Below are 258,510 nucleotides of genomic sequence, written 5' to 3' on the forward strand. Positions count from 1 at the left end.
TATTTGGCTGCTCTTGTAAAATTAAGCAAGGTATGCACATATGCTTGTAATACTCGTAATACATGAACTATTTACACTTGCAAGACGGGGATGAATACTTTCTCGATGAGGTATGAATACTTGAGTGACGAGATATGAATACTTTTGCAACGAACAACTCAAAAGTATGTCATCATCTCATTGGAAAGATAAAATTGTGTAGAAGACGTTCATGGTTTTAGATTTTCAAAATTTCTCACAAATCGTCAGAAATATTGGTTAGATTGAACGGAGAAAAAAAAACTCACCTCTAAAAACGTGTAAAAAATGGATGAGTAATGTGTCCAGCTTTTATATTTACACTTGCATGATGAGAATGAAAACTTTCTTGATGAGTGATGAATATTTGTGCCACAGACAACTCGAAAGTATGTCATCATAGATCTCATTTGAAAGATAAAATTGTGTAGAAAACGCTTGTGATTTTAGATTTGCAAAATTCCTCACAGATCGTCAGAAATATTGGTTAGATTGAACGGACAAAAAAATTTCACCTCTAAAAATGTGTAAAATATGGATGAGTGATGTGTCCAGTTTTTATATTTGCACTTGCACGACGAGGATGAATACTTTCTCGATAAGGGATGAATACTTGTGCAACGGACAACTCGAAAGTATGTCATTATGAATCTCATTTGAAAGATAAGATTATGTAGAAAACATTCGTGGTTTTAGATTTGTAAAATTTCTCACCGATCGTCAGAAATATTGATTAGATTAAACGAAGAAAAAAAACTCACCTCTAAAAACGTGTAAAAGATGGATGAGTGATGTGTCCAGTTTTTATATTTGCATTTGCACGACGAGATGAATATTTTCTCGATGATGATGAATACTTGTGCAACGAACAACTCGAAAGTATGTCATCATGGATCTCATTTGAAAGATAAAATTATGTAGAAAACATTCGTGGTTTTAGATTTACAAAATTCCTCACCGATTGTCAGAAATATTGATTAGATTGAACGGGAAAAAAAAAACCACCTCTAAAAACGTGTCTAGTTTTTTTTTTAAATACTTGATACATTATACATGAATACTTGCGCGTGCCAGTTTTAAAATCTTTCAAATATTAGATGGTCCACAAATAGTAAGTGGTCCCCCTAGGTAGTTAGTAGTTATCCAGGTAATTAATGACTGGGGGATAAATGGGGGATTGTTACGGGGGGATAGCTAGGTTCTCCCTAAAATTTAACCTCTCATTTGGCAGTGCATCTTAACTTTTAATAGAGAGCAAAATGAGAAACTTATAAATGTAAAGTTATAATAATAAAAATACTAAAATGGGTATCTCCATTCCATTATTAAGCACGTTAGGTGTCCGATTCGCCAACGGCTACGATTGAAAGATGAAACTTCAGATTTAATCTCAGCTCTCCAATTATGTAATTTGTCTTCTTTTGATTAAATGCATATGTTTTATGTATATAAGTCTAAATTTAGTTAAAAACATACTCACCACATGTGTTGCCACACAATATGTTACAATTAAAGTTGAACAAACTTTGAAATTTTGCGATATATTTCTCCATTTCCTTATTTATTTGTTTCCATATTTCTCCTCTTCAATTGAGCAGACTTCACCTTCCATTTTTTTATTTCTTTGTTTCCTTACTTCTTCTTCGTTTCTATATGGATCACAATGGAAATCATTTTTTTTATTTTTTTATTTCTCTTTCTTTGTTTCTATACATATTGTTGTGGACAATTTAGAATATATTTTCAATATATAATATATCAATGTGTATGTGTATATATATTCTAAATTGAAAACAAAGAAAAAGAAGAATATAAATTGGAATGTGTGCGTATATATTTCCCTTATAATGTGTGTGTGTGTGGTGTGTGTATATATATTCTATATATACACACGATAACACTTTTTATTTATGTTTTTTTATATCATATTATATGTCGATATTGAATTGTTGTACGATTTTTAATTAGATTTGAATTGAGTTATTATTTGATATCATTGGTACTTAAAAATAAAGAATCATCACATCATCAAATAATTATCAGAGATCACGATTAGAGTTAATTAAAAATATAGAATTATATAAATTCTCTATTAACATGTCTCTTAATTTTTGGATAATTATTATTTTCATTGATTTATTTTTTTATAATTTTTTTTTCTTATAATATGTCTCCGTTGCAACGCATGGGCACGATACTAGTTAAATATTAAAAGGATAAATATGATATTACTATTTTGAAAATAATAATATAATTTAAAGTTTATGAAGGATATACTTGAAATTACAGCCCTTTAATTACGTATAACGAATACCACATATTTTAGGACAACATTTTTCATTTTTATTTTGTCTTACTTGATTCAAGACAATCTAATTTATGATAGGTTTAAACCGATCTGAAACACAAAATAACAGGATGGTTTGATTCAATAACGCCATGAAAAAAAAAATCAAAACAATGGCAAGTATGTCAATTTTCCATTTTTAAATTATGTATAAGTGCATAGGGTATTCAAGTAGAATAGCAATAAATTAAAAATACAATATTTCACACAACAAATAAATGAGAAAGAAATCTTCTTTTAGATTTGAAAAATATCTTCGATATTATAAATTATAGAAATTTGTTTCTATATAATATAAAAAAATATCATTAGTTACCCCTAAATTATCACCCTTTAAATATCTTTGGAATGTTTTGGCAATTTTTTTTTAAATGAATAGACAAGTACTCATTGACTTATGAATCATGCAACTTTTTAAATATACATTATGCAATATTCAATTGTCTATTTTAGACTAATTCAAATAATTTTTTAATTATGCAATAGCTAAGTTTAAAGTTATAATAACAAAGTATGCACTTGAGAAAATTCAGATAATTTGCTGGGGAATTTAGACGGCAATTGACAGCTACACAATATAATTTAACTTTGTCAAAATGAATGGGAGTTATTAATAATTATATTGTTATGAAATAGACAATACAAAGTTTCGTGGAAAATTATATGAGGAATAATTAAAAGATAAATTACCTGAAGAGCATTTAATTATAAAACCATAAAACATGAGTCTTCTCTTACAGCAAAAAAATGGAATTTTTTTTATAAACCATAATTATTATTATTTTTTTTTACGAAACCAACATGATTACTTTTTTTCTTACAAAAACCATAAGAACTGAAATGCCATTTTGGTCCCGAATTTTTTTTTTTTTTTTGGAACTAAAATGGCAATTCGGTCCGGGGTATTTTCATAATTTTTCAACGTATTTTTTTCTCAAAATTTGGGAAAATGGATGGGGCCGAAATGGCAATTCGGTCCAAAAAAAGAAAATGACCGAAATAACACCTCGGTTCTTATGACTTTTGTAAAAAAAAAACAAATCAATCAAGAAAATTAAAAAAAATTAAAAAATGGAGAGGGGGAAATTGTAAAATCTATTTTTTATTTATGGTTTCTAAAAAAATTCAAAAAAAATGGGGGGAAAAAACTTAAAAGGCCTTTTCAGTTTTCACAACCTGACTCAACGCAATCTGAGTTGGCATGCCAGCTTGAATTCTCAAATTAATTCCATAAAAAAAAATCTCAAATTAATTAAAATTGGGACCCACAACCCTGCAACACCAATGGATGCTTTCACACTAGCATACAAAATAATTTTAAATACAAACATGATACATGCTTATTTATTTATTTATTTATTTATCGGTAGGTTACGACATGCATCTTATAAATATTTTTTCCATCCATCAATTAAGTTTAGGTTCAATCAAATGTTTTAAAAAAAAAATTAAATTGAAACTACATAAACCAATTTTTCAAATCATCAGTTTGTGAACTAATATTACATAACCTTTCCATGTGAAAGGGAAAACCTAAAATTTTGTTGAAAATTATTTGGATTTATTTGTGATATGTTAAGAAAATTTGAAAAAATCACAAAGCATTTTTTGTAAAACAATTTGTATGGCACGTTTTTACAATTTTTTTGTGTTATGAAAATTTAAAATGGATACAAGGACAATTTTTGTTATTAATATCAGTGTTCAGTGTTCAATGAACAAGACAGAATACTTCAAAATTGAACAGGACAAATAAAAATATATGTTAATTATTTTGGGTGATCTATCATAGAATTAATTTAGTTTAATTAATTTTTGTATCTTGAGACCCCCCTCAATTTTTTATTTGCATCAATAGAGTCAGTTGGTCTTCTTTACATATAAACAGCAAGGAATTTTGATGTCACCTTTCACATCATATTAGAAAGCGTCCATGCCGACATTATATTAAATTTGTAGAATAAAAACATAACAAAGTGATTTAATCGCGACAGATTAAGACAAATTAGATTAATGACCTTTTATGTATATGGGGCAAAACTTCAATCATTTTTTAAGAAATTATATCACGTGTTTTTTTTAAAAGAAAGTTTGTACTTTCTCGTTTGAAGCTCATCAGAAATATGACTATTTTAGTCGTTTCCTTGAATATTTTAAAAAAAATGGATTATTTTCGTAATTTTTTTTTGTTATATCTCTAATTTCTAAAGTTAAAAAGACAAATGCAGAGTATCTACCCTTTCAAAAAAGAAGAACAAGAAGAAGATACGGAACTATTACCACAAACTTAATTGGTCAACTTAAGAGTTTGTTCAAGAAACAAAAATCTCTCCTTTTATATAAAATCATAAACATGGAATCATGCAGCAGCAATGTGTGTTATGTCGTACAACTTGAACAATTTCGAAAGGTCCAGCCTATTTCTTTTTACATAGAAATTGGTAACTTGGGTTGTGCTCCTGAGGGAGTGAGAACCCTTTTATTATTAAAGGAAAGGAAGGAGAAATTCGTTGATTGTCGGGCTGTTCACGTTGTTCACCTGCAACGGAGAGGGAGCGGAGGGAAGAAGTTACTGTTCGAAGGGAGAAGAGAGAGACTTGGTGTTGATTTTTGACGACGAAATCTGTCACCTCCAATTCGGAGTGTAGAAATTACTGTTCAGAGGAGAAGAACCCTCGTTTCTCTTCCTCTCTGTCCCTGCCCCTTCCTCTACGGGCATCGGTTCTGAAGCACAATCTTAGTGAAATTCGGTATAATATCAACTAAAATATTATGGATATGAAACATAATTCTGTTTGAACACATTTCTTTTAAAATATGGGCTTCTGTAAATTTTAACATTCATTTATTAGAATAATACTTGGAGTTTTTACTTGGTGAGCTTAAGAACACCTTAATTCCACTCTTTATTTTTATTCTTTAGCAAAAAATGATGAGTAATACAAGCGCATCTCTATTAAGAGACAACTTAGAACACTTGGTAAATACTTTCTCCTTATATTAAAATTCATAAATATTTTACCATCTAAAGTAAATAATAAGATTTTAATTTAATTAAAATTCAGCAATGTGTGTTATGATGGCATAGTGGAATTGGAAAATGACAAATTATAGCACCAGCAACAGCAACCAAATGTGAAATTGTGATTTGTTGAAATCTATCAGTCTATGCATAATTGCATAGTGCAACGTGCAGAGAGAGAGAGCCACATGGCGTTTGTGGTTGATAATTGATATGGTCTCCTCTGCTATGAATGGGAAGCATGTGACATGGGCCCATCTAGCCGTTAATCAATCCCTAGGGATTCATGCGCACAAATTTCGGAAAACTGACAACCACCTTCTACCTACTCACGTGCGTGTCACTGTTCCTCTACCAATAATCATTCATTTATTGCCCGAAATTATGGGCTGTAATTGGGCCTCAGTATATATTTCTCTCTCTCGTCGATTGATTTCCCCTGATATTTGGTTTTATGTTGTTCTGTTATACGTCAAAGCATCCCTTGTGTTCCGAGGAACATTCTTTGGTTGCAATCTGCAACCATAGCTTTTGTTACATTATCTTTTAAACACTTTTGGACTTTTGGTCCTTCGCTGTTAGACAAACTTTTTATCTAAGTACTTAAAAAGAATCTTCATCGGAGAGAATGCTTTTAATTAACACCATTTATCTAACTTTATCTGGCAAGTATTGTGCAATTTAGCAAAGGGCGTCATAAGCTCACAGAGAAATAAAAAAATAAGTTTTTGGTCTAGTAACAAAGCCACGTGGCTTTTATGTGAGAGATCATGAAAACAAAATCCATAAGATGAGAAAATTCTCTGTTATATAGATAAAGATTTGAAAGTGTATTAGATGGCTCGATTTCCAACTCATAATTTCAAAAATAAAATGCTCACAGAGAAATGATGATAATTGTGAATTTATTATGCATTTTTTTAGTTGTTCTTTGTCTTTTGGATGCGGGTTCATTTTTTTATTTTCTTGGAATAGATGTTTGTATGGACTTTTGGGACCTTTTTGATGGGCTGTACAGTGGATAGGCATGATTTTCGTACAACTTTGCAGCATAAAGACCAAACTAATTTTCACACCACAAAGTTGGCAAGCACACTTAGGCCTCAGCTAAAATGTAAACTTGGCTCGTTCTTTTGAACTTGAGCATTTGTTGCATCTTTTCTAAGGTCCGATAGGTTCGATATGTTCAAAGAAAGCTTTACCAGAATATCTTTATTTGTTATACAAAGAATTGAACAATGTCGAATGCAGTACACCACATCTACTCTATCTGTACATGTAAAAGAACAGAAACAAGAGGAAACCGCCCAAATATTGCAAAATATACATCATGGAAATCAATTTTTATTTAGCAAAAACTCGATGGAATAAAAATTATTGGATGTTATTCTATCAATCATTTTATTTACCACCCAGCAGCTTTCAAGAACTTGTCATACGGGCTTGAGGGAGGAAGCCTGAAAGAATTTTCAGATCCACTTGAAGAATCACAACGCAAATTGTAACCTTTCTCTGCCAACTTTTCCTTGGAATCAGAGTCAGTATTACAAGAAACCTGTTAGACACAGTAAACAACAGAAAAAAAAAAGAGAAAAGAACTGAGATTGAATTTTTTTTTACAATACTAACTAATTTTGTAACCAAGCTCGTCAGATTACTGAGGTTGGATTGGACTAGGTTCAAATTCATGGGTCAAAAGGGGTAATCAAATTCATGTCAGTGAACCAAGACCCAGCAAAACCAGTTTCAGACCTTTGGTTAAATCTCTTTTCTTTCCTTGATGAAAAACGCCTAAAATCCCAAATTCCCCTTATTTGCAATAAAAAGTCTAAACTACCGATACCCAACATTTGGCCATACATTTGGCCATACATTATGTTTGTATGAACATCTAATCGCGGAGAAGTTAAATGTTAGAGAATGAAAACAAAAGCTGTAACATGCCTCATTAAGAGGATCTCCATTCATGTGCTTGTCTTCTATCAAAGGGTCTTGGTCAAGCTTGAAGCTCAACAGAGCTGCCATTTTCTGTTGTTTCTCTAACATAAGTGCTTCACACTGGTCTTTCATTTGGTCAAATGATAGCGGGTTCATCAGTAGTGGTGCATTTATCACTTCTTGTGCTGTTTCCATGACCTGGCAAGTTTTGTATCAGTAATAGTAAAAAATGTAGACACACAAAAAAATGTCATCATTATTTATCTACTCTGAAGGGGTGGCAACGTACAGATTCTAACAACTTGCTGACACTCAGAACATCATTTGAATGGATCGACTCGGATATTCTAGTATCAGATTGAGAAATGCTTTCTTCAAATAAAGTGTCCTCATCTCCTACAAGAGAAGGAACCAAATCCTGCATTTGAAAATAAAGTCACAAAAGGTCAGACAGAGTCTAAAGATTTACATGTATCTGAAAACTTCCAGTTGTCTTGTATAACATGCGAAACACTAGTATATATCATATGTACCCCTGGAAAGCAAGAGATAATTCTAAGGCCCTCCCTACCCGAATAAACTCTCTCAATTAAAGAGTGAGAAAAGAGGGGGTTGTTGAGTGAATGTGAGATGTTTGCAATTCAAAAGAGAATGATAACCTCTTCAGAAAGACGGTTTCCATTCAGTGAGTAGGGTGAGCAAGGGTGTCCTGCTGTCTCCATGAAAAGGGGGGCCCTCATAAGATAAGATTCCTCTGGTGAGAATTCTTGAAATAGCTGTTCTTTTAATAAATCCTGCCGAAAGTCAACATGCAACTAATTATAAGTTAAGAGACTTCATGACATATTTATTAATAACCACATGCAACTAAATTATAAGTTAAGCTTAACTACTTAAGCTTTTTTTGTGTGAAACATATTACCTCAGGTAAATCTTCAAACCTCTCTACCAATTGTGAAATGACGGCATCTCTGAGTTGCTTATCATCCTTGTGTAATTTCGAAAGGAAGTCTGATGCAGCCGCCTCATCTTCTTCAGAGCCGTAAATTACAGCATTTTTGGAAGATGATAAAAAAGCAAGTTCCAGACTGCCATCATCAGTAATTGATAAATGCAAATCAACCTGCCACAAAATAAGCATTATTTATTCATTAGCATTTAACAATAAAGAAGAAATAAAGGCATGTCAGTCGAGCATTTTACAACTGGAGTTATGTGATCTAATACAGAACAATTAAATGTGAATTACTAATTAACACATTTGGTTCTAAATGTACATAAAATTAATAAATTATTAATTAAGCATCTTACAATTGGAGTCATATAAATTAACACAGAATAATTAAGTGTATATTATTAATTAACACATTTGGCCCCTGAAGTAACAATTTTTTTTTTTGCAATCTGGTCCCTAGACAATGCAGAATCCGGCCATGAACCTACCAGACCTTGTTTTGAAACTGAAGAGATTCAAATGAAAATCAAATGTAAATGATATCTAGCAATTGTTAGGTGACATCACTGACCAATTGGTCTGAAGTAGATTCTCTGACAAGCACAACTATCTGGGGCAGGTCATTAGCTTTGGCTGAAAGCAAAAGCATAGCTGTAGCCATTGTGTAGAGGGACCTCTTTCGGGATGCCTGCAACGAAACTTCATTTACCATGGAGAGGTAAGAGGAAAAAAAAGCAAAAATGATTCCATTATATGAGAAATGATAAGAGAATAGTACAAAGGTATTAAAAATATAACTAAATTCTTGAGAGGCATCTATATTATTTCTTCTTGCCTGATGTCTTCTGCATCTTTGTGTTTTCGAGCTAAAGTATTATTTGTTTGTTAAGAAACTGACATAGCCTGATAAAGTGTACTTTTATTTGCTAGGCGACTAGCATTTTCCTCATGTGACACAGGTTATTTTAACAGCAAGTCTTCTTGTGCATATAAACGACATAACCATTTTTGAGTTTAAAGCAAAGGCATTGGGTTAACTTATGCCCCAAATTTCAGAATTCAATGAATGAGGCAAATTTTAGAATTTCGTGACAAAATAGTTGACACTGATAGCTAGGAATCCATTTTAAAAATTAACAGAGAAATTAAGACACCGCAAGCTCAAACTTCAATGTTCTTCTTTATTATTTCAATGAAAGTTTAAGATGTAGTTTTTTTATGAACTTACTATCAGGGCTAACTGAGATGCTCCTCAGAGAGAATGCCAGCTGGAAACAACAAACAAGTGCCTTGTTGCTGGAATCCTGATACAAAATATAACGGGTGTTTAAAGTATTTCCACAAAAAATGAGAACACATAACACTGCAGATGTAACAAGAAAGATCTGGCTAAAATGTGAAATTGATAACTAGTGTTACATACCTTGGCTTCTAATGCTAAAAACTTATCTGTTTACCTCAGCTAGTTTTAAACCTATTTCTTTACATGGAACTAAATTGTACATTACAATGCTGTACAGTCATAAATGTTGGCAGTTTCAAACATGCTTTTGCAAAATGGAAGAGCATACATGTTTCCACAGAATATATAATATACTTTTTTAACTCTGCATAACATAGGAAGTTATACTTTATACTGCGTGTGCGCCCCTCCTTGACCCCATTTATTTAAAAGATGCTGAAACTGCCCCCCTCATTTATTTTCTGGAATGATATTCAATTTTTTACATGTTACAGTTAATAATTTGAAATTTGTTGGCAAAAAAAGAATTATTCCATGTTTGTTATATAAAGAAATTACTTCAGTCTTTAAAACCCGTAAGGCAAGGTCAAAAGTGTGCGCCATCGCCTCATAATTTGCCGGCTTGTTTTCTTCTGAGATTGCTTGATTCCAAATTGATGAAAGCAGAACGCCCACTTGCTGGCTACTTAAATGCATTGACTTTGTTTCCTAATTGGATAGATAAATTAGAGAAATGGTAAGTAATAAAAAGAATCAGTTACTATGGACAGAACTGCTTGCCTACACACCCAGCAACCTTTGCTATATCTATCAAGAAACAAAGAATCAGACTGGATATCTACCCCGGGAGATTAGTCTCTTCACAGAAATGCCCTCAGTTCAAGTAAGTTTATCAGACTGGTAAACCTGAAACAAGGGCACTTACTGGAAAAAAAGAGACTCTAAGAGGTTATGTAATTACATATGCAATGCCGTAGCAGGTACCTAAATAATTTGAGAGAAATAAGTGTAGTCCTAATTTTTGATGTACCAAACAAAGCTTGCAATTTTTGCATCTTTATCATTCCAACGACCCACAATGACAATTTGGATTTGTTTATTAAATCCAAAAGAAGATTTAAACACTTCATTATTCTGTTTGTTATGACTAGTTAATTTAGAAACTATTGCATCTCTCGAACCAATTTAGGGACCATAGTACGTTTAGGAACATTTTCAAATGCTCCCAATAACCCGTGTTTTTATTAAAGGTCGATATTTCAGACATACATGACTTTCAGTTCTTGCAATACTGATTTTCTCACAATCTTCATTCAACACCTCATCCATTTCCGATCTTCCCTGTGAAGCTGAACAACTCTCCATGCTTTTTTCCCTTACAACCCATGAGGAAGAGAACGCTGAAAGCGCAACTAGAAGAGTTCCCTTTGCGTCATAAACAGACAAAGGAACTGGGAGGTCAAAAACCGACCAGGGGCATTTGAGTAAAGGAAAAAGAGTTGCCGAGAGAAGACGGTGCGAGCCGACTCTAGTTTCATGATCAGGATGCGTCATTGCCATGAGTAGCTGCTGAAACAGAGATTCTGGAAATACCTGAAAGTATATACAGCAGTTTTCATCCAGAATTATAATATTGTGTACTGTTAACAAGTATCGAATATTGACAAGGTCACTTTTATTTTTTTATTTATTTCCTAGCCTGATACCATATAATATGATTTCAGGCATTTATGTTGTTTAAAAATATCAGAATGCATATGATCAGAGGTGGAAATTGATACGTCATGCAGCCTTTTAACATTAAGTGTGCTATTCCTCTCAAAAAGATAATTATTTTATTATAATTGTTTTTTATGGTTTGATTTACAACTTTATAATGCCATGTGAAAAGAGGAAATTACCTTCTTATCATAAGACAAATTAGGAACAGAAGCTGCTATCCTTGCAGTACGGTAAACTGACGAAATAGTTGCTCTGGCTATAGTTGCAGTAGAAGATATACTTTCAAGCACAACAGCTAGAATATCAAGAATAGGCCCCACATCACCTACCTTTCCATCATAAGATAATTATTTTAGAAATACAACCATGAACTATTTCTCCCAAGTCAGTAACATGGGACAATACTTGAATACTGCAAAGAACTCGATGTATGAGAATCATTGACACACAATACTCTTTGCTATGACTAATTAATTATCACTTCCCATCAGAAATAAAATATAGAAAAAATATAAAACATTGCATAACCTTCTCAGTCAATCGCAGAAGGCATGCCTCCAAGGCTGAATGAAGAGCTGAGTTTGAACTGCTGTCATCATCTTCTGATGTCTCTATTGCAAATTGCATGCACTTGCGCATGTGCCTCACCAGGTCACTAATTGCAGTAACTATATGCACCGAGGCCTGGAATTTCACTTGCTGTGCAAGCTGACTTGCCGCCTTCAGTATGTTTAACTGCAAAAGTGGCCGCTTTACCACATTCTTGTGGTCTAGGTGCTTGACTGTAATGGATAGTAGTAAATGGCTACTTTGCCCTGAAAATTTGTAAAATAACAGTCAAAGGATGACCCTCTGAAGAAGTATCAAAATGAGCCATTTGCAGAGAAAACCCTTCTCATATCAAGGGAGTGTAGCAAAAACCCTCTGACTTCATATATTTTGTACAAAGGCACCTACTTTATGGGAAATTTAATGCATATGTGCAGTTAGTTTTAAACCTTTCCTCCTAAAAACCATTCAGTATTATGAAACTAATAAAAAAGCAGAAGACAGCAGCTAGATCTATTTTCTTTCTTCTCCAGTTTTCTTGGTTTCAGTGTCTTGACCAAAATACTTTTAGGCAGGATGCAAGGCTTAACATAGCTTATACTCACTTCCAGCCAAACATCACAAAATATCCTCTCATTTTAGGTGCCTAATTTTTTCTTGTTGCCATGGTTTTGGTATTCATTTTCTAGGCAGTGGTCAGACTTCTTTCCAGTTTAACAATATTATACAGGTGTCCAGTAAACCTTGACATACACTAGAACTGTTTTAGGATTATGTGACGAATTTGCAAGAAACAGCACCTGAACTATCCATAGAAAGCTGCATCTCTGACAAGACTGAAGTTGCGATACCGCTTTCAGTAGTCCAACAATCCGAGCTATCAAAATATCTAAAGAGGGGCTCAAGTACAAGCCGTACTGTAGTTGCATCCTTGGCTAATTTTGCCATATTCTGCAAACAAAACCTAGACCAGTATTCAGGGTTGTTGTGTGAACCATCCCTGAAAAGAAACACAATCATTCAAAACCCTTAGCTAAATTTTGATGTTGGTTACACATACATTATTCATTGTTCTCATTATAACTATTATTTTTCATGAATTTATTTTTCACTATGATGCTTAGCTTAACTCTTAGTGTTCCTAATACTTTGTTAGTATTAGCAGTGATGGCTGATGAGGAATTATAACCATCATTGACTGTACTTTTTAAAAAAATATAAAAGAAAATAAAACAGCATGAGAGGCCTCACAATATAGAAACTATTTCTTTATTTCCTGATTGATTCTGAGTCGGTGTGGATCCAGCTTTAGAGGGACTCTCAACCACTTTATAGTTCTCCATGGTAACTGACACAATCTACCACAAAACATGGAAAGTCCAAATTAAAAACGAAATAGGTATACATGCAGTATATGACCAGGCGCTAGTTCAAAAGCTGGTAATGGATGGACCACATAAATTCCCCTAAATGTCAAAGCAGTTGCACTTAGTCCCTCCAGAAATTCCAAGCAAATCTTCTATACTTTGTTTTCACAGTTCTAATAGTTAGGTATCAAATTGATAATTGATATAAGTATTATGACAGGCAATAGTGATTACAAAATAGTTCCAACAAACCTCAGACTTAAATTAGAAATTTGACAAATATTGGACTGAGCTCACTTTCAAAAAGTATTTAGCACAAACACTCTTGTGATCTCGTCCTCCAAAAATAAAATATACTTAACTGTGGTGAAAGGCAAGTAACTATTCAATGGACAAAGGCCCATTGGCTACAGTCACTAAACAACAAGGAAACTTCTCTAATACATCTGAAAAGAAATGAAACATACCTTTTCAAAATCCATTGACACATGAGAATAATCGCCCATGAATTGCACCTGGATAACACAAGGCAAATTTGAGATAGACATGTAGCTTAAAACAACAAAGCAAGCTCCAAATTAAATTTATTCTACAATACCATTGAAGCAATAGCTTGCAATGCCGCAGATTGCAATTGCAGACCCTTCTTATCATCCCTAAAATCTTGGCCTAGCTCACAAAGCTTTGAGATCAAGCCTTCTACATTAAACATGTAAGCACCACCAACCTAGAATAATAGTAAATCAGTAAGACTTTCATAATAGCAGGTTGCAATGTTCTCACGGTTTTAAGATATACTCCAAAAAGTCCCTCTCATTTTATTATCTACAAAACGTTGCTATTCTGTTCGAAATAAAAAGCAGCCACACTAGTCTTAGCCCCTTTCACTTTATGATGTATGCATTGAGAAGATAACAAGGGTTATAAGTTGTAAACGATATCCTTGTAAAGTTTTCTGCATGTTACACCACACCGAATAGATATTCTAATTTAACTGAAGCCATTTTGTTATTTTATCAGATAAAAACTTCTTATTGTGTCTGCAACAAAAATAGTGTTAGAGAACAACTAACAACAGGGGCTTACTCTGAATTTCTTTAAGATTAGGGACTCCTTAATGAATAAGGAAACAAAAGGTAATTTTTCTGCAAGATATTTTTCTCAATTTTCTGGTATTTATTCATTTTTTAGATTTTTGTTGTTGCTTTGCTGGTATAAGATAAGTAATGACACTAAAACTTCTCAGCATCTAACCCCTGAAACATTTGGTGAAGTTTGCAAAAGCTCCAATTAAGATTTGCCAAATAGTTGAATGACAGCTATACCTGGTTGGTAAGAAAATCAACAAGTAGGAGGCAGCCAAGTATACGCATCTCATCTTGGCCTTGATCAAGGAGAGTTCTTACTACTGTCAGAGAGCTTGGAGCTAGTAAAGGCCTGTACTAACATGCCCAAACAAAGAATTTAAACAATCTGAAAACAATAAAATCCCTCCAAGAAAGCATTTATGTATACCCCTGCAAAGCATTGTAGTCCCACTAACTGAAATACATCCCACATTCCACTTTAAGCACAGTTCAAATTACATCTAGTCTCCTCCATAATTTCCTAATAGTAAAACTGAATTTGAGCAACGCTACCACTATGTAATGGTAAGGAGCTATTCTAATAAGGACAAAATTATATTAGAGATGCATTGTCCTTTGTAGGATAATGTGATATTTCTGCTGTTTTTTGGGGTACACAAACATTTCAACATTTTACATGGTACATAAAAACAGTACTTGCACAAAAAAAAAGTCAATTAGAGTTAATGATGGTTTATTGTATAACTTACATTTGTGCCTTGCATGAAGAAAGTAACTTCCCATAGATACGCGGTACAACTCTGGCAAGATAGAAGTGCTCATTCCGCAACTCTTTAAAGCATTTCTGCTCTAGGTAATTTGTGATCTGATAAGCAAGCAATTAATTTGTCATTATATTGAACCAAGATGATCACACGCTTCAATTAAACAATAATACAAATAACAACCAACATGCCTCTACTTGTCAACAATTTTTGGGTTATATGCAAATAACATTGAAACACTAAAACCCAGAATAATTTAAACAGAGATTACCAATAAGTTTCTCCATAGCTACTCACCCAATTCAAAGTACACAACAAGTTCATCTTAACTTGAAACTAAACATACATTTTATTTTCCTTGAATAGTTCAATTTCTGCTCAGGGGACTCCTACCCCAACTTGTTTGGGACTAAAGGCTTGGTTGTTGTTATTGTTGTTGTTGTTCTGCTTAGGGGAGTAAATAAGCTTGGAAAAATTAGTGGTAAAATGAGGAACTTGCAATGGAATAAACCGGGGGCATCACTTTCCACTAATGGTTGGGTTAAAAATCACAAGCACCTCTCAAGGAAACTGAGCATTAGTTACTACAAAAATGCTAGGATTTTGCCAGCATAATTATGCATTGCACGTCATTTGCAAATAGCCAAAAAATTTCTGATGAAAAGAAAAGAAAACATAATGCATACATCGGGTATTCTTGTTGGGTTCTTTGAAGTATAATCACACAGCTTCCCAATCATCCTGTCGTTTGGCTCTGCATCCTACATATTACAAACATAAAGGAAACATAATGCTTAGAGAAAAAGATAATCTTGATTTGCTCTTCAAAATCAAGAAATCTGATGCATAACCCTCCATTTAGTAAAACAGGAGAATTAGTGAAAAAAAAAGAGACAGAATGGCCTCAATTCAATAGGGTCTAAACCCCAGTATGAAGTTCACATAAGCGGCCTGATATCATGAGCTTAGCCGCGTGCACAGTTTAGGATAGAATTCAGTTAGATAAAAGATTCACTATTTAGTCTTCTCTTCGAATTTCAGAAATTTGATATCTACCTTCCATATCAGGAATAAAATGAGGTGAGAAAAGGTAAAACCACAGTCTAATAGAGTTTTGAGTTTTGACACAGTAGTTAGTTTGCAGAGGCAAGTTTGATATCTTGGGTTTTTACATCAGTTTTTCACAAATTTGAGCACATACAATTATCCCTCAATAAAACATGGGATGTTCTCCACATCTTTCTGTACAGTTATTTTTTCTCGTATCATTTGTGCAGTAGGGGTTTTGCAGTAAATTAGAAATAAAAAATGAGAGTGTGTGCTCATAAAATATGAATGGACCAATGAGTGCATACAGAATTATAGTATAAATAGAACAGTTAAATTTTAATAACTAAAAGATAGGAATAAAACCTGAGATCGAGGGAATATATTGGCAAGAATCTTTTTGTACCGTTTGACAGGTTGTCTTGATCGAGAACGGAGAGCGGGACAGAAGAAGCATAGCTTACCACAAACCGGCACCACTTTTCTTGACACAACCCCCATTTTTCCTTTATTTTCTAATCTTTTCTCTCTTTGCTTTTTTTTTTTTTTTTTTTTGAGGGGGAAGGGGGTCGATCACTCCCCGTTTCCTTCCTCTCACTTAAAAATCACGCAAGAACCCCAATTTGAAACTCAATTTCTCCTGTAGCATAAAATTCTAATCGGGTTTTCAGTGCCATAATATGAATCTGCAGTATAAATGCAAATGAATGATTGAAAAGGGGGAACTATTAAGTTCTCTAAATACATACATTTCAATAAAGGGAAAGAATTCAGTATACTCCATGATACCAAAAGGCAAGAATTTAGTAATTTGGCAACGCAAGGAGAAGGAATCGATCCATCAAACAAATTTTACGCTTGCTTTGTTTCGATATTTGATCAAAGGGCAAGAAAAAATAAAACAATCATAATCGAATAGAAGACAAAACATACCAAATCATGTGTTTGGCACCACCTGCTAGAGAAAAGGGGAAGCCGCGATTCTCTATTGTCTTCTTTTGGCCGAATTTTGATTCGAACAACAGAGGGGAATGGAATGCAAGGTTTGGCCAAAAAAATCTACAAAAATGCAAAGAATTGAGGTCTCTATACAGCAAGATTTAGGGATCTCCTCCTCCGTTTAGTTTGTTAGTTTGTTTCTCTCTCTAGCTTTGGCATTAACTCGGTGTGGTTTGGTTTGGTTTGGGAAGGAGCTGCTAGGAGTTATGACCAGTTCATTTGACAGCGGTTATATGGGAATATGAAAGAGATGATGACGAAACTCGAAAGGCAAATTATATGAAGTTTTCATGAATTGAATTAAATAAAAAATAAAAAATAAATAAATGGGAATAGGTTATAGGTAAGAATAGTTCAATTCAAACTATTGATTGGCGCAGCGATTGGCTCCACAGAGGATACGATTCCCTGATTCAGGTCCAGTCCACGATACCCAATTTTGACGAGTGCGTATCCTCTGAGATATCTTAACTTTTGCGCGACCGACGTGTCCGGTGCCTATTCGGGGGTGATGTAGGGGTCCTTATTATTTGTGCTTTGAGATTCGTGCATAACTTATTTAAACGATTTGGATTTTCCACAAAGTCACGCAAAGTTTGAGATATCTCAGAGGATACGAATTCAATTTTGACGACGGTGCTCCTATGATTCGGATCCCCTGTGGCAGTCTTTGTGGTGCTTCACTCAGAGTGGCATCTGCGCACCTATCCTTCTTTCTAGATTTAGAAATTAAAAATTAAATCTTCAGAAAGGGAATTGATTGTTATTTTTCAAAAAACAGAAGAAATCGCACCAACAAGGAAATGAATGCATATCCTCTCCATTAACTCAAAAGAGAATATTTTGAATTAATCAATCTCAACTGTCTGATTTTAAACAGAGTCAATCTGGCTTCTACTTATAAAATAGAAGTCTTTCAAAATTAGTGTAGATCTAGTCTATACAAATCTTAAAACATATCGGACAATTGAGATTGATTAACTCAAAATATTCCCTTTTGAGTTAATGCCGAGGATACGAATTCCAAGGATAAAACAGTACCCATATTCCAACAGTTTTTAGGAAAATAATTAGAATTAGTTTTGGAACAAATATATTGTCCGGATTAGTTTTGAAAAAATATGTGATCAAAATAGAATTTAAGGTATGAAAAACAGCATTAGTGGCTGCAAACCTGTAACTAGTGCTCTCGAAGAAAAATAATCAATTCCTTTTTGAAAGATTTGATTTTATAATTTCTAAATTAAAAAAATCCACCTTTGTAAATATTAGAAGTTATAAGTATCCATAATTTTTTTTAATTTTATAAATGTAAAAAATGTTAAAAACATGAGCTTGCTCAAGTTTTTTTTTTTTTTTTTTTTTTTGTGTGTAAAGATTCAAGTTGATACTGGATATGAATTCATATAAAATTTATAGTTAGTTTTGTACTCAACATAATATGGTTTACAGCTCATTAGTTGAAATTTCATAAAAACCTATTCTTATTTCGATATTTATTTATTTATTTATTTTCTATTAATAAAAAAAAATCGGCTTATATTATATAGTTGTGTTCCTACGGTACAAATTATTAGCCTGTTTTGTAATTGGAGAGATTAGTTTAGTGTCGGCATCGATGTAATAAATATCTGCTGAGCACTTAGAATCTTTGACAATTCAAAAATAAAAGTAACGGCTACGATCTCACTTAATATCTTGGATTTGGAGTATTAGACCGCTGATTCTAGTCATGAATGTGATGTTCGCATCTAAATATTATAACATAATTAATTTTTGTTCCATATACTTCTTATGAGCTGTGCCACGTAGGTTGGCAAAAAAGCTTGTAGCTCGTGATCGATCGTGACTCGCATCTGACTCGCTCGCTAATAACTCGTTCATTAGTGGATTGAGTTATTAACGAGCCAACTTATTACTAACTTGACTCAGAATTAATAAGTTTAAGCTGGGGCTTAGCCAGCTCGGTTCAAGTAAGAATTTGTGTGAATTTAGTATGTATAAATTTATTTTGTGAATTATGTTTGCATGAATTTGAAGATTTAGTATTTTAGTTGTATGAATTTAGTTACAAACTTAATTTATAGTAGTTGACTTTATAATACATTTAGACTTTTGACCCACGAGTTTCACAAGCTAACTCGGTTCGCTCGTTGCCAAAACAAGCGAACCACGAGCCACTTTTTCAGCTCGTATCCGAATGTTGGCTCGCTCGTTGTTAAAACAAACGAGTTATGAGCTTGATCTAGCTCGGACCGAGCTGGGTTGTTGCCAACACTAGTGTCATTAAACCCGATTTATATATTTTAATCGTACTCATTGAACCAGATCTTTCTAATTTTATTAAAAATCAAATACTCTTTTTGTTTCTTTCTATTTCCGTACTTATTAATGGCGAGGGCAATTACACAGTACGAAAAGGAAATGTGCAGAGAAAAGTGCTCACTATACATACCTGCTCCTTTGATGGAACGGTGACAGTAGGTAGAATATAATTCCCATTGAATTTTTGGATCAAATCTCACCCCGTATCAGTTAAAAGTTAAAAGCAACGGTTCAATTAATTATTCGATTTTTTAATAGGACGATGAGTTTAGACAATGACACGTAGCCATGTACGTTTCAACTTTCAACAGAAAATTACAATAGATGCCTTGTCGGCTTGTCCTGAGACTGAGTACAGATTTAGTGGCCCTTCATTGCGTCATAACGCTAGGAAACTCTCACTTTCATTTCATTTTTCGGATCCATTTAAATATTTATGGCTTTCGGAGAGTTTGGTAAAAGAGTAAGGTTGGGAGGTGCTACTACAGTCTTAAAAAATTATCAATAAATTTTAAATTTTAATTTAAATAACTCAGTGAATTAGTTTTTTTTTTTACTAGTAAATTAGTTATATAATAAAATTCTAGAATATCAATTTTTACCAGTGTTTTAAATAGCGCGCTATAGCGTTTTCCGACCAAAAAAGCTATGGCGCTATGCCCAAATAGCGCCGCTATAGCGCGCTATTCCGCGCTATAGCGCCGCTATTTGAGCATAGCGCGATTTTTTTAACCCGTACGCTATTTCGCGATAAACGCTATTTAAACCATTGATTTTTACTATTTTAATTTATAAAAGATAATAAAAAATGATTTAAAAATAAAAAAATGTCAATATTTTCGGCCATTTTTATTAATATTCTTAAAAAAATAGAAAATTTTAAAAATGCCCCTCTCTCTAATTTTTTTTCATACATGCCCTGACCGCCTGGGCCTGGGGCGGCCCAAAACAGCTAGTGAGGCGCCCCAGGGCCCGGCGGCCCATACCTTAAGTGAGGCGCCACCCCCTGGGGCGCCCCACTAGTCCTGTGATTTAAACGCATTTTCTGCCTCTGTCACTTCCCGATCTCAGACCTTCTCTGGAGGCGATAACTGGGGAAAATAGGTATGTTTTTTTAATTATAATAATTAGTAATTATAATTATAATAATTAGTAATTATAATTATAATAATTAGTAATTACTGTTCCAAATTTACTGTTGCACTTACTGTAGCGTACTGTACATTACTGTTGACATTTACTGTAGCGTACTGTACATTTACTGTTGACCTGTACTGTATCGTACTGTACATTATTGTTGGTATTTACTGCAGCGTACTGTACAATTACTGTAGCAACCAGGGGTACCATCAGCACTCCCCTTATGACCACCAGGTTATGACAACCAGGGGTACCATCAGCGTACTGTACATTACTGGGCTGGACCTTCAGGTTATGACAACCAGGGGTACCATCAGCACTCCCCTTATGACCACCAGGAGTACCACCAGCAATCCCCTTATGACAACCAGGGGTACCACCAGGAGTATCACAGCCCCGTTAATGACAACCAGGGGTACCACAACTCCCCAGAAAATACTGAAGAGTTACCACTACCACCCAGACAGACACCCATAATCCCTAGATTTCCAACTATGCCAGAGTCAGGACCGGTACCCGTTAATCGAAATGATGTTGATGTTGATGTTGATGCTATTGATGCCGTACCAGAAAGAGAAATGGAAACGGGGGATGAATACCAAGGGGTTTGGGAAGATGATGACTTATCAGATGGTGATGCAAATGTAGCAGGGTTGTCCAGGGCAGAAAAATTCCCGATTAGAGGTCGGGGGAATAAGCATCCGGTTGCCACATTCAACGACACCACAGCTTTCGAAGAGGCAGACATTAGTTTCTTTGGTCCTCGTGTTATCAGACCAGCACAAAGGAATAAAATATGTTTTTGATCGTGAAGATTACGGTTGGTCAACACGTACTGGCCAGTGTGTGCACAGGTTGTGTATGCAACACGTTGCGGAGAACCTTTCCAAGGCAATCGGAGGCGACACGTGGGTTACTGATACATTTAGATGGAATTGCAGAAAGAAAAAGCCGAGAAGGGTGGTAGAGATGACTAGCAGTTTTGCAAGGGTACATGCATTTCAATTGTTTACATATATTATTGTACTTTAAGAAAACAATTTTTTTTTACTACAATTGTTTACTTACATTATTCTATTTCCTTATTTTCTATGTAGTACATGCCAAAGGCAAATCTCTACTTAATGAAGGTGGGGAAAAATAATCCCCGAGATGTCAACGAAGATCCAGCATACGAGAAAATATATCAATCCCGGGATGGAGGTTGGCGTTGGGGAATTATGACCACCAACGGATCCGAGTCGCTGAATGCAGTATTCAAGCAGAGCCGGATGTTGCCTGTGGCTGCAGTTGTAGAGGACACATTCTACAAGTTAAATGCCTGGTTTCAGGAACGGCGTGCTAAGGCCGCAGAATTAATAAGGATGAACCAGTCATTTTCAACAAGGGTGGAGGAGAAACTAAGACGACACAGAGACAAAGGTGCAACCATGACCGTGATCCCGATGGGTAACGATGGAACAGAATTCGAAGTGCAAAATCCAAATGAGTACGTTCCTACCACCCGTAAACCAGACGGCACTATGGCGTTTGTCAAGAGGGCTTGCAAGTACGTGGTTAAATTCGGAGATGCCAGGGCGGTAACCTGTACATGCCAAGGACCCCAGCTAAGTCACATACCCTGCAGTCACGTGATGGCGGTATGCCGAGTGAGGAACTACTGTGAGGATCACTATGTTGCTGACATGTACCGTACCGATTACCTTGCTTCCACTTGGGGTGGATCTTTCCATTCTTATCCTGATCAGCATGAGTGGCCTACATATGTCGGAGATAGAATATTACCTTCAGAAGGATGGATAAGAAAGGGAAGGAGGAGACACAAGCGTATTGTAATGACCATGGACGAGATGGGTGGTAGGCGACCGTCGGGAAATCGGGCTCGCCGTTCTGTTTCCGACAGGCGCAGGGCAGGTACGTAGAATTGTACAAAATTTATTTATGCTTTAATTATATTACTAACTGAATTGCATTGTTACATTTAGATGCAATAAACGAACACAACGAAAGAGAAAATGCCAGAGTTGTCGCTGAAGCAACCGGTAGAACACAACCCCCTCCTCCTGTAAGCCAATCATCTAGTAGCCAAGCCTCTACAAGTAATGCCGCACCTGCCACTGGTACCAGAAGAACTAGTCGTTTGTTAGGTTTATTCAGACGTGGTGGCAGATAAACTTGCTATTTTGCTTATGCGAATTGATTTATTTGGTATATGTGTATGTGTATGTGTATGTGTATGTGTATGTGTATGTGTATGTGTATGTGTATGTGTGTATGTATATGTATATGTATGTGTATGTGTATGTGTATGTGTATGTGTATGTGTATTTGTATGTGTATGTGTGAGTTTTTTTGTATGTGTATGTGTATATATGTATGTGTATATGTGTATGTGTATGTGTATGTGCATGTGTGTATGTGTATGTGTGTATATTATACATATAGTTCACCAAAGAAATAAAAATAAAAATTAAAGTTATAAAAATTTACGACATCACTTCGTAAATATATCAAATATTATATTTTTTGGCATACACATACACATATACATAATATTTTATTTTTTGACATACACATATACATAAACCCAACACTTTTTTCAACAAAATTATTCAAATCAAAATACTAAGATTTCTCAAAAAAAAAAAAAAAAAACCAAATTACTAATGGGGCGCCCCAGGGGGTGGCGCCTCACTTGGGGTATGGGCCGCCGGGCCCTGGGGCGCCTCACTTGGTGTTTTGGGCCGCCCCTGGTCCAGGCGGTCAGGGCATATTTAAAAAAAAATGAGGAACAGGGTTATTTTTAAAATTTTCTTTTTTTTCAGGGATATTAATAAAAATGGCCGCAATATTTTATATCATTTTTTATCATATTTCATAAATCATAAAAGATAGTAAAAATTAGTATTTTACAAGTTTATTATATAACCAATTTATTGAGCTACTTAAATCAAAATTTGAAATTTATACAATATGTTTTTGAGACTGTAGCTCAGATGACCTTATAGCATCCATAGCATCCAAGCCTTACTCTTGGTAAAATAATAAAAGATATATAGTCCCTTGAGTCTTCCATTTCTCATTCATCTTTTTTTTTCAGCTTCTACCTTTTTTTTAAAAAAAAATTCTATATTTTATCTTTTAGTACCGTTAACAAGATAGTTCAAATGTCTCCTTTTTTTTGTTTCCAACTGTCTCCACTTTTTTATTTTCTAATAACAAAAATTCTAAAATTTATACATCATAATATTTAAAAAAAAAAAAAAAGTGGATCAACACCTATATAAAATTATTATATGTGATCTATATTATTTTTTCTACATGCACATAACAAATTATCACTTCTTTTATTATAGTTTTATGTAAATTAATAAGTTAAAAATTAACATCCAGAATTTATCCACATTGATGTATTGTTGCAAATGCTTGATACTAACTAAAACAAAATCGAAATATCATAAATTTTTACGTATGCATAGAGAAAACAATATATATCATATATGATGGGTGTTTTTTCACATTTAAGTTTTAAATTTAAAATTATTGTAGTTTTAAAAATTGAAGTATAATGGAGACAAAAAAAAGCATTTAAACCCTCCTCAATTAACAATGCTTGTTTAATTAATTCTAAAAATTAACAATTTTGAAAGAAAAAAAATCCGGATGCAAGAAAAGCTAATATATGTCAATAGATCCTTGAGAAGTTCATTCCTCTTGATATTCTTGGTTACATTGGGTAAAGGCGTTCGATTTTAATCATGTTAGCATATATATAGTATCATCATTTTCTTTGACTTTTAATTTGGAGAAGACACTTTATTTGATTTTTTTTAATTGATTGCTCATTATTTGTCTGCATACTTGCTAATATCAATGTATCATTCCGGATTTGCTATAGCACTTGAGCTTAGAAATGCCAAATTTGGTATGTGACATCTAGGCTACACAAGTGCAACGTGCCTATAAATTTGTGTCACTGTGAAATAAGAGGCAAGACAGCTAATCTCATTGTATTCGTCCAGCTCATCTCATATTCTCATGTGTGCGAAATCTCTGGGAGTTGGTATTCTCACATGACAGTCGCCTTCATCACAAATAAAAAAGTAATATCACAAATGTCAAAAAAACAAGATACTTTTTAAACAATAGTCGAATCTGAGACAACTATTCCACCGAAGATTTGTCTAGTCATCCAATTAAATACACACAACGAACTCCGCTTCCTAGCTATTAGTTAACAAAATATTTGAGTTTAATTAAATTAGGATCGTTCAGTGGCAGAACTATGTGCAAGTGAAACGAGCTATGATATTGCTGCTCTGAGAAAGAGAAAAAGAAGCAAGAACGGGTTAGATATGCAGCGGAGATTGCTCACCACTAGAGCGGTAAATTAGATGACAATAATGAACTGTAAAACCAATTCAAGTTCAGCTCATTGCCAACTTGAGTTGGTTCACAACTCGTTTGACCAGTTAATTTTTTTAGTTATAGTTATATACTAGTAAGAGTTTATCTAAATACCAACAATTCAAAATGGCTTAGTAAAAGTTTATCTAAACACAAATAATTCAAATATAATTAACAATACAATTAACAAAACATACAATCCAAATAACAACTTAGGAGTTATTTAGAATGATATCGGATTTATTATGATGAATTTTATGTAACTCAAGTTGTTAATGAGTGAGTTGGAGTATGCTCAAACTCAACTCATTTATTAAACGAGTCAGTTAACTTGAGTTGAAACTGACTTGAGTTGTAAATGAGCAAGTTAAAGTAAGCAGTTAGCAAGCGAGTTATAAACGAATTACGAATTTAAGCGATTTTGTACCGTCCTACTCACCACTCCATAACAAAACTAAATCGTTGCATATCTAGGTTTTCAATTATGATGATGATGTATAAGAAAATGTGAAATTGATAACATTCCTTGTATATAGTGGGTCCGCAACAACCTCTATAAATTTAAAAAACTTTATTTTTGTAAATTTTTATAATTTTTTAAACTATTAGTCCTACTTATAATATGAAATAACTTGACACTTATTCATTTAAATTGTTTCTGAGACCGTCCAATCACAATCCGAACCAATCCGGCTCAAGATGAAATACAAGTCTCTTTAATATTCATGTCAAAACAAATCAAATTATCCGAACATGAACTCAAAATTTCTGTTACCTCACGTAATATAAATTCTCACTTGTGAGGTGGGATTGGAAAAGATGCACATTTTTTGTTGCCTCAGTTGGTTAGGGTTTGGATTCGGTTTCAGTTTCGAATCGGATTATTTTTTGTTCGAAAAGCTGATAGACTACCATCTACCAACAATTGCAGGATCAACCTCAAACCCGCTGGAGTTTGGATCCAGTGAAGTAACCCAATCTTTGGGTTTTAAATCAGAACCGTCCAATTCGAATCTATGATAATCTATCTAAAGTGGAGCGCACACATCCCAAGAGATGAATTCGAATCACAAAGCAATCTCGAACAACAAATTCAAATCGGACAGTCTCGATCCAAAACCCAAAAATTGAGTTACTTTAGGGGATCCGGACCCAACCCACTGGGTCTGTTTCATAACAAATTAACAACCCGTCCCGTACAAATTTGTCAAATATAGCCGTTTAATACCAGTGGAATGATTATTTTATTTGATCCTAGCAAAAAGAATGGTTATCTGAAACCACCAAAGGATAATATAACCATACATATCAAGTACGTCATTTAATATTTTCCCCCAAAAAAATATGTATGTCACATTATTCTAGTGACCTAAGACCAGTAGAGTGAGGCAATGGCTTCATTTTTTGCAAATAGTATTTACAAACATTGATTAACACCCAATGTTTTTCGATGCAACTTGCATCGGCTTTTTCATTTGTACCTTAACCATTAACCCATTGGTTCAGTCGGAAACCAGCCACAAACTCGAAGGTAACCTGACCAGCTAGGTAATAAGCTGTTGCAATGCATAGAAACTACTAATACACAGCAACCACTAATACAAATACTAAAAGAGAGCCCCTGGAACAAAACCACATCACGCCCAGAGAAATATGTCAGCACATGCCTGAATCAGAATGTTAACAAATTTAGACATGCTTAAGAATCTTCAACTAGTACTTGCCACTGGTACATCATCAAGAACTCAAATTCACATGACATCCTCGTCAGACAACAAAAATTAATTATAACAGCAGTAAACTAATTGCCACGAGCTTCCCTACGCGTGGCATCATGAAGGATGTCGATGTCAACCCCATCAGGTGGCAGCAACACATACCGCACCACAGATCCCCTTATGAAGCAGTTTCGCACTGATAACTGGATAAAAAAAAGTATCATACAAGGTTAGTCCATGATAGTACAGCAATGATATTAATAAGATAATTCTTTTCCTTTTGTACAGGAGGTGCGTCATTTAAGGTTCAATTAGTATGTTACATAAAAATACTTGTAAATTGACAAAACTTATGAAGATTATATGCATCACTCGTTTAAGTTCTCACTTGAGATCCTAAGAGTTGCAATTACTACCATATTAGTCCTAAAATTGTATCGAGAATTGATTCAAATTAGTTTCAGTATACCCCTTTCTAGGTCTTTTCAATGAATTGTTATTTTGTTCGATTCTTCTTCTTTTTCATCAACTTGACTTGAGAGACGAATGCGGTAGGTACAAAATCACAAGTCACAACATTTGGGACCAAAAGTATTAAGTTCCAAAGTTGAGGGACCAGACAGGAAATGAGAATCAAGGATTTACAAGGTTGCCAGAGAATGAGAATGTTATAATTACATTGAACGGGAATAGGAATCAGGAATGCCATCCATTCATGAAACTAGGAACAATGGGGCCAGTGATTCAGAGTGAGTGGGTTGGAAAGATATACTACTTTTAGGGGGGAAAAATCATAATAAAATAATTACTATTTACTTTATGATATTTTGATACCATAAACTGCATTTAGTGGAAATCAAAGTAGTGTTTTTGTTGAGGAGTCATTTAATTGTTATTTCTGAGATATGTGAAAAAAAAAATAGGATATAGGACTGGATGGTCAAAGAAATTGTTAAAACATCAGGACTAAGGTTACATAAAAGAATATCACTAGATGAAGTTCAGATCACTTAATTTTTCCGTTCCAAAATATTGCTGTTCCCTATTGCAGAATGACTGTAGCAATACAGAATACGGACCCCTGTACCATACTCTGGTAACCCTAGATAGTTACTCCACCAGCTTATTACAAGCAATGCCTACACCGAACTGCACAGATTGTTAAAGCCAGTTTGGTCCAAAACTCAAAATACTACATGTATTATAGGGCATTTTTTGTGGGGACTTAAAAGCCATCACATTCCATTTTTAACTAAGAGTTGCACTTAAACACCACAGGAAAGCCAAATTCACATTTAACAGGACCCAAGAAGAATCTAATGATTTTAGAAAGTAACAATATAGCTGAACTTTCCACATTTGTACCATGTTTGGTCAAAGACGACTGCATTTTCAAATCCATTTGATTTCTAGTGAGATTTAAGTAATTTCAAAAGATGGTAAAACCAGCATCTATCATGTAGTTAAATTATTTAATTTATTTTGGGAGGGCGCAACATTTTGTAATGCACATCTATCATGTAGTTAAAATACACAATCGGTCACTAACTTCACCTGACTTCTCATTATCATAATTGTGCGTGAACTAATCTCATTATGGGAAGAAAAGAAGATAAATTAGAGGTTTAATCGAGGTTATGAGTAGAATCCGAATTCCAGCCATAACAATAAAACCATAAAAATTGATAACTTCCGATCATCCACCAATCAAGAAACAAAAACAAATAAAACAAGGTCATGATGAGTACACATCCAAAACCCTAAAACCAAACTGGAGAAAAAAATTGATAAATTACCATGTGAGGAAACTTCTCCTGATCCACAACCCGAGTATTTTCTAGCTTAATATTGAGATACTGATCGACAGAGAGTAGCGTGCCTCTAATCGCCAGATCGTTCTTCAACTCCACTGTCACCTCCTTCCCCACCAGCTCTTTGAAGTAAGAGAAGAACAACTGAACAACAAAAAAAAAATTCCAGAGAAGGTCAGTTTCCGCTTAGCTTAAACCCTAGAACTGAAGACGATAAATTTTACCATTTTTTTTTCGCGGTTTCTCAAGCACCCAAGCACGCTTAGCTTAAATCGTCAGGTTTGCGGAAAGAAAAATAAAAGCACCCAAGCACGCTTGGCCGAGGTCTGTGCCTAGAGGTAGTTATCTAATGTTCATACAAGGCCCATAGGCTGAGTCCCCGTATGGGCTCATTTAAAGGCTCACGTAAGGCCCATAGGCAGAGTCCCCGTATGGGCTCATTTAAAGGCTCATGAAAGGCCCATGGGCAGAGTTCACGGATGAGCTCGTTTAACCTGTGTCTTAGAAAAGTCGTCTGATGCACTGTCGTAAAATTAGGCCCATAAAGCGGGTCATAGCTGGCTTAATATTTTTGAATTCACCTCCTCTCCAATACCTGATAAGGGAATCTTTTACAATTACTATATCTGGACTGTTCTTTTTAACTTGACACAAATCTCAAAGCCCAAAAATACATGGTGACCCGAATTCCAAACCGGTTGAGATTTAATCTCAAACCGTAAAGTGAGGGTGATCCTCTGCAATACTTGAGAGGATACGGATTCGATATTTTGTGGGGGACATTAAGTTTTGGAACTTCAAGTACTACAGAGACAATAGATGATTACGAAACAGATGGAAAATAGATGGGTTCGACGGATTTTGTACAGGTTGTTAATCTGATTCGTAGGTTACATTAAACTGATCTGAACAATTTACAATAGACTACGGAAACATGCCGAGCACGGCATCATTAGAAATTTTAGAAGCACAAAACAATTTCAGAACTTTATAATCAATGTTTGGTTTAGCTCGAATACACTGTGCTACACTGATTAACTTTTATCTTCCAAATATTTTGAAAAAAAAAATATATATATACATGAGCACTACTCTTACTCTCAAGCAAAAAATTGCTTGATTATGCATATATATTTACAAAGTGAGCTTACGCTTGGCTTCAGAAGAACTTCCTACACAATAGCTTTTGAATAAAAATCAATACAGATTACCGATGCACGGCCAAAACTTGTGCATCTAAACACATATACCATTCTTAATGAAAAGAAGGTATAATGCGCCAATCCTAATTCAGTCTTTATGCAATCAAATCTCGACCCTTGGTCTCCAGTGAGAAGAGAGTGGTAGCCACCCCAGCAACAAAGATAACCAGATCGAACAGAAGAATGGCTTCTGTTTGCTGACAGTTTTCAACAAGGCTGACAGCTACTATGGGGCACAACATCCCACCTATTCTACCCATTGCACTTGCCACACCTAGGCCAGTAGAACGTACTGAGGTAGGATATACCTAGACAAAAATAAAAAATAAAAAATAGATAGAGTGATGTTCACTGTCTCTCTCTTATTCTACCTTAAAAGAAGTTTGGATTTCTATGGCCGTAATGGACCGCTACATGGTAAATATGATAAAATAGGCACATAGTAAATAAATAGCAGTTCCCAGTTGCCAGCAACACACCATTTAATTTCTTGGTAAACCCCGCTGGGTTCAGCATTACAGAAATCACAAAACAATGATACATAAGTTCCAGTATCATGCAGGTAAAGTTCTTATTTAAACTTAGTACATAACGGACCCTTTGACTGTAGAGTACCAATGTCTTGGCCAAAAGAGAAACTTAAGCTCTATCACGCTATTTTGACAAGTAAACTTGATCCAGTATGACAATATTAAAGCACTAACCTCCGGGGTGTAAATATAGACAATATTGAAGCTTCCAGTGACACAAGCACGAGCACCAAAAAGGAGAGCAGTTGTAACGACTTCCTTCTGAGGCCATACTAGTGGTGCCAAAAAAGCACAGCAAGTGAAAAGCATGACATACATGGATGCTTTACGCCCGACTTTGTCAACAGCTAGAGCAGCCAATAAAAGCCCGGGTACCTCTGTTTTATTAAAAAAGAATACAAACTAAAAATAAAATTAAAAGTTTAAACATGAAAAAAAAACCCTATATTTATCAATAAAGCACCCCATGTATACCTTCCCTGGGTCTTTATCCAGTCAGGAATTCCAACTTATAATAAATCTTTTCTGATAGTAGTACATTCCACCAAATCTCTTTGCTTCTAGCATATATTTTCAGAACTTCTCATGTTCTGGCTCCAGTTTTTCTTTCATGTTGCGTTTCTAATTGAATAAATGTGATCCCATTTGTTCATAAAAAAAGAAAGAATCTATTACAGCATAGATTCTGGTAGTATTGTTCCAGTCAAGGATCATAGTGGTATAGGATCATGAGTTACCATGGTACCCAGCCATATGTTAAACTACTAAAGCACGGTAGAAATAATTGAAACTACTTACCAGCAACACTTGTCAGAAATACATCTCTGTAAAGACTAGCATCATCCTTTAAATGACTTGGTCTTGTCAAATTGGAGTTGCATTTGCTAGACCTACCACTGAGCTCAGATGCCAGCAAAACAACCCCATAGTAACCAAAAGCATTACCAAAGAAAACCAACCAGAGAAGCAGAGTTGATCTAACCAGCTTTGGCGATAGCAGAGTAAGGAACACCTTAAGCCCGTTTCTTGTTTTTGTTCCTAGTAGAGGAGATGACTCTGACAGGTTGACATTTGAACTGGAAGCATGATCTTCTTGGAGAGAATGTGAACCTAGAACACCAGGAGGGAGCGAAGAGTCATTCATTAATGCTATTCTTGTTAGTACAAGCATGGCCTCATCTGTTTTGTCTCCTTTGCAAAGGTACCGAGGCGATTCAGGAGTGGTGTTAAAGAAGAGGAGCAGGAGGAAAGAAGGTAAGGAGGAGAGGGCCACTAACCATCTCCAGCCAAACAACGGCATGACCACCTATTATTTATTATGATATAGGTGTTAGTCTGAAACCTTGCACCTGAGCTATAGCATTTTGGTAATTTTAATCACAGTTTCAGCAGTTCTTCAAAAAGAAACATTATTAGATTTGTGTTTTTTTACTGGTAAAATCTGAACGTTTGCTTTTTAAATCCAGATTAAAGATAAATCATCACTATCGCATTCAGAAAAAAGGGACCATACCCACGCAACAGCTGCTTGAAGAATCGTTCCCACAGTCCAAAAAAATGTAAAAATAATCATCCAAGTGCCCCGGTTGGGAGAAGGAACAAACTCTAAGAACCAAGTGGCCAGCACATGTCCCCCGCCCAATCCGACACCAACAATAAATCGGAGGGCTACTAGGCAGATGTAGTTTGGTGCAATGGCACTTCCAAAGCCAGCCAAGCTTGTAATTAATGCAGTGAAAAGGAAGCCCATCCTGTAGAAAAAATAAAATAATAATTACTAAAGAGTGAGGCTATGGTAATATGCATATTATGGATCAACTGGTGCTACAGATTCAAATCTCTATTTTCAAAGTTCAAGCATCCGATCTGAACCGTTAAACATGATTTCTATATGAAAATGTACTTGGAGATCAAATTTTACAATTTTTAGAATCTTTTTACTATTTTTTTAGATTGGTAGAAAATCACTGTATTTGGATGGTCCAGAATTTTTTAGATCAAGTAATTTTTTACCTTTCTAAAAAATGTAAAATAATTCTCAAAAATTAAAAATCGGTATCCAAGTAAATTTTCATATGGAGATCATATTTAACGGTTCAGATCGTGTGTTTAAACTTTAAAAATAGAGATAAATCCATAGCATGGATCAATCCGTAATATGCATATTACCATAGCCTCACTCATTACTAAACAAAGGTTTTCCAGTACCTGATTTTCATTTGACAATGCCAAAAAGATAGTATTGTTTCAACACAGATACAAAATTAGTCCTTTGGCCCAGGGCCCCTGGCTTTAGAAGGTACCATCACAGACCAAGCCAGATTGGTGCCATAATTTAACCTCTTTGTGATTTTTTGTCAAGAATGCTAAACCATCATAAATCCAAAAGAGGGCATTATAGTGACAAGACTGAACTGATACCAAATCTAACACAAGTGGTACCAGGTGTAATAGGTATGAAACAAATGGGGAAGGAAGCCTGCCCTGCCTTCTACCGTAGTTATCAGAAACATATCCCCATGTGAAAGCACCGATCATCATTCCTGCGAAGACGACACTAGAGATGAGGCTTTCTTGCTTATCAGAGATGCCCCACTCTGTTCTGACAGATGGGCCTACAAACGATAGAAGCATAATTTCCATGGCCTCAGACAACCAGCTAATGCCGGCATAAGCAAGCACAAGGGTTTGAAATTTTCCAAACCCTAGAGAGAGCAGTGCTTCATCCACTGTATATGTGTAAGCCTCGTCTCCCATCTGTTTAGGCTGTATAAAAATTAAAAAAACCGAGAGCACCATGTTAGTGTTTTCTGATAAGGAAACAAGACGTTACAAACTCCGATTTTGTTATGCCGTTTTGCATATATCTTGTCAAATTAGCAGCTGAACCTTGCCTTTTCAAACAACAATCAGATTAATGGGATGCAAGAGAATTTTGTTTATGTTGACAATTTCCCTATAGCCTCAAGTTGTTGTGTAAAAATGAACCTAGGTAAACATAGATGTTTGAATCCGAGTTTGTTATAAATTTGGCAAATGTTAAATTTAGTACAGTCACTATGACAATGTCAAGTGCATGACTGGACCCTGGTTTTAGCAAACTTAAACAACAGTGCCTCAAAATATTGATGTTAGTTACCAAAAAGAAAAATGTAAGGTTTTCCTCACAAGAGTTGTATTCTATGAAAAAGAAAAATAAAGATAACACTAGAAGGTATTTCAGCATGTGCCTTGTGAATTGCGACAAACTAATTAATTAACATATATCCTACATAACTTCAAATTGTAAAAAAAAAGAAAAAAAAAGGGGTGTTTTGTATCTATCAAGGAGTTCGTACCCGCTAGCCCGGTACGGTACCACTAGCCCATTACCAGAATTAATCAGCTTTTCTAAACATATTGATGTCAGTATTGGAAGACTGTCTTCAAAAATTGGTCTTTGGTGTTGATCATCTTTTACAAAGCAATCTTGTCGTTACCTAATTAGAAAGCCCATTCAGGCATTTCATCAAACAACCGGTAGATAAAATATGCTTCCAATGCAAATTTTATTTCACTATGTGAGGAATTTTCTGAAAGAAAAAAAAAACATTATACCGAAAATAAAGCACATAGATGAATTGAAAGGACGGAGAGAAGAATATAACCTCAGAAATTTCTTGATCCACGGATGAAGAGAGAGATTGAAGATTGCAAAATCGAATTCGAACTGATTGAAGATTGCAAAAATTGAAAAGCGCGGGTTTAATTTAATAGGTGAATTACGGATTACTGTTTCACACACTGTTGGATTGTTCGATTGGACCGCTCAAGAAATGAAAAAAATTAGGAAAGAGAGGAAAGTAATTGATTGGTTTGATTTTTTTTTTTTTAAATCTTTTTGGGCAACTCGGTGGCCGGTGGGGAAGGTTTGGATTTTGGAACGAGACGGTCTTGGCTGAGTTTTGAAGTAAACCCAATCTTTAGATTTTAAATGGGGACTGTCCAATTCTGATAATCTATCGAAGTGGAGCACACACATCCGAGAGATGAATTCGAATCGCGAAACAATCTCTAACGACGGATTCGAATCGGACGGTCTTAATTGAAAACCCAAAGAGTGAGTTACTGTAGGGGATCCGGACCCATCTAGGATTGGCGCTTGCTCTATGATGGATCGCTCGTGGGGACACGTGTACGGAGGAAATTAAATGTCTAAAAGAGTAACAAACTTGGTCTTCCTATATAATATACAGAAAAGTGAAAGGAAACGGGCAACAAACTTTGTCCAGACATGTACTTAAAGGCTGTTCGGCAACACCCACCACTTAATCCTAGTTAGGATTAAGTCCTAAGGAAGTTTAAAGAACCGGTATTTGGTAAGCTAAAGGAAGGGGCAATGGATTAAGGAAGCTAAAGGAGGGGGGATTGTGCCTTAAGGAATGGGCAGCGGATTAAGATCCGGACAAAAAGAGACTAAAGGAGGTAAGCTTAATCCGTGCTAAGGAACCGGTGTTCGGCATGATTAAGCAGCTAAGGAAACTAAAGAAGACTCCTTTAGCCTTAAGGAGACTTAATCCTGTCTAGCCGAACAGCCCCAAAAAGTTTCTCAGGACAAAACTTGACAGCCCTACTTGTTCAGTTGTTTTCCATCTTTTTTGTGTAATGAATGTTCCTATACTAACATTAACGACCCGGTTCATGTTCAAAACTGATATCATTTTTGTTGGAACAAGATACAACCTTAGAGCATCTACATCCCTGAAACTCTTCGAGTTTCTAAATAACGGTTAACTAATTTTTAGAAACTTTATCTCTGAAAGTTTATAAACCCTCACATCCCTGAAACTCAAAATTAGAGTTTCTTAATTGCCACATCAGCAAATAAATTACAAGAGAAAAGAATTTGAGCGAATTATTTGGCCACGTCAAAGTTTATAAACGGTTTCTTATTAAGAAACTTTGGAGCAAAGTTGCTAAATAAGAAACCCATCTGCATCCCTGAAACTAGTTTAGAAACTGCCACATCAGATTAGAAACTCAAAGAGTTTCAGGGATGTAGATGCTCTTAGAATAAAAAATGAGAGGGGCTACGGTACAATGTATAGCGCGAACATCTAACTGATCGATTGTACAATGTATACTGTTCGATTGGACCCGGATTACTGTTTCGTATACTCTCTCACTTTACATCTACTTATGAGTTAACTCGGCTACACATTGATTTGTGAATTTTGTGTGTATTTTATACTGTCTAATTCAGTCAAGTTCGATTAAGTTCAATTCAAAAAATTTATAGAATTTATTTTCTTTTTAAAACAAGATATAACCAAATCCAACGAGCCAGTTCGTCAGATTGCAAGTTAGCTCAGTCCAACTCGTGACGATTTCAAACTAAAATTTCAATTTGGACTCCTAAAGTCTGTTTGCTCGTAACTCGAACGAGCCACCTCATAACGACTCAACTCGTAATGAGCCAACTCGTTACCACTCCTACTCCTCTGAAGCAACTCAAATTTTAAAATTTATATCTGGACCCAAAAAAATAAAAATCCAAATCAATCTGATTGAAGAAGAAATACATCCTTGATTATCCGTACCAAAATCGATCGACAATTCAGATCTAAACAGGGACGGACCTACTATACAAAAATGAAAGACAATTGACCTCTATTTTTTTTTTTTTTTCAAAAACTAGTACTAAAAATATACTTCTTTTATATAAATTTATAGTAAAATGCTAGAGGTGTAAGAAATTGATCCCTATATTTTTTGTCAAATTTTATACTATTGATCCTCATTTTTTAAAATAAAATGATTTGTGTATAATTTGAGAGATTTCTAACATTTCAAGACTTTTAATAAAAAAAATTAAAAATTCACATGTGACCCTTCTTATTTTATATTATCTCTCTCACTAGTCATTTTTATTAAATATATATATATCCCCATTCCATGAATTCCTGTCTCTGCACCTGAATCTAAACACAAAATTTAAGCTAGAACTCACGTGATATAATTTTTTTGGATAAGAGTTAGAAGAACGCAACAACCACCAACAGAATACATTTTCTTTCAATTAAATAGTTGTGAGCAGTTGCTTGACTAGAATATGACGATTTTAGTTGGCAATAGAAACCATAAATCATTTTAAGAAAAAATATTTTATGGTACATTTACATATTATTTTGATAAATATTATTTAAATAAAAATAAATAGACACTATTTTATTTTTAATTTAAAAGTACTTATAAAATATAATTCAATTTTAAATTTAATTTGTCATTCATCAATCATCATTACAAGTTCTTACGTTAAAAGTTTAAATAATTTAAGAAAAAAATATAAATCAACTTGATATTTAATGTGTTATTTAAAAAAAGAAAAAAATATCTATAATACTAAATGTTTTTTAATTTAAATAATACTTTTAAAATTTTAAATTATCATACCATCCTTGTAATAAAAAATGAGTGAGGCTACAGTACAATGCATAGCGCTTATTGATCCATACTATGGATCAATATCTTCATTTTCAAAGTCAAAATAATAGATTTGAATTGCTTGACTTAATCTCCATAGAAAAATGTATTTGTAGATAAAAAAAATTCATAATATTTTTTTCAATAGGTTGAAAATCACGTGTACAAATATATTTTCATATGTAAATAATTCAGATTAATTATTTAAACTTTATAAATAAAAATATTAATCTGTATCCCGAAACAATATGCACTGTAGTAGTAACATAGTCTCGCTCCACAACAAAACAACAACAACAATAATAAAAAATAAAAATAAAAATAACATTGCGGTCTGGAATGGCAATCGGAAAATTTGAACACAGTCAAAAGAAGATAACTTGCACGTGACCCGGACAATGTTTTTGTACCTTTACGGAAGAGTGCCGCCAACTTATTTGAAAGCATTTAAGTCGCGATAAGAGAAATAAATGAAGCGTCTTAATGCGCCGCACAATTTGAAAACAAACTTTTTGCTATTTAAACATCAAAAAAAATTGTGATATTGTAGTAGGATGTGTCCGGGTAGAGGTGCCAAATAGATATGATTAGTCTGTGTTTAATCAAAAATGTTAATTTTATTTAATATAATCGAATTATAATATTTTCAACCCATCAATTTTCTTGATGAGCTTAATTCCAAAATATATCAAATTGAAAAAATTTTAACTGTTCAAACTGACGAATAATGCATTTATATGTAAAATTCATAAATGTTTCAATTAATTTAATATAAATTCAAATGATAAAAAAAAATAATGAACAATGAATATATTAAAATCATTTTATGAATCTTATTTTTTTCCCACTTGCACGTGAAATGTTTATAAATTATTTTTGTCATAAATTATTATAGTTGTTTCTTGTCTGACTGCAACAATCTCCTTACTTCATAAATACTGTACAACTGTTTCTTTCTTCGTATTGTTGCTAAAGTTTCATCTCCGTTTGCAATGGTTTCCTTAGTTTCCTAATATTTTGTTAAGGGAGAGGGGGCGTCCGACGCTCATTGGACCACTTTTATGTTCGATAGGTTTTCTTTACTGTCGGATGTGCTTTAGGATTCGCGCCCGCAATTTCACATCTGCTTTAAAATCCGTACACACGAATCCTAAAGCAGATCTGACGGTGAGTAATTATATTTAGAGAAATTTAGTTATATCCCCATCAAAACTTGTCTTTTTTGATATTTCCCCATCATAATTCGAAATTTAGTTATATCCCCATCAAAACTCTACTTTTTTATTTATATCCCCATTTCATCATTTAACTATTTAAAATTTAAAATTAATATTATTAAAAAGCTTGAAAAGACGATTTTGCCCCTAAATAATCAGGTGCTAACCGTTCCTTTTCTTTTTTCCTGCCTCTCTACCCTTCCGTTTCTTTTCCATTTCTCTTCACATTGATCCTTCCGTTTCTTTTTCCTGCCTCTCTGCCCTTCGTCAAGTATCGTGCTTCTTTCTTTGGAGTCCGCTATTTACAATTTGAATATCGAAAAGACAGTGGATCATATGGTAACATTCCTTCCATGCCTCTGACAGATCTCTCTCTATTTACCAGTATGTACCAATGATTCAAAATTAACTGGTACGACCAAGCAGATTTACTGGTACGACACAGTAGACTTGAAACTCTTCACTAGCTACTCTCAGTAACCACCATTTAAGATAATTCAGTTGCTTGCCCGTTTCATTCATACTTGTTGATTGTTTTAATAAAAAACGTCACAGTGAAGACATTACATGAATAGTAATTGCAGAAAAAAAATGAAAAAAGCTTGAAAAGAAAAAAAAACTACAACTACCCACTCTATTCAATTTCCTATGTGCAGGCCATGAGCATGAAATCATGAATTACTGATTATTGATGAAGACAAAAATATAAATGTCAAAATACCTTCAAAACATTAGGAGCAGAATCATTGGAAGCCTGACTAATAGTGGAGATAACCAGTTTAATCATGATGTTAAAAAATATTTTTATGTAAGAGGACAAAGAAGGGTTATTGATACTGGGTACTGGTACAGTCAGAGGACAAAAAAATGATATCACTCAATCACTGATTTGAGCATGAAATCATAATCATACATGTAAACTAAACCTATTTAACTTCTAAAATCATTAACAGATATTAATATGCACTAATGACCAATCAAAATACTTTCAAATCAGAGATCAATATTCACTAACAGAGATTAAAATTCAAGTAAAACAAAAAGATTGTCAATAGTCAACACCTAATCCTTTCTGACAAGACTCATGTTTTCTGCATTTTCCTGAAAACACAAAAATCCCCACTTTACCCCTGTTTACTGTTTACTATTTAATTACTTCTCTGTTCGCCTTCTTCTTTTCTTCTTCTTACATAAATTATGCATGTTGGCTTTTGCATTTTCGGCGTCTTGTCTTCTCTTCAAATTAATGATTTCAGTTAACAGGCGCTTTATCTTAGATCCTTCTCTTCTAAAGGTTTCTTTTATTCACTTGTTCTTGTCTCAAAACGTTCTTCCTTGCATAAATTCTGTCACGAGGCAATCAATTACATTTTCTGGTTTTACATATATATCATAACCTCATTAATATATAGTCAATAGTCAACACCTAATATCGTCAATATATAGTTGATACTGGTACTGGTACAGTCAGAGGACAAAAAAATGATATCACTGATAAAAAAAAACTGATAAAAGTTTCATACCGTAGATCAGATTAATTGAATTAGGCAGAGAAAAAATGAGAGAGAGGGAGCGTCGGAACAAACGCGGGAAAAAGAAAAAAAAACAAAGGTTTAGCAGGAAGGAAATTAGTGTGAAGAGAAAGAAAAGGAAGGGACTAGCACCTGATTATTTAGGGGCAAAATCGTCTTTTCAAGTTTTTTAATAATATTAATTTTAAATTTTAAATAGTTAAATGATGAAATGGGGATATAAATAAAATAGTAGAGTTTTGATGGGGATATAACTAAATTTTGAATTGTGATGGGGAAATATAAAAAAAGACAAGTTTTGATGGGGATATAACTAAATTTCTCTTATATTTATAGACCTCCAACTGTCACCACCAAACCATAGTTCTTACATCATAGAAATCTATTCATTTCCAAAATCATGTAGCAAAGAAGGTCATATGAATACATTTTATAATAGCATAACAGGTATATGATTATCACAATGAACCAATCTTATTTTTCATTTATGATAAAAAGAAATTTGTCAGAAGGACGAGCTCATGTCTTCTCTCCATACACTGCCTGCCTCACTATCAATTCTCTCTTGCCTCTGCACTTAAATTGCTTGGATAAATCTCAACAGAGAATAGTATCAAGAGATATTGAGGTAAGAAAAGGCAAACTTCTATTACATGGCCTCCGATACTTATCCCCAATCCAAGTCCTAGTTACTTGCAGTTACAGATGAAACAATAATAAGGGGTTAAACACGTCACGTGGCTCCAAAATGACTGAAAAAATATATCAGCTTTGAGTTCAGAACAATCACGATAGGCATTGAGCTGCTAGCTTGTTCCTGGGGTAATTTTTTATTTCTTTGATCGATAATAATATGGAGATTAAACAATGGATGCATATCAAATTGGTTCTGAAGGTAAGATTTATGTTTGACAGCAAACTTTAAATAGTTAGGAGACGGACACTTAGGCTGTGCTCTGAACTCAAAGAGGGAAAGGAAAGGGGAGACAAATCACGTTACCAGGTTTCACCACATTACACCCCAAATTGGGTGAATAAAACTCAGAAAAAAATAATGACTAGAATGATTCACCTTATTTTCCTCCATTTATCTTCATTAACCCTCTCAAATCTAAACTCAGGTGAAAAGTTTAAATGAGACATCTGTCCACATTTCTATTCCATTCACCTCCTCTCAAAATCCCTTTATCCTTTATTGGAGCATGCCCTTACTACAAACAACAATAAACAGACTAAGATTTACAAGCTTTCAAATTGGTCAATAGCATTTGGCGTAGAAGGGGTTTCATTCCATCAGATTAAAAACAGCTCTTGTGGGCCTAGCATCCAGTCAATTCTAAAATCAAATGTCTGATTGATGGATCGGCTCCCATCAACCTTTTTAATCCAAATTAAACCAGATAATCAGATCTGAATTTGATGGTTGTTGGAACCCATCTCCCCTCAATTGTCTTTTTTCTTTTTCCTTTTTTCTGGTAAGTCATACAAACTTGATTCATTTTGTGGTAATAAATCATACTCTTTCATGTAACCTAATTTAAAATTGGTGCGGAAGAAAAAAAATCATACTAAATGACATCTACATTCCACACTATTCAAAATTTCGTACCCAATTATCAATCTTTCGCTTTAAAGCAAGTCAAAATTAAACACAAATAAAGCCTACCAGAATCTCAGCATTAAGGCCATCGTAGCTTCTCGGCACCCTCAATTCGCACCCCAGAGCGCTGAACAGACTCAAAGAAAGGCGAGACAGAGCGCCTCCAGTGAGGCGGCCTTGCGAGCTCTTCACCGTGATCGACACTAACCACATCAACTCCAATCGCAAGTAGGCGCTGAGCGAGGATCTCGCCCACTCGTGCAGCCGTCTCTGCGTTCCACAGGATCTTTTTGCTAGGGTTCCGAGCAAGGAGAGCCCGCTGGGGCAGAGCGAACTCTGGCTCGCTAGAGGTGGCCATGGCAACAATAGCTTCAGTCTGAGGCAGCGAGACCTCAGCCGAGAGCTTCCGGCAGCTAATAACTAGGCGGAGGAGGTGGCGCGAGAATCTGTCCATGGAATGTGGGATTTGATTTTGGAGACGCTTATAACTCTTTGGTTTGATTGTTTGAAGATGGATGGATGCGACTTGCGACAGTAGTCGAGTCCTGATCCTCTGAGCTAACTAAAATTTTGAGTTTAGACTTCAGATCCACCGTCCGATCAGAATCGGGTCAATCCGATTCGAGGGGAAGGGCCGAAGGGCACAGCTAGGGGAAAGTATCCTCTGCAGAGTTTTTCCGTGCGGAGCTTTTAATCTGGTCCGTTCGTTTCGAATCGGACGGACCATATCAGATCTTACTCGAATTTTAAAAAAACTAAAAATTTGGTGAACCCTTAATCCAGTCTGTCCGATCCGAAACGAACGAATCAGATTAAAAGCTCTGCACGGAAAAACTCCGCAGAGGATAGCGTTCCACAGCTAGGGGTGTCAACGATACCTTTTTAACTGTTTATTCTATTCGTATCGTTTTTGTTAAAGCGGATACGGATAAGACTTTTTTTCATTAGCTTATCAGTTTAGGTATCGATATAAAAATTATTTTTTCATTAGTTAAACGAGTATAAATATGGATAAAGATTATTTTGTACTTGTTGTTAGTTTGTAATAATTTAGAAATCAATAATACGATAATTTATCATATAAAGTTTTGTTCATGAATTGAATATTTAATTATATATCATTTTGTTGCCTTGAGTATTATTGCATTTATGAATCATTCCGAGTTCATGACTGAAATTATGAAACTTCATAATACATATAATATATACTCTTAAAAGTCTCTAACCGAGGTAATTAGCAGGAACACTAATTAACCGCTACAAGATTAGTATGTGGATTAAAAGATGGTCAAGTTTTACAGACCACTGACAAGAGATGTCATTTTAATCACATAGATACGTGTTCTAGGAACATGATATTTGACAGACCCCGAATGAAACATTGAATGGAATTGTGTTCGTGTCATTAATATTTTCATTTCAGTGTTAAGTTCTACAGTATGAGGTATTCATCGTTCCTACTAAGAAATGTGTATGTGTGATTGTTACCTAACAGTGTCTGTAAAAAGCAGTTATAACGGTAGCTCTTCGGTATACATAACTTATGCTGAGGAAGTGATGGTCTACCAAAAGTACTATTGTCCCTCGTATCTCTATACGAGTTATAATATCACTGGGCCTCTTGGTAGAGTAAGATTATATGCTAGAGATATAATTACAAGAGTAATTATATTTGATAATTTGCTCAATATCAATAAAAGATTAAGTTTGTAAGGATGACACACACCTACCTTGAAACTGATCTGATAGCTAGGAGACAAAGAATTAACACAAGTAAAATAGTTTACTGGATCGTGATATTGTACAGTACATCATCATCTGTGTAATTTGATGGTCATAGTGCATATGTCAAATGCCTCCTATGATTATAGTAGTTAAAACAATTTTAATTCTATTTACCAACATAACACAGATCCTATTGGGTCACATCATATATGAGCTAATTGGAGAATCTTGTTGATTAATTATAAATTGATTGTGATTAATAATAAGATGGTTATAATTAATTATACATGATATAATTAAATTATAAATGTCATATAAGATGACAAACAGAAACAACGGTTAATTTATAAGCGTACACAGTACATTGTATAAAAGTTACCGAAACAACAACAGAGAGAAATATAATTGTACATGATAATTATATATATTTGATTTGGATTTTAATTATTAATTATGGATTTGAATTATGAGTTTAAAGCCTATTAACAATTAAAGCCTTAATTAATAATCAAAGCCCAAACCGAAAAGTCCAAATGAATTAGATTGATTTTTGGGCCAAAGTGCAAAAATCAAAATTTGCTTCTTCCTCTCCAAAATCGCCACACCCGTGGCATTCTTGTAGATAGGCCGAACCACAAGGGCATTTTGGTCATTTTAAAGTCGGCCCCATATGCCTATAAATAAGTGGGTGGGGGTAGAGAGAAGTTTACTAATTTTTGTGTTATTCGTATCATGTCATATCGATTCGTTAATCTTTGTCTCTCTCGGTTGTTGTTTAGAGATCACGGGATCAGTGAATAGTGTTCTTGCAAAGCACGCGGTGCATATGACTCACATGCTTGTGATAATCATTAACATCTAGCGGATCGTGACTAATACTATTTCATCTTTTCTTGGTGAATAGTGTTCTTGCAGAATTCTGCGATTTACGGTATTTCTGGCAAAAGAAATAAACCGTTTTCTAGTTAGTCCTGGTGGATAACCGATAGAGGTATCTCCGAGGCGAGACGTTTCTCAGATTCGTTCTTCTCGGTCGGCTGCATTCCAATTAGAATTTGGAGACAAGATATAAATATGTTGTATTAATCTATTTAATTTGTAAGTAGATTAAAGTTTTAGAAATCAATTAAGGAATAGATATGTAAAAGGATTAAATCGGGTTTTGATGCCAAACGAATATTGAAGGTGAACCGCCTTGGAAAGTTTCTTGACATACCTCGTTTAATCCTTGGCTTAAGTTAGAAGTAAAATTTTTGTTTTACGATCTTCCCGCAGCTTAAGCCTAAACGGTAATTGGTAGCCCCAAAACCCAACACTTATTACTCTTTCGGATAATTATATAAAATAAAATTATGTGATAATGTTTGAGCAATAATTAGTGATAATAAAATTTATTTGTGTGATATTTTATATAATAATGTTTAAGCAATAATTAGTGATTTACTTATATTTTTTAGTGTATATTTTTATTATAACAAAAATACTAAACATATTACTTTTATTTGTATATTTTGTTATCTAGTTAAATAATTGAATTAATCTGAAGAGATATTTGTGTTTTTAAATTCTCTTGTTTTATAAAAGAAACATTTAGTTAGAATTGATTGCATTTGTATTTTATTTTATTTTGTTATTAATAAATGTGATTGCATGTGTATGAAATAAATGAGTTTTGATATTCTATTTGTAAATATAATAAAATTAATTATTATATTGATATTATTCGTCATTAACCTACTACCATTTTGTTGTCCGATAATTTTAACGGATAAGAATAGGGTAGGATAAGATCCTATCTAGCCCCCCAACCAAATCCCTCAAATGTCACCGCACCATAACTATTATAATTGTCTGGGGATCGCAAAAACACCAGCGCTAAATTTTTTTTCTAAAGTATTAATACATATACACGAAAGTATTTATATCTATGCACAAAAGTATTTATACTTATGAGGTGAATAATTTTTACGTAAATAATTATCTCCCCCAACCAAATCTCCTAAACGTCCTCAAACCATAAATATATGTGGGGGGGCATACACATTTTTAAAAATATTAATATTACCATAACTATCTGGAGGACCGCAAAACTTGATACACACGGCGCTAGATGACGTCTGAAAGTATTAATATCAAGTATTGCAAATATTTATACATATGCACTGAAATGTTTATATGTATATATATTGTACAAAGTTAAATTACACATCAAGTATTAATATTTTATTTTTCAAGTATTAATATCTTATTTTTCAAGCATTTATATCTATGTACTGAAGTATTCATTCATATGAGGGTAACTATTTTTGTTAGATAAATGTTAATATTGAAACGATTGATAAAGGTTGATGCGGGGATATGAGATCCCCACTGCTTCATTAGAGGAAGATTGACACGGAGATCATTGGGTGACCAAAAAAGAGATAATCATAACAAGTTACGCATCAAAATTTTAATATCTTAACTTTCAAGTATACCTATGAAAGTTGATGCATGAACAAATGCAGGATTAAAAAAGAGATAACTATATAATTAGTGAAAACCATAATACAACATTTCTCTATTGTTGTTGCAAGGACATAGGGAGAACTAGAAAGGGGATTCATACAATTATTGCTTATGAGAGTGCAAATTTTATATAGGGAGTTATTGGGTTTTGGGAGTGACTAGAATTAAATCCATTAATTTTAGTGATATACCAAATGGTACAATTTCTATAAATTATTTTGATAACGATCTAGACTAGTTTACAGCCTTACAGGTTTATATCAATGTAACACATTTTAAAGAATATTTTAATGTGGACTCTGTGCTGCAACAAACTAGTTCCATAATTTATGATGCAGCAACTAGCTAACTAACGGTTGACACATGGGTTAAGAAGAATAAAGTATACAAAAGGGGGAAAGCAAAAAAAAAAAAAAAATTGACCAGGCTACATTCATCAGGTGCATGATTGCCCCAAAAAGAAGAAAAAACAACATAATTAGAGCCCGCTCCTAAATTTTAAGATTTCATTCATTGTCAAAATTTAACCTTCCAAAATTTTAGAACCAAATTTCGCTCTCTTTCTACTACTATGATCTAAAGCTAAATAGCACAGAATTGTGCACCATATGCTAAACCAACATTGAGCATATCTGGTTGCAGCTAAAAAATGAATCTTACTTTCCACCAAATATATCATCACTGAAAAGTACAAAAAATGAATGACTTAGGCACTTACCGCCCAACTTAGAACACCAAATGCTTATATTTCCAACGAGCATAAGGTGGCTGCAAAGCTTGCTGGCATGACAATATGAGAACCGCAGCTTAATGTCATTGCATTTTTACGCCAATTAACTGTTTTGAACAGTAAGTCATTTACTTGGCTATTGTGTTTTTATCAGAAGAGAGAATCTCATCCACATCTGAGTAGTACGGCCAAATCTTTCTACTCTTCTCATCCTTTTTGCTTTCCTGGATCAGAATATCAAGCATGTAAACCCATGTGAATTTACTACACCATTCCATATGATCTAATTAATTTGAAAACGTACACAAGAAAATAAAACATCATTTGATTACAATAGATTTGATGGGTAATATTGTTCAATACAATGCTTTCAGCACCATATGGTTTAAAACAGAGACGTCCTTCTCCATATGAGAACCCACTATTACATTTACACAATGACACTGCTTTTTTATTTTTTCCTTGCTTCTTCTGTTAGTTGCTCAATTGATTAGAGTGACAATAATTGAGCTTGCATGCAAAGTAGAGTATCAACTGTAGCCAATGGGACTAAATTAAGACTCCACAAAAAATTTTGAAAGTAACATACCTCATATTTCTGAACCAATGAGGCCCAAAGGGATTTACACTGGGCCGCACTACGATCCATTCCATGGCTCAACATATCAGAAGATATCTGTTCCCAAAGAACCATTCTCCCCTTCACAGTCTGAAATTTCTCATCTAATTCACCCCGTAATTTCACCAATCTTGATATTTCCTCGGGCTTCCACCGGTTCCTTTTTGTAGTTTTAGCAGGAGCCTTAGTTTCTGTGCTGATTTCTCCTTTGACAGCCTCCAACTGATCATCTTCAGTTTGAGTTGGAGGACTGGAGCGTTTTGCGCTATTGTCAAGTTTCACTTGATTCTCTATTTGTTCAGTAGGTGGATTCACGGCATCTGTTTCAACTTGGACCACAGATGGCTTTTTGAAGGAATTCCAGATATCTTTTAGTTTTGAGAATTTGCCTGATGGAGGCATTTGATCCTCTGAACTTGTTGCTGTGCCATTTGATTCTATTTGCTTGTCTACAAAGAATATAAAGTTTAAAATTTAACAGATACAATCTGGAAGAAATAATACACATTAAATATATTAATGATTCTCAAACAGTAATATGAAATGAGTACAAGTAGCACAAAAAGCTGCAATTTTACTCTCAGACATACCAAAAAGTTATTGTTATCTCAAGTCCCTAAACCATATTAAATCCCAATCACAGTGTAAGAAATTAACTTTTGATCCCTTCAGTTCCTTTTTCAAATTTTGTATCCTTTTCTCCCTTGCCAGGTTAAGGGCTCCCTGGTTTCACTACTATGCTTGGATAGTACAGTATCAGAAAGCTAGTTCTTGAAAACTTAATAACAGAGAATATAATAATATATCATACACAACATTAGGCAAAGACCAAACCTGCAGAGGCTGTGTCAAAGCTCTCCACACGCCCTTCATCCGACTCCCAGTCCTCATCTTCATCAAAATCACCTGACAACTTGTCACCAACCTCTTGTGCCAGAACAGCAGCAGGGTTCTCAGTAGCAATAGCAATAATGTCAGGTCTCTTTCCACTATACTTTCTTACCACCTTCCTTAGCATTTGAGAAACAATCATTTCCATGTGCCCCAATGGGCATCTAACGGGGCAGCTGGACAGAGCAGCCTTGGCAGCTTTGTACAGTGCACCTATAAGATTCCCATCATCAAGCCATAGGCATCGGGTCACGATTTTGAATTTGCCTTTTAGACGAGAATGTGTGGAGCCTGATATGTTCTTTGGGCGACAAATCTCCATGCTGAAGAAAAAGGGTTCAAGTCAAAGACTGTCATTATGCAATAATTTGAGCACTGGACAATTGATCTCAACTTTTCAAAAAGCTAATAGTTGCTACTTTGCAAAATACATCAAACATTTGCAAACGAGACCTTATCTCACCAATTTTGCAAATACGGCTGAGCCATTATTAGTGCAATTATAAAGGTACCTTATGTTAAAGTATTGACACTTTGACCCTAACTGCATTATGTTCCTTATGATGAGTCACTTGAGTCCCATGTTTACATCGACTAATGAAGAAAATTTGGTCAAGGGTTTATGTCAATAGGACAATTTATCTATGTTTGCATTGGCTAAACCCTACTTTAGTTGGTTGGCTGTTGCATGTAAATAACACTATATAATGCAGGGTGTAACAAGGAAATATGGTAGAAGTTCTGTATAATTTGCAGAATAGAAAGTCATAAAGCTTGATTGAATAGACTTTTAACTTGCTAACCAACAGAAGTTGACAGAGGTTGTACAAGAATGAAAATCTTTAGAAATAGAAGAACCATAATTTACCTAATGACAATAATGCCTTCGGATGCAACCCTCAGTCTCTCATCAATACAAAGGTCAGAAGCTGTGCCAAATGCCTTGTTACCATCACTGTACATCAACTATAATACAGCCAAACAGGTGTCAGGCAAGTTAATAAATTACAAGAACTAAAGAATAACAGAGGATTAAATTAAACAGATGCCTTCTTGAACTTTGAACCCAGGTATTCTACACCAACATATCAGTGCCCCTAAGTTACTTAGCACAAAGTGTCATTGCTTGAAACTTTAGGTCTTTTCCGTAATTTTAGCTAAATGAGAGAATAAAATAAGAAAGCAAAGACCACTTAACCTGCAAATCCTCTGTTCCAAGAGAAGCAAAACCACTTGACAGGACTCGTCTATTTCTGAGGTGCGAGACACCAAGCATTTCTCCATTTTTGATAACCTGCAACAAACAAAATATAATTTGTGAAAAGGGACATATCTTTACATGGGACATAGCGTTCTCCATCAGATCCACGGTCTGCAAATTAGAATCTAAATCAGAATTGTTAACATGTCCCTGGGATTCGAATCGGCCAACTCAGATCAGAATTTCAGATATTTTCAAGACCAAAACTTATTTGTACTTTAAAAAATAAAATAAAGAAATGATGTACTGAAATATGATGTTAAGACAAAAGATTACAATCAAATGAGCCACTAACATAACACAATAGCGTTTTTTTCTGCCAAACAGCCAGAGAGGAGAAAAACACCACTTACTAGGCTCATTGGCCGTGGATCTTGACCTAAATCATCCGAGTGAACTCAAGACTCAGTCAATTTTCCAAGTCATTATCTAATGTAAATAAAGAAAAGCATTTTGGCTAAAAGGACCCAATAATCTAATGTAAATAACGTGACACATCAAAAAAACCTTCCACTTATCACGAATCACCACTTTATACAATGCCCATGTGTTTTTCTTATTACTTTTTTTTCCTCTCAAGTCCAAGTTAAATTAACATCAATTCATGTAAATTTCGATAAGGTGTTTCTAGCTTATGTGAACTTTGACGTAATTTGGTTAAGTGTGACAATAAAGGTAGGGCGATTTCATAGCCTTTTGCATTAGCCAGCCTTTGTTTCAACAGTTATTTGCAGAAAACCAAATACTGTTAACAAGAATAACAAGGAATCATGGGTGCTGTTAGCAACAGAAAGAGATATATAGATAGATTAGATTAATTGGTTATTGAGCCAACTTACAGTAGTATGTCGAATACCAGTAGAGCGTCCAAGTAACTCGTGCTCCTTGAGGAATACAAGCTCACCATGAACAGGTAAGAAATGTTGGGGTTTAACAATTCTCAAAACTTCTTCCTAAAATTTGAAATAACAAGAAACATTAATAACTGATGGAACATTTAGTGTACCACATTGAAACTTGGTGGAAAACTAGAAATGTTTTTACAGGCATAGTAATTATATACTATGTAAAAAAATGCAAGTTCAGTAGTGTATTATTGAAGGGTAAAAAGCCAAATCCTATTGTTCCCACCTAATCAAAGAAACATCAATCAATTACGACTTACTAGCTCGTCACGGTAAGCATGTCCAGAAGTGTGAAGACCTGTATCTTTTCCCATCACAATTGTGGGGCCCAGCTCTGATATGCGGTTGAACATCTTCATTACCCTAGTCTCGTTCCCCGGGATAACCTACTTGAGAAATTTGGACATAGATAGAGTCAAGGTAACTGGAAACAGCACAATTATCCTAGTGATACTTCAATGTTTTGACTTTCCAAAACTCCAAACTATCATCTGTAATCCTGCATACCCTTACAAACATAAGAATTTCAAATATACTCCTATCAAAGGTGCAAGAATCATTCACACAACTTAATTCTTCAAGTCATTGACAAATACCCAAAATACCCCTACTACCCCAAGTTTCCCTCAACTGAATGATAGTTGAAAGAGAATTAGCTTGGAAATTTCAGATTTTTGGAAAAGAGGGTCTAGTTTAATTATCTCCTAATTTGATACGGGGATATACGCACCTTACTATGTTTTGCAGAAGCATTAATTTTGTGGTTTCTGTATGGATACAGATGAATTTTACCTTCATTTAAAAAATCATACCTTAGCAGAATATAGGATCACATCTTCCTTGGTAAGTCTGAGAGAATGGGCGCCTCCATATGAAGCAAGATTTAGAGCAGCTCTTGGTTCTGCCTAATAGCATAATCAAAATAAAATAAAATAAAGTAAAGTAAATTAATTATGGTCAGATCAATATTTAAGTTTTGTACACAAATAGTTGGCACTCCCAATGATCAACATACAGAAAGGTTAAAATAAATTATCAAGTCTCTTACCTGCGAGCCTGTGGTGACGATTAACAAATCTTTTGGAGCATAGGCATCAATTTCTTCTATTTTGACCTAATCAATTATTCACTCAATCAGTCAGTTACATTGGAACATTCTACTGTTAATTATATTACCAATTATTATATGCCACATACCAACGTTGATGGATCCATAGGTGCCTTGCCATCTCTAAAAGCAGCATCTAGATATGTTCTAAGAGACATCCCAACGAACACCTGTATTTGGGCTTGTTGGGTCAAATTTTAATTAAAAGAAAATAGGAAAGCCAGACCTCATTAGCCTGGTACTGTTCATTGATACCATCCAATACTAACTCTATGCACTGTAGGTATCTGGACTGTAATACTTTGTTATATAAATCCATACAATCATTAAAAATTCATAGTACCATGAAGGTGCCTACAAAAAGAATAGTAAATTGTTTGAAACGATATAGCTTATTACTTCTAGCACTTCAGTCCTCCTTTTCTTCAAAAGGTTCACTAAGTACCTCCTCTTCATTAATGTACAGCGATGTTAGATATGAATGTCAAGTTTTGCACATGTGTGGACTAAAAAGCTGGAAGGTGCATAACATTTATATTAAGGCACCACTTGTGATTTTGCAGGGTACACATGAAAATAAACTAGAGTGCTTCGAGCAGCAAACCATTTTCCGGCCCGTGAGGTCAGCAGCAGCTTTGAGGCTTCCAATTCTATGTAGATTAGAAGCAAATTGCGTAGCTACCACTCTTCCTTTTGCGGCAGAGATGTGCCTGTGTAACGCATCTCTTACCACAGTTTCACTGACAGAGCGTCCAGGAGATAGTATATTTGTTGAGTCACTCATCATCTTAAAATAATCACAAACAAGTAAAAGAAAGGTTTGTTGTTAGTGACTTGTACAAATAAAAACAGTCAGGAAAAGATTTACAATATCCTGGGTGAGTTGTAAAGAGTTCAGAGGATTCAATTCCAAGATCAATTACAGAATACTGTAACAACTAGATTGGAAACTTACAAGAGTGACCCCTTCTTTTGATAGCTGTTCCAGTGTTTCACGGTCAAATACATTGCCATCCAGTGGTGATTCATCAATCTACAGTTTTAGAGTTGGCCCCAATCAGACAATTTCAGCAAAAATTAAAATGTAGATTAAAAGTAATGGGAAAGACAGAAAATGTCTTGGCTTTCTGTAATCGACAGACAGTATTTAGGAACAAGAATCACGAGATGGTGCAATAAAAGCTCAAATTTACATAATTAGTATAAATATCCACTTTAACTCGTTTTTACAGTTTACATACTTTTGTATTGCCCCTTCTTACTTCAAATACAAATTCCTCTATCCATTGCTACAAATTATATATATGTTTATCTAGTGATCCAATACCCACCAGGTGAGTACAGTACTGATGCTTTTACTAAAATAGATAAATTGTTTTGTTATTTTATTCAACTTATTGTCTTTTGGCCTGAAGTTAATATGTAAAGCTCAATTAAGATGCTGCTTATATAAAGTCAAGTGGTAAAAAAAAAGAATAACAAGTTATTTCATCATTTTTAACCGCTCAATTTTGTACTAAATGAATTAGAAAATTTGTAATTTTGCATGTAAATGCATCACTCGTGAAGTAGATCAGTTTCAACAGTTTGAATTTGTCGTTTGAAGCCAATCCGATAGGTTTTCGAATTAAGCTCACCGGGGGCTTGTTGAGCTTAAGAACATACTAGCTCCCCTCCCCACAACACACGCACATCGCAACAAAATGAGCATTGAACCAACTCACCTTCCAATCACCAGTGTGAAGGATGGTTCCATCACTACAACGAAGCACAAGGCCACAGCAATCTGGAATCGAGTGGGTCACACGAATGGGTTCCACCTCAAAAGGCCCAGCAAGGAATCTCTCTCTCACGTTGAAAACCTTAAGCCTTGAATAAACATTGATCCCAAACTCCTTTAGGCGCTTCTTGATCAGCTGTTAGAGGAAAATAAATTATGTCATAAATTATATAAAAGAAACCTAATACTCAAAGCAAGGAAGAGCTCAAATTTAAACCCCATTTTTTCACAATTTTCTTCGCTTTTTATGTGCTTAAACTTTTAACAAAGACTCATTGAAGCTCATAACAGCAAGCTAATACTGTTGGAACAGTACTGGAATACTGGCTCAGTAACATGCCAGTCAGATTGAATATTATATTAACACTGGTTAGTATGGTAATCCTTCACACTGAAAAAGAGCTAAATTTTCTCCTAAAGAAAAAGAGACCCAGAATGCAATTTAACAGATACCTCCATTGTGAATGACGAAGCATATATTGGAGTATTTGGATCCAATGCAGGAATAACCTGCATGTTGACAACAAAAGAAAAATGAATTCTTTGAAGAGTAAGGTGCTTTGAGCAGCGTAGTATCATACAAATGTAGAAAGAGAGTAGTCAATTTTCTGAAAGAGTTAAAGAGAGTTGCCATTTTGCACAAGTATTTTCAATATAACAACAAGAGAACATTGTACCCAAGGCAAGGCGCCGATGTGGTCCTCATGACCATGAGTTATGATAACTGCTTCAATTTTGTGGCTCCACCTTTTAATGAATGTGGTGTCTGGGATAATCTTTTGAACACCAAAATCATCAACACTATCAGAGACACCAACAATAAAGAAACAATTAGCTGGTGCATATTTTGACAATTATATGAATGTAAAATTACAGGGGTTGAAATTGAAAGCAATGATTAGTACACAGATAACATTATCAGACCTCGCTAAAAGTGTATGACCACAAGATAGCTACTATATTATTTATTTTGACAGCTTACTCAGGAAACATAACGCCCGCATCAATCAAGATATACCGGTCGTAATTTCCAACGAGCATACAATTCATGCCGATCTCACCGAGGCCTCCAATTGGGAGAACACGGAGCGGCGGCCCATTCACCCCCTCATAAAACTGCTCCAATTTGCGCTGAACCGAATCCTCCATGCTCCTTTTAGGACCTTCTCTTTTTCGTGGTCCTCTGCGTGGTGCTCTCGTGCTAGATCGTCTATCAGCTGCTGATAAATTATTAAAATTGCATTTACTGAAACAATACATGACAACTTTACGCCAGGTGATTTAGATTTCTGATTAGTCTTGGTTTCACTGCCTCCCGAGCCATATCCATTTGTCATGCACAATTTCATTTTCCTTTATTTTGGTCGGCAATGTGGTTTAAATGGGTTTACTTAAGAACTTGAGATTGGCCGAGGACCAAATATACAGCTGATTCTATTACATGGTAGAATCAAGAGAGAAGTAGGAAGCATGATGTTCCTCGATGCCATGATAGAGACAGAGGAGCAGTAAGGTGGTGTTGTGTTGAGGCCTAAACCATGGAATGAGGGGTTTAGGCCTCAGTTATTCCACCAAATGCGGATTAATTATGCCGGCCTAACTAGACGTTACTGTAAAATTGGGCCTCTACATTAAACCGTCTCTCGGGTGGCTTAAGAGTTAGTCCCCTACGGTCCCACTGTCAGCTATCTCTCTCTCTCTTCTTAAGTCGATACTATTTCTTAATAGCTATACCATGACATAACCTTACCAACTTAGACCTCCAAAACTTTAGGCCTCAACCAAAACCAAACACCACCTGAAAGAATAAATTCACAAGTGTGCCATGCAGACATTCCGATCGTTGATACCTTTTGAGGTAGAAGGAGACTCTATGGAAGCAAATACGAGCGACCTAAGCAGCTTAGGCCGTGGCGAGATCGTGCAGGGGCATAGAGAAGGAAAAGTGAAGAGACACGACATTCTCCCTCTCTGTCTCTGTCAATGGAGAGAGAAGGAATGCTAAGCAGTGTGCGCCTAGTTAAGTAGCGAATTGTTTAAGTGTACTCCTTGAAGAGTTGAAAAGGATAGAGGCGCCTCAGCACGCGTCGTTGGTGATAGTGAGGCCCGAGGGTTCGCCGCCACTACGACTTCCGAAAGTTGCGTTGAGACTTGAGAGTGCGGTGGGTTTATTCGCCAAAGAAGGGGGGGAGAGAGCAGGGTTTATCCGGTGAGGGGGAGATATTTTTTGGGTATATTATCTTGGAGATTTCATTTAGATATTTTTTTACTTTATTTTATTTTAAAAGATACGATTTTTTTTTCTTATGTAATCCCTCTAAAATTTCGATTTAGATATTTACCGTTAGAAGGTGGGCTTTCAAAACTAATGGACACAGTAAAATGGCGTACAACTCTTTCATACATGTTGATGTCGTCCAAAAGAAACACGTGTCGACCAATTGGCTGGAGTGCAAACGGATCGGATATCCGATATCCCGTACATACAGATGCACGTATAGTTTTAAATTTTAATTATTTATATCGAATAGTAGATATATTATATAGTTTAATATGTATTATGAAATAATTTATATTATTCATCATTATAAAAAACAGATAAATTTATCTATAGATTTAATATATAATTTGTATTTGTATCAGTTTGATATTTAATTTTTTTTCGAAAAATAAAAATAAATATATATAGTTTTACCACTTTCCGATCCGTTTGCACCTCTACCAATAATTGGTCTTATTTTCTCTAACTTCTACTCTGATTTTAATTTCAAATACTAATTTTCTACTACGTTCTAAACAAATAAAACAAGCAAATGTAATTTCAGTTTGAATTAAGTTCGTAGTACATATCAAATGTAAGTCTTTAGTGTTTTGTAGGTAATGATAAGATTTAAGTTAAATTTGATACTTTGGATATAATGTTTATAGGTTAGAAATTTAACAGAATGATCATTTTCTTTAAGCGATATCATTCCGAATTTTTTATTCGTGAAGTGGTCATTTACGTAGCTTTGCCCGCGGATTCGATTTCGGGTTCAACATTTTACATCAATTTATTTATTGCTTTTAGGTTATGCTCCACAACCCTAGTACGGAGAGGAAGAGAAAAGAAGATAAAAGGAAGGAGCATCGCGCGGGTTTCCCTCACTATAGTGAAACCTTTTTTTTTTTAAATCTTGGTAGTGGCTACCAAATATAATTTTCATTATATAAAATTATATCCATCATCCATCGTTTCACATCTATAACATCATCAACATCAAATAACTTCAACAATCTAAAACTCATAACATCAACACCGAATAACACAACATCAACATGTAACAACAACATCTAACAATGCAAAAATGTAAAATAACATAGAAACGACCAGAGAAAGTAACGGCATGAGATGACAAATGAGAGAGAAGCGGGGGTTCATTGTTTGAGTCCGACATCTATGGGACTCAAAGTTTGAGTCCGATGTGTTCCGAGTTCATCCAATTTGTTTTGAAGTCTGTATGGAATAGATCGATACGAATATTAAAATAGATATGCACGAATCTTAAAAGCGGATCCAATGGACTAGAGACCCAGCAGACTCACATTGTTGAATGGGTGTCGTCCCAAATTGTTTCTGTAACATAAAAACAGCGGTTAATTAGAGGGTAGAAAAATAGCGGTGCCAATTAATAAAAAAAATAGAAACGAAAAATGAAGGAGTTTTGGAACTCTGTATAGCGTGTTCCCTGGCGTTCCCCTTGCTACAATACCTGTGTTCCTTCCTTTCCCTATCCGATTACCTTCTTTTGAAGCATGTAAACAGCATGGACAGACCGTGGTTGTGTGGATTTCCCCTTCCTTCCCTTCAATGAAGGAGTTCTTCCCCTCTTTAAAATACAACCTTAGTGAAAACAACAAGCTTTCATTGGAGTCCTCTCGATAGCGAGAAATAGAAACAGATTTTGCATCGCGCAAACCAAATGGAAAGGAAGATTAAGCGGTAAGAGCATCATGATAATTTCTAATTCAATTTTAGAGATATGAACAAATTATTTTGAAAAAAAAATAAGAAATCAATTTTTAAAATTATGCTCGACAAAAAAATTAATGTCAGAATTGTCCTTTCTCTCTCTTCCTACCGTTTTTAATTTCTAATGAGTTTATGGAATGAAGATGCTCTAAGACTGTCTCACCTCGTAAAATTTAGAGCGAATGAAGCAGTGGGGACACATTCTGCGCAAATGATAGAAATTCATAGAGAATTTGTGAGCAAAGTCTGTGCGTGCTATGCTCAGTAATAGATTTTGGTGAGCATAATTTCAAAATCTTTGATACTGACTTTAAATTCAAATTGATGAAATTGATCTACTTCACGAGTGATGTCTGTACATACAAAAATTTTAAATTTCTTAATATGAAGTCAGACGGTTAAAAATAATGAAAAATAATTGTATTAAAATAACTTATAAAAGTTAATTTTTTTTGTTGCTCGACTTCATGCTAATAAATTCAAAATTTTCAAAATTTTATATGTACACGCATTACTTGTAAAGTAAATCGATTTTAACAATTTCAGTTTGTCATTTGAAATTAGTTCAATAAATTTTAAAGTAATATTTACCAAACCATCTTAATAAACATATCTCTTTTTTCTTTTTCTTTTTCTTTTTTTTGTTTGTAAGATTTCACGCCCGTAGGCTTTTCATTATCACAGAAAAAATCGATTTCCATTAATGAACATATAGAGTACACGCTATCTTTGAATTTGTTGTCGCGAGTGAAAGATCTTTTTGCTTAGCGCAAAAAATACATTGACGTGTGCTTGGACGAAATAGACAGCTAATTCGTATTATCGTTCCTTCTCGTTTCTGCCATCAGAATATTCCTTTTTATCGTTTCTTTGTAGAAATTAAAATTCCTACTCAATGACATTCTCGGTAAAAGTCAAATAAGTCCAGGATGGTTGTGAATTTTTACAAATATCCCGGCCAATAACAATAACAAAATTAAAATTTAATTCTTTCTATTCCACTTCGTTCGTTGTTTTCCTATACTATTGAATTCTCTTTGTTTTCATTCGTCTACGGATTTCCAACGACAGTTTCAGCCTTTCAGGACAATGGGCTTCCACGAGTCTTAACATCACTCAAATAATTATGTACAAATTCTGCTGCACGCTTGATCACGTTAAGTGATTCACGTAAGATTAGGGCAGTGCAGAATTGCTCAAATTCTTAAGTCGCTTATAACTCGCTCGTTAACTGTTCGCTTTAACTAGCTCTCATTTACTTAACTGATTCGTTTAATAAATAAGTTGAATTTGAGCATACCCAACTTGCTCATTAACAACTCAAGTTATACAAAATTCATAACAATAAATCGCATGCCCTTCTAAATAACTCCCAAGATGTTATTTGGATTTTTTATTTTGTTATTTATCTTGTTAATTATGTTTGAATTATTTGTGTTTAGACAAACTCTTACTAAATTATTTGAATTGTTTTTCTTTAGATAAACTCTTACTAGTATGTAACTATAACTAAGAAAATTGATTGGTCAAACGAGTTGTGAACCAACTCGAGTTGGCTTTACAGCTCATTATTGACATTCCAACTCGAGTTGACTCGCTCATTTATTAAATGAGCTGAGCATGACTGCACGAGTTGGAGGTAACTCGCTCAAACTCAGCTCATTTACAGTCTCACGTAAGATATAAACAATAGAAAAATTAGAATAATCAACGACTCAATGCTGAAATACTCAACGTTAGATGAATGAATCGGACATATGCTATACAAAACTATTTCTCTAGTGCCAACTAATAATTTCATTGATATAAAAACAAACTTACAACGAGTCAAATAATTTTAATTATAAATTTATCTTTTTATTTTCACAAAATCCTTCAAACTACTCTAAATAATTATAATTTTCTAATCTCACTCATATATACTCATAATTACACTATTATCTTAATTCCTATCGCTCACTATGACCGGATCCACCCTCTCAACTATCATTGCACTCCGACATTTGAATCTATTCACCCGCGCTTTGATCGAAATAACGTAAAGACTTAACGCTTCGAGCTATGATGATATCGCACTGTCGGCTCTGATCGGCTCTTCTTGACTCCGGTCCCTCCTCTCCTCTTGAGATTGAGGCGAGAAAGAGAGGAAGAACTTCTTAAGAAGAGAAATCTAGAAAGGTAGATTTTGTTCCCATTGCAATCCCACAGAATCTCGTACATGTCATCATAACAATAATTGACTCAACAGGGGTTAATTTACCAATCAGGTATTTAGGTCTGCTGCTCACAGTTAAAAAACCGAGAAAGGTAGATTTTCAACCAATGTTGGAGGTGGTACAGCAAAGAATTGAAGGATGGACCTCAAAATTCATATCTTATGGAGGTAGAATCACTCTAGTAAAGACAATTCTGTCAGCAATGCCGCTACATTATATGCAGGCCTTTAAAATACCGGTGGGGGTAATGAAGCACATCGACAGAATGAAAAGAAGCTTTCTCTGGAAGGGCACGGAGATTTGCAAGGGTATTAATTGCTTGGTCAATTGGGACAGGGTCTGTGCCCTAAAAGAAAATGGAGGACTGGGCATAATTAACCTGGCATGTCAAAATGATGCCTTATTAGCAAAATGGATATGGCAACTCGAAGGAGGACAGCAGGGGCTTTGGGCCAAAACAATGCGATCACTGCATGGCATAACAGCACCTGCACATCTAAGACAGAGAAGCGCCGAAGGATCATTTATGCTCAAAAATCTAATCCCAATTATACCCTTCTCTTCAGTATCGACTGAGATGGCAGGGGGAGCAGGAGAAGCTAAGACCTGGAAATGGACGACATCAGGTTCCTTCTCATGTGCATCGGCATACCATATGATGCACAACTCCGGTATAATCTCACTGATATACAGGAGACTGTGGAAAATTAAGGTACCGATGAAAGTGAGAATTTTTGTATGGCTAATGTTGGATAACAAGATATTAACACAGCAGGTTCTAACAACAAGGGGATGCACGGTACAGAGGGGCTGCCATTTGTGCTCAGAAGATACGAGGGAGATAAGGAACCACATCATGCGGGGATGCACGTATGCAACCAGATTCTGGGTAGGCATGCAGGCACAGCAGAATATACAACCAGCAGGGGGCCTCTAATACCCTAGAACTATGGATAAAAATAAGAGTACCAATGACATGCACGCAGAGAGGAAGGTGGGACGTAATATGGGCGTCAGGGGCATGGGCACTTTGGAGAGAGAGGAATCGAAGATGCTTCTCTAACAAAGAAAAAATGGTGGATCATCTCATCAATGACACATCACTAGAGACAGACAAGTGGTTATGCAATAGCTAGCGATATTAAAGAGGAGTTAGGAATTAGGAATGACATAAAGTTACTCCGTTAGATGTGAATAGTGTGGGATAACTTTTCGCCACAAAAACAATCTTTGTAATTATTTTTCTTATTCAATATATTTGTTGTCGGCTTTGCCGTCAACCATCAAAAAAAAAAAAAGAGAAACCTAAAAGAAGTGAGAGAAATAAACTAAAGGTAGAGATGTGTTGGAGGAGAAGAAGATGTAACTTTTCTCATGCGATTTTATGTGATATGTTCGAAAGTGTATGGATTTATGGGCTTTCAAAAAAAAAATTCCCTCTTAGCTCGGATCCTCTGGAAGTAACTCAAATTTTGAGTTTTAGATCCAGACTGTCAAAATTCGAACCGTATTCAGTCTGAAATAGAATGTATCCGAACACTATAATATTCGTGCTAAAATAGATCAGATGGTCTGGATCTACTCAAAATCTGAGCTGACTCATGATAGCCTACCCACTGATATGCTTCCCACAGTCCCACTACACGTCTGACAACGCATAATGCTTCGAACAAATTGTTAGCCACTTTTGAACTAAATCTGCATCCGTCCGAGTAAATTAAGCTCTATCACAAATTTTAACGCAAACGGCTGCTAAAATCAAAATTTTGATGGCTTCATCTTTCATGCTGTGTATGCTCTCTGTAATTCAAAATAGTTACGAAAATTATTTTGGCTTGACCGGAGTAGTAGTCCGATGTCTCTTTAAAACTGCCGATTCATTTTATAATTCATGCGCGTTACTTCAACATTCGTGCACACTACAGATTAAGAGGAAGTTCTTGATGACTCAAAATTTAAATCATACATAAAAATTTATGGAAGCGTCTAATTGTCCACAGACATTTGTCCACCATTTGTCCACAGAAAAACTGACATTTGACCTGCCCGAATCCTGTAAATTTAACAATTTAATGCTATAACTTGTAAACAAAATCTTATAAAAAACCTAATATAAATATTCAACCATCCAGAAACTTTGATTAAAGATTTGTAACTTGGCCAACTAATTGTACTTCGTGTGGGACCACTTGGCCAACTAACTGTACTTTCTTGTACTTTCTTACTAACGACTAATGGTAGTTATTTTCTGTTAATGGTAGTTATTTGCAGTTAATGCTAATTTTACTAAAAACTTCTAGAACATTCCACAAACTTCTAGAAGATTCCAAACTAGGACAACATCTATAACTGACATTTTTTTTCAAAATAAACCTCAAAAATATTCAAAAATAATTTTTTCCTGCAAAATTATAATTTTTTAATTTTTTTAAAAATTTCATAATTTTTTACCTCAAATGTACGCTCTAAATTTCAATACTTCAAAATTGGAACTTGTAAACAGTAAAATAAACATGTAACTGTAAATATCAATACTGTAAAATTAAGAGATGTAAACAGTTAAATAGACATATGTTCACTGTAAATTTCGATAATACAAAATTAAAAGCCGTAAACAGAAGAATAAAAATGTCACTACAAATTTCAATACTTCAAAATTAGAATATGAAACCAATAAAACACACGTAAAACATAGCAATATTAAAAAAAAGTATCAGTAAAAATATATCATAAGCAAATTCTTAAACAACACTAAACCATTCACAAACACTGTTCACCAAAACATAAACCAACAACATAATCCAACAAAAAAATTCCACCAACTTTTTCACCAAAAACTAACAACAACTTTTTCACTTCATCACCAAACACATATTCACAAGAAACAACAACTTTTTCACCAAAAACTAACAACATAATCCAATTTGTTCAAAACTATACAACCAGTTTAACAAACTTTCACTTCATCACCCTTTGTTTCGTATTGTTCGGATGAGTCAGTAGCCTCATAACTAGAACAATACGTTCCTTGCTAATATCATCCTACAAAAAAAAAAACAAAACATGTTATAAATTGAACTTGTTATCCAGCTGACATAATTTAATATAAAAACAAAACGAATAACATCATAAAATTACAAATTATAATAAATTACCTGGCTGAAGTTCATAGGAGTCTCTGTTATGATGTTGTACAAATAACGGAGAAGAAACACAGCACAATCCATTGAACCTAAAATTTGTTTAGGGCAATCTTCTTCTTTGATAGCAACATCCTTCCATTGTGGATTTGCTGAAATAAAATTTGATATGAAACAACTGTTAATCACCTATTGCATAAATACTGTAAACTAACAGTTACATCTTACAAAAATATAAAACAATTAATGCATTCCAAAGTACTTATTTAAAAAAATAAAAACTCACAAGTCCTCCAGCAAAGAAATTCCTTCAGCCATTTTATAGTGTGCCAGAAGTATTCAAAGTATGTATTAACATCACCAACTGACGAGTAGTAGTGCAACTTCACCAAAGGAACATCCACCACAAAAAGCATCCAATGGTTTTCTTTACATATGGGAATAAACAGCCATTTAATAGTGTCAAATTGTGGCCCAAACAACTGAGGAAGGGCCTGACACGCTTCCTTTTCATCGTACTGATGCATCCCAATCTGGATTAAACAAAAAAAAAAAAAGCAATTTGAAATTTACTTAAGTTTTAATGTAGATTACATTCAATTAAATAATATACAACATTACATAATAACTTACAGTTAAATATGGCGAAATGAAAAACCATGGATGCTTCACTGGAGTTTCAAACTGAATCAAATTCAGTACCATCTCAACAAACTGAAAAAATCAATGATATGTCAAATAAACAAAAATAACTTATATATCATGTAAAATTAGCTGATGTATACTATCAATTTAACTAATTCATACAATAAATGCAAAATAAAGCCTCTAACAAACTTTATGTATTATGTACAATTAACTAATCTATCATGTAATTTACATTTATACTATAAACTAACTGGTGTATGTAGTTAACTTAAATTTGAAACATGTGAACTAAATAATGAATACTATAAAATTAACAATTAATCATGTAATACTATAAAACATACCTCACTGCTTACTGGGGACTTGGGATTCATTAAATCTTTCAAAGCTCCCACACTGCACCATATGTCAGCTCGAGTGTGTTTGAAAACCACTTCGTCATTTATCTTCTTTTTTAACTTCACCTGGATCCACCAATCATCAACTATACAAGCTGCATCCTTGGACAACTTCTCGCGATGCAGATATCCATAAAGTTTGACAGCACGAGGCTTCTCTATCAAAAGATCGCCATCATCGAAAAACAAACTATTTTTAAATGACCATTCAGAAACATCAGCATCAAAAATAACAGGTTTAGGAGGACTGTAATTTTCGATGATCTGAGGCATTAAAGTTTCCCACTCTACCCAGGTCAAACCCGCATTCAACTTTGTCTCATAAGAAGAATCCACGATAACATCCACATACTCAGCCCTTAGTTCGGCTTCAGTTTTCTTTGTAATATTTGCCGGGTTTTGCACAGACTTCTTCTTGTCATCAGTCTCCTTCTTAACAGCTGGTTTTCTACGTCGTCTTACAACCTTTCTTACTGCAATTGGACTTCTACGCTTCAGCGGTACTTTATTTTTCTCTACTAACCCATCAGTACTTCCTGATCCACCATTCGGCGAGGCTTCGTTTTGCTCATCATCCTCTGCAGTACTTGATGATCCATCCAAATTCTTATTGAGCTCCTCTTTCTCCTTGTTCTGCAACACCTCTAAGTTATATTCCAACATTGCTTCATCAAAAAGAGCTTTATAATAATCAAATGCAAATGTAATTACCGCATCCCGCTCTTGAGAATTAAGATTCTTATTCAAACTTTCTATGAGATCATCCAGATGAGGCCCTCCCGCATTAATTTGAGATAGATTTATACCTCTCTGAATTTAATAATGTAAAATTACCATAAGAATACTGCATACTAAAGAAGTTAATCTAAAATAACTGGATTAATAAAGCAAAAATATACTATATTAATACTGTAGAAAAACAATTATACAGACCTCATCTCCCCCTTCACCAGGAATATCAGCTCCAACTTCAGTTTGTTCGACAGTTGCATTGTCCTGTTCAATTTGAGAGCCAAAACCAACTTGGTCATCAAATTGAGAGCCAAATTCCTTCTGAAAACGATCCATCTCTTCCATTCTTTCCTGTTTTTTCAGCAAAAATAAATAAAAATAAATAAATACTTTAAAATGACAAAGTTAATACTGTAAAACAAAAAAAATATTGTAATTATAACTTAATAGTAAAAAAAAATGCAAACCTGCAGAATTTTACTTCTCCTTGTGTATATTGAATACGGAGGTTGCTTGTCAACTAAATTCTCTCTCTTTGACTGAACAACTTTATCTGGTACTTCGCTTGCAATAGTAGCCATCCTCTCCACATCAGATACAGTATCATCACTATCAGAATCTTTAACAGTCCCATACTTCATTGGTGCCTCAACTACCTTCTCAGATTGGTTATCAACAACACCTCTTCCTTCTTCCTTTTTTTTCCCACCGTCATTATCTTCCTCTGATTGTACAACTCTTTCTTCCTCCTCATCTTCCCTCTCACTTAATGTACAACCATCCACTTCCTCTTGAGTGCTCTGTGACTGTGTAAGTCCCATATTCAGGCTAAAAGAAGGGATTATATCTTTATGTTCCTGTTTATCGAATTTTCGCTTTGTTCGCTTCTCTGAACTTGACTTAACATTATGTGATGAACCAGACGTCAATGCCAACATCCTCTTCTTAGCTGCATAATAAATATTCATTTTAAATATCAGTTTAAATTCATTATGAAAACTGTACATTAGCAAATTGAATACAGTAAATTAATTAAGTATCAATCCTGTGAACTAACTAATAGATCTTACAAAATAATTAAGAAGTTCATGTATATAGATAATTCATATATAATTATGACAGTCAAAACTGTAAAATTTGGATGTGCTGAGTTAAAATAAACTAATGTATCATATAAAAAAAACTAATATACCATTCATCAAAGTTAACAGACTTATATTATACATGTACTATCAACCTTGTGAAATAACTGAACAATCCTGTGAAATACTAAAATACCCATGAAAGTTAACAGACTTCATGGATCCAAAGAAACTTACATGATTCTACAGAAGCCGCTTTCTCTGCAATCAACTTATTCGCATAGTACTCTCTCTCCAATAAATCACTATCATCTATTATCTTCTGCATTACATCAGGTTCAATCTCGTCAAGTTCGGGAAAACTAGAACCCACATACACTTCCTTCGCACTTACATCTCCGATTCTCTCTTTCAAGAAAGGGCATGGTACAACACCAAATTTCATCAAAATAGGAGTGTATTTAACCAACATCTCAAATTTTGAGGTGTTATAAAGAGTCTGCAACTTGTTCGAATCAACAACAAACTCCAAGTAATTTGCAGCGATAAAACCTTTCTCCCTCAAAGGTTTCTCGTACTTGCTATAATCAATATCATTTTCACACACATTTGCTTTAACCAAAGAATACAACTGCCTCTCAAAATATGGTCTCTTCACCTTACTAGACAACCCCAAATACCAGTCCAAGTAACGAGGAATCCGTCCAGTGCAAGTTCTCATTCTTTCAAATGAAGTCTGTTCATAGAACCAGACCTAAAACAAAAAGTAAATAAATTAAACAAATAATTACTCAAAGCTATAAGGAAGGTATATGCATACTGTCATAAATTATAGTAAGAACAAAAAAACAATAAATGTAACTAATGCAGCAAAAAAGTTGCCAATGTAAAATCTCGCTGAATACTGTAAAATCATTGATCAAATATTTCAAAAAATACTTACAATGAGAGCCAAAGCACAGCCTTGAATATAGCCAGTTTCCTTTATCTCTTCCTCATCCCCTGTTATACTTTCCAACTGGCTTGCTATTTCTTCCTCAGAATACTCCACATCTTTATCATCTTTCATTTTGCACCATAGAGCACAATTAGCAATGTGTGGTTGCATCCAATTAAAAACAGCTGAAGCCCAATTGTAATCACACAATTTTTCAATACGATCTACGTACCTAATTCACAAAGTGCATAACTTATTTTAGTCAATACTATATATTATATTAAGAAAATTCCATATAATAATTACAAAGAGATTTTGCGCACCTGAAAAATTGTAACGGGACGCTACCAGCAGTGTTAGGGAATAAAATTGTTGTAAAGACATACAACAGCAATAAAGAAACCACATCTCTTGCATCTTGTGCATCAGAGGACTTTTTATTTAAGAGTTCCTCAATAACATCTTCAAGTTCAGACCTCTTTAGTTGCGAATTATGGTCATGAAAATATTTCGCACGAAGAGGTGATGTTGAAAATCTAACCTGACTAAGGTCAACAACCTCACCTTCTGATGGAAGGCACAAAAAATGAGCTACACTTTTACATGTAAAGTGCAACCTCTTACCCAGAATATTAAAATAACCATTCTCATTGTCATACCGAGCAAGAATTGAATGCAATACAGAATTTGATACTTGCATTTTCTTCGGCATAACAAGAAAATGGATAAATGGTGTCTTGAATAAGAGCTTGATATGTTCTCGGTTCAGAAGATGAAAAATTCTGCCATGAATAAAAGTCATAGCACGGTCAACCACACATTTGTTTGTGACCATGTCATATTTTTTCATATTCTTTCCAGTTCCTGCAAAATAAGATGAAAAAATTTAATTGAATACTGTGAAACAATTAAATTTAATACTGTGAAATTAGTGATGAATAATGCAAACTTAATAAACATGTATACTTTCAAATTACTAATGTATTTATTAAAAGATGAAAAAACCATCAAACTGACACTGTGAGACACAAACATGTATACTGTGATATTACTAATGTATTTATTAAAACAAGTGTCAAATAATTAACATATAAAAAACCAATTGTTTTAAAATTCATAAGTCAAAGATATAACTTATATACCAAAACTTATAAAACTGTAATTGTAATTTCCAAACATATAGGAAAACTGTCATTTGACTTGCGCAAATCATGTGAAATTCCTAATTCAATGCTGTCAAATGTATGACAAATACTGTACATCAAAAACATATATACTACAATAATGTACATGGCATCCAAATAAAAAATATATATATATTTGACTTGCACCAATCTTCTAAAATTACTCACTACATGCTGTAACTTATATAACACATCTAACAAAAAAGAGTTTATCATTTCCAAACATTAATGAAAAATGTCATTTTACTTCTGCCATCCTGTAAAATTACTTAGTACATGATGTAACTTGTATACCACATATTACAAAAAATAAATTATCATTTCCAAAACATGCAGGAAAATGACATTTGACTTGCGCCAATCCTGTAAAAGTACTAACTACATGCTGTAACTTATATAACACATCTTACAAAAAAATAAATTATCATTTCCATCCATGCAGACAATATGTCAATTGACTTGAGTCAATCCTATAAAATTACTAACTACATGCTGTAACTTATATACCACATATTACAAAAAGTAAATTCAATTCAATGCTGTCAAATGTATGACAAATACTGTACATCAAAAACATATATACTACAATAATGTACATGGCATCCAAATAAAAAATATATATATATTTGACTTGCACCAATCTTCTAAACTTACTCACTACATGCTGTAACTTATATAAGACATCTAACAAAAAAGAGTTTATCATTTCCAAACATTAATGAAAAATTTCATTTTACTTGTGCCAATCCTGTAAAATTATTCAGTACATGATGTAACTTGTATACCACATATTACAAAAAAAAAATTATCATTTCCAAAACATGCACGGAAATGACATTTGATTTGCGCCAATCCTGTAAAATTACTAACTACATGCTGTAACTTATATAACACATCTTACAAAAAATAAATTATCATTTCCATCCATGCAGACAAGATGTCATTTGACTTGAGTTAATCCTATAAAATGACTAACTACATGCTGTAACTTATATACCACATATTACAAAAACTAAATTATCATTTCCATCCAGCCAGACAATATGTCATTTGACCTTTATCAATCCTATAAAATTACTAACTACATGCTATAACTAATATAACACATCTTATAAAATATAAATTATCATTTCAGAAACAAAAAAATTTACCCTTTCCTTTTTCTTTCTTAGAATCACCATCACCCTCTTGAACCTTACCCTTTCCTTTCCTCCTCCTTTGAACTTCTTCTGAAAAGTAATTTCATACAATACTGTAAAATATCTAACTGAGTATAGTAAAAAATTTATTATAAAACTTCAAAAAAAAATGAATAATAATAACCTTCTACAACTTTGACATCTTGACTAGCATTTTTTTCAGTTTTATCATTCCCTTTCTCATTTTTCTTCAAATCACCTGAGAAACAAAAAATTAGTGTTAAAAAAACAAATGTATGAATTTTAATACAATTTATGCAAATCTGGTGAACATTAAAATACATACTGTTAAATTAACAATTACAAAAAAATAGTGGATTCAGTAAATCTGACAAATTAAAACTATAAAAATCAAATCGAAACTTGTAAACAACAACAACACTCATTTGAACAAATTACTTTATCAAATCTGTATAAATAACAAATCAAAACTATAAAATAACTTACAAATCAGAAACACTGATTTTTGAGTGACAAATTGGTAACATACCAGTATATACATACTGTTAAATTAACAATTACAAAAAAATAGTGGATTCAGTAAATCTGACAAATTAAAACTATAAAATCAGTGTTTGAACAACAACAACAATCATTTGAACAAATTACTTTATCAAATCTGTATAAATAACAAATCAAAACTATAAAATAACTTAGAAATCACAAACTCTGATTTTTGAGTGACAAATTGGTAACATACCAGTATATACCGTAAATATGACAAATAAAAAGAACAAAATAGCAAATCTAAACTGCAAAATCACAAAATCGAAACATTTCAGTAAGAAATTGTTCAAAATAACAAAAATGTGTTGAAAATAAGGATAATAAGAGTAACCTTGACTATTTTTCTTCATTTTTATTCAAAAGAATTCGAAATCACACTCAGTTAATCCACCGATTAAGCGATGAAACCGTTGCCAGATCAAACAATGCCCTAGAGATTAGTCGATCGACGAAAAACAGTCAAACAATGTCCTTGATACTAGTCGATCGCCGAAAAAAGCGATTGCGTCGAGAAACAGAGAAGAAAATGCCACGGTTTTGAAAACCTAGATTCTATCGCCGCGATAGAGAGAGAGAAGATAGAAAGACTGATGGGACTAGTCGGTAAAGAGAAGTAGTGAGAGAGTGAGGTTGAGTGTAATTGATAAAGTGAATCGATCGGACCGGAGTGTTATCGGAGTCAAGTCATATGAATTTGAAATGACGTCTCGAGTTATATAATCATAACATATAATCATAAAATATGAAAGGGTGGGAATGAAGTGGCGCAAAGTATAGTCTTAGAACGGTTAGATTTCAATTTTGTACTTTGGGACCCACAAAAATGTAATATCTTCTCCATTTCAAACACAACTTTTCACAACTGTACATAAATGCATTTAAATTGGGGGACGAAACTGTAAATTTACACTTCAATACTATCAAAATTGGGGATGAACATGTAAATTTATACTTTAATAATGTATAAATTATAAACTTCTTAATAATTAAAAAAACTTATTATATGACTTAATTTGAATTTAAAAATAAAATATAAATTGATTTATATTTTAACAATTATTATTAATTAAATTTTAATGTTAATAGGAATTGATTTGCTTTCAACATTCAAAAACATAAATTAATTTCAAATATCCAAAAAAATAACGATTACTAGTTTGCAATGTAAAAAAAAATTCTAAAATTATATATTCAACTAATCAAATAATAAACAAATAATAATTGTATGTATAATATATCATATAAAACAATAAATAAAAGATATTAAAAAATAAATCCAAAGTACTTATATTCTCATTTCAAATAATTTCCATCAAACAATTAAAATCTCAATAACTAAAATTAAAAAATAACAAAATATTTACAAACAACCAAACAATTAAAAAGTAAACTGTTTTTACACTATATATTGACAAAAAATAATTCAAAATCTATTGTGTGCGATTATTCTTCACATTAACATCCATTGGGTGCTTATAAGAATGTTTCGGTGGTCGTCCCTTTCTTTTTGATTTCTGTGGAGGCAAGATATTGATTGATGGTGCAGAATTTAACACTTCATTGGTCGTGATATTCAATTCTTGATGATCACTTGATGACGATTGCATTGGGACTTCCTCACCTACAATTAAAATGCTATCAATATCATTAACAATTATAGTAAGTTATCTACAAAAAAATACTAAAAAAGTAAAATAAATGTAATAAATTAAACAAATACAAGGTGATTAATTCCATATTACCTCTGACAAAGGAACTAGACATTGACTGCCTATTACATTTGGCAATAGATTCAAGATATCCAATAAGCCCAACCCAAACTCGAGGATCTGGATAACCTAATATAACAAGCAAATTATGCCAAATGGTTTACAATCATGTAAACTACTCCAACAAATACAGCACAATTAAACAATAAATACTTTGTCACAAAGATTAAAAAAAAAGGAATAAAGTATTACCTCCTCTATTTGTGCTAATTGAAGACATATTTACATCATCATTTCTTTGAACAGTCATTGCCTCTGTTGTTTAAGAAAAAAATATTATTATAATGGTTCAAATTTCATTAAATAAAGATTTATGATTCCTGTAAATTACATCATCAAATACTATCAAGACTTACATTTAATAATGTGAAACAAAAACAACAAGCATACAATATGATTAAAATATTACCTTCTACTAAATTTGTCCCATTTGCAGTGAGATTTACATCAGAATTTATTTGACCAGTCAATGGTTGACCTGCAAAGCAGACGCAAATATTTCAATCCTGTAAATTACTTCTTCAAAAACAGTAAAAATTTCAATACAAACTTTAAAATACATAACTATTACCTATCACTCTAGCTGTTGCATTTGAAGACTGATCTACATCACCATTTCTTCCACCAGACAATGGTTGGCATGTTAAACAAATGCAAATATTTCAATCCTGTAAATTAGATGTTTATAAAAAGTAAAAATTTCAATACAAACCATAAAATAAATACATAATAACCTATTACTCTAGCTGTTACACTTAAAATCAAATTTACATCACAATCTGTTTGAACTGTTTCTTCATGGCCTGTTAAATAATATGAAACTCTCTCAATACTATATATTTCACCTACATACAATGCAAAAGTTGCAAGAAAATACTTTGAAAATTTTATTTGGCCAATCAATGTCTGACCTGGTAATTATAATGCTATGAAACCTGTAAATTTTAAATGACAATCCTTTAAAAAAAAAATTCAATAAATTAAAATGTTATATTGAAATACCTTTCCCACTACCTCTGCCTCGTTTTCTAGGGATTGTAGAACCATCACGCACTTGTCCTCTCAATGCACCACTTCCCCTACCTCTAGAAGCCCTTCCTCCAGATCCACCATTTTCATTTGTATTTGTACCATCTAAAACATCTTCAACTACAGATCCAGAAACGACATCTCCTGAAACAAATGAAAATTTCACTAAGTAACATATTCCCAAAAAAAAATACAAAAAAAAAAAAAAAAATGTTTTGCAATTAATAACCTTTTAGTCTATTTAGAAGATCTTCTAAGCCATTAAGAACTTCATTTTCCTTCTCATCACTAACACAACCAAAGTTAAGGAAATCTTCAATTATAGGATTCATCTTCCTTGTCAGATCATACCTCCTACAAAAAAAATATATCAAAAAAAAATTTCACATACAAAGATAAAAAACATAAAGGCCAATACTGCAAAATTAATAACTACATCCATTAGAAATAAAATACATTACCTATTGACTTCAACACTGCTACCATCAGGACAACAAGCAGGGATTAAATCGAAACGCAACCGGTCCTTCCTCCATCGGTCAAGTATGTATTTATTATTCACACACAGTTGCTTCTCATGTTTGAAAACCATTATTGAGTGAGAACACAAAATCCCAAATGCCTCAAACTTTTTACAAATACAAAAAACTTCTTTCAAATCAGCCTTGTACTGAACATCAAAAATATTCCCACCTATATCTTGGACCTCGTAAACCTTCGTGTTGTCATCTAGATGGAACCTAAACACACAGGTCAGATTCAAAGAATTTCTGATTTCATCTTGAAACTTATAAAAAATTTCATTGGTGTATACACGACAAAACTGTTTCTCCAGCTCCAAATCAGAAATCAGAACTGGTGTTGTGCTCTTGTCCTTATGGTCCAAATAGTGCTCCCTTTGCCAAATTCTACTCAGTCCAGATTCAAAGTTCACTACAAACTCAGCAAGGGTTGATTTCGATCTGAGATAGTTGTCGAAAAAAGAATTCATACTTTCAACCCTTTGAGTTGTATTCATCCCAGCCCAAAATCTGTCGTTCAGATAAACCGGCACCCATTTACGCCTCTGCCTGAAAATGCTCTTAAACCATGGAGCATCTTCATATCCAATCTCAACCATCAAGGTCTGCCAACTTTGTTCAAACTGTGATTCAGTTCTCGATTCATAGACAGTTGCCTTCACCAAATAAGTTAAAGCGGTTTTATCTTCCTGACCACCAAACTTCTCTGGTAATTTATGAAGAATGTGCCAAGCACAATACCTATGTACAGTATCACTACCCAACACATACCTAATACCTTTCTCAATACTCGGGCACTGATCTGTCAAGATACCACCCGGCTTGACACCATTCATGCAAGCAACAAACTTCTCCATGCACCATATGTAGTCTTCCTCAGTTTCTCTTCCAAGCAGAGCACAAGCAAAAATGGTTGTCTGCCAGTGATGGTTTACACCGACAAACAAAACAAGTGCCATGTCATACCTGACATAAACAAACAAATATATCACATACATCCTGCAAAATATCTAATACATCCTGCAAAATATTATATAAATCCTATAACAGAGAACAATATATCCTGCAAAATATATAATACATTCTACAAAATACACTATAACACAGAACAATATATCCTGCAAAATAACTACTCAACCCTCTACAAATCCACAGACATTTGTCCAGTTTATCATTTCCAAACATTCATGAAAAATGTCATTTTACTTGTCCCAATCCTATAAAATTACTCAGTACATGATGTAACTTGTATACCACATATTACAAAAAATAAATTATCATTTCCAAAACATGCAGGAAAATGACATTTGACTTGCGCCAATCCTGTAAAATTACCATTTCCATCCATGCAAACAAGATGTCATTTGACTTGAGTCAATCCTATAAAATTACTAACTACATGCTGTAACTTAATGAAATATGTAAATAAAAGAAAATGTCCAAATCTGATAAAGAAAAAATTACCTATTCGTAAGGTATGTCGCATCCATAACAACAACATCATGGTAATACTTGTACGCTGCACGCCCACGACCATCTGCCCAGAAGATATTCCACAAATGTGCATCATTCGTGTGCTTATACGTATACCAGAAGTTTAAATCACACAGTTGCTTCCTCTCGAAATAATCAGCTAGAAGCTTGGCATCATCACCACCAAGAGCCCTCAATTTTCCTCTCTTGTACTTGTCGATATGGTTTCGAGCATCTTTCCGTGTAAATGTACCCTTATAATAACCACCAGCCATTTTTAAAACTAAATCAATGTTATCAGCTGTAGGCAACCCTTGATCTGTATTGAATTCCAACATATCTTTGAACCTCTTTGGAATGTACCGATAGGCTGGTATTAAAAAAGAAGAACCTGGAGTGAGTTCATGGCTATGCTCCAAGTGCAAGCTAATCACTCGCCATGATCCAGTGAGTTCAGAATATTTCACTGTCATAAAAACCTTGCAATCTGAATTTCCAGAAGGTCTCCGCCTCTCTGGAAAACGTTCACCATCTTTAACCTTTTCTTGCTTTCTTCTGAATTTAACACACTGAAATCTACAGCCCACCACGGCATCACCATTTTTATAACTTGTTTTCTTGCACACACCAAAACCAGTTTGGAAACCGTACAGTTTAAAGAAGTTGTGTGCTTCTTCAACAGAAAAAAAATCGTCACCAAGTCTAGGAGCAGCAACTATGCAATTATCAGATACATCAGATGCACCTGATTCATTATCTACTAAATCAAAAAATCCATCTAATGGTGCATTCAAATCCAGTGCCACAATCTCTGCTTCTGCTGATTCTTCAATTCCTATATCTCCCATAAAATCGGGTTCGACATTCAAATCAATAACTAAACCCCTACTTTCTGCAACATTATTCACTGTAGAATTATAAATTGCCACATCTTCATTCATATTAAATTCCATTGCAACAAAACTGTAAAAATTGAATTAAATTGTAAGACAAACAGAAAATATATCATTATGTACATCAAAATATATTTGACTTGCACCAATCTTGTAAAATTACTCACTACATGCTGTAACTTATGTAACACATCTAACAAAAAAGAGTTTATCATTTCCAAACATTCATGAAAAATGTCATTTTACTTGTGACAATCCTGTAAATTTACCCAGTACATGAAGTAACTTATATACCACATATTACAAAAAAAAAAAATACTAAGTATATTATGTAACTTATATACCACATATTTCCAAAACATGCAGGAAAATGACATCTGACTTGCACCAATCCTGTAAAATTACTACCTACATGATGTAACTTATGTAACACATCTTACAAAAAATAAATTATCATTTCCATCCAGCCAGACAAGATGTCATTTAACTTGTGTCAATCCTGCCAATCCTATAAAATTACTAACTACATGCTATAACTTATATAACACATCTTACAAAAAATAAATTACCCTTTCCATCCAGCCAGACGAGATGTAATTTGACTTCTTTCAATCCTATAAAATTACTAACTACATGCTCTAACTTATATAACACATATTATAACAAGCCAATCCTGTAAAATTACTACCTACATGATGTAACTTATGTAACACATCTTACAAAAAATAAATTATCATTTTCATCCAGCCAGACAAGATGTCATTTAACTTGTGTCAATCCTGCCAATCCTATAAAATTACTAACTACATGCTATAACTTATATAACACATCTTACAAAAAATAAATTACCCTTTCCATCCAGCCAGACAAGATGTAATTTGACTTCTGTCAATCCTATAAAATTACTAACTACATGCTCTAACTTATATAACACATATTATAACAAATAAAATATCATTTCCATACATCCAGAAAACATGTCATTTGACTGAAACCAATACTGTAACATTACTAACTACATGTTATAACTTATATAACACATCTTACAAAAAATAAATTATCATTTCCATCCAGCCAGACAAGATGTAATTTGACTTGTGTCAATCCTGCCAATACTGTAAAATTACTAACTACATGCTGTAACTTATATAACACATTTGACAAAAAATAAATTATCATTTCCATCCAGCCAGACAAAATGTCATATGACTTATGTCAATCCTATAAAATTACTAACTACATGATCTAACTTATATAACACATATTATAACAAATAAAATATCATTTCCATACATCCAGACAACATGTCATTTAACTGAAACCAATACTGTAACATTACTAACTACATGCTGTAACTTATATAACACATCTTAGAAAAAAAAATTATCATTTCCATACATCCAAAAAAGATGTCATTTGACTGACACCAATACTGTAACATTACTAACTACATGCTGTAACTTATATCCGACATCTTACAAAATTCAAAAGAAAAACTTACTGGATTTCAATTTCGCCGTCTTATATCCAATAGAGATCGACTCCTGATGATTACGTCGCGATCATGTTTAAACAACGAGATTGAGTCAGTAATCTCAAAAAAATAAAATCATCATTGCAAAGCAAAATTGAATCAGAGAAGAAAAATACAAAAAAATAAGATTTCGTTTGAATGAAAGCATTTACCGATCAAATGATGACTACGAACTGGCGACGACGTCACGATTTCCAATTTTGATGAAATTACGACGAACTCGCGACGAAATAGGTAATCGCCACGCAATAGGAACTCTTGATATTTCCCTCGAGATGAAAGAGAAAGGAAACGACCTCGCGACGAAAGAGCAACGAAAATCAGGCTTGAATCTTCCCTCGAGACGAAATAGGAAGGAAAATCACGCTGGAATCTGATCGGAAATGGAATATCGAGATGAAAGAGGAATAAAATCGCAGAGAAAATAACGACAGATCTGATCGGAAATGGAAAATTGGGAAATGAAATTCAAAAAAGGAAGGTACGGACGCGCGATGGCAAGTTTAAATAGCGGAGACGAAATCAGTTAGAAGGTCGGAAGTTAGACAGTTAGAACGTCGGGAGTTAATTGGACTGGATAAGGAAGTTAATTGAACTGAATAACGTGGTGGACATTCTGTGGACAAAGGTCAGTGGACCAAGACCTTTTCTCAAAATTTATCACATTTTGACTCCCAATCACAAATAGCAAAAGTTCAATCAAATCAATCCATTTAAACCGAACAAACCGAACCGTTTTGACTCCCAATCACAAATAGCAAACCGGACGAGGGTCCTACCTACAGTCCTGCAATCTTGCTAGTCGCTCGCGCCCATTCCAAAGTCCGGGCTTTGAAACGGCGCGGTGATCGCTCGCTTCGTCTCAAAACCTACTTCCCCCGCTCCACGACCATAAAAATCACAAAATCTCATGTCCCACTCATCGGGCAGCTCGCGGAAGAGGGGCCGACCCTCATCGAAGTCTGGCGCCTCAAAATCTCTTAAACCTCCCGGCTTTAAATCATCCCCTTTCTCAGATTTTGGAAGGTGAATTTGATCAACTCAGTTAAAAAAACGAAGGAATGTCTACATTAGCTTCGTTTGATTTTTTTTTTTTTTCTCTCTTGCTGTTGTGTTTTTGTGCAGCTATATGACGGAGAAGAACAGAAAGCTCAGGGATCAGTTCGAAACCGACGCCTCCAGTTCTTCGTATGGAGCTAATCCCGGAATCACTGATGGCGGAGTCGGTGGAGGCATTTTCAAAGGGGTGTCCATTTTTGTTGATGGATTTACTGTACCGTCCAGTCAGGTTTTGCCCTTTTTATATTTGCTTTTACTTTCTTCTGTAAGTTCTGTCCATCTCTTTTGAATTTGTTTTCACTGTAGGTTTATACTTTATATGCTTACTACCGTGCAATTTCGGCTGGTATCCTGGTTTGTCTGTAAGATGCTGATCCTGTTCTCACATTTTGTACCTGAGCTTAATCTAAACCTTCATTAGGCAATTTAATAATGAAAACGTCATGTTGAATCGGTTACCAGGCCAAACTGAAGCTAGTGTTAATTGAATGGTACATATGTGCTCTGGAAGGAAATGGACTTGTATTAATCCAGAGCATATGGCTCTGGATTGAATGATATATATGGTATAATTGGAGGGTAAGAAATTGCTTATATTTTAACTATCAGGAACTGAAGAACTACATGCTGAAACATGGGGGAAGGTTTATCAACTATTTTTCAAGGCATACTGTAAGCCACATCATCTGTAGTAATCTTCCTGATAGTAAGAGAAAGAACCTAAGGTAGAGTTCTGTTCATTTTTCTCTTCTCCTTCTCAGTTTCTTAACATGTAACTGTTGTCTTTATGAAGAAATATCAACTGCACCACAGAGTATTGTATATCCTAGAAGCAATAAAAATCACATATGCTCTTATCAACTGTGGGAGGTCCAATATATGCTGAACTTAGTTTGACATAATCACCCATACACTTAATTTTTTTTTTCTTTTTTCCAATGGATCATTTTGTGCTGTTATTGTGCATTACTGCTGTTATGCTTTTGTTTGAATCCAGGGCATTCAGTCAAGGACTTCCTGTTGTTAAACCTGACTGGATCGTGGATTCTATTGCAGCTAATACCCTTCTGAGCTGTAAGTTTGTCTATTGCTAACTGAAGAATGATTTAAAAAATATGTTTATGTTGTTTATGTACATTATTGGTATTAAATAGGGTCAATGCAATTTAAATGTTATCCCGCTGACTGTAGTTTATCTTCAACATTTACAAAGCTTCTTTTAAAGTGAAATTATATCTGTTTAAGTGTATGGAAAAAAAGAATTTCACAAGATTTAGGAGTTTTTGGGCTTTCCAAAATAACTTGCTGGACCCTTGTCCATTGAATGGAACAAAATTGTCGTATACTTGTATATTTGGTACTAATACCTGCTTTCACCTGAAGGGGTTCCATACCAGCTTATTGAGCATGCCTCAACAGAAAGTTCTAAGCAGCTGAAACTGTCTGCCTTCTTTTCTGAAAAGGGTGTCCCAAGATCAAATTACCAGGGGACATTAATTGAAACTGAAGCATTTCTGCCTGACGAATGTAAAGGGGAAAGCACTAAACCTACCTTTTCTGTTACTGATAATTCTTCTCAAGAGAAGAGCCAAGAGTCGAAGCGTATAAATACAAATAATGAACTCAAAGATGTTAAGTCAGAATCAGAAGACGACTGCAGCACAAGCTATGTTGCCAATCAAAGTTCAGGGCGTCCTGACCGTCCTCACTCAACTCTGACTGATCCAGATTTTGTAGAGAATTATTTCAAGGTATGATTTTAAATACATCTAATTCTTTTTGTGAAAAATTGTCTGTTATGGATCCTGATAAGCTTTGTATTGTAGTATTCTAGGCTTCACTTCATTGGAACATGGAGGAACCGGTATCGCAAGCGTTTTTCCAATTTTATTTCTGGGACTGGAAGCAAGAATAACAATCTTAATAGTAACATGGAAAGCTTGAAAAGAATTGTGATACATGTTGACATGGTAATCTTCTTATGTGGCAAGTCTTGTGTTTCATAGACTAGCTTCAGGACACTTTCTTCTTTCTTCCTTTATACGAGGTTCACCTTTCCAGTTTGGCATTTATTTTGTGCACACTTAATGGCACCGATGCTTTTTCTTGTTCTTACTAACTGTGACAAAACTATGGTGCAATGTACAGGATTGCTTCTTTGTGTCTGTTGTCATCCGAAATTCGCCTGAGTTGCTTGATAAACCAGTGGCGGTATGCCATTCCAATAATCCAAAAGGAACAGCTGAAATTTCATCAGCTAACTATCCTGCAAGGAGTTATGGTTAGTTGACACTTATTATATATATGCTAACCTTTTTTTTGGTTATGGTGCTTGGTAGTTTTATAGCATATCTGATTTGCTATTTTTGGGAACACTTTGCTCCTGAAAAAAGAAGCAGAATATAAATCAATGATATGGAATCAAGTAATCTGTACTGAAGTATACAGGTGCAATTATATGGAAGATGAAGCAAACAAAAAATAAATTAAAATAATATTCAGTCTCAACTTGCAAGAGTTTTGTTTGATTAGTACAGTACATATTATATATGAACCAAACTAAAAGCAATACTGAGATCTGAGACCGCTGTATGCAAATGATGCTCTAATGTGATTGTTGCCGTTACTTATCAGGAATTAAAGCAGGAATGTTTGTCAGGGATGCCAAGGCTCGATGTCCCCATCTTACTATCTTTCCTTATGACTTTTCTGCATACGAGGAGGTATATTTTTAGTTTGACTTCAAGCTTTCATCTACTGGTTATTGCATTTTCATTTTAAATTTTTTGATGTTTTGCTTGCCACTTTATCAAAGTGCAGGTGGCTGATCAATTCTATGGCATTTTGCACAAGCATTGTGAGAAAGTGAAGGTATTTCATCTTCCACTTATCCTTAGGTCATCTTTGGTTAGAAAGTCCTATGGAAATTGGTCTTATTACTCACCCTTATTCATATGTAAGGCCAATTTTCAGGAATGGGAAAGGTTAATTGTTCCGGAGTCGGAACTTCTCAGGAATAAGCTTTGTTCTAGAACCTATCCTTTCATTGTTCTAATTTCCAATAATTCCTGGCATTTAAATAGAACGTTCTCCTTTTTTGCTTGATATCTTATAAAGAACAAAGCAAAATTATACCTGTTTTTAATAACTTTTGTCTTCTTGCCATTGCAGGCTGTGAGTTGTGATGAGGCCTTTCTTGAGATGTTTCTTTCTCTGAATGATTATCCTGAGAGTATAGCAGAAATGATACGAAAAGAAATCTATGAAACAACTAGGTGCACTGCCAGTGCAGGGATTGGTGAAAATATGCTTCTGGCTCGTTTAGCTACTAAGTCGGCAAAACCAAATGGACAGTGTTTCATTCCACCTGACAAGGTAAAGCATTTTAATTAAATATTCAGTTGTACTCTACGCTGAACAAGATATGGATACGAGTATCGTATCCAATACGATAGAGATACAGTGGTACAGCATTTTAAAAAAATCTAGGATTATGATACTTTCTCTATAAATTATTATTTCTTAAATAGCTTTATGTGTATGTGCACAATCATTAGGTTTTAGAACAATGTAGATTAATGGCATCTTCATTTTCAGAATATGAGGATTAAAGCTAGCAGGAGAGCTATGTTTATTTTGAAATATATTTTATGCATAAAAAAAATATGAGATTTAGGTTTTCTGCAGGTATCTCTACATTCAGCTTGGCTTCATACCTTCACTCAAGTACTTGTGGTTTTGCTCCATGCAATTACCTTATAAAAAAAATTTAAAGCTGAATGTAATGATACTTGTTTGGCTTGGTTTCATGCTTCCATTTTAATAAAAATTAAATGAAAATTTATATCTGATTGTAAATGCATCAGTTTTATGCTGTTGGGTTGGGTCAGTATGATATCATTAGAAGACTTACAATAGAACGAATCATCCACTTTATTATTAACTTTTCAATACATGCCACTTAACATTCTTCTTTTGATCCTCTTACAATATAATTTGCAAAAATTTTTTGGCTGAGGATTTGGCATGTCTAGTTTTTTCTTATATTTTTGTTTGCTATAGGTTGATGAGTACTTGGATAAGCTTCCAGTTTCAGCACTTCCAGGAGTTGGATATAATGCAGCAGAGAAATTGAGAACAAGGGAGGTTGAAACTTGTGCTCAACTACGGACAATCTCAAAGGTAACATAAGTTAAAATTTCATTTCTTTGTTGCACCATCATATTTTGTCTCTGTTATTTTGTTTCTTTGCTTGTTGGACTTTGTTATGTTGTAATCCAATTGGTTTGGTTAGTGTGCTGTGTTTACTTTTTTTCTTAATGTTACCAACAAATTTCTTGTTACTACGCATGATGAGAGTAGGTATTGACAAGCCTATAATACAATTTCACTTAGGATATTCTTCAAAAGGACTTAGGAAGTAAGATGGGCGAAATGTTATGGAACTACTGCAGAGGAATTGATCATTCAGAGGTTGAAGCTGTTCAGGTTTGAATTGAAATGGAAGGATAACAACACTAACATTTTGCTTTTGCATTAAAATTTTATTGGTTGTCCCTTGTTTTTTAATCTTGATGGTGACCACAGGAAACTAAATCCATTGGCGCTGAAGTTAATTGGGGAGTCAGGTTTAAGGACAGCAGAGATGTAATTGTTCCTTTCAAAATACTGGTAATATATGATACATGTAATTCATGTTTGGAATTCTCATCTTTTGCAGCTTTTTATTGCAGTCGGAGAATTTTCTCATGAATTTATGTAAAGAAGTCTCACTACGCTTGCAAGGATGTGGAGTACAGGGACGTACAATTACACTTAAGGTTTTTCATGCTCATCTAGTGTTCTTTTGTTTCAACTTGATTTAAGGTTTTTGTACTGAAGAGACTTTCTTTTATTAAAATTTGACAGGTCAAAGTTAGAAAAAAAGGTGCTGGGGAACCAGTAAAGTATATGGGATGTGGTGATTGTGAAACGATAAGTCGTTCTTTGACGGTATTGTTTAATTTCTAAGTTGTTCAGCAGAGAATAAAACACATTAAAAAAATTTATCCATTTGATATTGTTGCTGTCTGATTCAATTGGGTGCTCTTCTCATAGGTTCCTGGTGCAATAAATGACGTGGCCTCTCTTAATCGAATTGTGAAACCAACCTTTGCATCTTTTCACCTTGGTTAGTTCAATTTCTTTTTCATCTTGTTTATTACATGTTACAGTTTTGTTGATAAAAGAATCGCACATTCCAATTATACAGATGTCAAAGAAGTGCGTGGTGTGGGGCTGAAATTATCACGGCTCGAACTAGCAAACTCAAGTCATAAAGGTAATGCAGGATAAGTAATATTGTCTATGTTTCCAACTCTCTTAGTAAGTTACTTTGGATCTGGTAGTAACAAAGCTTGTCAATTTTGAATTGGTAGTATTTCCAGTTTGCTTGGTGGAATAGAACATTGCACCAAGGTCAGGATTTATGTGGCCACATCAAATTTTACCTAATTTTATAGTTTACTAATTAGTCAGATGGTACACATCTTGGCTAGTGGGTTGGAAGGAAGTATTGTTTTTAGGAACAAATATGATTGCTTGAAAGTTTGATGCATGCTTTATGGTGTTTTGATGGTAAATATGCATTTAGTGGAAATTCAAAATAAATTTCGGACTTAGTTGTAAATAGAAACTATGTGGTACTTGATAGTCAAAGGAATTGAGAAGCCATTCATAATTTAGCATACAAATATATATAATTCTAATGAGAAAAATATTTACAAATAAGCTGATGAATTTGCATAAAGAGCAATTTTGATCAAAAGCTGCTCCATTACATTACAGCTCCTTTTCCGGAATGGCTGTAGTAATGCTTTGTACATACTGTCTGTATCATATTCTGGTAACCCTGGGATGGAGTACTAGTGAAATTGGCATGGATGTACTTTGTCAAAGTTACCCATTCTAGCCATGTCCTAGCAAAATTTGATATCCAATTCTAAGTCTGCTTGTTTTATTTACCCAAGAAATAAAAGCAAACAAATTATTTGCCGGAATGATTTGACAATCTTGTACCACCTAGAGGTGGCAATGGTGGGGTTTGGTTGGGTCATGTTATTAGTTGTTCCTCATTTTTATGGAAATAATACTACTTGAAAGTTGGAATGTAACAAATTTTACTAAATTTTATAAAAAACTAAACATATATGTGGGTATAGTCAGATTTGGCCTTGTAGATGGTTGGGTCAACTGGCAAACCATTTTGGTGAAGTATTAGGTTAAGACATTTGTTAATATGTCTTTAGCAGTTTAATTTTCAACCTTTCCTTTCTATTTTTTTTGGTAAATAACTGTAATAAAATTTAAGTGGTCGTGTTATATCCTATCAGCTGATGTATCCTTACCTGACCATGTATCCTTACCTGACCTTTCTATCATCTGTTCAGGATGCTCTAGCTCCAAACAATTAACTTTAGTTAAGTCACTACTGTGCTGTTCGGCCCAGGTTGAGTCTAGAATTGCCATCGCTTACTAACACATGCTTGTTACTTATGAAGTGGTTGAGGAAAGTAGACTGGATTTGTGGCTCTCATCAGCCATGAGAAAGGGAAAGCAGCCTATTGAAGACTCTTGCTTAACCAAACACAGTCGAAAGGGTAACTAATTAGCATCTTCTATCATTTTTTTTCCCTAAATCCTCCCATGAAACATTGCTGCCTAAAACCTCATTTTAGGATCCAGAAAGTTAAGAAAAATCTTGAAAGATAATCAAAGGAGAATTTGAGAGTTTTTGCACTTGCTCAGTACCCAACTGGTAGGGGTGCTGATACTTGAAGATTGCATGGAATTGGTTAGATCTCATTTTCTCCATGCAAGGTACTAATTAACTGCTACTCTCTCATAGATGCCCCATCAGGAGCCTGTTCTTCAAGCAGCAGTGCTGTATCTCAAGGAAGTAATCTTTCAGAATTGCCACCATTGTCCCATCTTGATTTAGATGTTATCAGAAATCTCCCTCCTGAAATATTCTCAGAGATGAATGAGTTGTACAAAGGAGAGTTGCGCAAAATTCTAGAGACTCGACAGCAGGAAAAGGAAGGCACTGTAGAATCTGTTGAGAGAAAGGTAAGATTGCTAAATGCGTACGGGTTTTCTGCTAGCCAATAGTTCAATGGCATTTCCAATTTGAATAACCCACTAGTTGTTTATTAATTGTGATCTGAATACTGTTTTTGATATGATAGTTCTTGCTGGTTCTTTCTTTTAGTACTTTTTGTATAGTTTGGTGAACTCTGCCAATGTATGACAGGATTGTGAGCAGCAGGATGAAGAGTTCACTACAAGAATGCAATGCAAATTTGAACAGTCAAAAGCTTCCTGCTCAAATTCAAATCATTTCAAGTCTGACTTGATGCCTAGTTCACTGAGTCAAGTAGACTCCTCAATTTTGGAAAATCTACCTGAGGAAGTGAGGGCTGATGTACTTAAATCACTCCCACTCCACAGAGTAGAGAATCAGCTTCCAGAATCTTCTAAAAGTAGTATTTTGTTAGGAAGTTATCACAAATGGTTTGAAAACCTTCGAGTACGAGATGGTTTACTTTCCGAGTACTTGTTGTCAAGTGCCTCGTTTTGCTCTCCAAACCTTGACCCTGGTAGTGAGGAATGGGATGCAGTGGTTTCCTGCCTGTCCGAGTTTTTGAAGGAGTATATAAACCAAAAAATTGAGTCTGACATTGAAGAGCTCTACAATTGCTTTCGTCTTCTGAAAAGGTACACAACCAATAACTTTGCCAGATTACAAGTATAAAGAGTGAGGCTATGGTACTATGCATAGCGCGGATTGGTTCACACTATGAATTAATATCTCCTTTTCTAAGTTCAAACAGTCGATCTGAACCGTTCAACATGATCTATGCATGAAAATGTAATTGTAGATCAAATTTTACATTTTTTTACTATTTTTTTAGATAGGTAGAAAATCACTTGATCTAAAAATTGTAGACCATTCCAAAGTAAAAAAGATAGTACTAAAAATGTAAAATTTAGTTTGAAAGTACATTTTCATATGGAGATCACGTTGAACTGTTCAGATCGAATATTAGAACTTTGAAACCGAAGATATTGATCCATAGTACGGACCAATCCGCATTATGCATATGATAAAGTAGTCAATAGCTGTTATTTTTGACTAATAGTATTGCTTATGTTAAATTGAGTTCTCCTGTGAAAGGACAAAATAAGAAATTCTGGACATTGCAACTTCATATCTAATAGTAATTTGACTTTTCTTTGCTTTTATTGTTAGGCTTTCCTTTGATTCAAGTCTTCTCCTAGAATTGTATGATAAGACGCTTCCTTTTGTACAGGTGATTTTTCTCTTGACAAGTTTGCAAAGTCTTACATTTGGTAAAAAGGCTTGGTTGTTGTTGTTACATTTGGCCCTGATTCGCAAAAAGAAGCCCCTCCATTTATATTATTTGCAGAAAAGTCCAATATTGTTGGGGAAATTGAGAAACAATCACTTTACCAATATAAAAAAATAAAAATATAATTTTAACAAGTAACATAACTTTAATTGAATTTGTATTTCAGAATAAGTAATTAAATTTGATATTGATTAGACATTATTTAAAAAGATTGACACCATGCTATGAATATTTCGACATCATTCTATGCACTTTAACATCTACCTTCAATTCAAGTAATGTTGGCTAGTTTTTTGTTCAAGAATTTTTTTCCCTATTAATATGTGTTCATTAACTTAAGTGATTAACAACTTGTACAGGCTAGCATAGGTGAGCATTATGGTGGAAAATTGCATCTCTAGTCTGGAGGTTCCCTCCCAAGTCTGGGATACTGGTATAGTTGGATTTCTCTGTTGGGTATCATGTAAAATGGTTGTCATAAGACAAATCGAGCCATAGGCCTGTACAGTAATCCAAAGCACATTACTAGTAATTAACGGGACTCGCTGTTTTGTCATTAGATGGTTTAAGTCTTGTTGCTCCTGGAATGATCTGGATGGTTCACTATTGATTTAAGGTGCCAGATCACTCCTGATTGAATTGCTACTGCAAGTGCTCAATTTTGAAGTTGAGCTTTAGGAGTGATTTGGACCATTCATTTTGAAATGGGTTGCCGAGATCAGCCTATGACCATCCAGTGAATGATGTACGATTGAGGAACTGAAAGTAATGAAAGGGGAGGTAGAACAGTTAGCTAGGAAGAAAGTCTTGGTTACTCAAAGGTTGAGAGTTGAATTCTCCCTCATGATTTTGCCGTCTCTGTGAAAGTTTTCACAAAAAAAAAAAGAGAGGGAGAGAGAAACTGAAAGCGATAGCATTATACTTGTGAGCTACTAAGCACAATGCATTTCTCTAACAAAACAAAAGGTTTCAGGACTAATATATTAAAGAAAATTTGTCAGAATTTATGCAAGCATTGTGAAATTTTTTTTTAATAATTATGCATTCATGTTGTATTGGATGGTAGGATTTAAGTATTGCGTCAACAATGAAAAATCCAACATTGCAAGTGCATCGGCACATCGCCAAGCTGTCAGAGGATAATTTAGTTTTGGCGGGACATGACAGGCACTAATTTCTCGGAAAGTTTAAAGACACTTGCTCCGTTTCAACAATTTACGAGCCTCAGCTCGTCAGCGTTGTTATCTCTATTTTTTAGGACTGGTTTATGCATTCTTTTTAGTTAAAAAAATTGAATAAAAAAGAAACCGGAAATCAGTTTTTTTTTTTTTTTTTTTTTTCTGATGATGAATCAGAACATCAATTTTTTTTTTTTTTACTTGGGTGTCATTTTCAGTTTTCTTAGCTTTCTAACTTGCTAATTTCTGAAAGGTGTTAGAAAACTTGGAAGTTTAATTATCTTAAAGCGTGTAAAGCTGAAATTACATGTTTGTTTTTTCTTCCATACCCATTAAACCCAAACTGTCAAATTCATTTCATTTAAACAAACCTCGGTGCTTGTTTTAAGTAAGGTTTTTTTTATCTGTGTGATAATTTTAGTTGTTCGTAATGTTCAGATCCCTGAGGTGTAAAAGTTGTAGGGGTGTAAACGGATCGGATATTATCCGATTTTATCTGGATCCGAATCTGAAAAATTACTTAAATTATCCGATTCGTATCCGAGACTATCTGTATCTGTATTCGAAAAATTATAACGGATAAGAATACGGTAGGGCATTTAACTATCCGTATCCGACCGTTTACACTTTTAAACCACAACAAATGTGCTATATATTCTTAAATTGATTTATTAAATTGCATATTGTACCAATAGTTTATTAAATTGTATATAGATATATATATTTTGATGAACAATATATATAACACTATGACATAATTAGTGACTAATATTTTAATAATATAATAGATATTTTGTAATCAACAAGTTTTTTTTTTTAATTTTTTTTTTATAAAAGTGGGTATACCCACTTATTTCATATAGAAATGGTAAATAGAATTCATACAAAATACAATGGATTAAAATACCATTGTGCAAAAACCAAAGAAACCCCTACATAGTTCGGCAGTACTTAACAAGCAACATATTACAGACAAAAAGAGTATATTAGATTTTAGCAGTAACTAAGATGGGAAAGTGTTGATGTGGAGGAGCAATCCATATAAGATTCATCAAATGAGGGTGTTGCATGTTCTGAATCGGAGGGCTCAGATTCCATTCTGGTGATTAGGTAATCCGACAGATTCAGATCCCCATACTCATGTTCTGAGCCCTCTGTATCCCCTGAACTGTGCTCATCTTGGGTATCAATCAACCGGTACCTCTAGTTTGTTGGGGTTTTCAAGAATGAGGCATCCTTCATACTTCCTTCACGCATCCATCAGCTCCAGCTCCAGCACCTGCACTTGTAACCAATAAGCTAATTATGAAAAATATCTGTATCCATAACATTTAATATCTGACCCGTATCCGTATCCGAAAAATTATAACGGATACGGATACGGTAAGACCACTATCCGATCCGGATCCGACCGTTTGCATCCCTAGTTTAAGGGTACCATTTTAGTTGTCCTTTTAAGAGTAAGACATTTTATAAGTTGTACGATTTTTCTTATTTGTATTAACAAAACCGTTATGCTCGTTATATTAAGAAAGAGGAGGGTTCAAATGCCTCCATTTTTTGTACCTCCACTATGCCTCTATTTTTTAAAACTTTAATAATTCAAAATTTAAAACTTAAAAATTAAAATAAAACCGTTGGATATGATCTACATCATTTTATCTATGCACATGTAAAAAATTATGACATTTCAATTTTTTTTTGATTGTCATCAAGAGCTTGTAAAAAATGCACTAATTTGGATGATTTTTAGACGTTGATTTTTGAACTTATTGATTCACATAAAAACAAAATTGAAATGTGATAATTATTTATGAGCACATAAAGAAAATAACATAGATCGCATCTAACGGTTTTATTTTGACTTTTAAGTTTTAAATCTTGAGTTATTAAAATTTTTAAAAATGGAGGCATGATGGAGACACAAAAAATGGAGGCATTTGAACCCTCCTCATTAAGAAATCTAAGATCAAAGCTGGACAGTAGAACATGGACTTGACGAACGGCCAATTGCTGCAATTTCTCGTTTTCAATGAGTGCCTTTGTTCCTAATTAAAAGCTAATTATTGTACATAAAAAAATTGTACAAACATAGTATTTTCACTGTCTAAATTCTGTAAAACTAACATTTATCTCAGTGTTTTTGATCTATTATATGATTCTAAATATGAAGACAACAAGATGGTTTTTGTCCTTTCTGTGACAATTTTTAACAAGACACTTATATAAGTAGAAAAACTATTAACAAATGAAAGACCATCTCTATAGAGTTCTTAGTAAAAAAAATGGCAATCCAGTTAGCAAATTCTTTGTCAAACAATATGTGTGTATATATATTAGATAGGATTATACGAAGTTCGACGGATGCAAACGGTCAACAATTTTTTTAACATCTTTGGATGTATACGGCTAAGCTCATAAATTATTTAATAGCTAATCGTACTTATGTTAAATGATCTTTGTCATAAACAATAGAAAAAAATTCGGTCAAACTATAGAATAATTGTGTTATTCTCAATAAAAACATGTCGAGCAACAATTTTGACATTGTCGACACAACAAGTTCCTTTTCTTCTGAAATTTTCTAGCGAACTCAGAATAATTTAGGAAGGCCCCTGGGCCCACTAAAATTTCTTAATTATTATTATTTTTTTCACAAAATCGGAATACCTTACATACTGATACTAGAGAAGGAATATATTCATAGTTAAATTTATCTAAAAACTGCAGAGTAACTGATAAAGGGATTATTAAAATAAAAGGATATAATTGTAAATATATTTTCTATTTAATATATCCCAAATTTAATACAGTTTAGAAATTTCTTGGTACACATTTTTTTTTCATAGAAGTCGGTTGGCGTCTTGGCGACTCCTAGACTGATAATTGAACTATATGAAAAAAATAAAAATAAAAAGTTTTTTGAGGAAAAATAAGAGTCATGTCCTTGTTTAATTCATTAAAACTGTTACAAAGTATTGTAACATCAAAACATACAATGTTAGGTTTGCTCAAGATTGAAAGAAATTTTTAACGAAGCTAAAATTATTACATAAGGTTAAAGAAGGAAAAAAGATGATAACTCAAGTGCCCGTAACTTTTTTTTTTTTAATTTTTTATTTAGAAAAAATGATGATAAAGTCTTATAACTTTTTTTTCAGTTGGATTTTTAATATGCTATTTCTCATACAAAGAGTATTGCTTTAGCTGCTAGATAAAACAATAGTTCTCAAATATTAAAAAGTTGAACTGTTAATTTCTGAAATCACTTTGATAAGCGAAAAGTCGGTTTTATAATACTCATATACAATATAATTTAAAGTAGAAAAAGACATCGATATATATTTTTTTGAGTAAAGATGTTGTCCCCCTTGAATCTGTCCCCTATCTGTCCCCCTAACAACTTTCCTTTTTTGTTCTCCCACGTGGTCAAAATCCACCCTCTTCAATCTTCTCTTTAAAAAAATAAAATAAAATAAAATAAATTCAACACAACTCAAAACCCACTCTGTTCTTCTCCTCTACTGCTCGCCACCAGCTAACCACGCCGATGGTTGTGATGGCGGTCGAGATCCGACGAGGGGAGCGTGGTGCACCGTCGAGATTCGGCAAGTAGAGCGTGGTGCACCGTCGAGATCCGGCGAGGAGAGCGTGGTGCACCGTCGAGATTCGACGAGGAGAGCCTGGTGCACGGTCGAGATCCGGCGAGGAGAGAGTGGTGCACCATCGAGATTTGGCGAGGAGAGCGTGGTGCACCATTGGAGGGGGTCCATGCTAGCCCAGCGAAGGTTGTCACAGTGCAACATATAAATACTTTATTAGTTAGATATGAATACTTCAGTTGTTAGATATGCATACTTCATGTTACATATGAATACTTCTTGAAAGAGGTGGGATGAGAGAGATGAATCTGACTTTGAATTTTGAATTGTATAAATTATTTCAAACATGTATGAATACTTCGTAATCGTCAGTATGAATAATTCTTTAGTTAGATATGAATACTTCATTGTTTTAGATATGCATACTAGTCTGTTGAGAATATTTCTTGGTCCCAATCTGGGCAGGTGTGAATATTATTAGTGTCAGATGTGAATATTGCTAGTGTCATGTGTGAATACTTCATTAGTTAGATATGAATAGTTATATATAATAATATTTCATTTATTAGATATTGAGTACTTCATTAGTTAGATATGAATACTTCATTTGTTAGATATGCATACTTCATGTTATATATGAATACTTCTTGGAAGAGGTGGGTGAGAGAGATGAATTTGACAATGAATTTTTAATTGTATAAATTATTTCGAACATGTATGAATACTTCGTAATCGTCAGTATGAATACTTTATTTGTTTAGATATGAATACATCTTTATTTAGATATGAATAATATATAGATTCGCTATAGTGGTCCCCAATCTTGGCAAATGTCGCTTTCAGACGATTGCGGTCCCCAATCCAAGCTGTCACAAGACGTCAGCGGTCCCCCTGGTCGTTACTGGTCCCCTCCAGCTTGTGTTTACATATGACGAATGATTATGATAATAAATATGAATACTATAAATTCGTAGGTATGAATACTATATGTTTTGACTATTAATAAAATAGCATTAATTTTGCTCTTTGATGGTAGTTAGCACGTTTTAACTATTTTTTTTGTCTTTTAGTGCGGGGGACAGATAGGGGACTGAAGTAGGGGGACTGTTAGTCGATCCCTATTTTTTTTATTTTAATAAAAATTTAATCAGTTTGTCATTGATATAATATATTCCGACATAACTAAAAACAAAATATGATGTTGCTTGTTAAAGGTGTACGTGCCTCCTATTTATCCACAACGTGTCTTTTGACGAGCTAGCGCGTATTTTTGAAGTAACTTGGCAATTTACAGACGATACACAAAACACAACCCTAGCCAAAATAGGAAGGCCAGAGTTTCCAACTCCTCAAATTTTGAAAATGCCAACGACCATATTTTACAAGTCAAATTGAGAACTGCAATTTGGATTCAACTTCTCTCTGATACGAGGATGGACTTCACTTTATTGTTTGAGATTAAATTTTATCGCTTTGGAATTCAGCCTAATACAGGGGCAATATTATTGAGTTTTGAGATTCGTGTCAAGTTAAAAGAACGGTCCAGATTCATTAATTGTAAAAGATTTTCTTGTACATTATTGAATAGGATGTAAATTCCTGCTATTTGAAACTCTTAAATTGTAATTTTAGAATAAAGAGAGTTCAAATGTCTTTGTTTATTTTTATGTGTCTTCGTTATATTTTTATTTTTAAAATTTTTAATAACTTAAAATTTAAATGTTAAAATAAAATTATTAGAGCTAATTTATATCATTTTCTCTATGCACATATAAAAAATTACGACATTTCAATTTTATTTTGAATATTAACAAGAGTTTATAAATATATATTGATTTGGATAATTTCTAGATGTTAATTTTTCAACTTATTAATTCATATAAAAACAAAATTAAAAAGTAATTTTTTTTATGTGCATAGATAAAACAATATAAGTCACAACTAACCTTATTATTTTAACGTATAAATTTTAATTTTTTTTGCTATTAGACAATTAGAAAATAAAGACATGAGAAAAGAGGCATTCAAATTCTTTTTCTTTTAAAATTATGGCCGGAACTTTAAAGTTCGACCTTTTAATTTGCTGAATTCTCTCTAAATACACATTCGTTTGTTAATTCGGTGTTTAACTTTCTATTTCTAGCACCCTTTTTAATAAAGTCACATGGCAGCTTCTGCCAACTTATAAAAAAAAAAGAAAACAAAAATTCTATTTCTAGCACGATTTTTCAAACATTCGAATTATCAACGCGCTGCTCCATGTCGCTCTCTTCGTTAGCTAGTCTAGTCAAGCATGCAATCGATTCACACTTCTTTAAGCATCGATTCATTGTCACACAAACTTATTCAGTGTGCATACAAGTATTCCCTTACACAACCTCAGGTTGCTATCAATCTTGCTTTTTGAAAATCTTCTCCAATAATATCTCCAAAATTCATGTAGTATGTTTCCAATCACACTCATCCAAAAAAAAATATATATATATTAACAGAGTTGTTTTTTGCTTCATGCAGTGCACAAAGTACATGCAACGTTTTCTCGACTTTACTGTTAGTGGGCTGCATGAAGCAAAAACTACTCTGTCAATATCGTTACCCAACAATCACACTCATCCAAAAATTAATATTAACAGAATTATTTTTGCTTAATGCAGCGCAAAAAGCATATGCAACGTTTTCTTGACTTTACTGTTAGTGCGCTGCATGAAGTAAATACTACTCTGTCAATATCTTCACCCAACAAAAAAATGATGAGCCGCCTCTAGCTCCGTCTAAGAATCCCTTTTTATGAGATAGCATGCTGAATATTCAAAATTGGAAACTTGGTAACATTTTTGGAAGGTGATTGAACAGTGGGAATGCATGTGCAAGAAAGAGATCATTAATTAAAGCGTGTTTCTCTGACTCGTCTAAATTATATTTTGATTCTCTTCATTTAGATTTAGATATCTACAAGAAGTAACAACATATATAGTTTCTTTACCATCGCTTTCGCTTTCGTTAAGTCAAAATAGGTTAATCATATGACACGTTACATACATACGTACCATAATATTTTTAGTGAAATTCACTCAGAGGAGCGGCTTCATGTCGCAGCTCCAAACATTAAAAAAATAAAAATAAAGGAAATGATGTGATTTGTTGGGAATTTTTTGTTTTCAGCTTGAGCTCGGTAGTCAATTGAAATACATCATAGTTATTTGACACATTGAAATAAACCGTGTACATATGTCATTTTTCATAGTATTTGACACATTGAAATACATCATATTGGTCCAAGAGGAAAAAAATTATAAACCGTGTACATATGTCATTTTCATAGTATTTGACACATTAAAATAAATTTACAAAAAACAGTGATTTTATTATCTATTTAAGAAAATAGTAAAAGATTTTCAAAAAGTATAAAATTTGGTCTTTAAGCACATTTTAATATAGATATCATGTTGAGCGGTTCGGATTGACTAGTTGAAATTTGAAAACAAAGATAAAGATGTGAGATATAATTGGAGGCACAAAAACAAGGATTCAAGTTCTCTCCAATACTGTGCCTCACTTTACGGTTTGAGATTAAATCACATCACTTTGGAATTCGGACTAGAGTAGGGGGCAATATTATTGGGCTTTGAGATTCGTACCAAGTTAAAAAGAATGGTCCAGATTCATTAATGTAAAAGATTCTCTTATACAATATTGGAGAGGATATGAATTTAAAAAATAATGGTATATTTTAACCCTACTTTTAAAATAATTTTTATAGAATTCACATTTAATTTGATAAAAAATTGACTAGTTAGTTGGGATAAAATTTCCTGACAATCGTTAGCAGGTTTATAATTAAATTGATGAAAGTAAAAACAAAAAATCAAATATGAAAATGCTTTTATCATAAGTAAACCACAATATCAAATTAATTGCGGTTCGTATTTTTTTTTTTCCAGAAATGTCTAACATACTACAGTTTTTATCTTAATATCAATTAATTTTCGGTTATTAATTAATATTTATAACTAATGAGGTAAACTCACAGATTTCTCATATTATTGTGCCTACGAGAACTTAAACCCAAAACCTTTTATAAATATAATTTAGAACTTTATCTTCATAAGCCGATTTCTAATTTGCGGTTAATAATCATTTCCTGCTACTTCAAAAAAAATGTGGGAATAAAAAATTATACCAATTGAGAGCTTACAAGTTACAACAGGCTAAGTCATAGTCAATGCCGGGCACCAGTTACGTGCTAACAACTTCTTTTTTTCTAAGAAATTTCTCAGTTTATTAAAAGTCAAAAATTATTTTCTTGTTTTAAGAAAATGAGGCATTTTTTTGCTTGAGGCCGTAGCCAACCGATTTTTTTTTTCTTACAATCATATGAAAATAAATAAATAAATCCAATAGCTACCTTTTTTTTTGAGAAAATTTCAAAATTATATATGCGGACCTAGTAATTCTGATTATTTTTCAAAAATATGGCTATTGGGTTTATTTATTTTTTCAAAAATTGGTAAAAAAAAAAAAAAAATTTCGGCATAGCCAATGCCCAATTAATTTTATGCAGTTTCATGTATTACATATAATTAAAAATAGACAGAAAATTATAAATTATTGTTTTCATATATTCAGTCATACCACATGGTCCAACCATTAATTTCAAATTCTAATAAATTCTATCTTGAACTTGCAATTGCTAAGCAATTGGAAACTTTTGACTTTTAGCCAGTGTTTTGGTATTTTACAGTCTTGGAGGGCTAATGTGAAAAAGTGTGCCATAAAAAAACATTTCTTCTCTCAATCTTCAACTTCTTAGTGTATATATACACACACACACACACATTTCTTCTTTCATCTTTTCTGATTTGTGACTTGGAGGTTTGGCAACAGCCTATACTTCAGCCATGGCAACACAAACAGGAGCAATGGAGACCTCTTTCCAGCCTAAGGTATGTTCTTATAATTTATTATTTTCTTTCCAGCAATGGAGAGCTCTTTATATGATACTGATTAATTATCACAAATAACTTACAAAAAGACAGTTCAAGAGTAATATTTGTTGCATTCTAAACTAGTATATATCAGCAAAATCAAGGCAACTATTATATGATATGCATGCAAAGAAAATGTATTGTGCAAATGAGCACTGATTGGAGACATGATCAGAGGGTTTTTTTTTTTTTTTTTTTTTAAGTGAAGAGATGATAGAAAAAAAATGTATATATAGCATTTTAATTTTGTAAGGTACAACAATCTATTTAAAAAAAATATGATAAAATAATGTTTTATTTAAGGAGATTATACAACTTTTTTTAATGCACAACTCATTGAAAAAAAAATGGGAAATAATTAGTATCCAAATAAATGCCTGTTATTATTTATATATTTTCCCAATCGAATTATATCATTGAAACCTAGAAAATCCAATCGTTATCCAGTTATTAGAATTAAGTTATAAAAAGGGGTTCTCATATCACTGTAATGTAATGGTACAAAATGTGACATTTGTCTCAGTCAAAATTAATAGTATGACTTGGACTAAACGAACAAGGAAAATAATTAAAATTTTCATTTTTCGCGTAGTGTCATTGTCTCCATTTTCAACAGCTGTGATCGCAGATACGTATGGCATTGATATTAAATTATTAATTATAACAGTTGTCTAAAAATGGAGAAGAAAAATCATTCCAATTTTACAAATCACAGATACTTCCATATTAAACATCATTTTCGTAATTTTGGTGAAGTAGAAGTTGAGGTCTAATTAGAGCAAAACAAAGATGACAAATTTGACACAACTCATTTTTTAAAATATCTATGATTTGAATCTAATTTAATTTGTATTAAAATCTGAACCTGATTTGTCTGATATAATATCTCAAACCACTTTACCTGACTTATGATCCGGTTTGATTCATAAAAATTGTAACCTCTACTAAAAAATAAATTCTCATCGGATCAATAATTTACAGCAACCCGAATTTCAAATTTATCCAATAGTCAATAACCAAGTATGTTTGACTTAAAATTCAAATGATCCGAGATCAGGTTTAAAAAGCAATCCAAAATTTAAATTTATCCAAACTGGAAGCCGGCCCAAATAGAATTGATAACCCGGCCCAAATTGTTTGTTTGATTCTCTGTGTATTTATTATTATTATTATTGCAATTAAGTGTGACTAACATAGAATTGTGGTGCGCATGCAGAAGCAGAAGGGAGAAGCGTCAGTGGATGATTGGTTGCCAATCACCTCTTCTCGTAGTGCAAAATGGTATTACTCTGCTTTTCACAATGTCACAGCCATGGTTGGAGCTGGTGTCCTTGGTTTGCCTTATGCCTTGGCACACCTCGGATGGTATTATTCTTTTTTCTTTTTCTTTTCCGTCATCTAGTTTACATACATCTCTATTTTTCAAGATGATTATACACTTATCAAAATAAATTTATTAGTAAAAAATTAACCATTCAAATTGAATTTATAATTGAAACAGGGGACCTGGAATCGCAATCTTAATTGTATCATGGGTCGTCACCTTATACACACTATGGCAGATGGTTGAAATGCACGAGGTTGTCCCGGGTAAGCGGTTCGATAGATATCACGAGCTCGGACAGCATGCATTCGGTGAGAAGCTGGGTTTATGGATTGTGGTTCCGCAACAACTCGTCGTGGAGGTTGGCACCAACATCATCTACATGGTCACCGGCGGAAAGTCGCTTAAGATGTTCCATGACTCAGTGTGCCCCAGCTGCAAAAACATCAAGCAGACTTATTTCATCATGATTTTTGGCTCCGTGCATTTTGTGCTGTCACAATTACCCAACTTCAACTCTATCTCTGGTGTCTCTTTGGCTGCTGCTGTTATGTCCCTTAGGTATATATTCATTCATCCTCTTAGCCTGATTGATTAAAAAACAAAAAAATTACGCAAAAATGAAAATTAAATTAATATCCTTTACATTTTCAGCTTTGGTACAATTTTTATAAATTAATTAAGAAAGAATGTGGCTATGTTACTATGCATAGCGCTGATTGTTTTGTACTATGGATTAATATTTCTATTTTTAAAGTTCAAATAATTCATATCACCGTTCAAACATAATCTCCATATAAAAATGTACTTGTAAATTTTATTTTATATTTTTTTAGATTTTTTTTACTATTTGTTTAGATAGGTAAAAAAAAATCACTTGATAAAAAAATAGTAAAATGATTCTAAAAAATGTAAAATCTAGTATGCAAGTACATTTTCATATATATGACCATCATGTTGAACGGTTCAAATTGACTATTTGGATTTTGAATGAATATATTATTCCATAGTACGTACAAATCTGCACTATGCATAGTACCATAGCCTCACTCATTAAGAAAATGGTATATGAGTATTTGTAAACTATAATTTAGAACTAATTAAGTTGGTTTTTGCTGGAATTCTAGCTACTCAACTATTGCATGGGCAGCCTCAATAAACAAGGGCAAGGGATCTGATGTGGAGTACGGTTACAAATCATCGTCTGCCGGCGGGACCGTGATGGGCTTCTTCAACGCACTCGGTACCGTTGCATTTGCATATGCAGGGCACAATGTTGTGCTGGAGATCCAGGCTACCATCCCTTCCACACCAGAGAAGCCATCCAAGAAGCCGATGTGGCGTGGTGTCGTAGTAGCATATATTATCGTGGCCATTTGCTACTTTCCAGTGGCGATTATCGGTTTTTGGGTATTCGGTAATAACGTTGGCGACGATATCTTGACAACGCTTGAGAAGCCGCGCTGGCTGATTGCTACAGCCAACATGATGGTTGTTATACATGTCATCGGAGGCTATCAGGTAATGGAGACTTTCTAGTACTAATAATAGTATATATGATGTATGTTACTTGAAAATTTGAAAATAGAAGTAATTAAGCTACGTACTTCTTTATTATTGTTGGCAGTAGAGTGAGGCTATGGTATTATGCATAGCATCAATATATTTCATTTTTAATGTTTAAATGATGAATTTGAATCGTTAACATTATTTTTATATAAAAATGTACTTGCAGACTAAATTTTACTATTTTTTAGATAGGTAGAAAATCACTACATATCAAGTGATTTTCTATACCAATCTAAGAAGAGGAGGGCTCAAATGCACCCAAATTTTTGTGCACCCAAATGCATCCTATTCTTTTTCTCCATTTTCAAAGTCCGAATAGTCAATCCGAACCGTTAGATGCGATATATATATTAAGATGTGCTTGGAGACCAAATTTTACATTTTTTGGAATTTTTTTACTATTTATTAAGCCACTTTGAAAAATCGCTGATCCAATGGTCCACAAAAATGTAAAATCAGCGATTTTCAAAGTGACTTAATACATAGTAAACAAATTCCAAAAAATGTAAAATTTGGTCTCCAACTATATCTTAATATATAGATCGCATCTAACGGTTTGGATTGACTATTCGGACTTTAAAAACGGAGAAAAAGTATTTGAAAGATAGGGTGCATTTGGGTGCACAAAAATTTGGGTGCATTTGAACCCTCCTCATCTAAGAAATAGTAAATTTATTGTAAATTTTGATATATATATATGTACATTTTTATACGGCAATCATGTTGAATGGTTCAAATCGATTGTTTGCATTATGAATTTGATGTTGCACTTTTTTGTGTGTTGCAAATTAACAACCTCACTGCAATTTTTTTTTTCTTCTAATAAGAAAAGTAATGTTACATACTAATGTTGATTTTTGAATATATATATAGGTCTATGCAATGCCTGTCTTTGATATGATGGAAACAGTGCTAGTGAAGAAGCTTGAATTCAGACCTGGCCTTCCTCTTCGTTTGATTTCCCGCTCCATTTATGTTGGTAATGACCAGACTTGATTTTGAAATACAACCCATATAATTCAGAGTCCAGCTAGTATGACATTGGTGTCATATGACACCAACTCCAAAATTTATTCGATAGATTTCAAATGATAAATTCAAACTGTTCAAACCAATTTACTATATGAGTGATGTGTTTACATGCCAATGTTATATAATTTTGAGTTATTTTAGTATCAAAACAAGCGGTTAAAAATGTTGAAAAATGAATGCATTAAAATTAGCTTAAAAACTCCCACATTTGACCGCTTGACTTAATACTAAATAAACTCCAAACATTATAAACTTTGCATGTAAATACACAACTAATGAAGTTGATCGGTTTGAACAGTTTGGATTTATTGTTTGAAGTTAATTTAATAGGTTTTGGAATTAGTGTTATATAAATTGAAATGATATTAATGTCATACTACTCGGAATCTATAATCCAAAACTTTATATCAAGATCAATTAATAAGCTTTTTTTTTTTTTTTTTAATGTATTGTGCAGCGCTTACAATGTTCCTAGGAATGACCTTCCCCTTCTTTAGTGGATTGATGGGGTTCTTTGGAGGATTTGCCTTTGCACCAACAACATATTTTGTAAGCATTCCCTTAGTTTGATTTATTTAAAAGGGCTCTTTAAAAGGTAATTTCATACTTACATGCCATGCCACCTAGCTAAAATTAAAAATAAATCTTGTGAGAAAATACCCAACAAAGGCAATTAATTTTCATCCCACCATACAGTGAATATTTGACTTAGATTGGTAACCTAAGTTTTACTGAATTTTTTGAATGTTTAATTGCTTTAATTACCTGTCTCATAATGATTTTTCTTACTTGCCCTCTAATTAATCAGCTTCCTTGCATTATGTGGCTTGCTATCAAAAAACCGAAGAAATATAGCTTGTCATGGATCGCCAATTGGGTAAGTTAATTCATTTTTTGTTTTACAATTAATCTTAATTTGATCTAATAACTTAAATTAAAGTTCTTCATATAAAAATGTTGCAATTTCAATTTCGAAATCTGAATAAGGAATCACTTGTAAATATTTCAAGTAAAAAAACTTAACTCACATCTTTTTTATCATTTTTTTCTTTCTTTTATTATGAATAACAAATGACCTAATCTAAGGCAACATATAGACATTCAGACAAATTGAAATCGGATTCTAGTATAATCTGAATCCAAATTAATTAAAGTTTATAAAATTTCAAAGTAGTAATACAATACAAATTTGAGAATCTAAATATAAATTAGAATATATTTTATTAGATAGAAAATCATTACTTTTGAATGGTCTAGAATTTTTACATCAAGTGATTTTCAACCTATATAAAACAATAGTAAAAAAAAATTCTAAAAATATAAAATTTGATCTATATATAAGAAAAGTAATAGTAATTAATTCTGTTGTTGTTCCCTTTTTTTTTTTCATCAGATTTGTATTGTACTCGGTGTTCTTTTGATGGTGTTGTCGCCAATAGGAGGTCTACGCCAAATCATCGTTGATTCAAAAACCTACAAGTTTTACTCTTAAGGTGTTAATTACTTAATTAGTACCTGATGAAGAACTAAACAGCCGCACTAATGTATAAGTTTCCTTCTTTTCATTTCTTATTTTGTTCATTTTATATTGTATATTGGCAAATGAAAAATGAAGAAGCGATCGAATTAATTAAGCCTTGTATTGTGTTGATCTCATATAAATTTTATTGCTGTCAATTTAATTTCTTGTAAGTTGACAATGAAGATCCATAGGGAGAACACCTTGTCTATTTTTTTCATTAGAGAGAAAGAAATACAGGAAATTAAAATGTATGCATGTGTGATGATATATATTACTTACAGATATTACTTGAGATTGATTTTTATATATGTCTATAGGTTTATTTGTATGATTTGTACTTGTGAGAGCTTGTCATTGTCACTTGATTAAATCCTTTGAAACAACAAAATAATTATATCTTCAATTGTGGGACATTTTACACACTGACCTTTTGTCTTTTGCGGCATATATATTCACACATCATTAATTTTATATAAACAAGCAGCTAGTGTTCGTGAAAGCAAATTTAAACAATTTGAAAGGGTTGATTTACTATATAAATTTAGAGATAAATTAATTATCTATGCAAAAAATGCCGTAAGTATACATGCATATATAATAGTAATACATCACCTATATATATGTTGACGCTTGAAAGAAAGAGTTGGCAAGATGAACATTTCTATTCATATCTAAACATTAGATACATTTTAGTTTCTCTATTTTACATAATTAGAAACCTTAATACAATGTACTTAATTAACATGCGGGAGAATTATATTGACAAATGACCTACCTTCATAAAAAATCAGACAAAACACCTATCTAAATTGTTTGACAAAATAACCCTGTGTGGTACATGTAAAATTTTATCCTTCCCTCAATTTACTTCCATTTTTTTTACCTTTCCTTATCTCTTGACCTCTCTAGAAAATTTTGATGTGTCTACGTTAAAGAACACCGCCTTGAGTCAAAGAAAGCTTGATGCGAGCATAGCGGGTTACAAAAGTAGTTTAAATTTATGATTTACATTTTTAGCGATATTTTATGTATTTGTACTCTTTTATTTTATTGGTACCATGTTTAGTAAATTTTTATTTATATATATGAAAGATAAGAGTTGAATGAGCTATAAAGTTAAGCACATTTTGTTAGTCTTTTGATGTGTGTTACCATTATATTAATTAAATACTTGAGAAATATCAAGTAACGAGACTATATATTAACTGCAATCAATTAGATCATACGTTATTTATCACTGATAAGGATCATATATATATTGTTTGTGATTTTTTCATGTTTTGAAGGATTGAGCACATCTTTTGTCCTATTGTGGATTATCTAACTACATGTGCATGGTTCGATAGTTTCAATTGTTGTTTGATCCATTTTAAAATTCGTGCACTCTGCTTTAAAATTCATGCAAGTTAGTTCTGATTTTTGTGCGCACAAATCTTAAGACAGATTGAACAATAATATTATGTATAATTGAAGCAACAGAACAATTGATTTAATAATAATTAGTTTATATTTTTGTTACCAAACTGATAATAATATTTGTTTTCTTTTTTTTTCGATCAAGTGATTGAAACTTATAGATATATAGGACTGAATTGTCCTTTTTAACGTTCGGGAGGATGATCTAAGGTGGTGTTCAAATGCGAATTTTAATGCATACATTCATATTTATTTCAAGCTGAAACACATGCATTCAAAAGGCGGAATGCATGACATGTGGAAGACAATTTTAAACAGAAGAACAACTAACGATCCTATCTTTTATAAAGACATAATTTTTTTTTTTTTTTACCGTTCTAATCATTAATTTAAAAAACAAATATCCTCGTAGTTTGTTAATAAAGGACTGGAATTCACATGAGTTGCTATTAGGAAATTTAAAAAAAAGAAGAAGGGAATTTCATATATATCTCTCTCAGAAATCACAAAATTGTGTATTTTTTTTTAATTCATAATGAGCAGGGTTAAAATACTTTATTGGTTTTATGCTTCATATACCCCAACATTGTTAAATAATTGATATGAACCACTTAATATGATCTTCATATTAAAATGTGCTTGGATATAAAATTTTATATTTTTTTTTATATTTTGTTATTTTTTAAGATAGGTACAAAATCAATGTTTTAAAAAAAATATCGACCATTCAAAAAGTGATTTTGTATCTCTCTAAACAATCAGTAAATTTTTTATAAAATTTGTTATCCAAGCAATTTTAATATGAAGATCATATTGAACGGTTTGAATTGATTATTTTGATTTTGAAAATAGAGATAATGATGTTGGAGGCATAATGAGACACAAAACCAATAGGACATTTTAATCCTACTCATTGATAATATCATATTTATTCATTTAAATTTCAAAAACTCACAAATCTATTCAATTTTATTATCTTTTTTTTTTAAATTAAAATTCATTTCAACTATAGAATTCTCATTTTTTTTATCAATAAATAAATAATATATAGTATGTGTAAGATGTGTTGCGTTTCTAAATAATTAGTTTAAAAGAATATTTGTAACGTACACATACTTGTATATTACAATTTCATTGTTTATCCGTCATAACTCATAAATAATAAATCGCTTGCTCGCAGTTAGGGGTGGTAATAAAGCTCGTGGCTCGTCATTTGATTGTGATTCGCATCTGACTCGTTCGCTAACACTTTGTATGTTATTGGACTGAGCTGTTAACAAGCTAACTCGTCACTAGCTCGGTTCAGAATTAACGAGTTCAAGTTGGGGCATAACTTACTCGCCAGCTCGTGAGCTAGCTCAGCTAGGCATCAATTTGTGAATTTGTATGAATTTATATGCATTTTATACTGTCTAGTTTGGTCCAGCTCAGTTCGACTCGATTCAAAAAGTTTGTACAAATATTTTTTTTTTCTTAAAACAAGATTTAACTCGTCAGGACTGACTTGTTACAATTTCAAACTGAGATTTTAACTCAGACCTTTTAAGTCCAGCTCCTCGGTTCATAATTAACAAGCTGAGCTAGAACACAGCTCAAACCCAGACCGAGGCAGCTGGTTGCCGCCCCTACTTGCAGGCTTGCAGCCAGTCAGTCACCCTGAAATGCAAAAAAAATATTTATCCTTGCACACCGCATGAAAAAAAATGAAAAAAAAATAAAAAAAAATAAAAAAATACTACCCTTATCCGATTCGCTCTGCTAGCTTCCTTCTCCCACTCCCGTGATAAACCCCAAAACCCCTCACTCCCAGTCCCAGTGAACTAACACAAAAAAAAAGAAATGACCACCTTCAGCTTACACCATGGCCAATTACCCATCCCATTTCTCCGTCCCAAGCCTACCTCCTTCCTATGTCCATCCTTAATTAGAAACCCATTCCTCTCATTTAACCGACCACTTCCTCGCCGCACTGGATCCCCTCCAGTTGTTTCCTCTCTCTCCCGGTTCATCTCCGAAGACCCTCCTCCGATCCCGATTAGGTATGAGGATGATGAACACGACCCATTCTACGATCACTTGGGCGAGCCCGAACCTGAGGATGTGTCCCGCAAACGCTCCTGGACCGACCGTGGGTGGGCCCCTTGGGAGGAGATCCTCACCCCTGAGGCAGAGTTCGCACGCACGAGTCTCGATGAAGGTTATGAGGTACCTCTCACCTCTCCTGAGGCCATTGAGGCGTTCAAAATGCTAACGCCGTCTTACCGAAAGAAGAAGATTGCCGAGATTGGAGAAGAGGAGTATATCAATAGGCTTTTTGCAATTAAAGGTGAGATTCCAGATAAGCTTAAGACCACCTGGGCCGGACCGCTGGCGTTGCAGCTGATACCGCCACGGGATTGGCCTCCAAAGGGCTGGGAGGTTGATAAGGAGGAGCTGGAGTTCATTCGGGAGGCACACAAGTTGCAATCAGTGAGGGTTGATGTTGGTGGAGGAGGGAATTGGATTGGGGCTCCAGGTTTTGAGGAGAGCTTAATGGAAGTATTGAAGGGGGGCAAGGAGATTCATGATGCTGTTTTTGGTGAAAATAAGGAGTTGGGGACAAAAATTAAAGAATGGGCTAAAGCAAACCCTGATAGGTTAAAGATGGACAAGGAGATTCTTGATGCTGTTCTTGGTGAAAATAAGGAGTCTGAGACAAAATTTAAAGAATGGGCTAAAGCAAACCCTGATAGGTTAAAGATGGACGATGCATGGCTGATGATGAAAGATGATATTTTGAAACATTACAAGGAATTGGTTGGTTCTAATAGAGATGAGGGCCCCAAAGGAGAGGGTATAGGTGAAGTGGAGAAAGCTGTGAAGGGGTATTTAGAATTCTTGGAGAAACTTAAAGGGAAGGCTAATGCAAACACTGAAAATCCAAAACAGGAGGAAACAGATATTGTGAACAAGATGGCATTTGAGAGGTACAAAGTGTTTATCAAGCAGTACACTGAGTGGGTGGATGCAAACCGCGACAAGCTGGAAGAGGAGTCATACAAGGTAATGGTTAAGTTTCTTACTAGGTGTGAGAAAACAGGGTTATTTCAGACAAAAATGTTGCATTACAATGTCACTATGTTAACTGTTAAATGCTACTAAGTATTCTTATCAAAGGTGTGCCTGTTTAGGTTTTTTTAGGAATCATCCATTAGTATCTTGAGGACTTCTCCTCAATTGAACTAATTGAGAAGGAAAGAAAGGTAAAATAAATTTAGATCATATGGTGAGAACCAGCCTTTGGTCTAGTGGCTAAAGGCAATACCTTTTCCGTGGGAGGTTCCGGGTTCAAAACCCGGATGAAGGCCCTATATGTATATAAGTATATTTAAAGGTGAGAGGCTTGCTCCCCATCTTTATCTTAAAAAACAGTTGGGTAACTTCCCATCTTTATTTCAGAGATGAAGGATCGATCCCCAACTTTCCTCAAATAAACATCTAGATCATATGGTACCAACCAAACTTTTGGTCTCGACAGGGTTTGATTCGGTACAAATCCAATATGTTTATGAAATGGTGAGGATTTTCTCCGAGTTCTATATAATATTACTCTGTAGTAGCAATTGTAATCTGCGGAAAAGCTGCAATTAAAAAATAATAATTCTCTTTAATTATGTAGTTTGATCAAGATTATTATCCTGGAAGGAGGAAAAGAGGCAAGGACTATAACGAGGAAATGGTATTATTTGGTCTATATCCCATATTCTGATCATACGGATGTTATTCTTAGCTAGTTGTTTAACTTTCTTTGTTTTGTTCTATGCAGCTTGAACTTCCATTTATATATCCTGGGCAGGTTTGTTTATTATATTTATAATATTTGCAATCAACTTTCATGATTTCTGATATGAACATATATACCTTGGCATCTTATTTTACTGATAATTGCATTTGCTTTCCAGATTTACCAAGGAAAAGTCATAAGTATTAGTCTTTATCAAGGTGCTTTTGTTGACATTGGTGGTGTCCATGATGGGTAAATTCTTATGTTCTCAGGAAATTTTGCTTGGCTTAACTAATTGAACATGCATGTCAATCCACCTCTGTGACATCTGCCTAATAAATTATATAGGTGGGTACCTATAAAGGGAAATGATTGGTATTGGATTCGTCATCACATCAAAGTTGGCATGCCCGTTCTTGTGGAAATTCTTGTAAGTAAATTGATAACCTGCTATTTTTTAAGAGCAAAGCTAGGGTGTGATGTGCTCACCAAGAGGGTTTGGTGAGCATAACTCCAAAAGTATATCGGATCAACTTCAAATGCCGAATCCAAACCGTTGAAATTCATGTATTTCATGAGTGATGCATTTACATACAAAATTTTGAAATTTTTGAGTTCTTTGCTACAAGGTCAAGCGGTCAAAGAAATGAATATTTTTTTAGTTAGTTTTATATATTCAATTTTTATCATTTCTTTGACCGCTTGACCTTGTAGCAAATAAATTCAAAACTTTCAAAATTTTGCATGTACATGCATCACTCATGAATTACATGGATTTCAACGGATTGGATTCGCCATTTGAAATCGATTCGATATACTTGTAGGGTTGTGCTCACCAAACCCTCTTGATAAGCACATCGCACCCTAGCTTTGCTCATTTTTTAATATGGTGGAGGATGTTAACTTATAAGTTCTCTGTGATCCTTAATAATTTTTCTGTAATTATTTTGGTATCTTTTTTTTTTTTCTCATAATAATATTCTAATGAAAATATGTTGTTTATGACCTGCAGGCCAAAAGAGACCCATATCGGTTTCGCTTTCCTATTGAAATGCGATTTGTGCAACCCAACATCGATCACCTTATGTACGTACTATACCTTCTTTATGCATTTTAGGAAGGCTTAAAATTGTGTTGAAATATTCTTCATTTTTTGTTTGTATGTGGGCTTTGTGCTGTGCACCCATAGGTTGAGATACAGTCTAGGGCTTTTGGTCCTTTGGGCTGTATTTGTTGGTTAGGTAATAACTGAACTTGATGATTTTGTGAAAATGGAACAGGTGTATAAATACCATTGCTTTCAGAAAAGGAAAAAAAAAACGGCTCATCTTCAAATTTCTTCTCTTTATTAAGAAGCACCTGAAATTAATCCTGTGTAATTTCGTGTATCTACATATAATGCAGATTCAATAAGTTTGACTTCCCTCCCGTGTTTCATCGAGATGAGGATACAAATCCTCATGAACGGCAGGTGATTTGAATTCACTAATACTTAATACATTCTAATCATGAATTATATGGAACTATGGGTTGATATATTTCTTGCCAATTATGTACTCATCAATCTATTATAGATGAAGCATCTGGTAATAAATTTCTAAATTTATTAGCACATTGAAGGTTACTTGCTGATTTTTTATATTCATGGTTTGTTTGTAGAGGGAAAGTGGAAGAGAACTAATCCCCAAAAGAAGACCCGAGGTTGAAGAAGATATAGCCAAGCTGCCCTTGATATCTGATCACCCCTATGTTGATGAGGTACTCCTTTTCTGGTGACCCAAGCACAAAACTTCGGCTTTTCCTATTGCAAGCATGAATCAGGGATAAGTTTGTTACAATTCTTTATGTGCAGCTGTGGCACATACACAATGCAGAGCAAATGATTTTGGATCACGAGGAAGAAAATCCTGATGAGTACAAGGACAAGAAATTTGAGGAGACTGTTGATCCTTCTTTTGATGAGGAAAATAGTGTCGAGTACACCAAAGCTTACTATAAAGATGCCTTGTTGCCCAAAATGATTCTGGTAATGGGTTTGCTTTACTATGAAAACTCTTTATGGTTGGTAAAAACTTTTGTTTGTTCTAATTATACAAACTCTTCTTCTGATAGCACTGTTGCAATTGCTCACCAGAAGTTAATTAAGAGCTCTCAGCCCTATCTGATATAAAAGGGGACACCCTGAAAATTTAATTTAAAGAATACAGTACTCTTTGTGTAAACTAAAACTTAGATTGTTAATTCAGAAGGATAGAAATTTGGGTAACCCTCTTTTACTGGGTGTGCTAATTTTCTTTTAAAATTTCTCTTGTAGAACACTAATCTGAAGGACCTTAACATGGATGCAGCACGGGCTGAACGCCAGGTAATGTGTACCTGTGTTGATTTCACAGAAAGATTAACAAGTGTGATAAATTAGTTTGCGAAAAACTCATTTCATAGTCTTAATTCTTCATATATGCTGTCTGATCAGCATCATTTTCTTTTAAATTTCTATATGACGCTGATTAGGATGTAGGAGTTAATAATCCAAAAGAAGTAGAAACTAAAGAGTTTCTGAAACAGCCTAGAACCAGAGCTTCATCATACAGGACAAATGCTATGATGTATGAAACAACTTTAAGATAAATCTCAATAAAGATGAAATATATGCTTACTACTGAATGTTTCTTTCAGAGGAATAACAGGTTGCAGAAGGAAGCAGAACAAAGGGGAGAGGAATTTAAAATTTCAAAGTTGTGGCGTAATTTGCAGATGGATGAATATGATCTATTGCACTGGAAGCGTTCTTTGGAGGAAAGAGAAGCTCTGCTCAGAGATATAAGCTGGTATTCTTTTTTGCTTGTCTTTCAGTCTAATTAAGAAACTTGTTTGAAAGAGTGTTAAAGCTGTAATGAAAAACAATCCTTCTATATGAGCAGTGCAAGTACTTTGAGACAATTACCATGCTTGTTGGTTATTACTTGTATTGAGCCTGATCCATTTTTTTTTTTTGGTTCTGTGCCACCAAATTAAGGATATCGAGGGAGCTATCCAGTAAAGAGATTGATCTTTACTTCATAGTTTCCTCTCTTTGCCCCTATCTAACCCATGAGGTAATCAAAAGATGCATCAAACTCCATGGTGTTCCAAATACCCATGGGATCCTAATCTCTATTAGCAATCAACAACCTAAGCATATTAACTTGTACAGTATGCTAATTTTCTTTATACTTGCAATTTTAATTCTGAGTACAAAAAATAGCACGATTAATTACTGCAAACTCTTGTTTCAATTGCAATACAAAATAAATTACAAATTTATTTGATAAAGGTTTGAGCATCAATTTAAGGGTCATGATGATATCATTTTTTTTTATTAATGTTGGATGCAAGGAATCCAATCTATTAATGTATTTGTTGTGGACTTGTGAGAAACCCATTGGGGGGGGGGGGGGGGGGGGGGGGGGGATGGAAACCCCAAAGAATGGTTTGGTTAATTTGGGTTTAACTGAACCAAATTTACTTTGGTTGGAATAGTTTGATTTTTGGTTCATTTGTTTATTTTGGTTTAAAAATTATGATGGTTCATTCTGTTTTTGTTTTTTTTATTTCGGTGGACAACTGTGAAAAGCAAATAAACTGAGATATTAGTAAATATTTTGTTTGTATTGTAATATCACACGTCAATACATAAATTTGGATGTTAGTATCCATTTTATTTCTTAAAAGTTGATATGTTTCATACCAATCCAGTTTTAACCAAATTAAAGTGTGATCTATTTGGTTCAGTTCTCAATTTGGTTGGGTCAGATTAACTTTATGCAGAAATGAAAATCAATTGAGCTAATTTTAGTTCGGTTTGAACCGAGCCGACCAATGAAACACCCCCACATACACTATACAATAGTAACAGAAAACATGACATCTTATTTTTGATAGTATTTACCCTAAAAATAAGTGGTAGAAATTAAGGCTGCCAAGGAACAAACATAGGGAGTACTAGGAGTGGGAACTGGAATTTTTTAATCCTCCCATCAAATGAGGAATAATTGTGGTAGCATTAGTTTGAACATTTTGATGGAAGAAAGTAAATTTAGTGGAAGTTAAGTTCTACACAAAATGTGTATACTTGTAAGATGTATCTTATAATTGGATTCTTGGAATTAAATCATCAAATTTAATAGGTTGATCATTCATTTTGCTGTAGCTCCCTGTTTTAGAACATATGCAAATAGGGAATATGGAGTCTCTGTACTGTACTCTGGTGACCTCGGCAATGGTAGTAATTGCCAATAAAAAGGGGGCCGCTGTGTGTGTGGGTTGGGTGGGGGGAGGTCCCTGCTAAAAGGTAAGGCTTAAACACAATTTTAAGAGGTATTAAACATTTTGTAAAGCATAGCATCAAGGATCTCTAATAGAAGGGTTTTTTTTCTATAAGAACATGCAGTTGACATGTCATAGTTGGCCACATTCTTAATGCAAATTGAAATGTGCAAAAGACTATTTATGAGGTCTCTAAAATCTACTTTCTGTATGATAAGCTAATGGAGGATTCAAAGGGAGCTTGAAATGCAATTTCGTAATAATGTAACGGCCCTGTCGCATATTTCTGTTAAAAATCCCCCTGGTTAAATAATCAGATTCGATATGCCTTTAGCATTAAACCTCAACCTTTCTAATACATTTTGCCTGTGTTTATCTTTTTTTCAGCCGGACAGCTGTAGGTCTTCCCCTAGAACAACCAGGGAAGTATAATGATGACCCCAAATTCTGGGGCGATGAGTACCACAAGTCAAACCCACTTTTCCAGAGTAAGTTGGTGGGGGACGAGGAAAAAAAAATTAAAAAGGAAAAAGTGGATGCTGCACGCAAGTACCAGTATCAAAAAATTCTTGGAAATAAGGCCTCAAAATGGTACGAGATGTCGTATGATGGCTTAATTGCTCGAAGGGCATTATTTGAAGCACAGAGAAAGAAGAGAGAGGAGAGAAAGAAGAGAGAGGGGAGAAAGAAGAAAGAGGAGAAAGAGGCAGAGGAATTGAAGTCAGAGGGAGAGGAATTGAAGTCAGAAGGAGAGGAAAAGGAGGTAGATGACTACAATGACGATATAGATTTTGACTATAGGATTTTTGGTAGGCCAGTTGCTGCGGTTTCGAAGAGCAAACCCGTCATTAATGGAACTGATCCACCTACAGTGGATGATACAAGCGAGGAATGAAAAAGAAGTTCCATCAAGAGCAGGTCTTCCCAACGGAGAAGTATACAATGAAAAGCTCATCGACTTCATACTTTACTACCAGATCGAAATGCATACAAGGTTAACTCGATGGTAAATTGTTAAATGAAATGGTAATGATTGATATAGTATGTCAAGAGTTGGATGTAGTATGGGATTTCTGTTGTGAACCTTGATTGGTTGTAGAATATTGAGTTGGTTTAATGGCGAAGCAACTCACGAGTTTTGTATTGCGGGGTGTTCATAAATGTATTGTTGTTTGCATTATGTGAAATTAATGCTCTTGATTTGTTGATAATATGACGAGAAGTTTATAATTTAAGTGAATATGCAGTTTCAAAAACTTGTAAAATTACATATTTCCCCTTCCAAATTCTAAAATAAATAATAATGTATTTACCCTCTTAAAATAACTCGCATAGTTATTCAATTAATAAAATTCTGAGATTAATTATGTTTAATATTTAATAAATTTATTAAACCAGGTCTCCGACAATGTTTAATAAATGTTTAATGGTGAACTAGGCAATTATTTCCATTGTAAACAAGTTCTCTGACAGGGAGACCCTCTCCCTCTTCTTTTTGACATGACAGCAAATGCTCTTAATAAAATTCTTAGTAAGACACAATATGCTGGTTTAATATTTGGTTTAGGTAATTCCATAGGGTTTTGAACTTACATTTTACGGATGACACTTTGCTATTTTTGGAGGCCAATTCTCTCTTGTTGAACATCTTAAATTTCTTCTTTTAGGTTTTAAAATCTTATCTGGTTTAAAAATTAATTTTGATAAAAATGAACTTATTCCTTCAAATATTTCTAACCAGGAATCAACTTTATTAGCTAGACAGCTAAATTGTAAAATTAGTCCTTTGCCTATTTCTTACTTGGATGTTCCTCTTCATTGGAAGAAATTAAGTTTAACAGATTGGTACCCATTAGTAGATAAATTGATAGGAGATTACAAATTGATAGTAGTGTGTCCATATAGCAAGAGAAGATGGTAGTTGCAATCTTAATACAGCACTCCAATTGAAGAAGGTATTTGCAGCACACTAGTAGTGTTTCATGATGGCAAGAGTAGATGGTAGTTGCAACCATAATATAACACTCAAATTAAAAATCTTTGCAGCACATTAGTAGTGTGTCTAGATGGCAACAGAAGATGTAGTTGTAACCCTAATAGAACACTCCAATTAAAATTATTTTTTGGCACTCTAGTAGTGTCTCCAAATGACAATAAAAGTGGATGGTTCCAACTCCAATACAACACTCAAATTGAAAATCTTGCAACAATATAATAGTCTCCATATGGCAAGAGAAATGGTAGTTGCAACCCCAATACAACACTCCATTTAAAGGTCTTTGCAGCACACTAGTAGTGTCTCTATATTGCAAGAGAAGAGGTGGTTGCAACCCTAGACAACACTCCAATTGAAGGCCTTTGCAGCACACTAGTAGTGTCTCCATATGACAAGAGAAGAGAATATTTGTAAACCTAATACAACACCTCAATTGAAGATCTTTACAACCCTAATTCAACACTCCAATTGAAGGTGTTTTCAATACTCTAGTAATGTCTCTAGATGACAAGAGAAGATGGTAGTTGTAAACCTAATGCAACAATCAAATTAAAGGTCTTTGCAGCATACTTGTATTGTCTTTAGATAATAAGAGAAGATGATGGTTGCAAATCCAATACAACACTCCAATTGAAAGTCTATGCAACACTATAGTAGTGTCTCCATATGGTAAGAGAAGAGCGTAGTTGAAACCCTAATACAACACTCCAATTGAAGGTATTTGCAGCACACTCGTAGTATCTCCAGATAGTAAGAGAAGAAGGTGGTTGCAACCCTAGTATAACACTCCAATTGAATATTTTTGCAGCACTCTACTAATGTCTCCATATTGCAAGAGAAACGGGTAGATGCAATCCTAATACAACACTTCTATTGAAGGTCTTTGAAGCACTCTAGTAGAGTCTTCATATGGTAAGAGAAGATGATAGTTGCAACCCTAATACATCACTCCAACTGAAGGTCTTTGTAGCACTCTAGTAGTCTCTCCAGATGACAAGAGAAGAGAGTAGTTGTAAACCTAATACAACACTCCAATTGAAGGTCTTTGTAGCATATTAGTAATTTCTCAAGATAGCAAGAGAAGATAGTGGTTGCAACTCCAATACAATACTCCAATTGAAAGTTTTTGCAGCACTCTAGTAGTGTCTTCATATGGGAAGAGAAGAGGTAGTTGCAACTCTAATACAACACTCTAAATGAAGATCTTTGCAGCACACTAGTAGTGTCCTCAGATGGCAAGAAAAAAAAGAGTGTTTGCAACCATAATACAACACTCCAATTGAAGGTCTTTACAGCACATTAGTAGTGTCTCCATATAGCAAAAAAAGGGGGGTTGCAACCCTAATATACAACTCCAATTGCCTTTACAGCACACTAGTAGTGTATCTAGATAACAACAGAAGAAGATTGTAGTAAACCTAATACAACATTCTAATTGAAAGTCTTTGCAGCACACTAGTAGTGTCCCCAAATAGCAAGAAAAAGAGAAGATTGTAGCCCGAATACAACCCTCCAATTTAAGATGTTTTCAATACTCTAGAAATGTCTCCATATGACAAGAGAAGAAGGTAGTTGCAACTATAGTACAACACTCTAATTAAAGGTCTTTGCAGCACATTAGTAGTGTTTCCTTATAGCAAGAAAAGATGGTAGTTGCAACCATAATACATACTCTAATTGAAATTCTTTGCAGCACACTGATAGTCTCTAGATGGAAACAGAAGAGGGTGGTTGTAACCCTAATAGAACACTTCAATTGAAGGTGTTTACAACACTCTAGTAATGCCTCCAAATAGTAAGAAAATAGGGTGCATGCAACCCTAATGCAACACTCCAATTGAAGATGTTTGCAACACTCTAGTAGTGTGTCCATGTGGCAAGAGAAGAGGTAGTAGTTAAAACCCTAATACAACACTCCAATTAAAAGCCTTTTCAGCACTCTAGTAGTGTGTCCATATGACAAAAGAAGAGGGTAGTTGTAACCCTAATACAACACTACAATTGAAGATCTTTGCAGCACACTAGTAGTGTCTCCAGATGACAATAGAAGAGGGTAGTTAAACCCTAATAGAACACTCTAATTGAAGTTGTTTGTCAGCACTTTAGTAGTGTCTAAAAATGACAATTAATTTTGTTTTATTATAAGTCTAAAGCGAGTTGTTTTAGATACTTCTCTGAAGTATGAACCTTCCAGCTACTGATCACCAATAATTAGAATTATAAAATACTAATTCGGATTTAAACCTCGTGTGCTGGATATTCTTAATTTAACGTGAGTGTCAGAGCCTCACACGTAATTCTCAATTAGCAAATACCTTATTTTGTACTTTCTATGAAAAATATGTGCAAAATACTTGCAAATATGTGTCAATTAACTATCTAAGAAAAATAAGTGAATCGATAGTACTATTTATTTTGAATTTCTTCTTACCATCTTTGAAAAAAAAGTTAGCCAAAAGCCACTTGCTTTTGGGAAATTTTCAAAAGTATCATGTTCACACATTGTATCTGCGCAACTAACAAACTAGCTGCACGACTATAATCTGCTCAACTAAAGGATGGGTTTATATCATATTGCGCATATTATAACTGCACAACTAGCTTGTTGGTTGTGCAGCTATAATACCTATTAAATATGAAAATTTTCAAAAAGAAAAATAGTGGCAAAATTTTCAAATGTAAAATTTGGTTACAAAAATTTTCAAAATTGTCATTGTTGTTTCAAAAACAGAAATTTTAAGTTTCCATCATCAATTCTAACTTTGTTTTAACTTATATCTATTAATTATAGTTAATTTCTGTATTAACTGAAAATTTATTTACCAACAATAATAAAAATTAGAAAATTTACATAAATCTATACCAATAAACAGTTTCATTTAATAGATAATAAATTATTATAAACTTTTCAATTAACAGTTAACACAGACATAATTTTATTAACCAATAAAAAAATAGAAAAGAAAAAAGTTTTATTCAATCCCCAAAAAACCTCAAATTCAAACCGATAATAAAATTATCCAGAAAAATAAAAAAAATATACTGATAGTGACAGTAACAAGCTGATGTCGGATTTCTTTTATGCTCCAAATGCTTGGATTGATGAGCAACGAGAGACATGCTACATAAATGTTAGAAAAAAATTTAAAGTGATGTGAAAGAAATCTAAGTAGATAATGATAGCAGATATATATGATATGAACGCTAGTAAATAGATCGAGGTGCTAGCTAGCTTAGGTGGGGGCCCAGGTACCAATAAATTTTGATCCAGAACTAATACGAATTTGTCCGTAGGCAATATTTGTAATTATCAATCAAAACATCCCAATATTTAATCCAGTCATTCCAAGTTAAATTCATCCAGTGTTCTCATAACATGACCTTCTCTACTGTATTGCAAAAACACGACATGTCCAGCATACATCTGAAACAAAAGAAAAATACGAACAACTTAACATGATCTACATATAAATGTGATGATATGTTGGATGCTCAAGTCAACATGATCGAAATGTTCAACATTATCATCACATTTATCATTTCGATAATGTTGGATGATTTCGATAATTCATCACATTTATCATTTCATCAACATGTTGAACATTTCGATAATTCATGAACTGCATGAAGAAACACATGCACCTCTTGTTCAGCATAAACATTTCGATAATGTTATGTGATGATATGAAACACATCATCAATCCAACATATCATCAAACGTCAAAGATATGAAATGTTGAAGTCGATATGAATAACTCAACATGATCTTCACATTCTTCATGCGGTTTACTAGTATTAGTATTGTTAAACTAGTATTAGTGTTGTTAAACTACTAAGATCTATCCCTATAGATCAACACTCGACACTACTACACGGTAGGATTATGCACTTCTAATCCGACAGAGTAGCATTAGGGTAACTAAGTATATATTTATATATACTAAAAGTTAGTAGTCTCATTTCGAGTCATCAAATTTCTAGCTATGTAACAGTTAGACTCAGGCAATTGCAACCTTAGATCTACTTTACCATACTTTTGGATATAAATTAAAAATAATAAAATAAAATGGTAAAGTGTAATCTTCATAATCTTCATGATCTTGATCTCTTATGATCTTATGTAATCTTCATGATTCAGTATCTCATCAATATCCAACAATCTAAATGGCTCGTGTGAATCATCTATCGTATCATCATGTATAAAATCACTCCTTATAACTCAAGTAAATCATGTATTCGATTATCTTGTAAAAGTTGTCACGTCAACTTGTCATGATATATCTTTGACTTGCTTTAACCTTCGGGCTTAACAAGTAAATCTGCATACATCTTAAACAGAGAAACTGTAAAATTTAATGTTTATATGTTTTGCAAATTAGCCAAACAGCACAGTAAATTGCTTACAACAACGGTTTTTCATTTTTTTCTAGTTCTCATTCATCTTGCACATGCAATCCTTCATGTTCTATCGGTAGTCTTTCATCTTCTTCTAATTGTTATTCATCTTATTCTGGTTATCTTTAATTCATGTTCTACTTGTTGTCTTTCATGTTTTACTAGTTTTCTTCTACTAGTTGTATTTCATTTTCTTCTAATTGTCTTTCACATCTTGTATTAGTTGTCTTTCATGTTATGTTAGTTATCTTTCTTGTTCTACTGATTGTCTTTCGTCTATTACTGGTTATATTTCATTTTATTCTACTGGATGTATTTCATTTTCTTCTAGTTGTTTTTTTGTGTGTTTTACTAGTTGTTTTCATCTTCTTATAGTTGTATTTCATCTTGTAATGATTGTCTTTCATATTCTACTAGTTGTATTTTATTTTCTACTAGTTTATCATCTTCTTCTTGTTGTCTTTCATCTTGTACTGGTTGTCTTTCATGTTTTACTTATTGTTTTTTATGATCCACTAGTTATTTTTCATCTTGTATCAATTGTTTTTCTTGTTCTATTAGTTGTCTTTCATCTACTAATTGTATTTCATCTTTTTCTGATTGTCTTTTATCTTGTAGTAGTTGTTTTTCATATTTTATTAGTTGTTTTTCATCTATAATTATTTGTATTTCATTTTCTGTTAATACAAAGTCAAGCGGTCAAAAAATGAACATTATATAAGTTATTTTATAAGTTGTTTCATGTAGTGTTTACCAAATGGGACGGGTCGAGTCCTGTCTGTCCGAACCCGCCTGGACCACGGTTCCTACGATCCTCGGGTCCGACGGGTCTACAGGTTAGCTAGGGTCGAGCCCGGCGGGTCCCATTTGGGGGAGTTGGACCAAACCTGTGTTAGACCCTTGGTCCAAAATTAGCACGGGTCTTGGTCCGGGTCTGATTTTTTTTAAACAAAAAAAAAATAGTGGATTGTTTCTGGCCTAAACATGTATGTTTTTGTTTAGTCCGATCCAAGTTTGGTCCAGTCCGGGTTGGGGGTCTAGTTCAAAAAATTGGCCCAAACCCTTGCTAGACCCGACCCTAAGGTTAGTCCGGACTGATTCAGGGGTCTAGCTAAGGTTGAGCCAGTTCGGGGTGGCTCACGGTTTGACAGGGTCGAGTCTGACTCGGGCAGATTTTTTCGATTCACTAGTTTTATGTATCAATTTTTCATCTTTTTTTAACCTTTTGATCTTGTACTAAATAAATTCGAGATTTTCAAAATTTTGCATTGACATGCATCACTAATGAAATAAATAGATTTCAACTGTTTGGAATAATCATTTGAAGCCAACCTAATAGACTTTTGGAAATGTACTCACCAATCCTTTGTGATGAGCACATCGCACTCTAACTAGCATGAGTATCCGTTAATGAAGCTTTTCTCTGCGGACTTTTGAACTAAAATATTTATCACTAGTTCACTACTTTACCTTTAACCACGACAGAATTAGCCAACTCCTGATCTACGGATGTATACAACATCCTAAATAATAACAAACCTTCATGGGGATTAGAACGCAAATAAGCATTTCTCAATTCTCTGTATCGGCATATTCTTCGTTGGTGCGTTTTCCAAATTCGAAAGCGATCCAATACGACCAGGCAACATCCTCCTGACCTTCTCCCTTTTCTGGAATCTACAATTCTCTACACTTGGGATTTGTGAAAAATGGTGAGAGAGATGGTCGACTCGGAGCTAGGCAGCTCCTCCGCCTCTTCTTCTTCCTTCTCTCACTTCGGCATATTTCACAACTATCCTCTCATCTCCGCTCTTCTCGCCTTCGCAATCGCTCAGACTGGCAAGTTCATCATCACATGGTAGGTGTTTACACGAGGATTCTGATACCTGCCGTACCAGTACACACCTGCTATGAGTACTTTTTGGTTTTCCATTGAATTGAAGCGAAGTAACATTAATTGAAGTTCAATTATTCTGTACTTCAACTAAATTTGCTCCTAAATTGCCAATCAAATGAAAATCAAGAAAGAAAAGTGAAGGGTAGCAATTCAATACCAGTAACTACTTTTATTTTAGCTGATAACTGTGTATGGTTACCAGCATATAACCAAGTCTGAGAAAACAAAAGGTGTACCATCAGTAAACACAAAGCAAAGGGAATCAAACCAAATTAAAAGGCAAAAAAGCGAAAATAAATATAATCAACTTTAGCATGTCAAGTAGTGTGCATTGTTTTCATTAAAGAAAAGAGCTTGCCAATGTTCTTGTTGGTGTCAGATTATTATTATGAACACAACAACACATTTTAGCTAACTGGTAATAGAGAAGATCCTGTGGTCAAAATCATGATTTAATGCTTGCTCTGCATAGACATTCTTTTTGTACTGTTCTGAAGTACAAAAGATGCAGTTGCAAACTTGCAATTAGTTCAATTATGATAAAATGAGTGGTCATTTACAACTAAACCATTGGTTTGAAAGCCTTGATTCGACAGACAACATACCAGTTATTGAAAAAATGGTGCAACATTGTTCATTATTTTTTATGATCTTTAGGTACAAGGAGAAAAGGTGGGACCCAAAGAGACTTGTGGGGTCAGGAGGGATGCCATCCTCTCACTCATCTACAGTCACTGCACTTGCCATGGCTGTGGGGTTCAGTGAGGGTTTTGGCAGCTCTTTTTTTGCTACAGCTGTGATACTGGCTGCTGTTGTGAGTACCTCTTAGTTTTCTTATACGGATAATCACAACCAAAATGGTCTCATTAGAGCTGTAAATATCCAATTGAAGATCCTTATCTTATGCAATATACATGCTGCCCATGGGTCAATAAGTTATTTTGTGCATTACTCTAATTAGGTATCGCTACATTTTAAATAACAAATAAAAGAATCTGGTTACGTGGTAATGAGAAGGCCACATGATGGCTGATTGTTCTTCTTCTTACTCTTCAAAGCCTTTATTCTCAAACAAGTTGGGGTAGGCTAGAAATGAAACCCAACCGGAATCAGATACACAGAGACTTCCCAGGAGGTCACCCATTCTAGTACTACTCCCGCCCAATCTGTAAGGGTTTCATTTTCATAGAGAGGCTGTTTTTTTTACTGTTGGCTCACCAAGCCTATCATGAACCTGACTCCTTTTCCTGGCTTGGGACAGGTTGTAGCGGAGTTGTAAATTTTTTAGAAAATTTATATGATGGCTGATTGTTGGGAAAATTAATTAAATTAATTATTATATTGATACTGTATATGAGATTTAAAGTCAAAAATCAAGTTTTAAATTTTGTATAGCAGTTTGGATGGCTAGTGATTAAGTACCTGTTTTATTTATTTAAGCAATTTTTGTCCTCCCGTAACCCATCACAACTAAATTTTCCTTTCGGCTTGGACAGGTGATGTATGATGCTTTTGGTGTTAGGTTACATGCTGGGAGACAGGCAGAGGTTAAAAACATAGCTCTTTAAATTTTTAATGCTTTATCTCGTATTATCTGCTACCATAAATATTTCATTACAAGCTACTGTTACTATTAGTCAATCCTTCATCTCTTTGAATTCTTAATGCTTTTATCCCCTATTATCTGCTATTATAAATATTACATTACAAGCTGTTGTTATTACAAGTCAATCCTTCATCTCAAGATTTTAGCTTCTTTATTTCTTAGATACTGCCGGTAGAAAGTATATTTCATTTTGAACCTTTTCATTTTTCATCTCCAGGTGTTAAATCAGATAGTACTTGAACTTCCAACTGAGCATCCTTTGGCTGACACGAGACCCTTGCGTGAACTCCTTGGTCATACGCCTCCTGAGGTTTGCATCCTATTCCTTCTTTGAAAATTCTTATTGGTGCATTATGTTAAAAGTTTCACACAATAATATCTTGTATATATGATTGCTTACTTTTCATTATACTTTACACCATGTTTAAAGTTCTCAACTATTTTATATAGAACCATTTAGTTGTTGTCTGTTAATTATATACTTCAGGGATGATTTTGATTATAACTAATTAAATTTGTAGCTTTACCTTAAAGGACACTAAATGTAGAATAACGTAAAGGAGTAACTAAAAGGTACCAATCATTTAATATTGCTAATACACATAATAAACAAATAAGAGCTTTGTAATCCAATTAAGAGTTGTTAGCTATATTGTATGAATACAATGCAGCGGAAATCAGTCCTATATATTTACTCAGCTTGTGCTTTCAGCTGTAATTTCTATAACTAAGTCTAATACGGGTTGGATTGGCCTAAAATACCCAACAGAGAGCATAATTGGTGGTTTAACAATATTTGTGCTAAATCTGAAAGTTACGAGTACTGGCAGGTATAGGGAATTTTGCCAATGCCACCAAAGGTTTCTCTCAGTTGCAACAGAGCCCAAAGTGTATAATAATCATTTTTCAAGTAACACCCAACGTCTATATTCATATGATGGATAATTCAACTGCATCGATTATTTGCAAACTTGCAGCTAACTTAATAGCTTCTTCTCCTAATCCCTAACTTCTGACTGTTGGGTTCCAACTTCGTATGAACTGAAGAATTCTGGTTTTAGATCATGAAAACCAGTGGTACATTAGTCATGTGTTGCTTTGATTGAGTTTGTTTCTAAAGGGTTGCATTATCTGCAAATAACCCCAAAATAATAGATATCTGATGCTATTGCAAGTACCAGAAAAGAGAAATATTGGGCATCATGTGCAATATGATAAAACTTGGTCCAATTTGCAAAAAGGCCAATAAGACTATCTTACTATCTGTGAATTTTGTTAGGTCTTTGCGGGTGCTATACTTGGTGTTGTGGTTGCTACCGTTGCACACATCATTAACACATTTGGAGGCCAAAGTTGACTCATCCAGGTCAAACATTGTGCATGCAACCTACAGATTGTTAGCATGCACAAAACACTATTTTCTCATGGCATTGATTATTTTGTTGCGATTTATACTCAAGGCGCAACCACTTGCCTAACTATACCTTTGGGCTTTGTTCTCTTTTCTCAATATGTTGTTGTACAGTACATTGATTTTATTGATATGCACTTCTTTAAAGGCTTTTTAGTTGCTTAGTTTATGTTTGTATCAATTTGTAGTTGGTAAAACCGAAACAAGATAACCTTCTTCTGTGGTGCTATTGGATGGTTTTAGTAGATCATAATTCGTCTGTGGATTGTTTCTAGAATCTCTGTGAAATTTAATACCTTTACGTTTTTAGAATGGATTCCTATTTTTGATAACTTGTGATTAGAACTTTAAAAGGTTTATTTTTAATCCAATTTGTAATATCTAATTGGGACCCCCACCTTGTGATGTAGTAGAGTCAACTTAATTCTAAATTAAAATTATGAGCCTGTTATCTTAAGTGGATTGGTTGCTGATCGCTTGTATTGTATGAAAGGAAAAAAAATGGAGCGAAGTTTGACCTCATAGACACCAACAACGGGAAATATCAGTTTTAAGGTATCATTTCTCATTAAAAAATAATCTTCTCTCATATAATAATCATATATAGGTACATTGTACATTACATAGATTAGAAAAAGGTCAATACCATGTTCTCCGCCCCCTGTTTTAGACAACAGAGAAAGATCTAATCGAGTAAGCTATTGATTGGAATGATAAACCAAAAACAAGTGCTTAAATATTCCTGCGGGACCTTCTATTCGCAGTCTTTTTATTTTTTTGGTAATGAATGTTTTGTTTTTAAATATTCCAAGAGTTGTTCTACCCGAAATTTTTATTAATAGAAAATATATTAAATAAATATTGAAATTGGAGAACGCTTTTGATTTTTTTCGAGATATAGAAAAAACGTGATGAAAAATCACGGCCAGCATTAACGCTTAATTAATCACCATTTATTCTAACTGATAGAATGAACTGCGCAAGTGAAAAATTGGAAAAAAAAAAAACCCTAGCCGTTACTATCTATCACAGCCAAAGGTGGAAAAAAAAGGGCTGGCTGTGATAGCCTATCATGACCAGAGGTTAAAAAAAAAAAAGATTTTTTATTTATTTTCACGCCTGACCGTTACTGTTCATCACGGACAAATTTTTTTTTTTTTTTTGGTGCCTGGCCGTTCCAATCTATCACGGATAGGATTTTTTTTTTCTCGGTCGTTCCAATCTATCGCGGACAGGGTTTTTTTCCGATTTTTTTTATATTTTAGTTAAAATGGTTAATCTTGTTAATTAAGTGCTAACTCTGGCAGTGATAATCCATAATAGCCAGAGGCTGTGATTTTCTATCACGTTTTCCCTATTTATCGATAAAAATAAAAAACGTTCTCTAATCTCAATATTTATTTAATATATTTTCTATTAATAAAAATTTCAGGTTGTTCTACCACACAGACATGCTATCAATGATGTTGAACATGTGAGATTTGTACAACCACGTTAAAATATAAAAGGTAAAATTAACAGTCCTGAACATCTTGAAAAAATTATAACTTCTGTGTCAAGGTTTTATTTTACTCTTTTTTATAAAGAGATGCAAGTTTAATTTTTTATAAGGAACTTCTAAAAAAAATGAATATCGGAGTTTACAAGGGTCTTATTAAAAAACAACTATATATTTAATAGTAATTGCAACTTATATAAACGAACGGCCCAGATTAATTCCAGCCAAGTCAAACTCAATCAATCCGGTGCCTATAAAAGCGATAGAGGGTCTGTTTTGAGATTCGTGCCAGGTTAAAAGAACGGTTCTGATTTAAAGCTTGGAATCAAGTCAAAGTACTCAGCTAAACCAGGGCACTTCTTTTAGTTAATTAGAAACCAAATCCGCTCTTTTTAACCTGGAATCAAGTCAAGTACTCAGCTAAACCAGGGCAGTATATGCCATCACAAGTGGCCAAGTGGGCAACCTTGCTAGGTCGTGCATTCCTCCAAACAATTCCAAGTTTTGTTTTTTTTTTCTTCACCCCACGCAAATTAACAAACATTCCATCAATGGCTTCAGTGCGTGCTCTCCTTCGCCGTGGCAACAGCGCCATCAATGCAGTACGGTTTCTCCAGTCAAGTCACTCGTCAACCTCAGCTACCGCTTCCTCGACAACGAAAAAGATCCTAAAGACATTCTCCATTTACAGGTGGGACCCCGATCATCCATCCCAACCAAAGCTTCAGAACTACGAGGTCGACTTGTCAGAATGTGGGGCTATGGTGCTGGATGTGCTACTCAAGATCAAGAATGAGATGGACCCCACACTCACCTTCCGCCGATCCTGCCGGGAGGGCATCTGCGGCTCATGCGCCATGAATGTCGATGGTGATAATGGCCTTGCTTGCCTCACCAAGATCAACAAAGAGAGCTCAGGTACTTCCCATTCATTCACACTTTTCTTTCTGATAGATGTATGATATGAGAGGCGGAATATAATTAGATTCGTGCTCGGTCCAAGTTGGACCGGGAAGATGGAGATTGAAGAGCTATTTAAATTTTTGTTATTAGAAATATGATAAAAGTAAAAAAAAAAAAAATATACAGATATTTGAACTCTCTTTTTAATACTCAAATATGACCTTTTTTCTCCTAAAATATCTGTCTTCCTTCAAATCAAACATGCCCATTTGAGTCCTAAATTGTAATTCTTTGATTAGACAAGAGCTTTATTGATATGCTTGTTAATTGTTATCAATTTGTATTTTTAAAAGGAGATAAACAAAATAAACTGTCACACTTATCTCAAAGAATAATTAAATCAGCGAAAACCGAATTAAAAAATAGAATGAAATTAAAGAAAAATCACTGATCACTTCCATTATCCTTGTTATAACTGTTACATGCATTTGTACCATATATGTTACTAACTCTTGATCTAACCACACTAGCAAGCACCATAACGCCACTGCCGCACATGTTCGTCGTGAAGGATTTGGTGGTGGACATGACCAACTTCTACAATCAGTACAAGAGCGTCGAGCCGTGGCTGAAGCGAAAGGACCCACCGCCACAGCCAGCCAAGGAGATTCCACAGAGCAAGGCTGACCGGGAAAAGCTGGATGAGATGTATGAGTGCATCCTATGCGCTTGCTGCAGCACCTCCTGTCCCAGCTATTGGTGGAACCCCGAGAAGTACCTCGGCCCCGCCGCTCTACTCCATGCCAATAGGTTGGTGTCCACATGCTTATAATTCTGTTTTGTTTATGGCATAAATTATGTGTCCAGTGGTACTGGTTCGGTATTATCTACTTGGTACATGCTGTTCTGCCATTTAAGATAAGTAAAAAATGACTACTTTTAAATTGTTTTTTACCTATTTAAAAGAAGTAGCAAAAAATTATTGTTAAAAAATGTAAAATTTGATGTACAAGCGCATATTTATATGAAGATCATGGTTCAAATTGACTGTTTGAACTTTGAAATGAAAATATTAATCCATAGTACATACCAATCCATGCTATCTACAATTATGTGTATTATACATATTGTAATGTTTTTTATTTTACAAAAATATTTATTTATTTTTAAATTTTCTTCACACAAACCTTTCATAACTTGTCTTATTTTAAATTTCATAAATGTTTTAGTAATTTTTTTTTAAACGAAATTCAAAAAATAATCCTAATTATTGGTAATGTCTTTGAAACCTGTTTTCCTTTTTTATAGGTGGATACAAGACAGCCGAGACCAGTACACAGCGGAGCGTCTGGAGGATATAAACGATGAATTCAAGCTTTACCGCTGCCATTTCATAAAGAACTGTGTTCATGCCTGCCCCAAGGGACTGAACCCCGCAAAGCAAATCGCCACGCTCCGAATGCAACTACTCAAGTAGATTTTTCTTTTTAAAATTGTACATCAAACGCGCGTGGAAGTTTATTATTGTGTTATCTTTGTTACTACGGTTGATAGCCAATTTGTTGGATTTTCAATTTGAACAAGTGTTGAACTTGAGTGAGTATAAAATTGACCTAAATTGTCACAATTTCTCTCTGTTGCTTTTTCTTTCCAATGAATAAATATGGAGAGTTTATGGCCTTGCTTTTGTTCGGTTATCTTTTTTGTGTTAATTTATTTGAGGTGCACCCGTTGTGTAAAAAAATTGAAACTGTTGTTCTGTTGATTTTGCTAAAGAAGAAAAAGCTTTATTTAACAGTGGAAACTCTTTTGACTTGAGAAGCTTCCGAACAAGGTTTCTAGGGATGAGCCGCAACGCATCTCCAAGCTCAGATCAAACAAAACTGAATTTCAGACCACATCAATCTTACCACAACCCGCTTCCTTCATCAGGAACTCCATTTTGTGACCCAAGGACTCTGATTTGTTCAACACCATAGGAGCTTTACCAATCACACAGAGGTGACCTCCTCCTGTGAAAGTCCCATACTTTTTTTGAGTGTTTTTATTCTGGCAGCAATTAATGCATATAGGAACGTCGTTGATGAACAGTTGAACCCCAATTCCTCAGCTCTTTTAACCTTTATCTTCATAGCTTCAGGACTTGATGTGATCAATCTAGCTAGAAGCTGACTTAATCAATTGAACAATTTGACGAACAGATAAACCACATTGCTTTTGAAGGAACGATAGACAAGCAGGTTCGGCCCCGTTTTGAGGACCACAGACACATCAAGTCCAGAAATCAATTTTTGGCACAATATTGGATTGAAACATTTTAGGGCTTGGCCACATAACATTAGGTCTCCAGTTCTTCTCCATATGGGAATGGGAGTAAAGAAGGCGAGGGTCCCGTCCCGGGACACTGCACTTCTTATGTCCGATTCTACCTATCTGAAAAAATAGTAAAAAATTTCTAAAAATGATACTTGTGACAACTAAAACATGCATTTCAAAGAAAATCTATCTTTCACTCTAAATAACAGCCCACTATGTAAACAACGTCCTTTAAACTATATAACATAAAAACCACGGAAAAATTACATATTTTTTAAGAATAAAAGGCATATATCATAACTTACCAAATAGATCATACAGCAAAATTACTAGTTCAAGCAAACTATCCATCTCATGTTCAAATTTAGCTTCCACCAACAAAATCCTAAGACAAAAGTGAACTAATAAAAAAATAGTAGCATTTCTAAACCTTAACCTTAAAAAGAATGATATTCTGCGGCTAAAGCCACCTTAAATTAAAACTGACTTTCACCAATGACACCACATTATGTAATAATATAATAACAATACTACAGAGATGACATGCTACAAGCACCTACAAGCAAAAACATCCCAATCCCACAAGAATTAGTCAAAACTGAATCTAACGGATTCTGCATTTTTCTGAAAATTAATCAGAACAATAAATAGTAGAAACAACGCCAGACTGAAAAAATAAATGGAGAATAGAAGCTTGGATCAGTTTCTCAAAACTTGCACCATCTATTGAAACAGATATATAGCACTAACGCACGTTTCTCTATTAGACATCATACTTCTTAGGTTGATACCATTTCACCAACGTTCTGCACAAAGAACTAAGAAATGATTTTGTAGGAGGGCCCATCCTTTTGCCATAAAGATGCTTCCATCCAAGGTCAGTATAGTTTGAACCACTCTCCTTTAGTCTTTCGATCTGCCAAATAAGCCAAAAATATTTGTTTATGTCAAGACTTGAGCATGCCTCTTTATGCTCTATTTGTAGAATTCAATTAAGAAAACAAATTATAGAAAAGTAAAAAGGGGAAATATTAGTGGGTGGCGAATGGATGGTTCGGTTTGGATTCAGATTCCAGGCATCAGATAATTCATAGTAGAGACTTAGGTTATCACTTAATAAGAATGGTTCATTTTATTCATGTCAAATCAGTTGAGCAGGTTGGGGTGTCATGTCAAACATGTTTGTTTAGGTTTTGATATCTAGTCAGGTATGTGTCAGCTAGTATTCCAAGCCTGCTCTGGGCCACCTCAGGTTCAGTCAAGTTGAATTACAGTGCATGTTGATCAGGTCAGATCAGATTTGGGTTTAACACAGGTTGGGCAGGTATGAAGGTCAGATTTTGCCACATCTAGAAGTAGTGGGATGGTACTGTACCTGACCAGGAGCAATAGTAGATAACACATATATAGATTAAAGCTAACAGGTACATAAAGGAACTGACTCAATATACCTTTCTTATTTTTCCATCCTTCAAATGGTACCGTGTGCCAGACCAATTTATACACTGTGAAAAGTGGGAACGAAATGCAGAAACCGGGTACAAGAAATTGTCGACTAACAAAGCAAGGAACACCTACAAGCAATGTTTAAACTCAAGGTCACATCCTGAATAATAATGCATGAAAAAAAAAAATATGCCAATTCTCGGACCCATAAAGAAGGTAAACCGACTAAAATAAATTGAAACGTAAATAAATCAGTATAAATAATTAGAAATAAAGGCTCTGACTAGTAAGCCCACTCATTAGTAAATCTTTAGTTCTAGGGTTAATTCATATTAGCACTAAAAAAATGTTTGGAAAGGGAAAGTAAGAAAATGCTTACGAGTCCCCAATTATATGACTCGAGGGAGAGCTGTGGCCCTTCTGGAGATAACAAATTGCATAGTTGAACTTCCACTTTTGTCAAGTTCCACATTGATATGAGCTCCACAAGTGTACAAATTAACAAACAGCTAGCCAGCAATGGACCTGATCACCAATTAATGCAACAATAAATACTTTTCTAGAAGAAGTCAAATTACCTAAGATCTAGGTCTAACCATTCAATGATATTGTACAGACCACAGGATGAGGCAGCAGCTTCCTTTAGTGAACTTTCACTAGAGGATGGTGCTCGAAGGGCAACTGCAATATGTACTGCTGCCATTAAATAAGGCAAACAGAATCCCCAGGAGAGGTAGCAGTGTGATGTGAACAGTGCACGGTTCATCCACCAATTGACTTTTGACACATATGATTCAAGAACAAATGTCTGCTTCATTAAGTAATTCCAGTATCTGTGTCAAGACATTGAAAGAGATGAAAATAAAAATAAGGGAAATGTGTATGGAGACTACTTTGAGCAATCTCTATGGAAGATGAAATACTGGCATACCGTGAGAAACTTAGATCACTAGCAAGAGGGTGTGGGAAGACTGCAACGGATGGAGAACTGATAAGCCTTTTATGTTGCCCTAAGAAAATAATTATAATATCTCAAGATATCAGAGCTACTTAAGTATATATTGATTACCGAAATAAATTAAGCAAAAAGGAACATATTCCAAAGAACAATTTGGGACCAAATATTTTCAAGCAGCAGTACAGGAAGCAAGTTTCACAAATCATTCCCAGTATCTGAAGGTACTAACAAAGAAACACAAAAATAGTACTTGTCTCGTATAAAATTAGAAATTAAATTTTTGGTTTATAATGACGAAATGTTTGTCAGCAAAAGATGACAGAATAGCCCCCAATATTAATAAAGTATTCATGAACATACCGGCTATAGCTGCTAAGGTCATGTCATCCGAGTAACCACCATCTCTTAATCCACTCACGATACCATACAGATCCTTTCTAAAATCATCAGCATGCATCTACATAAAAACTAGTGTTAGAAAATAATTAGTAAAAAAGAAGCGGGGAAATTAGATTATTACGATAATAGAGTATGAACTTAAACATTCTAAAAGATAAGAGATATACCATCATGCAACCACCCCATAAAAAGAATGTTTTTCCTCCAGTTGCAAATCCCATCGAACAAGGCTGTAGTCACAACATATTACAGATAAAATAATAAATATTTAGATATGGTTGTGCTGTTTAATAAGCAAGCATCAACATCTCGAAAAAAGATAGGATATTTTGAGCTATCATCTAAGCAATGCATGACTAAAATATTTTGACAAGCAGACATGCTTTCTCCTAAACTACAGTATATTATTTGAAGTATACAAAATGCTATTCAAAGGACAGAGAATGGAAGTCTCAAGATTTTCATACCATGTGATATTCATATATGCAGTAACTGCCCAAACTTCCAGAAGGCAAATCAAGTGGATAGCCAGTTTGAATAAATATCTGCAACATATGAAGAGAAGTATGCTACTGAATTACCAATTAAACTAATAAATCTCAATAGTATACTCTGTACGAGAAATAAATAAATGAGAACAGAAAGTAGTCGCTCATTGGCCTGTTGCTCATATTTCATGAGAAATATTGCTGTGTACCTCAGGTTTCTTCACCATTTCAGCAGTCAGGGCTCCAATTGTACCAGGATGAAGCCTGACATCATCATCTAAAAAAAGCACATACTTAGTATCTTTGTTCATTCTCTCAACTCCAACCTGTCAGAGAAAGAAAAGCTGTTCAGATACCAGAAAAGGCGATGTCTTGCTAGAACAATACCTTTCAATCTAATGATAACAACATTGTTAAAGTAAAGGTAATCTAGCAACTGTTAAACCCAGCTAAGCAGCACTAGCATAAATGGTACAATCATTTTTAAACATTTATTTAGGCAAGCATGTCATTCAATATCATGCATAGACATAGTTCTTTTCCTTTTTTTCTAAATTTTGTTTACCCAAGAAGCAGAGATCCTACCAGAAAATTTGCAATATTTATTAAACCCTATTATATGGATTAAAATTATGTGATCTGAAATTGTATAATATAATCCAGATATTAAAATGAGGTGGATCAAGCACTCCAACAAACAGTAAAATATGCTAGGTCTAGAAGGGGATGAGTCATTTACATACTAACTGATTGTGAATTTTTTGACTGCATGTCATTGACAAGCCAGCTACAACAATCTTCGCATTGACATTGTCCTGAAATAAATACAATGCAATATACCATGAAGAATCAAAATTACACAACTGAATAAAAAAATTATTATATACCACAAGAGGAGGGACACAATGGATCTTACCTGAAAATCTGAGATCAGCTTAGAAATGGCATGATACGCTGGATCTTCAGTGCTTTCCACTACAAAGAGAAACTCAAGAGGACCTCCATAAAGAGAAGTTATCTGAATTAAGATTTTTCACCAGATTAGAACAGGAGAAATATGAAATGCTGCTACAATTAATACAATATTTATCAAGTTTGACATATGCATCAAGGGGTTAGGAGTGCATTTTCATCTCCTAGTACCAATCTATTGTTGGTCAATGCCAGGGTTCTTTTTTTAAACCTATTTTACTTCTTAGTGCACTATATATTTATATGAGCCTTTTAGTGAAATTATGGAAAGTAAAACATCACGCACTTGACTTCTCCAGTTTTGCATATTGTGTTCACCAAATCCCTTTAAAGGCATGACAACTGATACCGCAGGCAAGTTCAATTGAGCAGAATGCTCCAGGTCACTTATGTCGTCGCATAGGAATGCAAAACTATTACCATTATTTATACTTTGTTTTATACGTCTTCTAGCCTTGTTCCTGCCAGAAAGAATTATCTTATATCATACAAACAATCACCACAATATGGTCAATACTCAATAGATTCTGCCACAGGTTCTTGGCCGAGGTTCAATATTTAAGCACAAACGAGCGCCATGAGTCTTCATTGAGCCTCAATTTGCATTATTAAACAACAAACTAGAACAAAAAAGTTCTGATGAAAGTGGGATCAACAGTATGCAACTAGCTGATTCAGATCCTTACATGCTGGTATAGGATCCGTTCATTCCGTTTATGCTACCAGATGAAGTAGAGAAACTACCAATTTAGCAGTCTTATAACAAATACCTGACGGAGGCAGCAAAAGCCCACCCAAGAGCAAGGGTCAAACAAATCATACATCCCTGAAATTTAATAGTGAATGAATATTAGAAACAGAAAGTATGCAAGTTCAAAATTTAAGAAGTGATAAAATAACATTGAAAATCCATCATCAATAACTCATCTAACTTAATAAAAGAATATTGGATTGGAAAAATTGATCAGTTGTACTGGTAAGATCATATGTACTGCTAGTATTGTCAGACCAGCCCTCATCCTGGGGTGACCACCTTTCACTGGAACCATAGCAGAACCAAATAATGAGTAGCATAAATGGGTACTGCTAATACACTCCATAAAACTGATACAAAGCTTAATAACAAAATCATTTTCAACTTTAAGCACCAACTAATCAAGAAAAACACCACTAGTTGAAGCAAAATAAGCAAACAGAGTATGTTCCTCTAGAATTGAGGAATACATATGCATAGAATTCCTTGAAAACATAATTTCACTTAGAAAACTATTGTTTGATCTGATTCCAAATGATAAGAGCAAAAAATACAAATTAGAATTCATAAACTTAGCAGGGTATACGTGCAAATCTTGAGAAAAACAAACAAATTCAACCGAAAATTTTGGAACCTGGATCTGAACAAAACGGGCGAGAGGAGAGCAGAAAGCTCTACTTAAAGAGGCCAATGCCACATCAATTACTTCCAGCCCCGCCATTTCTCCTTCTCGCTCGCTAGAAAGCTACTTCCCTTTTTGAAAAATGGAAGAAGACCAAGCCCTTCCCTCAAATTTCCATTGAAACTGAGAAACGAGGAAAGAAGAGGCTACAGGAATGTGCTAGGCTGTCTTATGCTTCTGTTCAGATCTTAGCGGTAAGCCGAAAAAATAGAAGAAAGCCAGAGAAAATTATGAATTACACCAATTAATTAATTATTAAACCTCCTTTTTCGTCAAAAATATTTATTAAATTTCCTGATTAATGTTACCTTTTTTAAATAAAAAAAAAAAAAAAATGAGGCGCTGTATCTGTAGGTATTGGTAAAACAACGGCGTAATGTAATCTAGGCCGTACGATTTAGGTAGAACGGTCTCTCGCTATGCACATTAACATATCTGCCAGAAAATAGGGAACTAAGATTCAGATAATAAGACACCGTCCGATTTAGATCAGACGGTGAAATTCCTTGTAATAACCTGGAATGCAGCCCGTACAATTGGAGAGGACTCGGTTTAAGTGTCTCAGCAACCAGCCGATCCCGAGCTGGTTTGTTCCGACAGACCTGGTGAGGGCCTGAGGGGTTTGGCGGCACGTTCTCTGACTGGTGGTAGAGACTAGAGACAAGTTGGTGGGGCCCATTTCTGACGCATGGCATGCACATGACATCAATGGCTACGGACGGTTCTGGCAGTTTGGCATGAATTCATGTCATCTAAGGTAACAGAATATTTATGTTTAGATCAGAATCCGCACAATTATTTAACGGCCCTGTTCATTCCACCTGAGGTCAGTTTGGCCTTGATTCTGATCGACGGTCGAGATCTGAATCGAAATATTGTGTTACCTTAGAGGATATGGACTCGTTGGGCAGAGGGCTCACACAGTTTTCAGTTGGGAGTTGTGATGAAATAATTTGGGGTTATCAATTAATATAATCTGAATTCATATGTAATTCGAATCCAATCCATTGACAGCACAGCCCTATAAAAAGTTATATCATTTATTACTTTCCATCTCTCCACGTTATGTCGTTATCTAATTGGGAAGGTAATGAAGATATTTCCATTGAATTTACATCTAGTATTTTTTTTGTTTTCTTTTTAGGAGAATTTACATCTTATATATACTGAGCTTGCATGTCTTCTTTTAAAAATTTACACCTCTGATTTGGGACAAATATTCACGAGATGTTCTTATTTTAAGTCTTGATTCTACATAACTTGAACGGTTTTTTCTAACTTGAGACCTCTTTAAAAAAATAACTCTTCTAATTAATTTTATTATCAAACGGACTCATCTTAGTGCATCTTAAAATTTAATCTTCTACCCCTTGCCGAATACCCATTTAGAATATAAGTCTAACTCAAACCGACTTGACAGATTCTATCGACTTCACTAGTCTGCCTAGATCTTATCAAAAAAATTGTGGATCTATAATTGGCTGGTTAAGTATGAATTGAATTTTGATTAATTTGATAAATAAACTTTGGATACTGATGTTGTAAAAGAAGTCGCGTAAAACCATATCTCGACTGCTGTGCATGTAATTTGGTTATGTATAATTAGAAATTTAGAATAGTAGAGGAATGATAAAATAAGCGAAGCTTCACGGTAAGAGCTCGCTGTCAGAGTCAAAAGAGTGGTTCCCGGGTCATACAAGTAAAAAAAAAGACTTCACCAGTTTCCTTGAACGAAAAGTTTTTGAGTAAAAGAACCGTTCAGAAAGGAAATGGAAGGAGTGAGATTTTCTATGGGCAATGGCACGAAAAAAAACACGTAGTCAATTAGTATTAAATAAAATATTTTATTAGTATTATATACATATAATATTAGATTAAAATAGTATTAAATATAATATTAGTTTAAATATTAAATGTAATATAATATTACTTTAAAAAATAGAATAGTATAAAATTAGATTAATATTAAATAAATTTTTAGACTAAATAAAATTTTAGACTAATTATTTAATATCCAAAACCCAAAAATTAGGTTACTTCCCTGGATCCGAATTCACTCTACTAGGCTGCGGTGGTCACTGGTCAGGGTGGCAACTGGCGAGATGCTATTCTGCTTTATAAATTATTCCAAATCTAAGCACATGGGACATGGCGTAGAATATCCAGTGTTGATTCTATTCCCACGTAGGGCCCAATTAAAATTTTCTTGGATCACTATAACAATCTTTTATTGGAATTGAAAGACCATAGGATGGGGTTAGTAGGCTGCAAATCAGACTTTTGTATTTACAGAAATTAATATAAAATAATATATAAGGTATTAGAATAAGTACTCTGGGATTTAGATGGTATAGAACTATAGAAGGAGCTGTAAGAAAATTTTGAAGGGAGCCGATTTTTCAAGGATCTAATAGCACTTTTTTACTCATTCCCTTCTCATATATCGGATCCTCTGTGACCTTAAAGTTGCAACGTCTGTGTTGTGTGCTTGATTTACCGGATCCGAAAAAAATTTCAGCTCCATTATTTGGAGAAAAAATATTCCTTTCAGCTTATCTTTTTTAGATCAAACAGCATTGTACTTATCTGAATTTCTTTTAGTTAGTACTCTAATAAATCAAAATTAATTAATTAATATTGATTGTGATTGGATTTCATTTCTAACTTACTCCAACTCGTTTGGAACTAAATACTTGATTATTAATTGGTTGTTAGTTGTTAGTTGTTAGATTATTCAATTAGTAATATTTCAAAAGCTACCATCCAAGTATCCTCAGTCTGCATATCAAATTGAATTGGTGCGTATCTAGTGCGCATATTGAATTGCGCATCACCTGACAAAGGTAAGAAGAAATTACTTTTAATCCATTCAATCAAAATCTTGTTCTTGTCCTTATCTATTTACCATTTCTCCGTCAAAGCAGTTCTAATCCATTCAATCAAAATTATGTTGGTGTCCTTTTCTAATAGTATAACACGTGTAGTGTAACAAGTCTCTAAGGAAACCACAGAATGTTGTACCCAAATTATTTTAATTTCTAATAAAACTTCACAAACATGAGAAGACAAAGCTATAACAATTGATGTGCCAACGCAGTATGCGTATTAATTGGGGTTCATTCTTAGTCTGCGCACTAGTTTAATTTGATGCACGGACTAAAGGACCATGGCTGATAACTTTTGAAATCTGACCAAATTTTGAGAAAGGGGAGGTAGCACAATTGGCTAGAAAGATGTTCTAGAGTTGTTATACCCAAAGGTCGAGAGTTCGATTTCCCCTCACGAACCTTGGTAGCTACTACCAAGTTTTCAAAAAAAGAAATCTGACCAAATTTTAATTTATTAGAATGCTAACTACAAAAATTCTGGTGTACTTATTGCCTTATTCTCTTTTTTTGTTGGAGTTAGCCTAGACGTTGCAATATTTTGCATTGTAGAGCCGAAATATTATTATGGCTCCTTCCATGCCTAAATTTTCTAATATCCTTCAAAAATTACAAATTTACAAACTTGCCCCCGTCCCTTGGTCTTTTTATTTTTAAAAATGTCCCGACCGTCAGAATTTATGATGGACTTACTTTTTTTAGAGTATGTTTTTTTTTATTTGTTTGATAAAACACTAAACTAATTTCTCAAAGTGATATGTTTTTCTAATAGCACACTTTATATCTGAATATCAAAAAAGCTAAACTAAATTTTAAAATGAAAATATGTGAACTAAAAAAATAAAAATATAACCAAAAAAACTTCAGATCTGAGACTTCACACATTTACATGAACAATGGCTAAGAAAGAGTACGGTAAATGATAAGAAAATCGAAAATTAAACCAAAAAAATCTTAATCGGAAACTTAAGTTTTGAAACTCTTTCCTTTATTTTTTTGCAATTCTGACTGCACTCTTCCAAAAAGTGATCATATGCTGGAATCGGACACTTGAGTGCCGAGATACGCCCGTTTGAAGTTTCTTCGTGAGAGATCGCCTTTTCGATGATAATACCGTCTCTCTTGCCTTATCTCTCATCCTAGTCTCGATTGTTTATGAGAGATGTCTCAGAGAAATATATGTACAACCTACATGTGCTTTAAAAATGTAAGAAATGATTTTGAAAAAATAGATAGAGATGCATTATAATAGGAATACACATATCGATGATGTGAAAAAATTTGTATTTCTTTTATCACACACGGATCATACAGTAAAACCGTGTACAATTGTTGAAACATTCATATACACTCGTCTAAAAGAAGGATGCTCCTCATTTTTTTAGTTGAACTAATATAGTGTCTCTGTTTTGTTATGTCAATTAATCAGGATTTTATATTATATCAATTTTATATTAATCATTACAAAATTGATGAACAATTTACTTCTCAATTACTACTCAATTACTCCTCATTTTTCTCGGGGAAAAAAAAACAGAATCGCCCTGAAAGTTTCTCAATCGCCAGTAATTATGGTGATTTGGGTATTTAAAAAATAATAATTATCTTTATCCCTACACTCCAATTCTCCTCTGTCCCTGCATCAATATTAGAGCAAGGTTGTAATATGGTCATCACTAATTATATGATTTTCCTTTTCCAGTCCCACACTCGTCCCGGTATCAACCCTCATAGGATGACTAACATAAGTTTTCGAATATGAAATGCTAATATTTTAATTTATCTTTTTTTTTTAAAACAACTAGTTAGTTTTGAATTTAATGTCTAAGTTGATGATCAAATCTGCATAACTCTACAAAAAAAAAATCATAAAAAAAATCCAAACGACCACATGAAACAAATGTTTAAAAAAAAAAAATTTGAGTGAGGCTTTTAATGTATTTGTGCATTATAGGTTTTTAATGTGAGATATGTTAAAACTTGACGATGGAGGCATTTTATTTTTCTTTTAGATGGAGGTCAATACTCAATATGATGGATGAGCCAGCACATGTAAGCTCTTTTTATAAAATTTGGGAGTCAATTTTACATTTCTCTACAAAACATATAAAAATATAGATAAGTATTACTTCTTTAAATAAAGGGTTTCAATTTACCCGATTTTTTTATTAATTGAAAATAAAATAAAATAAATATCGGGAAAGGGTATTATTTTGTTGGAAAATCGAAATCTAGGAAAAGCATAATGGTTTATCCCATCTAACTACAGTGTCTGGACGAGATAAACCATCTCGTCCAAATTAGTGCTCCGCTAATCTCTTTAAGCAGAAAAAAAAAAATATCTTGAACATGATAGATTTTTCCGTCCAGCACTATAGTATTTTTTTTTTTTTGGTTTGGTTTCATTTAAGAGAATGATTTTTTTTTTTAAAAAAATGCTACAGTACTGAACGGGATAATCTATCCCGTGATTATCCCGTCCAAGATATTTTTTAAAGTTAAATTGCTAATTAGGATCAAGATTAACAGGACGGGATGGTTTATCCCATCTAGACACTATAGCTAGACGGGATAAACCATCTCATTTTTTCTAGATTTCGATTTTCCACCAAAACGATCCCCTTTCGCCATATTTTTTATTTTTATTTTCGATTAATAAAAAGATCGGTTCAATTTACCCATATTTAGTGCACATAACCGTCCTTTTTTAAACTAGTATCTGTTTTAAGTTTCGGATTCCTGAATATTTCTTGATTGTAAATGTGTAGACTATATATTCTACCCTGTAACATCCCAAAAAAATTGAATCACTGTTATTTATATTTACAAGGTTTCTTTTTTCGTAATAAAGAAAATCGTTGGTCTTTTAGTAAAATATTTTGTGTTAATGAAAATATAAAGGGATAACTAGTAAGAATTTAATTTGCTAATATCTAAATTATAATTATTTGGTTATAAACTAATACTTTTTATTTCCTTTCTTTCATTATTTAATTGAAGAATTATAAATTAATTTGTGTAGATGAACAAACTATAGTAAATATTAATTGCTACAATTATTTATTTTCCATTTTTTTTCCAGTGATTAAATAAGAATGTAATCTCGAACATTTAATTGTCTATGCCGCCTTCTCTTTACATATTTTGATTAACTATATAATTAGACAGTAAATATAAAAAAATAAAAGTGGAAACGACGCCTTGTAAAAGGCAGTTATGCATAGTAACTTCGCTATTTCCCTGTCCGCTTATATTTCGCTCGCTCTATAAATTGGAGCCTCCTGTGTTTTAATTGAAACCGTTCCATTTATTTTCATTTATTCTGCCTCCTACTAATTTCCCTGCATTCCCGATCTCTGTTTAAGATTATAATAACCGCCTCCTTAATTTATTTAATTCTCTTTCATTTCACCCTGCTTTTGTGGCAAACTCATCAGCAATTTATCAAACTATTGGACTCGGTATGATTTGTATCTATCTCCTATTTGTACTTACTGACAAATTATAATCTAATTATTTATTTTATACTTGCATTGTCGCAAGTTCTTTAAACTAAATATACATCTTAACACTGTGATAGATTTTCTAAATATTGATTATTCTTTGATTGTATATCTAATTTGAATTATGACTACGTCGCACGGATTCTGAGTTGTCATTGCAATCTGATTTGAAATTCTGAATATCTCGCTATCAGATAACTGGACTTCTCTATAATCTGTGTTTTCATTTTGTATGGTTGATTTGAATATTGGTATTGCATATTGGATTATAATGACATATTTAACGGGATAGCGGGTTTGAGGTTGGAATTTGATTTGTTCGATACACAAGGGCTGCTAGTCATGATCGGGACCGATATGCGGGAAATTCTAGTCGTAGTCGAGTTCGATGGTTGAAAATGATGTGACTTATTTTATGGATAACCTAGACCTACGTGATATCGCCGATGAAATATGTCTGCATAATTTGATGTGAATTTGTATGGATTAATACGGTCTATTTGAATGGTTGTTAAATTAAGTCAATTATAAAGAAGTGTGTCGTTAAATAATCGGTTACTGAGCTTTGTAGCTGACTTCGTTTTGTTATTTTATTTTCATTTCCGTTGACGACGTAAGTTGACGGGCCAAAGAAAAGTGCAATAATAATGTTATAATCACGCTCTGGATGATAAAAATCTGAGTTATGACATAACTATATAAATGTAGTATTTACCACATGTGAGAAAAGCAATAGCGAATTGATTTATGACAATAAAATATACTAATTTCCTTAATTTCCCCGCTAACAATGGCATTTATGGTACACTCAATTAAAATAAAGCTGTCTGTTAATGAAAATGCATCCAATAATCAAGTGAAAGTACCTTGTACAAAATCAGGAGCTTGATTGTAAAGAAAGTATAAATGGGGGCGGGGGAAATTGGAGATGGGAGTTGATTTTAATTATGGGCCTTCGGGCTTGATAATATAAATAATGGGACCTTTTAGTTTATTGGGCTCTTGAATATGTTTCAATTATTTGAATAAGTAATTCATAGAAGAGATATTCTTACAAGCAACAAAAGCCATTCACAAGCTTTTGGTCAAAATAAATAAGTTAGACATGATATGTCATAAAAGTATCATTTTTTTCAACTTATATTTAAGTTTGCATTTTTTTAATTTTACAAAAAAAAACAATAATAATTAAAAATTATGATTATAACTTTTTACAACTTTTCTAACATTAAGATATGGGAGGAAACTAATTTGATTAAAATATAAATCATTTAGAAATTAGAATATTACCTATTAATTTCAACACTGCTACCATCATGACACTGAGCAGGAGTAAAATCAAAATTGCCCTTCCTCCATCGATCAAGTATGTGCTTATCATTAATATACAATTGTTTTTCATGCTTCAAAACCATGATCGAGTGAGCACACACAATATCAGATGATTCAATTTTTTTGCAAATACAATAAAATTGCTTCAAATCAACCTTGTACTGAACACCAAAACTATTTCCAGACATATCTTGAACTTCATAAACCTTTGTATTATTATCTAGTTGCAACCTAAAAACACAAGTTAGATTCAAAAACTATATAATTTCATGTTGAAACCTATAAAATATTTTGTTCGTATATACACGACAAAATTGCTTCTCCAATTCTAAATCTGAGATTAGCACAGGTGCTGTGCTCTTGTCCTTATGGTCCAGATAATGCTCTCTCTGCAAAATTCTACTCAAACCAGATTCAAAGTTGACAACAAATTCAGCAAGAGTTGATTTGGATCTGAGATAATTGTCAAAAAATGAATTCATACTGTTAACCCTTTGGGTGATGTTCATCCCAGCCTAAAATCTGTCATTGAGAAAAATTGGCACCCATTTATACCTATGTCTAAAAATGCTCTTAAACCACGGTGCATCTTCATATCCAATCTCAACCATTAACTTCCTACAACTTTCTTCAAACTATGATTGAGTTTTCGCTTCGTATACAGTTGCATTCACCAAATATGTTAAAGTGACCTTATCATCCTGACCCCCAAACTTCCATGGTAACTTATGAATAATGTCCCAAGCACAATATCTATGGACAATATCAGTTCCCAATACATACCTAACACCTTTCTCAATACTCGGGCACTGATCTATCAAGATATACCTGGTTTGACACCGTTCATGCAAGCAGCAAACTTCTCCACGCACCATATGTAGTCTTTCTCGGTTTCTCTTCCAAGCAGGGCACAAGCAAAAATGGTTGTTTGCCAGTGATAGTTAACACCGACAAATAAAACAAATGTCATGTTATACCTGAAAGTAAAAAAAAAAACAATCAAATCAATTGTGCAAATATGAACATTATATCCTATAAAATATCATATACATCATATAAAACAACACAATATATCCTGCAAAATATCACATACATCATGTATATTATGGCTATGTGATGCAAAACATCACATACATTCTATAAACAAGACCAATTTATCTAACAAAATACTTTATCCAAAATAACAAGTAAAATGACATAAATACCATATAACAATACTAAATCAAACATGTAAAATAACAAATAAACCCTATAGAAATACTTAATGAAATATGTAAATAAATATAGATGACTAGATCTGATACAAAGAAATTACCTATTTGTAAGGTATGTGGCATTCATAACAACGACATCATGATAATATTTGTAGGTTGTACGACCACGTCCATCTGCCCATAAGATATTCCATAAATGTGCATCATTCGTATGCTTGTACGTATACCAGAAGTTTGAATCACACAGTTGCTTCTCAAAATAATCAGCTAGCAGATTAGCATCATGACAACCAAGAGCCCTCAATTTTTTCCTCTTGTACTTGTCAATGTGGTTTCGAGCATCCTTCCGTGAAAAGGTACTCTTATAATAACCACTGGCCATTTTTAAAACAAGTTCAATATTATCAGCTGTAGGCAACCCTTGGTCTGAATTAAATTTCAACATGTCCTTGAATCTCTTTGGAATGTAATGATAGGCTGGGATTAAAAGGCAGAACCTGGAGTGAGATCATGGTTATGCTCTAAATGCAACTTCGTCACTCGCCACGATCCAATCAGTTTAGAATATTGTATTTTCATAAACACCTTGCAGTTTGAGTTTCCAGAAGGTCTCCGCCTCTTTGGAAAACGTTCACCCTCTTTAATTTTTTCATGCTTTCCTCTAAATTTAATGCATTGAAAACGGCAACCGACAACGGTATCACCATTTCTGTAAATTGTTTTCTTGCATACCCCAAACCCAGTTTGAAAATCATAAAGTTTAAAAAAATTGTGTTCTTCTTCAACGGAAAAAAGTCATCACCAACTCCAGGAGCACTTACTAAGGATTTTTCTGATTCATCACATTCTTCTAATCCATGTTCTACTAAATCTGAAACTCCTTCTGCTGGTGCATTCAAATTCCATGGATGAATCTCTGACTCTCCTGATCCTTCACTTACTACAGTTACCAATACGTCTGGTTCTGCATTCAAATCCAATTGTACAACTCTATTTTCTACAAATTCATTATTGGTAGAAATATCACTTCTCAAATCTTCATTTAAATCAAAATCCATCCTGTACGAACTGTAAAAATCAATAATAAATAATGTAAGACACCAACAAAATAGAGACGAAATAGAGACGATTTCTAAAGAGGAAATAAATCGCGACTAGTTTGAATGAAATCACGACGAAATAGAGATGCGAAATTCTAAAGAGGAAGGAAATTGCCTCAAATGCGGAGAAAATCTGATCGGAAAGGAAAGTTTTGAAAATGAGGTTCAAAAAAGGAAATACACAATTGGGGTTGGAATGTTTAAATAGGAGATGAGACCCATTAGAAGGTGGGGACCGGAGGTAGTTAAAATCAGTTAAACGGGAAATAGATAAGATCTGTGAACATAACATGAACAAAGTTCTGTAGATGAAAACATTTTTCTCAATTAGAAATACAATCCGCCTAGACGATTTTACAAAGTCCAATCTAACCACATATATAATTTACCAGCTAAAACAGAGATACATGTTAACAAAGTTCAATGCGTTTTAAATAATTAAGAAAGGAATGTACTAAATATCAATAATGAAAATCAATCAATGTAACAAATTAAGCTCATATGATGAACAATACCTGTGATGATAATCACTAATGAAGAGGATATATTTTATTTAGGATTGTGATTTTTCAAGAAGCATAATTAATTAATCAAAATAACTCAGTGTACTGTATTCAAATATCTATCGACATGATCCTTCATAATTAAATATATTCAAAGAAAATTCCTACAATTATCAAACGCCTGTTTCTCTTTTCCATTACTCTGTACTTGTGCACATATGATACACTTTTGTATATGTTTATACCTTTTATGACCTCACTGTGTCATAGTACCAATCTGTAATTATACTCTGAATAGCTTTTACTAAATTATTGTTAATTATAGGGTACATCTGCAAGGTTTCAAAAGAATGAAAGAAAAGGGAAATAATCTATTATAAGAAACAATAATTATTTAACCTTGTAAGATTTGTCTGTATATATTTAAAAGAAACATCTGACATATTTCATGAAAGATTAACGAATCAAAAAAAGAAATATACAATTTTGTTTTGTGTGTATATATGCAGAGACTACACACTACAAGCACTATGAAGTAAATTCAATTGCAGCCCCTCGATAATAAATCAGACTAAATCTACAACCTATATGTTTTATGAATAAACCAATGTAAACGACAGATAATATACAAAATGCTTCATAAAAGAATAGAGATAGAAGCCTTGCTTCAAAATTTATATTTTCCCAAGTTGCATCTATAAGATATCATTCTTCTTAGGCTGGTTCCATTGTGCCAAAGCTCTACACAAAGAGCTAAAAAATGAATTTCTAGGAGGGCGTATAATTTTCCCATGAAGACGCTTCCCTGCAAGGTATGTATAATTTGAACCAGTCTTCTTTAGTCTTTCAATCTGCAATGTAAACCAAAAGTATCAGTATACAAGATTATGTTATGCCTCAATTATGGTATGACTGGGTTATGGATCAAATAAACAAGGTAAGAGCGTCTAACTGACAGCAGTTTCAGAGGCAACAGAAATTAAGTTCTGGTTTTAATATGCATATAAAGAACACAATTTAAAACTATTTCATGAGAGCGTACCTTGCTTACTTTTCCGTCTTTCAAATAGTACCGTATACCCGACCAGTTTACTGACTGTGTAATGTAAGAGCGGAAGGCGGATATCGGGAACATGAAATTGTCAATTAATACAGCAAGGAACACCTACACATGCATAGTTTAATATCAGAGAGTTGAGAAAGATTGCAGACAGTGAATTATGTAAGAACAGATATGAGATATCCCTTGAAACACCACTATTCCCGTACATAATATTTTAGTTTGGGCTTGAAACAATCTCGAAGCATTCATAAGAAGACACAGAAATCAAGTTATACCAAATCAATTAAATAGTTAATAGAATAGGCTTGATACCGACCAATACTTGAGTGTTGAGTATGACATGTATTACCAAATCTTTAGTTCTAGGCATAGAGGACATTGCCACTTTATATACTTGAGAAGAGAATGTAGCATATAAAAGTGCTTACAAGTCCCCAGTTAAATGAATTCAGGCAGACTCGTGGACCTTCAGGAGTTAACAAATTGCACAGTTGAATTTCCACTTTTGTCAAATTCCACATTGATATGAGCTCCAAAAGTGTGCAGATTAACAGAAGACTAGCCAGAAACAGACCTGATCAACAATGCAGCAACATAAATATCAAATGAAGTTTGTAACACCCATGATTTAGCTCTATTCATATAATTATAGTACACTAACCACATGAGGAGGCAGAGGCTTCCTTTAATGAGCTTTCACTAGTGTACAGTGCTCGGAGTAACACCACCACATGCACCGCTACCATAAAATAGGGGAAAACAAAAGCCCAAGAGAGGTAGCAGTGTACCAAAAACAGTGCACGGTTCATAAACCAATTGACCTTTGTCACGTACGATTCAAGAACAAATGTCTGCTTCCTCAGGTAATTCCAGTATCTGTATTAAAATTTGAAAAGAGACGGAAACAAAAATATATGTATGAGAATTAATAGTTCAAACATTTTTCTGAAAAAAAAAAAACTTTTGAAAAAAGTTGCAAGTTAATGCTCCTAATTTTTTTTTTTTAAAAAAGTGAAATTTAGGCATACCTTGAGAAACTTAGATCACTTGCAAGAGGGTGCGGAAAGATTGCAACTGGTGGGGAGCTTATAAGTCTTTTATGTTGCCCTATAAAGCACAATGATACCTCAATAGATATGAGCTCTCTACTCAATCATAATAGTTCATAAATAAAGTAAAATAAAAGGCGCACATCAAAGCTATAGGATGGCTTGATTTTACCTGGAGCATGGTCAAACACAGTAAAATACAGATTTGTCAATACAAAATACTGCAGTCAGTTAGGATTCATTCACAGTGACTTGATGTCAATTTTTGTATCCATCAAAGTAGATTTTAGAATTAAAATCTACACATTTTAATTCCACTATCATAAAAGATGGGTTTTGCTTTAAATTATGTTGCAATAAAGAAATGTTTGCCACTTGCATTCTGCAAAAGACAAGGGTTCCATTTTACAAAATACTATCTCAGAATTCTGTTTGCTAAGCTCACAAAAGATATTCAAAAGCTTTAGAAAGGAATGATACCAGCAATAGCTGCTAGGGTCATGTCATCTGAGTAACCACCATCTCTCAGCGCACTAACAACACCATATTTGTTCTTTCTAAAATCATCAGCATGCATCTAAATAAACAAATAATTTTAGAAATGTCAACATATATTTACATATAATTACTATTTATAAAGTATGAACGTAACCAGACATAAAGATAAAAGATTATACCATCATGCAACCACCCCACAAAAAGAAGGTCTTTCCACCAGTTGCAAATCCCAAAGAACAAGGCTGAAATCAGATTGATAAAGGAAAAGATATTAACACATGTATATCAACGAATTGGTGTAATAACCAATCACAAACAAATTGGATGAGCAAGTTTTTCAATGGTTCAACCTAAAGTTCTCAAGACAGAGTAGTACATTAAATGGGCTAAAATAAGATGTGTGTTTTTAGCTGTTCATCCCTTGAATCATTCAAAATGATATTCCAAGTACTAAGACCTAAATACTGAAGATTATCATACCATGTGATATTCATATATGCAATAACTCCAAAAGCTTGATGAAGGCATATCAAGAGGAAAACCAGTTTGAATAAATATCTGCAATGTATAAACAAAATTAAGTTACCTTAATTATCAACAAGCTAAATAGGACTTAAAAGATTGCTTTGAACGATAAACAAACAAGCACAGCAGTCTTTGAAAAAACAAATCAGAAGTTGCCTATTGCCTTGCTGGCCCATAAAATAGTTAACTAATTTCTAAGTGTACAAATCAGATTACAATCTGCATGAATCACAAATAATTTTGCAGTATACCTCAGGATTCTTCTCCATTTCAGCTGTCAGAGCTCCAATTGAACCAGGATGGAGCCTGACATCATCATCAAGAAACAGAACATACTTGCTATCTCTGTGCATTTTCTCTACTCCAACCTATTAGATAAGAAGAACTGTTCCAATGAGGCTTCTACCAATATGAAAACTCCATATGCTATAAAGACTTGTATTTTAAGAATTAAGAAAGAAAGGTAAATAGTTTGAAATTTAAAAATATATATTTCCAGAAAAGAAATGTTTGACTTAGAAAACATTTAATTAGAAAGATCAAGGAAGGATAATTCATTCACATACTAACTGATTGTGAATCTTTTGGCTGCATGTGGTTGACAAACCAGCCACAAGGATTTTTGCATTGACATTGTCCTGATAAAAATAAAAGGTGAAAAAACATGAGAATCAAATTTTAACTAACTGAACTAAGAATATGCCACAATGTCACAGGTAAGAGGGTTTGAACCTGAAAGTTTGAGATCAGCTTACGGATGGCATGATATGCTGGATCTTCAGTGCTCTCCACTACGAAAATAAACTCAAGAGGGCCTCCATAGAGAGAAGTTATCTGAAATAAAGTTTTGTAGAAATCTGTTAAGAATAGTTTTGCATTGATAACCAGTCAATTAAGAACAAAAAAGAAGTAAAAAAGTTAAATGAACTTGTTTAAGAATTTCTCGTCAAGATGGAAGTTTATATCGCTCAAGTCAGACACATGCATGACGGTTGCTGTTAATGCATCAGGGAATTAGTTATCCATTCTGATCCTTCAGCAATGTTCTTGTGTTGATAGTTGTAATAGTTAATTGTTTGGTGATTAAATTCTGTTTCTAATTTAATAAACATTTCGCTTTAATTGTATATACTGCCTACGGGCATTTTAGTTGGTATGGCTAATGAGATTTTATATGCTTTTTTATACCCAACTTCAATTGATCCAAAAACTGCACAGACACTTACAAAGTTACAGCTATTCGTAATAAGTACACATGTACTATCTTTTTCCGTATCATTTGTGTTTGGATTGATGGCTTATCGACGCATTGCATGAAGGATAATAAATTGTATCAGTTTGAAATTATACTCACTTGACTTCTCCAGTTCCTTAAATTGTGCTCGCCAAAGCCCTTCAGAGGCATAACTACTGACACCATAGGTAAATTTGATTGAGCAGAGTGTTCCAGGTCATTTATGTTGTCACACAAAAATGCAAAACTATGACCATCTTCTTTTCTTTGTTTCATTTGCCTTATAACCTTGTTCCTGTGGGGGGAAAAACCATCAATTCTATATGAAACGAACATTAATCGCACTACGGCACTAGCCAGTATATCATGAAAATCTAGTCAACCCCATGTATGTCAATGTGGTTTATGTTGCTGCAGTGTATAAGCTCCGTTGAAACCCATAAGTCTTACTTGAGTCTCAGTTTAAATAACCAAACATCAAGGGGCCCAAAAAGTTAGTTTCTGATGACATTGGTACAATTTAAGAGTGAGATTGTTTAAGTACCTGACAAAGGCAGCAAAAGCCCATCCTGTAGCAAGAAATAAGCAAATTGTGCATCCCTGCAGTTTAGCCAACAAAATTGTTCATAAAAGGCAACAACTCATCATATCAAGTGAACAATAACTTAATGACGAATGAACCATTGGACTAGAAGAATAGCTGCCAAATAGTATGTCATAATTTCACTTGCCGATCCCATTTCAATTTGGACTTTTTTTTACTCCTTAAGAATATAGATAACCAAAGCTGAAATAAAGAGAGGAAAAATTTGTATCCGTCTGGAAAATTTTGGTTCGGTTTTCAACCAAACTGAAAATTTTCGATTTAAATGGATCGGTTTGGTTGAATTTTTGAATTATTTCAGTTTAAATGGATCAGTCCGGTTTAGACTTTTCAAAACCGACAAACCGAACCGACCGAATTATAATGGTTCAAGTATGGTTTATATTTTGTTTAGTTCAATCATTGCTTTTTTGCTTTCATTTTGGTTTAAATATTATAGAATATCTACATATTTTGTATGGAATTGAATAACTTGTGTATGAAAATGTATATTTTTTGTTAATAATGCTACCAATATGTTTACTTCGGTTTGAACCAAACAAACCAAAATTTACTTTGGTTTGTTTGGTTCTTAATCAATTGTTCGGTTCGGTTCGGTTCTATTTTTGAAAACCGAAAAAATATTTTGTTTGGCTATTTTACTTCGGTTTCAACTAAACCGACCGTTTGAACACCTCTACGTCTTATCCCTTAATTAATACAGCTTTTTAGGGATGTATTTCCCTCGAAACATGAATTATCATTGAGGAATACTAAATGCCAAATGTTAGTCAGTCTCAAATCAGAGAAAAGAAATTCGAACCTGGATCAGAGCTACAATGGCGAGAGGAGAGGAGAGAGCGTTGCTTAACGAGGCCAATACGACATCCATCGCTTCCAGCCCCGCCATTCCCCCTTCTCTCTCTCTCTCCTTTAGAAAATCTTGGCAGCGGCTGCCAAGATTCCCTTCTCTCTCTCTCTTTAGCTCTCTCTATCTCTGTCTCTCTTTCTCTCTTTCTCTCTCCGATCCAATTTTTTTTTTAAATGCGTGAAGGGGGAACTTGAAGCAGTGTCCCCTTAGCTATGCTAGGCTGTCTCATGTGTTTGTACAGATCCTGGCGGTAAGAACGAAAGATAAATGCGAGGGAGAGAAGCAGAGGAATTCGTATCCCCTACGTTACCTGACTGAGTAGAATTGAATCGGACGGTCCGTAAATGGATTGACACGAATCTAAGAGCACAAATAATCCATGCCATCCCGAATCCCGACCGTTTCAATTGGGTTGACTCAGATACCTGGGAGGATACGGATCCGAAGCAGAGCCCGAATGATAGATATACGGTCCGTTTTTGAGATTCGTGCCGCATTAAAACTGGCGACTCAGATTTTATTGTACCCAGTCAGATATTGCACTGGATCTGAAACCGTGGCGTACCCCGAGCTGGTTCGCGCTCCGACTGACCCGGTAACAGGCTAGAGGCGACTAACGGGCTTGGCGGCACGATCTCTCCCATTGGTAATCAATGTAGATTTTAAATGAATAAATAAATAAAATAAAGCAATGCAGGTTGGTGGAGCCCACTTCCTGGCCCGTGGCATATAAGCATTTGGCAATGTGGCATCCGGATAGCTATGCGTTTGATCGTATCTGACCAGGAATATACTTGTTAATGTAAGGCAGTACTAAATAGTAAATACACAGCTACAGAAATCCTGTCAGAAACAGGCCACACATTGTGTATACGCCAGTAATAGCATGAGCGTCTCTCAACTCCTCAACTGGATTTATCATTTATGGATGAGTATTGACTAATGAGGAGTTTAAAGTTTCAAATGATTTGAGATTGGAAATATTCCTCCAAGTGATCCGAATCTGTGACTGTGGGTCCTTTTCCTTTGTGATCCAAAATTTTAGATAGAGCTAGCTGCTAATGTCATTACAGGCTGGATTTGGGTTTGCGTCTCTAATTCTCTCAATTATGCTTTTGCTTGGTACCATAACCAGATCATCTTCAATATTTTAATTTAATGTTGCACAACGGTTACTTGTCCATTCCGAAAGGATTTCCTGATTTCGTCGCTCTCGTTGCTTATTTCACTGTCAGCGGAGAAGGTGTTTCAATGTGAAAAGATAATTAATTGATAACACAATTTTAATAATGGACTTCTCAATAAATTAAATTAAATTAAATTAAAAATATATATGTATATGTTATCGGACACGTAAATAGTCTCTCCGATGAACCTTGTTATATTCGTACGCACGTTTTGCTATGTATTTAATATGATATGTTCAAACTTCAAAATGTGGCTGTGTCAGGTACACAATTCAAAATTCCGTCAAAAAATTGTACCCATTTAAAAAAAATTAAACGAAATTTTGATTTAAAAAAAATAAGTAGCCATCATAATTTGACTCTCCTATAAATTCTACTTGGTAGATAACGTATCCAATTATCTTACGTTTATACCTACGTATCCAACTAATTATCTTAGGTTTCCGCTCCTTCCGGTTTTCGCGATCTCTTCTCCAAATGATCTCCAGATTTCTATTGAATTTCACTTTATTTATGATATTCAACGACGATCTCTATGTCCGAAGTGTGCAGCGGGTTAGTTTCTGGCCTCTCTCGGGTCAAATTATTGTTGAAAATGGGCTGCAAATGTATTAAAAAAATTTATTAGTCATTTAATATTATCTGATAATTTCAATAAAAGAAAGTGTGAAATAAACGTTTCCTTGCAGATTGCATATTCTTTTTTCATTAAAATTAAAATTCTTCGTAGAATGCAATTGATATAGTTCTCAAAATAATATATTTATAAAATTATTATTTTTTAATCATTTTGGAAAAAAAAAAAAAGATAACAAAATTTTGTGTGTGTCATTATTCCATAAATTTTCAGATTCTAAAATACAAAAAATATAAATTATTGTTTAACTATTGTTTTGGAAAAAAAAAAAAAAAGACTCCATACATTACACTCTTTATTTTCTAGATGTGCGGAAATTTAGCATTTGCAGATTTAAAAATTAGAATAAACTACCTTGCCAGATGTGCGAAAAAATATATATTATGTAAACATTTTTCTATCTCTAACAATTTGAAAATCATGATAAAGAAGAAGTATTTACTTCGCTGTTTGATGACTCAATAGGACATATAAAAATAGGATGTATAAAAAATATTTATATATTTTGTAGATTGCAGAATAAATTATCTTAGTAAATAAAAATCTCCAAAGGATAAGTCGAATATATTTTTTTTCTTTTGCATATTATAAAATAGAGAACGACTAACAGTACCCCCCATTTAGTCCCTTATCTTTTCCCCGTGCTAAAAGACAAAAAAAAAAAAATACAACGGGGGACCACTAACTGACACGCACGTGGTAACTACCACCAATGAGCAGGGTTAACGCGATTTTATTCATCGTCAAAACATATAGTATTCATTCCTACAAATTTAAAGTATTCATACTTATTATCTATAATATTCGTCATATGTAGACACAAACTAAAGGGGGCCATTAATATTGGGGACCAGTAACGACCAGGGGGACCACTGACGACATATGACAGCCTGGATTGGAGATCGCAATCGTCTGAAAGCGACATTTGCCAAAATTGGGGACCACTACAGCGAATCTATATACTAATTATTAAGTATTTATTGTTGACAACATGAAGTATTCATATCCAACAGTCTAGTATTATAAGAAGTATTCACACCTGACACTAACAATATTCATACTGAAAATTACGAAGTATTCATACATGTACGAAATAATTTATACAATTGAAAATTACAAAGTCTTTTTTTATAGTAAGTATATAATGTTCATATCTAACTAATAAGTATTCATATCAAACTAATGAAGTATTTATATCTAACAACATGAAATATGCATATCTAACTAATGAAGTATTCATATGTTGCACTCTTGACAACCTTCGCTGGGCTTAGCATGGACCCCCTCCAATGGTGCACCATGCTCTCCCCGCCAGATCTCGATGGTGCACTACGCTCTCCTCGCTAGATCTCGACGGTGCACCACGCTCTCCTCGTCAGATCTCGATAGTGCACCACGCTCTCCTCGCCAGATCTCGACGGTGCACCATGCTCTACTCGTCGAATCTCGACGATGCACTACGCTCTCCTCGCCGGATCTCGACGGTGCACCACGCCAAGAAAGAGAAGAGGCGGAGGCTGTGAAGGTCGTGAAGAGCGCAAATTTTGTTTGATATGAAAAGATATAGTTGGATGGCTAGAGAAGAAGGCTTTGCCAAGAGAAAAAAAGGCTGGACCGTTGGTTAAGATGCAGATTCTAGAAGGTTGGAGAAATAATTATTAATTATACAGTTAGGGAGATAGTTAGGGGACTAATATGCGGGGACAACATCCTTACTCTATAAAATATAGTTTTTTTTTTTGCTTTTTCTTTTTATATTTTTAGATTGTTGGTTCCACCTTTTTTTATTAAATTAAAATCTTAGAAGGATTGGATTATGATATTTTGAACGTACATAGTTTATCCATTAAAAAATGTTCCCGGTCATATTGGCGAGGAGAAAAAATCATATAAGCTCATTTAGGTTTTAAATAGGAAAAAAAATGTTGCCTATTATTGAGACTGGTTTTATAATAAAAGAACAAAGTTTAGTGTGCGTCGTATTGTTTAGATTTGTATATTGTAAAATACAAAAACATATATCTGTTTCTTAATATTGGTTGGATGATTAAAGATGGCAACAAAAATTATGATGGTTTATACAATGCTGGTAAACAGTAAATGAAATAATTTCTTAAAAAAACATTTGTTACCGAATTTTATTTTATGAGATAATGAGAGGGACTAATACTGATTCTTCCGAATTTTCACAAAATTCATTCCATTAGTTTGGATATATGATTCTAAAATGATTCGTCTCGGGGTTGATTCAATGACCTAAAAAATGGATTATTTATAAAAACAAAAATGTTTCCTTAATCCAGAGTCCAAAAAAATGTTGTTGTAATTAAGATAAAACTAATTTTATTTTCTAGTATAATCAGATCCTAAGTGTTAAGTAAGTTTGATAATAAAAATAGGTGATGAAAAATAAAACAATAGAAAGGGGGCTGATGCAATCTAAATAGTAAATACTATTGCTTTCATGAAGAGGAGGGTTCAAATGCCTCTATTTTTAAAAATTTTATCTATGCATGTGTAAAAAATTATGGCACTTCAACTTTATTTTGGTTGTCATCTTGAGCTTGTAAAAATGTATACTAATGTGGATAATTTATAGACGTTGATTTTTCAACGTATTGATTCATATAAAAGCAAAATCAAAATGTGATAAATTTTTATGGGAATATAGAGAATATAACATAGATCACATCTAATTGTTTTATTTTGACATTTAAGTTTTAAACTTTGAGTTATTTAAGTTTTTAAAAATGAAGGCACGATAGAGACATAATAAATGAAGGCATTTGAACCCTCCTCTTTCATGAATAGCCAGCATATTTATAACACTGAGAACGAGTTAAAAAATGACTTGTTTGTAGGGGTGAAAACGGAGCCGGATAATCCGGCGGATATCCGCTCCGTATCTGCATATAATCCGAATTCGGATAATTATCTGGATTATCCGGATTCAGATAATTTGGCCGGACTCATATAAAAGAGGAATTAATATTTGCTATAGGTAGGATTTGAACCCATGTCCTCTCATCTCAAGGCCTTTGGACTAAGCTTCAAACCACTATACCACAACATCTTTTGTTACCATTCATTTATTTAATATATATTATATGAATATATTATCTCTCATCTCTTATAAGTTCATTAATATTAATATTTAATGTTTTAATTAATATTTGTATCTTAGAAGTTCATATATCTTAATTATCCGACCATTATTCGTTTTATATCCGTATTCGAATCCGTATCCGTGGACTATCTATTTTGTATCCATTTAAGGCGGATTTGATTTTGAATTTTGATATCCGTTTACTATCTGTATCCGTATTCGTATTCGCTCATTATTCGACGGATGTGGATATGGTATCAGCATTATCCGCTCCGTATCTGCTCCGTTTTCACCCCTACTTGTTTGACTATCTTGAATTTATTGTTAAAGAAAAATAGTTACATGAAATTTGTACTAAATAATTACAATTTTAGAAATGTCTTTCGGTAAATAAACATAGACCGGGCTAGAGCCTTTTTATATCGGATCCATTCGGCCCGGCTCACTATTGCACTCAAGACTAAGACTAAGACCCTTTTTGTTCTGTTCACTCTTTCTGATAACCGAGAAAAGCCTTTTTTTTTCGGGAAATTTTTATTATAGAAATTATTAAATTGAGACTTGCAATATCTCATTTTCAACAAATATAGAAAGATCTAATTTATTGAATCGGATTCAAAATTTGAGATCTGACTCAATAGTTCAGATCCACTGTTATTTTATTTATTTTTTAGTTAGACACTGATGGTAAAATCTAAAATGTAGCTGTCGTAAAAAATCATGTGAGAATTGGATCTACTTCATTGGTCCGATCCAAGTTGATTTTTCTTTTAATTCCACAAAAACAGTGAAAATGACTGAATTTAAAAAAAAAAAAAAGTTGGGTGGCACTCATATTCTCTCTTTCTAATGTTAAAAAGAAAATAACAGTGAATCTGAACTATTGAGTCAGATTTAAAATTTTGAATCAGACTCAATACATCAAACCTTTCTATATTCATTAAAAACGAGATACTTTTTTTTTATTTCTGTAGATCTCAAATTAATAATTTTTATAAATAAAAAATTTCCGTTTTGGCGTGAAGAAACGTGGAATAAGTGAGTGTACCCTTTCTTGATATTATATCCGTCTGATTGAGATCGGACAGCTAGAAAGAGGGCACACTTAATCCATTTCCTGCCAAAAGCGTTCGTTTTTGTCCTTTTTATCTCAGGGAGACTCGTGTGATACGTGGATAATATTATGGCCGTTGGATCATAATAGAACCAGCCTAGAAAGCTCCATCACTGCATCTTTCCGTTTTGCGCTTAACGACAAATGCCCATTGCCCTTTAAGGTGGCGGGAAAAAGTGTGCAAGAATGCCAGAAGACGATCCTTCTCGAACTCCGTACGATTTAGGGTTACCACGATCGCCTCCTCCGATCGACCCCGGTGCCATTGATGAAGCACTCTCCAGTCTGAAGTTGCAAGAAACGAAGGAAGTACGAACAGTGGAGACTGTCGTAGGAGAAATGACGTCAGAGGGAAAGGAAGGAAGCGATGGGGAGCGAGAAGAAGCATGGGATGGTGATATTGAGAAGAAAGAAACCGAAGAGGGAACCGAAAAGAGGGACGAGGGGATAGATGGTGATAATGGTATTATGGAAACCGAAAAGAGGGAAGAAGGGATAGATGGTGACAATGGTGTTATAGAAACTGAAAAGAGAGTAGAGGGGATAGATGGTGACAGCGAGAATGCAGAAAGCAAAAAGAGAGAAGAGAGGATAGGTGGCGAGAATATAAAAATCGAAAGCTATAGTAACAGTGAGAAAAATGTGGACAGTGATCAGAAAGAAATTGGAGATATAGAACAGAGGATCGATTGTGGCAGCAAGCATGAAAAAATCGAAGAGAAGGGAGAGGTGAGAGACGTTGGCAGTAAGGACAAGGAACTTGATAGTGATGATTATAGTGAGGATAGAGTAGAAGAAAAAGAAGAGGAGAGAGATTGGGGAAATGAGAAGAAAGGAGGAGAAAAATTGATGAAAGAGCGGGTAAAATTCCCAATTCCTTACCCTCAGAGACCATTTACCCCAGATTGCCCCTCTTATCTAAAAACAGGTTATTGCTCTTTTGGCTCGGTTTGTTGCTTCAATCACCCGCTGAGGAAATCAGGCAAGGTTTCTCCGAATAGAGAAAGGGATGGTGATCAGGCGAAGAGAGAATTTGTTGAGAGAGTTAAGGTGACGTGTGCACAACCTTACCCTCAGAGAGAAGGAAAGGAGGATTGTCAATACTATATGAAAACGGGCCGTTGTTCTTATGGTGCAAATTGCTGCTTTAACCATCCTCCGAGGAATCCCAATCAGGTATATATATTATATTTGGTTTTTGAAGATTTCAATAGTATGAATCCGGTGTAGAAAGGTGCCTTCTGCACAATGAGCTGCGCCTGAGTGCAATCTGCAGACAAGATTGATTTTATAAAGTTTAGAGAGTGATTTTGGCTATTTCATAGTAAGGCATGTTTTGTAATAGATAGCTTTCAGCTTCCTATTCCGCAAAAAGGAAACAAAAAACAAAAAAAAGACATTTCAAGTAAGCTAAGATGGCTCTTATGCACTGTTTTGAATTCTAAACCTATCTTATTTAGAGTATTATCAAACCTTTTAAAGGCAGCCATACAGATTGAAAATTGAAGCTTGCAGTTATAAAATATACTTTTCCTCTTTCATCATTTATTATTAGCTTGCATGTAAACAGTCAAACAGTCATTACTATTTTTGGTTTGTATGCAAAAACTCATTTCTAGTTGGTTAAAATTGTATTCATTGTACGTAAATAGTGCAATATTGGTAAGTTGAGAGAATTTTGTAAGTCAAATATCTCACTTAATAACATTTTAACAGGTGACAGAGGGTAGAAAAGACCAAACTGTCCCAGATGATAAGAATAGTCCTAGAGAAGCTGAGAGGAACTGGGCGGTGGGTCTCACTACATCTCCTATAAGGAGGCGTCCTGATTGTGTTCGCTATGTAAAGGAAGGTCGCTGTGATTTTGGAGCGGAGTGCAGATTTTTTCACCATAGAAGTACACGTTTTTATGAGGTTCTCTGTTTTTCTATTATTTGTTACTTTCTGCAGATACTGCTAAAGTTACTAAACTCTGCTTTTCCCTTCGTTTCACAGCTTAACTTGAATCCAACGAGTGACTGGCAAGAGAACTTTGAATTAGAAACTAACTTTCTAGGCTTTCCGCTTCGACCTGTATGTTATATTTGCATGATCAATTTGTTTTTAAAAAAATGTATAATTTATGAGAATATAAGGAAGATGTAATGTATACTATTTGTTTCATTGGTTTCTCCATAATATTCTTAAGTTGCCTTTTGGTTTTGTTGTTTGACTTCTCATCATAACTTCAGGGAAACGATGATTGCCCACAGTACATGATACATGGTGTATGCGAATTGTCAACTGATTGTCAGTACAATCACCCAAATCCTGGCCCTGTAATAGCCAAACAAGATACCCATAAGGAGTTGTATAAAGGTGATTCCCTGCCATCTTTTGAAGAACATGCAGCTCATGTTCCTAGTCATACCAGTAAATTGCCTCCCAGCATTAAACCAATGTTTATACCGACACCCAATACATCTCTTGCTCGTATAAAACGGATGCTTTTACCCCCAGAAAGACCAGACGTTGGTGATGGCAACAAGGAATTACAGGTATATTGAGCATAGCATTACAGTCATGAATTTTTACATTGTATATCATTTTTTCTGTTATGCATTAAAGTTTAGCAGCATATCTACTAGATTCGAACAAAACTTAGCATTTGAAATCTGACTTAATCTTTTCTCTCTGACAACGTGTAAAGGCCCAGCGATCATCTTCTTCTACTACTACTAGATCGAATAGCTCTGGAAGTGGAGGCGAACTGTTAGAGTATCCTGAGAGACCTGGTGAACTGCTTTGCCCTGCATATATGAAATCTGGAGGCTGCAAATTGAAATCAGAATGTTGGTATGATCATCCAAGAGATCGTCATCCAAAAGTATGTTTTGCTTTCGTGCTTTTCTTTTTTCCCTTTTAATTTATTTTTGTTTGCTTGGGATTAGTGATTCAAGTAGATTAATATTCATGCTGAACAGTAAGCTTTGGTCAAAGCAGTTAGTTCAACACATGACACAACAGATGGTATGCTGTCTACCAATGTTGATGAATTGTGAATCGTTGTAGTTTATAATGTACCGTGGATCTGAATCAGATCCAGTCGTGAAGATACGCTAAATCAGTCTTTAAATGAGGAAAATAATTGGTTATACGGTAAATTAAATTTTCATTTGAAAAGTGTAAACTGCTATATTATATAATAGGGTTTCAATGCTCGTCATGCATACCTTTTAACATGCCAAATCTTACAATTTTGTAATTAACAATGTAAAATACTAACGGAATGTACAATGGGATTGCCAAATTCCTCAAAATGTTAACTGTGATTTTAGATGGAAATATAATCTTTCCTATGCCCTTGTGGTAAGTCAGCAAAATTAGTAATTAACAATGTAAACCACATGGTTGGCAGCGTAGTGTTTAACATTGAATCTGAAGTAATAAATATACGGATATTACTATTGTTATAGCAAATCTATTTGCAGAACATCACATCACATCACATCATTCAGAAAAAGCCAGCCCATAATCCCTATCAACCCCATCCAATAAACCAAGTGTTTGGCATGGTAATTCGTGGTCAATGCTATTCATGGGTATTATAAGGTTTTTGGTTCTTCGAGACCCGAATGGTACCAGCTAGTATGATACCCTAGAATGGGCAGAGGCAAGAAATTTTTCTCTGGGGGTTGATATGGCGAGTCTATATGTTACATGCCATAATTACAGCTTAAATTAATATTTTCATCAGTATGGGGATCAATAGTGAAGAACTTCTATGAATAGTTTGAGTGTCCATTTATACATCTAATTTGTCTGAAAAAGAAATAAGAAACAGTTAACTACCCACATGACCATGTGTATTTAAGAAACAAATGGGGTCAATACAACCCATTCTTTCCATTTCCATCCACCCCTGCTTGCAAGTAGTAGGTCATTGTGCATGCAGGATTGCTGTAGGCTATAGAGCCTTGTGTTCCCTCTAACAAATATTGAGCTTCATTGTTTGTTACTTAGGATCCAGTAAAACCTTTTGAACAATCAGACGGTTATAATAGAGAGCCTTCAGTAAAGGATGCCAAGAAGAAAATGGTTCCATGTGCTTCTGTGATATCAGAAAAAGAATTCATTTATCCTGAGAGACCTGGTGAGCCTGAATGCGCGCATTATATGAGGCATGGTGATTGTAAATTTGGACCAACATGCAAATTTCATCATCCAAAACATCTACATAAGGTTTGCTCCAAAGCCTAACAAAATTTGCAATTTGAGTTGTTTCAAGCAATATGCATTACTGTGTATTTTGCGTTGAATTCACTAATTGATTCTTTTTATAGGCTCCAGCATATTCATCTTTTTCACAAGCTTCTAGAGCGATGCCAGGAAATGGCTCTGAAGAAAAGGAATATCCTGAAAGACCTGGAGAGCCTGAATGTGCATACTACATGAGGCATGGCAATTGCAAATTTGGATTAAACTGTAAATTTCATCACCCCAAAGGTCAAAATGAGAAGGTATTCACGTTTAATTTTTATTTTCTCTTTCATATTTACATCAATCTTTCTAATTTAGGGAATGTTAGATTTGACCATTGAATTATTGTGCTTGGTCCAATTAGGTACCTGAACATTTTTTTTTCTTTTAGTTTGAAGTGTTCAACTGACCTAAATTATTGAACTTGCTCAATTTGGACCCTGGATTTCTTTTGGGTTCAACATTCAAAACTCGAAGATTTTTCTATTTCCTTTGGGAGGTTTCTTGCAATCTAATTGCCATTTTTTCTGTTCATTCTTTCTATGCAGAAGAGTTCGCAATGGGGTTATAGAAAGTAAGTGCACTGAGGCCAAATGTCTGCTATTGATTTGTAAGTGACTGAGTTTGAGCTCATTTTAATCATAGCCTTTTTGGTTTCTTCTTGCTTGGTGTCAGCCATCTAATATTACTCTATTATACGTGCTCTTTCCGTGTGATTTGCTTTGATGATTTAAGGATCAACTAAGATTTTACTTGGATATTTTCATCACTGTTAACATTTCAGTAAATTTTACAACTATTGTTGTTTCAGTACATACCAGACACATACAGGATGCATACCAGTTGCATGTTCAAATAATGTTTTCTCATCTGATTGAATATTCAATTGCAGGGGTGTTTACAATCAAAGAATAGAGCAATTAGTGTGACTTATACAAGTTTTGAAGGAGTATACGACCTTTATCCTTCTTTTTTGCTGTTAGTCAAATTTAGGTTCCCTGTTTTTTGTGAAAATAAAATGTATGTTTACATTTTTAATAGATTAAGTCATCAAAGCATTGTGGACTTGGTGGTGTTTGATATTTTGTTTTTGAGAACGAGAAAGGATCAAGAGGAAACCAGTTGTGGAAAATGGTTACTCGCAATTTTTGTTCATACTTACGTACCTGTGTTGGCTATAAATTGCGCTATTTTTGGTGTTTTCTAGATTGTATAACTCATTCTTAATTATATACATTTTGTAACGAGTGTCAATTATATACATTTTCACACTTATAGATAAACTTTAAAAAGAGTGTCAATTATATACACGATTCACACATATTTTAGAAAGAGATTGCGCTTGTAGGCTAAACAAGACCTGCTCACGTGGTTTTGCAATGCCATGGTTATTTAAATGTTTTTCTCTACTCAACGTACTTCCAAAAAAAAACAAGAGGGATTTATGTAAACCAATGTTTTGCGGGTGTTAGTGAGCGTGCTATTTTCTGATGTTTTGTTGTTCATTAATCATCATCAATCGTGGTAAATGTGGTACGTGTTGGAATTGAAGGCATGCCAATATATTGCCATGAACCGTCTTTAGGCATTTTGGTGAATAGTCTAGAGATTAGATGAAATATGGCAGGAAACAGGAGTTAATTCAGTGCTTCTGGACTAGACATCAAGAAGTCCATATCCTCTGAGGTAACAAAATATTCGAGTTTTAGATCCGACTGTCCGATTAGAATCCGGCCTGAGGTGGAATGCACAAGTTTCTTTAATATTCGTGCCAAAGCAGATTACCTCAAGTGATATGAATTTGACACCCAAACCCGAGCCATTGCACAGCAGTCAGAGCACGTGTAATTAGTGTAATTAGGACCGTTAGATCTTGATCAAATGATGAATTTTGAATAAATTAACTTAAATTATGATCAAATAGTCACATGAGTCATGCTTGGTCATAGCACGTTTAGACACGGCGTAACTCATCTGGCATGACCATTCGCGTGTCGTAACCACTCCTTGATATTTGAGTCATAGCACGGCACGAGACCAAAATCATTGCGTGTTAGTCACGACACAACACAACACGTGACGTCTCTTTCACTCTAGGTAGAGGGCTTGGCGAGTAGCTTGGCTTTAAAAATTCTGTTGATTGGAGCCTGTAAAAACTTATAATAAACTAGAGAGAAGAGAAGCAGGTATGGAGACGTTGAAGGAGAGGAATTCAAAGATGATAAGCGTTGCATGGCCTGAGTGGTAACGATGGGGAGAAAAGAAATGGATTGGATTATTAATGTTGTCAAAAGTTCTCTTACAAAAAAAAATATACACTTGCTTAAGAAGCCAAATGCTGGAATAGAATAACACCGCATAGAAATTTAATCAATTGCAACAAGAAAGATTAAAAAGAAGAAGAAGATAACGTCACATAAATTTCTCTCTAGCATATAAATAAATACTTAATTTTTTCTCTAATACTTAATTTTCCAGAACATCGACGAATGAGAGGAATCAACAGCATATTGTAGGTGATATGAGGTGCGAGACAATATGTCATGCTTCTCAATATTTTTCCTCAATAGAAGCAGCAAATCCTTGTGTCGTGACTGTTTCTTTTTCAATATGCGGTAAAAAGCAAATAAACCCAGCCAGATTATTTCATTCATCTTCAATCGAAGTACAGCACAAATGCCGAAGCATGTCTCAGCATCTCTTACCCTTTTGAATATCAGATTGTACATGGACCTTTACAACAAAAACAAAAACTATCAGAAAATCAATTACTGGTTACTGTGCAGGATTTTAGTACATTTGGAAGATCAAATAATTAACATGACTAAATTTACCTTAGGCATGTTTTAAAAAATCTTTATAACTTCCTTTCTTTTACAAAGATTGATGATCTATGGTAAATCAAATGCAATATTGAACAAATGATGATTACTGAGGCAAACTGGATTAGAACTGAGGTTCAACAGGAAATATGAAGGTTAATGGTGGCTGAATCAATATGTTTTGGAGACAGCCAGCGAAGTTCCTGGTACCATAACTAAATATGGCATCAGTAAGTAATCTTTTTAATCACGCTAATCTAGCTTAGACACTCATACCTGCACACATGCACACAAAAAACAAAAACAAAAACAGAAGATTGTACCTGCATGTTTTTTTAATTATCTTCAGTAATTGGTCTGGGCTTGGTACTGAACAATGCATTTCACAAATGTAACAGTGAAACTTCATAGCACACAGTAGAAAGGCCTGGTACGCATTTAACCTAACTGTCCCAGGGGAGTTGATGGTGGAGTCATATAGTATAACATAACTCTTTGGTAGCATGTAGCTAAAGAGTTTGCTTCGGAGAAGATCACCTGGGTTATTGCTTTTGTGCACTGTGATTGTAGAACTGATATCAATATCCCAATACCTACCCAGAAAAGAAAAAAAATAGAATCATGTTGAATGGGGGGACATTACAGTGGTACACTGGTACTAGACTGGTTGTTATGAGCCTAAATTGATGCTCAAACTTTTGAATTTAGTTTTAGTTTCATTTTGCTTGAGGTTGTCCTTAATTGAAATCTGAAATTTCTGCGAACAATTAGAACTAACATTTACCGAGTATAATCAGCTTGAATTTCTAGAGTAATACAATTCACCAACAATCCGCTCCAAGGTAGAAATGGGATGCCATCTTCCCCTATGTATCTTTTATTAGTGAAATTACCCATCTCGACTTCAAAATTAAGCCCGAATTTCTTGCAATTCATATAACAATTGTATTCTCTAAAGCCCCTTCTCAGCCTCTCAAAAAACCCAAGGGCCTGCTGCTTAGATGTAGATACAAAGATAAAATCATCCAAATACCGCATCAACAAGCTTTGTTGAGCCTGCCCGTTTCCAGTTTCTTCTAATTTTCCAAGATAAGGCTGTAATAGGGTTTCCTCTAGATGGCCTAGATAAAAAGAGCAGAGGAGGGATGATATGATGCTTCCTTGAGCAATACCCACCTTCTGCAGATATAAATCATGGCCAATTTTTACAATGTTTTTTTTTACATGTTCAGTCAGAAGGCGGTGAAGATCGTATTTCTTTTTTTTCTTGTGAGCAGCCTGGATTGAGGTCACAAAAAAAGAAAATTAACCTAATATTATTCAAAATGAATTTAATTTATAGTTAAGGTATAGAATTTATCTACATTTTTACTTCTGTTTATTGTAAACCATGGACACTAAAACCTTTGCAATATCCATTTGTCAATTCTTGGTTTCAATTATGTACCATCTGGTATGCACTGGAATACTACTTCCATATTTCATGCTTAAATCACACAAGCTTGTCCTCAAAATACACTTTATATTCAATTTTATTTAGATCAGTGGATCATTTATGCTTCGGTTTATATACAGCCTCAAAGCTACATGTTCTTAGGGAACAATTGATGCAAGGAGAAATATAAAAATTATTGCAGTACAACACTGTTTTCACTGGTACTAGACCATTGTTTGTACCAGTTCATAACCACACAAGAATTGTATGAATGGAAATTCTTCAGCTTTGTCCTTACGCTGAGTTTGCAATAAAAACTGAATAAGCACAAATTGTACCTAATACAAATGAAAACTATGAACTTTTAGTCAAAACCAGACTAGTGGGCCTGACTGCCTGTGCCAATGTAGGAGTGACATTATGCGAATAAATACAACACATACCTGAGCAACAAACAAACCAGAGCTTGATGAAAATTGCACCACTGTATTTGATTCACAACTCCCTTCATTATGCCAGATAATAGAACCAAGTGATGCATTATAAACAGGGGAAACAAAATTTTTTCTACTCAGAACTTGTTTGTAGTTGCCCACAATATATTCATCATTTTGCATTATCCTACCTTCCATGATTTTTAATAACTTGTCTTGGTCAATGGAGTCAAATGCTTTTGACACATCGGCAACTACAATGAATACCTCAGGCATAGAGACTGTGCCATCCTTCACCTTGGAAATAAAACCATGGAGCTTCTCATACACATCGTTATAGTCAAAAACTGATGAACCTAACAAATTTGGGTTTTGAACCTTTATTGTTTTCAAAATTACATGCAATTCATTCAGTGAAGAATTCACTGATTGGTACCGCTTATTGAGAACTGGCAATCTTGATGGCTTATTGAGGTTTGCTAAAGGTCTTAAGCAGTTCTCCTTAGGGAGAAACCTAAACCTCGAAAAACCAAAGCATCTACTATCATTAAATAAAATTCTCACTGAATCAGAATCCACAGGACAAAAACTCTTCATTTTCAACTCTTCTATACAACCCTTAACTACACTCCCCCAAATCAGCTTCTTGTAATAAAAAACCTCATATCTCTTCGACTCTTTCTCAGTTGCATAAAAGTTGGAGCTGATTATCGGCACAACGACATGCAAAAACAACCAATGAACCCAAGTAGACAATAACTTCTGTCCCAGAACTATCTGCTTTCCACCATCATCACAGGAGCATGATTTTTCAAGATTTGAGAAAAATTCAAAATTCGAAACTTCCAACCCCTCCAGACAATCTTTTAGGTAAAACTTCTCATGCCTCCGCATATGCACAAATTTGTAGATATTCCTTCTCAGCACTCTCCAACTCTTTTTATTTCCCAAAAGTGGAAGAGGCACTATTCTTCTAAGTGTGGCAAAAATAAAGGATACGACTTGTTGATGTTTGGAAAAAGATTGCGGTGAGAAGGGACTTGCATTTGACTTGGAATTTTCATGGGATGTTTCGAAAGTTTGGTCCTTGTTTCCTATACAAAATTTGGTTTCATTCTTATTTTGGTGCATCTTAAATGTAGATAAGGTTCGCTCTTCTACCTGTAATCAACAAAATGAGTTTACAGCAATATTAAAAACAGTCAATAATTGGCTTATACCAGCCTAATTGGTAAGTAAATTCAGATAGGCAGAGCCGAGTAAAAGCTTGAAAATCATAGTTAGGCAATGTTTTTAGCATATTTTTGGTTGTTTCCAACTTTATCAATTGCATTTAGCAGAAATCAGGAAATTCTGAACCTGTATATAGATTAAATTGAAGAATGAATTTCAGTATGGGGGATAATTGGATCTTAGTTTGGGTATATCTGAAGCTAATTTACAAAAATAAGGGTGAATGAGCTAAGTTAGATATAATTTGGGCTTATTTGGGATCAACAGAATTTATTAATGTTAGGACTGGACCATCTTGTGCTGTTCAAAGGACAGTGTACATACCTTGGGACCCAATTGACCATCTTTACTGAGAAAATTCACATAGCAATGCTTGCGCAGTAACATCCTGTGCCTGCATCTTTGGGCATCCCTTATGAGGGATTTGAACAAGGCCAGAGATGAATGGTACCTTCACAAATAATTTGTAGTAGTAAGAGCTCAAAATCAGTCAAATATTGGTCACATCAGTGCCACGATTTCAATATAATATTCCGTAATCGTGAAGAAAGAAATAACACCAGTAACACCGTGTACAACAAAGCACAGTACCTTCAAATAGATCTTACATGGCCGTAAGATTTTAAAGAAAGAAGAAAACAGCACCCCAAACTAAGCCTCCTTTCGATATGAGTTAAACCTCAAATTATACAGAGACATAAGGGCATCAATGTCTTATAAAAGACAAAGAAAGTGTTACTTACAAGCACTTTGATCTAGATTGGGCATGATGACCACAATGAGTACACTGCACAATGTTGTAATCCTTGTCATTTCCAAAGATTTTCTTAATTAAAGAAAAAGCATCACACTCATTGGGTTTCAACCTATTTAGTATATCTAAGAGTCCATGGAGTAATGGAAGGAGAAACTTGACAACAAAACTTAGTTTATTCAACAGTAATAATAAACTAAATAACTGATCTTCGACGTACTTTACACTGCATTGAGGCATTTTACACAACAAAGGGTTACATAAGGTTCAAATTGTACGATTGTGGCTGATAGAATGAAACTGTGCTACATCAGGGTCAGGTAATAGAGCAAACCAACAATTGAAAAATTGGGTTAAGTTGAGTCTGAAATGCAAAATCAGGAGTTAATTGATGCAAATTGGGTAAACCGGGGGTTATATGCTTCACTGAAAGTTGAATGCTGTATTAGGTCAAATTGAGTCTTAGTTGCTAATCAAGGGAAATTAAGATGAACCGTTTAAATTAATGATTTGTTAAAAATTGAGAATCAAGGCTAGCCCAATGATTAATGAGTCTTTGTAGTGTCTTTCTTTGTGCTAATTGAGGCCAAATTTGGTACATCAAGCCTTACCCCATGTTTGGTTGTGGCCTAAAGCTAAGGAGGCCTAAGTTGGTTATTCCAACTTAGGCCGGTCAAAATTATTCATGTTTGGTTGAGACCTAAAGTTAAACCATAGCTTAAACTATTCCTTGTTTGGTTAGAGTTGATGGAGGACTAAAGTTTTAAAAGCCTAAATTGGTTAATTATTTATAATAAGATACTAATTATATAATATTAATATATTAATAATAATTGTAATATATTATATATTATTATAAAATTTATTTAATATATTAACAATATAAATATTAATTTTATATTAATAATAATTATTAATAATAAAAAATTAATTGTATAATTATAAATTAATAATAATTACTAATTATATAATCTTATTAAAATAATAATTTAATATATTAATTATATAATTATATATATTAGTAATACTTATTAATAATAAGATACTAAATATATAATATTAATATATCAATAACAACTATAATATCTTATAATATTATTATAATAATGATTTACTATATTAAGAATATTAATTATTAATAGTTATTCATTATTAATAGTTATTCATTATTAATAATTATTCATTATTAATAATTATTAATAATAAGATACTAATTATATGATAGTAATATATTAATAACAACTATAATATATTGTAATATTATTATAATAATTATTTAATATATTAACAGTATAACATATTAATTATATAATTACATATTAATAATAATTATGAATAAAAAAATATTAATTATATAATATTATTATAATAATTATTTAATATATTAACAATATAGGGTATTGATTATATATTAATAATTATTATTAATAAGATACTAATTATATAATATTAATATATTATAATATTATTATAATAATTATTTAATATATTAAAAATATAACATATTAATTATATAGTTATATATCGTTAATAAGATACTAATTACGCAATATTAATATATTAACAATATAACATAATAATTATATAATTATTTATTAATAATAATTATTAATAAAAGGATATTAATTATATAATATTATTATAATAATTATTTAATATATTAATAATACAAGATATTAATTATATACTAATAATAATTATTAATAATAATATACTAATAATATACAAATAAAATATTATTATAATCATTCAAGTTAGGGCACGAGGTGGAATAAAAATTAAACCACCATGTGAGGTGGCTTAATTTAGGCCTGCCTAAATATCGGCTTATGCCATCTTAGGCCGGCTCATTTAAGGCACGTTTGGTGGAATAACGAGGCCTAAACTCCTTATTCCACCATTTAGGCCACAACCAAACATGGTGTTAATGATGAAGTGAGGGTCAACAAAGGGATGATTGAAGCTAAATGGGCAAAGTTCTAATCCGTTACTCTGTTGCAATTACTCTTAAAGTAGAAAACAGAGTCAGTGGTTTGTTCTAAAATGACCAGAAATGAGATACCAAAAGGATACGTTTCTTGGGGAAGAGCGTTAGATAGGATCCTCTGTTATAGAAAACATATTCTCTCTTTATCAGTACATCAGCTGGTTGGTTTTTTACAGAATGTGACATAAAGCAGCGGAAGCAAGCTCTACAGTCCTGTTATTTGGTAAGCTTGGTATTAGTAATCTACAAGCTTGTTCTGCTAAGGTACAAATATTGATTTGACTTTTGATTCATTGATCAGACAGCAACATATTTGGATTTTTTATAACTGTCCTGGTTACACAATTTCAAGCACCCCTAGCCATTCTAACAGTGCCTCAATAGCCCTTCAATGCATCGCCTTGAATTGGTACTTAAAATATATTTATTTTTTATTTTCCAAGCTTATATGGCATCCAAGAATAAATTGTGATTTATATCTGGCTGGTATTGAAAATTGTCAATGCTGATGCATAACAGTCAGAAATAAGTGTACCTTTCCTTTTACATGTTGACTGGAAGCTTTATTTTGATTATTCAACTTATGCTGCTTCCTACGCTGCCAGCTGTGCAATCTTTTTCTCTTGTGTGGCTGGCAAACACTAGATTGTGAGCTTACATCTTTTGTGACTTCATCCCTTTTCCTTCTCAATTGTGCTTTGGAATTGACCTGCCCTACCCGTCGACATTTCTAAAATATAGGAGGAGACTAAAGTTGAGGGATAGAAAAATCTACAGAGATACATATTAGTACCGCCTCTGACCAGCTCCATAAGCTTGGTAAAGAATCAGCTCATTGCAAATTTGCAGTGATTAATTTAAACTCATGTTTAACCATATTAGGCTGCAAATAAGTTGTTTCTATGAAACCAACTCATAATGCAACCACTTCAAATCAATTGATCTCATTTGTGCAATGAAAAATCTAAAAGCCAAAATAGAAAAGAAAAGGAATAGGATTTAAATACAAGAACTGCCTCAAGCAGTAATATTGGGAAAAAAAAAGTATATACATGAGATAGGATTTGGGTGCATCCTGATTGCGGAGGTTCTGATACACGTGAAAGACGATATGAAGGTTTTGACATGTTGAGAGATGTCAGTGGAGTTCCAGTTACTTGAATAAATCCGTTGATGCTCCTTCCATTTGGTACAAATATCGAACAGTGCCTCAAAAGATATTCCATCAACAAATCTCCAATCTAAAGAACATTGAAAGTAGTAGTACAAGTACATACATACAAATACTTCACGAAATTAACTTTTTAATGCTGAACACATAGGAGCAATGCTTACCCTGTCCAAGAGGAGTGACCAATCTGATGAAGAGAGCAACTCAACCGAGAGACTAGTACCGGTATCCTGAGATCAGATATATGATCTAAATTTTTACATATAATAAATGTTTAGCTAAGAGCATATAAGTGAAGTTTGAACCTAAAGGTCGACAAGGTATGAGGTTTCTAAAAGAAGCAGTCACTTTGTATTTGTTAATGATAGTAACATCTGACAACACAAGTGAGTTTAAAGCAGCTTCTTCATGTGTTTTCTTGCCTCAACTATAATTACTCGTGAATGAAATTGTTGAAAAATCTGGAAACAAGTTTTTTTAAGTACAATATTTGTAATAGTATGTTTTGAGTTCTCGACTGAGTTTACTCAATTCCTAAAATTACGTTGCATTAGATTACGTTACATTAGATAGAATCAAGTTAAGGAAAGGACTGGGAAATGAAGGCAAACAAAGTACCCTAGTATTCTACATTGGTGAAACAAAGGAAGAGGAATAATTGTTCTAAACATAGTACTATATTATGAATTTATGATCATCTTTTGTTTGAAACCCTCACGTCCCCTAAAGTTTGCTACTCAAAAGTAAGAATTTGTATAATCCCTAATTTCAACTTCAAATTTGAACAACTCCTATAGACAACTTCCACTCATACCGGCTTCTGCTAATAAAATTGGTGGTTTGCAGAGAACAATACTTCAGGAGATATGTGTGTTGTGACATATAACTTAGATTTGGTTTTGCATACCATATCATAACTCTTGCACAACAAATTACTGTTAGAAGACCTGTTTCTTTTCATCAGCTCCATTGTATTCCTTACAATCTGAAAATTGGATGCATATTCATATTAGATAAGTTAAGTACCATTATATTGTGGTCAAATAGGCACATCAAAGCACACGATAGCAAAATTGAGCTCAGAAGTGATAATTGTAAACAATGCATTGAAATATTACAGGTGGACACAAGCCTGGCTAGCATTAGCATGGAACAGTTAATTAATTTTCTTTTATTATCTCATAAGTTTTATCAAGCAGTAGTTACAGTACTAATACTAGATTCAGCCTTTACTTTTGAATGTTCTCGTCATCTATGGGCACAAAAATTTTAAAACATTCAAATTAAAAAGAAGAAATAGAAGAGGAAGGCACGATCCTTACCTGGCGTTGCGACCGCTGTGGAACTGAGTAAACAGCAGGCGGGGCTGGGGCATCAGAGGAAAGAGCACATTGTGCATAGCTGATGAGGTGGCGGTAGGTGGTGGAGTCGCCTTGGCAGAGGAGGTGGTCTGCGCCACGGCACCGCAAGCAGCCAGTGGAGTCACAGTGACAGCTCTGAGGTGAGGGTGGGAGGAGAGAGAGAATGGTGTCCTTGAGGTTCCGAGCACGGTTCCCGTACGCACTGCGCAGTATCGGGTGTACGGAGCCCTTCTTTGCCCTCTTTCGTCTCGCCATCTGCTTTCTCTTCTTTGTTTGTTTGTTAGATTCAAAAGTTTTCTCTTCTTTCCGCCTTATGGAAATGGAAATTCAAAAGTTTTTTTTTTTTTTTGTACTAAAAAAAAAATATATATATATTGTAATAGTGCGCATCCCCTGAGATATCTCATATTTTGCGTGACCTACGTGTCCGGTGCCTATTCGGGAATAGCGCAGGGGGCCAGTATTGTTTAGCTTGAGATTCGTGCAGAACGTCTTTGAACGGTTGAGATTTTTCAAAAAGTCACGCAAAATATGAGATATCTCAGAGGATGCGAATTCGTTGTACTAGGACAATTCGAATTGAGTGGGTATCCTCTGAGATATCTCAACTTTTGCGTGACCGACGTGTCCGGTGCCTATTCGGGGGTGATGTAGGGGGCCCGTATATGTGTGATTTGAGATTCGTGTATAACGCAACTAAACGGTTTGGATTTTCCATAAAGTCACTCAAAGTTTGAGATATCTTAGAGGATTCGAATTGGACCGAACGAACATCGGGACTCGTATCCTCTGCATCAACTCAAACGAGAATTTTTGAGTTAATGCATCTTCACCATCTGATCCACTTTATAAATCGTGTGAACTAGATCAGCACAAATATTAAAGGATTTCCGTGTTAAATCATACGGCCGGATTGGTTCTGTTTAAAATCAGACGGCTCAAATTCATTAACTCAAAAGATTCCCTTTTGAGTTAATGCAGAGGACACGTGTTCCCCGCGTTCCTGGGAGAGAAAGAGTCATGAAAAGAAGCACATCAACATTAATTAGTTACACTTGGAATGTTTTCTGAACCACCAACTCGTAGTCACTGAATGTGGGTCCAAAGTTGATTTCCATTTCCAATGGAGGAGGCGTCCTGTGTTACGATCTATGGACCAGGTGGAACTTGGAATTCCACTTGTTTGATTTGGGAAGTGGCGTTATAAATTTTTGCCTTCTCGAGACGGCGTTAAGCACTGACAATACTTGGGAAACCTAAACAAAAATTCGAGTATAACTAGGATTGCGTTTAAGACCCGTTCGGCAACCACAATTTTTATAGAAACAAGATTTTTCAATATGAAAATGAGAATATTGATCTGTCAATTTTCAACTTGAAAAAATTTGTGAACAAATTTAGAACATAGATTATTTTATCTCTTTACAATTAATTATTTTATAGAATATATTATGTTAACAACAAACTCTGTTAAGTGTATCGATACTAAATATTGATTCAGATAACAACAATTTTTTATAGAATAGATTATGCTTAAATGGAATGCATTTTCACAAAACAATCCATGTTATAGATTTATATTATTGTTTTTAAAGTACAAAAAATTGATATGAACATCTTAACATGGTTTTCATATAAAAATGCAAATTTTATGTTTTTGCAAAAAAAAATCTTGAGAAATAAAAAAAAAATAAAAACAAAAATTACGAACTTCAGTACTTCACGGCAGTGTACTTTTGCATTATACACTTTAATGCTTTTGCAAAAGACCCCTTTCATCTTTGATCTTTGCCGCAGCTTCTAATTAAAGTAACATAATTTAATACTTGCATCAATAATTTTAATTTATTTGAAGTCCGGCAATGTTACTGATGCCATTTATGCTTAGGTGTCACCAACTTTTTAACCTATCAGATAGACTTCAAATATTAAATTCAAATCAATCTAGACATACAAAATTTATAAATTTTCAATAATATTTAGTATCAATTAAAGTGATAAAAAATAATAAAAAATGAATAAATTAAATTTAAATTAAAAAATATTTTTTTACCGCTCGGCTTCATACTGAATGAATTTAAAAATTTATAATTTTTGTATATAAACACACTCGTAAAAAATAAATTAGTTTGAACCATTTAGATTCATCGTGAAGTAAATTAATATGATAAGTTTCGGAGTAAGGTAACAATTTGACTGAAATGTCACTGATAACATAATAGTCAAGACTTATCAACTTTTTTGAAAACCTCCACAAAAAGTGCGAAATTCTAAAGAGAAATCACTCTCTCAACTCTTAACCAACTTACTGATTTCGTCGAGTGTTTATTTATTTATTTATTTTGAGGACCATTCTCTTATCACGGAATTGAATTAGGAGAATTCAGATTAACTTACAAATTGAGTTTTATGTTCGAATCGTCACTTACAAGTTAGCACGAATTTAAAATTGTTCCGTAAATTGTAATCCTTCTCGTTTTTTCTATCCGAGTCGATTATGGACAAATTCAAAACGTATTATTTTAAAGGATTCGGTTCCGATTTTATGCTGCCACAAAAATCTTATTCTTAACCTTCCTTATCCTCCAAATTGTCAGGTCATTACTCATGACTCATGAATTGAACCCCGTGATAGGTTATGATGCACCCCGTGATGACCCGACTCTTTTGGTCTTTTGGATTAGCCATTACATCTCCCATTCTCCCTTCACCAAAAACAATAAAGCTATCACATTAACCCCGGAAAACTCCTCCTTGTTCCAATACAACCACCCAAATTATATTACTTCAACATTGTATTATTCATATTAACTCTAGGTGAACATATCACACCCTAGTTTTGCTCCCAAGAACATTGCTGTTGTTTCAGCATGAACTAAATTTACCAGTTTAGTAAAAATAAATACTTTGACAGCAAAACCATCTCAGAAAAGGAAGTCATCGTATTAGACACTGTCCAACTTATTAAATTCCATGCACCATCTCACAAACAAAAGGTCGATCCGCTTACCTCACGGACAAGAAAAAAAAAAATTCACACATACTAAGCATAAGATTACTCCGCAGTTACGCCCGGAGACTAACCAAAAAAGACAGATTACACTCAGTACTTGTAGCCCTTGACGTGGAGGCTCTCTGACACACCCTCACCACCAGCTGCATCTCCCTTGTATGTCCCAAGTGTCGCCTCAGAGTTGGCCTTGCACCGTTTGAGGAAGGCAGCCCTTGCCTTCGGCACATTCTCTGCCTTACCTCCCCATGCTTTGAGTGTGCTCGCCTGGAGCGCACGGCCAAATGAGAAGGAGAGGCTCCATGGCTTCTTGGTCTGGAGCTGGTTCATTGCGTTGAGGTTCAGTGTTGCCTCCTCCTCCGATTGTCCACCTGAGAGGAAAACAACGGCAGGGACAGCCGGCGGCACGGTCCTCTGGAGAGTACGCACGGTGTACTCAGCAATGACCTGTGGGGTCACCTTGGCAGAGTCAGACCCAGGGATGACCATGTTGGGCTTAAGGAGAGATCCCTCCAGGAGCACGTGTTGCTCATTTAGGGCCTTGTAGCAGGCAGCGAGGACCTTCTCAGTGACATAAGCACATCGCTCAATATCATGGGGCCCGTCGACCAGGACCTCAGGCTCCACAATTGGTACAAGACCGTTCTCCTGGCAGATGATGGCATAGCGGGCCAGACCCTGAGCATTGAGACTAATGGAAAGCTCTGATGGCTCATTCGGGCCAATATTGAGTACTGCACGCCACTTGGCAAAACGGGCACCGGCCTCGTAGTACTTAGCGCAGCGCTTGCCTAGGTCATCATGGCCCTGCATGTAGAATCAAGGGAATTATTAACAGCTGGTTTGTTAGGTTTAAATGATAAGATATGAATAAATGTAATAATATTCATTCCATATGCTCCTGTACTAAGGTTCGCCTAGGTATTTCACTATATTGAGAATTATGGTATTATACAGAAGCTTCTTATCTTTCAAGACATGCAAGAATTGTGTAATAATTAACACGCCCAATGACCATAGTTCCAGCACACAAAAGCTAACAATGAAAAACAATTTCAGGGCAGTGCTAACAATGAAAACAAAACAGTTCCTAATAGGGGTTCCCAAAACTACCGTTACTAAATCTATATCTTGGAAAACAAGAATAACCAATACATCTATAAATCTATTCATGTGAAAAGGTCTCAAAACTTACCGTTAATAAATCTAATCTTAACCAACAAGAGTATCCAATCCCGCCAAATAATTGTAAGGTTCAAATTGATAGGAATTCTCAAAACTTAAACCTACTAATTATCACCAAATAAGAGTAACCAGCCCAACTAGAAAATTCTAGACCAAATTGCAGGCAGCCTATAAGATAATACTCAATAATTTACGGTTATCAAATTAAAATCTTACCAAACACCAATAATTAATCTGGCTATAGTATCCTAATAATCATACCCAGAATAACCACTACCAACTAATGCACATCATACCTGTGTGGTGGTCTCACCATTGGTTCCAGCAATCACAATGGTACCCTTGTCGACCTTAATACCAGGCAGGACACCTGCCTCCTTCATCACATCGACAAAGGGCTTGCCATCCTTGGTCTTCTGGTAGAGGGTCTCCTCAAAAAGGATGATACCGCTGATGTGCTGGAGGGCTCCAGGGGTGCAGAAAAGGAGCTCACGCAAGTTGCGGCGGTTCTCCTCCACGTTCTCCACGTTGATGCTTGACAAACGCTTGCCAATGGTTCCGGTCGACTCATCAGCTGCGAGAATTCCCTTCCCAGGTGTGCCAATGTAGGCAGCGTTCTTGATCAGCTCATCTGTGGTAAAAGGAGGTGATTAGTGTTATTGGGTGGAAATAAACATGTTTGATTAAAAAAGTAAGCAAGTTGCAATCATGGATACGAATCTAAAGTTATGCTTAGGATAGGTCGATTAAAAAGAAAGCAAGTTGCAATCATGGATAACGAATCTAAAGTTATGCTTAGGAGAGAGGTCGATAGGTAGCAAGTTGCAAACTGCCCAAGGAAATTGGATACCTCTAGTCTAGTTCAATCAGTCAATATCGAGTTGAAATATATCTGCATATAACAAGTATTTCAACAAAATAATGATTTCCTAACAAGCAGTCCTTTCATTTCTTTTACTCCTTAGAACCAGCTTACTCATGAGTATTGCTGCAACTATATAGCATAGGAAATTACGAAAAAATTGGAAGGATTTTGATGAGAAATAAATCCAGAAATTGAATTTGTATTCGATCTGTATAGCTTAGACTCGTTAAAAAAATCAAGTACGACAACTGACAAACGTAGGTTTCCGAAAAACTTTTCTGTAAATTAGAAGCTAAAACCTTATAGAATTCTTTGATCAGCCTCGGATCTGTAAAATTCAACCTCATTTAACAAAGCAACAAAAACAAACCACGACATATCGCACAACTACCTCGTAATTTCACTAAATCAGCCACCTAACCACTCAAAAGAGTAGGTAGCTCACATGATTTTAGGAAAAAAATAAACAAACAAAAAAAGACAGAGATAAAACAACTGAATCTTACGAACAAGTTACTGTATCAATTATCGAAGTCCCTTCTACAATAATACAACTCAGATCTAAATCACCAGTGTAAAAAACCCGGAGAAAACAGTGAAAACCGCTTAAAGAGCTAAAATTAAAGCATACAGATTAAAAAGAAATAGAGACAGGAAGAAAACAAAGGAACTAGGAGCCATACCCTTGTATTTTCCACAGTAGGCAGACATTTTCGACTGTAGAAATTATAAACGAGAGGTATCTAGTAAGTAGTAACTAGTAAGAGATGGAAGAGAGAGAGAGAGAGAGACTGTGCTTGGACAAGGGGAAAGGGATGGGATGGGATAGATATTTTATACAGGGGGAGTGGATTCCTCCTTGCCTGGATGCGGTGTTCGTGAACCAATATGAAGAAAATAATAGGTGCCCTTGGACTTGGGAGGCTTGGAATTAGTGGTTTGCTAACGGGTAGGGTACGGGTACCTCGGGTATATCCGGGTCGGGTAGTCGGGTAGGGTGGGTACGGGTAGGACGGGTAGTCGGGTAGACGGGTACGGATAAGTCAGGTAGGTTTTTAAAAGAGTGTACCCTACCCGTTTCAAACCCGTGCCCGTCTCGGGTAACGGGTACGGGTACCTCGGGTACGGGTAGTCGGGTAGGGCGGGTAGGGTACGGGTACTTTATTTTTTTTTTGGTTTTTTTCGTTTTTTAATATTGTTTTTTCTGTTTTTTAGTTTTTTTTTCTGTTTTTAATACTATTTTTTTTTGCGGCAAAATAATTTTGAATTTTGAATTTAAAAAAAACGGGTAAACGGGTAAAGGTACACGGGTAAACGGGTAAAGTTGGTCGGGTAAACGGGTGCGGGTACGGGTAAAACGGGTGCGGGTAGGCGGGTTTCGGGTACGGGTAAGACGGGTACGGGTTGGGCGGGTTTTTTTTCCGAATTCTTGAGTCCGGTCCGTCTCAAACCCGTACCCGTTTACCCGCCTATACCCGGGCACGGGTACGGGTATCTCGGGTAACGGGTCGGGTAAAACGGGTCATACCTGTTCGGGTTTTAGCAATTGTCTACTTGGAATTGGTAACTCACCGTAAGTTAATCACTTAATCCATAATTAATTAATTATTAAATGAATATGCTTAGATGATAATTAAAATATTTAAACAAGTTGTAGTTGAAATATATAATAAGTTATTTATTAATATTTTTCTCTCTGTTTGGTCATTAAGAATTATAAATTTTATCAATTATGCTAACTATTTTTATAATCTTTTTATAATAGATTAAAATGGTAACGTTCTTTTTCTTTAGAAAAAAGTGCATTACAACTAAGAACGATAACTATGAAACATCCATAACAACATTGAATATCGTCGTGTACTTTTTTATGTACACGTGTTTGATGATATGCATTTATTTTATGCTAAAAAAAATAAACACGGTAGATAATAATTTGTTCCATAATTAACTAATATAATCGAAACTACGAATTCTGTGGTTTTAACTTTTAATATCCTAGTCCTAGGTGCTGTATTGTGTGCCAAGTCGCCAACTGGATTGATTGATTGGGAATTTGGATCTGGATCCAGTCTAAACTCCGCGTCTCACTGTACTCCACAATCCACATCCGAATCCAGTGGGCGTTATTAATCAATCTCACGTGTTACGAGCCGTTACCGCCTTACCTGTTGTTTTGCGGCTAGGGTTTCCAGGTGTCCAATATCCGTTAAGCAGATCCGGATCCGGTTAGTCGAGGCGGTAGTGCTGTGTGCTGTGTGCTGTCCTGGTTTGTTCTGGAAATTGACTTCAAGTTCATCTTTATTCTTATCTATGGGCCCGCTTCATCCGTGACGGACAGCGTATTGTTCACAGAAACGATCTCATTCATTCGAGAAAGAGAAAGAGAAAGAGACGTCGGATCTCTAGACGGTCCCCCGTCTTTTTCTTTTTTCTTTTTCGGTTGAAAGAGGCGACATTTTATTAATTATGACAAAATCAATTACACATTATTTTATATTTTATATTAGTACATATAATATTTATATTAGTACTTATATTATTATAATTTTTTTTTTTTTTTACAAACTAGACAAAAATAGTCAGAAAAAAAAAGAGAACCAGATATTACTGCACTCAGATTAACAGATAGTGAGCCTGCATAATTTTCTATATTTATGTTCGAATTGTGAATCTGCATAATCCTTATCGTTAGCACAAAATAATGTTATTGTAATCAAAGCTAGGTAAGGATATTTAAATAAGTCTTTGTGCTCATATGATGTTTGTGCCTGAAACACAGAGAAAGGAGATAGAAAAAGAGAAGGAAAGGAAGAGGAGGAGGAGGAGGAAAGGATCACTGTCGCCGTCAACGCATCATCATCATTAACAATAAACATATCTTATTTAATCTAGATACTACTAGTAAAGGTGGAGCGAATCAACAACACTCCCATCGGAACCCATTTAATCGAGACAAGGTGGAGCAACGCAACGAGGCGGAGTGAATGAGCTACGACCAGATCTGAGGTGAACGCTGGCTTGACAGAGACGAGGTGATGGTGATTGGCGACCAGATCTGAAACGGAAGCGCCAATCGAATAGAGACGAAGTGATGAAGAACGCCGATCAGATCCGAAGTGAAAGTGTCAGCTTATCGTCTGCTCAGTAAATGAATGTGATGAGAGGGAGAGATGAAGAGGACGGATGGTAAAAATTTATTTTTGGCTCTCAAAACGGTAGAATTTCTTTTCACCTAAATCGGCGCTTTCTAGACGGTCCGGGTTACCGCCAAGAATTTTGATTTAACCCAAATTATTTGATGTTTTAATCTTTTTTTCAAATAACGGGCCGCAGCCAACCTTTTTATAAATGACAGTTTTTTAAACATATTAATCAAGTAAATTTATCAAATAATACACATCTAACTATACAATAATTATATATATTTACAACGAATTTGTGCATGTGTTTCTGCGGCCTATTTTAAGTACAACCCAATACAGAATATTTATTTATCAATTTAGGCACTCAAACTGTTTGATGTCTGAATATATATGTAAATTTTAGTAAAATTTTCGAATAAAAATTTGGAAGATGGAAGAGATTTGCAAATGAAAGGGGAATTATTTGGCGGTTGGTGGAGACATCAAAATTAAAAACAATAATATTTTGAAAGTCAGCGTTCTATCAAACGCGACTAACGTGTAATCACCGCACAGGTGTGTTCATGTTTTTTTTTTTTTTTTTTTTTTTTGGGTTTCTTCATGGTTTGTTAAGATGTCGTGACCAATTGTGTTCTATTATTATTTTTCACGATTTAATTTAATCACAACACAAGGAGATTTAACTTAATTATGTCATAATATAATACATTGAATTTTTTTTTATAAACCATAATTAGAAAAAAGATTTTTATGAAACCAATATGATTATTATTTTTTTTTTTACAAAAGCCGTAAGAACTAAAATATCATTTCGGTCCCGAATTTTTTATTTTTTTTTTAGTCCGAAATGACAATTCAGTCCTGGGTATTTTTATAAATTTTTAACTTATTTTTTTCTCGAAATCTGTGAAAATGACTGGGACCGAAATGACAATTTGGTAGAAAAAAAAATGAGACCGAAATAACATCCAATTGTTGAAAATCTTGCTTAGTTTCAGCTTTCTTTCAAAATTAGTACTTGCCAACTTGTGGTAACGTTTAGGCGATCATATAAATGAGTAGAAGTAGGCGATTTTAAGCTCATTATTTTTTTTTGTGAGCTTTAACTCAAAAATTTATTGGGTTAGTTTTTTTGTGAGCTTTAACTCAAAAATTCATTGGATTAGTTTTAAATGATACATTCAAATTGTTGAAACTGATTTACTTCACGAGTGATACGTTTACATGTTAAATTTATAAATTGTACAACTAATTTATTATAAAGTATCTTTTATTTACCGCTTGTCTTTATACTAAATTAGTTCAAAATTTTAATATATAAACACATCACTCGTGAAATAAAAACGGTTTAGAATTTTGGATACATCGTTTGAAACCATCATATTTGAGTTAAACTTAACAAAAGAGTCTGTGAGCTTGAGAACACCCTAATTTTACTCCATATAAAATTTACCTTGTCTTCTAAAATTAACAACGCGCAACTTTTTAATATCACTAGATTTTAGTATAAATCGGCACTTTCTAGACGGTAGAATTTCTTTTCGCCTAAATCGGCACTTTCTAGACGGTCCGGGTTACCGCCAAGAATTCTGATTTAACCCAAATTATTTGATGTTTTAATCTTTTTTTCAAATAACGGGCCGCAGCCAACCTTTTTATAAATGACAGTTTTTTAAACATATTAATCAAGTAAATTTATCAAATAATACACATCTAACTATACAATAATTATATATATTTACAACGAATTTGTGCATGTGTTTCTGCGGCCTATTTTAAGTACAACCCAATACAGAATATTTATTTATCAATTTAGGCACTCAAACTGTTTGATGTCTGAATATATATGTAAATTTTAGTAAAATTTTCGAATAAAAATTTGGAAGATGGAAGAGATTTGCAAATGAAAGGGGAATTATTTGGCGGTTGGTGGAGACATCAAAATTAAAAACAATAATATTTTGAAAGTCAGCGTTCTATCAAACGCGACTAACGTGTAATCACCGCACAGGTGTGTTCATGTTTTTTTTTTTTTTTTTTTTTTTTGGGTTTCTTCATGGTTTGTTAAGATGTCGTGACCAATTGTGTTCTATTATTATTTTTCACGATTTAATTTAATCACAACACAAGGAGATTTAACTTAATTATGTCATAATATAATACATTGAATTTTTTTTTATAAACCATAATTAGAAAAAAGATTTTTATGAAACCAATATGATTATTATTTTTTTTTTTACAAAAGCCGTAAGAACTAAAATATCATTTCGGTCCCGAATTTTTTATTTTTTTTTTAGTCCGAAATGACAATTCAGTCCTGGGTATTTTTATAAATTTTTAACTTATTTTTTTCTCGAAATCTGTGAAAATGACTGGGACCGAAATGACAATTTGGTAGAAAAAAAAATGAGACCGAAATAACATCCAATTGTTGAAAATCTTGCTTAGTTTCAGCTTTCTTTCAAAATTAGTACTTGCCAACTTGTGGTAACGTTTAGGCGATCATATAAATGAGTAGAAGTAGGCGATTTTAAGCTCATTATTTTTTTTTGTGAGCTTTAACTCAAAAATTTATTGGGTTAGTTTTTTTGTGAGCTTTAACTCAAAAATTCATTGGATTAGTTTTAAATGATACATTCAAATTGTTGAAACTGATTTACTTCACGAGTGATACGTTTACATGTTAAATTTATAAATTGTACAACTAATTTATTATAAAGTATCTTTTATTTACCGCTTGTCTTTATACTAAATTAGTTCAAAATTTTAATATATAAACACATCACTCGTGAAATAAAAACGGTTTAGAATTTTGGATACATCGTTTGAAACCATCATATTTGAGTTAAACTTAACAAAAGAGTCTGTGAGCTTGAGAACACCCTAATTTTACTCCATATAAAATTTACCTTGTCTTCTAAAATTAACAACGCGCAACTTTTTAATATCACTAGATTTTAGTATAAATCGGCACTTTCTAGACGGTAGAATTTCTTTTCGCCTAAATCGGCACTTTCTAGACGGTCCGGGTTACCGCCAAGAATTCTGATTTAACCCAAATTATTTGATGTTTTAATCTTTTTTTCAAATAACGGGCCGCAGCCAACCTTTTTATAAATGACAGTTTTTTAAACATATTAATCAAGTAAATTTATCAAATAATACACATCTAACTATACAATAATTATATATATTTACAACGAATTTGTGCATGTGTTTCTGCGGCCTATTTTAAGTACAACCCAATACAGAATATTTATTTATCAATTTAGGCACTCAAACTGTTTGATGTCTGAATATATATGTAAATTTTAGTAAAATTTTCGAATAAAAATTTGGAAGATGGAAGAGATTTGCAAATGAAAGGGGAATTATTTGGCGGTTGGTGGAGACATCAAAATTAAAAACATAATATTTTGAAAGTCAGCGTTCTATTTGGATTTTGGAATGTGAAAAAAGTATTGAACACATCATGGTAAGACACGCATGCTGATTATGTGTCGTGAGCCTGTGACTGATTGCATGCTCTATGACGTGCTCATCTGCACAATACTAGATGCGATATGACTATTGACTATTGTAAAACTTGGATCAAACGCGACCAACGTGTAATCACCGCACAGGTGTGTTCATGGTTTGTTAAGATGTCGTGACCACCGAATTTTTTATTAATATCCAAATTTTATATTAAATTTAAAAAAATATCCGAATCAGTTGTTTTTTTCGAAATCTACCCATTTCGAAAAAAAAATTTCCGGAATTAAACTCTAAACCCGGAAAATTTTTTTCCGGAAACTCGGTTCTAACTCCGGAAAAAAAATTTCCGAATTTAGAATTTTTTTTTTTTTTTTTGCTAAATCCGGAAAAAAAATTTCCGGATTTAGGATTTTTTTTTTTTTTAGGAATTTTTTTTTTCAGTTTTTATTTATAATTTATTTATTTTTTGTATTGAAGTATTACAAATATTTAATATATTTTTTAAAAAATAGATGGAATACTATATAATTTGATTTATTCGAAAAACTGCTACAAATAATTCGGATCAACATTTTTCATGCCGAATTTTTTATGACCGTAAGAAAAATTAATATTATATAATATATGTATATGTATATGTATAGGTATATATAGAGTTAGGCTGGGGTGCTATGGATAGCATAGTGGTCTCCCGTGCTACGGCTCAATATTCGAGTTTTCAAAATCCAAACGGTCGATCCGAACCGTTCATCTTGTTCTCCATATTAATATGTGTTTGGAGACCAAATTTTACATTTTTTGAAAATTTTTTACTATTTTTTTAGATAGGTAGAAAATCAAATATCTTAATGGTGCAGAATTTTTTAGATCAAGTGATTTTCTACCTAGCTAAAAAGATAGTAAAAAATTTTCAAAAAATGTAAAATTTGGTCTCCAAACACATATTAATATGGAGAACAAGATGAACGGTTCGGATCAACCGTTTGGATTTTGAAAACTCGAATATTGAGCCGTAGCACGGGAGGCCACTATGCTATCCATAGCACCCCAGCCTAACTCGGTATATATAATATAATATATGTATATGTATATATAATATAATATATGTATATATATGTATATATAATATAATATATGTATATATATGTATATATAATATAATATATATGAAAATGAAGATATAAAATATGAGGTATGATGAGGTATAAAAAATATGAGGTATTGGAACCCTCGTTTAGTGCCTCAAAAATTCAGTTTAAGTTTTCGTTCAACGGTAGGCATTCAACGATCGGTATTTTCAAAGTTTTCAAAGTCTAAACAAATCGTTGAATACCCTTGTTTGATTATGTTTAATTTTCTAAAATTTATATATTTTTAAGTTTTCGTTCAATGGTAGGCATTCAACGATCTGTTTGGACTTCACGCCGTATTTTTATTTTGAAAGTCCAAACGACCGATCCGAACCGTTAGATGTTTAATCCATATTGAAATGTGCTTGGAGACCAAATTTTACATTTTTTGGAATTTTTTTACTATTTATTAAGCATTTTTGAAAATTGTTGTTTTGCTGTGAACAGTAAAAAAACAGTAAAATTTTCTGGACCATCAGATCAGCGACTTTCAAAATTGCTTAATAAATAGTAAAAAAATTCCAAACAATATAAAATTTGGTCTCTAAGCACATTTCAATATGGATAACAAGATGAACGGTTCGGATCGACATTTTGAACTACAACCTCGGGCCGATGGACCATTTCGAGTGCTCAAAAGAATCAATGATAATGCTTACAAGGTTGATTTGCCGGGTGAATATAATGTCTCGGGGACCTTTAATGTGACCGATTTGTCCCCATACATTACTGACAGTGATAATGATACATCTGAAGTGGAGGAGGTAGATGGTGAAGTGGCAGATTCGAGGACGAATCTTTTCTTAGGAGGGGAGAATGATGCAATATGGTCCTGCGCATGCTTCACGAAAAGGGGCGTAACTTTTGATCCGTCCGTCGGATCGGGCTGAAATTTTGACAGGAACTCCACAGCCCAAAACCGGATTTGAAACCAATCTAAGATTGGTTTTGCCCATTTTGCGGGCTCAGATTCGCGATCCGAGTCTTCCTTCATGGACTTTTGGACCTTTCTTTATAATTTTAGAGTTTTTAGGGTCTTTTATGTATCTTTTATGTATTTTCTGTTTTTAGGGTTTGTATTTAAACAGACGTCATATCTTTTGGCAGAAGTTAGTTTTTATGTATCAGTTTTATCAAAGAATTGAGAATCTGTGTGATCTCAGAACCAAATCTATATTTCCATTACTTTTTCCAATTTCTTGATCGTTCGTGCATCAAATGTTGATCCGGATTATTTGTAGCAGTCTTTCGAATAAATCAAATTATATAGTATTCCATCTATTTTTTAAAAAAATATATTAAATATTTGTAATACTTCAATAAAAAAAATTATAAATAAAAACTGAAAAAAAAAATTTCCTAAAAAAAAATTTTCGGAAAAAAAAATTTCCTAAAAAAAAAAAAAAATCCTAAATCCGGAAAAAATTATTCCAGATTTAGGAAAAAAAAAAAGAAATCCTAAATCCGGAAAAAAAATTTCCGGAGTTAGAACCGAGTTTCCGGAAAAAAATTTTCCGGGTTTAGAGTTTAATTCCGGAATTTTTTTTTTTCCGGAATGGGTAGATTTAGAAAAAACCAACCGATTCGGATATTTTTTTAAATTTAATATAAAATTTGGATATTAATAAAAAATTCGGTCGTGACCAATTGTGTTCTATTATTATTTTTCACGATTTAATTTAATCACAACACAAGGAGATTTAACTTAATTATGTCATGATATAAATACATTGAATTTTTTTTATAAACCATAATTAGAAAAAAGATTTTTATGAAACCAACATGATTATTATTTTTTTTTTACAAAAGCCGTAAGAAATAAAATATCATTTCGGTCCCGAATTTTTTTTTTTTTGAGTCCGAAATGACAATTCGGTCCTAAGTATTTTTATAAATTTTTTAACTTTTTTTTTTTTTGAAATATGTGAAAACGACTGGAACTGAAATGACAATTTGGTAGAAAAAAAAAATGTGACCGAAATAACATGCAATTGTTGAAAATCTTGCTTGGTTTCAGGTTTCTTTCAAAATTAGTACTTGCCAACTTGTGGTAACGTTTATGCGATCATATAAATGAGTAGAAGGGCGATTTTAAGCTCATTAATTTTTTTACTGGGTTAATTTTTTTGTGAGCTTTAACTCAAAAATTTATTGGGTTAGTTTTTTTGTGAGCTTTAACTCAAAAATTCATTGGATTAATTTTAAATGATACATTCAAATTGTTGAAACTGATTTACTTCACGAGCGATACGTTTACATGCTAAATTTATAAATTGTACAACTAATTTATTATAAAATCAAGCAGTCAAAAAATTAATGAAAATTGAACGTATTAAGATTAACTTATAAAGTATCTTTTATTTACCGCTTGTCTTTATACTAAATTAGTTCAAAATTTTAACATATAAACGCATCACTCGTGAAATAAAAACGGTTTAGAATTTTAGATACATCGTTTGAAACCATCATATTTGAGTTAAACTTAACAAAAGAGTTTGTGAGCTTGAGAACACCCTAATTTTACTCCATATAAATATTTACCTTGTCTTCTAAAATTAACAACGCGCAACTTTCTAATATCTCTAGATTTTAGTATAGATATTCCTGCAAAATATTAGTTGGCCTATATTATATTAATAATAAAGTAGTTTTTGTTATTTAGTGCAAGTATCTTAAATTTGTAAGACAAATTAGATGCTTACAGTAAATAAATTCCTAGTTCAGAATTACTCTTTAAATATTTTACAAATTCGACACAATAATACTGTAGTAGCCTTTTCTCTACTTATTTATATTTAAATTGACATCTCAATTAATTTGAATGGGCAGTTAGTTCATTTAGAGATCTCCAAATTTTAAGGTCAATAGTTATTTCCACACTGACACTTAAAATTCTTGTAATAACATTGTGTAAAAACTAAAAAAACAAGGTTTTAAATAGCGATTATTGCGTTATAACGAAAAAGCTAAAAAAAATTATTACGAATAGCGTAGTTATAGCAAAAGCTATCATACATACCTTTTTTGCTTAATTTTTTTTTTATATTTCTACTAATTGTTAATATTATGTAAAGTCTCATATAGCAATAAGTAACACAAAATTTGTTAAGGAATTAGAATATTCATATTAAACCAGTATAAAGTGCAAATTACTATTCAAAATATCACTAATAATATCATTAATTATCAATCTTTTTTCCATTCAAATAACTTAAGCATCATGACATAAACTATATATATATTTTTTTATTTAAAAAAATAGGCATCATGAAATAAACTATCTATAATTTTCTATTTAAAAGTAAAACCAATATGGATCTTGAAAAAATTAATCTTTAAAATAAATTTTCAGTTTGGGTCTTTATATAAAAGCCTATGTAGCATAGCGTGCACTATAGCGCGTAGTGTGTAGCGCAGATAGCGGACCACTATTACCGCTATAGCAGTCGTAACTAAAATAATGTACCTTTATTCCATAACGTAGTGTTTAAGGTCAACGCTATAACACCGCTATTGCGGGATCCGTATCCTCCCAGGTACCTGACTCAAAAAAATTGATACGGACAGTTCATGCCTGTTCAGGATGATGGAGGGGCAGTATTATTTGTGCTTTGAGATTAGTGCAAAGTTAAAAATACCAATCTTGGACCGTTCGATTTAATTGTACTCAGTCAGATAACCTGAAGAAATGTGAATTCGCTGTTGCGCGCTATCTAGAACATTGCGTAAAAAACAAGCTCATAGTTTCTAAGTACATATAATGTTTAATTAATTTTTGCTGTTGTTGTTAGTTACAGGCTTACAGCTTTTAATCATTATTTTTTAGAAAACGCGAACGAACTCAATAGCATTAATTAATTTATTTGCCAAAACTGGTGATCTTAGACTTCCATGATTCCATCCATCTAAAAACTTGACCTGACTAAAATCTATCGTCCCGACAAAAACCCTCACAAAACCTCTCGGTGTTTCTGCCATGGCGAACTCTTCGGCAGATTCCAACTCAATTGATCGTCTCACCAATCTCCCCGACGAGTTGCTCGTCACAATCCTCTCCTACCTTCCCACTCGCATTGCCGCTCGCTCCTCCGTCTTCTGTCGTCGCTTCCGCCACCTCTGGGAGGCCTCTCCTTCCCTTGATTTCGACATCCGATACATTTCTTTCCCTAAAACTGACAATTTCCGTGCCATGGCCAAACATGCTCTCCTTGGTCGCAATCCCTCCCACCCCCTCCTTAGTTTGCGCCTAGAGGGCACCTTCTTTTACCAAAGTGCCTCACTTCTTCCTTCCTTGTTTGCCAAAGCCCGCTCGCTCAACCTGCGCCAACTCACCATCGATTGTCATTCCTCAAATTTCTCCCCTTTCCTCCCCATTATCTTCACCATTAACTCTCTCAGGTGCCTCTCGCTTGATTGCTCCCTTAATCCAACAATTAGTTTTCCTTCTGGAATTACTTTAACCTGCCTTAAGAGCCTTTCTCTGAGATTTTTTGAAACTGACCCGATCAACCTGAACCAACTTCTATCTGAATTGTGCTCCTTGGAAGATTTACAGCTTTATATAAATATCACATTTGGGTTTAGCATTTCCTCTCAGACAATCAGAAAACTCAAACTGATTATTGCCTTGAGTACTCAAAAATTTGATATTGTTGGGTCATGTCTTCCTTCATTGGAGTCACTTCATTTGGAAATTCAGAACAGCGTTGGATGTCTGTCTCAGTCTCTCATCCATGGAGAATTTTCTATGTTGAGAAAAGCTGTGATTAACCTTCACAGTCTTCATGAGGGAGATGTTAGTGCTGTTGCTCTGCTGCTCAATTGTATCTCACATGTAGAAGAGCTAAGCCTGCATATAAAGGAGGGGGAGGTAATAAACTTTACCCCTCTTAATTATTATTTCTATTACTATTACTATTACTATTACTATTATTATTTTGAATATCAATTGACTGCATTTTTTTCAAATTTAAAGTGTTGTGTTATAACATGCCAGATATGCATCTGATGCTGGTATGACAACTCTATATACCTGGTGACCTATGTTACAATTGTAGGTTGATGCTTTACTTGGATATACATGACATGTTTTATATTTCTACAGTTTGAGAAGTATCCAATTCCTACCTTGTTGGAACCAGGAAAAGATGTGCCAAATTTTCTTAAGTTGCAGCAGTTGGATGTGACCCTTTGCTTTCACGAGCATAATTTTGAAGCTGTCACAAGGATTCTCCATAATTCTCCTGTTCTGAAATCATTGAAGCTGGTTCATGAGGTGCATTACCTTTTTATTTTTATTTTTGTAACCTATATCTTTAGAGTTTCATTATATGTGCTATTGTACGAATGTGTGAAGATTCTTTGATGAAAATAATATTTTCATGCTCAACAAGATGAGCCCATATTTTGATGTTATGGTGAATCGACCCATTTCTTTTTAAGTTTTTTTTTTTCCTACTTCCTACTCTCAATTGGGCTGTGGTTGGGATCGGACTCAATATTATTTATTTTTCAAAGAGCAACAAGGATATAATTGGGAGGATGAAATTACCTAATTTTATTCAATACAACCCATATAATTCCAGCTGAAACATCCGTCAGTTAATCGCAACCTTGTAGTTCTTTAAATAATTCTCAATTTATTATTTACTATTTTATGTTTCATTCTCATGTTTTTTCTTTGTAGTTTCTTTAGGAGAGTTTGGAATAAGCCCCTAACTTCCGCATTAGGTTGAATTGACCTCTGAGTTTTTAATTATTTGTTGAAATGCCCCTTGATCGTTTGAGATGGGTTCAATTGTATTCCTTTGTCCGACATTAACAAGTAGTGCTGCAACTGTGTTAATTGAGTTGGGGATGTGGCATTATGGCACCTAGAACGAAATAGAAAATAACTCATATACTATTTTATATCTTATCTATACCCCCAATACTCAACTGCCCAGGTATATTTTTTTCATTTTCAGCTTTTTTATCTTAGCGCTTTAAGCAAAGTATCGATTTGTGAGTAACTAACTTCTTGCGTATCTCTTTTTTCAAAAAATATATTGCATGACTAACTTTACTTTTTTATATCTGTAGTATGTCAAACCATTAGAAATCAAACAAAACAACCAGAGTGCATGTTATTAGTTTGCTACATGTGGCTCATGAGGCTTCAGTGTAAATTCTAGCCCACATAAATTAACTGAAGATTTATAAATCTTTTGGAGTACTTTGCTGATGAATGTCAGTCCAAGATCATAGTATTTTTTTTTCTTCTAAACTAGCGTATTCAGAAAACATATGTCATAATTTTTTTGGTGCAAGCCCGTCCTAGATCATAGTATTTGTTTTTAAATTAGTTGTAGATATATAGTGTCATTTCCATCCACAGAGCTGGAAATAAGCGAAGTTCATATTTTGTACTATACACAGTCCAACCCAGTTGTCGAGCTACTAGAGTTCGGATCTCCTAAAGTAACCCAATTTTTGAGTTTAGATCTGGACCGTCCGATTAGAATCGGGCCGTAAGATTAAAGGGGTCCCGTGCGCTCCATCTCGGGCCAGATTGGCCCGGATTTGAATTGGACAGTCCGGAACTAAACTTGAAAATTGGGTTACTTCAGGGGATCTGGATCCTGAGCTACTGAGGGGTTGTGGCCAATTAAATCCTCTTTATTTTGTAAGATTACATTGGCCTTCATATCCTTTATTTTGACTCCACTGGACAAGAATGTTAGCTTAGCTTCACTGCTGGTCAGAGTTTTGGATAACTAGTTGGAGTTGTTTTACTATGGTTGAGATTTGCAGGGTATACGGTGAATTAGTTTTATACATGTGATACGAAGGGGTTAGGTTTTTTTGTCAATTGCACCTTTTTTATTTGTCTCTTCAGTTCTCGTATAATAGACATTTTGTTTTCTGCTTTAGATTCCTGAGTTCACTGGTAATGCTAGAGGAAGAAAAAGGAAAGATTGGGGATCAAGGCTGCCACGTAATGCTGATCGTAATTTCCGCTATGCTTATTTTGAAGATCTCCATTTGGAAGAGAATCGTAAAGAAGTCATCAAGTTGCTTAGTAAGAAATTCTCCTCTAAGAGACAAGCTCGTAAATGAAGTCATTTTCATTACTTTGCTTGTTTTGATTATTTTTGTTGGAGCTTAGTATCCTAGCTGTGTGTTCTGTTGGCATGGCTTTAATTCTGTCTGAACCATGTTGTCAAAAGCAATGCACAAATGCTTTTGATTTTGGCTCACTCTAATAAAGTTAAAAGATTCAAATTTGAGCATGTATGCAGTTTGATGTGGAATGTGTTTATTTTCGCATATTTTTTTGTTGGTCTTTGGTGATATATTTATTGTTATGTTGGTTTTGGTGATATTTATTTCTTTAGGCATTTTGAATACAAGTCAATAAATCTCATAATGCCCATCAATTAATTATATAATTATTGTTTTCTTCAGGCGTTGCTTTGCAAAAACAACAACTAGCCAACTACTCTCAGATACTGACCTTGAACTTCCCTCTACAGTTTTCCTATATATATCAAGTACACAATCTTGATTTCAAAACTTTCTTCAAACCTGGTTGTGCTAACTTATTTTTAAGCAAATTTTTTTTAGTGTACTCGTGTAAACTTTTAAAATAGTCAATTTTTTTCATGAAAACATCTTAATATCTAATATCTTCATAGAAATGTAGCGTTCTTTATTTTATCCTCTTTAATTCATTAATTTTTGATACCGAAATTGTGTTACTAGCTTATTTTTAAGGAAAAAATTATAGTGATACTCGTGTAAACTTTTAAAATAATCAATTTTTTTTTATAAAAACATCTTAATATCTAATATCTCCATAAAAATTTAGCATTTATCTTCTTTTATCTATTAAATTTGTTATTTAGACAAATACTCTTCCTCTGAAATGGAGATGTCCCTGTAAATTAACAACATAATTGAATTGAATAAGAGAGAAATTAATAGCCACAATGTTACATCTGTAAAAAAAAAAAAAAAAACGTTATAACGTTTTTCACTGCAAAACTTGATAAAAATGGCAATTTTATGAAGGCTGGATTCAATTAAAACGTCATAACGTTTTCAGAAAACATTATAACGTTTTATACACTAAATTATGCGTTTTATACACTATTTTCTGCGTTTCTCACCAGCTGAATCGTTATAACGATTTACCAAAACGTTATAACGTTTTATACAACGATTCTGAGGGTTTATTTGCCTAAATCCTGTGTTTCTTCCTCTCCCACTTCATTTCCTTTCCCTGCCTGATGTGAGCTCCGCCCAAAGAGGAAAGAAAAGTGAAACAACTCTCTCTCCCTCCAAACCTCACTATAGCCCGTGAAATTGAATGTGGAACCGAGAAATTGGCCGTAGATCTCGTCTAGCTCTCCAAATAGGTACTCCTATCTCTCCCCTCTTCTCTCCAAAATCCGGGTTTTCACTATTCTAAGGTTTTTGCTAGAAACCCGACATTTGTGCATGCACGGCTAGTAATCGAACTCCTTGAGTTTCCTTTGTTGTTAATTGTTGATTCTTTCTCCGATTTCGTCTCGATTTTGGATTTCGAGTTTTTAGGGTTTTTGTACCAAATCCAAAATTTAGTTTTATCATGAATTGTTGAGCCTAATCCGACCAAATAGACTTGTAATCAGTGAACCTCTCCCTCAATCGTGACATCTAACGGTTAATCTGAAATTTGACCAAATTAGGGTTTAATTAATCGGAAAATTGAATTATTACGAGAACCAAAATAGTGAGACGGTAAAGGAATTGTTACCAAATTGGAATTGTGTATGGTCTAGAGGACCTAAACGTAAATATGAAAATTGATAAGAGATGTTAAGTAATTAAGACCAATGAAGAAAGGGTTGACACCAAAATATATGAATTTCGTTAAGGAAAGTATAAAGAGATTAATACAACTCAAGCTAGCATTCGAACAAAGGTTAAACCAAGGGTACATGTAATATAGGTGTAGGCTCGGTCGAGCAAGACTTTGTGGGACATTTCGAGACGTCTGATCCATAACTAAGCGGTACGCTCGTCGTAATCAGGTGCGGGATTCTTGGACTTGTTTGATACTTTATTTTCAGGAATTAAACTGTTTATTCATTTGTCATGTTGAATGCTTAATTGTTGCATACTTTGAAATTCATGCTGCATATTGATTCTCGCATAAATGAGAATGATTGAATTGTTCGGTTAAGGTAAATTGGCATGTTGGTATGGTTATTATTTGATTAGTTCTATTAATTGTTCTATACGTGAATGGATCTGCCAGGTCGACCTGTTTAGGTGGCTGGATCAGGTGACGGTGACCTATCCGTTGATCTGTTTCTGAATTTGCCAGGCCGACCTGTTTAGGTGGCTGGATCAAGTGACGGTGACCTATCCGTTGATCTGTTTCTGAATTTGCCAGACCGACCTATTTAGGTGGCTGGATCAGGTGACGGTGACCTATCCGTTGATCTGTTTCTGAATTTGCCAGGCCGACCTGTTTAGGTGGCTGGATCAGGTGACGGTGACCTATCCGTTGATCTGTTTAATGAATTTTGCAAGGCTGATAGCCGACTTTGAGTCTATTTGAATGAAATTGCAAAGTTGAGCAGTATGGCTGACTTTGATTCCGTGTGATTGCATTTTTGTCAAGTTGACCTGTACAGGTGACTTGTAACTAGACCTTAGGAAATGGTTAAGCCAAACAGCGACAGATGGATGTCAGATAAAAGGGCCAGCTCGGTGGGCCATCTGTAGGTGTCAGTAACCCTACAGATGCGGGTTTGATAAAGGGTCCAGCTTGAAAGAACATCTGTAGTTGTTACAAGCCCTAATGAGTCGAGTTAAGCCAACTATGTGTTTATTTTGAAATTCATCTTGGAAATTCCGTAAACTGTGATTCGATTTATTATTTGTTGTCAAGCATATGCATTCCTTTTTATTATGAATATGTATTTGTTTGAATTGCTATTGAATGGGTTTCATTTTTGAATATGGAGTTTGATTGCAAGTCCAATAATCTAACTGTGGCAAATTCGTACTGAGAATTTATTCTCACCCCCTCCCTTTGGGTCATTTTCAGGTTTATTACACGGATACAGCAAATGAGGATATTGGTAATGTATATAAAAGATCCACTGTTTTGCGTATATATATGTCTTAATAAATATACGCGGCAGGCTGTCAGACCCGGGATTTGGGGTGTGACACACAACCTCCAAATGGCTCAAACAAACCATGAGATATATGCAAGTTACACTGCCATTTCATAATTCTTTAAATCCAAGAAACACAGCTCCAAATTTTGTGTTGTTATAAAATATATTCTTGACAGAAGCTTTAGAAAGAAGCTAATTTAATCGTCAAGAGAGTTTTATTTTTTTTTCATAAACGAATGAGAAAGAATTTAGGTGTGAAAATGAAGAAGATGAAGTTTTTCTTTTCTTTTCTTTTCTCTTATTCAATTCCTCATGTGGCTAATTGAAAGAGAAATCTCTATTAAAAAAGAAGGGATATATTTGTTCAAATAACAAATGTAATAAATAAAAGAAGATAAAAGAAAGAATACTAAAATTTTACAAGGATATTGAAAATTAAAATATTTTTACGAATAAATTGACTATTTTAAAAGTTTACATGGTACATTAGATTTTTTTTTGTATTTTTAATTTGTAATAAAGTTGGTGGGCAGCTACTTAAACAAAAAAAGAATTAATTATATAATTTTGAGAGGGCAAGTCTAACACCATGTCTGTACACTTAATCATTGAAGTCTCAAGATAAATCATTACTGATTGGTCCGTTCGGTAACAAGAGATTAAGAGTGAAGGACTAAGAGCTTAAGAAGTGTTAAGGAATTAATGTTTGGTTGAAACTAAATGAAGGGATAGAGGTGCCTTAAAGTTTGGACAGAGGACTAAGATTCGGGCACAAGGAGACTAAAAGAGGTGATCTTAATCTGCACTAAGGAACCGGTGTTTGGCAGGATTAAACGACCAAGGAAACTAAAAGAAGTGAATTAAGTCTTAATGAGGCTTAATACCTAGTTTTAGAATTCAGCTTTGGAGTGCATAGAAGCCCTTTCAGTTTTAGACTTCAAATTGAAAGCTCGGATGGCTTGAGACTTTAAGCCCAATACTAAATTCGTTAGGCCCAAAATCAAATAATTCGAGAAGTGCATAGAAGCCCTTTTAGTTTTAGACTTCAGCTTGAAAGCTCGGATGGCCTGAGGCTTTAAGCCCAATATTAAATTCCTTAGGCCCAAAATCAAATAATTAGAGAAGTGCATGTTATAGCTGCATCATGCTGGACTTTCTAGAATTTTGGCAAAAGAACCAAATTTGGGACAGTACTAATAAAATTCAATAGCAATTGAAGAAGACTTCACAAATATAGTGCAAATATATTTTTTTCTTTTAAAAGAAAAATCTATTTTTTTTTTTAAATCTTCAACAGTACTAATTTTTGAACCTACAATTTATCCTAAAAAGCAACACATATTTCTTTGAAACAACGGGCCTTATTAAAATAGGATAGTTTATAATCGAAAACTATCTTTTTAAGCAATTAGATTTTCAGATTTTTTTTTTTCTCTCTAATGGTTCTGTGATAACAAGTAGGGGTGTTAATGGTACTTTATCCGTTTACACTACCGTATTCTAAAACACGGGTAAAGATAAGATTTTTTTTTTCCATTAGCTTATTGGTACAGATAAGGGCAACGATTTTTTTTTTCTATTATTTTACATGTTTTCATATAAGATAATTTTTAAAAATATTTTTTAAAAATATTTTTTTATATATATATAGAGAGAGAGAGAGAGAGAAAGAGAGAGAGAGAGAGAGAGATGGGCTATGGTGCATTGCAATGCATGGGCACTCTTGTGCATTGGACCATAAATCACCGATTCAAAGTCCAAATGACCGATCCAAACCGTTCATCTTGTTCTCCATATTAATATGTACTTGGAGACCAAATTTTATATTTTTTGGATTTTTTTTTACTATTTATTAAGCCACTTTGAAAATCGCCGATCCAGTGATCCAGAAATTTCTACTTTTTTACTGTTCACCCGAATTTTCAGATTTTCAAAGTGGCTTAATAAATAGTAAAAAAATAAAAAAAAATGTAAAATTTGGTCTCCAAGTACATATTTATATGGAGAACAAGATGAACGGTTTGGATCGGTCATTTGGACTTTGAATCGGTGATTTGTGGTTCAATGCACAAGTAAACCTATGCATTGCAATGTACCATAGCCCATCTCTCTCTCTATATATATTTGTATGAAGATGATACATGATACATAAAATTTTCTAATATAAATTAGTTGTATTCATTTTTTTTTTGGTGTTATAAAATAATTTATCCAAAGCACAAATTGAAATGTCTAAGGCACTTTTTTATTCGTTTATCCGATCTGTACCATATTCGGAAGACATATAAGGGTAAATTTACCGTTGACACCTCTAATAACAAGTTGGTACTGAGATCCGTACTACATTAAAAAAAATGTAACAATTAGGTGCAATCGGATAAGCATCACTAACAGACGAGTACGAGTACATTAATAAATTCCTGCGTGCTTATGATTCATCGACAACTAATTATTATGATTTTCTAAAGATCCAGCGAACCAATTTTTAAATGAATTTATTGGATAGCTCCAAAAGATACCCTGACTAAAATTATATCCACCTGTGAGTCATTATCTCATATAATTAAGCGCGCATTAAGAAATGATATTCATAATTCATCTCTTTCTTTTTTCTTTTTGTAATTCCCTTAGTCACAAAATTAAATAGGGTCCCGTATATCATAGAGAGTAATATTTCCTGTCCAATTGAAGAATATTTTTCACAATTTATTTATTGTATATCATGAAGAATACTTGCAAAATTTAGGTTGCAACTTGCAAGTTTACTAGCCCTATATATACCTTTTTTATTTCTCTATCCATGTGCTGGTAATGTGGTATGACCCAGGTTCTAAATAGCACTATAGCAGCGCAATATAGCAATAGCGTTGTTTTTTTAACAGTTCCGCTATGACGCGATAAATGCTACTTTGCCACTTTGGGTATGACCAAAAGCAATGCATGAAAATAAAATTCCTAAAATTAACAAGAGGAGAACATCAATTTCACCCTTTTGGTGTTCTAACTGAAGCACAATTTGATTCCTTTTCAACACCAATTTTCATGTACAATTATTTTGGAGAAGAATCAATCTCTCTTCCTAACCAGACTCATTCTACACTCGGATGGTCGGCTTTTGAACAATGTGTACACCACCCTCTAAATTTTTTTCCCAATATTTTCCCCCTAATTTACCGTTACACTAGGTAATCATAATATACCAAGAAGAGGTTATCGGGAATCATTAAAGGCAAGTTATCTATGTAGCTATGGAAATGCCTCACATTTTCCTTCTCCAATGTCGCTGTGTCGATCACATCTCCATCACCTGTTAATACCCAAAGGTCTCTTGATCTGACCCGTTTAAGACTTCCCCTGCAAAAGGGGCACGATTGTGACCTTGTGTACCTGAAAATTTTGAAAAGAAAAAAGAAATGGAATTAATATACTAGGGAAAATACATATAAGATTTAGATTTTCAGAATCTAAATGTCGGTACACGTACGACATAATTATAATAACAAGGAAAATAATTTATGCAAATACGACCTTATTAACCCACATCCACTGAGAGAAAAACAAAATACTCTTAACAAATAACAAAGAACCAAAATAAACAGAAAATAAACAAAGATAATCAACCACAGCTAGAAAGAACAGAACCGGTACTTTGTCCTGTCTGTATAGTTAGTACATTATCTTATGATTGTTTGTGCCTCAATCAAGCCAAATATACCCAAAAAGGAACCAACAAAACAAAAATTATACAATTTGGTTATCATTTTGTTCCCTTAAAAACCAAACCTTGAGAGATGTGGCTGTTAATAATTTGTATACCATTGCTATTGGTATATACTCGGTCAAACAACAATGAAACTCCTAAAAATATTATCAATATAACTTCCTTCAAATGAGAATTGACCGAACTTTACAACCAATTAATATGGAAAGTGATAGTTGCAATTGATTTTTACAAATTCAGGGGCCCAAGTTGGAACTTTGAAACTGTATAGTCCAAAATGGAAATGCCAAATCACTAAAAAAAAAGCTAAGATTTAAGAATAAAACATGTACCAGTCACGGTAGCAGTTGACGCACATGGCATGATTGCAATTCGGCAAAACCATCTTTGTGCAAATTTCCATGCATATGCCGCACTCATCTTCTCTCTCCATATCCTTATCAGAGAGCTGTTGTTGCTTTTTCCACTCGTCGGTTCTTTTTCTGCCAATTATGTCCTTGTTTCGTGTTTTCTCCTTCAGTTCTTTGTCCTCCAAGCTTTCCTCCAGTTGTTGTAAAGAAGGATATATTACAGCTGAAATGAAAATTTCATTTTCAAACTATTAATTAATCGATAATCATTATCATTATTACTGTGCTTTTTTTGGGACCCTGACAGGTTCTCCCAGGTACCAAATTGACAAGTCTGTACCAGAATCACAAAATAAAATCATGATAAGAAAATATAAAGAATTGAAAATTGTACCATAAAATTCCTTAATGCTTGCTCTTCTTTCGGAAGTGGAAATGGAGGCATCACCATCAATACTAACCTGCATTAGCCAGTTCGAATAATATAGTCAGAAATTTTTTTTACTAAATTTTAATTTGTTTTGTTTTGCCTATATATGCTCTTCCATATTGTGGCAGCATGGCTATGCAATTTGCAGTAATACCCTAAGAAAAGCAAATTGTTTTTTCTTTTTTTCTTTTCAATTTAAACGGATAAACAAACAATAGCAGAGAGCACCACAGACAACAAAAACAACTGAAGAAAAATAAAATAAATGAAAAGCACCTTATATACAAGTACATGAAGAAGGCCTAAGTAACTAGGTAATGAATAAGAACAGCTACTACAATCCATCCATTGCATAAGGTAGAGAAATAATGGCGCAAAGGGGCTATAGGATAATCTCATTTGCACACAAGCTCCTCCATATGCTCTCTGTATAGAATCAGCCCTGAAATTTTTTTCGTACCACCCATTAAAATATGAAAAATTACATCATGCCCAACTTCTCTAAAAATTACCATAACAAAAACTGGAAGGACCAAACTGCAATTCAGATAGAAGAACTGAGTGCTCTTCCCCAAATAAAAAAAAAAAAAAAATTCCCTTCCCTAATAAAGAAACAAAATTTAACCGTAAATTAGAACTTCCGAGTGTAGCCCTGTAAAACCTTAATATCTAAGCAACTTGAAAAAGCGTATATATTCCTTAACCCCTTGATCAACAACAACAATTACTTGAATAATATATTTTTTTTTAAATATATTGGGAGATATAATTGATTTTGGGATTTTCAGGGGCATAAAAGAATTTGCAGAAATATGATCATACCATACCCAAGTAATTAGAGAGAGAGAGAGAGAGAGAGAGAGAGAGATTACAAGGTATTGGCATGGTTGATATCAGCTTCAAGAGCCTTGAGAGAACCTCTTAGAGAGAAAGACCTGGTAATTTGGCCCTGGTACATGACCTCAAAGTAGAGTGCTTCCTTTGCTTCTTTTTTGTTGAAGAAAACCCAGAGAAGAGGAGAGAAATAGAAACCTGTGAAGTTGAAAACCCAAAACAAAAGGGACTTTTGGAAGAAGAGAAAGAGAGAAACCCGGGAAAGAAAGAGTTGGGAGTCGGAATCCTTTTGGAAGGTAGCGTTTGCTTGGATTATATAACCATTAACAAAGCCAGAGACGGTATTGCTTCGGACAAGGCCAAAACTGAATAAATTATACAAGAAAATTGGGATAAGTGGAGAGAACGGAAAGGAGAGAATATTATATGACAAAGCAATTCAACCTTCTTGCAAGAAAAAATGATGCCCTCTGTTTGTTTTTCTCTATTGTTTTTTTTTTTAATTGAATACTAGGCTTGTGTTGTGTAATAATGGATTAGTCTCTTTAGAGATGAATGATAGTCATGTGGACCCCACCTTGGTCAGGGAAAAAGAAATGAGGGAAATTTTCCTCATATGTCCTCCCTAGAGGTAGATATTCCTAGAAATTAACATTCGTTATTCTTTTTGTTTCTAGAAAAGTCCTTATTGGCAGCCTATCAACTTTACCTAAAATAGTTGAGTCTCTGTATCTAGATTTGTTTTCTAAAAAGTTACTTTACAGTTTTCTGTCTAAATATTGGGTATAAGATGGTAAAGATTCTTTGCATTATATTAAGTCTCTATGCAAATTTTTTCCTCTTTCTCTCAAGAAATAATTCATCTCTTTGAATGGTTATGTGGTTTATTTTGGGGGAAAAAAAAAAACAGTGTTTGAAATGCTCAATTTGTGCCTTTGTGGGATAAAGTGAGGAGTGATCAAGTTGCTTTTATGATTTAAGTTTTTGTATGAATTGAGTTTTTGACAGGTTATCCAACAAAAAAGAAGTTATTGTACGGTTTAATTGTTAGTTTTGAATATATATGTTTTTAGCAAAAAAAAAAAAAAAAAAAAGAAGATAGGTTTGACCGTTTGAACAAGTATCAACGTATGTAAACTAAATTTGAACCTTAGGAGGGTATTTGAGAAAAAGAAGCAAAGAAAATGTAGTAGGTGGTGATTCCTATCCGGCTATCCCCACCAAAACCATGACAACTGGGTTTTTACTCTTGATTGTTTGTTTTGTTTTCCTGGTTGGTCCTTGACTCCTTGCTTTTTCTTTGGGGGACTAAACAGGAAATTTGTTGGTTTCGGTTTTGCAAGCGGATTTTAAGCGATGTGTTCATGAGCACAGAAAGACGCCACTTTCCGCCCAAATCCTTTGATATCCAGCCTTCTCACTACTTCTGTTTCTCTGTGGCGCTCTCCCTTCGCCCTTTGTCGTGCAACATGAGCTACAATTGTCTGAATTTCAAATAAATCATACCATTTTTTTATTATCTCCTGCAATACAAGCTTTCCAAATAAATCATACCATTTTTTTGGAAGTGAGAAATGTAATTAGGAATCCAGATTCGAGACTAGCAAAATGGTCTAACCTTTGAATTGAACAAGAAAGTCAACTATGATAATGCAACAGAAGATCTAGATCATCTAGAAGTGGTGGGCTTTATCTTAATGGCGGCCTTTTCAAACCTAATCCCTATCCATTCAGGTCTCAGGACCGCTGCTAAGAACCGTAAGCGTTACCCAGATCAGACGGTTCTTCCTTTTGCAAGATTCGTGCTGATCAAAGTCATGAATCCGTGCACTGTTCAGCGCTGTTGTTTGATAAGGACTTGTGCTGCTAGCCTGCTATAGGTACTTTCAACAGTAGGATAATGTCTGTAAAAAAACAACAACTAAATCTCGCTCAATCAAGCAAACAGAATTTAAGATGTGTTTTTCATCTTTTAAATAAAATGTAAACTAAATTTGGACTCGTTTGAAATAACTTTTTTTTTTTTTTTTTTAACTTTTCATGGTTTTCAAACAAATTTTCAATGGGATTCAATCGATCGACATATACTGTATTAAATGATGAACAGTACATGTACAACTCGAAGTTTTAATGGAATGGGCGCGAAGCAGATCAAGATAACCAAATACTTATACAAATATATATGTTACAGAAGAATAAGTTGTTGATACAAGTTCTGTTACAACTATGTAACGGGTTACCGTGTAGACGCTCGAATTTGAACAATCTTGATAGTTGATAATGTTGATACAAGTTCACGATTTAATTTTTCAGCTTATATTATTTTTTGTTGGCTAGTCTCAAATTGAATATGTATGCAGCAATCTGATATTATTCAATTAAGGTTAAAAGGTGTTATTCATTACGATTCATCTTTTAAATGGTATCTGGACTTAGTAAATTGATTTTTTGATGTTATAAAACACTTCAATAGAATAACAACCAATTTGTTTCCATGTATACATCAAATTAGAAACTTAAATGTTAAGAGAAGTGACAAAGGCAAATGATTTCTATGTAAGAGATCATGGGTTCAAAATCCGGATAGGAAAAATCATTTATTGTAATAACAAGAGTATCAAATAGTTGGGTGACTTAATACTTGAAACTTTTTCCATATAGATTTTTGCATTTTCAACATGTTTCTTGCTTCTTCACATACGTGTAGTAAATCAGAATTTTTTTGATAAACCATAATTAAGAAAAGATTTTTTACCATTCCAGCATGAGTGCCTTTTTTTTTTCAAAAACAAGAAGGACCGGAGGAGACCTCCGGTCTCTCATAATTTTAACCGGTTTGGTCCATTACAATTGCATTATAATTCGGGTGGCACAGAGAATCCAAAAACTTTAAAATAATTCAAGACCGGATGGCCGGTCCGGTCTCAACCCAAAAAAAATTCAAGACCGGATGGCCGGTTCGGTCTTAGCCTAAATAATCAATTTATTAGCCATGGACCCCACCACAGATCAATATAAATAATTATTTACACCGCACCGGATGAATAATGCACCACAGCACCATGTGCCATATGTCTTCCCGGTCTATGTTAAATAACTGGTAATGTTCTGCTGAGTCAGGTGGTGCCGTGTTCAAACAAGCCCTGATTGTCATATCGAACTGGCTAGGGAGCAAACGAATGCCAACATATATGTGTTTTCTTAGCTCATCAAAACTTGTTGAGTTAGTAACAGGAAATGTGCAGGTCGGTGCATCTGAAATTTCGCGTCTATGATAAACATTTATTATTACTCCAGACATTATCTGAAAAAAAAATTAACAATCAATCATCGATATCATTTTTAATTTTAAGACTACTACATACATACTGTAAAACAGACTTCTCGACACTATAATACTTTAAAACCTAAACATATAAATAAAAAAAAGATACTAAAATTTTTAATTTCGCAATTTTACAGAGTGATCAAATCCATACTTTAACACTACTACATACAAATTGTAAACAAAACTCATCGACATTGTAAAACCTAACATATCAAATCCATACCATCCAAAGCGATTAAATTTAGCCATTTTAGTAACTAATTTTTAATTTTACAACCTCATAACTACTGTAATTGAAAAAAAAACTTACTACAATCTTTAGATGAAAGCTACCAACATAGAAGAGGCCAATCTATAACAACACAATATTTCAGCGGAGCTTGATTATCAGCTTAAAATGACGGAGAAGAAAAAATTTACAAGATTAAGTTTCTGAGTTTATGTTAGACTGAGGGGAGAGAAGATGATTTATAGAAAGAAGAAAAGAGAAAAAAACGTGGCTGCATAGTCACCGCACCGACGCAAACAAAAACAATAAAAATTGGTGAGATAGGAACCTCCTGGTCTTGAAAAGAAAAAAAATGAGTCGCTGCACAGTCCGCCGCACCATCAATAAAAAAAATGTGAAAAATTGTGACAAAGTGTTAAGACCGGAGGGCTCATCCGGTATCGAGGAAAGGCAAAATTTGAGACCGGAGGGCTCCTCCGGTCCTTCTTGTTTTTGAAAAAAAAAAAAGTACTCATGTTGGAATGGTAAAAAATATTTTCTTAATTATGGTTTATCAAAAAAATTCAGTAAATCAGGCTGTGGGTTCTAAAATTTAGCTTTGGCTTCTTTTTAGTGTTCTACAATCAATGGTTCTTTGCTTTTACATTCATCACTAATTTTGTCTTTGGATGTCATGTCATGCCTTGTCAGGATTTGACTCTTTTAGAGGCAGATGAAGTGGCCGAGGAGGAGTCACTCGAGCTCCGAGATTCAATCCTTATGCTTGGCATAGGAACCCTAGAGGCTTGTACTGATTAAGTTGTAGTGCTAGGGTAGTTAGTGAATTTCAGGTTTTTTGTTATACCTGAGCTCTTGTTTGATGCCAGCTTTGTTGGCTTTGTTTCTTTTTTATTTCTGATATCATGTATATGTTCCATTCTCCAGCTGTTTGGAGATTGCAACAGTAAAACAATTCTGATTTCTTAATGAAATCGGTGGGCTTGATCCCACTTTCTCAACCAAAAAAAAAAGTCTGCAAAAGAACCTCCATATATAACTGAGGATATAATTAGAAATGAACAATCTGAATTTAAACTCAGTATGGACAAAATAAATTTGGTGGCTATTATAAATATAGGAATTCACATCCAGTTGGTATAAGATGGTAGAATTTCTAAATCTAGACAGTTCTTTAATCTGATACGAATCTCAAAATGAATCTCCTATATCTACACTTACAATAGACATCAAATTACAATCAAACGGTAAAAATTATGGAACTACTAAAGACAATAAGTACATAATTTTTTTTTAATTTTTTTTATAAATAATGTAATTAATGATTCTATAATTTATGTAATTTAATAATTAATAGATTATTTGACTAAACATCAATATAATGGTGATTTTATAGTTTTACTACAGTAACTTGACACTACTTATATTATTTTCTTCATTTATAGTAAGTTTTCTTATGATTTAGTTAAATTATTCTTACTAAAAATTTATATGATTTTTTTACAAACGATTCATCGATAAAACGGTTCCACCATGCACAGGGGCGAACTCAGGAGTTTTGTCAGGGGAGGCAAAAAAATATCGAATCGGGTTTAAATAACTTATTGGATTTAAACCCATTAACTAATTTGGTACTCGATTAAAAACAATGTTTTGACTTATATTTTTCAATACCATGACTTATAATTTCTGATCCTATAACTTATAATTAATATTACTAATCATAATTCAAGAAATTTATTTTGATTTTAACACTAAATTTAACCCGAATTACAAATCAAACATCCAAAGGGGGGGCAAAATTTTTTTCAGAGAGGGACAAAGTTGATCGGTACCAATAAATCATCACTAAAACTCAAAATCCAGGAGGGGCGACTGCCCCTCCCTGTGCTACAGTAGATCGGCCCCTGACCATGCGTCTTTGGATTATTTCTTTGATGGAATAGTGATGTGCATATTTTGATTCAAAAAATTGATTTGGATTTTGAGTTAGTTTCGTCTCTTAGCTTTCCTAATATAATGAAACAAATTTATTCAAGAAATAAAAAAAAGGTGAACAAATCGTTCATAATTCGTGACTTGCTTAGAACTTGTTCGCTAAAAGTTCGCTAATAATTTGCTCATTATCAATTTGCTAATAACTTGCTCATTATCAACTCGCTCGTTAATTTAATGAACCGAGCATGAGCAGACCCCAACTCGCTTATGAGAGTTATGTACTGTTTGGTTGTTTAACACGTATTATTTGATTGTTAAAGTATGCTAAATTAAAAAAAATAGTGTTTTTGTTTTTAGTTAAATTTGCTTTCTATTATGTATTATTTAAAACTTTCAGCTTTAAAAAAAATGAAATTGTTTAAAATTCAAACATCAATTAGTCTTAAGTCTTAACGAGTTACGATCAACTCTAGTTGTTGATCACGAATTGAGCACAAGCACAGTTGTCAACTCAGTATTGTTTTCTCAACTGAACTCGAGTTAATTTGCTCATTAAATTAATGAACCGAGCATGCAAATACCTCGAACTTGGTTCATTAACAATTCTAATGTTTATTGTCCCCATCATAACACGAGAAAAAAAAAATATTTCACATGTACGCCGTACTTCCTGAAATCTCGATGTTACCTAAAAGAAAGGGATGGTGTGATTCATTTGTTACGACATAATTAACGGTTTATTTAATGTGGTAGTTCGAAAGTTGCTATTTCATATATTATATGTAAAAGCCTTGAAATGGTCCAATTTTCCACCATTTCATATACCTTTAGAATTAATTAATTAATTAATTAAGCACCAAATAAGGAGCATCAAATCTTTGAATGGGTTGAATGTGAGAGTTTGTTGACCAAGTTATCTCATCAACATAAATAAAAAAATGGTACATAATATTTTAATTGCATTTAATATATTGTAGTTTATAAGTTATGTTTTGGATCATCTTATTTATTAAAAAAATATACCTAGGACCAAATAATGTCAATTTGATTGGTTCTTGAAGAAGTCAGTAGTAGGGGTGTTCATCGGTTCGGTTCGGTTAAAACCGAACCGAACTTGGCAAACCAAAGTTATAATTCGGTTTTAAAAATAGAACCGAACCGAACCGACCGAAGTTTTATTTCGGTTTGTTCGGTTCAAACCGAAATATATTATTATTTTTTATTTAAAACAATTGATTTATAATAAACCGAAGTATATTAAGAAATAAACCGGAGTATTAAGAAATAAACTAAGTTATTTAAAAATAAACCAAGTATTTAAAGCAATTGATTAAGAAATAAACCGGAGTATTAAAAAATAAATCGGGGTGGTTCCGATCAAATTCATATTATATGATAGTTCGGTCGGTTCGGTTATTTCGGTTTTGAAAATTTTCAAACCGAACCAAACCAAAGTTATAATTCGGTTTTGAAAAGCAAACCGAACTGATCCAATAAACCGAAATAACCGAATCGTTTAAACCGAACTAATTCGGTTCGGTCCAAAACCGATTAAACCGAACCGTTTGAACACCCCTAGTCAGTAGTAGGATTTGCTTCCAAAATTTTATCTCACAACACACACACACACCCCAAAGTGACCTGACTAGTATCTTCTTAAACTATATTTTATTTCAAAATTGGCCTTCTGGAGGAACAATAGTACTACCATCCATTGAGAGTTAATTAAGCTTTATTGGACAGTTTCCATTAAGATAATTAATTTTATTCCATTTAGAAGAAGTCATGTTTTTGCAATATATTTAAAAAAATACTTATTTTAAAATAGTGAAGAAATGTTGCGCTTAATATATGTTCTATACTTATTTATGGCGCCTACCTTTTATGTATTAGCGTGATAACACAAATAGTTGACCCACTAACCTATATCGTATGAGACGGCATGTCAAAACTCACAGCTATAAATAAATCTAAAATTTGTTTCCTGAATATGCAATAAAATGTATGTAATATTAAGTTATGAGAAAAGGTTCTGGTCCATAGACTTTTGTCCATGGTATGTTCACAACTAACGAATTGGTCCACTTCTAATGAATTTTATCCAATTCTTTCGACCTTTCTTTATAAGAAGTTTTTTTTTTTTTTTTTTTCTGATCTATTCTCTAGATCTCTCCAACATCCATCGTTTCGTCAAAGAGGGAAGAGATTTCCAATCAGTATCTTCTTCATTTACGAAATCAAAAAAATTCTTGATCTGGTTCGTGACTCTGATGCATTTCTCAAATCTCCTTTCTCAAAGCCATGGCTTCTATAAAACCTAATAAGTTTCATTAAAAATCTCTCTCCTCTCAAAGGCAGCACAAAAGGCCTTGTTGTCGAGCTTGGATCTGATAAGTAGAAGCGGCAGGATGAAGATCTTGACTATTAGTTTTGATCATTGACCCTGAGGAATAAAGAGGCAGTAGAAGCTTTCAGGTTAAATCTCTCATACAATTCATTTTTCAACGGCAACATCACTACTCGCCGCTCACCGGTGCCACTACTCGTCGGTGCTTTCTTCTCTCTGACGGAATTCTCCGGCATCTCTCTTAGATTCTAATGGAGAGAGACGATCTAAGAGAGGTGATCTAGAGGAGCGATCTGGTGGAGAGAGATGAGAGTGAGGTGATCTGGAGAAGAGAGATAAGAGCGAGACGATCTGGAGCATAATCAGGTTATTTTACAGTATTCACTTTAGTAGTTTTACAATATACATCTTGTGATTTTACAGTATTCAAAACAACTTGTTTATTTACTAATATATTTAAGTTTTGTTCCTTCTATTGATTTGAATTGATAATCATGTTTCCTTGCTTCTATTGAAGTTTCATTTGAATTGAGGAGATTTTTAATGTAGAAGTTTTATCTTTCGATAGTTTTTGTTATGTTATTCTGGATGTTGAATCATATAATTAGGTTTGCTATTGTGTGGTGAATATTATTGTTTGTGTTGAACAGATGTGAATATTATGGTTTGTGTTGCACAAATGCTGTGTGGTGAATTTTATGATTTTGTTGAACAAATGATGGATGTATATGGAATTGATTTATAGTTTAGATTTAAAATTTTTACAGTATTGAATGTTTGTAGGTTGTATGTTTTGTTTTTTGTAGTTTAAGTTGACAATTTTATAGTATTGTAATTTTGTATTTTTTACATTTTATTTTATCGTTTTCATCTGCTTATTTTACAATACTACAATTTTATAGTTTTTACGTTTTATTTTCACAGTTTAAGTTTACAATTTTATAATATTGAAAATTCATGTTTTTTAAATTGTATTTAATCGTTTTCATCTGCTAATTTTACAATGTTGTAAATTTATAGTTTTTATTTTTTGTTTTCACAGTTTTAGTTCACTATTTTACAGTATTGAAAATTAATATTTTTTAAACTTTGTTTAATTATTTTCATCTGCTAATTTTACAATTTGGCAAATTTATAGTTTTTACGTTTTGTTTTCACAGTTTAACTTGATAATTTTACAGTATTGAAAATTAATATTTTTTAACATTTTATTTTATTGTTTTCATATGTGAATTTTGCATGTATGCAATTTTATAATTTGCACATTTTATTTTTATAGGTAAAGTGGTCAATTTTACAGTATTCATTATTTTGATGATTTATTCGTGTATTCATTAGATCGTGAAAAAATAATAATAAAAAAATTAATCGAAAAATTTAATTTTGTCTTTTTATCACGTTTTTTTTTTCAAAATAACTGCTAATAACTAACACTAACTGCTAATAACTTCCTATAACTGCAATTTCCGAAAGTACAATTTTTTTGTCATGTTGTGCAAGTTGCAATCTGTTTTTAACTATCATGAGACCACTTCAAATAGCTGCTGGATGTTTTGTGATTAACTGATATATTTTACGTGATATATTGTATAATTATACAGCATGTAGAAGTAGTTTTACAGTATTTGCGCAAGTCAAGTCTGTGGACAATTAGACGCTTCCATCTAAATTTTGTTTCCTAAATATGTTATAAAAATGTATGTCATGAGGAGGGATCCGATTACACCCTTTTTTGGTGACACCGAATTACACTCTCTATTTTTAAAGTTTACAAAGTCCAAACAGTTGATCCAAACTGTTCAACTTGTTGGATATGTTAAAATGTGCTTGCGATCAAATTTTATATTTTTTGGAATTTTTTTACTATTTATTAAGTATTTAACAAAATCGTTATATTCAGATCGTTGAATTTTTGTACCCATCTAATAAATAGTAAAAAAAATTCAAAAAAATGTAAAATTTGATCTGCAAGCACATTTTAACACATCCAACAAGTTGAACGGTTTGGATAAACTGTTTGAACTTTGTAAACATAGGGTGTAATCCGGTGTCACCAAAAAAGGATGTAATCGGATCCCTCATCAAACATTATGTATGATGAAATTGACTTCAAAGTGACCAAGTCGCTTTGAACTCAATTTTTTTTTTTCTATGGATGTTTGTATTTTTTGTTTGTTTTTTGAGTAAAATTGAAGATCAAAGTCACGCCTAACTATTTATTACCTTGTTATTACAACAAAAGATTTCTTCTATATGGGTTTCGAACTTACGACCTCCTCATATAGATGTCATGTGCCTTTACTACTAAATCAAAGTTGGATGTTTGTAAATTGTTTAATCTTTTTTTCCTAGTTTCATATCGCATATTTTGAATTGATTATCTGCATTAAATTGACAAATAGGATTTTACCAAGAATTTATCCAGAAAAGCAACCGTGATTTCTCTGTTGACGAACTTCGTTGGCCAACAAACATGCGATATGTCAAAGATTCAAAGCAAATTATAATTCTTTTAGGCGTCAGTTGCTTCACTTTGACAATAAAAAAAGGTGTACACACTTGACAAAATGTGGCTAAAAACATTTGACAAAGATGACCCAAAAATTCTTATTTTGGGACAGGGGAGGCTCATACTTTGCATCAAATGATGTGATGGAAAGAAACATCATATCTCTAATCCATGACCATGACACATTATCATCTAAGATATTGTATTATTATTTCTTTTGTTTAACTTTGCAACCCACCCTCTATGGTCTCCCAATTAAGTCGGCATGACAAGACTCATGACGCAGATGTATATCATATAATTTGTTCAATAAATTCTTACAAAGTGATGCTTCAATATTTTAGCATTGTGCAAGTCTTTGATTTTTTTTTTTTTTTTAAATAGAACTGTGTTTAAAAGTTTTAACGGAAAAAGTATTATACGTAGAGAAGCTATAAAAAAGACTCCACCGATTCTAGAGATCAGTGGAGACAAAAAATCATTTTCTCCATTGATTTTGCCTCTACTGATCTCTACAATCGGTGGAGCAAAAAACTTCACATTTATTTAGGGATCAGTGGATAAAATGATTTTTTTGCCTCCATCGATCTGTAGTAGAGTCTTTTTTTTTATAACTTTACCACAAACAATACTTGTTCCGTTAAAAAGATTAAAAATAGTTCTATTTTAAAAAAAAAACCCAAGTCTTTTGTGGGTAGATATATTATTGTGCGTCAGTTGAAACAGTATTAAATATTGGGAGGCTTAATTATTAATTGAATTAAATATTGCGGTATTGATTAATTAACCAGCGCAAGAACCTTAAATCGTAAGTGTTGATGCCTTCTACGGAAATAATAATAGTATGTTTAAAATTCCTACCGTTGGGCAAACCCAACTTTGTTTCTTCTTTCTTTCTTTCTTTCTTTTTTTTTTTTTTTTTTTTAATTTTTTTGGCAGAAGTGTCATTGGTAGAATCATTTTATTATTTGAAGCTATTTTGTATACTTTAGTAATAAGATATTTGCTATGGTATAAAACTTTATATGTGAACTTTGGCAATATTATATTAATTTTAAGTTTAATAAATTGTCTATGACCGACCTTATTTAAAAAAAAAAAATCATTATTACGGTTGCAGTCTGATGCTGAAAATATTTAATTCAGATTTGGAGATCATGTTGAACAGTCAAAATTGACTATTTGAATTTTGAAAACGAAGATATAAATCAACTATTTGAATTTTAAAAAAGAAAATATTGATCTATAGTACATAATACATATCAATCTGTGCTAAGCGTAGTTCCATAGCCTCACTCGTAACTATTTTTTATGAACTCATCTTCTAATAAACATTTTCTATATATTTTTCTATATACTTTTTGTACAAATATATATATTTCATGAACTTATATTGTAAACCCATTTTAACAGCTGTCAACTGTTGTCCTATGAGAGTAAAAATTTAGTACAGAGATATAATAATAACTATACTTTAACAACTAATAATCATTGATAAATTTATATTGTAAACATACTTTAACAACTATAATTAACTATTATTCTTTTTAAGCAGATTAGAGAGCAGATAGAAAGGAAACATCATCCAGTCTCCACCGAATTGTGGTGTAGAGGGATAGATTTGACTTCAATCATACTTTATATAGAGATCTCTATATAGTCATTCTAAAACGATTTTTTTTTTTTTGCTTTCCTGACAGCCCGTAGGCCTATTACAAACTTGAACTTCTAACTACTCAAGATAGAATCTCTAAACTATTACATCCCAGCTGTCTACTCTCATTTGCTAATAAGTGAGCAACCTGAATAAACTCATTCTCTCTATTCCTCTGACTCAAACTAATCAAATTCGTTGCATTCATAATCCTCCATGCCTCCCATAGCTCCTGACTAACTCTCCAGTCAGGTACAACAGGTACCCCTTGGGCAAGCGCGTTCACTAGTTCAAGGGAGTCAGAAAAGACCCTACCCCCTTCACCTGATTGGCTCGCCACCAGTTGTAACCCCCTGCAGATTGCCTTGGCTTCAGCTTGAATCGGATTGATTGCCTGTATGTGGAACCCTTTCCTTTCCGTGATAACACCTTGATAGACCAACACCAACCCAATTCCTGCTGCCCCCGTTTCATCCCAAGAGCCGTCAACATAACAGCAATAGTCATCGCCATAACTTTCAGTATTGAGTCCCACCTGGCACTGAGCATTTAGATTGCTACCTCTTGCCAAGATTAAACTATCTTCCATAGCCCTTTTCCAGAACTCCTGACACTTTGCCACTGATTGCTTCTCATTCCCATACATTGCCCCATTCCTGCACCTCCAAATTGCCCACAGCACTGCCATAAACCTTGGAAACTCTTGCTCCCCCACTACCAGCCTCACCGTGTTGATGATTTGCATAAAGTCCCCTTGTAACATGTTTGATCTTATTCCTAAGGGAGAAGCTAGCCATACTGCCCTTGGAAAATGACACCCAAAAAGTGCATGCGTGACTGTTTCATCCTCCACTTTGCAAAATTGACATAATGGTGAGACAGCTTGGATTCTTCTGGATATGACCTTTTGCACCGGAATAGCATTGAAAACGCATTTCCAGATAAACAATATGAATTTTGGTAGCAATCCTTTATGACTCCATACTCCTTCCCAAAACACCTTCTCACCTGGTAGTGGCTGAGCCGCTCTTAGCATGGAGTAGGCTTTTTTAATTGTGAACTTTCCATCTTTTGCAAAAGTGAAGATGAGACCATCCTTAGCAGGGTGTCTAATAGGCCTAATTACCTCATTGGTTGCAATTGTTAGAGCAATCGAAAAACCAAAGAATTCTTGTAACGCTTGAAAGTCCCAGCTATGAGTTACCGGATCTATCAATGTTTGCACTTTTGTTTCTCTTTGGCTTCTATTTAATGGCTTGAATTGCTTCCATTGAGGGAACCACGGTTGTGCCAACACCGGTATAGAACTCCCATCCCCAATTACCCATGCTACATGCAGGCTCATCACTTCCCTTAGTTCCACCATTTGTCTCCAGAGTTTGGAGCAGTTAGTTCTTCTACCAGTGATCCAAAAGGTGCCCCGCGGATAGTATTTAGCTCCCATTATTTGAATCCACAGCCCCTGTTGCCCTGAGACAATCTTCTAGATATTTTTCATGAGAAGAGCCCTATTTAGTTCTTTCAAATCTCGTAGTCCAAGTCCACCCATCCCCTTAGGCCTTGTAATTTTATTCCATGCCACATACGGCATACATCTTTTCTCTTCTGAAGAACCCCAGAAGAAATCACGCATAATAGCATTTAACTTTTTGATCACCTTGGTAAGGAACAAGACAATACCCATGGCATAGATTGGGAGGCTTTCCATTACGGACTTGATCAAGACCAACCTCCCCGCTTGTGAGAGCAATCTAGATTTCCACGAATTCAGCCTTATTTGAAACTTCTCTATTATGTAATCAAAATCTGAGTCAGCAGCATTTCTCACCGGGCATCCCAGATACCTTTCACTTTCTTCCGCCAATTTGACCCGAAATAATTCCAGGAATGTTTCTTTGTCTTCCATTTTCGTTACCCGACTAAACCACACCTTTGATTTAGCCGGATTAAGCTCCATACCCGATAGTGCACAGAACCTTGCAACTATGCCGCCAATCTCCCTTACCTCTCGGTTTTGCATAGAACCCATTATTAGTAAATCATCAGCAAACATAGAATTGGTAAGAGGGGTTGCTGTTCTAGTTAACTGGATGCCCCTTATGTTGCCCACTTTCCTGTTTGCCTCTAATATCCTAGATAACGGGTCCATTGAAATAATAAAGAGGTAGGGGGACATGGCACATCCCTGCCTCAGTCCCCTTGATGCCTTTAAAAATCCATCCCCTTTCCCATCAAAGAGAATTGAGAATTTAGAAGATGTTACACATGCCTTGATCCACCCACACATCGTTGGAGAAAAACCATAAGCCGGTAGTAGAGCAAATAGATAATTCCAATCAACTCTGTCAAAAGCCTTGGTCAGATCTGCCTTCAAGACAAATTCACCTATCCCATCTTCTGCCGATTTGAAGCTATGCAGTACTCCCGTAGAAGAATTATGTTTTCTGATATTTCTCTCCCCGGGACAAATGCAGTTTGGGCCCGAGAGATCAGAAAATTCATCCAAGGCTGCATTTTCTTTGCCACCAGTTTAGAGATTACCTTGTATAAAAGGTTGCACACGCTTATTGGGCGAAAGTCCGTCACTCTAGTTGGGCCCGCTATTTTAGGGATTAGCACCAGGTTCGAATGGGCAATTTTCTCCTTCATCTGAGAATTTGAGAAAAAGAAGTCCACTTCATGCTGCACCGAAGGCCCGAAAACATCCCAAGCCTGTTGCACAAGTGCGGCAGTGACCCCATCTGGTCCTGGGGCTTTTAGTGGGCCCAATTCAAATACCACCCTTTTAATTTCATCCGGCGTCGGCCTTCTATCTAGCTCTGCCCAAGCCTCAGATGGAATGGGCTTTATTTCATGAACAATTTCCTGCGGGATAATTAATTGGGCTTCCTCTTCCAGCGTGGTACCTACAAGATAAACAGATTTAAAGTGGTTAATGAACTGTTGCCTGACCTCCCTCTCCTCCGTTGCCCACTCTCCATTCTCCTTCAAAATTGCTGGGATCGAATTCCTCTTTCTTCTGATTACTGTGCTAGCGTGAAAGAATCGGGTGTTTGAGTCTCCTCTGAGAGCCCAATTCTGCCTCGATCTCTGCAACCAGAAAAGTTCTTGCGCCACTATATACTTTGCAAAGTCACCCTGTAACTTCCGAATTCTCTGTTGTACCTCCTCCTCCTGTGGTCGTGACAATAGATATTGCATCTCCTCCTCGATCAGTTTAAGTTCCTTATTTGGATCCTTTGCACCTTCCTCCCATCCTCTAATTGCTTTTCTTAGCCTCGAGCACACACTGCTCCAATCAATCTCACCTCCTTCCATTGATTTTTCACAAATTCCTCTGAATTTCGGGTCTTGGAGCCACCATTGCTCTACCCGAAACTGCTTCTGCCTCTTTTTTGGTTTTTGTTGGGTTGTTAACAGCACGGGAAGATGATCACTCTGAAAATTTGGTAAGTGCAAAACTTTCGAGTTCGGATAGAGATGAATCCAGTTCGTGGTGGCCATTCCCCTGTCCAATCGCTCTAAAATCAGCTTCTTCCCTCTTTCGTTATTCGCCCACGTGTATGCTGGGCCTCCATACCCCAGATCAACCAACCCCGAGCGTTGAACAAACTCCCTAAATTTTTTGTGTTTTTTCTTAACCTCCTTACTTCCCCCCACCTTCTCCAGACTGTTTGTGATTGAATTAAAATCCCCCATAGTGCATACAGGGTAACCCGAATTAGAAATGTGAAACTCAATTCGGGTCCATATGGTTTCGTTTTTGTGATCCGCGCAGTCACCATACACCCCAATGAACATCCATGGCTGACTAGCAGAATTTTTTTGTATAATTGCAATAATAAAAAATTCCGAGACCTCTACTACTTTGACTGAGATTGTATCATTCCATAACAACCATAACCTGCCTCCCCGGCCTTTAGAGGCTACAATCTCACTATTTGCAAGGGGTAAGTTGGCAATTCTTTTTATTGCTTGATTTTTGGAACATTTGGTCTCGGAAATGAATGCCAACTCAGCCCCTGTACATTGGAGGTACCGCTGGAGTGTTGGAATTGTCGCTAAACCCCCACTTCCACGACAATTCCATGAGAGTACTATACTCATCGTTCCAGCGGCGAGGAAGGCCTCGCCGCCTTTGCCTTCTTGAAGGTCAGGACTGACCCATCATTCTCCTCAATACCACTTTGACTATTATCATCCTCTGTGTACTCCTGAGTGCCGTATATGCCTAGTCTCCCATTACCAGCATCTCTCATTGTTTGATCAATATTCCTTTTCGGCCTAGCTGAAAAGTTTGAACTTGGGACCTCTCCCTGGGAGTCTTCCCCTTGAGTTAGTAGCAGCATTTGGTTGACTATCCAGGGCCCCATAGTTGGATTAAGAATGTTCTTCATCTCTGGCCTTTCCTGACCCTCCATTTGGCGCTTCAGCCTTACTAGCCGCTGCCTGTCTGCACAGCCATTTAATTCATTCCCTATTTCCCCACAGAAACGGCAAACACGAGCAATCCTTTCATACACCACATACACCAGTATTTCCCCTAGAACTGGATGCTTAATTTTGACCTTATCCTTCAATAATTTTCCAAGGTCCACCTGAAGTTTGATTCTGAAAAATTTCTTCCCACCCGCTTTGATGATAACCTGATCTGATAACTCCATCCCCACTGGACCCGTTATGATGCTAAACCCTTCTTCATTCATTGCTTCCAAAGGAGCATTGTGAAATTGAACCCACAGCTCTCCCTTTTCCACATGCTTCATTGTGAGTTGGTCTGACGACTGACAAGTGGTTATAGCAAGAACGTTTCTGTAGAACCATGGCCCCTTGTCTTGAATGAAATTCACCTCCTTTGATGTTGTCAGTTCCACCAGAAACAACCCCTTATCAATTTGTGAGAACACTGTTTGGGACTTGACATTCCACAACCTCCTCATTTGTTGCTCAAACTGTGAGTCAAAGACAAGTCTGTCTGTACAGACTCTCACCAGAAGACACAATTCCCACCGCCTAGAAACCACTGCTTTAATTGGAATAGTTACCGTCTCCTCTGCCCTTGGCTCAGTGGTTTGCATTCCTGCAAATTTCTTTATGAGTTCCTCATCAGCTAGTCCCATTTCTGGTTCAGATTTACTCGAGGAAGCCATTATATGTGCAGGAGAATGCTTTGGATTATAGGGATGGTAATGGATCGGGTATGAGAGATGTGCACAGTTGATTAAGGTTTTAGGTAACTTGTAGGGAGTGTTTTTAGTTTTGGCAGGTGAGAGCACATATAAAGGAGGAGATCCTAATATAGATGGCTGAGGGGGATTGATTTTCTGAGCTTTTTGTTTTGGGTTTTGGGCTGAGGCCTTTGCTTGAGAAATTTGGGCTTTCGGGTAAGTAGAAAGGGACATAGTAGGGTTTATCTGGGAGTGGGTTTTGCACCATACTATTTTGGATTTTTCTAAGCGCCGACTACCCTCCTCTTGAGCTTGTTGAGGGGGCAGGGCCTGATAAGCTTCAGGAATAGTCAGGCTGAGAACTTTCCAGAATATATTCGCTCGGTTTTTTATGGCCACTCGCATCCCTCTACACACGATCCCTTTGTGTTTCTTATGAGAACCACCCCTCCATATAAAATTCCACACAAGAGGCCACATACTCCTTTGCACATCCGGGCTTATACTTCCTCTGAGGCATCTGAGATTGTTGTCCTGGGTCAGGAGCTGCTTGTCATCTTGTGCCACCTTTGTAAGACCCATCTTAAGTGAGCTAGGCGTATTCTCATCTCTTATGGACCAGCGATGGCGTTCTCTCACTAGCCTCTGATTCCAGAGGTGGTTTCACCGCGGCTCAGCCCCTATTATCTGTCGTAGGTGCCGGCCAACCGCCAGCATGACTGACCTGACCGGTACATCATCACCTTGTCTGAATCCCGGTGTTTCCCTTTCCCAGTCCACATCATCAAGCTGGCTACTACTAGTAGGACCATCAAACCCGCGCGGGACATCCCCAACGATTTCCCATCCAATTAGTGAAACGGGACACTTTTGCCACCTGTTGTCTAGATGAACGATGATCGATTGCGGCAACAATGCCGGATCTGAGGTCAGGACGGCCACTCTTAGGGTGGCTCTGTCTATTCCAATTGCGTTTGCCACATCTACATATAATGGAGTGCCGATGCCCCCCATTAATTGGTGGAAGTAATCCTTGTGCCAGCATGAGTGAGGGTATTTATGAACTCGGAAATACATCTTGAATGCCGGCGGAGAGGAGTGCCACCCGGCGTCCGGGTCCCAGATGCTGACTGACATGGATCTCGATAATGCCCAGGGGAGCATGTCATCTATCACTTCACCCCTGTGGAGTGTATGAGGCAAGCGGATTAGGAATGAAAATGGGGATGTACGGAGAACATGATAATCTATTAGGTTCCCCTCATAGGTATCAACAAGGTATTGCTGAGCTGTGGTATAGTCTCGATTGGGGGCATTTCTGAAAAATTGGAGAAGAATAGAGCGATCTCCATCATACAGGAGAAGATCTTGGTGTGGTGAATTGGAGAAGAAGACACAGGATTGTTGCTGCGGCTGCTCAATGTAGGGATATGAGGTAGCCATAGATTAGAGAGAGGAGGGGTTAGAGAGAAGAAGGATTAGAGATGAGGAGAGGCAGAGGAGCAGATCGCCATTGGAGAAGGGAGAGCTAATCAATAGAAGTTTTCAAGCTTATTCTAAAACGATTGCTTGCTGATAATTTCTACAAGTGATCAAATATTTTTTTAAAATTCTTAGCAGATGCTGTCAACTTGTACATAAATAACCTATACAGCTATACTATACTATACTAATCATCAAATTGCATGCTCTTCCCCCATTCTGCAAGTGACCAAATCATCCCAGGACTTCGAGAGTTTCACAGGAATTAATGAGATACAAATTAATTACAATAACTGATATCTGTGTTTTGCAATTCTTCACTCCCTTTTTTATTCATAAGTGTGCTTTTAAAATTAAGTTCATCCACATTCATTCTCTAATTTCCATAAAGGACCCCCTCCATCCGTATTTTGAACCCACAACGTCCCACACGGAGGGAGGGGGAGGGGGAAGGGGTTGTCCTTTGCCACTAGATTAAAGATTGCTTCTTCATCTCGGCAATCTTTGTTCTCTCTTTCAGTTCTTCTTTTTGTTTGCTCCATCTCATCGTTAATCTTGTTGATCGTCATTTCTTTGACGACCTCTCTCTGACGATCTCTTTCTGGCCTGTAACAAACAAACTTGCTATGATCTTCCTATCTCCATATGCAATTCTTAGTTTTTTTAGTAACAAATTAATATGAGTCAAGCTCTTATTTTCTAATTCTCAGTTTTTATCATCTAAAAAATTAGTTATGAATATTTTGCATATTTTATGTAAACATTTTTTAATTGACAAAGTATGCATGTTTTGAGTTAGTTACATACAAATTGATTTTTGAATGAAATTCTGATTGTTTAGATGTTTAAATTTTCCTTAGAAAATTCCATTAATATTTCTAAAATTTAAATGAATATTGTCAGTACAAAAATTCTTTGCAAAGTAGATGTATATACATTTATACAGTACAAAAATATACGCGTGATATTCCGTACTTGGTAAAATTACTTATTTAGCTGGTTGTATGCATGTTTAACTTATATGTATCTACGTAGTTTTATTAATACTTTATCTTTGTTAAGTACATTTACATAAATTATATGGAGCGAGTATAAACAATAATTTTCAAAATTATTATTTTCTACAATACAAAAATATAAATACTTTATGTCATCCTGTACGGAAAAAATCTGACGCAAAAATGTTTTAATAAAATGCAGATAAAAGATGTAAGAATTATGATGAAGTTAATTATTTAGACTCTAAAATAATATAATAATACTGTATATCTATTATTTGTCACGGTCAATTAAGATCAAAATTTTGGACATATTTGTAAATTTCTATGCTTTAAAATAGATTGAATATAATCTTTAGCATCTTAAATAATATAATTATCACAAACATAAAAATACCTGATATACAAAAGATATAACCATGATGCTTCAAGTTCAACTTAATTTACAAACAGTTACTTTCCCTTGGCCCTTACTTTGGATGCTACAAACATTTTGTGATGAAAATATTTGTATGAATATAACTTCTAATTGGCAGGAATAGAATCTATTTATATCCGTTTATCTTTAATCTAGTCCGTCCATCAAATAACAAATGAACATATTACATTTACTTTCCTATTAAAATTTATTTTGTAACCTTAAGAAACTAAAAACTCTCAAACATTTACATTCATCATCCAGACCATTTAATTGAAAATTTAATCTAACAATATTTTAATATATCTATTATGTTGAACGGTTTGTATCGACTATTTGAACTTTAAAAACTTTGAAAATATAGTGTATAATTTGGTTTCATGTAAAGAGAATCTTCATCCCGTTTAATTGAGAGATATCAATGATAATGACATAATATATATTTTTTTATCACAACTATAATAATGGACTCAAAATTAAGTCTACAAAGAGGTATCAATTTAAGGGCATGTTTGAAATTTGAACTAGGCTAGGGTAGTTGGTAGTTTCACTTACCACAGTTGAATGAATCTTAATTTATAAGTGTACTTTTTACAGTAATTTCTTATTAATTTCCTATGCATAAAAGTAAAACTAAGATACTTTAAGTTGGTCGGTTGTGGAATTGGAAAAGCAGCTAAGCTACTTTAATTTCTTCATAACAGCAAGATTACTTTATTAAGAAAAAACCGCAACTAAATTCTCTATCTATTATAATGATTTTTTCTTGTTTTGTTTTTTTTTCAAAAAACTTCTTTATTAAGTAGTTAGCGCTGTTGCAACTACATCTCTACGTCTCCGTATCTGAAACTATTCAAATAAATAATAATTTTATATCCATCAATTGAAATAGGCCGTAAAATAATTTGACCCGTTTACGTTTGGACGGTCAAATATAAATGGAAGTCAATAATATAAACTTTTCATGCTGCGAATGAAAGTTAATTTTACAATATCCATAACAGTTTCTTCTCAATACCTCTAATGTAAGGCTGGTAGATCAGATTACTCTAAACTATATAGAAAATCATGTATAAATACAGAAATTTTTAAAATAAATGAGAATTAATTGATCCCGTACTCAATGCGTGCATCCGTCTCTAATCTGCATTTGATTGCGTGACTTTATTAAAAGAGAGGGAAAAAAATATCTATTTTGCTCACAATAAATCATACAATTCTGAAATCACCAAGAACGTGTCTAACTATTTATTGAAAGAGGGAAAAAAAGTATCTATTTTGCCCTCGATAAATCATACAATTCTAAAATTACAGAGAGCGTGTCTAATTAACCGTTTCCAACCTTTTTTATTTCTCAAATAATAAATTGGACTATTGGAGCTTGGTGAACTCAAGTTTAAAATTTATCGAATCTGTTTTAAATAACAAATCCGAACTGTTGAAACCCGTTTATCTTACGAGTGATGCGTCTACATGTGAAAAATTTAAACATTTGAATTAATTTAGTATAAAATCAAGCAGTCAAAATTAGAAGGTTAATAAATTAATTTTAATGCATTTATTTTTTGAATGGTTTTTGACCACTTGACTCTATGCAAAATTAATTTCAAAATTAAATTTTTTTACATGTAGACGCATCGCTTGTAAGGTAGACATATTTCAACAGTTTGAATTTCCCATTTAAAGCCAATTCAATATGTTTTAGACTTGAGTTCACCAATAAATTTAGTGAACTTAAGAACACCCTAGTTCTACTCTGAACTATTGACCTTAATATTCTTCAATCGTCATCACGGCCACAACACAAAATCTCCTGCATCAGTGCTAACACGGATCTCCAAACAACCGAACACTGAGGTTTTATACGGGTTTAGTGTTGTAATTATACCCGTTAAGGGTATACCCTACCCTGCCCGCCCGTGCCCGAGCCCGGGTATGGGTCGGGTACGCAGGTACGGGCAAAAAACGGATCGGACCGGTTTTTTTGGACAAATACCCGACCATACTCGTACCCGACCATACCCGTACCCGACTACACGATACCCGATACCCGATACCCGATACCCATATTTAATTCAAAATTCAAAAACTCAAATTCAAATTTCATTTCCCACACCACCCGGTGCCATCCCATCCGGACCCGACTGGTCGGACCCACCCGGACCGGACCGGACCGACCGGATGGGATGTTTTTTTTTTCTGTTATTCTTTAAAAAATTTAAAATTTAAAATTTAAATTTTATCCCTCCAATCAAAATTTCTTTAAATATCCCTCTTCCTTCATTTTCACATCTTCATCTCAATTCTCATTCTCTCATTCTCTTAATCTAAATTTATATTATTCTCAAATTTTAAATTTATTGTTAAAAAATATACATAGTTGTACATTTAATTCCTTCTACAAATACGCAAACGGAATTACGAAGGTATCGAAATTACGAAGTTCGGGACCTCCCGCAAGATTTTTCCGCGAGATTTAAAGGTTATATTTATTTCATGTTAGATTAATTTATTTTTGTAGAGTAAATTTAGTTTATGTAGATTTATTGGATGTTAAGTAATTAGATATTTAGATTTGTTAGATTTATTTTATGTTAGATTTATTAAATTTGTTAAGTAATTAGATTTGTTAGATTTATTGAATATGTTAGACTTATTTAGTTTATGTTAGATTTGTTAGATGTAAAGTAATTAACTTTGTTTTGATGCTAGATTTTATTTTTGAAATTCGGATTTATTTTTCATAGGTTTAAAAAATATGTTATATTTATTTTTGAAAATATGTGAAGTAATTAGATTTGTTTTGAATATGTTAGATTTTTTTTTTAAAATGTTAGATTTATTTTGAATAGGTTAGATTTATTTTCTATTTTTAAAATTTTGTTTTTTTTATTTCTGTTTTTTAGATTTATTCTTGAAAATGTTAGATTTATTTTTTGTTTTTTAAATTTTGTTTTTAAAATTTTATTTTTTTATTTCTGTTTTTTAAATTCTGTTTTTTAATTTCTGTTTTTGAATTTCTGTTTTTTAGATGTATTTTTGTAAATGTTAGATTTATTTTGAATAGGTTAGATTTATTTTTGTAAATGTTAGATTTATTTTTAAATAGGTTAGATTTATTCTTGAAAATGTTAGATTTACTTTTAAATATGTTAGATTTATTTTCTGTTTTTTAAATTCTGTTTTTTTTATTTCTGTTTTTTAATTTCTGTTTTTTAAATTCTATTTTTTAATTTCTGTTTTTTAATTTCTGTTTTTTAGATTTATTTTTGTAAATGTTAGATTTGTTTTGAATAGGTTAGATTTTTTTTAAAAAAATATTAGATTTATTTTGAATAGGTTAGATTTATTTTTGTAAATGTTAGATTTATTTTTAAATAGGTTAGATTTAATTTTGAAAATGTTAGATTTATTTTTAAATAGATTAGATTTATTTTCTGTTTTTAAAATTTTGTTTTTTTTTATTTCTGTTTTTTAATTTTTGTTTTTTAGATTTATTCTTGAAAATATTAGATTTACTTTAAAATATGTTAGATTTATTTTCTGTTTTTAAAATTTTGTTTTTTTTTATTTCTGTTTTTTAATTTCTGTTTTTTAAATTCTGTTTTTTAATTTCTTTTTTTTAGATTTATTTTTGTAAATGTTAGATTTCTTTTGAATAGGTTAGATTTATTTTGAATAGGTTAGATTTATTTTTGTAAATGTTAGATTTATTCTTGAAAATGTTAGATTTACTTTTAAATATGTTAGATTTATTTTCTGTTTTTTAAATTCTGTTTTTTTTTTATTTCTGGTTTTTAATTTCTGTTTTTTAAATTCTGTTTTTTAGTTTCTGTTTTTTAGATTTATTTTTGTAAATGTTAGATTTCTTTTGAATAGGTTAGATTTATTTTTAAAAATGTTAGATTTATTTTGAATATGTTAGATTTATTTTTGTAAATGTTAGATTTATTTTTAAATAGGTTAGATTTAATTTTGAAAATGTTAGATTTATTTTTAAGTAGGTTAGATTTATTCTTGAAAATGTTAGATTTACTTTTAAATATGTTAGATTTATTTTCTGTTTTTAAAATTTTGTTTTTAAAATTTTGTTTTTTTTTATTTCTGTTTTTTAATTTCTGTTTTTTAAATTCTGTTTTTTAATTTCTGTTTTTTAGATTTATTTTTGTAAATGTTAGATTTCTTTTGAATAGGTTAGATTTATTTTGAATAGGTTAGATTTATTTTTGTAAATGTTAGATTTATTTTTAAATAGGTTAGATTTAATTTTGAAAATGTTAGATTTATTTTTAAATAGATTAGATTTTTTTTTTGAATAGGTTTAAAATATGACAACTCCTCATCGCGACTTGGATGAAGATTTTGCCTCGAGATTGTCGGCCTCACTTTTTGGCCCCGATATGCCACGATCTAATTATCCACAAAATTATCCGCCGAATTATCTTGATAGTTCTTCCTCCCAAATGCCACCACCTAATTATCCACTAAATTATCCACAAGATTATCAAAGAAGGGACCAAATGCTCCAAACAAATTATCAATAACCCCCACAAATGAGTGCACCGCCACCATATTATACTTCAAACGATCCAAACGTATTCATTCCACAAGAATCACTTCAACCGACACCACCGTATACATATGGAGGCATGGGCTCTTTTTCTGTAGCATCGAGTCAATTCACTGACACTGCCCCTACAGGAGGTACTCATTCGACAGCTGAACCTGAAATTCAAGAAGAAGTTGTGGCTCCTTCGACAAGTAGACCCCCAAAAGCACCAGCAGGAAAAAAGACTAAAAGAGAAAGAGCTCCTCCCGAATACAATCAACCGTGGGCGAGATTTTATGAGATTACCAGAGATAAAAAAGGTATTATGCACATTCTAGATTGTAAGGTAAAAGGTTGCAAAAAAACTTTTGAGTATATACAAGCTAGTGGTATGACTAGTTTTAAGAGACATTCTGAAATGCATAAAAGAAAGGGTGAGGAACCAAGTGAAGATGTTGAACCGAGATAAATCCAAACCCTTATTAACGCGGATGGTACCAAAATCAACCCAAAATTCGATGAATAAAAAATGCTTAGTGAATTGGCCCGGTACATTACCCATAAAGAACAACCAATAAGTATGGGTAGTTTTATGAGTTTTTCCCGGTTATGCATTCGAGGGTTAGGCCAACCAATGTACAAGATGATGCATCATAAAAAGATGGTTGGTGAAATAAAAAAACAGTTTCTCTCTAAAAAAGATGATCTTAAAGCTCTATTTGCATACCAAAACAATAAGGTCTCAATTACATCCGATATATGGACTGCCGGTAAACATGGACTTGGGTACTCTTGTGTTACCGGGCATTGGATCGATGATCATTGGCTATTACAAAAAAGGATATTAAGTTTTGGAGTGTTAGATTCCCCGCACACTGCAAATGTAATTTTCAAATACATTATTTCCGTTTTAGAAGAATATAACCTTAAGAGGGATATGGCTAACAAGGTTTTTTCTATCTCATTCGATAATGCGAGCAACAACATAGCTTCCGTTGAGATTTTTAAATAGTCACTAAACCCGATCATGAATGGTGAAATGTTTCACCAAAAGTGTGCCTGCCACATACTTAATCTTGTCGTGAAGGCGGGTCTTAAAACAGAAGCCATAAAACTATTGATAATTAAATTTAAAAATGCTCTCAAACACGTTGTTTCAAACCAAGAAAGAAAGCAACAGTTTGGGTCTGTGTGTGTCCAATATGGACTTGACAAGTTGAAAGTACCTTGGGATATAGATACCCGTTGGAACTCTACCTATAGGTTGTTGAACCGATGCATTCCTTACAAAGCTGTCATAGGGGAGTTTTTGAGAAGCTCCACCCCCGAGGCACTACAATTGGAACTCACCGACGGAGAATGGGAGCAACTACAAAGGCTATGCAATTTTCTTGGAACCTTTTTTTCAGCAGCCGTACAACTATCCTGCTCGTACTCACCGACGTCATTTCTGTTGCTCAGACATCTCTATGACATATCCAAGGTGTATTGTCATTTGGAACAAGCTGAAATCCACGATAAATCTCTGACGCCAATCGTAGATGCCATGAAACAAAAGTTTCTAAAATATTGGGAAGATGTACCGCTCGTCGCGATTATCGCGAACTGCCTCAACCCGGCATATAAGAAGTTTTACACGATCAAAGTAATTCAAAGGTACAAAGATAATCTACGTTTAGACAATACCAGGGTGGAGGCATACGTGGATTCGAAGTTCAAAGAGATGTTTAACATATATAACTCAAGAATGAGTACCCACCAAAACCCGTCTTCGTCCCGTGCCACCCCTAGGTATGAATATAAATATACATGTGTTTTTTAATCTTTATCATTTATAATATATTAATATATACATTATTTGTCCACTAATTTTTTTAAATTTTTTAATAGTTTCACTTCCAGGAGCACTAGCAGTGGTGGTTTGTTAGCAGATTTTCAGTCGGAGATCGAACCACAAACAACAAGCGAGATAGTGACCTATGTATCGATGATGAACGAAAGTGAACATGGACTTGACGTGATGGCATGGTGGAGGAGGCATCAAAGGGCCTTTCCAACGCTGGAGATGATGGCCCGCGACGTATTTGCCGTGCCCGTGTCAACGGTCCCTTCTGAAAGTTGTTTTAGTTCGGCGAACAGGATCCTCTCCGATAAACGCAGTAAGTTGGGTCCACATGTTTTTGAGAGACTTGTGTGCTTGAAAGATTGGATTCAAGCTGAAGAGCGCAGGCAATATGTGCCTGAAGCATCATCATCTGAAGTCGACACTGAAGAAAGCGGTACCAAGGCGCGGCACCAGGCTAATTCAGATTTAGACGGTGCAGAAGAGAGCGAAAAATGATATAGGAATGAGAACTTCTAGATAGGTAGTGTCGGTATAAATTTCTAACCTCTTTAATCTTTATGGTTATTTTTTAAATTATAAATTTCTAAACATTTCAATTAGTTTTTAAATTATTCATTTTAAAGAAGAATTACTAACAAAAAAAAAAGTTAGAACTCCGCCTATGTTATTTTACATAGCCAGTCTCAAGCCTGGAATAAAGGAGGAGGGTAACTTTTATTTTTTTATTCTATTGTTTTAAAATAATTCATAATTATTTTTAAAGTAATTGATTTAAGAAATTTTTAATTTATATTTTATTGTTTTAAAGTAATTGATTTAAGATATTTTTATTTATATTCTATTTAACCTATTGAAAATAAATGAACGTTTAGAAAATATATTATCAATTTAAAATGTAAACTAAAAATTTTGAGATATAAATAAATTATGAAACTATATAATTAGAATGAGAATTTGAAAATAAAATGACTCACGTAAAGAAATAAATAAATACATTTGTACTTAGCCGAATAAACATACAAATTTTGGCAAGAATAATTTATATATATAAGTTACAAATTTTATTTATTTAGGAATTATAAAGATGTGACTTGATAATTTTATGTATAAATATATACACAATATTTGATATTGAACTATTCAGATTTTAAAAGTCGAATTATAAACACGTAATAACATTTATACGACACTGTTAAAAAAAAAACAGAAAAAAAAACCGGACCGGACCTACCTGGACCGTCCTACCCGTCAAGGGTACAACGGGCACGGGTATAGGACGGGTAGGGTATGGTTTTAAAAAAAAAAATCCGAGATACCCGTGTCCGAGATGTGCCCGTGCCCGTGTCCGGATATACGCGGACCGCCCGGTCCTGCCCGCCCGTCCCAACACGAGAGGGGTTTCACAACCAAGAGGATTGATGTTTTTCTGAGACGCTTACAGTACAGAATCCGTGTCGACGCCCAAATTTGCCAAGTTGAACTGTAGCATACACAAAATATTACATAAAAAAAAGACACAGTATATCGTTATAATATCGATCTCCAGTGCGTGTCCTCTGAGATATCTAATATTTTGCGTGACCGCCGTGTCTGGTCCCTATTCGCGGATAGCGCAGGTGGCAGTATTATTTTTAGCTTTGAGATCCGTGTAGAACGTATTTGAACGCTTGAGATGTTCTAAAAGTCACGCAAAATATAAGATATCTCAGAGGATGCGATTTCAACAACTATCAGGTAAATATTTTAACAGAGGAGTTATGGCTTCATGCAGCGCAAGTTATACAGAATCAATATAAAATCTGCATGTGGTTGGCGCTGCATGAAAGGAAAACTACTCTGTTAAAATATTTACCCCAATCTATCTTCCCCGCGAGTGCTGAAGCGCCTCAGCCATTTCAATTGCTTCCTGCTCAGTCTATCCGAAGAAAGTGGCAATGCATCTTCTCCATTTTTCTCTCCTTTCTCCGTCCAGTGCTCCCCCCTCTCCCCTCTCTCTCGCGCGATTCTCTCTTCCAAACCCTAGCGCGTTCGCGTACTCTCTCTTTCCTCCCTACAAGTTATCCCCTTTTGCTTTGGTTTGCCCCAGTCGCGTTCTTGCCCCGCACGCAAATTCCGGTGAGTTTTTTCTTCTCTTTTCGAGCTCTTATGCAATGCTTCGTGTGTAGATTTTGACATTACGCCTTGGTGATTTTCTTTCGGGTTTCAGGAGAGCCAGTAGTAGTAGCTGCGTCAGATTCTGGAACTGGAGATGATGAGAAAGGAGAAATGGAGATGTATAGGACGGTGGGGAGGATAAACGCTACTCATGGTCTCAAGGGAGAGGTCAAGGTGGTATCATCCACTGATTTCCCTGAAATTAGATTTGGGAAGGTACTTCAATTCCTAATTGTTGATATTTTTAGTTTTAGTTTCCAAATAGTATGTCTCAAAATGCTAGATTATGAAGTTACCTTGTTCCGAGTGTGTTTTATTTGCTGAGTATGATACATCTTCTTCACTTTTCTATTAATTAGTGTAAATACAATAATTAATAAGCTGTTGTCCTTTTGGACCATTATGTACAAATGCTTATTTATTTGTTTTTTTGGTTAAGTAGCAAGAAGATGTAATAAGGTTTCTTTTGGTTTGATTTGTTTAGCCAGGAAAGAGGTGGCTGAGAATGCGAGATGGTGCCAATGAAGTGATTAAAGAAACTAAACTAATAAAAGGACGATCTATTCCTGGTAAAAATAGTTGGGTTATCAGCTTGAGAGGGATTAATTCTGTTGAAGAGGTTTTTCTCATTGCTCATGAATCTCTTCGTTTTCTCCTCTTATCTGGTTTTGTTGCATGAGTAGTATAATTTTAATTACTAACATGACACTGGTAGTAGTTTCCAAGCAAAATACAGAATTTTCATTTTTGCTGGATTAGTATGAAAAGTATTTTCTGGGTTCAGGTTACTCGGCATATTTTGCTTTGAAAGACAATCTAATTTGTTAACAGGATTATGTATAAGAAATGTATCATACTAGAAAGCTGAGTTATTTGGTATTTCATGCACTGTTGGGAATTTTGTATGTATAAATGTACTCAATTACACTGTCTTCAATCTATCCCACCATTGTGCCTTTTTTTATTGTTAATGTATTTTTTTCTTAACTTTTCTTTTATAGGCTAAAAACATTATGGGCGCAAAATTGCTGGTAAGATCAGACGATATACCCGAGTTGCCTGAAGGAGAATTTTACACGCTAGATCTTGTAGGAATGAGAGTCATTTTGAAGGTTTCTTTCTTTTCACTATTTGCTACAACAATTTTATACTAGTATATGGAACTCGGTTCTGATGATTTTTCCCTTGAATTAATTGATCTATAATTTTCTTCTTAGGAGACGGGCAAGTTAATTGGTACAGTTTCTGGTGTTTGGAACACAAAAGGAAATGACCTATTGCGGGTCAAGCCCGACCTGATATATAGAGAGGAAGGAGATTCAACCAATTCTCAAATATTAATCCCTTTTGTAGAGGAGATTGTGACTGAGTTTGATATGGAAAAGCGAGAGATGCGAATCACGCCCCCAAAGGGGCTTCTAGAGCTGAACTCCCGCTCCAATGCGGGGTCCAGCAAAAAGATACGCTTTATGGTTTGGTCCGCTTGCATGCCTTGTTTGTCTTTTTTCTATCTTTTATTATTCTAGGAGTAGTTAAGCATCCATGATATTATGAGAATTGACAAGTGAAAAAGAGTAAATAACACATTAAAAAACCCAAATGAAAGCAGTATCTAAAGAGCTAATGTCATTACTAACGCGTGAATTAGCATCATTTTGTTGACCAAATATCCTTATAAAGAATCTTTTTAACCATGAAAATTTTATTGATTCCTTTTTCAGGAATGGACGCAAAAGAAGAAGTCACAGCGACGCCTGGTTACAGCTAAGAAAATTATCGATGAAATGGAACAGAGTCACATTCTAGATGCATTAAAATCGGCACCTAAAGCACAGAAGAATTCACTTGGACAGCAAATCGCAAGCCTTGACTTTAGGTTATTCCAGCATGCAATGAATAACTTGGACAAGCAGATCAATGAGTAAGTTTTCTTTCTCCAAAATTTAAATAACATTGACTTCTACTTGAGAACTCTGTCAATCATGATGGGATTTCTATCATAGGTGCAAATTATCCATAACAAAACCTGTGTAGCAATTAAACCTCGAATTAACACATTGTTTAGTTAGCTGAATTGACAGCAAGCAATGAAGAAAACAGCCTACAAAGAATACAAACACTGCCACAAATATGCAAACTGGTACACAGAAAAAATTTACTGCAGAAAATGTTGGTAACTTGAGATTTTCATGAACATAAACCATTATGTTAGCTGGTGGCACCAGTACAAATCATTTGGTGCTACAAGTTTTAAGGTGTTCCTAGTATAATTGAAATGGCTTGCCTTGAGAAAATGTTGAGGTCATACTAAAAGAGCCCTCTTTGCATATAAAGAATTGTGCTTTTTTACTTGGAAGCTAATTTTGATTAAATTGCAGATTAGCAGAGGATATGGATAAAAACTTTTTGCTGCTATTGAAAAATGCAATGAAAGTATCACATGAGTGCCTTCTTGGAAATGAAAGCGAAAGAAATAAATTCCACAATGATTTGCGAGAAAAAGGAATAGAGCTTCTTTCAAATTCTAAAGCAGCTATTGTATTAATTATAAACGAGAAGAACAAAATTGGAAATAGTAGTGAGATTGATGATGATCTCAAGAATTTTCTCGGTACTATTGGGGAACTTTTAGTGGTATGTGTTTTATTTTATTTTTAATTCTTTGCATCTGGATCTTAATTCCACATAATATATTTATATATATTTTTTTTAAACTTAGGGTGGAGAAAGCAAACCCATTGTTATGGTTACAGCAAAGCATGAAGTACAAACATTGCAAAAATATTTGAGGGACAATGACTATTTTGGTTTAGACCATGAAAAGGTAAATTGCGAGTCTCTTCTAGTGGGAAAAAACGTCATTAATAGTGTTTTCTTTCTTCTCTTTTTTCTTTAATCTTTTTCTCAGTTGACAATTTGAACAAATTAATCCCTTATCATCTGTTACAGTGAAATATCTGTTTCTGCTGGGATTTTTAATTTATAAGGCTCTTGTTTGTTGTTATATGTAATGAACACCAAATAAGTTGAGAAAAAAAAAATAGAACTAGGAGTTCATTCCGTAGACATAGATAACCAAAGTTACCAAACTGATAATTTTGGCCACTTCGACCTTACTAATTTTGGTCAAATTTGACCAAAGTTACTTTTTCCATGACTCTTTCTCTCACTCCTTTCCCTAGGTGCGTGTTTTGGAAGCAGGGAGGTTCCCGGTATTTAGCATGCCTACAGACAAAAGTGGTAACAAGATCTTGTTTAAATCCCCTTTTGAGTTACTGGAAGCCCCAATTGGACCTGGTGGAGTTTTCAGTCTACTCTACAATCAGAAAATACATGATGCTTTCAATCAAATGGGCGTAGAGTATGTACAGGTGGGCCCCAAACTCTTCATGTAGTATATTTTTATATGATATATTTTGGTCCAACAAAGGTACAACTTGATGTTTGATGAACAGTTTTTAAGTAGAGATTCTTTTCTTTACATGGTGATACTAGAGCCTCTATGTTTATGAAATCGTAAAATCGTAAGTTTATCTTAATGTAGTACCTTACTAACTTAGCAGGTTGTAAACATGATTAACAATAACCAATTAGGTAATTAGCGAATGATGCAAGGGGCTCTTATTGAAATCCAATCGAAGAATATAAATAGTCAAACAAATGCATGCAGATTGAAGCTGATATTGAACTGATTAAAGCATGTTAATTGTATAAAACGAAGTTCTCCATTTCTAGTACATGTCAGTAAACTGCTAGCACAGTTTTGACGCTTATACAAGTAATGACCACAACCTGATTTGGACAGTAGCCAGATTTGGACCTTCTCTTTCTAAGTGATCTTACTTTTTTTCACAGATATGTAGCTTAGATAACAAGTCAGCTGTTGGAAACCCTCTCTTCTTTGGTTATGTCAGTTTTTTGAAAGCTGATGTGGGTATAAAACTCTATGATGGCAACAAAGGAGATGAGACGTGCTTTGACATGATTGTTTCCATGAAATATATGAACAAGATAAGCGGAGATACGAAAAAACTCGGCTTCATTGCTGTCCCCGAGAAGCACGACTATGTTGAGAACACTTCTGACGGATGGGTTGATGTCAGGTCAGAGGTAGCAAATTCATGTAGGTTGCATTTTCCTGTATATGGTTTATTGAACACTTGTTCTCTTGATAAAGTCTGTGTTATAAATGTATTGAAATAGATGATTAACAAAGACAATTTTGTAGGGAAGATTTTTAACAGTTCTGTTTTCTTTTTCTTTTTTCATACCATGAATTTTACTCGTTGGTAATGCCTTGTCTATGTTATTTACTGAGTAAGAGGTAAAGTAAATCTCTTATTTTATACTTAACTATGGATTATGACAGAATAAGTAATAAACAAGTATTCATTTCTTAGTTCATAATTTTTTTTCTTATTCTCTCTCCTCCAGACTAATTTTAGTCGTGATTTAAGCTGTGAAATAAAATATAAATAAGAGGGATAAGACGAAATAATTAACTTAATTTAAATAGCTAACTAAACATGGCCTATTGGCTATTGCGTTGTTTTGGTTTAAACTAGCGCTTATTAATTCTCGCGAAGCAAAGCTAAAAATGCAACATATAAAAGTATAATTCTTTTTATTACATGACAACACGGGCAATAAAGGTGCTACAGAATTGAGAAATAATCACAGGCAGTAAAAAAAAAAAAAAAAATTATCGTCAAGCAAGGTACCAACCATAGACATTTCACCAAGGAAATGCAATTGACATGCATGTTCTTTCATTTAAAAAAGAAACAATGTAGCACCTTTTAGTCTTTTACTAACGAGATATCTCCTAAAATGTGTGCACCGGATGATAAATATCTCCTAAAATATTTGCAAACCAAGAATTTTAGGAGATATCTCGCTAGTGAAATTTGATGAAATAAAGGAAATCAGGGACCCGTTAGAGGTTTATTCATCATCAGCTATTTTTAGAATAAAGAAAAGCAATAAATACATCCATCCTTTTTCAATTTTTAGAATTGTACCGTTACTTAAGCTACCGTTAAAATTAGGGAAAATTGGTTATTTGCCACGTTCAAAATCTTCAAATTGTAAAAATATTATTCCAAAATTTAAAATTGTAAAAATACCACTCCAAATAATTAATAACTAAAATACCCTTCTCTTCTTCTCCAATAACCATTCTTCTCCTGCGTGAAATTTAAAATTTTATTACATACTGCTAAATGCTTGAATTCCCATTTGAAGTGCCACAAATTGTTATTCATTCATTTGTCTCTCCTCTGATTGGCCTCTTCTTCTCTCTATTTCACTTCCAATTGGACCCCACAAAGTCTATTCTTTGTTCCTTCCTGGAGAAGGAAACGTTGTCTTCTCTGTTCCATTTTCTTCTCCGTCCGCACAACTGCTCTGCCGCTTCAGACCATACCGCACATGACTTTGCGTGCACCTATGTGTGATAGGCAGTACGACCGCATCAGACTCATCCCCTCTTCTATATCTCTTGGTTTCTCTCTCTGCGGGATGAGAACTCTCTCGCCCCTCTCACTTGTTCACTTCCATCTCTCAAAATTGATTCATTGCTAATGTTTTCCTTGTGCTCTCTCTCTGTGCAAACCGCACAAACCTTGAATTCGTTGCTGGTGCTCGTTAAATCTAAAGTCGGTGAGAAGGCAAGGTTGGAGGACTTGGTACCGACCATTGCCACAACAGGTGCTCGTTAAATCTTTGGCACTTCAAATGGGAATTGAAGCATTCAGCAGTACGTAGTAAAATTTTAAATTTCGCCATGGCAGGAGAAGAGATGTTATTGGAGAAGAAGGGAGGGTATTTTGATCATTAATTATTTGGAGTGGCAAAATTACAAATTAATGAAGTTTGAAGTGGTATTTTTACAATTTTAAATTTCGAGATGACATTTTTACAATTTCAAAATTTTAGAATGACAAATAACTAATTTTTTCTCAAAATTAATAGGCATACGTAAAAACCAGTTATACAAAGAGCATGACTGAGCTCTTGTAAAAATCAGATTGAACAATGGAAGAGGATGTGTTGCTTTTCTAGTAAGAATAGCAGCTTCTGCTATTCGTTTCTTCTCTATATCTCTTTTCAAAAAAGAGAAGAGAGAAAGAAGATCACGTGGGAGAGAGAGTAAGAGGAGAGAGATAGAGAGAATAGCATAAGAAGAGCAGGGTTTGAAGAGCATTGGATCTCATTTCTTGAATATTATTCAATTGACCATCTTCCGCAAATTCTCTTAAAAGGCAACACTTAGATTTTCAATTTATAACAACTAAAAATATTAAACCGGTTATTTTAACAAAAATATTATTTTTATATACATTTAGTTAGTTTCTTTTAACATTTTTTTTTGTTCTTTTAACAAATATGTAGTTACAACATTCAAAGTCGTCTGATGATGGCACGCAATTCACATGAATGGCCATTATTGTACTATCATCAGGCACATCTTAAAAATATTTAAAAATTTAAATATATAAGTGTTAAATAAAACACAAAAGCTAAAAAATAAGGAAGCGTTACAAAAATAAAATATTTTGTTAGAAAATAACTAATTTAATGTTAAATAAATATAATCATTCCATAATTTTTTAATTATTATATGTTAAAAGTAACTAGCTTACTGTTAAAAACGACTAATTAAATATTTACATATATAATATTTCTGTTAAAAAAATTAGATACTAGACATATTAAAAAAATGAACATGAAAGTGGACACTTCAAGGATGTACTCCATATATTTTTTTAAGAATAAAACAAGTAAATAGATAAGGTTATAAGTTTTCTAATTTGATAGATATTTTCTAACAAGTTTCAAGCTTTCGATTTTCAGAAAGATATTAACACTGAATTAAAGTTACTACTACCCTTCACTCTTCTTCAAGAAATTAGATTTTGTTCAAAGGATTTTGAACAAAATTTCATTTAAATTTGGACCTAATTGTTTAATCTGTGTTAAAATTTGCACAATCATATTTAAATTTAATAAATTTAAATAGCTCCGTAATTTTAAACCGTTCATGTAAATTTTTCTTCGGATTGAATGATTTAGGACTAATTTTGAATTTGTTTTGTTCAAAGCTCTTTGAACAAAAAACTCTCACCCCTTTAACACATTGTGATTTTGGTTTTGTGCCGTGCTGTATTAAGTTAATATTTCATGTGTTATGCCGTGCTGTGATTAAAATGTCAAGAAGTGATTACGACATGTGAATGGTCACACTGTGATCATACGTGACTCACGTGACCATTTGATCGAAAATTGCTAAGTTGGCATATCATATAATGTGTAAGAAAGCTGGGAGCTTAAATCGATGTTTGTCTTGGAGTTTAGCGCTGTAAACAGTTGTTATTCTCACAAGAGCACAGAAAAGCCGATGATTAGGAGAGAGAACCAAAAATCTGAAATTGGGTTCCTTACCCAATTCAGAAAGAAGAAACTAGAAGCTGGGTTTTTCTGTTTTGCATTTTTGAGGTGAGAGAGAGAGAGAAGAGAGTGTTGCGTAGAAGAAACAAAAAAGCATGCATAAATTGCACTAAGGATTGCTTTAGAGTACCTAAGAAATCCTTATCAGTATCAGATACAGCATCTTTCTTTAAGGTCATGCTTGGCGATTTCTTGTTAATTTTTTTTTAGCACATAAGAATTTTGAAAGTTCGTCGGAATGCATTTGAAGTTCTTTGCATGCAGTCCTATAATTTGACCTGATTGTGATCGGAGCTTAATTCTATAGTTTACTGATGCATTTTCTTTCAATAAAAAATTAGCTACATCTTTTAAGTGATTTCCATAAACATGCTTTTGTTCTGACTTGAATATGTTGAGCTATAAACAGTTGGCAAGTTGGTATATGATTTGTGTGCTTTATATATTGAGTGGGCTAGAAATATGATCAGATTTGGTACCGCTTTATATATAGAGCTAGCTAGCTAGGCTGGTACCGCTTCGTACTGGACAACTCCATTGATGCTGGTGAATTTCTTTTTAAAAAGGAAAATATATAGTTTGTGAGATGTTTCCAAGTGAGGTTAGCACATTATTACATGATATGCGAACTTAATTAGCAATTTTGCATTGATGTGCGTACGACTATTGACATTTTCATGCCTATTGTACTTTAGCATATTCCTTGAACACGCTGGGTGCTTTGATTTATCGTATTATTTATTATATTCTTATATTTTATTTCATTCAATTCTTTTTTTTTGGAAATTTCTTTGCGTTCTGTCATAATTTGTTAAATAAATCATATTTATTTTTAACTTACTGTTTCAACTTGACAAAAGTATCAAGTATTATTTTATCGATTTTAAACTTATATACATAATCTAGAAAATATTCATAATTATTATTATACTTATTTCATACTTGAATAAATTTATATAATACAAAATTATCATCTTTGTATACTGAGTTAGATTTTAAAACTTTGTAGTTTGTACCCAAAAGATTCCCTAAGGCATGGACCCCAGAGCGCAGAGCTCAGAGCTCAGTTTTTTTGGGCCTCAAAATTTCTGACCTCAGAGCTCAGTTTTTTTATTCCCATCTACTCTCTCTACGCTGACATGAACCCCAATTAAAACACATGAATTTTTGACTCTCCTCTCTCCTCTCTCCTCTTTTCCATCAAGTGTATGGGAGATAGAGGTTTGCTAAAACCCGTAACGGGTTACCCGAACCCGGTCCGCCCGTATCCGTTACCCGAGGTACCCGTATCCGTGCCCGGCTATAGGCAGGTAAACGGGTACACGGGTACGGGTTTGAGACGGACCGGACACCATTATTTAAAAAAAACCCGTCCAACTCGTACCTGCCGTACCCGTGCCCGAAACCCGCCTACCCAGACCCGTTGTATCCGTGCCCGCACCTGTGTACCCGTACCCGAACCCGCACCCCTTTATCCGTTTAACCCGTACCCATTTCAATTTGAAATTCAATTTTTTTTCAAAAACAGGAAAAAAGAAAGAAAAAAAAAGAAAAAAAAAAAATAAAATACCCGGACCCTACCCGAGGTACCGTTACCCGTTACCCCTACCCGAGACGGGCACGGGTATGAAACGGGTAGGGTAGAGTTAAAAAAAAAAAATCTGTCTACCCGTACCCGTTCTACCCGAGTACCCGCCTACCCGTTACTCGCCCTACCCGTTATCCGTCCCGGGTTTACCCAAGGTACCCGTACCCTACCGGAGAGCAAATCACTAATGGGAGATGAGTATATATAAATGATGCCTCTTCTTCTTCAAAATTGACTGTGGGACTAAGCAAATTGTGGAACCGGATTTTTTTTTTCTTTATTTGCAATTGTTGGATTTATAAGTTGTTTGTAAAACAAATCACAAACTGTTAAACTTTGTTTGGTGAATGTTTATTTTTTTTAAATGATTTTAATTGTTGTTTTCTTATTTTTTTAATTATACATTTTTAGTGTTTGCTTGTTTTTTTATTTTTGTTTATATATTTTAAGTGTTTATTTTTTTATAAATGTTTAATATTTTTAAATGTTTTTAAATATTTATTTTTTGTAAATGTTTCTAATTGTTGTTTTCTTTTCTTTTATTTTATCAAGATTTACATATTTTATTATTTTATATGTACCCATTTTAGTAATAATTTTTAGAGTGAGTCTATGGTACTATGCATATCACGGGTTGGTCAGTAATACGGCTCAATATTCAATTTTTCAAAAGCCTAACGGTCGATCCGAACCGTTCATCTTGTTCTCCATATTAATATGTGTTTGGAGACCAAATTTTACATTTTTTGAAATTTTTTTACTATTTTTTAAGATATTTAGAAAATCACTTGATCTGAAAATTCTGGACCATCCAAAAACAGTGATTTTCAATAAATCTAAAAAAATAGTAAACAAATTTCAAAAGTGAAAAGTTTGGTCTCCAAAGAAATATTAATATGGAGAACAAGATGAACGGTTCGGATCGACCGTTAGGATTTTGAAAAGTCGAATATTGAGCCGTATTACGGGTCAAATCGTAATATGCATAGTACCATAGACTCACTCTAATTTTTATTAGATATGTTTAATCTATTTAATATTATTATTTAATCAAATTTATTTAATTTCGTTATTATAATTTTATTAATAAAAATAATTGTATAATTTTAAAAAAATAAGCAAACAAAAATATTGTATTAATCCACAATGATCAATTTGTAAATTTTTTAATATTTTATTTTTTTGTAAATGTTTTTAATTACATATTTTAAATTTTAAATGTTTGTTTGTTTTCTAATTTTTGTAATTACATAATTTAAATGTTTGTTTTTTGTAAGTGTTTGTAAAAGTTTATTTTTTGTAAATGTTTTTAATTACATATTTTAAATGTTTGTTTGTTTTCTAATTTTTGTAATTATATATTTTATAAATGTTTTTAATTACATATTTTAAATGTTTGTTTGTTTTCTAATTTTTGTAATTATATATTTTATAAATGTTTATTTTTTGTAAATGTTTTTAATTGTTTTTTTAATTTATTTATAAATATTTTCTTATTTTATTTGTACCATTCTAGTAATATTTTTTATTAGAAATGGTTCATCTTTTTAATATTATTATTTAATCAATTTTATTTAATTTCATTAATATAATTTTTTTTTAAAAATATGTTTATCAAATGTTACAATTTGCAACCCATTAAAATATTAAATTTACAGTATATTATTGGTCTAAATAAATAGATGGTGGCACGACAGTTTTTCTTTCATTGTAATTTTATATTTAATTACTTTTTTATATTAAGCTAACTTTAACATAATTGGTTAAAATCAATGCAGAACATAACACAATACTATTCACAAAAAAATAATTAAATAAAAAAATTATTTATAGCTAAACTAAACTAAAACAATCAAATAAATATACATATTTTAAAATAAATAAAGATTTCCCACAATTAATCCCATGATACAAACGAACACTTAGGCCCTGTTCGGCTGCACAGTGGGAATGGGAATAAGAACGGGAATAGAAAAGGTTTGAACTGAAATTTACTGTTCACGTGGGAAAAAAAAATTCAGTTTGAGTGAATTTTTTTTTTCCCACGTGAACAGTATTTTCGGGATTACATCTGAACAGGCCCTTATTTTCTCATATTTCCATAATTAATCTTGTGCATTGCATATCCGTGGGTTCCCACTTTTTCAAAAGTGAATTCTTATTCCCATTCCGTAATCCCGTAACATCTGAACACACCTTTGGGTAACACACCACTCAGCTCAGCCATGGTGCTTTAATTGTGGGTTTTTAGGGTCAGTCACTATCGTGTGGATAGGAGTTATCCATGGACGATCGATGTCACTATTTCCTTTTTTCTTTGTTGGGACCTTAATTTGTTTCATTTTGACGGTTACTGGTACTTTTGTGTTGTGTGCCAGATCCGCCTGATCATGTAGTATTTTATTTTTGTGACATATATATGTTGTATGGATACTGTTATTAATTATTGGTATGGGTTTTATATATATGACTTGTGTCTTTTATGATATTTTTTTTAAAATTAATTTTAGACATAAAAAATCTTGAAGGATAAAATAGAATCAGCCAGAATATATACTGGTGAAATACTGGATATGGAACCACGCTCATACAACTCTCTGTAAAACTGAATTAGTTCTGGTAATTCTGTGTGGTGACACAGATCAGGGTATAGGGGATAGTTTTTAACATAACAAATTAACAGTAATTCTATGTTAAAACTGAAATTAATTGTTGATTGTCTTCTGTCAAAACTTAATTAAATTATATATGTCGTAGGAATATAACCAAGCTAAACTAATGGTAACAGGACCACATGCTGCTTTGAGCAACATCCTTGGAAAGATGAAAGATGGGTTGGTGTCAATTTAATGCATGGTCCTTAATTCTCCTTTTTCTTATATATGCTGCGATCCAAATGTACACCACAATTGACATGCAGTCTGATCACAAATTGGTCGACAAAAGCATTTTCTGGTATGATGAAATTATTGTTGGGTATCGGAATGATCTGGATTCTGTATCTTAAACGATATATATTTCTTACTTAATTTGTAGTGTTCTTAGATTTTTATTTTTTCCATATATAGTAGTACTCCCGCTGAAGTTTTATTTGGTTAATTTGGTCGTTGCTTTTTTGATGAGGCAAAAAAATATTGAAAAAGGAATAAAAAGATTGAGACATGAGAATCTTTGTTATTTACGTATCATTTGTATTAGTAGTCGGCAGATTTTGATACCTTTATTTATTGCTTCAATTTGTCCTCCATCTGATTGGAAAGATTGTGACTGCACCAGGAAATGGAATCATATTATTTCTATATAATATATTTTTTATGCATGGTTTTGTAACAGACCACCGTTAATATCGCATCTTTTGAGATACTCTCTGGATTTTCTGTGGATATAAATTGTTGGGATCTTTTTTAGGTCAAAATATGCCTAAGGTCTAACTCCTTGTGCAAGACAGAGAGTGAGAAAAAAAGAAAAGAGATAGAGGTAGATACAGTGAAATAGAGTAATTGTTTGTACTAACAATTTGAACACTCTTGTATCCTTATAATCTCTTGACTAATAGTGAAGTTTGTCAGTTGGTTGCCTCCCGGTGGAATAGGCTCGACCAAATCACCTTACCTCTTGTGTGCTTCCTCTTATATGTTTTCTCTTGTGTGATTTCTCTTGATTAATAGTGAAGTTTGTCAGTTGGTTACATCCCGGTGAAATAGACTCGACCGAACCACCTTACCTCTTGTGTGCTTTCTCTTATATGTTTTCTCTTGTGTGCTTTCTCTTGATTAATAGTGAAGTTTATTAGTTGGTTGCTTTTCGGTGGAGTAGACTCAAACGAACCACCTTACCTCTTGTGTGTTTTCTCTTGTATGCTTTCTCTTGTGTGCTTTCTTTTGATTAATAGTGAAGTTTGTCAGTTGGTTGTAGGGCTGTAAATGAGCCGAGTTTGAGCGAGTTACCCCCAACTCGAACTCGGCTCGTTTAATAAACGAGCGAGCTAACTCGAGTTGAGATGGTAATAACGAGTTGTAGAGCCAACTCGAACTCGGCTCGTTATCAACTCGAGTTGGCTCACAACTCGTTTATAACTCGTTTAACCAGTGATAGTATTACAACACAAGTTCAAACTCAGCTCGTTATCAACTCGAGTTGGCTCACAACTCGTTTATAACTCGTTTAACCAGTGATAGTATTACAACACAAGTTCAAACTCAGCTCGTTATCAACTCGAGTTGGCTCACAACTCGTTTATAACTCGTTTAACCAGTGATAGTATTACAACACAAGTTCAAACATATTTTGCACGAATCTCAAAAGCACAAATAATAGTCTAGAGATTCGGATTTGATTATTTTGGGATTTATTGTGACCAATACTATGCAACTCGAGTTATAAATGAGCGAGTTGGGGCCAACTCGAACTCAACTCATTTATTAAACGAGTTGGCCAACTCGAGTTGTAAATGAGCTGAGTTGTAAATGAGCCGAGTTAAATGAGTTGTAAATGAGCGAGTTGCGAGCGAGTTACGAGTTCGAGCTTTTTTGCCCAGCCCTAGTTGGTTGCTTCCTGGTGGAGTAGATTCGACCAAACCACCTTACCTCTTGTGTGTTTTCTCTTGTATGCTTTCTCTTGTGTGTTTTCTCTTGATTAATAGTGAAGTTTGTTAGCTGGTTGCTTTCCGGTGGAGTAGGCTTGACCGAACCACCTTACCTCTTGTGTGTTTTCTCTTGTGTGCTTGTTAGACTCGATCTATCTCGCGGTAACATATTTACTCTATTGTTGTTGGTTTTGTTGCATGCAAGTTATATTTGTCTCTAATTGCTCAGATCTTGTTGTTATACGGTATATTGAATGTATTACGAGTTTTTTGTAGTTAGTATGGGGTGTACCAGTATTCTGCATTTCTTGAATAACCTCCAACATAAATATATACAGAATGAAATTTCATGTTTGAGTCAAACTAAATCTCTGCAATTATTTCTTTTTCTTTCTTTCTTTCTTTGTGTGAACTTAGACTAGGGTTATGCTGTCGGGTAGGGGCTGGGCGGGCAGGGCAAACTCAGGCACGAGCACGGGTAGAGATCGGGCACGGGTATCACGGGTAGACGGGTACCTCGGGCCGGGCATCCCGGATTTTTTATTCAAAAACCGTGCCCTGCCCGTCCTATACCCGTGCCCGTTGTACCCTTGAGGGGCAGGGCAGTCCGGGTAGGGGGGCGGGTCCGGTCCTGTTTTTTTTTCTATTTTTTTTAACAGTGCCGTATAAATATTATTACGTGTTTATAATTCGACTTTTAAAATATGAATAGTTCAATATCAAATAGTGTATATATATACATAAAATTATCAAGTCACATCTTTATAATTCCTAAATAAATAAAATTTGTAACTTATATATAAAAATTATTCTTGCGAAAATTTGTTTGTTTATTCGGCAAAAATTTGTAACTTATATATAACATCTTTTTTTAACCTATTAAAAATAAATCCGAATTTGAAAAAAATAAAATCTAACCTATTCAAAACAAATCTAATTACTTCACATATTTTCAAAAATAAATATAACATATTTTTTAACCTATTAAAAATAAATCCGAATTACAAAAATAAAATCTAACATCAAAACAAATATAATTACTTCACATCTAACAAATCTAACATAAACTAAATAAATCTAACATATTCAATAAATCTAACAAATCTAATTACTTAACAAATTTAACAAATCTAACATAAAATAAATCTAACAAATTTAATTACTTAACATCCAATAAATCTAGCATAAACTAAATTTACTCTAAAAAATAAATTACTCTAACATGAAATAAATGTAACCTTTAAATCTCGCGGAAAAATCTTGCGGGAGGTGCCGAACTTCATAATTTTGATACCTTCGTAATTCCGTTTGCGTATTTGTAGAAGGAATTAAATTTACAACTATATATTTTTTTAAACAATAAATTTAAAATTTGAGAATAATAAAATTTGAGATTGAGAGAATGAGAGAGTATAGATATTGAGTATTTGAGAATTGAGATAGAGATGTGAAAATGAAGGGAGGAAGAGAGGTGTATTTAAAGAGATTTGATTGGAGGGATGAAATTTAAATTTTAAAAGAAAAACGAAAAAAAAAATTGTGTCAAATCCGGTCGGTCCGGTTCGGGCACGGGTGGGTCCGGCCGGTCGGGTTCGATGTGACCGGTCCGAATGGGACTTGAACCGGGGGGGATTTTTAAAAATTTTGAAATTCAAATTTTAAACAGGTCGAGTAGGGTACAACAGGTAGGGTACACGGGTATACGGGTACGTGAACGAGTACACGGGCACGGATATGGTCGGGTACCGGTACAACTCGGTCCGAGTATGGTCGGATTTTTGTCCAAAAAACGGTGACTGGCCCGTTTTTTGCCCGTACCCGTGTACCCGTTTACCCGACCTATACCCGGGCTCGGGCATAGAGCACAGGCAGACCGGGCACGAGCTGCCCTAGACGAGTTTTGTCAATCCACCAACTTAGACTTAGGACAGAATTTGAGCGGAGAAATGGGGTTGATGCCACTTCTCCACTAGGCCATGAATGAATGACTTTTGAATTATAGGAGGCATGCAGGTTATAGGGGTCAAGTAGCCTTAACCAATATGGCATATTATATTCTAAGAAGGTGTCAGTACAGCTGGTCAATCCAATCTGTCTTATGCGCTCGGGTGCTTCTAATTTATTCAATCATTTCCGTACCCTTTACAAAGATAACAAAAACCAAGATATATGGACTAGGTGCATGTATTAATTTTAGAATAATAAGTGCAAATCCTGTTGGTATTACAGTGAGCAACAGTCAAAGATAATTAGGAATATTAATTGTAAACACAATAGAAAAGAGATATTTAGCTTAAAGTGTCTTCAAATAATTCTATAATTAAATATATAAATAAGCTTCACACAAAGAAAATAAGTTTATCAATGTGAATAGGACGAATTGAACTGAATCAAACTTATTCTAGTTTGAGTTGGTTTGAATTAATTTCGAATCAATTTTTTTACAAACTCAATTTCGAATTTTTTATGAACTTTTTTACGACAAAGAAGAGTGATTGTAGTCACCCAAAGCGAGAGATCAAAGTCGTATAAGGTTTTAGAACTGAGAGCAAGAGTTACGACTTACAAGTTATGACTTATGGCTGGGCGGCCTTATGTTTTAACTTTTAAGTCATCAGCGGAAATCAACGGTTCACGTTACTTTGAATTTCGAACTAGAATAGTTTGCGAATCTATTTCGAACAAACCAATTCAAATTTGAATTTGGTTTGAATTAATTTCAAACTATTTCGAATCAAATATTTTACGAACTTTTTCGAATCAAACTCGAATCGAATCACGAACTATGATTTTTTGTGGAGCCCTAAACGTGATAAACAAAGTACAAAAGTTATTGACCAATCCTGTAGTATAAATATTTCCTTAAACACTATTTAAATTGTAATCTAACAAAAAGTTGTACAAGATATCTTTTGTTTATGATGTTACGGACAATATAATATAAACCGAAACAGCTTTTGCACCAAGTTCACCTAAATATTAACCCTCACAGGAAAAGAAAGAATGCATTGCCACGTGAATGCACAACTTGGTAAAGAGAGAGAGAGAGAGAGAGAATTTAAACTTTTGTTTATTTAAATGCACCTAAGTTTTCAGATAAGCTAATGATTTCCCTCAAATCACTTTAGCACCTCTCTTTCTCTCTCATAAGCAAACACACAGATTTTTGCTTATTTGCATGTGTACCAGATAATATTGTTAGATCCAAAGTTGCACGCTTTAGGAATTAGGAACATACATAATTTTGCATGCACAACCTCACTGTTTAGAGGATCTGTATAATTGATATTGTGGTGCAACTTGATGATCAAGATAATATTTTATAATCAAATAAATAATTAACAAAAATTTAAATTAAAAATTTTAATTTGGAAAATAAATATAAGTTTAAAGCATGTCATGAAATAATAAATAGCTTAATTTTCAATTTTGAACAAGTTGATTGGGACCGAGCTAATAATTTCTTTTGAAAATATCATAGAGTTATATATCAAAGAAAATAATATTTTTTCTTGCAATTTATTTTTGCATAATTCTGCACTTACATGGTTTCATCATTGCAAGCTGAATGCATTTCATAATCCATTGAGAAATTCACGTCATGAGATCAATGGTGTAAAATATATATATGAAACATTATCATATTTCATGTGCAATATATTATTAATTGTATGACACATAAAGATAACTTTCCAAATGTTAGATTTTCAATTTGATTTATGAGGAGGGTTCAAATGCCTCCATTATCATATTTTCATTTGAACCCTCAATGCATCTTGATTTATATATAATGATTGTCGAAATTTCCAAGTTAAACTTATTATCGACATAATTGTAGGGATAACACGTGCCAGTTGATCCTGCGCTATGCCCCGTGCCAGTTGATCCATTTTTGGCATATCTAAACATATCATGAATCATGATTCAATAATGCTTGCGTTTGTAATTTTCCATTGAACGGTATGTTCATGTTCTATACCAACAATAAAACAATTTCGTGGGCTAGCTACTACAAAAGACTGTCACTTTTTGCGAGGGTAAAAAGTAATTTTTTGTGACGGAGTACCGTTGTAAACATGTTTTTTTCTATTTGTCATGATACTTTTCGCGACAGAGTACCATCATAAATGCGTTTTTTCTTTCGCGAAAAGTGTCTACCTTGTTGTTGCATGTGTGTAAATTATATATAATTGGCCAGAAGTGCCATAGCACAACATAATATATATAATATGTTAATTGTGCTAATTAATTATGGATCATATTAATTAAATTATGTTTAGTGTATGCCAACGGTTATATATACTGTTCGTTGCTTAATTCCGAAATTTGATGCTTCTTTTGTTTTATATTCAAAGTTTGTTTTTTTCTCGACCTTTTCGTTTCAGTTTCTGCAACTTTTGTACCTTGGTTTTGATTGCCATACATAAGCGGACGAATGCGTATTCTCTGCGTTAACTTAAAAGAAAATCTTTTTGAGTTAATGAATCTTAACCGTCTGATTTTAAACGGAGCAAATTCGACTCTTGTTTATAAAATATTAGTGCGGATTTATTCTGCACCAATTTTAAAACATATTATATAGTTGAGATATATAGGACACGAATTCCAAGTGAACACTGCAACTTGTCTTCAAGAGGCGAGTTTGGCTTTATTTTTTTATATTTATTTTTCAAAATACGCTATTTTTTTTTATAAATCAATAACTAGGGTTGTGTAATGAAAAATATTTATTGAAGAAACAAATAAAATAAGATAATAAGAAAAGAAGTGTTTTATTTGAAAATATTTTGGATTATATATATAGAAAAATGCTAATATGTTACGCATAGCATAGAGAGTCTTTGTGCAACGACTCAATATTTGAGTTTTTAAAATCCTAACGGTCGATCTGAATCATTCAATATGATCTTCATATGAATATGTACTTGCAAACCAAATTTTACATTTTTTTTAGAATTTTTCTACTATTTTTTTAGATAGGTAGAAAATTATCAATATTTTAGATCATTTTTTGCTATATTTCATAAATAATAAAAAATAGTAAAAAAATTTCAAAAATAGTAAAAGTTAGTATCCTGCAATTTTATTATATAACATATTTATTAAGTTACTTAAATCAAAATTTGAAATTTATATAATATATTTTTGAGACCGCAACATGGATGACCTTATGCTATCTATAGCACTCAAGTCTTACTCTTATATAAAATATAAATTATTTTTAAAATAAAATAGTTTTTTTCTTACCACATATTATACTAAGAATCTATTCACACTGTAGAAAAGGCGAATTAATTTGATTTCTTTAAGGCGTGATTGATCTTTAATTGCTTTTCAAGCACCGTTTACTAATAATTAGCACAGTTAAAAGTAAAGTTTGTTAAGAAAAGAGAAGAATAAGAATAAAGAAGTGATTCTACTAAAAATGAAAGCGTTACCAATTTTGGTTGGTTGGGGTGTCTGCCTGTGGGCCCTCTGGTGGGGTCCCATTGTCTACCTCTTCTCCATATTTTCGTTTTTCTCCAAATAAAATGCAATTTTATATCTTTTTACTCTCTGATCTCTTCAATTTTCCATGGATTTTAGACATACAATTCAAATCTCGTATTTTTTTTTCTGTGAACAAGGTGCTCTCTGGCATATGAAATTTGATTTTCGAATTATATATTTCTCATAAAAATGTGGAATAAAAGATGAAGAGGAAAATCTAGCACATGATTATAAGCTCTCAAGTTTGCTTTTCATTATAATTTAATTATATAGGAGCAGAGAGTTCGTATATGTTGCTATAAATGTGTTTGCTTTAATACTTATATATCCTTAATTATTGCCAAATCCAAATTAAATGGCTTCAAAAATATATCATGATTTTTAGATCATTTTAAAACTATTTAACATTTATTACTTGATTTTTTTTCACAATAACAACATTATCAGTTATTATGATAGTATCAAGGTTCTAAATAGCGTTTATCGCGTCATAGCGGGAAGCCGAAAAAAAAAGCTATAGTGAATAGCGTCGCTATAGCGAAAGCTATGCCACATAGCGTTTTTTTATTTTTATAAAAATTATATCATATATTTGTACTAAATATCAACATTATATAAGTCTCATAGAATAATAAATAACATCAAATTGATTAAAAAATTATAGTATTCATATTGAACCAATACAAAGTCCAAATTGCGACTCAAAATATCCATAGTATTACTAATATCATAAACTATCGATCTTTTTCTATTCAAAATATATTTAGCATCATGACATAATCTATCTTTTTTCTATTTAAATTTCAAAATAACCTAGACATCATGGCATAATTAATTATCTTAATCTATTCAAAATATTCAAACTACCATATAGTAAGTATCATTTTGTTACTTCAAGAAATATCTTAATATATTTAATTTGAGCCTTTATTTAAAGCCCATATAAATTAAAAAAAGAAAAAAAAAACAGCTCATGTTGCATAGCGCGCTGTAGCTTCCTTATTTGATCTCATTTAATAATTAATAATTTTTTTTATTAAAATAATAATTAATAATTTAATATAAAGCTTAGTATGTCAATTATAAAAAAAAATCACGGTTAAAATCCAATCTGAGCCTTTATTTAAAGCCCATATAAATTGAAAAGAAAAAAAAAACAGCATGTTGCATAGCGGGCGCTATTTGCGCTACACGCTATGCGCTATAGCGGACCGCTATTACCGCTATAGCGTCTGTAGCTCAAATAGCGTGTTTTAATTGTATAGCTTAGCGTTTTGGGTCCAAAAACGCTATAGCGCCGCTATAGCGCGCTATTTAGAACACTGGATAGTATGATGTGGAGTTCAGAATAAGAGGCTAATCAAAAGATTACAAACCATAAAGGACCAATTTGCTTAAAAAAATAATACTTTATAAAGAGGGTTAGACCTCCGAATTTATCAACGATGTCACATCATAATGTTCTAATGTATTTAATTTGATTTTTTTTTTGTTTAAATAAAATGACTTGTTAGGGATTAACAGACCGAATATGGAGCGGATAGTTGTAAAATCATATTTGTATTCATTTTTATTTTTATTTTTTGAATATGGATATTGATTAGATATTAGACGAATTTGGATATTGATACGGATCGGATTGAATATTTTAATTATATATAAATATTGTTAAAAAATATTTATTCCCATGTACAAATATTCAAATATTGGGTATCTATATTAATTTTTGAATACAAGTTGAATATTATCCGCTCAGTTCTCACCCCTATGACATGTGCACATTTTTTTTTCTCATTTAAAATTAAGAGATGTGTTTTTTTTTTAAAACTTGGTAGTAGCTACCAAGGTTCGTGAGGGGGAATCGAACTCTCGACCTTTGGGTATAACAACTCTAGGACATTTTTCTAGTCAATTGTGCTACCTCCCCTTTCTCAAATTAATTAAGAGATGTGTTATTGTGTGTGAGGTGAATGCAACTCAAAAGCAATATATATAACTCTTTGATACCTTTACATAATTTACTAGCAAGCTAATTAATTATAATTATATTATGAGGAGAGTTCAAATGCCTCTATTTTTTGTGTCTCCATTATGCCTTCATTTTTAAAAACTTTAATAACTCAAAATTTAAATCTTAAAATTCAAGATAAAACCGTTGAATATGAACTACATCATTTTATCTATGCACATGTAAAAAATTATAGCATTTCAACTTTGTTTTGGTTGTTATCTTGAGCTTGAAAAAATTTATACTAATATGGATAATTTCTAGACATTAATTTTTCAACTTATTGATTCATATAAAAACAAAATCAAAATATGACAATTTTTTATGGACACAGAGAGAAAATAACATAGATCACATCTAACAGTTTTATTTTGACATTTAAATTTTAAATTTTGAATTATTAAATTTTAAAAAAATAGAGGCACAAAAAATGAAGACATTTGAAACCTCCTCTTATATTATTACCATTTTATATATGAAAGTTAGTTATATTTAATAATTTATGAAAGTGCACATTCCGTACGGTGCCTTGTGCTCCCACTGGAAAGTGAATTGGAGACTATTCAATACATTATCTTGGTTCAATTATGTGATCATGAGCAAGCCAAGAATTTAAACTCTTTAAATTAAAGCTTTAGAACTTTCCCTTCCAAGTACATCAATCAATCAATCGCTCTGTGAAATTATGAGGGTGAGGGAAGGGAATCAATCCACCAAGTTTTAATGGCTCTTCTTTCTTTTTCTTTTTCTTTTTCCAGGGGCACCCTTTTCAAAAGCTAATTAATACTATCACGCGGACCCTCAAAATAGCCCACAAAAAATTGCTAGTCATGTATCATGTTGGAGTGCGTATGCTCTCACATATCTCATATTTTGCGTGACCGACGTGTCCGGTGCCTATTCGGGGGCCAGTATTATTTGAGCTTTGAGATTTGCGCAGAACGTACTGCAACGGTTGAGATTTTCCAAAAAGTCACGCAAAATATGAGATATCTCAGAGGATGAAAAAGGAATTTCCTGTCAAATACATTTTATATTCTATTGTTTTTATATATTTTTTTCACTTAATTTTATAAATATATTAATAGAACTATCAAATAAATTTATTGTCGGCGAATTATATATCTAATTACTCACTATTTCATGAAACATAAAAAGAAAGGCATCCGCATATATATATAATTCTGATTCTACAAGAGCGACAAGCAGGAAATGTCTCCTTCATTATAAGTGCTTCATTTAAAAAATGAACATTCTATCCTCTATTCCTCTCCCCACTTGTAAATATTTTATGGCTTTTTAGAAGGCTTTCCGCTTGGCCAAGACATTCCAAATTCTGTTGTAAAGCTTCTCCTCTGAGAGGCCCCTTTGGAACTTTAGATGTTGCTTCGAGATAGCCACGTGTTTGGACATGAATTTCTACCTCTTCTCAGGAATTTGAACTTAAAATTCCCTCCAATGTTAATAAAATACTTTCCTTCTTTTTTATTTTTCTTATAATTTTCGCCTCAATTATGTCCTCTTCTTCGTTGTTTTTCCTTTTTATTTTCTTTCTTAATTTCTTCTTCTATAAGCAGTTTGACATGATTTAAGCGGTCATTTTTTTTAATACCCAAAAAAAAAAAAACAAATTTACCAAACTAACCACTATTCTGTTTTTTTTTTACTTCTATCCAGACCGCCTGGCCTACAGGCGGTCCAGATCTCTAATGAACCGCCAGGGGTGGGGCGGTCCACTATGCATGCATTATTGGTCCCGTGAAGACACCCTCTCTCTCTCTCTCTCTCTCTCTCTCTCTCTCTCTCTCTCTCTGCTTCAATCATTCTGCAGGTCGTTTGTGTTCGTCCTTGCGCCAGAAAAAAAGAAAAATTAGAGGAAACCTAGTGGCTGCCTCCGCCATTTCACTGCCGCGCCTTCTTCCTCCGCCCTCTACCTCGCTGCCACTCCTCCCTCTCACTCAGGTAAGTTTTCGATTCGATTCGATTGAATTCGGGATTAGGGTTTATGGTGATTAAATGCGATTGAATTCGGGATTAGATTTTGTGATTGAATTTGGGATTAAGGTAATTATTTTGCGATTGAATTCGAAATTCGGGATTAGGGTTTCGCTGTGGTAGTACTATTTAAATATTAAAAATTAAAAATTAAGAACTTTGATAAAAAAATATATATATAATTTTCTCATATCATATCTAATTACTGTCATAATTAGGTTTAATTGCTAGTGAGAATCAATCGATCATATAATCCTTATTTAATTACTTTTTAAATGTAGGTTGTGAAGGAAAAATGTTAGTTGCACTGCATATGGGTGGCAATCTAATTAAGGGTGCAGATGGCGTGTATTACATGAAAAATGCCGCATTTGACTTCCAGGTTAATTTCGCTACCAGGTTATAAAAAAAAAGACTTCCGGGTTAATGAAAGTACCACATTTCAGAAACTTAAGCAACTAGTATACGAAAATACTACTGTAAATCCCAACCAGTATGAAATAGAATTGGCTACACGGATTGACACACAAAGGGGTGGGGTGGGGGGTAGACCTTGCTTTGTGAGGTATCCTATAACAGATGCGAATTTGTGGAGTGTTGTGTACACTCAATTTGAAAGTAGCAGGGTCCCGGTAATGGAATTATATTCGAAGAGGGTTCCCCGGGGTTGGACCTTCTAGGGTTTCCCAGGCTGGACCTTCAGGTTATGACAACCAGGGGTACGATGACTCTAGTTATGACAACCAGGGGTACCATGAGTCCATGACTCCGGTTATGAAAACCATATGTACCATAACTCCTTTGAGTTTACTGAAGAATTACCACCACCACCACCCAGACAGGCACCCATAATCACCAGATTTCTAACCATACCAGAGTCAAAACCGGTACAGTTACACGTCAATTGAAATGATACTGAGATTGATGTTGATGGGATTGATGCCATACCAAAAAAAGAAATGGAAACGGGGAATGAATACTAAGGGGTTTGGGAATCTGATGACTTATCAGATGGTGATGCAGATGAACCAGGTTTACCCAGGGAAGACAATTTTTTTATTAGAGATCGGGGGACTAGACATCTGGTTGCCACATTCAACGATACCACAGCTTTGGAAGAGGCAACTATTAGTTACTTCGGTCCTCGTGTTGTATACAATCAAGAACTTGCCCCAGGGCAACTTTATACCAACATAGAGGAACTTGTGAAGAAAATCAATGAGACTCATGTTCACAACAATTGGGAAAGTAAAATAGACAGAAGGGACCGAGGAAGGTTGGTTGTGATTTGTGCAACCGCCCTGCGTTGCAAGTTCTGCCTTTCTGCAACCCCTGCGGGTAAGAGGGTAGCATACATGATTAAGAAGTGTGAACCACCTCATACATGCAAGTCTGCGTCCACAAGGACAGACCATGCACAGCTGACGACATCACTAATTGCCGATGCAATTGAGATAGACATTAAGGAAGACCCATCGATGAGCATTAAGGAGGTGGTTAGGGTCGTCAGACGCAAATACCAGCATGTAATTCCAAAATACAACAAGCTGTAGAGAGGGCGTGAATTTGCGGTTTGCAGAATATTCGGTAGTTGGAAGGATTCATACAACTTTCTGGCACCATTGCTCTAGGCCATGGCAAGTGCAAATCCCGGCACTGTATATGAGCGGTGGCATGACCCCTTCTATGACCGGAAGGGAGTACTAATAAAGGGAGCTCAACAATTCAAGGGCATAGCATGGGCTTTTGGTCCTTGTATTCAAGCTATGTCATACATCAAACGCGTTATCAGAATTGATGCATGCTTCATGTCTGGCTGTTACGAGGGGAGGCTACTGATAGCATGTGCATATGATGCTGAGAATCAGTTGTTGCATTTGGCCTTTGCAATTGTTCAGAAAGAGGATGGTGAAAACTGATGATTCTTCATGCAGTTTTTAAGAAGACGGGTGGTTGGGCCAGAGAAGTTTTTCAGTGTGATATCAGACCAGCACAAAGGAATCAAATATGTTTTTGATCATGAAGAATTCGGTTGGGCAACACGTACTGGTGAGTGTGTGCACAGGTTGTGTATGCAACACGTTGCAGAGAACCTTTCCAAGGCAACCGGGGGCGACAAGTGGGTTCTAGAAACATTTAAACGGAATTGCAAAAAGAAGAAGCCGAGAAGGGTGGAAGAGATGACTAGAGATTTTGCAAAGGTATATATATTTCAATTGTTTACATATATTATTGTATTTGTATACGATTTTTTAGTACAATTGTTTACTTATATTATTTTATTTCCTTATTTTTGTGTAGTACATGTCAAAAACAAATCTCTACTTAATGAAGGTGGACAAAAATAATCTCAGAGATATCAACGAGGATCCAACATACGAGAAAATATTTATGGCATGTGATGGAGGTTGGTGTTGTGGAATTATGACCACCAACAGATCCGAGTCACTGAGGGAGAAGGACTGCTGTGAAGAGGAGCAGTGGCGGGGTGGCGGAGCGGCGCTGGGTAGGGTTTTCTTTTCTTTCTTTTTTCTTCTGTCGCGAGTGAAGCAGAGAGGGGATCGGGAGAGACAAAGAGGGGATCAAGAGAGACAGAGAGGAGATCGCGAGACAGAGAGAGACGATCGCGTGCCCGTTTAATGGATCCATTGTGAACCGCTCAGGCAGTGGGCGGTCAGGTCCCTAGTGGACCGCTTCAGCCCCAGGTGGTTCACTAGAGATTTGGACCGCCCATAAACCAAGCGGTCTAGGTAAAAAAAAATGATACAATGGTTAGTTTGGTAATTTTTTTTTTTGGGTATTAAAAAAATGGCCGTGATTTAAGGAAATAATTTAATACCGACTTGGAAAAAAGGCGAGCAAACAAAGGGGATTCTGTTGATGAATTCGCATCCTCTGAGATATCTCAAATTTTGCGTGACTTTTTGGAAAATCTCAACCGTTCAAATACTTCTGATCGAATCTCAAAGCTCAAATAATACTGGCCCCCTACGCTATCCCTGAATAGGCACCCGACACGTCGGTCGGTCACGCAAAATATGAGATATCTTAGAGGATACGCACTCTCTGTTGATGGGGCTCGATTACTTTAGAATCGTAAATTTTGAAAGAAAACGGAAGGAAGAGAAGGAGAGACAATTAATGTAAGCTTCGTGTATAAATAAATTTCGCAAATTCACTAGCTACCTTCTTTAATTTTAGGGATCGACTAACAGTCCCCCTACTTCAGTCCCCTATCTGTCCCCCGCACTAAAAGACAAAAAAAAATAGTTAAAATGTGCTAACTACCACCAAAGAGCAAGATTAATGTTATTTTATTAATAGTCAAAACGTATAGTATTCATACCTATGAATTTATAGTATTCATACTTATTATCAGTTGCATTCGTCATATGTAAACACAAGCTGGAGGGGACCAGTAACGACCAGGGGGACCGCTGACATCTTGTGACAGCCTGGATTGGGGACCGCAATCGTCTGAAAGCGACATTTGCCAAGATTGGGGACCACTATAGCGAATCTATATATTATTCATATCTAAATAAAGAAGTATTCATATATAAACAAATGAAGTATTCATACTGACGATTACGAAGTATTCATATATGTTTGAAATAATTTATACAATTCAAAATTCAAAGTCAAATTCATCTCTCTCACCTCACCTCTTCCAAGAAGTATTCATACTGACAATTACGAAGTATTCATACATGTTCGAAATAATTTATACAATTCAAAATTCATTGTCAAATTCATCTCTCTCACCCACCTCTTCCAAGAAGTATTCATACTGAAAATTACGAAGTATTCATACATGTTCGAAATAATTTATACAATTCAAAATTCATTGTCAAATTCATCTCTCTCACCCACCTCTTCCAAGAAGTATTCATACTGACAATTACGAAGTATTCATACATGTTCGAAATAATTTATACAATTCAAAATTCATTGTCAAATTCATCTCTCTCACCCACCTCTTCCAAGAAGTATTCATATCTAACATGAAGTATGCATATCTAACAAATGAAGTATTCATATCTAACTAATGAAGTACTCAATATCTAACAAATGAAATATTCATATATATAATTATTCATATCTAACTAATGAAGTATTCACACATGACACTAACAATATTCACATCTGACACTAATAATATTCACACCTGCCCAGATTGGGACCAAGAAATATTCTCAACATACTAGTATGCATATCTAAAACAATGAAGTATTCATATCTAACTAAAGAATTATTCATACTGACGATTACGAAGTATTCATACATGTTCGAAATAATTTATACAATTCAAAATTCAAAGTCAGATTCATCTCTCTCATCTCACCTCTTCTAAGAAGTATTCATATGTAATATGAAGTATGCATATCTAATAACTGAAGTATTCATATCTAACTAATAAAGTATTCATATGTTGCACTGTGACAACCTTCGCTGGGCTAGCATGGACCCCCTCCAATGGTGCACCACGCTCTCCCCACCGAATCTTGACGGTGCACCATGCTCTCCTCGTCAGATCTCGACGGTGCGCCACGCTCTCCTCGTCTGATCTCGACGGTGCACCACGCTCTCCTCGCCGGATCTCGACGGTGCACCACGCTCTCCTCACCGAATCTCGACGGTGCACCACGCTCGCCTCGCCGGATCTTGACCGCCATCACAACCGTCGGCGTGGGTAGATGGTGGCGAGCAGTAGAGGAGAAGAACATGGTGAGTTTTGAGTTATGTTGAATTTTTTTTTGTTTTCTTTCTAAAAGAAGATTGAAAAGGATGGGTTTTGACCACATGAGAGAATAAAAAAGGAAAGTTGTTAGGGGGACAGATAGGGAACAGATTCAAGGGGACAACATCTTTACTCTTAATTTTATGTCACATTCAACTTCAAGTATTCAACAGACCAACATATATATATATATCACTTATTAAATGCATCCAACAAACACTCCCCTGTAAAGCATTAGTCTCCTTAATTAATTATAAAGCTTAATTAGGAATATGAAAACATATCCCCCCTATAAAAGAAGCTAGCTAGGGATGTTGATCTTTTAACTTGACAAGTTCGACACTCAGATAATGGGTCCTCAATTCGGATCTGACTCAGATAATGGGTTATGAATTTGGGTCTGGCCGGAACTCTTTTAATGGGTTTTCAATATTTATTATTATTTTTTACATGTCGATATATGATCCGTTTATACATTTCTATCCGAATCTGTATTCGTATTCATATATTTTTGCACCCTTCTAAAAATTATCTGTATCCGTTTAATTTGAATTCGGATTATTTCCGGATTCAAAGCGGATTATACATATCCGTTTTCAGCCCTATAGTAGCTCATGTTGAGCGGTTTTATAGATCATTCGGACATATAGTAAGAATATTTAAAATATTTATATTTCAAAACAAATACAAATATCTGAGTCCAAATTTGAGTAAAAATTGATATATATATTGAAATAGTGAATATCCTCTCAGTTTATCTGAGGGTGCAATTACTAAATCCACTATTTTGTAATTGTGACACAAATTTTAAAACGGACTCTTATATTTACAGTTAGCATTGATTTATTTTATATCTGACTTGGAACTAAATCTAGATCGTTGTTTCCTCATTGTACGTATCCTCTACCTGAGGTAATACATGATCTGCCTACAACCTACAGACTCATTAGAAAAATAATATATAATAATATTTGAGTGAGGCTATGGTACTATGAATTATTATGAATAATGCGTATTCATTTGTACTATAAATTTTTTTAAAATTTTTTTTATTTAAATAGTTGATATGCACCATTTAACATGAGTTTTATATGAAAATGTACTTGTAGATTAAAAATTACAGTTTTAGAATTTTTTACATATTTTTAAGATAGGTAGAAATGCACTATTTTTGAAGGAAGCTGATATGAGTACCCGCGCTACATTATCCGCACTTAAACTGCCATATATAACTGTTTGTGGGGATCAAACTGATGTAACTTGTTTTTAATATTAATAGTCAAATCTTGAAGTATGTAGTCCAAAGAACAAAAATATTTATATCTATATAGTAAACAATGTAAATGATAAATTAATTATTTTTAAATAATCATACCCGCACTTTTTTTTGAAATTTCTGATGTCGTACCCGCACCTAAACTGCCATAATTACTTGTGGGACCACAACTGTTCTAGATCTGTAACTTTATTTTAAAATATTAATAGTCAAATCTTGAACTATATAGTTCAAAGAATACAAGTATTTATATCTATATAGTAAACAATGTAAATGATAAATTAATTATTTTTAAATAATTGTACCCGCACCTATTTTTGAAATTTCTGACATCGTACTCGCACCTAAACTGCCATAATTGCTTGTGGGGACCGCAATCGTTCTAGATCTATAACTTTTTTTTTAATATTAATAGTCAAATCTTGAAGTATATAGTTCAAAGAACACAAGTATTTATATCTATAATTAGTGGATACAATATAATTAGTGGGGACCATAATACATCATTCCTCTAAATGCAATTACTGTAGCGCGGGTACAGAAATGATTATTCATTTTTGAATGGTCTAGAATTTTTTAGATCAATTGATTTTCTACCTATCTAAAAAAATAGTAACATTTTAAAAAAAATGTAAAATTTGATTTACAAGCACATTTTCATATTGAGATCATGTTGAACAGTTCAGATTAACTGTTTAAATTTTTGTAGATCAAATTTTCATATGAAAATCATGTTAAACAATTCAGATTAATTGTTTAAACTTTGAAAACGAGAAGTTTAACCTCATAATACCATAGCCTCACTCTTAATATTTTTACATATTTGTCAATTAGAAGTTTAACCTCACTTAAGGTTACTTTGCTAGACGAAACAACATGAATATTTTCTTAAGGTGCAAATTTTGTAAATGGGCAAACGATTAGTTTTGCACGTAAAGATGCGTGGCACACTAAGATTTTAAGTTTGTTTGAGACTCATTTTAATTTTATGTAAGTACCCCATTCAAATTTATTTGATTTGATTTGATTTTCTAAATATAGTTTAAAAAACTTCTTAATTTTTTACAAGCCCTCATAAAATTATGAATTTAATTTTATTTAACTATACCTTATTGATAAAGCTTCCAATATTTAAGTATATAATTACATCCTCAAAATTATTTTAAGTTAGATTTTGTAATGTAAACTACATGATAAACCAAGGTTCTAAATAGTATTTATAGCGGCATAGCGGGGAGACAAAAAAAAAGCTTTAACGAATAGCACAGCTATATATCATACATAGCATTTTTTTTTTCTTTTCAAAAATTATATTTTATTTCTACTAATAATAAACATTATCTCAAGTTTTATAGAAAAAAAAAACACCAAATTAATCAAGAAGTCCTTAGTTAGACCTTACTTGGAGTACCAAATTAATGGATCAATATATACTTGTAGGAGTACCGAATTAAGAAGTCCTTGTTAGACCTCCTTTATCCTTCGATATACAAGAGTTTGGTTTCATTTCAATTTCTCAGGGATTAGGTTTTATTTAGTTTCTGAAGAGCCCAACGCACAATTAATGCATGATATTAATAATTTAATTGATATAGTCCAACACACAATGTTCAAATTTATTAATATAGTTTCTTAATTAAAAAAAAACATGTAATTTAATTTTGGTTTGGACTTTAAAGTCCATTGAAATTGCAAAATAATAATAATAAGTTCATGTAGTATAGCTGACCGCTATTACCGTTACACGCTATGCGCTATAGCGGCCGTAGCTCGATTAACGCAGTTTTACTATGTAACTTAGCTTTTTAGGTCCAAAATCACTATAACTGCTATAGCTTCGCTATAACTAGCTATTAAGAACACTGTGATAAACTAAAGAACAATATCATGGTACATATATATTGCTACACAGAGAGCGATGAATTATGGCCGTAGAACATTTCCCAACATAAAATAAATTGGCCGGCCAAACATATTCCATTTTGGTAACATTGGCCATTACAGGTTTCTTCTTTCCATCCTCTTTTCTTTTCCTTCCTTTTCCAATTCCCTTTTTTTTAGATAGTGATCAGGGTCCTTGGTGATATAAAAGGAAAGAAAGTGCATATCCTCTGTTATATTTCTGAATTCTAAAATCATGCAATCAATGTCAAAACTATCGGTTACTACTTAACTTACTAGGATTAAATTATGAGGAGGGTTCAAATGCCTCCATGTTTTTGTGCATTCATCATGCTTCCATCTCTCTCTATTATTTTCAAAGTTCAAACAGTCGATCCGAACCGTTCAACCTAACCTCCATACTAAAATATGTTTGGAGACCAAATTTTATATTTTTAGGAATTTTTTTACTATTTTCTTAGATAGGTACAAAATCAGTAAATCTGAACCATCTAAAAACAGTATTTTTTTACCTATCTAAAAAAATAGTAAAAAAATTCCTAAAAATATAAAATTTGGTCTCCAAACATATTTTAGTATGGAGGTTAGGTTGAGCGGTTCGGATCGACTGTTTGAACTTTGAAAATAATGAAGAGAGATGGAGGCATGATGGAGGCACAAAAACATGGATGCATTTGAACCCTCCTCTTAAATTATTTGATAAAGAGTTTGTGTTAGTAAGATAATTAAATTAGAAATGAAAATAATGGTAATTAAGTTGTACTTTAAGAATATATACAGAGATCAAATTATATATTGTATAATTAGATGAATTCTTCTGAACAATAATTATTTTTATCTATTAAAAAGTAGTACAAATTTTTTAAAAATTGATCTCCAAGTACATTTTAATATGGAAATTATATTGAGCTATTCGGATTAACTGTTTGAAATTTAAAAAGGAAAATAAGAATATGAGACATGATTGAGATATAAAAACAATTTGATCTCCAAGAGTAGGGAATTTCAGCCGTAACATTTGAT

The 258,510-nt window shown here is 33.9% G+C and overlaps 22 protein-coding genes and 1 long non-coding RNA gene across 37 annotated transcripts; 10 read left to right on the forward strand and 13 right to left on the reverse strand.

Moving 5' to 3' along the window:
- Positions 1-6,570: 6,570 nt before the first annotated feature.
- On the reverse strand, positions 6,571-17,417 carry LOC144575329 (protein SEMI-ROLLED LEAF 2-like). Of its 5 annotated transcripts, none has more exons than XM_078325424.1 (20): positions 16,994-17,417; positions 16,427-16,746; positions 15,700-15,774; positions 14,999-15,114; positions 14,487-14,598; positions 13,760-13,888; positions 13,629-13,676; positions 13,046-13,152; positions 12,595-12,794; positions 11,774-12,060; positions 11,425-11,574; positions 10,793-11,116; positions 10,082-10,231; positions 9,509-9,584; positions 8,852-8,979; positions 8,248-8,448; positions 7,985-8,119; positions 7,615-7,743; positions 7,332-7,523; positions 6,571-6,942 (listed from the first exon to the last, which is right to left on the reverse strand). In XM_078325424.1, exons 2-20 carry the CDS (start codon positions 16,559-16,561, stop codon positions 6,793-6,795), a joined length of 2,844 nt encoding a protein of 947 aa, XP_078181550.1. In that variant the 5' UTR covers positions 16,562-16,746; positions 16,994-17,417; the 3' UTR covers positions 6,571-6,792. The 5 variants fall into 5 exon arrangements, with proteins under 5 accessions (XP_078181550.1, XP_078181549.1, XP_078181553.1 ...); XM_078325423.1 differs by having other exon boundaries at positions 7,985-8,122; XM_078325427.1 differs by having other exon boundaries at positions 14,487-14,603; positions 16,994-17,234.
- A 4,207-nt stretch (positions 17,418-21,624) lies between these two features.
- LOC144575453 (uncharacterized) lies at positions 21,625-22,697 on the forward strand. The gene is made up of 2 exons (XM_078325602.1): positions 21,625-22,438; positions 22,510-22,697. The coding sequence occupies exons 1-2, from the start codon at positions 21,625-21,627 to the stop codon at positions 22,695-22,697; spliced, it is 1,002 nt and encodes a 333-aa protein (XP_078181728.1).
- Positions 22,698-26,601: 3,904 nt separating this feature from the next.
- LSM2 (Small nuclear ribonucleoprotein family protein) lies at positions 26,602-28,768 on the reverse strand. Its single transcript, XM_078325428.1, has 3 exons — positions 28,685-28,768; positions 28,446-28,604; positions 26,602-26,852 (listed from the first exon to the last, which is right to left on the reverse strand). Exons 1-3 carry the CDS (start codon positions 28,685-28,687, stop codon positions 26,733-26,735), a joined length of 282 nt encoding a protein of 93 aa, XP_078181554.1. The 5' UTR covers positions 28,688-28,768; the 3' UTR covers positions 26,602-26,732.
- Positions 28,769-29,437: 669 nt separating this feature from the next.
- LOC144575779 (organic cation/carnitine transporter 7-like) lies at positions 29,438-34,131 on the reverse strand. 6 transcript variants are annotated; one of them, XM_078326020.1, is made up of 7 exons: positions 33,840-34,128; positions 33,531-33,671; positions 32,681-32,958; positions 31,706-31,943; positions 30,991-31,498; positions 30,367-30,569; positions 29,438-29,970 (listed from the first exon to the last, which is right to left on the reverse strand). In XM_078326020.1, the coding sequence occupies exons 3-7, from the start codon at positions 32,947-32,949 to the stop codon at positions 29,758-29,760; spliced, it is 1,431 nt and encodes a 476-aa protein (XP_078182146.1). In that variant the 5' UTR covers positions 32,950-32,958; positions 33,531-33,671; positions 33,840-34,128; the 3' UTR covers positions 29,438-29,757. The 6 variants fall into 6 exon arrangements, with proteins under 6 accessions (XP_078182146.1, XP_078182148.1, XP_078182147.1 ...); XM_078326022.1 differs by lacking the exon at positions 33,531-33,671 and having other exon boundaries at positions 30,991-31,302; positions 32,635-32,958; positions 33,840-34,131; XM_078326021.1 differs by lacking the exon at positions 33,531-33,671 and having other exon boundaries at positions 32,681-32,949.
- Positions 34,132-38,893: 4,762 nt separating this feature from the next.
- Positions 38,894-41,561, reverse strand: LOC144575988 (Ribosomal L18p/L5e family protein). 2 transcript variants are annotated; one of them, XR_013518575.1, is made up of 2 exons: positions 40,476-41,559; positions 38,894-40,155 (listed from the first exon to the last, which is right to left on the reverse strand). XR_013518575.1 is itself a non-coding variant. In XM_078326260.1 (2 exons), exon 1 carries the CDS (start codon positions 41,455-41,457, stop codon positions 41,083-41,085), a length of 375 nt encoding a protein of 124 aa, XP_078182386.1. In that variant the 5' UTR covers positions 41,458-41,561; the 3' UTR covers positions 38,895-40,614; positions 41,070-41,082. The 2 variants fall into 2 exon arrangements, 1 of the variants encoding a protein (XP_078182386.1); XM_078326260.1 differs by having other exon boundaries at positions 38,895-40,614; positions 41,070-41,561.
- A 4,155-nt stretch (positions 41,562-45,716) lies between these two features.
- EMB2746 (RNA-metabolising metallo-beta-lactamase family protein) lies at positions 45,717-54,774 on the reverse strand. Of its 2 annotated transcripts, none has more exons than XM_078326025.1 (17): positions 54,381-54,774; positions 53,513-53,747; positions 53,208-53,331; positions 52,984-53,040; positions 52,475-52,666; positions 51,706-51,783; positions 51,355-51,537; positions 50,840-50,920; positions 50,691-50,756; positions 50,455-50,547; positions 49,903-50,028; positions 49,577-49,690; positions 48,675-48,770; positions 48,345-48,442; positions 47,420-47,799; positions 46,556-47,034; positions 45,717-46,190 (listed from the first exon to the last, which is right to left on the reverse strand). In XM_078326025.1, exons 1-17 carry the CDS (start codon positions 54,490-54,492, stop codon positions 46,095-46,097), a joined length of 2,610 nt encoding a protein of 869 aa, XP_078182151.1. In that variant the 5' UTR covers positions 54,493-54,774; the 3' UTR covers positions 45,717-46,094. The 2 variants fall into 2 exon arrangements, with proteins under 2 accessions (XP_078182151.1, XP_078182150.1); XM_078326024.1 differs by having other exon boundaries at positions 53,513-53,750; positions 54,381-54,748.
- Positions 54,775-61,716: 6,942 nt separating this feature from the next.
- On the reverse strand, positions 61,717-62,425 carry LOC144575454 (uncharacterized). Its single transcript, XM_078325603.1, has 3 exons — positions 62,185-62,425; positions 61,914-62,050; positions 61,717-61,800 (listed from the first exon to the last, which is right to left on the reverse strand). The coding sequence occupies exons 1-3, from the start codon at positions 62,423-62,425 to the stop codon at positions 61,717-61,719; spliced, it is 462 nt and encodes a 153-aa protein (XP_078181729.1).
- Positions 62,426-71,342: 8,917 nt separating this feature from the next.
- On the reverse strand, positions 71,343-75,820 carry LOC144575455 (protein FAR-RED IMPAIRED RESPONSE 1-like). Its single transcript, XM_078325605.1, has 5 exons — positions 75,772-75,820; positions 73,369-74,340; positions 71,845-72,870; positions 71,613-71,737; positions 71,343-71,527 (listed from the first exon to the last, which is right to left on the reverse strand). Exons 2-5 carry the CDS (start codon positions 74,328-74,330, stop codon positions 71,343-71,345), a joined length of 2,298 nt encoding a protein of 765 aa, XP_078181731.1. The 5' UTR covers positions 74,331-74,340; positions 75,772-75,820.
- Positions 75,821-76,608: 788 nt separating this feature from the next.
- REV1 (DNA-directed DNA polymerase) lies at positions 76,609-85,930 on the forward strand. The gene is made up of 22 exons (XM_078325548.1): positions 76,609-76,830; positions 76,930-77,092; positions 77,473-77,588; positions 77,861-77,937; positions 78,247-78,614; positions 78,690-78,833; positions 79,012-79,144; positions 79,498-79,586; positions 79,684-79,734; positions 80,035-80,238; positions 80,926-81,045; positions 81,259-81,351; positions 81,451-81,510; positions 81,597-81,683; positions 81,772-81,855; positions 81,961-82,033; positions 82,115-82,183; positions 83,403-83,501; positions 83,750-83,970; positions 84,155-84,618; positions 85,154-85,214; positions 85,634-85,930. Exons 1-22 carry the CDS (start codon positions 76,715-76,717, stop codon positions 85,673-85,675), a joined length of 2,934 nt encoding a protein of 977 aa, XP_078181674.1. The 5' UTR covers positions 76,609-76,714; the 3' UTR covers positions 85,676-85,930.
- Positions 85,931-94,825: 8,895 nt separating this feature from the next.
- Positions 94,826-100,820, forward strand: LOC144575413 (lysine histidine transporter 1-like). The gene is made up of 8 exons (XM_078325551.1): positions 94,826-94,997; positions 96,262-96,404; positions 96,541-96,924; positions 97,491-97,884; positions 98,806-98,911; positions 99,422-99,513; positions 99,773-99,841; positions 100,358-100,820. Exons 1-8 carry the CDS (start codon positions 94,953-94,955, stop codon positions 100,454-100,456), a joined length of 1,332 nt encoding a protein of 443 aa, XP_078181677.1. The 5' UTR covers positions 94,826-94,952; the 3' UTR covers positions 100,457-100,820.
- A 2,847-nt stretch (positions 100,821-103,667) lies between these two features.
- On the forward strand, positions 103,668-111,202 carry PDE312 (Nucleic acid-binding, OB-fold-like protein). Of its 2 annotated transcripts, XM_078325550.1 has the most exons (13): positions 103,668-104,538; positions 104,635-104,944; positions 105,561-105,620; positions 105,708-105,737; positions 105,844-105,917; positions 106,014-106,095; positions 106,678-106,751; positions 107,070-107,136; positions 107,325-107,423; positions 107,518-107,691; positions 107,980-108,030; positions 108,342-108,493; positions 110,358-111,202. In XM_078325550.1, the coding sequence occupies exons 1-13, from the start codon at positions 103,742-103,744 to the stop codon at positions 110,863-110,865; spliced, it is 2,478 nt and encodes an 825-aa protein (XP_078181676.1). In that variant the 5' UTR covers positions 103,668-103,741; the 3' UTR covers positions 110,866-111,202. The 2 variants fall into 2 exon arrangements, with proteins under 2 accessions (XP_078181676.1, XP_078181675.1); XM_078325549.1 differs by having other exon boundaries at positions 103,668-104,944.
- Positions 111,203-117,941: 6,739 nt separating this feature from the next.
- LOC144575414 (uncharacterized) lies at positions 117,942-121,584 on the forward strand. The gene is made up of 5 exons (XM_078325552.1): positions 117,942-118,219; positions 118,916-119,072; positions 119,755-119,805; positions 120,082-120,174; positions 121,144-121,584. The coding sequence occupies exons 1-5, from the start codon at positions 118,071-118,073 to the stop codon at positions 121,219-121,221; spliced, it is 528 nt and encodes a 175-aa protein (XP_078181678.1). The 5' UTR covers positions 117,942-118,070; the 3' UTR covers positions 121,222-121,584.
- Positions 121,585-123,246: 1,662 nt separating this feature from the next.
- On the forward strand, positions 123,247-125,302 carry LOC144575713 (succinate dehydrogenase [ubiquinone] iron-sulfur subunit 1, mitochondrial-like). Its single transcript, XM_078325951.1, has 3 exons — positions 123,247-123,691; positions 124,207-124,486; positions 124,985-125,302. The coding sequence occupies exons 1-3, from the start codon at positions 123,325-123,327 to the stop codon at positions 125,151-125,153; spliced, it is 816 nt and encodes a 271-aa protein (XP_078182077.1). The 5' UTR covers positions 123,247-123,324; the 3' UTR covers positions 125,154-125,302.
- Positions 125,303-126,247: 945 nt separating this feature from the next.
- Positions 126,248-132,027, reverse strand: LOC144575397 (uncharacterized). Of its 2 annotated transcripts, XM_078325531.1 has the most exons (14): positions 131,644-132,027; positions 131,026-131,081; positions 130,542-130,716; positions 130,200-130,301; positions 130,027-130,098; positions 129,493-129,609; positions 129,263-129,340; positions 128,963-129,025; positions 128,757-128,853; positions 128,370-128,448; positions 128,057-128,271; positions 127,818-127,963; positions 127,444-127,566; positions 126,248-126,908 (listed from the first exon to the last, which is right to left on the reverse strand). In XM_078325531.1, exons 1-14 carry the CDS (start codon positions 131,728-131,730, stop codon positions 126,756-126,758), a joined length of 1,563 nt encoding a protein of 520 aa, XP_078181657.1. In that variant the 5' UTR covers positions 131,731-132,027; the 3' UTR covers positions 126,248-126,755. The 2 variants fall into 2 exon arrangements, with proteins under 2 accessions (XP_078181657.1, XP_078181658.1); XM_078325532.1 differs by lacking the exon at positions 130,542-130,716.
- Positions 132,028-142,648: 10,621 nt separating this feature from the next.
- Positions 142,649-148,323, reverse strand: LOC144575734 (uncharacterized). 2 transcript variants are annotated; one of them, XM_078325972.1, is made up of 14 exons: positions 148,004-148,323; positions 147,142-147,166; positions 146,718-146,892; positions 146,096-146,197; positions 145,930-146,001; positions 145,615-145,731; positions 145,319-145,396; positions 145,018-145,080; positions 144,821-144,917; positions 144,320-144,398; positions 143,953-144,167; positions 143,720-143,865; positions 143,271-143,393; positions 142,649-143,079 (listed from the first exon to the last, which is right to left on the reverse strand). In XM_078325972.1, the coding sequence occupies exons 3-14, from the start codon at positions 146,871-146,873 to the stop codon at positions 142,924-142,926; spliced, it is 1,404 nt and encodes a 467-aa protein (XP_078182098.1). In that variant the 5' UTR covers positions 146,874-146,892; positions 147,142-147,166; positions 148,004-148,323; the 3' UTR covers positions 142,649-142,923. The 2 variants fall into 2 exon arrangements, with proteins under 2 accessions (XP_078182098.1, XP_078182097.1); XM_078325971.1 differs by having other exon boundaries at positions 147,142-147,197.
- Positions 148,324-154,236: 5,913 nt separating this feature from the next.
- Positions 154,237-159,479, forward strand: LOC144575913 (uncharacterized). The gene is made up of 9 exons (XM_078326169.1): positions 154,237-155,271; positions 155,812-156,009; positions 156,091-156,168; positions 156,327-156,632; positions 156,785-156,961; positions 158,098-158,316; positions 158,418-158,594; positions 158,883-158,944; positions 159,227-159,479. The coding sequence occupies exons 1-8, from the start codon at positions 154,282-154,284 to the stop codon at positions 158,910-158,912; spliced, it is 2,175 nt and encodes a 724-aa protein (XP_078182295.1). The 5' UTR covers positions 154,237-154,281; the 3' UTR covers positions 158,913-158,944; positions 159,227-159,479.
- Positions 159,480-160,695: 1,216 nt separating this feature from the next.
- Positions 160,696-169,814, reverse strand: LOC144575881 (telomerase reverse transcriptase-like). The gene is made up of 12 exons (XM_078326135.1): positions 169,493-169,814; positions 169,078-169,155; positions 168,335-168,400; positions 168,052-168,240; positions 167,535-167,729; positions 167,086-167,212; positions 165,002-165,137; positions 164,583-164,709; positions 163,035-164,186; positions 161,941-162,434; positions 161,480-161,749; positions 160,696-161,067 (listed from the first exon to the last, which is right to left on the reverse strand). Exons 1-12 carry the CDS (start codon positions 169,784-169,786, stop codon positions 160,794-160,796), a joined length of 3,402 nt encoding a protein of 1,133 aa, XP_078182261.1. The 5' UTR covers positions 169,787-169,814; the 3' UTR covers positions 160,696-160,793.
- A 2,639-nt stretch (positions 169,815-172,453) lies between these two features.
- Positions 172,454-175,418, reverse strand: LOC144575415 (fructose-bisphosphate aldolase 1, cytoplasmic). The gene is made up of 3 exons (XM_078325553.1): positions 175,275-175,418; positions 174,023-174,357; positions 172,454-173,348 (listed from the first exon to the last, which is right to left on the reverse strand). Exons 1-3 carry the CDS (start codon positions 175,300-175,302, stop codon positions 172,635-172,637), a joined length of 1,077 nt encoding a protein of 358 aa, XP_078181679.1. The 5' UTR covers positions 175,303-175,418; the 3' UTR covers positions 172,454-172,634.
- On the forward strand, positions 174,331-175,216 carry LOC144575417 (uncharacterized). Its single transcript, XR_013518441.1, has 2 exons — positions 174,331-174,467; positions 174,533-175,216. It is a non-coding gene; the product is annotated as an uncharacterized LOC144575417 (long non-coding RNA).
- A 10,885-nt stretch (positions 175,419-186,303) lies between the features above and the next one.
- LOC144575319 (FBD-associated F-box protein At5g60610-like) lies at positions 186,304-189,653 on the forward strand. The gene is made up of 3 exons (XM_078325412.1): positions 186,304-187,214; positions 187,449-187,619; positions 189,257-189,653. Exons 1-3 carry the CDS (start codon positions 186,321-186,323, stop codon positions 189,440-189,442), a joined length of 1,251 nt encoding a protein of 416 aa, XP_078181538.1. The 5' UTR covers positions 186,304-186,320; the 3' UTR covers positions 189,443-189,653.
- A 5,830-nt stretch (positions 189,654-195,483) lies between these two features.
- On the reverse strand, positions 195,484-198,317 carry LOC144575661 (E3 ubiquitin-protein ligase AIRP2-like). Its single transcript, XM_078325872.1, has 5 exons — positions 197,875-198,317; positions 197,279-197,444; positions 196,967-197,033; positions 196,555-196,795; positions 195,484-195,888 (listed from the first exon to the last, which is right to left on the reverse strand). The coding sequence occupies exons 1-5, from the start codon at positions 197,958-197,960 to the stop codon at positions 195,678-195,680; spliced, it is 771 nt and encodes a 256-aa protein (XP_078181998.1). The 5' UTR covers positions 197,961-198,317; the 3' UTR covers positions 195,484-195,677.
- Positions 198,318-212,223: 13,906 nt separating this feature from the next.
- Positions 212,224-213,945, reverse strand: LOC144575456 (uncharacterized). Its single transcript, XM_078325606.1, has one exon. The coding sequence runs from the start codon at positions 213,943-213,945 to the stop codon at positions 212,224-212,226; it is 1,722 nt and encodes a 573-aa protein (XP_078181732.1).
- A 12,195-nt stretch (positions 213,946-226,140) lies between these two features.
- LOC144575395 (16S rRNA processing protein RimM family) lies at positions 226,141-230,743 on the forward strand. The gene is made up of 10 exons (XM_078325529.1): positions 226,141-226,414; positions 226,506-226,669; positions 226,938-227,072; positions 227,455-227,565; positions 227,671-227,925; positions 228,175-228,374; positions 228,832-229,087; positions 229,173-229,277; positions 229,636-229,824; positions 230,309-230,743. Exons 1-10 carry the CDS (start codon positions 226,234-226,236, stop codon positions 230,654-230,656), a joined length of 1,944 nt encoding a protein of 647 aa, XP_078181655.1. The 5' UTR covers positions 226,141-226,233; the 3' UTR covers positions 230,657-230,743.
- Positions 230,744-258,510: the final 27,767 nt, after the last annotated feature.

Source organism: Carex rostrata, chromosome 24 (genome assembly GCF_964058835.1).
Source record: "Carex rostrata chromosome 24, lpCarRost1.2, whole genome shotgun sequence".
Taxonomy (NCBI): Eukaryota; Viridiplantae; Streptophyta; class Magnoliopsida; order Poales; family Cyperaceae; genus Carex; species Carex rostrata.

Coding starts and splice junctions, on each gene's coding strand:
- EMB2746 (XM_078326024.1), bottom strand. CDS start 54,492: ATGTCGTGTCTCTTCACTTTTCCTTCTCTATGCCCCTGCACGATCTCG. Junction 51,538..51,705: donor CAAAAGAAGGGGTCACTCTT/GTAAGTTTCCAA, acceptor GATTATTTTAAG/ATGATGAGTGACTCAACAAA. Junction 47,800..48,344: donor GAAGGCATTATTGTCATTAG/GTAAATTATGGT, acceptor CTTTTTCTTCAG/CATGGAGATTTGTCGCCCAA.
- LOC144575779 (XM_078326021.1), bottom strand. CDS start 32,949: ATGGGAGACGAGGCTTACACATATACAGTGGATGAAGCACTGCTCTCT. Junction 31,499..31,705: donor TTCAAGCAGCTGTTGCGTGG/GTATGGTCCCTT, acceptor AATAAATAATAG/GTGGTCATGCCGTTGTTTGG. Junction 29,971..30,366: donor TCTATATTTACACCCCGGAG/GTTAGTGCTTTA, acceptor ATTTTTGTCTAG/GTATATCCTACCTCAGTACG.
- LOC144575881 (XM_078326135.1), bottom strand. CDS start 169,786: ATGGCGAGACGAAAGAGGGCAAAGAAGGGCTCCGTACACCCGATACTG. Junction 164,187..164,582: donor ATGGTCAATTGGGTCCCAAG/GTATGTACACTG, acceptor TGTTGATTACAG/GTAGAAGAGCGAACCTTATC. Junction 161,068..161,479: donor ATAATTAAAAAAACATGCAG/GTACAATCTTCT, acceptor TTTGTTGTAAAG/GTCCATGTACAATCTGATAT.
- LOC144575661 (XM_078325872.1), bottom strand. CDS start 197,960: ATGTACCAGGGCCAAATTACCAGGTCTTTCTCTCTAAGAGGTTCTCTC. Junction 197,034..197,278: donor TTCATGTACTTGTATATAAG/GTGCTTTTCATT, acceptor TGGCTAATGCAG/GTTAGTATTGATGGTGATGC. Junction 195,889..196,554: donor GTCAACTGCTACCGTGACTG/GTACATGTTTTA, acceptor CAAAATTTTCAG/GTACACAAGGTCACAATCGT.
- LOC144575414 (XM_078325552.1), top strand. CDS start 118,071: ATGGTGAGAGAGATGGTCGACTCGGAGCTAGGCAGCTCCTCCGCCTCT. Junction 119,073..119,754: donor CTGTGATACTGGCTGCTGTT/GTGAGTACCTCT, acceptor CGGCTTGGACAG/GTGATGTATGATGCTTTTGG. Junction 120,175..121,143: donor TTGGTCATACGCCTCCTGAG/GTTTGCATCCTA, acceptor GAATTTTGTTAG/GTCTTTGCGGGTGCTATACT.
- LOC144575413 (XM_078325551.1), top strand. CDS start 94,953: ATGGCAACACAAACAGGAGCAATGGAGACCTCTTTCCAGCCTAAG. Junction 97,885..98,805: donor ATGTCATCGGAGGCTATCAG/GTAATGGAGACT, acceptor ATATATATATAG/GTCTATGCAATGCCTGTCTT. Junction 98,912..99,421: donor TTCCCGCTCCATTTATGTTG/GTAATGACCAGA, acceptor TGTATTGTGCAG/CGCTTACAATGTTCCTAGGA.
- LOC144575456 (XM_078325606.1), bottom strand. CDS start 213,945: ATGAGTATAGTACTCTCATGGAATTGTCGTGGAAGTGGGGGTTTAGCG.
- LOC144575913 (XM_078326169.1), top strand. CDS start 154,282: ATGCCAGAAGACGATCCTTCTCGAACTCCGTACGATTTAGGGTTACCA. Junction 156,169..156,326: donor TAGGCTTTCCGCTTCGACCT/GTATGTTATATT, acceptor TCATAACTTCAG/GGAAACGATGATTGCCCACA. Junction 158,595..158,882: donor CCAAAGGTCAAAATGAGAAG/GTATTCACGTTT, acceptor CTTTCTATGCAG/AAGAGTTCGCAATGGGGTTA.
- REV1 (XM_078325548.1), top strand. CDS start 76,715: ATGTCCCACTCATCGGGCAGCTCGCGGAAGAGGGGCCGACCCTCATCG. Junction 78,615..78,689: donor TTGTAGAGAATTATTTCAAG/GTATGATTTTAA, acceptor TTTGTATTGTAG/TATTCTAGGCTTCACTTCAT. Junction 85,215..85,633: donor AGACGCTTCCTTTTGTACAG/GTGATTTTTCTC, acceptor CAACTTGTACAG/GCTAGCATAGGTGAGCATTA.
- LOC144575415 (XM_078325553.1), bottom strand. CDS start 175,302: ATGTCTGCCTACTGTGGAAAATACAAGG. Junction 174,358..175,274: donor CTACTGTGGAAAATACAAGG/GTATGGCTCCTA, acceptor CTTTTACCACAG/ATGAGCTGATCAAGAACGCT. Junction 173,349..174,022: donor ATGGTGAGACCACCACACAG/GTATGATGTGCA, acceptor TTCTACATGCAG/GGCCATGATGACCTAGGCAA.
- LOC144575988 (XM_078326260.1), bottom strand. CDS start 41,457: ATGGACAGATTCTCGCGCCACCTCCTCCGCCTAGTTATTAGCTGCCGG.
- LOC144575713 (XM_078325951.1), top strand. CDS start 123,325: ATGGCTTCAGTGCGTGCTCTCCTTCGCCGTGGCAACAGCGCCATCAAT. Junction 123,692..124,206: donor GATCAACAAAGAGAGCTCAG/GTACTTCCCATT, acceptor TAACCACACTAG/CAAGCACCATAACGCCACTG. Junction 124,487..124,984: donor GCTCTACTCCATGCCAATAG/GTTGGTGTCCAC, acceptor CCTTTTTTATAG/GTGGATACAAGACAGCCGAG.
- LOC144575329 (XM_078325423.1), bottom strand. CDS start 16,561: ATGGGGGTTGTGTCAAGAAAAGTGGTGCCGGTTTGTGGTAAGCTATGC. Junction 13,153..13,628: donor TGTCAATGGATTTTGAAAAG/GTATGTTTCATT, acceptor GTTTTGTGGTAG/ATTGTGTCAGTTACCATGGA. Junction 8,123..8,247: donor GGTTTGAAGATTTACCTGAG/GTAATATGTTTC, acceptor GTTGACTTTCGG/CAGGATTTATTAAAAGAACA.
- PDE312 (XM_078325549.1), top strand. CDS start 103,742: ATGACCACCTTCAGCTTACACCATGGCCAATTACCCATCCCATTTCTC. Junction 104,945..105,560: donor TGGAAGAGGAGTCATACAAG/GTAATGGTTAAG, acceptor TTAATTATGTAG/TTTGATCAAGATTATTATCC. Junction 105,621..105,707: donor AGGACTATAACGAGGAAATG/GTATTATTTGGT, acceptor TGTTCTATGCAG/CTTGAACTTCCATTTATATA.
- LOC144575454 (XM_078325603.1), bottom strand. CDS start 62,425: ATGCATCAGTACGATGAAAAGGAAGCGTGTCAGGCCCTTCCTCAGTTG. Junction 62,051..62,184: donor ATTTCTTTGCTGGAGGACTT/GTGAGTTTTTAT, acceptor ATTTTATTTCAG/CAAATCCACAATGGAAGGAT. Junction 61,801..61,913: donor CTCCTATGAACTTCAGCCAG/GTAATTTATTAT, acceptor TTTTTTTTGTAG/GATGATATTAGCAAGGAACG.
- LSM2 (XM_078325428.1), bottom strand. Junction 26,853..28,445: donor AGGAGAAGTTTCCTCACATG/GTAATTTATCAA, acceptor TTTTTTATCCAG/TTATCAGTGCGAAACTGCTT.
- LOC144575395 (XM_078325529.1), top strand. CDS start 226,234: ATGCATCTTCTCCATTTTTCTCTCCTTTCTCCGTCCAGTGCTCCCCCC. Junction 226,415..226,505: donor TGCCCCGCACGCAAATTCCG/GTGAGTTTTTTC, acceptor TTCGGGTTTCAG/GAGAGCCAGTAGTAGTAGCT. Junction 229,278..229,635: donor TTGGTTTAGACCATGAAAAG/GTAAATTGCGAG, acceptor TCCTTTCCCTAG/GTGCGTGTTTTGGAAGCAGG.
- LOC144575734 (XM_078325971.1), bottom strand. CDS start 148,090: ATGGCGGGGCTGGAAGCGATGGATGTCGTATTGGCCTCGTTAAGCAAC. Junction 147,198..148,003: donor CCATTGTAGCTCTGATCCAG/GTTCGAATTTCT, acceptor GCTAAACTGCAG/GGATGCACAATTTGCTTATT. Junction 144,399..144,820: donor GACCCTAGCAGCTATTGCTG/GTATCATTCCTT, acceptor TGTGCTTTATAG/GGCAACATAAAAGACTTATA.
- LOC144575453 (XM_078325602.1), top strand. CDS start 21,625: ATGCCAAAGGCAAATCTCTACTTAATGAAGGTGGGGAAAAATAATCCC. Junction 22,439..22,509: donor TTCCGACAGGCGCAGGGCAG/GTACGTAGAATT, acceptor TGTTACATTTAG/ATGCAATAAACGAACACAAC.
- LOC144575397 (XM_078325531.1), bottom strand. CDS start 131,730: ATGGCGGGGCTGGAAGTAATTGATGTGGCATTGGCCTCTTTAAGTAGA. Junction 130,099..130,199: donor AGCTGATCTCAGATTTTCAG/GTAAGATCCATT, acceptor TATTTATTTCAG/GACAATGTCAATGCGAAGAT. Junction 129,341..129,492: donor AAATGGTGAAGAAACCTGAG/GTACACAGCAAT, acceptor CATATGTTGCAG/ATATTTATTCAAACTGGCTA.
- LOC144575455 (XM_078325605.1), bottom strand. CDS start 74,330: ATGGAATTTAATATGAATGAAGATGTGGCAATTTATAATTCTACAGTG. Junction 71,738..71,844: donor AGCAGTGTTGAAGTCAATAG/GTAATGTATTTT, acceptor TTTTTTTTGTAG/GAGGTATGATCTGACAAGGA. Junction 71,528..71,612: donor TCTTCTAAATAGACTAAAAG/GTTATTAATTGC, acceptor CATTTGTTTCAG/GAGATGTCGTTTCTGGATCT.
- LOC144575319 (XM_078325412.1), top strand. CDS start 186,321: ATGGCGAACTCTTCGGCAGATTCCAACTCAATTGATCGTCTCACCAAT. Junction 187,215..187,448: donor TGCATATAAAGGAGGGGGAG/GTAATAAACTTT, acceptor ATATTTCTACAG/TTTGAGAAGTATCCAATTCC. Junction 187,620..189,256: donor CATTGAAGCTGGTTCATGAG/GTGCATTACCTT, acceptor TTTCTGCTTTAG/ATTCCTGAGTTCACTGGTAA.